Source organism: Dermacentor andersoni, chromosome 5, assembly GCF_023375885.2.
Source record: "Dermacentor andersoni chromosome 5, qqDerAnde1_hic_scaffold, whole genome shotgun sequence".
NCBI lineage: Eukaryota > Metazoa > Arthropoda > Arachnida > Ixodida > Ixodidae > Dermacentor > Dermacentor andersoni.
This window is the reverse complement of record NC_092818.1, coordinates 107,149,041-107,437,398: the sequence shown is the minus strand read 5'-3', so window position 1 is coordinate 107,437,398 and position 288,358 is coordinate 107,149,041. Positions and strand designations below refer to the sequence as shown.

The 288,358-nt window shown below is 47.5% G+C and overlaps 3 protein-coding genes and 1 pseudogene across 6 annotated transcripts in view; 3 read left to right on the top strand and 1 right to left on the bottom strand.

Moving 5' to 3' along the window:
* LOC126531016 (ATP-binding cassette sub-family G member 1-like) overlaps positions 1-74,255 on the top strand; it is a 79,977-nt gene extending 5,722 nt beyond the window's left edge. Inside the window, exons 2-13 of the mRNA XM_050178375.3 lie at positions 23,972-24,094; positions 49,302-49,419; positions 51,307-51,493; positions 55,697-55,842; positions 56,667-56,790; positions 57,426-57,540; positions 58,221-58,360; positions 59,407-59,508; positions 60,196-60,364; positions 62,340-62,440; positions 63,684-63,839; positions 71,231-74,255. Coding sequence (XP_050034332.1) covers positions 23,972-24,094; positions 49,302-49,419; positions 51,307-51,493; positions 55,697-55,842; positions 56,667-56,790; positions 57,426-57,540; positions 58,221-58,360; positions 59,407-59,508; positions 60,196-60,364; positions 62,340-62,440; positions 63,684-63,839; positions 71,231-71,575 — 1,826 coding nt within the window. The 3' untranslated portion in view covers positions 71,576-74,255. The remainder of the gene's footprint in view (positions 1-23,971; positions 24,095-49,301; positions 49,420-51,306; positions 51,494-55,696; positions 55,843-56,666; positions 56,791-57,425; positions 57,541-58,220; positions 58,361-59,406; positions 59,509-60,195; positions 60,365-62,339; positions 62,441-63,683; positions 63,840-71,230) is intronic.
* LOC126532536 (U2 spliceosomal RNA) lies at positions 34,855-35,026 on the top strand (annotated as a pseudogene).
* Positions 74,256-90,592: 16,337 nt separating the features above from the next.
* On the top strand, positions 90,593-218,864 carry LOC126531012 (beta-1,3-galactosyltransferase 1-like). 2 transcript variants are annotated; one of them, XM_050178372.3, is made up of 3 exons: positions 90,593-90,885; positions 206,350-206,748; positions 215,416-218,864. In XM_050178372.3, exons 1-3 carry the CDS (start codon positions 90,835-90,837, stop codon positions 215,965-215,967), a joined length of 1,002 nt encoding a protein of 333 aa, XP_050034329.1. In that variant the 5' UTR covers positions 90,593-90,834; the 3' UTR covers positions 215,968-218,864. The 2 variants fall into 2 exon arrangements, with proteins under 2 accessions (XP_050034329.1, XP_050034328.2); XM_050178371.3 differs by lacking the exon at positions 90,593-90,885 and adding an exon at positions 192,463-193,085.
* Positions 218,865-227,451: 8,587 nt separating this feature from the next.
* Positions 227,452-288,063, bottom strand: LOC126531014 (facilitated trehalose transporter Tret1-like). Of its 3 annotated transcripts, none has more exons than XM_055070903.2 (6): positions 287,874-288,063; positions 249,056-249,383; positions 245,132-245,310; positions 236,654-236,871; positions 235,553-235,820; positions 227,452-234,824 (listed from the first exon to the last, which is right to left on the bottom strand). In XM_055070903.2, exons 2-6 carry the CDS (start codon positions 249,315-249,317, stop codon positions 234,318-234,320), a joined length of 1,434 nt encoding a protein of 477 aa, XP_054926878.1. In that variant the 5' UTR covers positions 249,318-249,383; positions 287,874-288,063; the 3' UTR covers positions 227,452-234,317. The 3 variants fall into 3 exon arrangements, with proteins under 3 accessions (XP_054926878.1, XP_050034331.1, XP_072144354.1); XM_050178374.3 differs by lacking the exon at positions 287,874-288,063 and adding an exon at positions 265,121-266,071; XM_072288253.1 differs by lacking the exons at positions 249,056-249,383; positions 287,874-288,063 and adding an exon at positions 247,185-247,471.
* Positions 288,064-288,358: the final 295 nt, after the last annotated feature.

Genomic DNA, 288,358 nt, shown 5'->3' with positions numbered 1-288,358 from the left:
CACACCGACACTACTGACAGCGCGTAACGGCACGAAGTACACAGGAAAGATAACACGGACGATAGTCATCGTTTGTCCGCGTGCCCTTCTGGTGTACTTCATGCGGTTTCGCGCTGTCAGTAGTTTCAAATGAAGTGCACCCGATCCTCCTTGACCGGGCGCAGCCTTGGCGACGGTACAACGGTTCTCCAGGTGCCGCGGAAACTCGCTTTGATGCGAACTGTATAGTACCACTGTCCCTCTCGAGAAAAAAAAAGTAGAACTGAACGAAACTTCGTCGTTTTAATTTCTTCGGTGCAGGCAATCGGCACGGCGCCACCGTAGCAGCGAAGCGAATAAAAACGTGCGCGGAGTTTTGATGTTCGATCTTGCTGAATGTCGCCAGCGCTGTCAAGTTCGAGCAGTTTAATGGCGCGAAGTTGAGACGGATTGACTCGGAGTTGTGACGCTGGTTCAGGCACGTCTACGTTCCGTGGCGGGTTAGCTCCCTGCATGCAGTTATCGTATGCGGGGAGCGAGCCACATCGAGCCTGACGCGCGCTCCTGCCTGCCCAGCGGGCAGGGTGTTTTGAACCGCTCGAGGCATTCGTTGTCCTTCTTGCACGGCAGACGTTCTTTTTGTGTATGCGGGTCGATACACGCAACGTCTGACGTCAACACGGGCGTACGCGACGGTTACTCGAGCTATGCTAAGCCTGACTTTGTTGAACGTGTGCCGAATCAAGCTCCCCCAATATTGCTTATCTTTTTTCTTATTGCTGCCGGCAAACTGAACATTAGAATTGAAATCATTTCGCTTGCGCTGCGTCGAGCTAGAGGAGGGTGACGCATAGCACGAAGGTTATAAAAATCTGTCCTTTCTAGCTTAGAGAAAATGGCTATTTGACCTGCTGAAGAGCACAGCTGGTAAAAATAAACCGTTTTGTTTGCTACCAGCAACGACACGCTGTCTACTACCTTGTGGAGAGGACATGTGAACTACAGACGACAATATCAGGCAGGCGCTGGTGAAAAAAAAAGAAAAAAAGGCTTTGAAAACAAAGAGATTCCACTTACAACTAGTGAGAGCAAGCATGCAGTGATACTTAGTGTACATGAACGAAATTTCAATGGTTGCTTTCTTGCAGGCTTTTGCAGGGAATTTCCTTCTATCATGGCCAATCATTTTATGTGATCTACTTGAAAACAAATATTGAAATTCGTTCCCTTTAAGTCACCCTGTCAAACTTGCACGCGTGTACACAAACTGGCTCGTTTCACACTTAGCGCGAACAATGCGCAAGAAAAGGCCACTGTTCATTGTTGAGGCCCGAAGGCATTATTCATTCCTTTGTGTTTAAGTGTGTGAACTGGGTAATGTGTTTCTTGCTTCAAGGTTGCTCACTTGTCACTTCTCTTATTTGTACACTAAGACCGGTAGTTTGCCGTTTGGAAATTGTCACTTTTTTATCACTTTGCCCTCCTCCCAGGACGAAAAATGCAAATTGAAGCATATAGAAGCTTGAGGCTTGGTACACGCGTAAAAAACAATCTGCTGTGTTTTTTAAGCGTATATTGCCTGTTCGTACATTGGAGAGAAAGACAAGCGATATGTTGCGTTACCACGAATAACCGTGTTTCCGTTCACCCGCAGCATGGCGCCGCAAGTGCTTTTTATCGTCTTCTGAGAGTAGAATATATTGCACTCCGCCTCGCCAGTGTGATCCCTTTGGGTGAAAGTCGGCTTTGATTTCTTTCCATGTAATAATTCCTTGTTCGTTGATATAATGAGTCGGTATTCAGGCATGCCTCCTGACCACGCACAAGTTAATTGCACTCACCTAAAGAAATTCTTGAAGTTGCCGCCTAAATAATTTACCTAGCTACGGACAGGAAGCAAATTATTTACAGACTCGTAAGTCGTGAAAAAAAAAAAACTTGCATTAAATTGAAGCGCGAGGAAGAGAGAGTAAGATGACCCTTACATTGCTCCAATGATCTTTTGTTATCAGTGGTTTCGGCCAAGGCATCACCTGCGGCATTCTTTACAAACCTCTAGACTCCTTAAATTTCGCCATCGAATGCATGCTTCATCCAATGCATGCGGAAGAGAGAATGAGGGTGTGAGCAACGGAGTGGCGGGTCACTTTGGCGATTATCGCAATGTGTTACGCCCTATAGCAGTGTAATCTTCGAATAGCCGCATTGAAGTGAAACGTTGACTTTGCAAAGTGCATTTAGGACTCTCAACAAAACTGGTGTCGAATATGTCAGCTGGTTTGCTTATCTTTGACATGGAGGCATTCGCATCAGGAAGGCACTCCTGCACACCCTCTAGAGTCTGTGCAGGAGTACTTTTATCTAGGTCGATTGCTTACAGGAGACCCTGATTATGAGAAGGAGATTTAAAGAACAAAAAAAAATTGGGTTAGAACGCGCACGGCAGGCGTTTGCATATCTTGGCTGGTAGCTATCGCTGAAAAGAAAATGGTGCGATCATTGCATTCTATCAGTGCTAACATATAGGGCAGAAATTTAGAGGTTTACATAGAAGCTCGACAACAAGTGAAGAACCGCGCAAAGAGCGATGGAACGAAAAATGTTAGGCGTAACGTTAAGCCACAGCAAGAGAATGGTGTGGATCAGAGATCAAACGGGGGTAGCGACATTCCAGTTCACATATTATTATAGAGAAATAGTCGATAGTAGAATAAATGAACCCGGGCAGGCCGTGTTATGCGTAGGGCAGGTTGCGGGTGGGCCATTGGAGTTACAGAATTGGTGCCAAGGGAAAGAAAATGCAGTAGAGGATGGGACAATACTAGGGTTATCATGAAATTAGGAATTTGCTGCAGCACGTTGTAATCGGCTAGCGCAAGACAGGGTTAATTGGAGGTCGCTGGGAGAGGCTTTTGTACTGCAGTGGGAATAAAAATAGGTTGCTGCTGCTGTTGATGATGATGATGATGATCATCATCATCAAGTAAGCTTTCGAGTAAATATCAAAATTTAAGACCTGGTTCCCTACGTTCCACTATCTTGCATACAATCTATATACATGAACGACAGCTCCGTTTGTAGCATGACATCGTGTGGAGGAGTTCACCTCATCTTTCTCCGAAGGTGGGGTGAAAGGGGGGAGGGGGGGAGCCCCGGGAAGACGTCCGACCTTTGGCATATATGTTGGTCGGGGTCTAAAAAACCAGCGTAGTGTTAGCGTTTTAAATGACTTGGTGGGACCTCATCCGTGTCTTGCACCGGCGAAACCTTACAAGGCGAGTCACGTGTCAGCATCGAAGTACAGACTGATCAACGGTAGCTAACTTCATGTTCCATTGCGTGTTACCTGTGCATCCATATTCGTGGACGTACACCTAAGTGCTCGCGTTCTGTACCAGTGTGACGCAAGTGGAGCCTATTGCGGCTTCTTTTTTTTTCTTTTTCTCATTCTCACCCTTCTGGAAGTTTATTACCGCTTTTACTTGTTCCACGGCACTGCACTACACAACCGTAATCAAAGAACTTCATCACGTCTATAGCATCTTCGAGATCGTCGAGTTGCCAATGGATTCATCGCGTGTATAATTATGCAGCATCACGCCTCTTGAACCCGCGTTGGCGCGGGGTGAACACGCTTCTAAGAAAAAACGTCAGGCTTCGGTCACCTCAGGGCCACTTTCTTTTTATTGCCCAACCCTTTGCACCTAGTGGTATCGTCTGTCGGCCTCATGAGAATCGCACCTACGTGGGTTGCTTTCGAATGGCCCTAGGCGCTTGGTGGGAGCGTCATGCAGCGAGGGTGCTTATGCAAATCGCGTGGACACATCGTGCTTTTCTGCGAGTCGTTACTTCATCCTCGTTACGTCGTGTATCCATGCCGACACTGTTATATTACCCCAACCCTTCGTCTTCCTACCTCATGTGTCGCAACTGGAGGTCTAATACTATATGTCGCGCTGTTGGGGTGGTGCGTTTTACTGCGACAACGGTTAGTGGTGTCCTACTTCATTACACTGCAGCCTTCAGCATTAGTCTGCCTCACACACACGCGCAGACGTTGAGAGCATGCGTGATTTCATATTGACCCAGACATTTTGAAATGATGCATCACAATCGCAAGAATACGAAACATCGGCAACATCTACGTTGGCGAATTTCTTCCCGTGCATTCCAAGACAGGTCACATGATATGCGACTACAATGAGACCACCGTGGGCTCCGGAACGTTGCCTTCATGTTAGTTTTTTCGTCACCTTCACCTCCATGTTTTTCGCGGTCAGTGACCACAATTTCATTTTTTTAGTAACACACTGCGTATTTCGTCTCAAATTATTAGAAATATGGGATTCGGGACGAGACGTTATAATCTTTACTAATCAAGCTTCGTACGTAGCAGCGATGAACATTAAAGTTGGAGTGATCGCCGTCATTGCTGTGGTTAATCGACAGAATTTTACTAATCACTGTTTTAGGCCACGACCCTCAGGGGACATGTAATTGTAGAATTTAAGTCAGCCAGTAATCAAAGCCTATCCATTTGTTAAAAATTCCTGCGCTATGTACGTACAGACTATATACACAGTCTGCAGCGACACGTGTTAATGTTAGATTTCACATATTTTTGCACTATCAAATAATGTGCAGCACGTAAGTTCGCTAATTCTAAAATTCTTCACGGCACGTTTAAGTACGCGTGTTTTCTCTGAACTGGTGCTCCAGTTCCGTCCAATACGTTGTGCTTCGTGTGCTAGCTGACTTCAATTCTGTAATTACAACCGGCCATACAGCTAACAACGTTAATTGAAAGGGTAACTATTAACAACTTGACTGATTAATAGTTGTACTGGTGATTATAGTGCGCAAAGCTCAGGCCCTAAGTGATCTCATTGACATGATTAAGTGATTAGTGATGGCTAACGCCTCAAGACGACACTGAGGCTATGAGACGCCGTAGTTGAAGACTCAGTGACTTGGTTTTTTTTTTTTTTTAACGTGCACCTAAATTTATGTACACGAGTGTTTTCGCATTTCGGCCCCATCAAAATACGACCGCCGTTTCCGGGATTCGAACCGACGATCTCATTCTCAGGAGCAGAACGCCATAGCCGATGCGCTACCGCGGCGATCATCACTAGCACCGATTTTAGCCCACAAAGAAATAATCATTCCGTTCAAGAATTTTCAATTATGAATTTCAACCATGATCTGATTATGAGGCTCGCCGGTGTGAGGGACTCCGGATTAATTTTGACCACCTGGGGTTCTGTAACGTGCACCCAGTGCACGGGCCTTTTTGCATTTCACCCCCCAGGGAAAATGTGGCCGCCGCGGCCGGGATTCGATCCCGCGCCCTCGGGCTTAGTAGCGCAACGCTGTGGCCACTACGCCACCACGGCGGCTGAATCGGTTTGTCTCGAATCGCCTATTTTGCAAGACAGTTGTCGCTGTAATACGCGGTGTATCCTGATGGCACAATTTTGATGAATGTTGGACCAGGTGGACCTTCTTCTGGACGGTGCTAAGTCGCGGGACCTGTCGGACGACTTATGGTGCGAATTGGCAAAATGCAATGTGGTGATCAAATGCTGAGCCGCATTGAAATAAAAAAGCCGAGGCTGCTACAGGGGCACATCGGAGGGCTTCAACGACTGCGTTCGTCGGTTAGTATGGCGACATTTCGTACTGAAAGCGCGTTGAAGTTAGCGCATTTTGTTGTCGTCTCCCTTCTCTGGCGCTAAATATGCTTTCAATACCAACACGCCCAACAAATGGCAATGCTGACATTTTGTAACCTGTCTTGGTCGTGGCGACCTGACCGCTGTCAGAATGCGACGAAGGTGATGAAACAGGCCCTTACCGCATGCGCGTGACTAAGCGGTACGATCGCGTCGTGGGACATAATATTATTCGCCATATTCGACACAGTCGAATAAATCGAAAGAAGTAAGCACTTTTATCTGAGGTTGCTCAATAGATGGATTGTTCCGTTCCTTTATTTGTTCCAGGGGGTAGATTTCAAATATGATGTACACAACCTGGGAAAACACGGGGAAGGCGTGAGATGGAAATCCAAAACGATGAGCAACAGGAGAACAGGGTGAAAGCCGGAGCCAACGTTTCGACAAGTGGAATTGTCTTTGTCTACACATGTACATATGTCGCCTTGAAAAAGACAAGTCCACTCGTCGAAACTTTGCCTCCGGCTTTCACCTTGTTCTCGTTTTGCTCATGTACGCGACCTGTAAGATGCAAGTCCAGCGAACTGCAGTACCACAACAATCACAAAAAAGTGGTCAAGTTTCACTTGCATACAGTTACATATTCAATGGCATTGTTAAGACGACATGTACAATGATGTATCACAGATATGCAGGCGTGTACGATGTATATGCGACAAAGAGGATTACATATCTACAACCTTGTAATTTTTAATATTATCACGAGCGTAGACCGCACGGCGTGCAAGCAGCGCCAGCAGCTTACTATTTGGTCTCGTCCACCGATTAAGGTGATCTCATCTATATAAGCGCTGTGTACTCAGAGCTCCATGCAATGTCACTTCACCAGACCCAAATTAGGGTACCCTTTAGGGTTACAAGTTGGAAAGGGCACTCTCGCACCAGTGACCCGCGGAATTTGGGCTGATTCGAGCACGTAGACGCATCTAGCTTCAAGTACGCTTTCGGAACAATGGAGCATGCACCTTAGACTGTGGCTAACAGATAAGAACCCATCTCCTTTCAAGCGTGATCTTCCGGTGGTCTTCAATCCACTATGCGGTTCGCAATTGGCGTGTTCATTAAAAAAAAGACACAGAAAGATGCATGGCGGGCGATATTCCATGGAATGCAGTGACGTACTGTTGGTGTCAACGTAAGAATTACAAGGTTATATGTGCATTGTCTAACTCGAGCACTATTTGCGTAGATCACAAGAAAATTCACCCGTAGGCACCCGTACAACTGTGTTATGTATCAATACCGGCGCATACATTGACTAGAGTACTACGCACCGCACATGCAATACATCGTACTTCATATAAACAAAACAAATAAAGAAGCAAACAAAACAGTAAATCTGCGTACAGATTGGTCTTCGTGTCTCTCGTTTTAGGAAAAAATCTGAACGACTTAGGCAAATTTTATGGGTGATCTCGTTATCACCACTTAATCATAGTGTAGGAACAGAAAGCCCACAAAGAATTGCCAATTAATAAACAGATGACTGCGTTGATGTCGTGGCTACCATTGTCGAGTCTATATGCCTGATGGCACTAGTACAGTCTCTTCTTCCACCTCGCGGCTATATGAGTACTGTCCACTACAATAACTTACTTTTTTAGTTTGAAACAAGCAGCTTTCATTTTCCCAATTGGCCCAACGTTTCCATTAGCGGAGCGAAGTCATTTAGCTCCGAGCGGACTCCAGCAGGCCCGCGGCTATCTTTCAGAATTAAAAGGTAGGTGTACTGCGTTTTTGTTGGAGGAGCTTGTTCGTAATTCTTTGGTTTTCACCGACTATATACCACGTGCGCCCATTGCCTGAACCGTGGCAACGAGTTCCCGCATCGTGCCTGCTGCAAGTCGGTGCAGCTTACGTGACTCGTGGCGAGGCTCTCTAGAGTTACAATCATGGCTACAAACTCTAGTGAGCTGATCCTTACTTAAGCTACAGTAGACAAACGATGACAGTGCCTGTACATGGCCCACGCGATTAATTGCTTTAACCACTTAGGCGATCTTACGGAAATGCATCTGTAGTTGTGTAGCTCGTATGCTGAGCGTTTGGGCGCTATGCGGTGATCCAATACCATAGCTGTATAGAGGGCTGATTGGCGGTATTGCCGGGGTAAGTGTTGTGATGTAAACGAAGGTTTTTCACTGCAGAGGTGTATAACATTGGACTTTACATCCACAGTGGCGTCTAATCAGCTAGTGAGTTTTGCTGCGCAAAGTTCTTGACCGCATTCCGACAAGAATTCCGGCCTGCTGAGGTTCAGACACGGTGGGTTCAGGCGCGCCCTTAGTGACCACAAGCGGTGAAAATTATTTCGCGGCTCTCGGCTCGACATCATCCTCACAGCCGAGGTGTAAGCTCTGGGATGTCAAACCGAGCAACCTTTGAACGTTATGCCCCACAAAACACAGCGGAGGCATGAGGAGACATAAACGTTGTGTTCACGTGCCTTTTACGATCCTCGAGTCGTTCTTGAATCACTGCGCCTTTGCGTTCCTTGATGCGAGGTATCACAGCTTCCTGGTCAGTTAACGCACGGAATCTGTAATGATTTAGAAGCGTGCTTCTCAGGTTTAACTCTCCACTTAGCCTGCATGACTAACGCATAGAAACCCTGAGTAGATTATAATAAAGAAATGTGTTGCGTGCCTGTCCTCTCAGAAATTTAGGCACTTCAGTTTGTCCGTTTAAATCAGAGCATTCTGAGTGACCGGCTCAATGCCTCAATATTTTTCTTTCTCCTTCGTTTTTTTTTTATGTAAGCCTTGTTTTCAAACATTCAAAGCCAACGTATTCTGATGCGAAAGAAACGGGCTAGGGTGTTTGTGTTTCAAGGCTCTGCCAGAAGGCCTGTTGTTTCTTAGGAGAGGCACGTAACACAGAGACAGTTTGTACCATGTGCACCGCCGCGTCCTACACATCGAATCTGTATTCGAAACAGGCGGCAATCGCGAAGCGTAATCTCGCGACTGATACTGAGGAGCGCGATTGATCGTCTCGGCCGCATGACACCCAACCGAGGGGCGGCGTCCTTCGGTCCTAGTCGGTGACGCGCCTGGAGCGATTCGTCGAAAGATATATCGCTCCGTACAACCGCCGGGCATTCCGCTCAGACTTGCGCGGCGTGTGTTTTTGTGTGTATTCGGAAAGATATAACCGCTCTGGCCTGTACATCCTTTGAGCGGTTTACGGCAAGGGCTTTTTTTCTTTTTCTTTCTTTCTTTCTTTCTTTCTTTTTTTTTTATGCTCTGCGCGCGTGAGCCACTTCACCGAATCTTGATTCTTTCCTTCTTACATCTCTCTCGTCGAATATATTGTATTTTTTAGTCACTATTGGCAAGCACAAGGCGGTGGTTTTTCTGGCGTTCCTGAATAACGAGAATACTCGGCGTATATAGAAAGAAAACATTCTGGAGGGTGCATTGGAAGTTCACAGAGATAGATTGGGGGTGCGTGTCCTCACTGATCGTGTAGTTTTGATTCGTGTCAAAAAAAAGAACAGGAAAAAGTACTCTGCGAGGTATACGTAAAGACATCTGAACGTCTCAGCGACTCGGGGAGAAACCGTGCTTCAATGAGAAATCCTGGGAAACACAGCGTCACACGATATGGCACGGCTAAATCTTGGAGCACCTCTACGTGAAAAAAAACAAAAACAACTACGATGAGCTTGCGGGTTTTCTCGACACGGATCAACGTGCTCGGTGTGTCCGTGCGATCATTGGCATTTGGTGGAAAAGGAAGCAGCCAGGGGAAAAATGCAACTACATCCAAATACTGCACGCCTGGCTGCTTACAGTGGAGCCAGACGAAAGGGCGAAGATGGACTGAGTTCCAGGGAAGTAGGAGACCACACCGAGCGAGCTTCAGGTTTGGAGGCAATGAAACAGAGGACACGAGACCCAGCTAGTGTGCTACTCGACAGGTGCACTTCAAGAAACTTCGTGTGACCTCGAAGAACTAATTGTTCACTGAAGTGACGGGCTTATATGCGCACATACAAGACCTCGTAGCAGGAGACAGTTAAATTTGGCAGCCTGAGTTCTCTCGAACCACCAAGAATCTGGCGTCTCTCGGTGGTGTTATCTTCCTTAGTGAAATTGTTTTATACTTCGCTATCACTAATACTGCTTCGCCTTTCCAGAGAAACTGCAGCATCTCTCTCTATATATCTCTCTTTTTTTTTCTGCTGCGCATGAGTGCTTTTGATTCTGATTTCAGGTAAATCCGGCTTGGCGTCATTTCGGCTACTGAGTGAAATAATTATACAACGTATCCCAACTACCATGCACCAAGACTTAAACAAAAAGGCAATTACGTTACTCCATGAAAACATAATGCATATTGTATCCAGAACAGCGGAGTAGGCGCCCACACTTCTTTCGTTACTGAAATTTAATTAGGCAATTATACTTAATTATGTAACTCGAAAGCTACTGTTGTAATTAGCAAAGTGTTAATGAAGCATCTGTAGGCACCCCCAAATGACATCTAACTGCGGTGTTTTAAGCGACGTACTGATTGCATACATTTTTTTTTTTCGACTGGTAAAGAAACCCTCACGAAAAATGAAAAATACCACGTGACTGCGCTCCCACAAGCATCATAAAGCAGCGCCCTCCAATAAGCTGATTGAAAGCAACTGCTTTGCCTGTCGCAAACTCGAAGAGATAGCGCATCACCTTGATAATAGTACGGAAGGAGCACCAACAGCGGGTTTCGCATCTTTACAGCTATTCGTTCCTCTCTACGTCACACTTATTATTTGTCCCTCAAGGACGACTGATCACATTGATAACAAAAGCCCCTTGATAACGCGGCCGAAGCGCCGCTCTGACCACGCACGAAACGCGAAAAGCAATGGAATACTCATAGAATGTTTTAAAATCCCAGCTTTGTTCGTACCGCATCGACAGAGTGCGCGCGCAGCTATATATTGCGCCAGAAACTTGCTTCACATCAAAGCCAAATACAAGTGACGGCATTATTTTTCATGGGAGTGTATATGCGCTGCAAAAACAAGTTCGCGGCAAAAATAAACGCGAAATAAACAAACCGGAAAGCGACCAACGTGTAGACAAAAGACAAAACCGATGCGTTCAATAAAATAAATGTACGACTTCTAGATGTGCCGAATGGGCAATCGTCCCGGGACATCTGCACACACGCAAAAAAAAAAAAAAAAAAAAAAAATATCCACGCAGAACTTTCTCTGGGATTTATTTGAATGATGCGTAAACATTTCGTAGTACTGACGTGGTGTTTCGTGGTAGTATGCTGGAGTGTTTCGTATAATTGCGAGAACGACTGCGAAAGAACCGCGAAGCGGAGAAGCGCGGTTGCAACACCGAACTGTTAAGTGAGACCTGCACGAGACGACGTAAAAGAGGTTGAGTAGAAGCAATGTTCACTGGTGTTACAGACAGCCCGCAGCGGATGTAAACTTGGGATGAAATTACCAGGGAGATGTAGCAAATGAAGGAAATATATCGTATTTTCGCGATCCTAAGCACTCCCCCCCCCCCCACCCCCCGCCTCTATTTTCGCGAAAAAGTTAGGAAAAAAGTTTGCATGAGAATCTAAGCACCCCCCCTATTTGTTAAGAAGAGCGCGTAGCCAAGGCCGCCAAACGCGCTTGCTCACTCTGGAATCATTGCTCGGCGGACCTGCAGGCACGCGGTCGATGCTTCTGTTGGACGGGTTTCGCGGCCATATTGACCACGGAGGTAAAGACAAAGCTTCGGAACATCAATAGCGACGTGGTTGTGATTCCGGGTGGCATGACGCCAGTGCTGCAACCCCTCCACGTTTCAGTCAACAAGCCCTTCAAAGCCAATCTCCGACAGGAGTACGAAAATTGGATGCGAAACCCTGACGGGAAGAAGACGCCGACGGCAAAGCTGCAGAAAGCGTCCCTATCAACTATCGCAAAGTGCGTTTCGGGATTTCGGACGCGTGGAAGAGGGTCCAAGTGGACGTTGTGGTCAAATGATTTAAGAAGTGCTCGATCACAAACTTCGACGGAACGGAAGACGACCTGCTGTGGGATACCGAGAGCAGCGGTTTAAGCGGTGCGACGAACTCGAGTGGCAGTGGTAGAGACTGAGCATTCTACACAAGCGGTGGGTTCACTGTCTGCACCGACTTTTCTTTTGAATGTTTGCAAAATAAAATGTTATTTCTCGCACCCATCTCGTCGTGATGTCGCAGCGAAAAGAGGGAGGAGGGGGGTCATTCTAGATTTTTCGAATCTAAGCACCCCCCCTCATTTTGGGCATCACAATCGTGAAAAAAAGGGGGTGCTTAGAATCGAGTAAATACGGTATTTGCAACATTTATTAGGTAAACTAAACCGTTATGAACCGTGATCAACCGTGTTCCAGCGGCAGCTACGACTGGCGCGACGGCGCGGGCCGTAGATTGAAAGTGATTTGCGAAAGCGGCAGAGTGCGCCAATGTGCTGAGAACTCCGTGAGCGCTGTGCGCTCGCCGCTTTGTTAGCGCTGAAGCGAGAGGCAGCACGCAGGTGAATTCGCTCGCTGCTGCGGGCGCTATGCTGAAAGTGATCGTCTTACGCGATGGACGGAGGGGTGGTTCTTCCGTTGGGTAAGGATGGAAATGCTTACGCATTTAAGACTATCAGATTTCAGTGTGCCCTTATTATCTATGAATTCGTAAGCGCCGTTGAACACCAGATGCTGCACAGAGGACGTGTTCGAATAGGTCTCCTTCTGCAGCTACGCAGTGCTGAGTCCGCTTCATCACGTCTTCTGAGGCTTTCTTGAAAGGCTTTCTGAGCTTTCTCTGACGCTGGAATTCTGCGGCAGACATCCGTTGTCCTTGCCTTGAGCTCATCTAAGGTCGTCGTCTCAAACATGTAAACGCTAACTTTCACAAAAACCCAAAGAAATAAATGGACTGTAGAGAGGTCAGATGACCTAGCCGGCCAATTTACAGGCCCGCGCCTGTAAATTCATTCCATTGCGCATGAAAAGTCTCATGCAGCCAGTTTCGTGCTCGGCTGCTGCTGTGTGCTGGTGGTCCATTTTGATGATGCCACAGAAATCGAAGACGTCACAGCGGGACTTCGCTGAGAAACTCATCCATTACTCCTTCAAGGATTTCGTCCACGTAACGCTGTGCAGTTTATGTGTGATCGTAGAATATGGGAGCGATTTCAGCACCGCCATAAATTCCGAACCACACGTCGAACGATCACTGATACTGGTGCTGAGTGCGCTTTACCCTGTCTGGACTCTAGTCACTCCAATAGTGTGCATTAGGCAAATTTACCTGGCCGTTTCTGCACAATTGGCCTCATCTGTGTACATGTTGCTAAAAAAGTCCGCTGACTCATCGGCTTTTGTGAGGACCCAATTCGAGAAATCTAGACGATTGCGCTGGTCCCTATCTTCCAAGCAGTGGTGCAGGATAACGTGATACGGGTGAAAGCAAAGTCATTTGGAATCCTCCTAACTGATGACTTGGAAATTAGTACGTGGGCTGCCACGTCCCACATGCTAGCATGAGGGTTTGAGGCCATAAATGCTAGAACATCCGTGCGCAAGCTAGGACTCAAGGATTGAATCCTCCGCCGCGCTGCCGGTTGGTCTCAGGTTTTCATTCTTTCTAATGATAATCGATGCGTTTGGTCCACTGCCACATTTTCATGACTGATATATATTTGCAGCCTTCCTCTTGTTGCCATTTGCAGCTCCCAAGGAAAGGATCCTGTTTTCATTGTGCTCATTAGAAAAAGGACGAAACAAAACGCACCTCTATACCTTTGCACTGATGTTATCAATTCGCTGTTGTGGTTACAGGTATTCTGGCAAAAAAAACCGATTCGTGCACTTTATCTGCGCTAAGACAACAGCTATCATAGCTTGTTTCCGACTAAAACCGAACGCGACGCGTTACTTCATCTGGAGCGCGGCAGATAAGGAACTAGCTCGATCCCGAAGTTTTTCTTTGTTTCCTTTATTTTGTTCTGGCTAACTCAGAGAGAGCTTGTTCGAGGGCGCTGCTTTATGATGTGGATTGGAGCGCAGTCACGTGGTATTCTTTATATTTGGGTATATTATGTTTGGGTTTATGTATCAGTCGGAAAAAATTAGTACACAAGAAATTTGTACCGAAATACCGCAATTATATGTCCCTCGGCTGTGCCCACAAATACATCACTGACATTTTGATATTTAGGATAGTACGTCTGAAGTTAGATAACCAATTACGATTGCCTCATGAAATCTCAGTAATGAGGGAATTATTGGCAGCTACTCCACTATACCGGTAACAATATGCACTAGGTTTTCTTCGAGTAATGCATTTGCTCTTTTTTTATCAATCGGGATGCATGGTAGTTAATTTGGACACTCTGTATATATGTATGACCTCTGCGTGCAGGTGACGATGTTTCTTTTCCTCATAAATGTTGTAAATTATTAGAAGAGTTTACTTTTTTCATGAGTTGTTTGCATTGCTTACTGGAAAAAGAAGAAATACTGAGACACATGTCAATCACGTGCATTTCACACGCCGCTGATCAAAGACTCTGTCGAAGGGGTCACTGAAGTCTGCAGGGTTTTTAAGCGTCAAGAAAGTACGCAAAGCAATTTGAAGCAAGGTGAACATATAGCAACATATTCATTATCTAGGCATAGGCTATCCGTACCTTTAGAAATAATTTTTAATTGGCTACCTCCTTCTCTTTTAAAAACATAATAAACTTTTCTGTGTGTATATTTAAATATATTGGGCATGTGCATGGTGTTTACAGTGGAAATTTAAAACAATGTTGAAGTGCGAAAATACGGAAGACGTAGCCGCCGCTCGTGCTTCTAATGCGCTTGTCCTCCTAAAGTCAGGATTTGCAGAAGTAAAGCGAAATTATGAATTAGAAGCCGTGCACGTCCGCCCGTGCGAGCGTTGAAGTATAGCGCGCTTCAACGCATTTCGGGTTGCTACGAGCATATCTATACACCGATCGCTCTGTAACACGTGCAGTATGAGTTTCATCAATAGGCACTACTATCCTCGCTTAGCTGAGCAATAGGACCTATAGCCGCTGGCTGCACTGCGTGGAGCTTTCAACAACATCTCAAAACCAGCCAGGCAAAGCCTGGGCCATCTTTATATACTCACGCACAATCGTGAGCAAAAGTAACGGACCCCTGCGAGTGTGTAACGAAAGGCATGCCAGCACCACTTGGCGCCAGGCCGTTCAAGCTCGTGTGTCATCAATTCCGGCGCAGTTCGCCAGTGCGTTCCTCGGTATTCGTCGAAATGGCATGAGGGTAACTTGTGTCTACACAGACACGGCTCCATGCATGGTGCTCTGGCGTTCCAACTCAACGTATTTTGCCAAGAATAGCGCAACGACATGGACACCTCCAGGTTCTTTAAAATATTTGGCTCTATCGAGGTGGTGCAGCTTTCGTAGCCTTACATTCACAAGGACGGGACTATCTAACAAAGAAAAGAGCAATTCGCTGTACTGGTGCTGGTCACTATATTGGTGACCTTGCACACATTATCATCATCATCATCAAAAACATTTATTGGTTTCTGCAGGATCGTTTGTTGTAGTCCGTCAGGGTCTTCTTGGACGCTCTTCACTCGGTTTAGCATAGGTGCGGTCCTTTGTCTAGGGTTCCAACGGCCTCAGCTGCCCTGCGTGCTCGCTGCACGAGACCAATTTGGTCCTCGCAGCGGTCGTTGGCCAGCAGTGCCTCTCATTGCTCCGCACTTGGATTTATAATTTTGAGGACTGCTGTTATAAGTTGGCATTCCCATGCGGTGTAATACAAGGTGGGCTTTTGACCGCACCCCGGGCATTTAGCTGCGTATCTGGTGGGGTAAATTTTACTTAGTAAGTTTAAGTCGGGGCAAGTTCCTGTCTGGAACTGCCTCCTATCAGTGGCGCCCGCCTTGGTGAGTGATCTATAGGGGGGAGAATATCGTATCCTGGTTCCCCTGTAGTGTGCCAATGAAGCCGAGTCTTCATTTGTAACAGGCGGTAGACTTCCGAGTGTGCATTCTTCGGCTGCTCGGATTGCAAACCGACGAGCTACCCTCTCTGCCTCTTCGTTCCCCGACATTCCTGCATGTCCTTGCTCACAGGAGCCTCGAGTACACGTGCCGCTAATTCGCTCTTGCCTTCGCACTGTACAATCTTTCCGACTTCAGGTCTCGTTTTATTTTTGTTTCCCTCTTTCAGCTTTGGCTTCCAGTGAGGTCGGGAAGAAATGCGTGGAGAAACGTGGGGCAGACGAACCACACGTGTTCTCAGCGTCACACAAACGGCCACTGCCTGTAGACGTAAGAGCTGTCTGGAGGCAAAGAATGTTCGAAATTGGAAGCGGCGTGATAGGAATACGGCAATGAGACAAAACAAAGATATATACCCGCGAGGACGCCAGCTCCCCTTTTATCGGTCACTCCATATCCCGGTGCGCCCTGTTGGGGGTGCCGCACGTGGACTTTAGAAAGCGAGAAGTGCTGTTTGTATATTCGCCCTTGCAGTTCAACGTGCGCACACTTAATAGCGCGGCGACCTCGGTTTCGGGAACGGGGCGGCCGCGACACAGATGGTATTTCTTTTTGTTAATGCTCGTATTGAGATTAACGAAGTGCACGTGACTCGCCTTCATGCAGACGCGCGGCACTGTTGGGATGGCGCGTGTAAGCTATGTTGACAGGCCATGAAAGTGTTGCATACATAGACCAATAGTTTTTTCGTGTTTAGTTCCTTTTAGTTGCGCACCGGAAACATGATTTAACTTACCCTGTGAAAGTCGGTGTAAGCGGAACTTAGGTGAGCCGGTAAGACGAAACGGCGCGTCGCGATAAGGGATGCGCAGCGGAGTTTTGCACCGAGCGCGTCCCACAACCGCACCCAAGCACGACGGTGGGCCTAACTGAAGCCCGACACAGTATTATCACCGACGAAAACACCTAACTTTCGGAAGCCACACAGCTTCACTAAACACAAGCATCTAAGTTGGGCCTCATTAAGCCAACTGTTTTCCGCCCAAAGCCAGCAGCACAGGAAAGATATCACATTTCGTGTTTTCCATCCGCCGCTAAGTGACGTCACTCAGGCGATGCGGGAGCCTCCCAACTGCATCGCCAAGGGCCGCCGCCCTTTCGTGCGCGCAGATTTTTTTGCTCAAACGACGAAGCTGCCGCCGTATACAAATGACTCCTTTAATTCTTGCGGCTGTAGCCAAAGGCATAGAATCGCGCTGGTACGGCTGGAGTACCCACTTTCGAGACCCGCCGCCGGACTCGCTTCCTTCATTTTTAACAGTGGCGAAGCATCTATTCGGCGAGAACTCACCAGCGGCCGACTGGACCAGCCGAAACCACAGGTTGGTGATAAAGAAAGCTTCGCTTCAAGATCAACCTGAGTGCGCTTGTTAGGCATTGCGAATGCACACATGGATGAAGGCGCGACGACGAATATGATCGGTGGCATGTAATGACGACTCTGTAAAAGGGCAAGTCGAGCGTTCACGCTCGCGGAGCTGCTATTCCGATGAACGCTCGAGATGCCTTCACGCCGCCGGTGCTGTCGCAACTGTTGGCGCCGCCGGCACCGCCGCCGTGTTGCCATGGTATCGACACGCATGCCCGGCCGGCCCGCGCGTGGAGTGTTTAGAAGGTCGCCAGAGACGCGCAGTGCATTTTCCTGCAAAAGCGACGAAGCCAAGGGGACGCAACGTCGCGCTCTGCTGACTCGGCGTTGCCAAAGCGAGGTCAGCGTCCATGGCTCCTGCTGCTGCCACGAGCGTTGTGCGCGCACAAATTGGCGTTCCTGCTGAGCAGCTATGTGCATATCACGCTACGGCGCAGGTGCTCACGCTGGTCTGAACGGAATGGGCCGTAAATTGTAGAGTTTAATATACGTAATCCTCTCTTTGGGCCCCGAAAGAATAGTGAATCGGCGTTCGCCGAAGATAAATTACACAAAGAAATGTAAAGTTTCAGTATTCTGCCTGTGGCTACCTGGTATCACTATTTTCAGAATTCAAATAAAATGTATTGCACATTTGTCCAGGTGCAACGGCCGTAACGCCGCCAGGGAAGCTCCTCACCGCGCCAGTGTTCCGAGGCGCCAGGGAAGCCCAACGCTAAGCCTTACTATCGCATTCAATCATCGAGGAAAGAGGCAGCTTAGGAGAGGCCCTGACGTGACGTTTTTGAAGCCGGGAGTGCAGCCATGTTGGTAAAAGACGCAGCACATTAGCTTACTGCCAATAACAAAGTAAATCACGAAATTCAACATTAACCTACTACCATTACTTTGGACGCAAAGATGGAGCTTCATAACAAGTTTTTTCTGAAGGTGTCGGAATTTCGCGTTACGGGGAGGTCCTGTGGTTGACTCTTGACAATCTAAATGTCGTCTGTTCCACTTCTAGTGGAACGTAAAGACCTGTGATTCTAATATACAGCTGGGTCCCTAATCTTAGAAAAGAGCAAACGATGCATTGTAATAGCCTTAAAGGGTAGGTCTTACTCTCTACTTTGAGGGTTTTAGGTAGGCTAAGGTTATATAACTGCACCAATATTGACCAGCAACGTATGCTCAAAAGTTATGAAATCAGCGTTTTCCCTAACTTTCGGAAGCATTTCGCGAGTCGTCGTGCCAAAAGTTGTTTTTCCTATTCATTTTTACCTCGCTTCGGTAAGCGCCCAGCCCGAGGCGTGCTGTATAAGCCAGTTCGGAACGAATCGGTGAACTCGTTTTTCAAGGAAATTCTTCCAAGAAAGACGATATGCAAAAATTCAACAATCCTCGCTGAAGACGGTACGGCATGGTTCAAGTTTTACGACGATACCCTAGAATTTGTCGTATCTTTCCACCTCAGGCGGGGCAGGGGGGAGGAGGAGGAGGCAATAAAGACCAGCTCTTCGGATAATCTGCGTGGTGTGCGATTATTCGCCCTTTGCCCGCGAAAACGAAATTGCAGTGTGTCCCGCCATGCATAACGACCAACCCTCGCTTCAGTGGTTGCGAAATCGAAATCGGCTTGCTATGAATGTCGCTGGAGCTTCACGCTTGACTGAGTGTCTAGCTACAAGCGCGCTGGCAAACGTGCCCGTTCTCAAGAAGGTATAAGCCAAAAGGTACGATGCCGTGTTTCTTCGAACCGTACCAGCAGATAACGACTCAAGTGCAGAAGCAGACTAAACGTTGTGAGTCAGCATGTGTTGCCATATGCTAATTTTAACGAGCAAACACTGACTGTTGTATTCACTTTCGTTGCAAGAAATTGGGATTTCGTTTTTCGCATTATCATAACCAGTGATATTTGTAGGTCTCAACTGCTTCCTCTAACCCAAGAACAGCGCACTGAGGCCACACGCATAATCTGAGAAGGGGAAGAAATCGTATTTTCTTAGTTTTGGCGAACGGCTCCACTTTCTTGCGTTTCTCAAAAAACTCCCCCTTCTTCACGCCTTTCGTTCTTTTCCGTTTTTGTTTCTTCTTGCAATCATGCCTTTCGCGGGATCGAATCCCGGCCACGGCGGCCGCATTTCGACGGGGGCGAAATGCGAAAAACACCCGTGTACTTAGATTTAGGTGCACGTTAAAGAACCCCAGGTAGTCGAAATTTCCGGAGTCCTCCACTACGGCGTGCCTCATAATCCGAAAGTGGTTTTGGCACGTAAAACCCCATAATTTAATTATTTTTTTTGCAATCATGCCTTGTAGACACTTTACTTACTACCAGAAACATATGGTTGCCTGTGCAGAATTTCCGGTACAGCCAAGTAAACGCTGTTTACGGTTAAAGAAAGAAATCTTGGGTTTCACGTGCCGACACCACGATATGATTACCAGGTACGCCGTAGTGGGGGACAGCGAATATAAATTTCAACCACCTGCATGGGGTTCTTTAACGTGCACCCAACGCACGATGCACGAGGTTATATTTCTTTTTCATTTCAAAGAAATGCAGCCACCGCTGCTGGGATTCGATCCCGCGTTCTCGGGCTTAGCAGTGCAAAGCCAAAGCCACTACGGCGGCTTGCCTTCCGTTTCCGATCTGATGAGATCAGCCGTCGTTCGGGGCCGGCGAGAAACGCTCCCGCCAACCTTGCGTCACACGCTTATCGCTCATGGGCACCGAATACACGTGTACACGCAAGCTGCGGCGTTCGCACGGCCTCACACACGCTCTCGCGCCTCCATTTCCAGCCTCGTCAAAGTGTCCGTGGGCGAGAGCTTTAGATAAAATATTACCTGTGTCGGAAGTGACGGAGGCCCCGTGATGCATGGCGACGATGTGAAGGCTGAAAAAGCTTCGGGACACACACGCCCAACGCAACTGTTTGCGCGCGAATGCTTTGGCTCGACGTCGACAGTCGAGGAAGTTACGAAGGCCCCGTTACTACACCACAACTCTCGCCATTCCACTCACTATTTCTGTGAGAAGTCAGGTGTAACTAAAGACAGAGATGGAATGCAAGACGGATGTCGCACGAAGTTCGAGCACCACGACGTGGTCATAGGCGATGCACCCAGCAGATTTGCACACGACGCCGTTGTTTGCGTACCAATCTTGCATCGCCGGAAGATGGGGGGGGGGGGGGGGGGGGGGGGATGCGCATGAGTAGACGTTAGGGATTTTCCCAGCGTGAGCTTTGTCCCAAATCATTCGTTCGCAATACAGATAAAGCGCTTTATCGTAGCCATGCTGTGTTGCTTTGTTCTCTGCGAGCAAATGGGTCATTCGAAGTGTCTTCTCCGCTGGTGGCCTCACGATGCGCTCCGAATAGTAAGCCTATCTTTCTCAATCGCCGAGATTCGATCTCCATCGCACCCTCACATACCGCCAACGGGAAAGTTCTCCAGGTCGACACCCGCTGCGATGGAGCGCAACAGAATGCGCGATAGCCGGTGTTGTCGGCGGTGCTTCGGGCATCGAAAACACGCACAGTGCGTCATGTCCCCTTCACCCTTCCTGTCTTTTGACCTGAACTATCGTCAGGACAATGAATACGACGTTAGTCCTTAGGTCGGCGTTGGCGATGCTGGCGAAGGCAAACACGCAGCTAAACTAGGGAACTTGTACAGGTCCCATTAGGCATTGAGCATTTCTACAGGTTCTTATTTTGCAATCGGTGAGGTCATGCTTGTTGCACTGATTGTCGAGAGTCTCGGGCTAGAATTAAACAATATCCTGGTCACGTTTTCGGATTCTCACAGTTTACCTGCACGCATTCTCTTTTTTTTCTCTATTCTCTATTTTTTCTCCTTTCCTTGAATCTTTCAGGAAAAAGTACGGAATCAGCTGTGGTGAAATACAACCTTGCTACTTGTTTTTCACCGTTGTCATTGCATTCAGAACCTTTCGTTCTAGGAATATGAAAGAAAAAGCAAAGCAGTGGTGTACCTAATGCGTTTGAAGTAAACAACCTTTGACTGCAATGAAGAGGCCGGGAATCCCAAAGGCAAACGTCCTCTCGTATTCTTTTGCATTGCCCATGCTTCTCAACTGTGCTTCGATAAAACCTTGGTCCCGGGTCGGTGTAAACAGCGCCTACAAGCCTTAACATACACCTTCCCACACTTCCGATGCTTGCATGACGCTGTCTCATTTCTCGTCATGCCCGTTTACCCCGACTAAGACTGTTTTCTCAGCAAGACCACCTAGCAAGCGTACGAGACGACTCGCGAGTAATTTTTGTCCCTGTCACATTATAATGTAACTTTTTCAAATTTGTTAAAAGTAAACAAAATGGGAATACCGATTGAATTCTCGTGATAAGTAAATGCACTACAACGAAATTTGATGTGCACATATTGTTTAGTTTTTGTAAGTCAATTCCCCCTTCAAGAGCGATGCTACTTGCGTAATATCGCCCCTCTCAATGTCTTAGTGTCGTGCTGTTGTCTACAATATTTTAGGTGCATTAGCGCAGGCTCTTGGGCCAGTAGGTGAATGGTGAAGTCGAAAAGGGGGTAGCAGCGAATACACAAGGACGCGTAGACAAGAAAAAAGCCTTAGACGCGGGCCGACGCTGGAATCCGTCCGTCCGTGTCTAACGCCTTTTTCCTTGTGTACGCGTACTTGCGTATTCGCTGGTACCCCTCTCTTCAAGTTTACAATATTTGAGGTGTTCAAGAAACTAACCTACAAAATTGAATGAGAAACCGCAAAAACATTTCTTATCGTGAACTGCGCACTTGACCTCAGCCTGCCCTGAACATATACAAAAGCATAATGCTTCAGAAGAAGCTCCACTAATTCGGGGCCAATTAGGATTTTCCTATTTAAATACAGCTGACACGTGGAAATGTTCTCAATGGACTACCTCTGCACTGATTTCGATTAACTTTGTCGCATTTAAGGGACAAAGCCAATTCTACGAACTGTATGAAGAAGAATTTTGATTTCAGGTGACAAGCATTTGAAAAAAATAATTGCCGATAATCAGCAACTTGAGAAAAAGAAAGGATACTGATATGCGTGTACTTGGCGCTTGCGTGATATTATGAAAAATCCGGGAAGCTATGCTTCAACCGACGTAGTCTTGCTCCATCCCAGGCACTGTGCAGTAGTGGCTGGAAAGAATTTAGGCTCAAAGGTGGCTGCTAGAAAAACTTGGCAGGTAAAAGCAGAAATTCTTTCTTTCCTTTTTGCTTCAGACGTGCAGCTTCTTTTATTTTGGATCTGGTCCAATGAAAACACGGCTTTCTTTTTTGTTTACTTGGCGAAACGTGGACCCGACCTTGTGCTCGACCAAGAACATCGTTAGTGAGGATGAAATGACATTTACAAGGCATAAAAAAATAGAAAAGAAACTACCTCCTTTTCTCATCTCTAAATGCACCAGAAGTCATCTAGGGAAAGAGCTTTGTGTAATAAGATTTTTTTTTTCTGTGTTTGAATGCATTCTCTATTACATTTGAATTGCAAAGTTTTTCCTTTTTTGTTGGCCAGGCTTAATTGCACTTTTGCAATTGCATTTGCAAGATTTGGCTGTGAATGCACCGCGGAACGATAGCAGAACCCGCAGTGAATGAGTTCGTGGGGGCGAACTTACAAATGTTCGAAGTGTCAGTCATTCATCGGTCGCGTAATATTTTTGCGAAACCTTGTTTTTTTTTTATGCAGTTGCTAGTGCCCACATTATTGTGAGCCTACTTCAGCCACTTTGAGTCTGTATCTGTATCCTTGGGTTTGCTTACACCGCTTTTGAATAATAATTTTTAAAAAACGCGCGGCAGCCGACGATGACTGCCGACGTTAAAGCGATGGGCATTCAAGCAATGTTATAGCAGCGACACACCTTACTGCCAACGGCAGAGCGCGTCAAGCGTGAGCTTTGTACTGCAGCCAGCCGTGCTCCTTTCTCACGCTTCTCTCTGAACAGGCTGCGCTATCTGGCGGTGCGCTCGCGAAGGCGGCGCGAAGTCCGCCTCCCTTATTGCGTGGCCTCTGAGATGCGTGGCCTCTGAAATGCGTGGCGTGCCAGTGCGTCCGCGATGCGTGCTGCGCCCGGGCTCCTCTCTCCCTCTCTCTCCCTCTCTCTCCCTCTCACTTGTCTTTTGACACGCTGCGCCATCTAGCGACGCGCTCGTGAAGACAGCGTGGTGTGTCCGTTGATTATTTTTTCTTCTTTTTAGGCGTGGTCTCCGGGTTTAGTTGTGCACCAGTGATACCTGAGAATTATGGCGTATTCGGCAAATCGCACCGGCGCGCTCCGGGGCACCGTGGGGCGACGATGAGTGGATGAAACGGCGCATTGGGGCACCCCGGTGGCGTACCGGTGTGATCTGCCGAATTCGCCATTAGACTCTTACTGCACACGTGGCACAGCGCTAAAGCGTCGGTCCACTGTGCCTGAGGAACCCTTGTGAGGCGTGTTCGCTTGAAGACCAGCGCCAAATAAATTTTAATTTTTTTAAGAGAGTCGTTGAGAGGCTAGATAGATGGTTATACTCAAAGTTCGTGAATTAGGCTCAGAAATATAATCGTAACAAATAATTGTTCCTGAATTATTGCTGAAGAACGTGTTTTTCAGCGGTAGTGTTGTTCTCTAGCAACTGCTTCTTAAATAAAGAAGTGCGTCTGAAGTGTGTTGAAGCTGTGAAATCGCCTACCAATGAACGTTACGTATCAACTACCTCGTCTTCGGGTGACGAAATTTTACAAAAGTTATGCAAACCCAACTGCGGTACGGAGGTTTTGGCGTTGCAGAAGTAAGATAGCTCAAGGTATTTATTTTATTCTGTGCAGTAACTGTGGACGACCAGCGGTCGATAGCGAGCTCCATCGACAGCAGGGCAAGCGGCAGCCGGAACTTCGAGAACATCAAAATAGAATGGAAGAACCTGCGGTTCAAGGTGAAGAGTGGAAAGGGTAAGCAAAAGTGACTGATTGAACATTTCTGGCATGAATGACTGATTACGGAGTCAACCACAAGTATTGTAGTTTCTAAATGCATTATTTTTTATTATTATTATTATTATTATTATTATTATTATTATTATTATTATTATTATTATTATTATTATTATTATTATTATTATTACTATTATTATTCGGTTTGAAAGCAATACATGTAAACGGTTTAGACGTGCAGAGGTGAAAATAAGGCAAGGAACATCTTGATAACTACCACAGGAAGGGGCATGACGCCTGCCTACTCTTCAGGAAGGAGAGGACAGAAACATAAAAATTGAAGATCAGAAGGGACGTAAAGCGGAAACAAAGAACAATGTGACAGATGGCGAAGACTAAAGCAAATCAATGATAAACCATTGAGTACGGCAATAGGAACAGAAAGAGATTACAGACTTCGCACTAATTACAAAACAATACGCTCGTTTCTAGCGTATTTAAAGGCAGGTACCCTTAGGATGTGCCTGTGCGCGCGTGTGCACACGAACACGCACACATACGCACATTTCGGATAAAGCACGTGAGTGGGATCCCAAAAGGAAAAATTCGATTTTATCAATAAGTACGACAGAATCAACGGGTTTCAATAATGAAGCTTGGAAGGCCGTTAGTTCTTTTCTAGACGACTGAACTTGCGATACATAGCAATGGGCATCGGTGTTCGTGACAACACGCCGCGTGATCAGGTTTTCCTGCCTACGGGGCAAAACAAAGTTACAAATACCACCCCATAAGAGAGTCACAAACAGGTTCCTCACGCCAAATCACCCTGGCACTTTCGCCATGCCCTTCGCGTGACTCAAACTTCCTTCCCTCTGCGCTCATCGGATGGAGGCGCGGCTGCGCCCAGTCAAAGTTACAGTCACCGATCACGCGGCGCTGCGGGATCTTGAGAGGCATCTCAAGGTGCATAAACGGTCAGCTTTACTTTCTTCCTCACATTGTTTATTATACATCAAAGGTGAAACATCAAACAGTACATGCGGGGTGCGCATATGAACAGCGGTTTAACATCATAGTTAGCTGACGATAATTAAGTGGTACGAGGCAATTTGAAATGGTTGAAGTCGGGGGGCAGTTGAATATCGAAGATACAATATATTGCACGCACGATGATTACCAACTGAACTTTTACATCGACCAAGAAGAATGTTAATCAATTGCACGTTATTCGTTTAGGATAAGAATTGTTTAAGACTTTTTTTTTTTTTTGGGGGGGGGGGGGGGGCTAGTTGGATTAACATAATTGAGTGACAACGCTGCAAAGCTATACTAGACATACAGATGCAACCTGTGTAACGTGGCAGCGTTGCATAACGGTGGTAAGGTAAGAAAGCATAGGCATACGGCAATACAATACAATATACAATACAGGCGGAGCCATAAAAAGTTATCATTACATGCACCGTTAGATTGGATCGTATGGAATGTGTACATTCGGCGTCCTTCCACGATTCTAATTTTGCGTAGTTAGAGCGCCCTCAGTTGTGTATTTTGTGTAAGTAGCCTTCGACCGCGCGAGCTTATTTATTCGTCGCTAGAATGTTGCATTAATTCTCAAGAACATTCACTTCCAAGCTACCCGTTCAGAAACATCTTTACCGATATGCAAATATCGCCACCGACCTCATTTTCTGCAAATATGGGCATCATTGGACAGGCCTTCCCGTATGCTTTGTGCTGCGACCATTCCTTAATCCGGTGTTGAGGAAAACATCCACAAACACCTTGAACAGCCACTGTTTGTTGTCGCTACGAGACAGGACAAACATGTGCGTGATATGTTAAGGAAGATGCAGGTGTGCTGTTTCTTTAATGGTGCAACCTGTTTCTTAATAGACACAGGAAATTCATGCGCGCGCCTTCACTCACTGTCACTCACTGTGATGCAACTGACAAAGCGTCATGCAGAAACGCAGATGGGGGACTTGTTAGTTGACGTTCTTTAGGATCTTCACTTCTGGGAAAGCTGCATTGGTTGCATGAGCAGAAAATAAAGATTGCGCGATAAGTCCTGGGAAAAAAGAAACGAACCGGACGGCACACTGACTGGGTACAACTGAAGGCCTACCGAATATTCATGGATATACAAATATTAGTGCAGAATTCTACGAAGATTTGTCTGGTCGGGTGCCATGATGAAGCAGCAGCTTCAGTCACTGAGGAAATCAAGGTGAAGAAACAAGGAGTTGTTTCGCAGCAGGTACGGGTTCCCTGTTCACACTAAGGCAGACAAGACCTGTTGGTCGTGCCAAGATGAGGGGCCAAGATATGATGCAATCAGCGGCGATAGCAAGTAGGTTCCCATTTCTTTTTTTTTATTTTATCGGCCGTCGTTTGGATCAATAAAGATTCTATCAGAAGAAGTGTCATCATATCCTTTTCTTTGCCGATGACGGCGGCGTTATCCCAATCGATGCGGGGACCGTGTCTATCGACGTGCTCGGCAAGGGCATGCTCGCATTTTTATTGTTCTGGGAATGCATTCCTTTGATGAGTCGCCATTCCGCAACTGTGGTTCCGGTACGTAAAAACCGCCGCATAAATTGTGCGTATCTCGCTCTAAGGTTAAAAACCGCTCTCGCCGCATCGAAACGCGAAAAGTAATTCCGATTTTCTTTCCTGTATACGATTGCCAACACACCCAACGACCTACTCGGGATTCTCGCACTTGCCTTATAACGTGTGTCCATAAAGTCTATGCGATCGGAGTCACCATAGGCGGGCATCGTTAGTGTGCGTGCACTCCCGTGTCGTACCATTCGTTCTTTTTTTTTTCTTCTTTTTTTTTACGCCGGCTTCTCTCCACGTAAGCAAGGGAAAATAAGACCGGGAAAAATTCCGAACCCGAATAGGTATGGACTTGGGGCAATGACGATTCCGTTCTTTCCATAACGCGCATTTGGTAAGATCCGCCACGCCGAGTTAGCAGTTCTCGGCCATAACGTGGGTACGGTGGCACGCGAGTCGTTGGCTGACGGCAGTAAAGAATATAACATCAACTAAACCACCAGAAGACAAATGTGCTGCAACATCTGTGCCCGGCCCCTTACACATTGTAAACACATATTTAATGCAGGGAGAGATGCGTCAGCGTGGACCTCCCAGCAAGCTTACGGCTCCACTGCTGCTTTTGGTCTGCAGTTATAGACTCATCATGCTTACCGCTCAAATGTTCGTGCCTAGGACACCAGCCGTGAAAATAGCTAGGAATACATGGATGTTAATTATTCGCAGATAACAACTACCACACTGGCATGTAGTCTCCTGTGTAATGCCCGGCACGAAAGCTATGTTGTCTTGCATTACTTGGAATCATTGCGTTTCGGTACTATTCCCGGTACATGGCTGCCCTTCGTTTATAATTTACTTTAGTTGCATGAAAAATAAAACAATGAGCTACTGCACAGGCTTGACACTTGTTTCTACATTATTCAGTATGCATATCGTGCTGAATAAAGACGAGGTAGCAAGAGCCACAGGATAACGCGTTGATTGTTCGTTTTTCATATGCCATTTGTTTTAGAAACTACTTGTGGTCATGTTAAACGCAAAACGAAAATTATGGTTAATAAGAGGTTTCAGCCCATATAAAAGTTAAATATGCAAGACAAATTATGCTTAAGAGAACGAAATATATTTGTTACATGTGTTGCCGTGAGAAAGAGAGAGATGAAGAGGAAAGGCAGGGAGGTCAACCAGATATCGATCTCCGGTTTGCTACCCTACACTGAGGATGGGAGATAGGCGTTATAAAAAGGACAGAGTGGAAAACGTTAAAAAAAAACACGTTGTTGAATTGTGTTGCGAATTGTGTTGCCTTGAATTTCATGTTCACGTCATGCATATAAGAGATGACGTGTTCTGTAGCATTGTCAAGGAGCATTCAGTCGCTTCTGAAGGATTAACAAGATTCTTTGTTAGAAAGCAAAAGAATTAAGTCAGTGTTATATGTTTGCGTTGGATCTCAGCTATATAATCAAATTAAGTTTAATAATCATGTGCTTCGAATCACTTTGATAGTGGAATACACTAAACATAATTTTAGAAGATTTGATCGGAGCACTACTTGTTTTAAGGGCGAAAACCGAGTTCGAAGTAGACTTCTGCCTCTGAATTCAGCATTGCTTCTTATTTTATTTTCAATGCATGACATTCCGCAGTGCTGTGAACATTCGGGCCGCCAAGCAGTGGTCGAGACCCGAATTGCATTTTAACGGCTCATCAAATGAAGAACATAGAAAGTTTTGATATGAACCGCATCGTCCTAATGAACTTACAGAAGAATTCCCATTTTGCGCGCACAAAATTCACAGCACGCAATTTCTCTCAAAGTTTTTTTTAAGCTATCGCGAAAGCTATCATGAAAACTTGGATAGTTTTTAGAAAATTATCCTACGCTCGAATGCACAACTCTCATATTTTTGTTCTATGAGCGCGCTTTTGAAATCCGGATGTTCAGGTGAAGACAGCCTGGAGCGGTTTCTTTTTCTTTTTTCAGTGGCATTGCATATATAACCTAGCTAACGCCGATACAGTGTTCTTTTTCACTGTTTTCCGACGCTCGAAAGCAGTGTCGTATTCTCGCACTTACTAATTGAGTACACGTGTAAGCGCTGAGCCCCTTCTGCTCCTGCAGTTGGCCGGACACGCAACTACACGTGTCTGTATAAACGATTAAGTTTGGGGACAGGAGCTGCAGGAGAGGACACGAAGAGAATAAAGAAGTCTTAACCGAAGCGTGCTTGCACGCCAAGTCGTTAACGTGAAACATTCGCGACGGCCGCAATAAGCAGAGAACAAGACAAAACTGTAGAAGAAGTCATTTAAGAAAGAAAAAAGGCAATAGCCTTGTCTACGCTATTCCGATGGCTGAATACGCCTAGAATAAGCAAGTCGTGCAGGGTGTAACCACATAATGAAAGCGAAACGTTCGCTACGCTAAGGACGGCTTCCTTAACTTAACGTTCCGCTTAGCTCAGTCTTGCGTGTTTGACGCTTTTGTATTGCTTGCTTGAGAACAGAACTTACTTGAGGCATCGCCTGGATGCTCCGTCCGTGCGTATCGGTTTCTGAGTGAGATCGGAAATACTGTCGCCTAAGTTTTGATGGCTGATATTTATGAAAGGCATGTGGAGCCACGCACTCACGGTGAGGAATGACATTTTATTAATTTTTATGTATATTTGGCATGAGAAGCTGTGTGGCCCGTGTTTCGCGAGAAAGTCACCCAGTTTTTGCTTGCAGTCACTGAAATAGTGCACGGCTGTGTTGTCAGTTTGCGTTAGTACACACAGCAGATTATAAGTCCGCGCCTCGTGTCAAGACTAGAAATATTTAGCCTCTTGTGATATCTCGCGCGCCGTTAACTTTTGACGCGGACCGTACGTGCAACAGAAGAGCGTGCGAGCGTACAAATGTAAAAAAAAAACATATTGGTACAAACAAACTGCGCAGTAATCTGCGCATTAGTGCTCACATTCTCATGTGTATGTTACTCGATGGGTCACGGTAACGCGGAGCCAGAAACCTATACATCAAGATTGAAGTGTATTTCACCAAACTTGCTTAATGGATGGTTGGTGTTCATCATTCTGCTCGCTAAATTTTGACGTGGGCTGCTCACATGTCCTAAATAACGCAACTACGAAATGCAGCACGCTTATTAATCACTCCGAATTTTAATCGCTTCAATTTTTATAACGCTAAGTGATTCTTAAAGTTGGTTGCACCCATTTCAACAGGCCCGCGTAGTATTACATGGGGACCCGACGCGGTGACTCAGTCACCACGGCGTAGCGCTGCTGACCGCTAGGTCTCAGGTTCAGATCCTGGCCTCGGCGGCGGCATTCCAATGCAGGCGACGTGCAAAAACGCTCGTGTGCCGAGCTTTGAGTGCGCGTTAAATGGCCACAATCGGTCAGAATTATTCCAGGGTCCCACACTGCGTCCTAATCCACTCTGCAGTCTCGGGAAGTTAAACGCCACGATTTAATTTAGTAGTGAGTTAGCTCTGGTGGATCTTGTAGAACGTTAAACGTTTCTTGGCCAACGTCTCATTTTCACGCCACTTAGTGTTCTTGGCGTGGTCGAGTCGGGAAATATCTCGCACTTTATGTCAAGTGTGTTCAAAGTTGCCGCGAAGCGTAACTGTCACCTTTGCAGATGAGACAGAATATCTACAATTTTCTTTCATGTTGTCTAAAAAATCCGCCACTCTGTCGGGCTTTCGTAATTGCGTTCTCCTTGAACGAAAATGCGCGTCCACGAGGATTCCGAAGCAAAAAGTGACTTCGAGGAAGAGCCGCACGTCACGATCGAACCGAACGGACATTCCATCGCGCTTGCATATCAAGACGCCGCTTAGAAACGAGGAAACTATACCGAAGTACAAGACTTGGCAGCACGAAAAAAAGAAAACCGTCAGTCTTAGCGGCTAAGCCTCTCCTCACGTACCTCGGGTGGTTATTATTAGTAAAAGACAAGGAACACAAACAACAGAAAAAGGACATCGAGTCCTTACGGTGCAGGAGTCGTTTCGTTCACACGCGTCTCAGTTACAGCATGCCCGACTGACCCTTTCGAAGGCTCTTCACGAGGAGTTCAATTGCACGAATGTATCGCTCACCGTCCATCTCCGTTTCCTTTTATTTTTTTCTCGTTTAGCTTTATATTTGTGAGTATGGCCGGCTATCTGTACCGGGCTTTCCCTTAAGCATACATATTCATAGCGCGCGCGCTTTATCGGAGTCGCATTAACGTCATTCAGACGTCGAGGCTGCAGGAGCTGCGCGTCGATATTTGCTGCCCCCGTCTTCCCGGTGCAAGTGCACCCGACTTGGCACGTTTCTCGAAATTGTTGCTTGCGCTCGTCTGATGACGAGGGGGCATCCGCTTTTCTTCGTGTTTCGAGAAGCACTAGTTCGCTTCGCGTCATTTGTCGTTGCGTATGGAACGCTAGCAGGAAAAAGAATACAAAAAGAACGTCACCGGCGGTGCGTAGGAGTGCACCACTGGCTGTAGAAAGCCGCTAACCAGAAATGCAGGCTTTCCCATGGCTCATTTTACAAAAAAAAAAAATAGTAGATGACGTGCGTATAGCGCAATCCATGTGATCAGATTCACGTCACGTTTTGACCGAAACCTAAAGTGCAGGTGGGATTACTGAGTTGCCCGCAACTGGGTGCAGCGAAGATCCTCTGAACAAGTAAATCCGTCATATCCGTTATACAGCTTGCGCTATTGCTACTGTCTGTCTTTGTCTGTCTGTCTGTCTGTCTGTCTGTCTGTCTGTCTGTCTGTCTGTCTGTCTGTCTGTCTGTCTGTCTGTCTGTCTGTCTGTCTGTCTGTCTGTCTGTCCGTCCGTCCGTCCGTCCGTCCGTCTCAATCTGTCTCGACGACTTCGAAGCATCTATATTATCGTCGCGTTTTCTGTCTTTGTCTTACAATTTTTGGGCTTTATGCAAGATGTCTAACATCTCTGAAAATATCTCTAAGTCTATATCCGCCTGTCTGTCAGTCCCAGGTCCATCCTGTCGCTCCAACTTTCAGGCTTACATACCAGAAAATTGTCTGTCATTCGCGACCACATTTGGCATGCCTAAATCTTTGTTCTTATGTGAAATGCAATGTACGGTCCTGTGTCCAGTATGCATTAATGGTTTTAGTTAAAACGCGTTCGTATACGGATAAATCTTGCACAGCACTTTCGGCTGCGAACATATTTCTGAGTAAACGTTCAGTTTGTGCTGTGTAATGTTCCTGAAACACCACTGGTGAAAATCAACTCACATAAAATTGGATTAGTTATATCCCGTACTGACAAGAGTCAACACAGAATGTCGGTACAATATTTGCACTAATGTTATCACCCGCCGTGTTTGCTTAGGCTCATTCGCACTAGACCAACACGACACCAATTTCGGTCTGCCGACTGTCGGCGACAGCGTTTTTGTTCCGTCGTGTCGGCGCCTCTGTCGCACTGTATCGACGCCGACAATCTGCCGACGGTCGGCGGGGAGCTCGGCGTCGGTACAGTGTGACAGAGGCGCCGACACGAAGGAAAGAACGCTGTCACCGACAGTCGGCAGACCGAAATTGGTGTCGTGTTGGCCTAGTGTCAATGAGCCTTTAGTGGCTATGGTGTTGGCCTCCTAAGCACGAGATCGCGGGATGAAATCACGACCACGGGGGCCACATTTCGATGGCCGCTAAATTCGAAAACACCCTCGTACTTAGATTTACGTGCACGTTAAAGAACTCCGGGTGGTCCAAATTAATCCGCAGTCCCCCGCTATGGGGTGCCTCATAATCATATGGTGGTATTGGCAAGTAAAAACCCACAACTTATTTCTCTTTTTTTTTTTGTGTGTGCATTTAAAGATCTGACTGCTGTTGGACGCTTGCTCATCGTTGTTCACCAAAACGACGAGCTGCTACAACAGTGCTTGAAACAGCTGCCCACTTCGCATTTCCTTGCAATATGTCGCCAGTATAGTTCTTGGGGCCTAATGCCACTCGTTTATTCTCGTTGTACATAGCAGTGCTAATCACGTAGAAGAAACTATCCCTCTGATTATAGTTACAACATTAACCATTATTTGAAGGACACGTGCCGGCCTTAACTGCTTCCCTCCAAGGATATAATTGAGACAGTCCACTCAACGTTTCTTGCTTATCAGCATATACTGAGCAACCAACCCTTGTGGGTGCTGCTGTATTAATCAAGGAAAATTGAGAAAACTTAACTTACAACCAGTAAAATTGTGCGTTGTACTTAGAGGCGTCAAAGTTGAAGTGGTTACCAGAAACAATTACCTTATAATTATGCTGGAGGAAATCTGTGCGTCGTCATCAACGCAATACGTTAGATATGTATGTCGAAATTTATGTCTACATTTTCCGTCTAGCATGTACTTAGCCTGTCGCGTCTGTAGGTTTCTAATACGTTGCCTATTAATATACGTTAATTATTGCCTTCATACATTTCGCTGCAATCGTTCGCTCCGAGCCTGCTTCAAAAAAAAATGCTGTATAGCCCGGCTGGTGTTGCCACTTCCACCAGTTATTTCGAATGAGAGTGATAATTATTATAATAGTGTTACTGCTCACAAGACTAAAAAAAAAATCAGGTGGTCTTCCAACCCAGGCATTCCACGTTGGAGGCGAAGACTACTATTGCGCTAAAAACGATGGCATAGCCGCTTCTTAGCAGATAATTAGTCACGCTGTCGGAGATGGTCAACAATCTTGGTAACACTGTGCTCAATTTAGGCTTCTAAAAATGTATTTCCGTTGTCATTTTAGGGTAGATGTGCCCGGACCTCACCTCTATTGCATAACCGGAACTTCTGGTCACTTCTAAAAGCACATTTCCTTGCAATAACCGTGTCGACAAACGGTGTCTACCACCGTGTCGAAAACCACCGTGTCGAAAACCACCGTGTCGACAATGGAAGTAGAAAAAAAGCACAGCACCATAAATCGCATGAATACGGGCTTCGAGATCAGACTGCATGATTTGTGATTTGCCTGTTGGATTAGTGGTTTTCAAGCTGCATACGCAACATGCCGGCGTTAATTTTTTTTTTTTTTTTTTTACACTTGCGAGAGAGCAACACGTCTGATAACGCTTGGCTTGAAGCTTTAGCTACTGCAGCATACCACCCATAGGTGCTTTTTTTTTTCTTTTAAGCGACGCTTTTCTTTGCGAACAAAGCCGGGTTTCGTTACCGAGCGTGCGTCTGGCCGCTCCCTTGCCGAATAGACGAACCAATCACAGCCGAGCACACGCGCCACTCGCGTCGCTGGGTCCCTTGCAGCACCACCAGATGGCGCTCGCCTCTGCGCATCCGCGGCTGCCGAGGCGCCGGCGTGCGGTGGAAAGAAAGAAAGTTTGTGTGTCCGCAACATCCATATGGGAACGGATTACTAGCGAAGCTGTTTAGGCTGCATACATGGGCTAAATACATTATGAAATCATACGTTTTTTTTTTTTAATATGGCACCACGCTACGCCGACACAAGCGCCGCTGCGGTCACTGTGCCACAGATGCGTTTGCCGCAACCGCTGCTGCAGCCGCGTCGGCACCTCCGACGCACGTGACGCTATAACCACAGAAGCGCAGGCCACGTGCACAGGAGCCGTCGCCACGCTTTTTACCCTTTTCAGCATTCGTCAAAGCTGATTTAAAATAAATGAAGCGCATGAAGGCCAACTGGCTATACGCTAAGTCCACTTCCTATATATATATATATATATATATATATATATATATATATATATATATATATATATATATATATATATGCGAAGGTTGTAGGTTCGGTTCCCACCTGCGGCAAGTTGTTTTTTCATGCACTTTAATTTCCATTAATTTATCATTTCATTATTTCATTTGTCAAGCACAAGTAATTGCCCCTATGTAGTCCTTGGTGTGAGTGTTTGTTGGCTTCTTGTGATATGACTAATAAACATCGGGACCCTCGGTTAACCCCCTCTCTTCTCGTTTCTATATATATATATATATATATATATATATATATATATATATATATATCATAAGAAGCCAACAAACACTGTCACCAAGGACAGCGCAAGGTAAATTACTTGTGTTTAATAAATGAAATAAAGAGACGATAAATTAATGGAAATTAAAGTAGATGAAACAACTGGCCGCAGGTGGGGAACGATCCCGCAACCTTCGCATTTCGCGTATATACATATATATATATATATATAGTGTTTCTGCTGCAACGCATAATTTGTGTGGTTCTATTTGGACCCAAAATATTAAACTTGCTTTTGGAAGTTGGCGGAGTGGAAGCCTGCCTCACCTCCGCCTCGGGTAGGCCCGGTATTTCACTATCTCCGGGATCGGCGCACACATTCATGTTGCCTATACGGACGTAAGCCGGCCAGGGTACTCTTCCTGGAAAAGCATGCGGGAAATGCATACGGGGGCTAGAGGTAAAGAGCTTCGCTGTAAAAGAAGACGGACACGAAAGCTCACCTTCGCGCATCCGCGGCTGCGCGGTAATGAGAACGTAAACGCTTCTTGCGGATAGAATGAATTCGAATTGCGCTATGTACATTTGCGCATGCTGCCTCTGAAAGCATCATGTGTTCAAGGCGGCCGTCGTACTTGGTAGTAGTCAGCAACTTCGCTTAACAAAAGGCTCGGTTTAATATGTGCGGGTCCGCGCTTCTGCCTGTCGTCTGTCTGTCTGTCTGTCTGTATGTGTGTGTGTGTGTGTGTGCGTGTGTGTGTGTGCGTGTGCGTGTGCGTGTGTGTGTGCGTGCGTGTGCGTGTGTGTGTGTGTGTGTGTGTGTGTGTGTGTGTGTGTGTGTGTGTGTGTGTGTGTGTGTGTGTGTGTGTGTGTGTGTGTGTGTGTGTGTGTGTGTGTGTGTGTGTGTGTGTGTGTGTGTGTGTGTGTGTGTGTGTGTGTGTGTGTGTGTGTGTGTGTGTGTGCGTGTGTGCGTGTGTGTTTCGACTCTATGCACCTACAGAAAGTTTCGCCGTATACAAATTTCTTCTCGTTGGATCTGCTGCAATGTTTTTTCTCGTTTATTTCTAACGCTAGATATGAATATGCTTGCATCGACCCAAGTGGCGGCCTTACTTTCTCGAGGAGACGATAATTGTCCCCACGCGACGCGCGTAGTTAGGCGGTGACCACCAATTTCCGTTCGTGTCGTCGTCCAACTTATCCGCCGTTGCAAGCACACAGACCGGGATCTAAACCACGACAGCGGGCGCAAATCTGCACGCGTATTGGTTCACATTCGTCGCCGCGCGTTGGGCCCTTTCGGCGGCAGCGTCCGCCCGACGCAAATGTCTGGCCAGGCCAGATGGTCGGGAGGCGCCAACATTTCTTACGCCGGGCGTCTCGCAATCGCCGCCGCTGCTAAGTTCGTCGCTTGGACGCCTTTAGTTCGCTCCGTGTACTCCAGGCTTAGTATGCTTCTCCAGCTGGACGTCATAGCTTCAAATTATTTGCTCAGAAGCGACTTCCGCTCAAGGTATAGAAAACGCAAGCAACGCACGGAGCGTAGTTATTAATCTAGCAGCTGCAAGAACTTGGTTGAATGAGTCTTTCTTTCTTTTTTGTTTGAGTCAAAGCTTTCGGGCGGCGTCAGGGAAGAAACATTTGTTGACCAAGCTATTATTAGCAGCAACGACGGGAATCGGCCTTGCGCGCTGTTAGCTTTTTCTGATGGCATCGTGCTGCGACTTAAAAACCGAAAGAAAAAAAATGAGGTACTGTATACCAGTTCAATTGGAATACAGCCCTAACCAGACTCAAACCTTCATATTTCTTCCGTCATCGTGTATAGTACATGAAAACAAATGGAAAGTCAAATTCAAGCCAATGCGCCGACTGTTAAACGCGCGCAAGTCGGCATACGCGAGCGTCTGTAGTTTCCTATCGCGCGACACACAAAGACTCGCATGCCCGTGTCTGCAAACGCGCGTGCCTTGGGCAAGTCATGCATCCATATACAGTCGTCCTTAAGCGTTCATTCAGGCCTATATAAACAGGAATGTACGCTCTGCGGCGCACCTAGAGCCAACTTCCATCACATTATGTTCTTATGCCCTGAGCTCCAGCCACCCTCTGAGTGGCAACTCACCGACGTAGAGGGATGGGAGACCGCGGTGTCTAGCTCCAACCCAGCCGACCAAATACGGCTGGTGGACTGGGCTCTGAGGGTCGCCGAGGGCCACAAACTCCCGGACACCCTACGCGCTCCTGAGCCCCCTCACAAGTAATGTTGTAAAGGGGCTCAAACAATAAATGTTTACCACCACCACCACCATCCTTAAGCGTTCGTTCTTTGTTAACACGCCATTTCTCTCGGTCTCGACCGCTTTATCGTGAAAAGTACTGCACGTGTAAGGTGAAAATGCGAGCACTGCATCTCTGATGCCCATTTCGACCACTTGCAGCTGTTGCCGCGTCGAGGCGTTTTTCTTTAGTGAATAAATAATAACGCCCTCCACTCACTGGAATTTTTTTTTTGACTTCACACCGCAATGGGGAGCTTAAACCTGGTTTTCTGAAGGTAATGTTTCCTCCAGGTCGCGTTGATGATCCGGTGGTGTACATTAGGGTGTGCTTTAGAGGGTATAATACTGGCGCATGTACCTATACAGCAGACGAGCAGGCACAAAGACCTGTAAAGTGCAGTACATTACACGTTGATCCACTTATAATGCATAACTGCTGCATGACGAGTAGGATAATCTATATATCCGTAGGACGTGTCCATGTGCGACCGAAAACGTCACTATGACGACAGTAAGTGCCGTTAAATAAGTGAAATATATGCATTTTAATTACGGGATGGGTCAACTGTAAGCGAATGCGTTAATAAGTAATGCAAACAATAAAAGTATATCAGCAAAGCTCGAACCCGGATACCCATGTTCTGGCACTAGCATTGAGCCTGTCTCGTGACGACGACATCGATCATGTTGTAGGAACCGACGCTCATCAGCCTTTTGCGCATTGGCTGTGTCGCGCAAGCAATAAAGATTAGAGCTCGCGTGATTGCGCGATGTCGACATCGTATATGCTGACGTCATTGCTTGCGCCGTAGGAGTATAATGTCTCGGGTCACAGCGCGCCATGCACGCGCTTCCCGGTCTGAACGCTAATGTGTTTAATGTCCATTAGCCCAGCGACACATCATGCTGAGCGTGAGCCTTATATTGGACCCTGACGATGATTTCACCGTGCAGCTACGAAATGTAACGCTTTAGGAATGTCAACGTCTTTCGAAAGGCAGCGGAAGGCTACGAACGGATGGTAAAGAAAGCATATCGAACGTTGTGAAAGGCCAGTATACAAAGATGACGTTTGTGCCATTTTGATCGTATGTTATACTGCGAAGAGTATTGCTTTCTTTTTTTTCCCAAGCCACCGTGGTTGCTTGGTGTCTATGGCGTTGCGTCGCGGTATCGAGTCTCGGCCGCGGCGGCCGCATTTCGATGGTGATGAAATGCGAAAACACCCGTGCACTTAGATTCAGGCGCACATGAAAGAACCTCCGGTGGTTAAAATTAATACGGAGTCGCTCACCACGGCGTGCCTCATAATCAGATGGGGATTTTGGCACGTTTTGACCCCATACTTCTTTTTTTTGTTTGCATGTTTCACCAGTGTGAAGTACCAAACGCTAAATTCAGCAAGCAGGGCAGTCGCACTATTGTACACTGAGATAACAGTCGCAGCGATACCTATCAGAGAGGGTAAGCGCACGAAAAACCATCTTACATGGTTGTAGTGGTTGTACATAAGGTAGTGCCTATACAGCGTATAGTGCCTACATAGGGTAGTGGCTGATTTCGGCTTGACCGAAATCAGGAAGAGTGGACTGCAAGACTGGAACTCTACTCAGTTGAACGCAGTGCGTGCAGGGGAAGCGCCGCACCAGCGCTCAAAGGGAGGAGGGGACGGGGCGGCGGAAGGTTGAATAGCTGGCAAGCAGTAAACAGTATTTTGCCCCCTTTCTTCCCTTCTTATACCTTGTTTCCACAAATCAAAGCCACAGAGATTTCGTTCACGGCTCAATATGTCCGTTCTGGTCTTCGGGGCACGTTTGTATCACTGGCACCACGCGAGGCGCGTGTCTCAGACGGTTGACGAGCCAGCTGCACGGGTTCTCCGCGACACATCGTCCTCGTCTGCTCGATTTGGAACGTGTCCACTGGACAGCCCGCCTCGTCCGCGCAGACACGTGGCTTGGCTGTCCTCGTCTGTGCAGCAAAATCTCCCGGGGCGGTTCCCCCTTTCCACCCTATTAGCTGCAATTAGCGCGCTAGCTTCGCTGTGCCCAACGCTCGTTACACGTGCCAACATCACAGTCGTTTCTACCCGCCGACGCACACGTCAATAGGCTCCCGCTGTTTACAAAGGAATGGCGTGCCATTTATTCTTCTTGTCAGAGCAGGGGCGGGTGGGGAGGGGGGGGGGGGGGGGGGGGGGGCTGGAAAGGTTTGAGTGTCTACTCCGTGGTATCTGGATTTACGCACTCCGCGAAGATTATAGGTAACCGTTGTAATTGAAATATTGTCTTTACCTCTGCCTAGAGCGAAAGCGCCTGGTGATTTCACAATCCAAAGATGGATGCACGTTTGGCTTTGTGGTGTTCATCATGCATACCCGTCAGCGACTTTCTATAAAGCGACGAGAATCGTACAACAAAGAGTAAGCCTTCTCTTCGAAAGGAGACTCGGCCTCAATTTCCAGTTTTCCTCATCCCTAGTCTCGTGGACCGTATTTTCCTCGAAAAGCGTCTCATATCTTGCGCACACTGTTTTTTTTATGAAGCAGCTGTTTGTTCAATAAAGCGCATTGTATCTATGAGGAAGGGTATTCAGAGATTTGCCGATAACTTTTCAGTACAAGAGAAACAGATAAACGTTTGTTACTTCACCTTAAATTAGCAGGCAAAGTGCTTGAAAGTGGGATTTCAGTGTCATTGAAGGCGTCTTCAGTAATCAGTGTCATCGCTTCCCAGCCGAACAGCATTTGTCTATGGTGGTGCACTCTAGTTAACATCAACACTTAGGCAGCTTTTCTTTATGCAGAACTTGCTTAATCTTTCTTATTTAGCCTTTTGGCTTTGCTGTAGCGTCATGGTAGCTTTATGTACTTATTTATTTAACGAAAATAATAATATTCTTTCATCATCATCATCAGCAGCAGCCTAGCTACGCCCACTGCAGGGCAAAGGCCTCTCCCATACTTATCCAGCTACCCCGGTCATGTACTAATTGTGGCCATGTTGTCCCTGCAAACTTCTTAATCTCATCCGCCCACCTAACTTTCTGCCTCGATCCCCTACTACGCTTCCCTTCCCTTGGAATCCAGTCCGTAACCCTTAATGACCATCGGTTATCTTCCCTCCTCATTACATGTCCGGCCCATGCCCATTTCTTTTTCTTGATTTCAGCTAAGATGTCATTTATCCGCGTTTGTTCCCTCACCCAATCTGCTCTTTTCTTATCCCTTAACGTTACACCTATCATTCTTCTTTCCATAGCTCGTTGCGTCGTCCTCAATTTCAGCAGAACCCTTTTCGTAAGCCTCCAGGTTTCTGTCCCGTAGGTGAGTACTGGTAAGACACAGCTGTTATACACTTTCCTCTTGAGGGATAGTGGCAACTTGCTGTTCATGCTTTGAGAATGTCTGCCAAACGCACCCCAGCCCATTCTTATTCTTCTGGTTATTTCAGTCTCATGATCCAGGTCCGTGGTCACTACCTGCCCTAAGTAGATGTATTCCCTTACCACTTCCAGTGCCTCGCTACCTATCGTAAACTGCTGTTCTCTTCCGAGACTGTTAAACATTACTTTAGTTTTCTGTAGATTTATTTTCAGACCCACCCTTCTGCTTTGCCTCTCCAGGTCAGTGAGTATGCATTGCAATTGGTCTCCTGAGTTACTAAGCAAGGCAATATCATCAGCGAAACGCAAGTTGCTAAGGTATTCTCCATCAACTTTTATCCCCAATTCTTCCCACTCCAGGTCTCTGAATACCTCCTGTAAACATGCTGTGAATAGCATTGGCGATATCGTATCTCCCTGTCTGACGCCTTTCTTTATTGGGATTTTGTTGCTTTCTTTGTGGAGGATTACGATGGCTGTGGAACCGCTATAGATATCTTCCAGTATCTTTACATATGGCTCATCTACACCCTGATTCCGTAGTGCTTTCATGACTGCTGAGGTTTCGACTGAATCAAATGCTTTTTCGTAATCAATGAAGGCTATATATAAGGGTTGGTTATATTCCGCACATTTCTCTATCACCTGATTGATAGAGAAATGAATATGGTCTATTGTTGAGTAGCCTTTACGGAATCCTGCCTGGTCCTTTGGTTGAAAGAAGTCTAAGGTATTCCAGATTCTATTTGCGATTACCTTAGTAAATACTTTGTAGGCAACGGACAGTAAGCTGATCGGTCTATAGTTTTTCAAGTCTTTGGTGTCCCCTTTCTTATGGATTAGGATTATGTTAGCGTTCTTCCAAGATTCCGGTACGTTTGAGGTCATGAGGCATTGGGTATATAGGGTGGCCAGTCTTTTTAGGACAGTGTTCCCACCATCCTTCAACAAATCTGCTGTTACCAGATCCTCCCCATCTGCCTTCCCCCTTTGCATAGCTCCCAATGCGTTCTTTACCTCTTCCGGTGTTACTTGTGGGATTTCAAGTTCCTCTAGCCTATTCTCTCTCACCTTATCGTCGTGGGTGTTACTGCTACTGTATAAATCTCTATAAAACTCTTCAGCCACTTGAACTATCTCATCCATATTAGTAACGATATTGCCGGCTTTGTCTCTTAACGCACACATCTGATTCTTGCCTATTCCTAGTTTCTTCTTCACTGCTTTTAGGCTTCCTCCGTTCCTGAGAGCCTGTTCAATTCTATCCATATTATAGTTCCTTATTTCCGCTGTCTTACGCTTGTTGATTAACTTAGAAAGTTCTGCCAGCTCTATTCTATCTGTAGGGTTAGAGGCTTTCATACATTGGCGTTTCTTGATCAGATCTTTCGTCTCCTGCGATAGCTTACTGGTTTCCTGTTTAACGGCGTTACCACCGACTTCTATTGCGCACTCCTTAATGATGTCCATAAGATTGTCGTTCATTGCTTCAACACTATGGTCCTCTCTGGGTTAAAGCCGAATACCGGTTCTGTAGCTTGATCCGGAATTCCTCTAGTTTCCCTCTTACCGCTAACTCATTGATTGGCGTCTTATGTACCAGTTTCTTCCGTTCCCTCCTCAAGTCAAGGCTAATTCGAGTTCTTACCATCCTATGGTCACTGCAGCGCACCTTGCCGAGCACGTCTACATCTTGTATGATGCCAGGGTTCGCGCAGAATATGAAGTCGATTTCATTTCTAGTCTCACCATTAGGGCTCCTCCACGTCCACTTTCGGCTAGCCCGCTTGCGGAAAAAGGTATTCATTATCCGCATATTATTCTGTTCTGCAAACTCTACTAATAACTCTCCTCTGCTATTCCTAGAGCCTATGCCATATTCCCCCACTGACTTGTCTCCGGTCTGCTTCTTGCCTACCCTGGCATTGAAATCGCCCATAAGTATACTGTATATTGTTTTGACTTTACCCATCGCCGATTCCACGTCTTCATAGAAGCTTTCGACTTCCTGGTCATCATGACTAGATGTAGGGGCGTAGACCTGTACAACCTTCATTTTGTACCTCTTATTAAGTTTAACAACAAGACATGCCACCCTCTCGTTAATGCTATAGAATTCCTGTATGTTACCAGCTATGTTCTTATTAATCAGGAATCCGGCTCCTAGTTCTCGTCTCTCAGCTAAGCCCCGGTAGCACAGGACGTGCCCGCTTTTTAGTACTGTATATGCTTCTTTTGGCCTCCTAACTTCACTGAGCCCTATTATATCCCATTTACTGCCTTCTAATTCCTCCAATAGCACTGCTAGACTCGCCTGACTAGATAACGTTCTAGCGTTAAACGTTGCCAGGTTCATATTCCAATGGCGGCCTGTAGGCTTTATTAAAGATACAGAAATGTAACGAAAGCCGATGAGTGTTCGTCAGAGAAGCAGCATGGCGCAGCCCGAGACTGCGTCATTTCGAAGGCGACCAAGGACAATTAATGAGCTCCAAAACGACGCGCATCAATTTAATATTTATATTTATTAAGAGCTCTGCGTTGGGAGGAAGTGGTAATAGAGGTTTACATGCACTTAACGGAACCGTAGAGAAAGTTTTGTTGACATGTATTAGTAGAATACGCTTATAGAATACCACAGGACAACACTTGCGGTGACGGGAGGCGTATTAAAAAGCTAGAAAAGGCGCAGATACGTAATACGAGGGGCTACGCAGCCTTGAAGTTCCCGCCTCAGCTCACGATGATGTCATTGGCTTGGATGGTATCAGCTGGGGCACAGTTAATTTTTCATCGGTGCAGACAGATGACATTGTATATTTAAAGGGCATAAAGAGTGAGCTTAGCAAGTTTCTAGAACATTTACCGGCGCCACAACGGTTGGAATTTGAGAAGATACTTTAAACTTCGTGACGTCGCACTGACGTGCTGGCGATGGAGTTTTCGGCGCGAAATAAGAGAACTGGAAATTTGATCTGAATTTTTCTCTTTTAATACATCGCCTTACTACCGCGAAACAAGCACAGATATAGTTCTGAAAGAATATTTTATAAATATATAAACTGAACTATCGTTTCCATTTAGTCTGCCTTTAATGTGTTAGCGGGCGTGAGACTTCTCGACCAGCATGTTCCCGTGTCGAGTGTCCACCTTCAGTTGCCAGTCACAGCTTGTCAATGAACAAGCACAGGCACAAAGTGTGGAAATCGGGCAACAAAGACCACGGCGCTCGAAAAAGGCAAGTTCACGAAGAGCAGGAACACCGGCACAAAACAGCGAGAATGCGCGTGGTATGCAAGTCAAGAGAAAAATATGCGCATCGCGCGGCCAAATTCCAATCAATGCATCCGTTATATGGCACACTTCAGCCACAGTCTTGTAAATACGTTCTTCGAATAAGTATTGTACTATCCACGTCTTTCTTCTTTTTTAACATATCTAAGCGCATTGCGCAACTTTTGCTGTCCATTCTGTTGCAGAGCAACTTAAGTACGGACGTCGGAAGCGTGCCTGACTACACGCTGTGTTAATTGATGAACTGCATATTACTATGCGATGAAGCGTTATCTGGCTGTAAGCTTGCTCCCAGTCGAAGGAAAGTCGTGCCTTGTCCTTCGGAAACGTTTTTCTAATGCTGTTCCCGTAATTAGCCTTTGACGCTACGGTAGCATTGAGTGAAGTTACGCCGCCATAAAGATAACATCGCGCTCGTAATTCGAAGCCATTTATGCTTGACGTTTCTCACTGCGTCAAATCCCCCCGCCCCCCCCCCCCCCCCTCTCGATAAAAATCGCTCTGAGCATGGTTGACGTAATGTGGGCACCTGCAGGTGCCTAGTAACGTCACATAGAAAGCTGCCTCGCCCAAACGCCTTACGGCCTTCAATGCGATCATTTGCGGACGTCGAGCAACCCCGCCCGGGACGGGCCTTCTTACCAGCGTCCTCACTTTATTGTCATAACGCTTTGCGTCAGAATTTATTTAAGTACGCCTGCATTAAAAGAAGCCGTAATAATTTCAAGTGGCGACTGTTGCCGTATTTCCCCCCGTATGAAATGAGAGGGGCGGCACAATATACGTGAGCACTTCGGTTACGCATCAAGCTTGTATAGTTGAAACTGTAAAAGCGCACAAATACGAGAACGAAGAGAGTGCATGGTCAGCGCGAGGCGCCTTCTCCTGACCATTCTCTTCGGTCTCGCCTTTGTGCGCTTTTACAGTGTCGCGACGCAAGTAAACCAACTAGCCTAGTTATCCCTTCCGTTAAAGCTTGTATATAGAGATGGCAGACGCCAGCGTTTCGCAAATACACGCACATGCTTTGGAGAAGCTCGCAAACAGTTGGTACTTATTTGTGAAATAATTAATGAATTCCGGGGTTTTACGGTCCAGAACCACGATTTCATTAAGCGGCACACCGTAGTGGGAGACTCGGGATTAATTCTGACCACCAGGGGATCTTCAACCTGCCACTAATGCGCGGGACACGGGCGTTCTTGCATTTCGCTCCCATCGATATGCGGCCGTCGCGGCCCAGATTTGATCTCGCGACCTCGTGCTAAGCAGCGCAGCGCTATCCTCTAAACCACCGCAGCGGGCGTAATTGTTTGTGACAAGCACGCATATGGTGCCTTCAGGCACATATAGCACAAGTCCTGCGAGCGTTCGCATTTCAAATAATGGGAAGTTTATTGGCCACCTCCATAAAATGTGCATGGTCGATTACCGCGGTGTGTCTAGAGTCGACACTATAGGTTTACGGACGTTCTCTGAAATGTAACCTTATGCATGACCAGATGTCCCTGAACGATTGAGTCAGATTGTATGTATGCCAACGCTTCCGATCAACAATTTCAAATCTACGTTTTACCTTCAGGACTTTCTCTAACCCCTCTTTACTTGTCACATTCTTGTATTTATCAAATGTGTATTGCATTGGCTCCCATCAGACACAAGCACAATAAACGTACTCCCCCAGCTGCGGAAGCTTAGTGGCTATGGCGTTACGCTGCCGACCTCGAGGTTGCGTGTTCGAACCCGGCCGCGGCGGCCGCATTTCGATAGGGGCGCGCAAGGCAAAAAAAAAAAAAAAACAAGAACGTTCGTGCAGCGTACGTTGTGCGCACATTAAAAAGCCGAAGGTGGTCAAATTTAATCCGGATTAATCAAATGAATCCATCCACTACGAGTGCCTCGTAATCGGACCGTACTTCTGTCACATAAAACCCCTCAATTTGATCAAACTAATGCAAGCGTAGTCCAACGAAAAGTGTAGGAGTTCCATCAACAGAGCTTCCATGTTGGCCAGGCTGCTATTTCCTCATAAACGCGTTACCCTATGTGCATTGATTCTTCTTTTTCAACATGGCTGGATTTGGAGCCAAAGTTTATTCTGCCATACGAAGAATTCAGGCTTCAAGGACACGTGGAAGGAAGCCAAACGCTGCAGCAATTTCGTTGCCATCTTTTCATTGAGGTATCGATGATTTCTTCTCCTCTAAAGGGCAAGTATCTTGCGTACAGCCGACAAGGCGATAGGGGGGGGGGGGGGGGGGGGGGGGGGGGGGTGCCGACACCTGTATTTGCGCGGGAGGTTTCTTCGCAGAGCCAAACAGTACTTTGAGTACATTTGAACAGAGACAACAACACATAACGAGCATAGCAGCCCGCGGAGCGCACCTGGCTCAAACAAAGTGAACTCGGTGCACTTGCACCTACGCGAAACTCAAGTGGAAGGTCCCTGATGACTCTGAAAGCGAGACGCAATGATGGAAAAGAAGGCGGTACACCCGACAAGATATGCGGCTATCAAAGAAACGATGCGAGCGTCGGAAGAAGGTGCACGAGCGAGAGAAGTGGTGTGGAAGAAAAACAAATAATAAACGACAACAGACATTACGAACGTGGTCGTTATACGAGCGTCATCAACGGTATGTTGGTGTCCTCTCCTGTTGTGTCCTTCGTGCGTGGTCCTTCGCTGCGCAAAGGCGAAACTTTGTGTCTTCGCAGAACAAAAGAAGAAGAAAAAATGTGAAAGAACTGTGCGTTTTCAGAGAAGAATATTGCAGTATATATATTTTTCTCGCGCTACCTTGATGTTCTTACAGAATAAAGGTGGCGCGCATGTCAATGCCTCTATACCCACGTTGAACCCACTTCTGTAGTTTTCAACAAATCAAGGAAAACGCGTGTGCATTGCAGTACACCCCTTCTGTCCTTAATGCACCGACGTCGTTAGATACTTTGCAAGAGAGAGAGAGAGAGAGAGCATAAATAACATCTGATAGAACCAGTCGCATTGCACAGTAAATTGCTATTGCGGCAAATAGTATTCAGAGAAGTCCTCGTCCTTCTATGTGGCCTACAGGCAATGTGAGCAGTCTTTTGCCTCCACAGATGACTGACTAAGCTGTTTGTCTGCTTACCCTGAGCTCAGGCTTGCTTTTTAAGGACACGACTAGGCATAAAGACCGATGACTCATGGCAAATATTTCTGCTGTGTTAAACGTGCCTGGTGCCGTATCTACAAACCGAAAGCGGCAGTAATCTGCGGCGACATCATTAGCTTGTAAAAGCAAATTATGCTCAACGGCAGAAACCGTTATATTTGCAAAGCTACCCCGCTCACCACGCATCCTGCAGCACCGCCATTGCTAGCTCGCTGAAATAATTGAGCAAGCAAATCAAGAGACGTCTTCAAACCGTGTCATACAAGTAAACCTTCAGTGACGTGGTGGCGGAACGGGAGGTGGAGATATTCGGATGGTACAATAACGCCGAAATGAAACAAAGACACGAGAAAAGAAGCTAGACAGGTGCATTTCTCTTTCCACGCTAGCGACTATTGGTGGGATTCATCCACATGTAGTAGTAATATGGCTAAAGCGTATTTGTCATCCCCTTACCCTACCATCACGCATCAAAACTTCAGTGAACTAAGCCAAAAAGTGTCACTTTTCTTTCTGCCAGCTTTTCATTGCCGCACTATATCACGTCAAAGTTACGTGTAATGTTATTCATCTTAAAGATGTTATTATTATTATTACATAGAAAAAGAACTCCCACGCAGCATAGAGGCTGTCTTCTCACAGTGGCACCAAGCTCAATATGCCTTGAAGAGAGCAGATGCATGCTCATCTCGTTATACAAAGACAGTGTAGGAGCACTATACAGATCATAGCCGAGTTCTATAGCAGAAAAGAATTCCACACGAACCCTGTGTGCATCCAACAGATATGAAGCTCGATGTTTTGGGAATAAAATGTTTTCGAAGGCCTTCAAGCACCAAGCCATCCGAACCCAGCTCAGCAGCACAGAGTGACGAATGCTGAAGGTTGGCCATTGAGAACGCGAGCGCTGGAGCCTTTCGCTATGTACAGCGTCCCACAAGCTGGGCACTCAGAGCTTGACATACGTCTTTTCCGGCGTAAGTGAGCTGCGGCATTAATGTACCTGATGGGCAGTTTGGACACAACGGCCTTCTTTGTGGCGATGCAAATTGTGACCACTGAATGGTTTAAGATACGATCCCATTGTGACATGTGCATCCGGGTGTGAACCTCATATGTGATGCCGTATTAGCACTCGCACCTTGCTACATTTGCACGAGATATTCTAAAGCCAACGTTGTTTGCTGTCACAAGAGCATAAACCACTTTGTTTCTTAATATGGTGCCATCTTGAAAATTCCAACGTAAAGAAGGAGTCACAGCGGTTCTTTTTAGCGTCTTTTGGAAACATCTTTATGGAACGCTCTGTCAAAGCGGTAGGTGACAGCGCAAGCAGGAGCTAAATCATGGCTATTCCATATCCGAAATTGGCTGCAAGCACGAGATGTTGTTCACAAAGTAGCCAACATGCATTCCCAATCTATCCTCTTTGACGTCATGTGTAGAGGTGCACGGCAAGAATGTGGCGGCTGATTGTACTCCTGGGTCATAACGTTGGTACCACTGATTTACGAAGGCAGAATACCGCCTTGTTCCTGAGCGGCTGTAGTCTCGAGCTGTTGCGTTGTCATGAGCAGTGCAAGAACCTGACTATATATTTGATAGTATTGATACATGCATATTGCGTGTTTCTTGTGGACGATGCACGCGGGTGCCCCGACGAAGACGACGAACGCTCTCTGACTCTCGAGCTGTTGGCTGAACTGGCCAGCGCTGCAGTTATCCTTTGTAAATATACTTTGTAAATAGTCTCCAGTTCTTAATCCTTCATTCGCGTAACATTTTGGTGGAGGTGCGGGATAAACGCATTTGATAATATTGCCCTAGCACTGATGCTCGTGATGTGAAGGCCATCCGCTTTAAAGCTTGCTGACAGCTTGGATGTGGCACTGCTAAATTGCGTCCTCGCGACATCGCTGGCTTGCAGCGCCGCAGTCGTTCTCTGAGCGCCATTCAGCGGTGCAGTCATTACGACCGGTCAACTTTCAAAGACGATTTATTCGCCATTTTGAATGTAAATCAACAAAGCGTTGTCGTCGCACCATCAACGTCGTCTTCCTTGTCCTTTTCATGCTGTCAAACCGTCGTGGTCATTTTAATTGCCGTCGTGTCGAATCAGGCGCTTTTCACATGGAGTCGCTTATAATCGTTCTTCGATGCACGTGGGTCAATTACTGCAGAAAACGCATTTCCCAACTTCTCATGAGAGCCATCACTTCTCAAACGTCTCTAAACTTCGAGAATGCAGAAATTTCGCGGGTGCCGAGCCCTCGCGGACATTTCTTTCCCATGGACACGTTAGGTTGTCAGCAACAAGAAGCTGACATTCCTGCGGTTGCAACCAGCCCAACCTGTAGTCCAATGAGAGTTCCGGATGCACACCGATGTCTCGCTTGGTCAACGATATATTTTCAATCCGTGTTCAGTAGCAAAGCGAAATACCTCTGTTTCATATACTCTCCTGAGCTTCTCGTTAAACGTGATTTCTTGCAATACTGTTGCTAGGCGACCAACATCTGGCTACGCACACCTTTGACGCAGGCACGAAGACGCTGGTGGACAACATGAGTGGTGCTGCACGGCCTGGAACACTGACGGCCATCATGGGTCCGTCGGGCGCCGGCAAGACCACGCTGCTCAACCTACTCAGTGGATTCTAGTAAGTTAGCACTTTGGCTCACACCTGCCCTTTCCAAGGTTTATTTTTTTTCCTTTTTGTAGGCTTGCTAGCTTTTGACTCAGCGTAACGGGATTGTTCACCGGCACTTGTGTGCCTTATGCTAACCTAATGCTGCCTCTGTATTGGATCTGCAATGGAAAAATGTTGCCGTTTCGCCCGAAAGGGGGAGCATCGATTGCGGTAGCAAATTAGTTGAGAGCTATACGAAGTAAGGATAATAGCTTTATCGTCCGTATGGACTTGTAAAGATCGGTATACCAACAAAATGAACAAACATGGTACGTGCGCACAAGAAAACATGAACACATTTCACCCGATGACCGCGGAAACTCTCTGTCAGAACGCTGGAGTGAGGAAACGTGGCATCAGCAGCGAGCGAATTCACCTGCGTGCTGCGTCTCGCATCAACGCGAACGAAACCGCGAAGACAAAGCGCGCGGTGGACTCAAGTCTCTGTCGCGGTTGGCTTTCGAGATAGCGCGGCCCCGGCGTGCGCGCGCGGCAGCGCAGCAGCCGCCCAAGCAGAACCCCCCCCCCCTCCCACCTTCTCTCCCTCTGGGGCCGTGCGTTCGACGGAAGACGGCCCATTTCCTCCCCACTTCCCTCTCTTGCGCGCGGGATAGTGAGCCGCCATCGCCGGCTCACCCTCGCACGCTTTCGAAAACTCGCACATACAGCATACGGCGCGCGGCAACGATTTTATCCCCCTTGGACTTTGTACGGAATCTCACGCGGCGCCAACGGCAGGAATGCGCCTGGAGTGTCCATGTAACTGCTACCTCATATGAAACTCAGGCAAATAAACTGAACAGCCTAAATATTTTGGATGACGGACACAACATGCGGGTATGCATCTGGCGAAGTATCGCATGCTGAACGTAATTCGAACTTTTCAGTTACGAGCCTTGCTCATTATATGTGTGGCGATGTTAACGATTATCAGAAATAGGCCTAGATTTATTAATGATCTATATTTTCACTTGAGTCAAGATACTTGGAGGCAATCCCAGCGCAAATCCGCTTCGTTTAGTGAATAGGCGCGCTATGCATGTCCTGTGGCAGAGTTACGACATAGCCAGTGGCCCGCAAGTACCGCCCTATCCTAAAGCACCGCAGGTTGTACTGGTTTATCGGGAAACCAGCGATAGGAAGCGAAAAGAAAAACGAGCATGGTTTTCCGCATGTTTGTGTAATCGAAGACCTACTTCCCAATGCGTGTTCTTTGCGAGCATATCACGAAGCTCGTCTTGCACTTTGGAATATTATTACAATTTCGACACGCAAGCTAAGAAGAAAAAGAAAAATTACAAGCCAGTTTTATTTGCTTCAATAGCTGGAAACTCGGAACGAGCATAGTTTCAGATTGTTTGAATAATACAACCTAATTACTGTTTATTTTTCTTTCTTTTCTTCTTTCTTTCTTTCTTTTGTAACATTTCTAGCTTCGCGTTTAATTTGTTAAAATTTAGGCGTACAATTCTCAATGATTTTCATTCGTAAGAGCCACGTGCCAGTAGCCGGCCGCCTTCAGTAATGACATGCCCAATAATAAAACATTTTGCCTTACGAACCGTTTTAGCCCAGTAACTTCTTTTTATTGTTTCGTGAAAACGGGCACAGTTTCGACGCAAGGCGTGTGACCGGGCTAGTTGGCAATCCCTGATGAGATGCACAGCATGGGCAGCGGACGTAGGGCGGAAAGTAACGACAGAGGCAAGCGCTTGTCTCCATCGTTGCTGTCTGTCCTTTGTCCGCTGCTTTGCTGTGCGCATCACCACTTTTGAAAACCACGGTGTGCTACGCTCAACAAAACAGGTCGCACCCTATCTATACAGACATGTTTTTTTTTTTTGTTCAACCACGCAGCGACACAGGCTACGAAGGGGAAGTGCAAATCAACGGCTACGTGCGGGCACCACGCCTGTTCACCAAGCAGAGCTGCTACGTCATGCAGCAGGACCGACTGTCTCCGACGCTCACCGTCCAGGAGGCACTCACCATGAGCGTCGAGTTGCGCATGCCCTTCCTGGACAAAGTGAGCAAGATGGAGAAGGTGAGAAACGACGACTCCCCGTTTCCATGCAGGCAATACATTTGCGTTGGCAGACCTTTAAATGTCTGGCACTGGAACAATGCTTGCTCCTCATATATCGTATTCTGAAATACTCACCGAAATCGAGCTGCGTTGGCAGTACGTGACACCTCCGTCTATAGGCTTGGGCACTTTGGAAAATGTGTCTTAGCTGCTCCCCAAACGTCGCGGATTTGTCTGTTATGGCGTTCCACGTCGAAAAAGAATGTTGCTACACTAAGAAGCCTTGTCATAGCGTGAAACTTTCGTATGGAACCATGGGCTTCAGTGATGTATTTACGTTTGTTTATTAATAATCCGCTACTAAATCGAATATTTAAGCCATTCGTTTGAACGAACCAATTCCGCTTCCGTACGCTGAGTTCCGTGAAACAGATGAGCATACATTCGGTGAAGAAAGCAAGTTAAAGAAGGCACCTCTATAGACGTACGTAAGGACGGCGCCTGTGGAAATGGAGTCATCCCAACTTTGTCTTTGTTTTCTTGTACTTCTAGTCGTGGCGGACACGCTGGTAATTATCGAACTGATTACTGTGATCTCTCAAATTATGGCTTGAGCACGTGTCTGTGTTTTCCTCCTTGTATGACCACCTTTCAGCCGTGAAAACAAGCGCGAATCTGCCCTCAACCAGTGGGGCGAAAGTGTGGCGGCAATTACAGCGCACGCGTATAACGGCCCTCCTCCCAACTTCGACTGTAGGGCGTTGCCATGCGCTGAAGACACCGATGTGTCGAAAGGGCGCAGGGCGGGCCAGTAGCGGATGTCTGCGCGCTGCGGTATGCGTTTAGCGAGCACCAAATTTCCTGCCCGGACAAATGGTTTCGTGTGTTTTCGTGCTCCATGCTATCAGCGCTTTTCGCTCTGCGACCTGCTCCTTGCCGAACTTCAGACAGCACTTGTGTTATTCAAGCTAAGTACCATTTCGACCGGATATCCATTCTACAGATAGCAGCTTTAACTGAGCTCTCCTATAATCTGGCAATATGTCAAAAGCAAAGTACCAAAGCATTGGTGCATCGGTCCTTTAAATGAGTGCTGACATGACATTCTCGACATTTAACTTATTTTTTCTTTGAATGCAGGTCTGTACCTCAACTTTACAAAAAAATTATCGCAGTTTCGCCGTAAGGGCGAAGGAATGAATGCGATAGCAACATGTTCGAATATTACACGAAGTGTAAGACTCCTAGCTTTGTGAACGAAAGCTAAGTAAGAACGAGTTGTTGTGCTGGGAGGCCTCTGTTTGAATCCTGCCATCGAACTATTTTATTTATGTTAATAATTAAAGCCAACATCTTTCTTGGCGACTTTAACACCGCTCTTCCGTATGGGATGTGTTTCAAACCTCTCAACTGGGTTGGCCCGGAGGTAGTGTAGTGCACAGCCGCGCCAATAAAGTTACATCATTTTCAGATTCGAGCTCTTGTTATTGTGTCGCACTTTTATTATTGAAGTCTCAGAAGATGTCAGATAAAAGGCATGTGCTGTCGGTGTTTTGTTTCATGATATCTGTATGCGGGCTGCTGTTGTCAAAATTCTGAGGAATAATTTTGACGAGAATGTGAGACCTGGTATGAGCAAATTTAGTGATGGCAATATAATCCACATATTCCGCATGTCATATAGCATGACATGGAATATAGCATACACATACCTAAAGATATACCCAAACTCAGGTTGACGGCAAAAATTTGCTTCGAGTGTCTATGTAATTGATATTGCAGTAAAATACTGGCCAGCCTCCAAGCGCACTAAATAATTTAGTGCAGCAGCTTTTCCACGAACCAGTTTTGGTTTTGTTTCTCAGGAAGTGCATGACATGACGTCACGCGGCAGAGTGTGGACACGTGGGAGCAAGGCGCCATGACGTTTCGGCAAGCGCTGCGGTTCGCTCAGTCTGCTATGCTGCTAGCCATTGCACGGCATGATGTCGCAGCATAGCAGACGACCGAGCCAGCCGGAGCGAGTGCCATATCGTCACGATGTGCTACTCTCACGTGACTACCTCGCACGTGACCCCCCATGTGACCATTCGCATTGTAATTCAAAAGGAATATGATGATGTCACGCGGTAGCTCTGAAAAATATTTGAATTTCATTTTTTAAGCGCAACAGCCGTTTTTTTTTTGTGTGTGTGTAAAGAATAGAATATTGTGTATCACTTCTTAAATACGACGCAATCACCAGGAAGAAACAATGAAAGCAATACAAACGCATGGATTCTTGTTTGATCACCGCCTACCTCGTTATTTGTTTTACTCTATTTCGTCGTCCGAACAGTTTCATCGTCTTGCCATGATGCATCAAAAGCAGCTCTACCAAGCATCAGCTATTCAAAATGTATATATCCTGAGCCAGCTCAATTCTTTTGTTAGCGGGTTGGTTGCACAGGAGCGTCATTTCAGCTTCCTCTTGACGCTTCCCAACACGGTGATATGTTAATATGAATCGGCTGATGCTTACTCTTTGTTTTCCTTTCCTAGAAGTTTCAACCTTAACCACATAGTAGTTGATCTATGTATAGTGAAGTTAGGGAATGTTCCTGCACAGGCCACACGCAAAAGGGAAAAAAATAACGGGTTGTTTTTTTATACCCCAAAGTAACTTCTTATGATCCCACTTCATGCGAGCACTTGTGTCGACATTAGTCAATGCATTTATAGCGTGTTGTTCGGAAAATTGCCTTTACTCGAAGTACATATCGCCTGAAAACGCTGCGAGATTCAAACTTGGCACTCTTCTCGCATTTCGCAGCGCTCAACGTATGGGGTGGCCAGCTTCCTCTTTCGTGCACGCTGTCGCGTACGCGCACCTGTCCGAATTAGCCGCCGGAGCGCGATGACGGCGGGTCATCAAAGTACGCAGAAATAACAACAACAATGAGAAGGAAAAAGAACTCGCAACAAGTTGATAATCGACTGGCCAGCAGCAAATTACGTCCATCGAGGAAAAGGCGCGACACGTTCCTGGAAATTAATTTTGATTCGGTAAATTAAGCCCACAGCGAAAGCATCGAGTACGATGTTAGACCACGTGGCGTATGTCACGTGAAGTGCCTCTTACGCAACAGGCTATCCCATCACGATAACGCTTTTCTCTCAAACACCCGCGGACGTCGAAGGTCCTGCCGTGTGAGGTACAGCGATGTGCCGCTCGCTAATTCGGTAGCGTCGTCTTGAGCGCCTGCCAAGTAATCCATCGCCTTCGATACGTGCCCCGGCATCATGTCGCGCCGACATCGGAAGCCTCGCAAAGGGAATAAAGGACCGCTCAAGTTAACTCGTGATGGCTTTCAATTTCGTACAGGACAGCGGAGAATGCGTATCTTTTACGCATTTGTTCAATGTGCCAGTACATTTCGCTGGCCAGAGAACAATCCAATGCAATGCTCGAAGGCAAACTTAAAGGTCTAGCCGAAAACGTCTTTCTTTTTTATGAGAAGTTAGTGGTCCCGCTTGTTTACCGTTCTCACAGATCAAATCAACGAAAGCTAGCTAAATAAAATAGAAGGAGGAGCCCCCAGTAGAGCCTACAGAGAACGGAAGAAATATTGGTAGTGATATTATTTCTCCACGTCATGAATAATAATTGTTGCCAAGTTTTCAAAAGCTTTCGAACCATTGTTGAAAGCGGCGAAGGGTGAAATAGAAGCGAATTCTCACCTTATTCGTCTGGTTTTTGTTTCTTTATTTTTGTCCGCGCTATGCCAAAACACGCTCCCTTGTTTTATAAAATGTTGTTCCTCTAAAGCAAGTTCTGTCTCTACCACGATGCAGATCAATTAAAACTGATGGCGAACCACCAGCAGTGCCACCATCAAAAGACTGCCTCTTTAACTTCGGTCAACTAGGAGATCTACCCCCTCTAAGGTGTCTACCTTTAAGTTTATGCACCATACACTGGTCTAAAGTGGACAATTGAAGGAAACCTCAGCCCTGAGACAGCGTTCTTGCGGAAGATTTTGTCCTCGCCCTGCTGCTGAAGAAGTCCCGTTGTGGAAACAAATAAAAATCGCCTCGCCGAAACGTTGCTTTCGAACTCCCACTTTCCGCGCTCGTCCGTAGTCGACCCATTAGTTTCCGTGTGCTTCGTGTGTCTTGTCCGTGTGCTTCGTCGTGCGTTGATTCGTGACCGTTGTCGGAACCTTGCCGTTCATCTCGCAGGTGAACCACTCGATCCAGGGCTGGGGGCTGTACGAGTGCCGCAAGACGCGGACGAGCGAACTCTCGGGTGGTCAGCGCCGGCGGCTGGCCATCGCCCAAGAGCTCGTCAACAACCCGCCCGTGGTTTTCCTGGACGAACCGACGAGGTAATGAATTGCAAATCCGCGTGCTCATTTTGGGCCGATACTCTTTCTGCGGACATTCCTCCGATAAACACCGCCCTTACCCCCGTCGTCTTGTATTCGCGTGCTGCCAGAGCCATTTCGGTTCACCTTTCCGTCATGCCCCTGGTCATGATGCTTTGTTTACGGTGGTCTCAGTACACACGATCGAGGTAACAAACAAGATTACCGCCATGTGGTCAACAGTTAAACGGACCGCGAAGTCGTAGGCACTAGTGACGAAGGAGTTTCAAAACGATGTAGACTCGTCAAAATGTCCGTATGCGGTTATTTATTTTTACTAGAGACCGGATAGTGGTGGTCGTCACAGTAGGCTCTGGCAGACATTCGCTACATTTATGGTGCACTAATGTGAAAGAACACATTAGCACACACATTCTTGGCAAGGAGTAAGCGACAAATCTAACTGATAATTAAACATAATCATTAGTATATGGAATTAAAAAAATTAAAAAAAACGACATACTTGGATCAGTTACGTGCTAACAAGTATGCTTATGACGGACAGATGAGATAAACGCATATGAAACTTTCCACAAGTGTATTCACCTATTCATGCCACAGCGTTCGCCAACGTATATGACGACACTACACCTGACGTATCAAGCTAAATGGTTTGGTGACAGCCAGTGGTGCTAAGGCCACCTGATCGAACATACCATAATATACGAACTTGGCAGCCGAGTATCGGAATGTCACCGGTCCTCACGCCGCAGGCTGTGAATGCATATTACTTCTCCGGCCGATGTGCAACGTATGAGGCTAACTCGGGTCTTTCTATCACGCAGTGGTTTGGACAACGTATCTAGTCTACTGTGCGTTCAGATCCTTAAGGAGATGGCGGAACGGGGACACACCGTGATCTGCTCGATACACACGCCAAGCGCCAAGATTTTCTCCCACTTCGACTTGGTGAGCAGAGGCACCTTTTCTTCGTGCAATGCACCCTTCCTCCTTGGCGCCTCTTGAAGTAACTTTATCCCTTCTGATTTGGTGACCTGCAAAACGAAACGCACCGCCAGACGTCATTATTTTACGCGAATTCGGCAACTCGAGGCCAGCATTATCATTCAGCCTCTCTAAGATTCTTTGGTGATTTCTATACAATTCTATAATTTTTTTTATATTTCTATAGATTACAGAAGTGTTTAGGCACTTACAAGTTTTCTGATTGTTTGCTTCATCATTCAACGATCAAAATTATGCGATATCCTACGACTCATATCACACGATAATGCGAATTTAAGAAATAGATCGCAATGTGTTGTTGAAGGGACTGGTAAATGTGTATGCAATGGCTACCCGTGGTATGCAACAAGCGTGAAATGGTAATTGTCACAAATTGACAATGCTGCGATGCTGAGTAGGAACTACGCAAGCGTAAGCTCAATATTCTAACCGTAATTTGTGGGTGCAGTCAGGTAAACTCTGTCGGCAGAAAACCCAATCAGATGTTTGTTTGTTTGTTTGTTTGTTTGTTTGTTTGTTTGTTTGTTTGTTTGTTTGTTCGTTTGTTTGCGTAAGAAGGCCTTTCGGTTTCTTTACAGCTGTACATGGTATCAAAAGGACGCTGCATATACAATGGCCCTGTGGACGATCTGGTTCAGTTCCTTTCGCGGCACAGCCTGAATTGTCCTCAATACCACAATCCTGCAGACTACGGTGGGTGGTGCACTCTGTATGTTACATAACGAGAACGCCCGTATCCACGCGTCCCTGTTTATAAGCAAACCTATGGCCACGGAGCCAACACCTTTTCTCTGACCTCCATGCTCATATATTTGCATCTATTCTCATAGAGTAAGCTTTATTGGTTTCTTATTTCCCAAATTTTATTTTTTGCCTGTTTACAAATCCGCTTCGAAGTCGGCAGTTCCAATTCACTAGCACCGTAAAACAAAAATTTCTCAGCGGAGCTCAACCACGTTTTGAACCAAGACTCAACATAAGATTGCCCCAGTATATACCTACCCCTCGGTCAGGAGCTCTTTTCTGAGCGCAAGACAGAGAGAGTGCAGTCAGAAAATAAAGGTACCTTACCGTATCCTTGCAGCCCCACAATTAGCACCGCTTTTCGCTATTATAGTGGTGAATGAAGTCACTCGCTGGAAAAAAAAATATTTTCAAAGCAGGCGAACCCTCAGCACCGATCTCACATGTGCTTTGCCGGGTGGAGCGTAAATGAGATATGCGCATACATTATCTATAATGTGCGATTAGCGCTATCACGCCTATCGTAACACAACCGTAATGCGGGGCGCAGTTGTGGTGCCGCCGGGTGCTGAGAGCGCTGTGATGTTGCGCCCACACTTCATTGTCATTCTATTTTTTGACCACTGTAGTGTCCGAAGTAGCCGCTGGCGACTATGGGGACTACACGGACGAGCTCGCGAAAGAGTTTGAGGAGCCGTATCCCGAAGAAAAAGAGTCGGGAGACCACAAGCGACGGACGAAATACGGCGGCAAGATCATGTCCGAAAGAGTAAGCAGTTCGTCATATCTGCCGTTTATTCCTGCCAAATGCATTCTCTTAACTAGTCGCTCTCTGTTACCGTACATGAAATTACTCCTGTTGCAATATTACAAGAGCGCTTTCCCTTTGTAGATTTCAGTTTATTGAACCAAATTTTCTCGTTTTTCTGAACTAGGTTTGCCAAAGAATAAGTTTATATTGAGGTAGACAAGTGAACTATCACGAAACTGCATCTCCATTCAACTCTTGTTAAGTGTCATTGCGCCTCTAACAATCCCAAGATAAATAAACTTATGAGAACTTTTTTAACCGATGTGCGATCTCTATAACTTATCGCTGGTTATGTAAATGGCGCAATATATTTTAAAGGAGCGCAATAGCTCGGGCTGGTAGATTACCTTTTCTTTCTTTTTTTTGGAACGCTCGCACTGCTTGTTGGTCTTGCATTATATTTAATTATTATAGATCGTCACAGCCTGAAGGAATGACAACGTCTTCCTCAAAATTCCATTGCATCCTGGCCTTGGGGCCGACGAGGTCGGTGCGCCGTCAGATTATACCGCTGCTTCAGTGCAACGTCTCCTCTAGGAGGAAAAGTACAATAAGCACCAAAAACACGGTATGTGAGGCGCGTGAGATTCCAAGCGCCATCTCTCGGTGGTCGCCCATATGCGCTGAGTAACTGAATGGGTATCGGCAAATTCAATGTCTCTCCTTAATACGTAGGTGTCAATTAGGATTCGATTAATGAGTGAAAGCGAAAAATGTTATTCTTTTTCTAAAATGTTCCGTAACATATAATTAGGAACGTATTAGATAAACTTAAGGTATGTAAAAATAGCAACGATGTGCCTTATTAATCAGTTAATAATTCATAGCCTAAATTTGTCGGCTAGTGAGTACTGTACAAATAGTTTGTACGGTATATCAGTATATGAAGTAATAACACGTGAGGTTCCTGGACGGCCTGTTAAATTTAGTCAGTCACCCATTGAAGTGTGAATCAATCCAGGCTGCGAACGACCACCAATTGCTTGCATATTGCCATTTTTCAGCACATTGCCGAGGCGAACAAACTCTACACCTTCACAACTTCCAGCTTTCATCAATTAGGAATCCTACTGAGGCGGTGTTGGCTCTCCGTTGCCAGAAACAAGGTCGGTAAACAAACATGTTGTCTCTTACCTCAAAGAGCCAACTGTCGTTGTTTTGCCTCTGTGATCTCAGCTGCTTCTTCCCAACAAGCACGGGATGTCAGTGTTTTCAGCCTCGTAGCTTGGTGTTCACATAACTTGATAAAAATCAGAATTGAGTTATTTAATGTAGGTCCTTGTTATAATGAAATAGAGTTATCAAAATGCCGCTTCATTCGAAAATTTTCGTTGTCCCGTGCACTTTAGACGACAACATTGCAATAACACATGGAGTTCGTCTACTACGAAGTGCAAAGCAGGAAGTCTGCATGGGACTGCTTTGTGCAGTACACACGAGGCGTACCATTTGCGTTTCTTCGGACAAAGCTGCTAAGCGAAATAACGCTGCATGGGATAATACAGCTGTCAACGGACATCAGAAACGTATTACCGTTGTTACTATGGCTCTCTTAAAGCGTTGCCTCTTTCAACGAAATACCACCTATAACAACGTAAATTTTCTGTCCCAATTACTTCCTCTAAAGTGACTACTTACTGCATTTTAAAAGACACGCAATCGAAGACGTTTGCAATACCTGTGTTGTGGGACTCCTCACTATTGCGAATTTCGTAAATATCTATGTGATGACATTAGCTGAAGTCAGCCCGCAAGACGCTGTCTCCAGAGATACATTGTGACGTTCCCCGCAGGTGGCCACTCCTTTGAGGTTCGCCGCATACCTGGCGTTCGCCATAATGATGATTATGCTGTACTACGACATCGGCAAGAAGGCGTCTACCGTTATCAACAACGCAAACATGTTCTTCGGCATGTGCTGCATCGTCATGTTCCAGTCCATCCTGCCCACGGTGATCGTCTGTGAGTGTGACTTTGTCCGTTTGGGTGCTCTTCTCCACGCGATGCATTAGATCGCACAGATACAAATTAAAAAGAAAAACGTTGTATTGGGCCCACTAATCATGTAAACTCTGTACGCGAGTGCACATACGATTTCACCATTTTCTTTGTGGCTTCTCGTCTGAAGGTCAGCCATTATGGTTGTTGCTTTAAGCGCTTGCCCTGCATTTTGCGCAAAAATAACGCCTATGGCTATTGCGGCCTTCTGATAATCACGCTGACGACTATGCGGAGTGCACTTCCAACTACCTTCTATGCGGTTTCCGCTTATTCCTTTGGTATGCGAACAGTACCTAGATTTGGCCCTGGTTTAGCCGTGGTAGGAGGACTTCTTTTGAGCACTTTGTATTGACGCACGTTTCTCTTTTGTACCAAGAGCATGACGGGATACTGCGAGCTCGATCTCGCCGGACCTCTGAATTGCCTCTGTGCATCTGTGCGTTTATTTACAAAGCAGTTCGTATACGTGTTGTCCGTGATAGGTCAATAGTGCAGCGGTGAATCCCCTTCAAATGGAAGGTGCGTTCATGCATTTGCGAAACGCGTCGCCTTAACCTGCCTCCCCTTCTTTCTCCTTGCCGTTCACGTGCCCATTTTCACCATGCTCAGGCACTTCCGTGGAGTGTGGGTGTCCTTCTTGATCTAAATATGCACCTTTCATCAAAAAGATCAATGTGTCCTATTTTGTGGTGTGCCCCGCGGACCTACCTTGCTGAGGACGAAGAGGTTTCTCGAACCCATAGCAAAGTCAAATGTTCAACTCTTATAATCTAGCTACATATTTCCCAGTCCCGTGCCGCGTTTATACTGTGAGCTGGCTTTCTTGTTCCCGTTCTTGCCGATATTTACTGTTCTCCCATATGCCTTACGTGTGGTCAGTGACCACCGCGTGTTTGTTTTTGGTACACGTTTCGGTCGTTTCCTCTTTGCCCCTGTTCGATTTGCAAGGAAACCGTTTTCTGCTGCGTGGGCAGGCTCGGACTGCAGGCGCAGCGCGTTTTTGTAAATGGAGCTGCGGCATTCTTGACCTGTCACCGACGACGTAGGGTGGTTTTAAGAACAGACGACCGGCAATCTCTCGAACGTATGATAGATGAAGAGAGAAAATGTTAAATGAAAATCAGAGAGGCTAGCGAGAACAGAGCCTGACTGGCTATACTGCGCTGGGAGGAAGACCTTGGGGAGCAAACTTGTTAAGAGAAAGCGTGGAACTCAAGTGTTGACGTACTTGAACGTCCATAAACCCTTTGTACACCAACGTACTCAACAGGTACTAGTGTAGAATTGGTGTTTTACACTATGCTGTTAGCGGAAGTGTTCCGTGACACTGCGCCCATCACTCGATGGCGTTGTGTACAGTGCAGCCTGCTTTGATGTATTGTACTTCTGCGTATCGTAATATGTAATCCGAGTACCGTTCTCACCTGTGCCCCAATGTATCTCGGCCCTGAGCAGACGCTTATATGAATTTCCAGTATTTTTGACTAGCGTTACGGTGTTTATGAATAACGTATTGGGCAGCCTATTTTGAGCTTTTGAATCTTACTGCTCCTGTGCATATCGGACCAGACCAAGACTTCTTTCAGTTTTCTGAGCTCTGTTATGCTTGATTATCCGTACTTCCGGAATTTCTTCCTATTTAGTTTTTTCTTTCGCATCGTTGTTATGCAAAAAGGAATAATCATGACCGGTGTAAGATGAGCGAATCTCCTTTGCGGTCATTTCATTTTTTTTTTAATCATGTGGAAAGGAAGGCAAGAATACGCGGTGAAGCCTAAGCTGCCGTGACTTGACTGTCGAGTATGCTCACCGTACTGCTGGTCTTATTTAGATTACTTCAAATAAACGTAGCAAATATGGCCGCGTAAGGGGTCTGTCTAGCACAATTGTTCACAGAATCATTTCATTCTGGGGTGTACAATTGTTTCTCCTGCAGTTCCCATAGAGATTTCGGTACTTCAGAGAGAGCACAGAAACCGCTGGTACAGCATCAAGCTCTACTACTTCGCTCGCTACATCGTAGAGCTCCCATTTTTGGTAAGTCTCTGACGCGATCGGTCGTCCGTCATCTAGATTTGTTTTCCTTTTTTGGAGTCGTAGATGTAGCAGCAAGATTCGCTGCATCCTCTTTTATAAAGAAGAAAGGAAGTTATATATTAAGTGTGTGCGCATATTACTTGAAAAGCAAGAACTTGGGCGTGTTTACATGAGCGCTAATGTTGCCTGATAATGTTACGTGCTAATGTTACCGGGCGCCTGACGAGAGTTCTCGGTGCACGCATACAGTGTGCATAGAAATGCTGCCAGGAAGCTGTCCTAATGTGAAAAGTGTCTTGAAGAATACGAGATCTTTACCTAGCATCTTTTATTTCCGAGTGAGCGGAGATCGCGTAGCTAGGACTCCGCAAAGTGTTTTTCGTCACTTCTTTAGGCGCTTAAGCCGAAGCCTTACTTCGTGAGGTAAACTGTTTATTAATGCAACTTTGACCATATATAAGTTAGCAGGGCATGACTTCACGTAGCTTTACATCTATGGGCACAATCAAGAACGCTTCCCTATAAAAAGATTGTTGTGCCCCATAACCTCTTACGTCCACTAATCTGATATTAACCTATGGAGAGCCTATATAAAAAAGTATCATATTGTAGGATGTAGGGTTTTATGTGCCACATGAGCTTCTTAGTGGGACTGTGTGGGTTTGTAGGTTTTATTAGATGACTAAATCATATGGAGAAGAACATTAATGAGAGAGAGTCAGCTCCAACTGTTGCCCTTCGTCCACTATACACCTCAACGCTCAAATACCTCTTGTTCAGACCCTTCTCGTGGTCCTGGTAACTCTGAGCACGATACCCCTGCACTGTATTATTACTTATTCGCATGTGCATTATCATGCTTTCTTTGCTAATTATCGTATAAGAAGAAGAAACAGCAAGCTTGAAATTCTTCACGCGCGGGCACTCAAGGCGTGCGGCATACTCCTAACTACGACCGCAAGTAGGCGAACTGTTGCACTTAGAGATGTAAAAAGAAATCAAAACGAGATCTTACATTAACAAGATGTGTTGGTGGGCGTGTGCATTCATGATAATAAACTAAAGCAGTGGAGGAAATACATGTACAGGAAAGGCTGTCTGTGCCTTTGCTTGCGCTGTAATAATTTATTCCAGATCTCCCTCTTCTTAACCACAGTCAATAATAAAATGAGATCTCCCTAATTCTGTGTGACTCCTGAATGTGTAAAGTTGACAGCATTGAACGACTTTCGTTTCCTTGCAGGTTATTCCTGTGATTATGCTCATAGCGCTGATTTACTACCCCACCTCTCAACCGCTTGACATGTGGAGAATAGCGAGCCTCGCCCTGTTCAACATTCAGCTTTGCTCCTCCATTCAAGCACTCGGACTCATCGTTTCAGCAGTCACAAAGCTGCAGGTAAGATGAAGTACTGGTGCGACAGAGCCAGTAGCTAATCTAAGATAAATTTATTCGCCCAGTACAATGAAATTACATGTTTTGCTGTATTGTCATTAGAACTCCCACATATATTGTCTAAACAAATCACATTTTACCTTTTATCAAATATTGTCTGTAAACATATTATGGCTAACCTTGTGTGTCTGTAGGCAACGATAGAGAAAAATACTCTAATGAATTTGTCTAAAAAGGTTGTATACTTTCTATTGTCAAAAGTACGTCCGTAGGAAAGCAAAGAAATCTACATGTTGTCCCCATAGACAATACGTATACCTTTTAGTGGACATGGGGACACCGTCTGCTCGAAGCGCACTTAAAGTGCTGGACGCCTTAAGCCCAGTGCTTGCATCCCTCAAATAGAAAGATGGCTACCCATACCCCATCCTTCCGGAAAGAAGTCAAGGCAGCGTCGGTCATCCAGTGAAACGCCAGAGGGCTAAAATCACGAATTTCAGATTTTCGTCAGTTTGTCTACGCCAATGTGTTTCCACTCATCGTCATTTGTGAGCCCAACTTGTCGAAACCAATCAGACTGTCAGGGTACGACTTTATCATGTCATCAACAAATGGTGCATGCAGCAAAATCGTCGTTTTTGTTCGTCGTGAACTCACCTATGTTTTGCAACCAATTGCGCCCCACTACGACAATCAATATATATGCATCACAGTTAAAAAGAACCAACTCTTTTTTACTCTCATAGGCGTGTATATATCGCCTTCCAGCAATTTCGATACCAAAAGATTTGCGGATATCTTGAGTGTTTGTCCCGCCATATGGGTCATCATAGGAGATTTCAATGCACACCATCCAGCATGGGGAAGTATAAGGACAAATGCAAGAGGACGAAGATTAGCAAGCATCGCCCACAACTATGGCCTTACTCTCCTGAACGATGGTAGCCCCACCTTTCTTCGAGGCGTGACATATGGCAGCTGCCTCGACCTTGCTTTAGTCTCCAACTCTCTCGCCAGATGTGTGAAGTGGTTTCCAGACATTGAGACACATGGGATTGACCACATTCCCACCTATCTGAACATCAAAGGCTTGTCGTCTAGATCAGGCCCAAGGAATACCATTCGGACGATTCAATGGGCCAACTTCAAATCTGAGATGGAAGATGCCCGCCGCGAGGGCCTACCCTCTGGCTTAGAGCAAACAATTAAAATGACGATGCAAAACGCCACTCGCATGATGACGATCTCTTCTACGCGAAATGACTTCGATATAGAATTAGAGCGACTTCGAGCACTTCGTCGCCGGGCGGAACGTCGATATCGGCGTACAAAATCAATCCATGACCTTAGGGCAGCCAGGAGGATTCAAAAGAAGATTCAGCGTCGTATGGATAGATTAGCGTCGGAACGTTGGGCAACGTTTTGCCAGACACTCGACCCCCGCAAGCCACCGTCTCACATTTGGAAAACGGTGCAAGGTCTGCGTTGCCTTCCGGAACAGCGTTTTCCATTCAGGGCGCTAGCGCTTTTCCAAGGGCGGCAAGACATCGATGTCGCAGAAGACTTTTGTGCGCGGATCACAGACCAAGCGACTCGTCCAGATCCTCCAGCCCGAGCTGACGTCCCCCATTCCCGTGGTTGCCGCATGGACCTTCCTTTTACAATGGAGGAGCTCGAGGCGGCACTAGCTCTCTGCAGGCGCTCATCATCTCCGGGTCCAGATGGTATATCATACCGGGCCTTGGGCTATCTCGGAGAGTCCGCCCGGATAGAATTGTTGAGCCTTTACAACTCCTCATGGCAGGAGGGAAATGTTCCTGACGAATGGAAAGTAAGCCGCCTGGTGCCACTCTTAAAGCAGGGCAAATCCCCCTTAGAACTCACCTCTTACCGCCCGATAGCGCTGGCCAGCTGTGTAGGAAAGATAATGGAACGGATGATCCTTGGCCGCCTGGAATGGTACCTTGAATTTTACCAGATATATCCGATTTCCATGGCTGGTTTCCGACGTGACCGCTCTTCCATCGACAGTGTAGTTGATCTCGTTTCATATGTCCAGCACGAAAGGTCCCGCAAGCGTTTATCTGCAGCTTTATTCTTAGATGTGAAAGGGGCATACGATAACGTATTACATGAGGCCATTCTCGACGCTCTTGCGACGGTTGGCCTAGGTGGTCGAGTTTTTTTGTGGATTGCAAGTTACCTATCTGCAAGATCATTCTGTGTGTTAACTGACGATGGCCCAACTACGCGACGCTATACCAGCAGGGGCGTTCCTCAAGGCGGTGCTCTCAGCCCGACGCTATTCAACCTCGCTCTTGTTGGACTTGCTGAATACTTGCCAACTACCATCAAAATTTCAATATACGCTGACGACATCTGTTTCTGGACTTCGGCAGTCACACGTCCTCAGATACGTGCGCGACTTCAAAGAGCCGCCACTTTGACAGCGAACTACTTGTGTAAACAGGGTCTCAGCATATCACCAGAAAAATGCGCACTAGTAGCATTTACTCGCAAACCGATGACGCCTTATGTCATCTCAATCAATGGGCGGACCATTTCCTGTGTCCGAACCCACAGATTCCTTGGCGTAATTATTGACCGAGACCTCTGTTGGAGCCCGCACGTGGCCTACATGAAACGGCGCCTGACAGCAACTTCCCAGTTGTTCAAATACTTGACAGGGAAGACGTGGGGGATGTCAGTAGACGCAATGCTTAAACTCTACAGAGCTATCTTTCTCGGTTTTTCAAGATACAGTCTACCTGTACTGAACAACACCTGCAAGACAAATATTCGTGCTTTGCAGGCAGTACAAGCTCAAGCACTCAGAGTCTGCCTTGGTTTGCCCAGATGCAAGTCAACAGAGGCAACTCTTGCGATTGCTCGGGACCATCCAATGCGAACTCACATTACGGTGGAAGCCCTGAGAACGCACATCAGACATTTTGCACGTGCCCCCTATCACCACCTTGCAGCACTACCTTCAGACAGGCACCAATCATCATTCTCTAAAACTATCATCAAGTACAACGACAAACTTCCCTCTGGCTTCACCGCTGCATCTAAACCATCGATATCCCCTTGGTGTCTTATCAGCCCCACAGTACATCTCAGTGTACCAGGAATGGGGAAAACGTCTGAACTGTCGTCGCCTGTGCTGAAACAACTGTCTCTGCTTCTTCTGCACGAGAGGTACGCGGACAGTGAACACATTTATACTGATGGTTCCACAAACATCCAGTGTTCGTCCAGTGCTGTGGTTGTCCCAGCAAAAGCTATTACCATCAGCTTTAGGACTGACCACCCGACAACATCGACATCTGCTGAACTAGCTGCCCTTCGCGCTGCACTCCGTTTCGTCAGTCGGGAGCCACCTCGACAATGGTCCATCTTCAGCGACTCAAAGGCAGCCCTACAATCTGTACTATCAGCTCTGCGTCGTGGGCCATTCGAACAGCTCGTATTCGATATTAGATGCCTACTCCATACATCACAGGAGAAAGGACACCACGTGACGTTTCAGTGGCTGCCAAGTCACTGCGGCGTCACTGGAAACGAAGACGCCGATAATGCCGCTCGGGCAGCTAGCTCTTGAAGACGCACAAGAAGAGGCCATACCGCTTTCACGATCCGACGCAGCTAGCAGACTTCGAGTGCTTGCACAGGAGATCACGCTCTCTTTATGGTGCACACCAAACAGCCAGACCAACCAGAGTAACCGTCAATACCACCTGCCCTCTTTGATACATCTCTATATGCCAACTGGACTCCGCCGAAGAGAGGCGACTTTGCTTTATCGCTTATGGCTAGGGGTGGCTTTCACGAAATCTTACTCATTCCGCATTGGAATGGCCGACAACGCTCTCTGCAATGCCTGTCTTTGCGAGGAGACGCTGGAACACGTTCTGTGTGACTGTCCTGAATATAATGTTCAGCGACAGTCCCTGGCATCCGTTCTCGCGCACCTTGACACTAGACCATTGTCCCTCGACACGATTTTCACATGCCGCCGACAGAAGACATCGCAGGTGAAGGCGACGAAGGGACTACTTCGGTTTTTGAAAGAGAAGGGACTGGACAAGCGGCTGTGACAGTGATATCACGTACCATGCCAGATTGATGGACTCTAACGGACGATGTGTGTGCTGTGCTATGTGCTCTCTCTCTCTCCCCCTTCCCCATCTTTCATCGCCCCCATCCCTCTCCCATGTGTAGGGTAGCAAACCGGTTATGCTAAACTGGTTAAGCTCCCTGCCTTTCCTTCTCCACTTTTTCCTTCCTTCCTTCCTTCCTTTAACATGTGGGTGCAAGGAAACAAACGCCCACCTTCTCTGTGAGTGCCCCGCTTCAGTGCGCCCAGGAAAGAACTTTCAAGAGTGCTAGATAGTTTTGACAAACACCCTTTGTCGGAGGAAAGGGTCCTGGGACACTGACCAAGACCGTCCTCAGCAGAGACGGCCTTGAAAGCGTTGTTGAGCTTCTTAAAGAGAGACTTTATGCAGTGCTGTATTCTCCTTTCCTTTCTCCCCTTTCTTTTTAATTACTCTCTTTTATTGTTCTTTCCTTTTTTAGAACATCTCTTTTCTATTATCTTTATTCCCCTTACTCCCTTTCCCCAGCACAGGGTAGCCAGCCGGTCTGAGAACTGGCTAACCTCCCTGTCCCTCCGTCTATTCCTGCTTCCTTCCTTCCTTTAAACAGTTCCCGAATATAACTTACGCAACCGTTAGCGTTTCTTTTCTACGCTATACACTCTAAGAACAGTTTACACCCTTTGGCTTGCCCCTTCTGCCACACAAAAATAATCGTCATCCGCCTTGATGCGTTTCCTTTCTTTATCGCTGCGAGCCCGGAACTTTCCAGTAACGAACGGCACGCGCGTTATCAGCATAGAACAGTTTACACCCTTTGGAGTGCCCCTTCTGATAACGCGCGTGCCGTTCGTCACAGGAAAGTTCCGGGCTTGCAGCGATAAAGAAAGGAAACGCATCAAGGCAGATGACGACTATTTTTGTGTGGCAGAAGGGGCAAGGCAAAGGGTGTAAACTGTTCTTAGAGTGTACGACAACAACTTATTTCGAAGCCAAATGAGAACACATATCCACAACATTCGTAGACAACTACCGTATAAACAGGAATATAGGTCCACCCGGAATATATGTCTACTCCTCACCTTGAACGGAAAAAAAAGGGGGGCGGGGGAATTCTTAACCGAAAAGTGACACAACACTCATGCTATCTTCGGCTGGTCGTTTCAGAGCACTCTGGAGCGCTCTCGCGAGCGGCGTTGTCTTCGACTGGTTGAAAGAGGGTGCGCGCCCTGCGTTCGGCTGGTTCTTCTCGATTGCTCTCCTCTATCTTGGAGCGCTCTGAGGCGCTCGGAGCCCTGTCGTCGGAGCAGTCATCGAGATTGAAACGTCATCGCAGCGCCGCGTCGCTGCTGTTGGCGACGGCCCACCGTAACCTTGGCAACCTAGGCCACTGCATGCTGGCGTCTCGACGAACGTTCGTCCCGCCGGCACGTCCGCCGGTTTTTCGGGCAGCGCCGGGAGCTTTGGACAGGCGAAACATCGGACGTTGGCAGTAGTCACGTGGTTTCGCATCAGCAATTTCCACCTCCGAGAGCGAGTCGTACGTTCGGCTTGCACGGTTGTCCCCTACCTTTGAGCTCGGGAAACGACCGATCTACCCGACTCTGCTTCGGGGCATACAGGCGACCAGTCGAAGATACCATCAGTTTCATTTACGCATCCAAGCTCCAGTTCACGTGTCCGTTTTCTTACGAAAAGAGCGCATACGAGCGCACACGTCTCATTCGTCGTAGATATCTCGACTTTCATTGGATGATGACTGCTTCTCGCTCCCCGCTTTCCACAGAGCGTCGTCATCAGCCCCGGCAAGGCCATTGCTGATGAAGCCCTTTACTGAGCGTCAAAGTGGCACGGAGGAGCCATGTGGCCATTGGCTTTAGCAAACTCCAGAACTTTCATTTGGAAAGCCGCTCAAAATTGGCAACGCGTTCCGCTACTCACTTTGAAGGACGGGCACCACAGAACATCAAAGTCACACCTACCCAATATAAATGGCGACTAAAACTAAAAACGCGACAAAAGTGAGTCACAGCGGGATCAGACGTCGATAAGGCCATACATGGCTGTGGCTATGCTGCTACGCGTTCATGAACTTGCACGCCACAGGTTTCCAGGTGATGACTCATGATGTTCTAAAGACCGCTATACATACAAGGGACGACTTTATATATATCTTTTAGGAAGAAATCTCGACCTATATGCCGGTTCGTAGGTACGCCGCACAGATGGTGTTACGTCGTATTCTCTTTGCTGTAAAAATATATGTAATTTCCTGGCATCACTGTTTAAACAGTAACAGTAACAGTAACAGTAAGCAAGTACTTTAGATCAGGCCTCTTTATAGCTACTCTAGCATTAGATACGAAACAGGATAACAAAAGAGCACTCCTCCGTGGATTTCAGCATCGCTTTCCAAGCCTAAATTATCACTGGTGGTCAGCGATCACTTCAATAAGCACTGTATACTTGCTATTATAGTGACTTATGGTGCTTGTACACACTCACAAGCTTTCTCAACAAGCAAAAATAACACGTAAGTCTACATTTACGGGTGATTTACAACTGTATTAGAACACATTAAATAGAGCAAAAACGCACCCTTTAGTCAGCTCTCCGATCACTCTCCCCTCCTCCCCCTCCCTATTTCCCAAGCTCAGTGCCTAATTCACTCAAGTCTTCAGCGCCCAATGACGTACACTCATGAGCAAAAGTATGCGGACCACGGGGTCGCCGTAAAAACAAAATTTCTTCGTAATTAACACGGAAGAAGAAAATTGACGGGTGCACGAGAAAACTCGCAATGCCAAGTGTGTACTTCAGTCTTTAATTTCAAGTTGCATTCACAGACAGAGGAGCAAATGACTTTCAACGCGCAATCCCTGGTCCGTATACTTTTGCTCACGGCTGTACTTGACTGCCTCACGCCTAACGCCGAACGTGAGCTTAAGACCTCTCGCATGAGCTTCGTTTGCATGAACTCGACGCAAGCGGGTCGGCTCCGAAGTCACGCTTACGCATCGCGACCGCGTTTGCAGGCATCTTGCCATGCGGATTCGGTAAGTCAACCCATACCTTGCAAGCAGGTTGACAGAACTCACCTCGACGCTAGCTCGGCCCGATCAGTTAGGTGTTAGAGGAACCCGACGGCAGGTATTTCGCCCGACGAGTCATCTTGACCCAACTTTATCAGGTTCATGTAAACGCAGCTGTAGAGTCTAGCAGTAGGCGTCAAATGGGCATGCTCGAAAGAAAAGGCAGGGTGTAACAAAATGTGTCTCCTCACCCTTCTCGTTACAGACGGCGGTGTTCGTCGCGCTCCCGGTGGTGTCGCCGTTCTTCTTCTTCAGCGGCTTCTTCGTGCAGTCGCACCTCGTGTCACCGTACATACGCTGGCTGACGTACCTGTCGCCCATGTACTACGCTTACCACGGTATGCTGCTCTCGGTATACGGCTATGACAGGCCGCCGCTCAGCTGCGACGACTTCATCTGCCTCTACGAGGACCCCAAAGAGTTCCTCCAGTTCACCGGCACGGCGGACAAGAAGTTCCACGTGCTCGTGCTGTCTCTGTTCGCCTTTGAGATTGTCTTCCGCACGGTCGCCTTCGCCCTACTCAGGCTCAGGCTCAGGCAAAAGGAGTGAAGAACGCGTGCCCACGGACATTTTGTGCAGACTTGGTGGTCATGCTTTCAATGGGCAAACGTCTTCAGCCATATGTAAGGAATGGATAGAAGGGACATGTCGAAGACCTAGACCCGTACTGTGTGTTGTGTTCGTTCAGTTCCGTTCTCATAAGAGGACTTCTCATCTTCATCTTGTATAAGCACCATCTATGGCAGGGAGCTCAAGTTTCATAATGTGAGAACAAAGGTGCAATTTTTCTTAGGCCACCAGATTATCAAACACTGTGTGCGGTCTTTGCCCCTTTACTACCTCCTGCTAGCATAATCTTTGCCCGCATCAAGCGGTAAATGACGCAGAATGTCTTCTCGTTTTTTCTTTTTCTTTGAAAATTAACTCATAAAGTTGCCTTCGGTGTAACCCAAATATAACCCAAATGTTGGTCAGAGACAAATGTAAATAAAAAAAACGAAGGTTACGGCAGGACTTAGGTTCTGTGCTTGATCCTTCTTTTCGCCTTTATGAAATTTGCCCCTTTTATTGCAATGTGTGTACACCCAAAGAACCAAACCAAAATGCTCAGAGCAATGCTTCCCAGTGTGTACCATGCATGTCGTGTGCCTGCCAGCCTCAATTTCTTCCTTGCGATTGCACTGGGAATAAGCCGAAAAAGACGAAATCGCGATCACAAGATCTTTGTATTGGTGCAAGTGCCCTGTGCGGCGTTCACTGTGTAGCCGCCCAGATACTCGCATTTCTGTCGGCTGGCTCAGGTTTGACAACCATGACATGAGCTCCGGTTATGGGGTTGTCGGTTTTCTTTCTTCGCACACATAATTGTGCAGTGACGATTATAATGCAGTTTTAAGATAACTTCAACAATGTTTGCCAGACCATGAAGACGCATTTCTTCTCTGCGAGTGATGACGCGACTTTCGATGAGACTGCATGCATGTTTTTCCTGCGCGAAGAATGCTACATACTTGTCACACTGAAGGGCAAAAGTGAGAGACAGATAAGACTTTATTGTTCTTCAGTGATGTTTCATAAGCGGCTTCTTGGGCATTGGATTCTTCCTTCAGCGTACCAGGTGATGCGAAGTGCGCTGCCGGGTATTCTTGATCCTGAAGTGTGGTGGCCGCAGTCAGCTGGCCAGCATTCTGGAAAAATGAGCTGGTTGAGAATGACATACCCATAACACGTGACAACAGAAGGGCAAGAAAGTATAATGATATTCTTCCTTTTAACAAGCAGGTCAGTGGAGGCGGGTGTGTGATTTCATCGGCGGGTTCACTGTGTGCTAGTACAGTCGGAGCCAAAAGATCACAAACAACGAGTGGCATGAGAAATGTTAGTTTTCTTTTTCCTTTTTTAGAAGCGCGTCATGGACTTTTGAGTTTGATCGCTACAGTGCTCATGATACCACTCATAGACAGCGGAGGACTTCAACTTTTTCTCGGTGCCCTTGATTCAAAACCTTTTATGATGGATTGTCCATGTATGGTGCGTGAAATAGTTTCGACTTAATATGGTTCCAGTTTCTTTAAAGTGATTTTTATTTTAGGAGCTTTTGTTTGGGGCTAACCTTACGCAGAGCTATGTTGGCTAACCTTGAGTGAGAAAAATAAGACGTTGTGTATCGTGTGTTCTGTGTGCATCCTTTTCCATTCAATGTTTGCAGAATTTTTAAAGCTTGAGAGTATATGTAAAGGTTGCTTCGAACTTTCTATTACACAAAGTGGATAAAGGACTATTTGCGTCAAGTGTTGAACGTTCTGTATACGCTGTCAAAGCCCACTGCGGAGACTGATTTATGACTGTGGATTCTACGAAGTGTTCTCTACTCTTCACTTATATTTTATGTCACTATCCAGGTTTACTAAGTGACTGTGACGCTCCGTCATCATGTACTTTTATTGGGCTCTTGTATCGTGTCATGTCATGTAGGCTATTCTCCTTGTATTTTTTTTTCCTTTTTTTAGGCTGAGATGTGCTCACAAGTTTCATTACATCATGTTTTGCCGTACCGAATCAAAACTATGGAGAACCTCTGGAAGAGATAGAAAAATAAGGAAAGCAGAAAAGGACAGCGGGACTTCCTACTCTGCACTTCAATTACGGAAATTTCACTGCTCACTTCCAGATCTTCGCTAGGAAGCGTAACGTCGTTCCCACAAATTATTCATTGGTAATTGAAGCTTTTGGGCGATATAGAAGGCTTCTTTCCGCAAGTTGGAGCATGGTAGGCAGCTATTGAATATAACGAACCTTGTATGTGAGATTCAGTTTTTCTTTGAGCGCAGATAAAGTGTCAAAGAACTAGAGAGAAACAATGAACGTACGAGCTAGATGTAGATGAGTTCTCTTTTTTTTTCATTTTCGGCGTGAAACGAAGTGCACCACAACTACAAACACATCTATACACTGACGTTACTCCTGTATATGCACTCTAAGGTGCGTGTAGTCGGGGATTTGTGTCTGGATGACATCAATTTCGGTCATTTTACGGGCATTTCGGATTTGCTTCGTATGGTGCAATGACCACAGTGTCATTATGTGTTTGACCTCCACGAGGTCTACCTTGCCGGAAAGTTTAGCTCTTGATTTTTTTAGACCATTTATAGCCACCTGCGTTTATGAAAGCGAAGCGATAGGTTTGAAGTATACTCATTGTCACTGTATAAAATGTTTTTATTCCGTGCCTCTGGTCATTCTTATGGCTTTGTTTTTTTCGCAGCGCTCGCAGTGGAATAGCCGTCGCGCATTCCACGCCAACAGCATCGCTTTCATTTCTATCACAAAATTTTATTCAATATGTGTTATTATTGATCTTATATTCATAGAAAAATATAGCAAGAAGACGCGCAGATCCATACTCTTGTTGGAGTCTCAATGACCCGAAGCTTGTTTGATTTAGCGAGGTAGCAGCCATAGTAGATGATACCAGCGTGGCCTCGCCGCCTGTAGCTGTTCGCTGCCTGCGTCGTGAAGACAAATACGTTGTATGATGCTTGCTGTTGGTGAGCGGTGCATGCACAGAGAAGTACGACGCATATAAAAACTCTTCAAATGCCCCATATCCTTGTGTCGCAATGGCAGATCAATTCTGGGGAACTGACAAAGAATGGGCGCATACCCAGAACCGAAGTTACTGTTCGGGCACATACCCAGTGGGGCATGCCCAGTGACCCAAGTTGTATTAGGCCGGCAAGCAGCAAGTTTTCCATTCGTACACATTTCCAGTGGTCCAGGTTAAGTACTTGGCAACACAGCAGTGAGCACATTTGCAGCGGCCCAAGTTGTCCGTATACATCCACAAATATATCCGGCCAGGAAATGACGACAAACGACAAACCGTCTGGGAAGAGGCAAAGAACGCTTCTCTTTAAAAGGAAGTATTATTTCGTATGCAGGAACCGTGGGTCGCACATCTCTGAAATGTTCAAGCTGCTAGTATCCAGTGTTTAAATACTTACACAATGGTACAAAGATTGTTCGAGAAGAAAGTATTTATTTGCTCACGCTGAACCAAAATACGTTTTTCAAGTGTACAATATATTTAGCCAGAAATACTTCAGTTACCGCATTGTCCTCCTTTTTATGCTTCCTGATCATACCTGTGCTTATTCTTGCTTCTTTCTCTCTTTAGTCGCATTTTCCCGGCACAGCTAGGTACATGGGCATAGACATATTACTTGCGTTTACAATGAGTCAGCATGCAGTGCACCCAAATGCATAGGAACCGGAGATTTCAACTTCTCTTAAAGCGTTTGCACTATCTCCAGTGTTTTGCTAGGTGTCTTTCTATAAAATTAACAAAACTCACGAAAAGCTTTGCTGTGTTATAAAATAGATGGCGCCATTTAGCGTTGACTAGAGGGAGACAACTTGAAATTTCCACAACGGCCGCTCACCATATCATAAACCATGACAACACGTTGCCGAGGTTAGCTAAAGGTCTCCGATTTAAAACGTTTTACATTGCATGTACGGAAAATTAACATTCAAGCTGACAGAATTTTCACACATTTCTGGCACGAAAAGTAAACAATTGGGGGAAAAATACCGCGCAATCTATCAAGTCACAATATTACGCGTTGAACAATGAGGACTGCTCGCGCTGTTGCAAACTGAAACGTAGCCAAAACAGGTAATTTATTTGCAATGTACGTCAGGTTAATACCGTAGGCTATGTGGTTTATGTATGTCCTGGCTCTTCACACCCTTTAAGGCCTTGATTCGACTACTACAGCATAGTCTGAATGGTTGCATTTATTCTTAGAAGGTCATTTGAAAAAAAGCTAACGCTGCCACCTCTCCGAATGAAGTCCCTATCACCTCTGAAGAACATCATTACTGATGTCGACGTACCATTAACTAATGGAAACGTTCAAGTGGTAGAACCAAACTCGACGTTTTGTTTCTTTTCCGAAAATGCAAGACCGTTGAAGTAGTGAAACTACCGAATCGAATGGGAATATTCGAGAACAACGAGATTCGAATATTGAATCGAACACTGTGCTGTGCCGTTTCACGTTTCGAAACAACGTGAAATATAGAGATTGCCTGGAGTTCGCTCAGTAAAATAGAACAAAATAAGAAGACGCTTAGTTACATTATTTGATTCATGTTATGCCCTTCCCAAGTACGTGTGAGGTCAACTGAGGCGTTTGTAAAGGAGAAACAACTTCTTTCCGTTATCTGGCGCGCCATAACAATGACGGCAAGGAAACAAGGAAGCAGCGTGCCACGTTATGCATTTGGAGTGTTTTCTTCAAAGGAGAGAAGTGTGATATGTGCTGCAGCACAGAACATTGCTATAGCAATAATAAGACGGTGAGTCTGGCCAAATGCCTACATTGAGGCAACAAACTTGTATATAGGCGTCCTAAAATAAAAGTGTTCTTATTGATTCACTGCAAAATATTATACATAAGCTTTATGTCCCGAGTGTTCACTCGAAACCAGTAATCTCTATGCACAATTGACAGCCATGGCTCTCCTGCAGCAGAATCGTTCAGAACAAACTAATTTGCATCAGTCGTTCTCACTCGAGTCTACAAGTGTCGTTATCTCCGCCTATTCAAATAGAAACGAATATTCGACCATTTTGCATGGTGAATCCACGAATCGAATTAAAACGAAATAGCAAACAGTATTCGATTCGTATTCGAAATTTCGAATGTTAGCTCACCCTTAGTTTCTTTCAGTAGCCTATCGGTGTCACTTAGTGTCGCGTTTACCAGGATGAAGACACTGTGTTTGCACACACCAGTAGGCACTATCGATGTATTCGAGGTCCTATAGCGCCGTCGCGTAAGCTCCGCCCACATTGGCCGACCTCGCTTTCACGGCTAACATGACGCTTCTTTTTTTTTTCGGAGAGGGGGCGAGGGGTGCCAACATCATGATTTGAATATGATGCACACGTAGGTGGGGGACTCCAGATGAATTTTGACCACCCGGGTTTCTTTAACGTGCACCCAATGCACGTCCTTGCATTTCGCCCCCATCGAAATGCGGCCGAACGAGATCGCTGACCGCCGCAATGACAGCCGCCTGCAATCTGACCGCAGCTCGACATAGTGCGCTTATTTTTGACAACGCGATTAACGCGGGTTCCAGTGAATGGGTTTTCTCGTTGTCGTCGGTGCGAATAGCAACCGAAGCGTAGAACTTGCAACCCGCCTCTCTGAGACGGTCGGTGTTTGCTTTCCGTTTGCGAGACGAAACGCCATCGGATCGTTGCTAGCCATCACGCCAATGGTTTAGTGCTGGGCGCTGCTTTACGAAACATGCGCGCATTCAATATGATTATTTTCTTTTCAGTACTATTTCCCATGAAAAACAGGCTCTAGCCGATTTCTATGTCGCCGCTCACGGCGACAGAAGCGATCGCCCCGGCTTGGTGATGGGACCGACGAGGTACCGGCACCACGGCGGCGCCGGCTGTGTAAGCCCGCGCTCTCTGAACTGTTGGCAGCGGCTGTCCGACCACTCCAACTCTGCACCAACTCTGTACATTGTATTTCGGGCGCGGAATATCATTAACACGTTTATGCACGCGTTTCTGACATCAATACTTCAACTAACACAGCTGGGGCCGTGCTGCATGCGTATATGTGAACTTGTAATAAGATGTCGACGCTGCAGTGGCTCAGTCCTTTGAGATTAAAATAAATTTGAAATTTGACGGTGGCTTTCAGGTGCATCTGCTCGCTCGACCTACACTGAAGGATTATCCTAATCTAGCTTTCCCACAATGCGGCAAGAAATTGTAATGACACGCTATTGACGACGCAGAGATCGCACATCGGCTAATGCAAGCCACGCAAAATAACGGAGAAGCTTGACTGTTACGAAATGTTCGGCGCATAATGGACGATCTGGTATCAGACTCCAACTTCCGCTTTCTACCGCGGCGGCCCGTTGCTTGCGACGGTTTTCATCAACAGGAAATCTATGAAACCTTGAGCCTCTTTTGTATTTCGGCGTAGCGCAGCTCCTCTGCATACTGCGTTTCCTTCTTTGTAAGGCCATATAATAAAGACTTCACATGCAGATCAACACATGCACGCGCGAACCCCAGCTGCTACTGAGGTAGGCGTGGCACTCGCGACGGCTCGGCAGCGGAGTGCCTATACCGTGCGAAAAAAAAGAAATAAGAAGCTGCTGACGACAGCGCCACCGCATTTTCGTGACGTAGCGCCGAGGTGTAGGTCTACAGAACGGAGCAGGAAACGTCAATTTCGCGGGTCTACAATTGCCGCAGTGAGTACCCATGGCTGTCGTATGCGTAAGTGAAGACAATTTCGGCGAGCGCTGAAACGGCCGTCCAGAGGCTCGTAACTCGCTTCCTCGAAGCGGGAACCGCGCCCCGAAACTATGGCGTTTCGACGTCTATACGCAAGGCGCGCCCTCGGCGACTGTAAACACCGGTTTGTCCGTGACATTGAAAACTCGCAACGAGAAGTAAATGGTGTCAGCGCCACCGCTTGAATGCGCAACACACGAAGTGCGTAGTTGGAAGCCACGTGCACCCGAGGCGTTGTTCTGTTTTCCGAGCACGTGGGCGTCAACACTGGGGCGTTGTTAACGACAGTTACATTTACATTAGCCCGAAACGAACTGTGTTTAATTGTTACCTGAACAACAACAGACAAGCAAAACAAAAAAAAAGGGGGGGGGGGGGGCGTGAGCGATTGGCTAATTGGAAAAGGGATATGAATTGCAGCCGACCGCTGAAAATGTCAATACCAAAATGACTCAGCTGAAGAAGGGACTTAAGCTTGCCCGTGCTTAAGTCCCTCCTTCTGCTGAGTCATTTGGTATTTACATTTCCAAGAAGATTGCCGCGCCGCTCGAACTTTTCGTTGTTTCCGTCGTGAATTGGCAACACGCTTTATGGGGACATCTTACGCAACGTAACTTGACCTACAACCTTTCCGTAAAGTTTTCTTCTTCTTGAAAAAACTTAAAACAAGAAATATGAAGATAACGATATTGTTTGTAAACATTGTGGTAATTCCTTCCGTATTAAAATCGATGTATTTCCTGCACATCTGTACCGAAACAATCTTTGAAGTAATGGCAGTAGTTGAGCGAAATAATTTAGATCCACCAAAATTAAAGAGATCGCCTTTATTTTGAACTTATCCATCGTCCTTCCGTTCAGATAGAAGGGTAGCATTGAAAACCATTCATCTCTTCATATTCTACGCCCCGGTTAACGTTTACATATACTGATAAGCAGACTACATTAAAAAATAAAATCTGTGTTCCTGAAACTGGCATTGAAGTAGCAATAACCTTATGCATAAAGGCCACAATTTCACGGTGACAATGTTAACACTACACTGACGGGGCAAATAACGAGGAGCCCACATCTTGCGATCTTCACCCAGTACATTTATAGTCATGATGAAGTCAAATAACTGGATACACGCAGGAGCTTCATACGCACGCCAGCGCCATGGTTTAGAGTGGGCCGCCGGCCGCTAAAGCTACGAGAAAATTTCCGCTAGATTTAGTGCTGTGAGAAATAAAATAGGAGCGCATCACCAGGTCATCCAGGCAAGCCGCGTTGCCCACTACCATTGGTGTTGTGCAATCATTTCTATTTCTTTCAGTAAGCTCTGTATTCAGCCACAAATTAAATAACGTGTCTGTGAACTCTGCACACTACGTGTTTGCAGTTCAGTTGTGTACGTGTGTTTTTCATTACCGAACTCTGCGAAGAACACAATTTATTTTACATGCAACGAAGAGCAATGGCACAACTGAATTCACGTGATGTGGGACGCCTCCACAACGCACCGGGATCGGTTCTCAGTTTTTCCTACACGCGATTATAGAAATAATTTTGATACGTGTTATAAAGCGAAAAAAAAGGCGACATATTTGCTGGAGGCGTACGCACATTTCATGCGCAGAGACCATGTTGCGTTAAGCTAGAAGGCGGGCGATTGTACTCATCTGGCTCTTCCGATGGCGATCTTGCGGCCTGCGACCACTGAGGTCTACGTAATACTCATTTGAAAACCAAATTTGCTGTATGCCATACTTTGGCGGTAAATATTGACTGACCGTTTAGAGTTGTCACCGGCGTAAAAGGAAGAGGGCAGACGTGTGCGTGAAGACTCCCTACGAGACCTCCACAGCTAGCGCCCCTAGCAGCCACGCGTTAGAAAGAATCACTGTGTTTCTACGAGTGCTACATACTTGTTTCATAAATTACTACAGCAATTACCACGTCGAGACGGTCGAACCCGAAAACAGTGACACTCACTCATGACACGCACCTGAGGAAGACAAATAACGCCGCCAATGCCATTATGTGTCTCGAAAGCTAAACTGCTTGGTGAAAACGGCGTCTGCAGGTAAGCTATAAATAGGCGTTCTAGGCTCGCGTTCTTAAAAAAAGAATTTGTATGTACTAGCGTAAACAACTATTGTTTTTTGAGTACTTTACAAGCCGTGGTGGGTCTTTTATTATTTTCCATGAGTTGGACACGAAAGCCAGCATCCGCTGCTATTTACAACCATATCAGGGAGAAATTTGTGCTAGAGTGCCATAGATTGCGGGATCGTGTACGGAGCAGTACGCTTAAAGGATCCTTTCTGGCTGACCAAGGTGTCGTTTTCCAGTTGACGAAGGCAGCAGGCAGTACACAGCTTCCGCACGTGGTAAGAACTGGTTTCTGGTTTGTTTACTTGATTTTGAAACCGCGTTGCCTCGGAATTTCTGTATTTATTCTCAATAGTGCTTTTTGTTTCGAGGCGTTGAGCCCGTAAGGTAACACGAGCACTTTCCATTTTTCGGTTGCAGCTTCGATAGTTTGACTTATGCTGCCGTTATACTTCTTGGTAGCGCTACATGTTCCAATTGCGTTGAGTAGGTACCAAGGCGTCCTGGAGTCTGCACGGGATCAACTAGAAAACTGGGGCCATCCAAGAACGAATGTCAAAGGGACTTATAACGTGCCTCATTTTATCTCGTCTTCTTCCACAACCCCTTCAGGATTGCTACATAGGGAAGGGAAATAAAATACACAAGATGATTGTCACGAAACTTCACCTTAAAGGATGCTGACTTTAATAATCTAGGACGCGTATGTTTAATGGAATGCAATATCGGCATTTTAGTCAACTTGTTACTTAGCATCATTCTCCTATATCTTTTCTTATTACGGCAGCGTTGCCAACGCCATCAATGTAAACCTAAGGGAGAACAAAGAGCGGGAATAGACGAAGATTACATCCTCTCTTAACATACGCGTATTAAATATAAGAGCTTGCGTTATCGCCAGTTGATAGAATCCGATGACTACGACAAAGTAATGTGGGAGATCTCTGAAACTGCGACAGTCGCCAATCATGTGTTTCGGCAGTTGTTTCCCGAACTGAAAATGTAAAATAGGCACTAACATCCAGGCGTGCTCTCCATAGGTAAATAACCGAAGCCGAAGAAATTGACCGCTGGGAGGTTTATTGTCCTTGCGTCCCATCTGGCGTTCGCCCTTAATTATTTTTTAGTTCCTCTAGCGCGAGCTTGTAATTAGTTCATTTGTCTCATCATAAAACAGTCTTCTGCACTACATTCACCTTGGCTTAGGTTTTAGCCTACGTTTGACGAAGAATCTTAGCCTAGCAACAAGGACTTTGTGTCAACGGAGTGCGCACGTCTAGTTTCTTCTTTATTTTTTTTTCTCGTTATAGTCGGCATTAGCCCAATTTGTACAGTAACAACTGAGGGCAATAACAATGTCGTGCCCAGCCTTAATTTCTGAAAGCAATCAAGACACCACAGCGTTCTTAAGCAGTGTCCAAAAACGTTTCATGTGATAACGAGCACAAAAACACAACACCGTGTTCGATTATCTCTTCACCGTTACGTGAATCACAGATAGGGGAGTCTGATATTCCAGTAAAGAATAATAAGTAGGCTTTCGTAAGCTCCCCCTCCCCACCACCGACCAGAGGCTGCACAGCAAAGTTGCATTTGCAACTTCAATGTAGAATCAAGTCTGTGGAGACGACCGTCGGAGGCAGTCCGGATGTTCCACGAAGTTTGCGTCTTGGGGGGAGCAAGTAACCAAAGAAAATTGTAGCGTCTGTTCTTGACATGACTATGCTAACTGTCTGCGTTCTTATCTGGGTTGACCGGGCAGCATCATTAACAAGGTCGTTACCGACGCTGCCACAGTGCCACGGTAGCCTTTGAATGATGTCGCGTCATTTCATAAAGGCTTGATGGAGAACTTCTCTCGTGTGAAATACCTATTGTTCGTGGGTCCTGTGTCGTAAGGTTCATAACGGGCTCTTAAAAGCTCCCTTGGTGTCACAAAATATGGCCCACTTTTGAGGTAGCGCTTGCACTGCGTAATAACCATCAGCACGTAGGGAGGCAAGTTCTCTTGCCGTAGAGGTACTGATGTGGGACACTTTGAACTCGATTGAGACTTGTACGGCCAGGATGACAACTTCCGTGGAGCAGGCGGCTGAGGCAGTTTCACTGGTGTAAATTTGCGATCTTTGTTCATATTCGTCGTTCTAAAATAGGGATGTCAACTGTCGTATAGCCACTGTTGAATGACGGGACTTCTTCGTACCTAATTCCCGGAGGAAGGAGGCACACTTTTTGCTGTTGCAGGCAACACAAGCGTAATACTGGTCTTTCTGCCGGTACAGAGCCTGATGGAAAGCAACGATGATTAGTCGCAACAAGTTTTGAAACTGTGGCTTTAGGTCTATGCACCAGCAAAGCAGCAATATAGTGACTGGAGGCTCGACAGAGAGGTCGAATGTATGCCCTGAGTTGGTCATGTGTAACATATGTTGGAATCTTATTGTGTTTAGCAATCATGGTTGTTGTGTGAGTCGAGGACACCGTGGTAATCCAGGGCATGCGTGTGCAGCCTGGCCTTGCAAACTTCCGAGGGTGTGAATATTCCTTTTGGCTTCATTCGGCAAAACTGGCAAGCTGTACGGTAAAAAGCCTGAAAAAATGATCCTATTATAAAGCTGCATATTCCATCGCACTTCTCAGGCCATGACGCAACTGGTTAGGGGTGGCGTTTACGAAAGCCTACAGCCTACTCACTCCTTATTGTAATGTCATACACACCTACCTGTGACTCATGCAACTGTCCAGAGATGATCGAGCACGTACGTGTTTTGCGTTTGTCATCGTTATGACACCGACCATGACGTTCTTTAGAACTTCTAAAATTTATTAGCTAATAGGCCATTTTTGAAGAGAAAGAACTTTGGAATATGGCTCTACGCGTCGCCGGCTTACAAAGCGGCGCGGGCACTGGTGCGGTTAAAGAAATTGACTGGTCTCAGTGGCCAATTGTAGACGTGGTGGTATGGACAATCGCACATGTTGACACCGCGAGTAGTCCCTCTCTATTTCTTCTTCCTCCATTAACCCCCTTCTCCCTCGCGTATGGTAGCAAACCCGACGCGCGTCTGGTTGACCTCCCTGCCTTACCATCTTTCTTTTCCTCCACCCCCACCCCCCCCCTGCTCCTCAAGCGCTGTCGCTTTACCAGGTGGCACTTCCGTCGGGCGCAGCAGGGTGTGTCGCGCGAAGTCCTTAGCTCTTTCGTTACCGCGAGAAAATGGCCTTCTTTTATAGGTCTTGGATAAAATTATTTACCACTACAAATATTATTCCAGCACACATTGCAGCATACCATATTGTACATAATGAAATGCTATTTCCAAAAAGTTACTTCTCGAATAAAAAAAAATTTACTCGGTTACAGATAAAATTTCTAGAAAGCAGCATAAAAACAACAATAAAAAACATGACATCTAGAGAAACATTATTATCAAAGGAAATTCAGAATACACATTTCAAAGATAAATGACCTAGGAATAGCGACTGAAAAGAAAATAAATGCTCAGAACACCACCGTTCTCCGGATACAATAAGAAGCTAAGACCAGAAAATACTTTATCGCTTGTGACTTGCAGTGAAGCAGTTTCTGGATTTTGTGAAGCATGGGTGCACTCCGCACTTTTTCCACAAAACGTCCAGTTTTTTTTTTTTTTCAGCTTTGCAGTCCTCATAACACATTTTGTAGTTCCTCCCTTCTGGCATCCTCTGAGGATAGTCTGATGAGAAGTAGAAGTAACGTACTTCACCAGTTCGTCTGGGGTCATGCACCTCTTAGGCTCGATCACTCTCAGCGTAACTGGGTAACTACAGAATTTTCCTCCAAACATATCTGTTTGCATTCTTGCAGATTGTCTTTATCACTTCTGCAGTGAAGAAAAGTAGAAAGAACTCCCAGGCCGTTGTAATCTGTATTGCCCTGCGCTGTAGTGATGGGTCGAATGTGCTACGGGCGGCTTTCTTGGCGTGAACGGAACCTTCTTTGCTGCCGATGGCAGCACATCATGACCAATCGAAGTATGCACCTTGAAGATAATCAGTACAGCTCTCACGTCGTGCAAAAATATTGGCAGATAACCGTGCACAAGGAAGGACCCCGTTGAACGCCGTAAACGAAACTCGCCGGTGAACAGCTGCGGATGTTCCAGGATGACTCAAAACATCGTCGCCGTCAGAGCTTGAATCTGCTTTGCGGTCATCTTCGGAATCGTAACTCGAGTCCTTATCACTAAATTCAAGAGCGAGTGCAGCATAGTTTCGAGCGGGGCGCTTTTCTATCGACAAAGTCGCCCGAGACGACGCCATGGTTGCGACTTTTGATAAATGCGTATACTTACACCGAGGGCGCCCTTTGCCGGCATTTTACGAGAGAAGTGAAATCAAAATTCTCGGAAATTGGTTGAAAATGCCAGGTCCACATGTTGGACATGGGCGGACCTTCAGAAATACACATTGGTGGAATAAAACGACTCCGACTCAATATCAAAGCTCACTAGTGAACAGCTGGCGTCATTTTCGGGTAATTATCACCGCTCAGCCTTGTCGGACGGCCAAGCCGGCGATATAATTTAATTATTGGCTTGCTGGGAGCCATATCGTTAGAAAATTTTGATGCAAGTGCGGCGTAATCGTGAGCGGCATGCTTTCTTCTCGAGCGTGGCAGAGGGGGACAGCCACGCCCCTTTCTCTATACAGCATACGCACATTAGTTCGCAGAAAGGTCTGTGAGAAATCACAACATCGCGAAAGCGGGAAACATTAAACTGATTCTGAAAGTGTAGTGCCTGTACTAACTATTGGGTGACCTTAAATGGAAAATAACCGGCTCCAACATGTCGAAATTGGTGGTTTAAAGCATCGACAACCGGTGATCGATTTGTATACGGGTGGTAAAGAAAGAGTTATGCGACAGACCTCGAGGTGACATAAACACCTCGAGGCGACCACCAGGCGACAGACCTCGGTCACACATTCAGCTGCAATCACTTCCTTCCGAAAATCGCTTCCGGGGCAATCACTTTGCTAATGAAGAGCAAGCGGAAGGTTCTTAGATAAACAAATATAATGTATGAAACTCGTGCTCCGAGGAGCTTTCTTCGCCCATGTGTCATCAAGCAATGGCCGCTCACGATATGAAAGAGTAATCGCCCAGAAATGCGCAGCAATGGCATATCTTCTTAGGTGCATACTGTACTACACATGTGATGTATGAAAGCGGTTGATGGCGGCTTTGTATTTCTTGCGTTACATTAAAGAGATTAGTGGTTTCTCCAGCTCTGTGTGATTCCCAAATAACAAGGCAGGGTGCGACCCTATGAATTAACAAACTCCTAATCCCACTGTGTTCCCACGCTTTGCGAACACATTGTGTTCATATAGACTAAGGCGTGTAAACTTCTGTGCCTTCTGTGAACAAGGCTCAGAGAGCAAACCAGACCCTTCAGCAACCGAAAGAAACTTTGAGACTTTTCGAATCCGCCTGGATATGCCAATAATGCGACACGCAGTGCAGAGTGTATTAGTGTTTAAACGACATTGTTAAACTCATGCGAACAACTCGGGCGCAGCAAGCATCCCTTCGAAGGCTTCGGACCGGGGCAGCTGTGACACCATCTGTCACCTGGGCCTGGGAATCGACAGCAAACTACCAAGTAACATGAACCAATAGCGCCCGACTCCAGCGGCTACGATAGATTCTCATTGCCTGCTTCGACTGGGCCCTGGGTCATATATGCTATCAGACTGAATACGTTAACTAAGGCCAGAGTGAAGCCCGACGTAAGGGAAAACTACAACTATGCGGTGTGAGACCAATGTCTTGTCTGGTATATTATGTCATTATTTTGTCGAGTGGCTAAACTTTCGAATTAGAAAAAGAAAAAAGAAATAAATGGCAGGCTTGTGCGGTCTTGCAGAACTGAAGCTCAATTTTCAGCGACGCTGGCTATTTCGAGAATTGAAATTAACAATTGCAGTTGCCTGTCATTAAACCACGCATATCAAAACATGGGTACCATGTGTATATATATATATATATATATATATCCCGTTAGAAGGTTTCCAGCATATGAGCTTTCGACCAGTTCAATTAATTTTTAGCAAAGGCTGTACTTCAACCACACGCATTTCACTTTGCGAACACATCACCCATAACCAGCCCCTTGTTTTCATTTAATATAAACAAGAAGACTCGTTTAGTTTACTGAAGCTACGGGGGAACCCTAGTACGTGTCTGGTATAACGCATGAATATAGAGGAAAGAAGACGAGCATTCAGTAATCACAAGATACATACGTAAAGATGAAGGAAATGAGCAAAACAATACCCCCAAAATGATGCCCAGTGCACATAACACGTTTCTCCGCAATCTTAGACGCAACTTGAAAATTAGCCCTAAGAAAATGTGGAAATAAGCCAATCAAAAGCATAAATAATTCCGGTGACCCTATCCTTGACATCATGGATGACAGAAGCCTGCGGCACAGATACTTTGGCAAAAGCAGAAGGCTTAAGTGCATATTTTCATTCTGTGCTCTCACGCTCAAATATCGCGGTTGCTGGATTGCATGACGTCCAAAAGTTAACACAGATGAGGCGAAATTGAGCTGTCAGAAGATAGCATCGTATCATCACTACGGAAGGTAAACGTTATCTCGGTCCCCACTCGTGACTGTACCTCTAATTTTGCGCTAAGTGCACTGTGCATTGTCTGTAGCCCCTTTCTTAACGCTGCTGTTTAAGATATTCCTTTGCCCCCGGTCTGGAAAAATGCAAATGTTACTGCACTTCATAAAAGTGGTACAAAAACAAAAATGTGAAACTACCGGCCCATTTCACTCACAAGCGTGTTGCCTACAAGACATTGGAACATGTCATTTATACAAACATAATGGCAAACCTTCAAGAAAATTGCTTTTTTGCTCCAACCCATCATGGTTTCCGGGCTGACTTTTCTTGCGACACCTAGTTTACCGAATTTTGTCGATATATCATAGCACTTATTTACTTCGGTATGCAGGTAGACTGCATATTTTAAACTTTCGAAAAGCATTCGATACAGTATCTCGTACCCCGTTTCTACAAAAGCTGTCTTATCTTAACATACCAAATACCCCCTGAAGTGGCTGGAGGCTTGCCTTCTCGAAAAAAACAAATGCGTGATTGTTGGTGGTGTCCGCTCATCTGACGTTTTTGTATTATAAGCTGTGCCACAGGGGTCTGTCTTAAGGCGTCTACTTTTTCTGATATTTATTAATGATGGAACATTTGTATTGCCACGTTAGACTATATGTAGATTATTGTGGCATTTACCGTGAAACTTCATGTGAAGCAGACAGTGAACAGCTACAAAGGGACCTGAACAATGTTATGTCTTGACGATCTGCAGATCGTCAAGACATAACATAGCCCTCGATCTGCAGTGTCCAAATGTAATCTGTTAAGATTCATGAAAAAAATATTGCTGGCTCTCCCGTAATCGAGAGTAGATGTAAGCATGAAATGGCAACGGCGAAGCAGATTGGTTGGAGATGATACTAGCCACAATCTTAAAATGGGTGTAGTGTATGTTCACAACGGCACACCTTACCACACCACACCGCACCCTGCCATACTGTGTACTGGTCCATATGGACGCTGCCCAGCTAGAAGGAGAAAAGCGCCTGAAGGATGCGCCAGACAGCGTGGCGCCATCTCTCGAGGCGACGCAAAACCCGCGCTGCCGTACTCGGGGACCACTGACGTTTAAAAGAGCATAGGCAACCCTGTCTAAACGCCTAAAGAAGACAATAAAGTGTATGGTGCCCTGCATCTGCCTTTTGAACGTCGCCCTATTGGAAATGACAAATAAAACTTCAGCGTACTAGAAGTTACAGCTTGAGTGATATTGTGAACAAGCATTAAGAACACGGAAGAAATATGTTTTGTAAATTGTTTCGGCAGTGACTAGCGTATGTAATGCGGTTCTGTAGAAAGGGTTTGGGGCCAGAATCTGCATTTTCTTAAGTTTAGCCGATTGTCCGGATGATTTCGTTTTGTTCTCGCAACTTGCCCACATGTTCTCGTTTCAGTGCCCGGATAAAGGCTCTGGCTTTTGGCTCAAGGTCACTTGAAGGTCGCCGAAAATGGGAGCTAAAAGCATCTTATTCTTAAAAAGCATACTCCACGTGGGTACTATTCTGAAATAAAACTTGGCCTCAGCTGTTGTTTTGTTGGATTTGTCAGTGTACAGACGGCCGACAGTGCCCGCTATCAAAATTGGGGGAGGATTGGGGAGAACGTCTTTGCTTGCTACCAAGACTGTCCCGTGGCGGGACAACTTTATTGTGCCGCACATGATTGGGTGTCGAATAGGCGAATAGTTATCCATTTCTCATATTAATGGCCAACAGCGCTGCAAGCAATTTTTAATAATATGACGAGACAATAAGTTACCTTCTGTGTCACTGTTCATCCTCCGACGTTTAACGATGTGCTTTTTGAGCAACTCTTCCTGAGACCTTATTCTCAGCGTATTTACATGCTCAAGGCCACCACAAAAGCCTTATTGCCCTTTTTGAAGGTGTCTTGGCTGTACAAACGCCTGTGACCCGAAGCGAACATGTTATACTAGGATTTTCGCTCTATGTCTTCATTTTGATCTTCTTATCTTCACTTTTATTGCGATAGCAATTGCATGGGCACTCCAGGCGCGTTTCTGCCGTCAGCGTCGGCGTCGCCTTGAGTATAACGTCCAAGGGCGATGAAATCATCGCCGCGCGCCGTATGCTGTACGTGCGAGGGTCAGCCGGCGATCGCGGCTCAATCTGGCGCGCGCAAGGGAAGAAAGCGAAGAGCAAACGCGCGGTCTTTCGTCGCGCGAAAGGCCGTGGAGTTTGGAAGGGGGGGGGGGGCGGCGTTGTGCACCGGCAGCAACTGTGCATTTCGCGACTGCGAGCAAGGGGAGCTGACTATCGCGGCTCAATCTCGCGCGCCATATATGGAGGAAAGCGGGGAGGCAGCGCGGATAGGAGGGGGGCGGCTTCGACACCGCCAACAACTTCGCTCGGTCGCGCGCAGTAGTGCGCACTGTATCTTGAAAAGGATGTGCAGACGGGTCCTACCTTTGTGCGCGCTGTTGTCTCACCGCTCTTGCATAGAAGCGAGAGACCGCACGAAGGTCACTTCACTCGCTGCTGCTGCCGCGCTTGCTCACGCTAGCGTTTTGACAGCGATTGCCCGCGCTCGTCGAATGTGATGTGCTCATGTTTTCTTGTGCGCGCTGACACAATCCTTGTTAATTCAGTTAGTAAGCGAATGTTTCTAAGTTTATACGGCCGATAAAACTGCTATCCTTACTTCGTATAGCTGTCTACTAAACTGCAACTTTTACAACGAAGCTGTTAAGGGCTACTCTCCCCAGGATCGTGTCCGTGTGTTAACACATAACTATCATCAGGATTGACTCCAGCGTCGTCGTCTTCTTCCACGGCTGGCTCGTTCGCGTCGCTCTGCCCTACCGCGCGAACGCGCTCGTGCCAGGGCTCCTGCGTTCGTCGTAATTAATTAACGATTTAATTAAGAACCACGAAGACGTAACCAATTTTCCAACGAAACTGTTAAAGCCTAGTTCCCCCAGGTCGCGTCCGTGTGTAGACACAAAATCCCCATATACGTGGGCCGATACCGAAGATAGTGCAACACCGGGCCGACCCGCGGCGGTGGCGAAGCAGGCGTTAAGCACTCTCCATACGGGGGCCGATCCCGAAGTTTGTGCGATGTCGGGCCAGCCCTGCGGAATAGGTGAAGCAGGCGTCAAGCGCTCCCCATACGTGGGCCGATCACGAAGATAGTAAAATACCGGGCCGACCAGCGGCGGTGGTGCAGCTCGCCATTAAGGGGCCCAGATACGCAGCTTCGCTGGTCATTCATCTTCACAGAGTGGAAAGGCATTGAGTTATTTCGTATATATTTTAGCCAACCCGACATGGCCTTAATTAACCTTTCTGTCTGAGGTCCTTCGTCGTCTTGCTCTCTGCCAGGAGCCCAGTCGCATTTTCAAACCCCGCGCCCTTACCGAAATCACACTATGTTTTGTAATAGCGGGGCTAGATGGCGCTGCATGCGCATCTCGGCCGTCTCTTTCGCCGCTGGTGTCTCGCCGTAGCGAGCACGGACGACGTACTGCGGCGTGATGAGTGCGTGTAGAGATCTGTCGCAGGCGCTCGACTCCGATAGGCTCCGGTGTGCGCTGATAAAGTTGAAAGCGACGCGGGAACGTCCCATGCATTAACCCAGGATGACCTGATGCTGCGGCGGCGGCGACGCGCGAGCGATTCCCGACCGCAGCTACAGCAGCATGCCGGCCAGCGATCCATGAAGCCGCGACTAGACGCCGATGGCACCGACTACGTTGTCCAGACGGCCGCACGCCAGAACCAAGTCTCAGGTGAGCCGTCGCGGTGTACTCCCGAAAACACCAAGGCGCACGACATGCCTGCGCGCAGTTCTTGGACGAGCGTCTTGGATCATCCGCGAGCCCTGCCACCGAAAAACGTCTTCAAAAAGTGGTGCCTGTGGTGCTACGCGAGCTTTGTTTGTGTGATATGTGCGTGTCGATCGTGCTCCAAATTGAGCCGACAGCTCTTTCGGCGGCGCGCCTTGCTCGGAGGAGGCGGCGGCAAGTCTGCGCGACGCCTCCGGCTTGCGGGCGAGGTTCCAAGCAAGCCTCGCGCTGATTTCGGGGCTTTCGAAGAAACCCCTTGGCGACGTCTGGCGTGCTTCTGGGCGATCGCTGTTCGCAACAGGCGTCCGCTGTCGTGTCCTTCGCGGTGTGAGAGGGGAGCACTTTGAATGGACAACCGCCGTCACGCATGACAAGCGCGCGCGCGTGTGCGTATGTGTTTGAGGCGCCGGTTGCCGGAACGACGCAGCTGGTCGGCCTGGCCAGAATTGCGTCTGCGATTGCCGTCGCGGAAGGGTTACGATGTCTTGAATGCTCGAACACGGGACAGCTCGCCTATCGCGACAGTCTCGTAACATCCGTGTGGAAGTGGTGGCTCGCTGTTCCACGTGGTGCGGTCTCCCGCGGCGTAAGAAAAAGGCAACAAATAGAAAACCGGTTCACTAGAGCGGGTATCTGTCGGCTGGATCACTTCCTTGCTTCTCTGTCGGCGATGAGTGTGCGTCGTTGAACGGTTTCGCCAACTGCTCGCCCGGCAACGGATGCGGAAAACAAGCTGAAGAAACCGTGGCGTAGAAATTGTTGCGGTGGGAGCGGTTCTAGGTCGGCGCACATCCGTGTGGCGCCTTTGCAAATCGCGTTGTTTCTCGCTTGGACGTCGCTGGTTTCGCACGGCAGCCGCTTGTTATTAGCATACCTGTCAACCTGTGAGCACTAAAACACCTGAAAATACGCTGCCATCACGAAACGGTGGGTAAAATCGAGCATTTTATTAAAGTTTGCCTTGAGCACACACATTTTATTGGATACATCCGCACTTTATTAAGGATGATTTACATGTAGACTTTTTCACATGATTTTTTCAGCGACTATGTTTTGCCGATTTCACCGGCTGCATGAGTTTTTATGAATAAACTTGCTTGAGGCAAGTACCTCTTGCCTCAAGGGGTACGCCTCTAGTATATGGTAGAGTTGACTAGTGCAGCTACAAAGGGTTGACACAGATACAAATTCCTTTTTGTATGCAAATTTTTGTCATCTGGCGCCAGCCTATACCATTTTACGCCTTTAAATCTTTTTCGCGAACTGAATTTTCGCAATAGTTGAGGCAACATTCGTAAAACCGTAATACGAGCTTTATTCCGGTGTACCGTTAAGCTGTTCCAATCTGTTTTTATCCCAAATCTTCCATTAGCTCTCCATCATAGGTCAGAATGGTTCCAGTCCTGGCCGTATGCGCAGGCGCCACGTACCAATGGGCGGAGCCCGATTTTGGCCTATCGTCTAATCGCTAATGGCCGATTTGGAATAAAGACAGATTCGAATAGTCTTACGTTAAACCGCCCCAAGTTTGTAAACTTCACGAATATTCGGGAGAGTGGGTAGGTGTGTATAAGAATTTATTGGGATAGCAACTGCATGGACACTCTAAGCAAAATTTTGCCGTCGTCGTGAGGTTTCGCATATATTTAGGCATATATATATGCGACAAGCCATTACATGCGGCATATGCAGGTTATATTGCCACAACGTTCTATCACTAAAGTTGCTCATACCAGGCCTTACATTCTTGACAGCATATTCCTAAGAATTTTGACAATGGCAGCCCACAAACAAGTGTCCTGACACAAAACACCGGTAGCGCGTGTCTTTTATCTGAAATCTTCTCAAACTTAAACATTAATAGTGCAAAACCATAACAGAGCTAGCTCAAACATGAAAACAATGTAATTTTATTGGCGCGGCTGTACACTAGCTCCGGGATCGGCCCAGGAGAGAGGATACCCGATACGGCAAAGTGGCGGTAATGTCTCTAAGAAAGACGTTGGCCTGAATTGATGAATATAAATGACGCTATCTGATGACAGGATTCAAACAGAGGACTCGTAGCACAACCGCTCGTTTTTACTTATCTTACGTTTACTTCAATTCATACTGCCACTACAGCTACGTGTCTGCACTTCGTGTATATATACATATATACATAGAAACTGCATTGAAGTGAAGGGGTGTAGGAGGAGCAGGTGGGTAATACCGTCAGGCCAGGACTCCACATGGCTTCCGCTGCACGCCTGACCTGGCCGAGAAGTGCTGCTGGTTTCGCCTGTCGGTCGTCGCTGGCAAGCCGAGTCTCTCTAGTAGCCCCGGACAGGGGGCCGGAATGAAATAAATGTTTCTCTCTCTCTCTCTCTCACTGCTCCCGTTGAAAGATATTTCTCGACCGGGCGGGTTCCCTGATTTTGGGAGGCTGAGATTCGCATTCCCACGAGATGAGGGCGAAAGTGGGTCTGCCTCCGCACCACGGGCACATATTGTGGTAGGCCATGGGGAACATGGCATGTAGTCGGTGTAGATTTCGATACGTGTCTGTCTCTAATCATCGCAAATCGTTCGAGCCCCGCCATCCATATATGTATTGGGAGGGGGGGGGGGGCGCATTCCCCGTCGCTCGCGACGCCGGTGTTATAGGATGTCACGCAGTCTGTCGGAAAACTGATATTGGGATTGGGGTTGAGGCGGAGTAGCCGCTCGGTGGTTATGTTCGCGAGCTGCGCTATCCGCTCTTTCGTTACCTGCCAGCCCTCATGGCCCGGGCACCAAATCAGCTTGTGCTGGTGGGCTATCTTATCTACTTTCTGAACGCATCGTGGGACTCTCCCCACCATAAAGAGCCGGCATGCTATCTGGGAGCCTATGGTTACTACCGAGGGTGAGCCTAATATGTCCTTGGCATGGAAAGCTAGGGCGATCGCCTCTGGCGTGTCCCACAAGTGTGCGGTTGCAGTTGCGCAGGTTATGAGACCAGCTTCGCTGCGGTTACCTACTGCCGCTAGTGCGCATCTGCTTTTCTTACAGCATGCTGCGTCGGTGAAGACCACCTCGGAATTATTCGCATTCTGGTTTTGTACATTCTGGACTCGCGCTTAATTGTCGGCGGCCTTGATCGTATTGGGGGCTCATGTTTCCGGGTATGGGAGCAACTGCTATGTTCGGCCGCACTTCATTTGGTACATCCTTTAGGTCTTCGTTTGTGTACTGCGGGTGCTGGGGGGAAGCCCAGCCTCACTTCGTGTAATATTCTAACATGTTGCTATCGCATTCGTTGCTTCGCCCTTATGGCCAAATTAGGGTATTTCTTTATGGCTTGAGCACAGTGTGCGTTATGTTATGCGCTGGCTCAGAATTGAGATGTCGGCGGTTTCTATCTCGGCCGCTAGAAGGTGTGTCTTCTCCGCGTTTCCGTAGCTCTACCTGCAAGCTGGTACTTTTCTTTTGTTTGCATCGTTGCGATATTTTCCTGTGATGACGGAGGTTAGATTGCAGCGGCTGTTTCTGCGCGGGTTTGTCGTGCACCGATTGTGTATGGAAGCAGTCAGCTCCATGTGCACAGCGATGAGCAGACAATTAAGGTGAACACGCGAGAATGTGGCCGCGTTTCTTGAATCACAGCAATGACGCCGACACGGACGCGGCCGAATCTTATCTCTGTGCTTATACGACAGCTCTACCGCGGTGGCTAAATGTACTGAGCCGCTGAAGGCAAAGGACAGACAACGCATGCGTCCGTGATAGCCGATCCCCCTACCGGAGCGAATGATGCATGGCGTGGAGATAGTTGCAGAAAAAATTAAGACGTGTATCAAGCGCTTGGCGAGCTCTTGAATACTTGAACCACGGGAGTTTCATGCGAGCCCTACCGCGATGGCAAGTGTCGAAGTGTCGCACGTGTTCGCGGCCGTTTGAAGGGACACTCCTTCCTTGTCGTCGGCAGCAGCGTCGCTGTTAAAATAAAAGCTTGTCTAATATTTTCTGATGAAAAGTCGCTGCTGTTGCGTTTGATTACTTTGTTTGATTACACCGCAAGCGCGCCCTCTCAGTAGTACAGTTCGCTTCACAAGACTTTCAGACCTGTTAATAGTCACAGCTCTAGCTACTCGCAAGATTTTCAAAGCGTGCAGGTACATGTGTCACGGGCTGAACGCACAAGGCCCCACTGCTTGGCGCATCATAGTCTTCCAACTCGAGCATGAGGGCGTGACTTCGACTCCCGTGCACGGGCAAGTGCATTCCAAACATGGCGGAATTCAAAAACGCTGGTATTAGTGCGCTTTGTGATCGCGTAGAAGAATCCCAGGCGGTCAGAATTAATTCGGGAGACCCCCAATGCGGCCTCTTCAGCAGCCCCCTGCAATGTTTCTGTGAGACTTTAAGCCATCAAACTAATCTGTGTACGAAAGTGCACAGCTGTTAACTTCCACGGTGCTTCCGAGGCAAAATTGGATATTCATGTTAACGCCTTGCGGCTGTTGTCATCCCTATATACCCTGTCGTTCTTTCGACAGAACACAATACATTGGCGGACCAATTTTCCAAGCGAAGCATCAACAAAGCTAACTGCATCTTGGCATTGCTGTTATCTTCTATTTCGATCTGCGCTTTCTGCCTGGTGAAGCATGTTGGTGAAGTGACCACTCTGCAGTGGGTCGCTATTTTGTGCGCATTCGAAAAGCCCACATCCGGTTTCGCCTCGCGCGACTGGCCTAGATTGGCCTATACGGCGCTATATCGGCTCGACCAGGACAATCGCGTGAGACGAAACTGAACTTGGGCTTTTCGAACGCCTACAACATAGCGGCCCTGATTCCTTATCCGCTGTACGACACCTTTTCTGCCGGGAAACTACTTGATGCAGTCACGTACGTATACATATAGGCTTCCCTGTTTCCAGTTGTGACCGAACATCCTTCAGTAAAGAGGACGTGAAATCGGTTAGAACTATTTTGGCACCGAAGACTGCCTCAAGATGAGTAGAATGTATACTGCTAGCATGCTCGGTCGCCGTGTGTGTTGAAGCCGAACGGTAGAGGCTGTTCTCAATAACTTAAGGCCCGTTAACGTTACCGGCACGGCAACTAGCCGCACGCCGTTAGCCGTTCGCAGACCGCCGTTCTACGGTAGTTTTGCTAGCGAACGGCAAGATTTCTTTGCCGTAGACAGGATGAGTCCGAGACACATTTGTGCGGCAGTCGTACAGTGAAGTGGCTAATCAGCGACCGACTCTGGCACCGACGGCGCCGATATCGTCGCTAGGCCTTTTCCTTTTCAATGCTAAAGCTGACGGCGCTTCGGAATGAATCACCGACTCTTACAAGCCGCAATATTTTCTTACCGATGTTCTCGCTCTTCGCAATAATTATACAAAAAGAAGAAAACGCGCTAATATTAGCGGCAGCGTCGCCAGCTGCTATGCGAGCACAGCCCAGCCGGTCGTCTGCCGTCGGTAGCCGCGCACTGCAGCCGAGCTCGACAAGTATCTGAGCTCTGGTCCGTGTTTAACGTTTGACAGTGGATATCGTGTTTCATAAAATGTGCAATTTGCGCATCACTTTATCCGGCGGAAATTATTTTGCTTGGAGCAGAAGCAAAATGTGTTTGCGACGCCGGCGACGGAGGCGCGCATCTTCGCGGTCGTATATTTATCCCGTCGTTCGTGCGGCGGGCGGTGCTCCGGCCGAACTGCCGTCTACTTTGGACACCTCTCGCGCGGCAGACGTTCTAGCCACCGGAGAGCGCTTTGCCGTTACGGCATGTTTGCCGTAAGCGTGGACGTGCCTTTATTCTAGATAGCGGAAGCGTTATATAGGGCTAAACTGAAGGATCGCCGCTTACCAGGTTATCTGAGGGCTGCCGCATACGCAAGCGTGTTGTCAGCTTCAGAATCTGGTTGCATTAATATATATATATATATATATATATATATATATATATATATATATATATATTTAGTGTGTGTGTGTGTGTGTGTGCGGTTTTTTGAGAATTGAATATATAGGAAGAGGTCCTGAAACCAGAGTTTCAATTGCGACATCCTGTACATGGTAGTCACGAAAAGTAAGGCAGCACAGACAGTGAAAAAACATTAATTATAACACAAGCCAGGAAGACATCAATTATAAAACCATACCTTAAGCATTGTTATGATTGGGGGCTCAATCCCATCGCTCGTGATCCGTTGTCAAGGTTGGAGTCCGGCATGAATTCGAAGGTAGCTGGCCCATGCCGTCGTCCAACTTATCCACGCTGAGGACGTTGATTAAGGGAAGTACTGCTTCTCATCGAGAACGAGGAATATGGGTTTATTTACAGTATTTACATGCAGTTCATTAGTGTAGCATGACTGCGAGAGAAAGTACGTCAGTCTAACACGACTGCTTCAGAGAGTGTCTCAGTCTAACATGACTGCTGAAGAAAGTGTCTCGAGCATCCGCACAACAGCCGTTTATAAACACTCGGTCCTCCCCCGATTCCAAGGTGGTGGAAACCAGTCATCGTAAACACGCCGCCTCTCCGCGGGACGGTTTACAAACACACACACACACACACACACACACACACACACACACACACACACACACAGGTTTACGGTCCGAAACCGACATCACATGGATTTCGTATTTCGTAGAACTCGGAGCGGACCCTCGCAGTGCGCCCGGGTAGCCATTGTCTTGCGTCTTGGTCGGCGCGTGGGAAGAGGTCTCCGACGACGTTCCCGAGGCAACTCCCCCACTCATAGCAGATCAGGTCCGCGTTGGTGGGTTCGGTAACAATAGTTGGCCCGCCGAACTCATTCAGTCACAACGGCGACGAGGCTAGAGCGTAACGGTGGCGGTTTCAGCACAAAGCCTGCTTCGTCAAACGCATCCTAGCTGAAGCTACCGAGAGTGAAGGACGCGCGTATTGTTCCCGACACAAAGTCGACTTAGTCACGCCGTAGCTAATGGTTGGCGGCGGCGCTCCAGGAAAGTTGCGGCCACTGTCGCAACTGGCCGGCAAAACTTGCACTGCAGCTGGCCGTTCTTGACAGCATCAAGTAAATAAAGAAAATACCATATTCAGTGAGCTTAATGATCAATTTACAGAAAATTGAAACAAATTTTAAAGGTTAAGCACGCTTGTACGGGTTCTTTGAAGATCGCCCCTGCGCACAAAGAAAACCGAACGAAAGCGGCAAAGCGCGGATAAGCCTTCAGCTGCTGATGCTGCAAGAAGAAAAAAATAATATAATAAAGCTAATATTAAAATGCAAAGGATAACGATAGCACGGTCGACACTCGTCAACTGAATTTGGGATTCTGCGAACGGGTGTAGCCTTCTAAGCTTCTTCCATAACGCGAAGGCTGCACCATCGCCGTCTATAGACGGCGATGGTGCAGCCGCGGCTATAGCCTATAGGCTATAGCCCGGAACGTATCCCCTGCTTTCAGAACCCCAGCTGCTATATAGTCTTGCACTCAGGTCCGTCTTCTGATCCGCTCCAGGTGGCAGGCTTAAGTCTGGAAGTCTAAAGCAGAAGCAAAAAGAAAGCTAGCTTAAGTTTTTTGCATTCCGACAACTTTTCCAGCTACATCGGCAGGGCTGGGCAGTACCGACTTTGTTGAATCTGAGAAGTTTAGCATAGCAATGCTATGCTAATCTCCTCAGACCTAACAAAGTCCCAGTGACACATTTTAAAGTCAGTTCTTATTGTCAAATCTGTCTGTTAAGATTCTGAAGAAGTACTTGCTTAACCAGATTGTGCGAACACATGCTCGCATCAGCGCCTCGACATAATATATATGTGGCTAGAAAGTCCACGCACACGGCGGTTCCGCGCCTTAACTTATCTTCCTGGATGGCCGCGTCATCTGGTGGTATTTGAAATGTACAACATATTCATTTTTTTTTTCGTCCATTGCCATTACTAGCTCTGCAGTTTTGCGATGGTTACTCAGATTGTATATGCAACTCAGAGCCAGTTTAGCCAGAGAGATGTTTGTTTTCTTTTTTTTTTTTTCGCAGTTCGCCTTTACATAAACTTTGAATTGAATGGAATTCTGGGGTTTTGCGTGCCAAAACCACGATTTCATTATGAGGCACGCCGTAGTGAGGGACTCCGAATACACAGGCTTCGAACGTGAATGTATTCTGTGACGGCAGATATCTGGGCCTCTCTAAAACACTATTCGAGATTGCTTGGTAGAGAAAAAGAAAAACAAGAAGAAAACAGAAAAGATAAAAATATTGTTAAGAAAATGCAGTTACAACAAGTTCCTGATGTGCGCACCATAATATGAGCCAGATTCAAGATCGTCCCTTCTTACACGCCGTGATTGCGTAAGTTAGTGGCTTTGGTGTTACGCTGCTAAGCACGAGGTCGCGGGATCAAATCCCGGCTACGGCGGCATTTCAATGGAGGGGGAAATGCAAGAACACCCGTGTTCTTAGATTTAGGTGCACGTTAAGGAACCTCAGGTGGTCAAAATTAATCCATAGACCCCCACTACGGCGTGCCTCATAATCAGATCATGGTTTCGGCACCTACCACCCCCTAATTTAATTTGTAAATTGTACCTTCAAACATGGCGCATACGATCGGACCAGCCTTCAATTTGGCCGCGAAGCGCCACGGCTGTGGGAATATAACGCGCGATTGAAGTTTTTGTTGGCTGCTTATATCAGTGCGCGCATGCGCGCGGTGCCTGCTTGATCGTTGTTTCTATACTCTCGTTCTCAGAACCCTACATAGTTTCCTACGTAAATTCCTAAAGGGAACCCCGGCGCTCGCCTATGTATACGAAAGGTGCAGGTGTGTGGCCATTTAGCCAGCATATATGATTTGATCAGCAGTGCATGAATTTGCCCAAAGTTCGACCTTTTGATTTCAAACTGGCTTTGTGGCACTCAGAATGAATAATTTTCAGCAAGATAGTGAGTTACAAACGCCATATATCGCAACGATCGTGTGTGTGAGCAAAGACTCATTGCCTTGCTGGCGTGCATAAAACTGTGAGTGCGTCGAAGTTTAGAAACCTAAAGCCTCATAATGAAGTCACCACAGCGTTTGAAGCCACGTACAAGCACGGAGGTTAGACAAATCCATGTACCGATCTTCATTCGCTGTGGTAAAGCGGGTACGTGAGCTCCTTAGTATAGCGGATAAAGCGGCTGTTAACGGAACACCCGCGGCGCCTGAATTCCCTCTAATAGTTTTTCTAGGAAACTCTGTGGTAGGGAACCACACTTCCGTTTCTTTCTTCTCCTTCACTTCTGCATGCTCCCACATGGGCGGAAGGTCGTAAACAATGGCTTTTTTTTTTTTTTAGGCCAAAAGCGCGCAGAGACGCTGTATAACAAGCGAGGCCATGTTGTTCCATAATAGGTTCAAAGGAGTGCGAACGCAGACTTCCGAGCGCTCTTGTCTGCGTCACCGTCGCCTACCAGATATTGCCACATAGTTTCACATTCGCGTTACTGTGGGGCGTATCCGGACTTTCGTAATGACTCCACTCAAACATCTGCTTATGGGAGCTCGGGATCGAGGGATTGCGCGTCTCTGTTGCGTGGCGGGCATTCAGCGGTGCAAACGCCCTCAACGCCTTGCGGCGCCGCCTGCGCTTTGAGGTCGTCGACCGCTTGGCCCCTCTTTTGCACCAGTAAGCCATTCTGAAGCGTGATCGACCGAAAGGAACGTCGCCGCGACCAGCCACCCAGCGTTTTAACGTAGACACATATGGATCCGTTCAGCTTCTTGCAGTGCCATTCTATATACGCTGTTGTTTTCTTCTTTCCTTTGTCTTTTTTCTTTTCTTTTTTTGGCTTTCTGCAAAGCCATTCTATACACGCTGCTGCTTTTTTCTTTCCTTCGCCTTTTTTGCATGTACTGCGTGTGTCAAGCTGGACGTGCGCGCGCTTATATAAATAATAAATAACGCCGCATGCACTCCCGTCGTGGACGCGGTGCTCTGCACGTTCGGCTCGGCCGAGCACGTCGGATCCAATGTCCACCTTGTCATCAGCACATAAATGGTAGCAAATCGCTGCATATGAGCGGCGGTTTCGTTTAGGTTAAAGGCCAACTTCGGTGATTTCTCGATGTCAACGCGGTTGTCGCATGAAATTCGCCGGGGCGTACGTTCTTTTGCACCCTTAATTCCACCATCTCCTCGAAAAAAGCAGGTTTACGAGTTTCGCAGTCTCTGTTTTTGCGAATGGATTTTGTTGATTCCCTCGAACCACCTGCCTTGCCTGCCCCTCAGCTACTAGCCACATTGCGTTATGACGTGAAAGACGGCATACGCACAGCATGCTGGGATGGCAGACAAAAGCGTTGAGGAGCCGGCGATCGTGAGCTATAGTGTTTGGCGTGAGAAGTTGGTGTCGCAAGGAGTTACGTTCTGTGTGGACGGGCAAGGGACGAGTAGGAAGGGGTGTTGCGTGGTCGGTTGCACGAACTTCAGCTCTCGGCAGCCGCGCACAGTTGGAGCTGATGCCGATCGCGTTCAGCCGAGGTTATAGGCCTATACCGCAGTCTCCGATTTCGTCCGTCTGTGCTGCCGGCCGACCTGAGCGACTGACGTGATGCTAAGTACGGCATTAGGATGAAGAAAACTGCTTGTGCAGTTCAGTTTTGTCCATACAGATTTGAAATACACTTTCTTCATTTCGTATTCAGTGCGCACACAAAAAGCGAGAAGCCACGACACGGCATACTATATATCGTTACGCTGCAGCGCCGTTCATGAAGGCGTCGCACTCGTCGGCATGCGCTTCCCTAAAGTGAACGTTACTACGCACATGGGTATATTTTTACACATTGTTGTGCTAACTCATTATTTAGCTTCCTAGTTTCACTGTTTGCCTCTTATCCCAAATGGACAACAATTTGATACAACTGCAGCTTAAACAAGCACCTCGTTCAGCTGCCAATGGCATCAGTACTGGCGTCGGTGTCTCCACTATAGAAAACTACGCGTTCTATAAATGAACGATCGCATGCGCAAGTCTTAATCTATGTCTACTTTATGGAAAACACCAATTGTGTGCTTGAAAAGAGTACGAAGAATTGTAAGTAAGTAGCATAACAACGCGCACATACGGTCTCCTACTCACTGTTTCTGCAGGCTTCTGGAAGCGTGACTCAGATTGATGCCACAGTGCCTACAAGCACACATCCGTGTGTTTTGCTATGTTCTGACATTATTTGATGTCTCTGATGCTCGGCTTGCATTATATTTAAAGCGGACGATGAGCAGTGTTTTTCCAAGTATCAGAGAAGCCCGCGAATGCACGCAAAGTGCCTCAAGCGGCCAGTCGCGCGGCAATTTTTTCTGTATTTTCGGGCTTCTTTCATGCTTGCAAAACTTTTCTGTAGCACGTATTGAGCAGCGGAAAGCTGTATCGAAAGTTTTCGTGTCGCTCCACAATTTTCTCATTGACACTTTTCATCTAATCATATTATTTGGAAAGTTGATTTATTTAAGACTGATTATGTAATTAGGCGGAATTCAAATAATAATCTGAGTTTATCCTAGTGACGGCAAACAACATCACCTTGGTTCTGTCCAGCTACGTGGCAGTTACGGGGAACACCCTATATATACTGGAATACGTTGAAATGATATATCTTATCGACACGTATATCCTAAAAAGGGCAGAAGAGTCGCAGTTAAATCTTTCAGACAGCTTTTGTAGTTTGTATTTACAGGTCGAGAATTCGTTTTTCTTTTTTCTGTGATGCTGTAATTGTGTCCGCCTCTTGGAATAATCCAGCTCAAGGACAACAATTTTTATAAACAGGAAATTTTCGTAAGTTCTGGGAAAGTTCAAAGTGATCACGCCGTATATATGAAAAACTATGGGTCGTGGTCAGGAGCCTTCCTCGTGCTTGTGCGGGCAGATTATCTTTACATCTTCTCTTGTTTTCTCTCTTTTTTTTTCTGCCCCTTCGCTCCCGACCGGACTGCATACTGCGGTCATGCAGCCTCCCTGCCTTTTATATGTCATTTCCTTTCTCTCTTACGCAGCGCACAGTGCCTTTTAAACCTTTCCGGCCCGAAATATTCACCTCACCAGCTGGGAGTAACATTACTGTCCTTACTGTTAGAGGGAATAAAATCGGCTGCAAATCAAGTTTAGTTTTCGAGAAGTCGCATCTCTCGACAATGGGTAAAACGGAGGCTGCTGACACGGCTGACGTATACCCTGTCCGTTTGCTCCTCGACTTATAACTCCCTATATATAGTGACGCTGTTTTTCTGGGCTGCTCGATCTTTCATACTGCAGGGAGCATATTTAAAGCAATGATTTATTTGCTTCTTTCTCCCACTTTGTAGGTGCGGGCCTTCTAGCTCCGGTCTTACCGAATAAATACTATGGCCAATTTACTTACTGCCGCACTATTCGGTACAGACCACTACTCGCTAGTCTTGTGTCTATGCGACTCTAGGGAGACATTTGCAGGGCCCCACAGGTGGCGTAATTTCTGTAAACCTGAATCAAAAGCGTTGCTTAAGAGGAAGCTTTAGCTCGGGTGCTCCTATCTAAATACATGTAAAAGGAGAATTCATTTTTCTCGGCAACTACTGCACCAAATTTGACGGGGTTTGCTGCATTTAAAAGAAAAGCTTAAAGTCTAGTGACTGTTGGTGTTGAATTTTCAATTTAGGTCGTCAAATTTTTATAAAAATTTGGCAAAAATCGAAAATTTTCAGAAAACGAAACTATCAAGTTTACAACTCCGTAACTCAGCAAGAAAAATGACATCGCAATTCTGTGAATTGTACCTGATAGCACATCTAAAGCGGACAAAATTGATATGTTACACATGAACCTCAAAAAATGGAGTAATGTGTAATTACAACTTTTGCAGAACCTTCGTAAACAACGTAACAAATTCACGTAAGATGTAAACTGACATATCAAATTTGTCCGCTTTGAATGATCTAATGGATGTCGTTTACAGAATCGCGATATCTGTTCTTGATGCAGAGCTATTAGCTTGTAAACTTCGTGCTTCTATTTTTTTCAAGTGTCTGAATTTTTGAAAATCCTTTTAACAAATCTCAAGCCCTAAATAAAAATTCCGCTTCCAACAGTCACTAGAATTTAACTTTCTCTCTCAAATGCAACAAATTTCATTAAAATCGGTCCAGGGGTTATCTCAGAAAAACGTTTTTGCGTTTTTACATGTATTTGAATAGGCCGCGTTGGAGTTGGGCCCGAGCTAAAGCTTCCTCTTAACGTTCGATTCCCACATAAGCGCGATATCTGCCGAATTTGTTTCTGGCAAGTTACGTGCATATTTTCTCTCTCGCAACGCCTTCGCGTAGAAAGGTATCTAAATATCTTGCCAACTCAACAGTTGGCGAGCTGGTGCTATTAATGTATAACGCAAAACAAATAGGAAGCAAAAAGAAAGATTGTAAATACGTAATGCGAGACAAAACGACAGAAAGAAAGAAAGAGAAAGTGTAGTGGTAACGGTGCTTGAGTGCTTGCACATAATTGCCCCCTTGGGTGTTGTCGGTCGTGTTCGACAAGGATTTGTCGTTGAGGTCTATTTTTCTCACTATTCCTCTCTCTGCTGGGCATGTGTTTGTGCTGCCGGCGTCAACTACCCAGCGCTGGCGACAAAAGCGATTTAGTTTGCTTTGCAGCGTACGTGTTTTCCGCGTCCTTTTGCCCTCTCGCGCGTGTCCTACTCCTTATTCCCTCCCCGCCGGCTTGCTCCCCTCTCTCCTTGCACCGTCGATCTTACATATTTTTTTCGTTTTTTTTTTTTCACGCCCCGCAAGCCACAAGACGCACGCTACACTGTGTTCCAAAGGTGCGCGTCGCGAAGTGGAAACGGCAGGATATGTAACACACAACTTGCAGTGAAGTTTTAGTTTTTTTTAATATCCGGCGATTTATGCATGTTAGCAGGAAGTTGTACGGCAATAAGATCCGCTATCAACAAGAACAGCGTGAGACAATGGAGAAATGCAAAGAAAAAGATAAGAAAGAAAGCCAGTAAGACAGAAAAATACAAGCGCGGGAAACAAATTATGCAAAATCATCACGATCGCCGCACTCGCGTCCAGGCACCTTCCACCCTGGTAACACCGTGTAATCAATTGCTGTACGCCTTTGTATACCCTTCCAATGCACATTGCTGCTATACGCGTTTGTAACACAATGAAACAACTATTAGCCCAATCCGCCACCCTTCTGAGGCACCGCACACCTCTGGCTCTCAAATAAGAGCCGCGCTCAGAAAGCGCTCCCAGCCAACGCCTCGTAGAATTTTTTCGACATGTGCACTTTCCCCCTTTCCAACTCTGACGTCACCTCATTTTGGCGCCGACGGAGTAGTCAGGGAGCATTGATCAGCGCCTGCTTAGAGCTAGTTTGGGTCTATGCATGATGCTGCGCCGTATCCGATGAATGTGGAGACAGGCCTCGTGCGCGTGCCTTTGCAGATTATGACAAATCATGCGCGCTGTACTTGTGCTCGATGTCTCGGTGGTTTCCGGTTTGCTTGCTCGGTGCTATAAAGTGGAGGTTTGTGACCCGAAAGTATACCAGCGGCACCGAATATACCGCTGCTACGTGCTGAACTGTCGTGGCGACTACAACAACGGGAACCAAAGTCAGAGTTTTTTTTTTCCTTTCCAAATGACAATGGCCAGATGACACAGACATCCGTACGCTACAAGATCGCAAAGTTTGTCGTCGCGGTTTTCTCTCTATTCACTGTTATTTGTCTCGCAAGGTGCACACCTTGTGATCGCTTCGGTAGCTGCAGGTCCTGACGTGAACAACGTTTATACTTTGCTCATAACCTACGACACAGGTGGATGTTCGCAGCTTCGTACGTGTTTAACTTCGCATGGATTTTGGTATCCTCATCGTGGCACCCAACTTTTCACATAATCCTATCGAATTGCCTGCTATCTGTCCGTAATTGTTCCGATACTTATTTCATAGTGTTGCAAGTGTGCGAGATTCGGGCTGGAATATCTAAATAAACTGACTGGAGTGCCCTACCAAGTTCCGAACTTCCTTAATAATAATGCAGTAGTTAAGACTATCGATTGTTGAAAACACGGTTATTCACAATTTCAAAAAGAATATCGCCACATATCGTCTGTCCTTCCGCCATTGAGCATAATAGTATGAGTCGTCTTGTGTCAATGTCAAGTGTACTTTTTTTTTTGCTTTTGTACAATTACACATTAGCATGTTAAACGTCCGAGTTCACATCAGGACACGTCGACCCCGCTGCACGAAAGGTCTCCGCTTTTAATACCGTCGTCTTCCCAAGGCGACTCGACTATAGGAATGTGATGACTGTATCGCGGCCAATCACAATCGTCGAATCGGTTGCTATACCCTGCCCATGATATCGCATCGTTCCGCAGCACTCCCACGTCCAATGCACTCCTACCTCAGATGCACTCCTACCTCCACAGCACTTCTACCTCCGAGGAACTCCTACCTCCGATGGTATGGAATATGCGATAGGATAGCAACCTGTAGGAGTCGAAGGTCGGCGGCGCTCTTCGGCAGCATTTGATGTTGGCCTTTTTCATGATTAGTTCAGGCTGTCAGCTAGTGGTAGGGCGGCTTGCTGTGGACCCATCAGCAGCCGGTGTCAACGCTTCGTTGACTTCTGGGTTGGGGCTTATGGATGGGTGAGGTTGCCTCGTGGTCTCGTGGCTAATATCTGATTCATGCCTTTGGCCGTGTTAAACTTGGGAGTACTTCGAGAGGGAGAGAGGAAAAGCGAAACAGCTGCCGGACGTCTACTGTCCTCCACTCGCCTTTTAAGAGCACTCGCCGGAAACAGGTTCCTGATTGTTTCGGACAAAGGGGGGAGCACCACATGCACATAACCGCCGTCGCGTTCTACGGTTACCTGGATGCGCTGTAACAAATGCGATACGCTACTGTTGCGTGCACGTAAACGCGGCTATAGTTCTACTGTAAGCGCGAAGGGCGCGGCAGAGAGGACATGGCGCCGACTGCCAACTTTGCAAATGACACTTTGTTGGGACACCCACCTGTCCATTGTGCGCGGAAGCATTTTCACGCACGCACGTACGCACACGCATGCCTTATTTTTTTTTTTCACAGTGCTGATACAGATGAATGCTAAGACGCCAATACATTTCGATGCAGAATTGAGAACGTGCTTCTGGAGTCGGGTTCTAAGCCTAGGATTTCTGCTATTTGGACATGACCTCATTGCTGCTCGAGCTTAATTCAGCTATTTCGATGTGTGCCCTGAAGGGAAGAATAACAAACTTGATCACCTGACGCTGCGCTGCGACTTGTCATGCGAGTATCCGCCCCCTTCAACCAATCCAACTGGTGCGACAGTATCGCACTATCTGTGTTAAAGGAATTCCTAGCAAGCTCGTTTCCCAAGAATAAAGAAAAGCCGCCGGGTACAAACAACATAGGAATTCAGTAGGCATGCTGATGATTTCGTTCGGCTTTGAGCGAAATGTCTCCGCGGAGTTCCTATAAGGACTGTTTTTTTACATCGCGCCGAAGCTTCCCAAACGTGATGGTTCCCGTAAAAGCCCGCCTTGCAAAGTTGTTTGAACGCGAGCACGCTGAAGGGAGAGAGCGTGCGCGGAATAAAGACTAGCGCTCTCCGTGTGTCCTATAAGGAGCGGCGTCCTCGGAGGGAGGGCCGTAACCCGAGCGCGTGCCCGGGTTCGGCATCGTCGGAACCGCGCAGTTCGGCAGCAGCGTCCTCGTCATTCACGCTGTGGCCACGACAGCCCTTTAATAATGGATCGCAGCGCCCGACAGCTGCTTTATTATTGACAGCGAGCGCTCTCCGTGCCTACCGAGTGCTTCGCCTCTCTCCGCCCGCGCCATACACCTTTCAGTTTTTGCTTTGTTTGTTTGCCCCCTTTAGTTGCGACGGTCCTTTTGTTTCGGGACCTGTCATTGCCCCTCCCTCCTCTTCTCGTGCTTTCTGTTTCTCCTCTCCGAGGAGATGTACGCACTGCGATGGACGTGAAGGGAGGAACGTGTAGGGACGGAGTTAGTACCCCGCGCGGGGTTTGTCGGTTTGCTTCTAGTCGTAGCGTTACTTTGGTGGATTCTCCCCTTTTGTACTTCTTCCTTCTTTTTTTTTTTCTTGTTATCTCTGCCTCGCCCGCCTCACGATCGTTTTTGATTTGTTGGGAATCCTTCAGGGAGAGGGGGGGGGGGGGGGTCTCAAGGGGGCCGGTTTGCGCTGACTGCGAGAATTAAACCGTATAGAACAAGTTAGCTTTCGAAGTGCTAAAGTGGCACTGTCCCTATATACAGGTTCACCTAACTCCCATATACCTCAATTTCATATAATGGAAGCATGAGGGTTTTTATATAGTACACCGTATGTTCGTATGGGAATCTTGGATACGAAGGTTATGTGGACATCCATTTTTTTAAATTATTTTTTGATAGGGACAGTGCCGCTCTTAGTTCGAAACGTAACTGGTCCTCTACCGCTTTATCCCTTATACTTGGCAACACCGACATCGCATAATCTCGTATGATATATGGGAGCATACTAGTTTTCATATGGGATCTCCATACGTTCGTATGGAATAATTGTATATGGGGGTTACGGGACATGTGAGCTGTTTCGATACGCGTAACTTTAAAATTTTTATCTAATTAGCTCCATGGTGACTTCCGCGAGCTGCACGAAGTTTCATGAAACCGATGTTTGCACATACCTGAAAGTAGCACGAACCTACGAAGGAAGCTCAGTTTCTCAAAAAGAAAGTTGAATAAAATTTTGCTCTGTCGGGGACAACACACCGTGGCGCTGCCGCCTTTGCGAAGTGCAGAAGCCCTGCACAGCGACATGCGATGCAGAGCAACGCCTCGTGGAGAACAAGATGGCACGGGAACAGAGTGTTGTGACAGCTAGCGACATCGCACTATATTTGGACTCATTATACTTTCCTCGGATTCGTTGCCTATCGGCTTGATATCGTAGTTGCCGCACTAAAATACCGAACCTCTATCTGTTGTTCTGAACATACTTGCTCAACCGGAATCATTGGTGCAATACTATTACACCAGGTTGGACGTCTGTCTTCTGTCATGTCCTCGTTCCTTTTTTTTTTTCGCTCTGCTTTTCATTATGATTGATATAATTCAAGTGCAAGATATGCCAACACGAACGCATACACGCACGTGCGTTCGCGCTGTCTTTAAGTATTTTCCTTTCATTTTATTTGTCTACGGCCGTGTTGTTATGATATGAATTGAATTCTTGTATTTTTTTTTCCTCGTAACCAAGCGCTCTCTGTCACTTAAAAGTAAAAATTTCAGACATAGCACTTCGATTTCTCTGTCTGAAGCGGCATGGACCTGCCTAGTGTGCAGGGGGAGCTGGGGTGGTGGAAGTGGTGGAAAAGAGGTTAGCGTCCCGGCTAGAGTTGGAGCGGTGCCAAGAGATGCATTCGCGCTTGTGGCGCTGCTGCGACAACGCTTCGCAGCCCCCCCCCCCCCCACCTCTTCGCTGCATGGATGATAAAAATCGCCGTTGTGCGTCTCCTCGGACGCCGTGGTGCGGACGCTCCCGGCATACGAACAGGCCTAGCGGGTAAGCGCAGGGGCGAGAGGGAGGCTTTACGTTCCCCTAAGGGAATCAATATCGACGTGGCGGACCCGGGCATGGCCACGCCAACAGGTATGCACGCCGGGACTGCGTATACCGGTCGAAGCCGACCTAAACGTGACCGATCGAGTCTCAGCCGGGAGCGCGGGTCGTCGTATGCGTCCAACCGCCGAAACTTTTGTGTTCGCCTTAGAGAAGAATGGGTGGGGGGGGGGGGGGGGGATACGGAAAGTCCGTAGTCTTTCTTAGTTGAAGCGACCTGAAGTAGACATACAATGAAAGATAGCGTAGGTGAAATAAACTGTTCTATGTTTTGGTAATTGAGTTGTAGGAATAATAAAGAAACAAGAGAAATGAAGGTGGAAGCGAATACAACTTTGCCGCCTGGTACGAGCGCGAACCACATCTTCCACACCTATCGCATCCCATTGCCGTTCCCCCGGTACAGGGTAGCCAACCGGAGAGAATCTCTGGTTAAACTCCCTGTCTTTCCTTTGCCTCTTTCTCTCTCTAGCCATTCGCGTATGTGATGCTCTACCAACTAAGAGACCAACAGTGGACTCTCTCCCGTACACTTTCTCGACTATTTATGTATGCGTGAAAGATCTAATCCTGAGGCGTGTTGACCTGTGTCGCTCACGGCAGTGGCTGCGGATGTGTCATACAATAACTGCTAGAAGGAACTCTGGTGCTAGTGTCTACGGGAGCTGCAATGGGGGCGCTTCAGCCAGCGTGGCAAATACGGGAAGTACATGGATTTGCCTCAACTTCGTCCTTCTTACTTAAAACGGCTTCGTGGCTTTGTAAACTCGTCATCTTCAACAAAGTACTGCGTAATTAATAATTCAACATTATTAAAATTGTCCGACGGCTGGATTCGAAGACAGGACCTCTAGCACAGGAGCCCGATATTGAAACCATTGCGCCACGGATGCATGCATTCACCAGCGACTTAGATCTTCCTTATGAATTTATCGCAGGCAAGGCAGTGTCCTGAGACGCTTGGCGCGTTTCGATTTGGCCACCTCGACAAGCTGAATCGTGCAATTAGTAGCGGGTGTGTGTTCGCAGCGTCTTCTGCATTTCGAAAAGCATAGAGTGCTCTGAAATTTAGGGCAATGAAGGCATATATATAAAACGTAATAAACAAAGCCACAAGAACGTCTGAATCCGCAAGCGCGAAGATGAGACAAATTCGTGTATAGTTCCCATCATTCCCATGATGTCTGAATGATTGCAGTGCCAGAGTTCCCTCTAGTAGTAGTTGTAGGAAACTCTATGCGTGAATGTCTATTTAGGGTTGTGAAGTTGGGATATAGTGACCGTCCTGAAGACTATGAATAATGGGGTAAGGACAACGCATTTTTAATTATAAGTCGCATTGTACAATGTGTTACATGCTTATACTTAATTTCAATGTGCCCTTACGCTGCGTGGCAACCCAAGCGAATAATAATAATAATAATAATAATAATAATAATAATAATAATAATAATGAAGTCGAATAATTGATATGCCAAGCTTTCGTCGGTCACCACCTATACATGGTCGCGTCACCATACGGTACTCACTGAAAAAGCCCGCGAGGGAACGCCCCTGACTCTATCCGGTTTGCCGTCTTTATATGCGTCTTTCATTCGTGGGATTTCGCATTTTTCTTTCGGCACAGCCTTCGGCGTCGGACAGGTCGTGGCGGCCTCTCTGACGACGTTATCCTATAGCTCCTCTGCCCGTCGGGTCTTGCGTGTATGCAACGGCCGCGGTAGCCTTCGGACCGCGGAGTTCTCAAACTCTGCCCCGCCCTGTGATTTCGGAATCGTCGTGTATAGGCGCCACACTTCAATCTGGCTCGATTGAGGAAACGTCGGATTTTCCTTTTCGGCGCTTTCAGTCGTTCGCAGGGTCTTCCTTAATTTATTTTTGCCTTTCTGTAAGATTGTGATTTATTTATTTACCGTGTCGCCCTCAACAGCCCCGGGTACTTTCCGCCGCCATCTCCGCCTGCTGCCGGTGCTTTTTATAACGCGCTTGCGGCTGGCAGTTCTTCCGCTTGTCCTTCTATTCATTATTATTTTCTCTTTGGCCTTGCATTTTTCTTTTCCATTTCTGCCGTGGCGTCTCCCGCTCCGCTTTCTACTTTAACTGTTAATTTTTCTTTTCCACATTTTGTTTGATCGTGACCAGCATTCGCTAAGTTTGCGTCCTCCGTTTGTCTTGAAAGCGCGAGTTTTGTTTCAAGCGTCTCGGAAATCTAGGTGTCTGTCTCGTGCTACAGGACGTATGGGACGGCCGGGTCTCTCGGTGTACGCGTCGGTCTGCAGGAGTGCGTTTATAAATTTTCCGTTCGTGACATCTTTCCTCCTCTGTCTTCTTGCATTTAACTGAACTTTTTTATCTCTCTCTCTCTCTCTCTCTCTTTCTCCATCTCTTTCGAACTCTTACACTCGCGGAGTTTCCTGTCACATTTCAACCTTTCTGCTGAGTCCTCTGCCACAACCTCTTTGCTTCGTTCGTCTGGTCGGCTAGAGCGACCAGACGACCGCCTTGCGAGCGAGGGCTGCAGATGATTTTGGCGAGACTCTCCGACTGCTTTGGTCTTGCGTGCGTATAAAAAAAGACAATTTGGACGCGAGGGCCGCCACTGCAAGCGCCGGCGCTGCAATCGCTCTTGCGTCGAAAGTTGGATCAGGTGACGTGGCTTCGGCGCGGCGATTTTATCCTGCGAATTAGAGAGTTCCCTTTGTTTTGAATGTTCATAAACGTTTAACCCTGCCGCTCAGCAGTATCTGCTGCCACACTAGAACATAATAAAAACATAATAAAGTTGCCGGGGCCCATCTGGATGCTCTTTAATACGCTTGTCGCGGACTGCAGTGTATCCAATCAGTGCCGGGATTTAGTCCTGTTTTGGTCGGGCTGTCGGATTGCAATGCAGTGACGAGACCTAGTTTATGTAAAAGCAAACAGGTTAGAGATTTTCCCGACCGCCCGAAGGGTTTAAAGATCTCTTGTAATCTTGTTGTCAGTTAGTTAGCGTGTTGTGAAATATGCGCACCGTTCAAAACGCGGTCGGGTTAAAGTGGTGATAACGTTTGCAGTAGTGAAAGTAAAAAAAAAACGTGTTTCACTTGGTTTTTTTTTTTTTGGCAGCGCAAATAAAGACGGCCTTTACTCTATACACAATACACACAGAAGATAAAATTAGGTGAATTTTACAGTTCGAAACAAGAATATAACCACTGCCGACCTCAGTTTGTATTTTCGCCTTCTTTTTTTTTCGTTCTTTAACTAAGGTCGTCTGTGTATCTGAAAACAGCAAAAATTCAGCAAGTTTTAACGTCTGTGTTTATTGCGCACTGCGGCGCTTGCGAACGGGAGGTGACTAGGTGTCACGTTGCGCTTTCTGTGACGGTTAACAAAGGCGCGCGCTGATCCTGCATGTCTTGCATCGCACCAGTGACAAAACTTTAGATAGCGGCTACATAGATATTTGTTTGCACCATGAAGTATATGGATATAATGAAGCCGGCATTTCCTGATACGTATAGGCTGCCAAGGATAACGGACCTGACTGAACCGAACGATGCGATACAGGCCTGTGGGCACGCTCTCCGCAAGAAATGAAAAATGAAAATAAATGAATAAATAAATTATTTAAAAGCATTAATAAATACAAAACATCTACGACGAGATCCCTGCAAATATTCAAAGCAATTAAGGAGCGTATATTTACGAGCTATATCGCTGTCACGCGCGTGGTTGGCAACATTAGTCGCGTATATTCGCCTATTCGACTGCTTCACTCTTGTGAGCGCAACTTATTTCGTATGCGCGAAAACGGGTAGACGCGAAGTTGAATATATTGTCGCAACCTGTCTCTCACGCATACATCGATTTTAAGGAGACATATACATTATGTATATGCCGGACTGACTGCGAACTGTTTTTGACTGTTTTTGTGGCTATGCGGCCGTGATAGCTGCTATCTTGGGGTGTCCTAAATGGTGTTCTTTTTTTTTTTTCGGCATATCTGCCATGGTGGTTACCTGGGTTGGTATACCTTTTAGCCTTGCGTAATATTTGCTTATAGTGTTCCTTTTGAAGCAAAAGCCTCGGCAGCGTTAACTGCTGCCAGTTCGCTGCCCAGACGCGTCTGAGCAGTGGCGCGGACATGCTTGGCGCCAGCCCCCTGAATAAACTAAAGCTGACAGCATTTCTTTTATTCTGGCCTCTCCTGGTTTCCCCGCTGCCGATGCCTCGCTTCGCCGCCGGCCCTCCCAGTTTGCTCGTTTGTCTGCGGTGCCGGCGTGATCCCCATTGAGCGACGTGCACCGCGTTGGCACGCAATCGTTTTAGGTTTCGTGAACCCGAAGTTTCGAGACGGGGTGAAGGGGTACTATGGAACTAAAGCCAGGCGTGGCGCTATGGCTGCGCAAAGGTCCCACTGAGTATCCAAAGCCGTTTGGGTGATCAATGTATAAAACTTTTTTGTTATTAGCTCTTTCTGCGCTCGCAGTTCGGCCGAGGTAAATATACCTGGTAGCGAAGCTTCCATTGAAGCCCATACGTTTAAAACATGGTGGTTCATCGGTGGTTCATGGGGCTTAGCGCCATCTGTACGAGGAGGGAACACTTCCGGGGAAAAAAAGAAAAGCAATGTGACGCTATATCCGTTAAAAACAGAAGTGACGTCATCGGCGTGAAATTTGTTTTGGTACTCTGCCATTGGAGCTGTATATTTAAATGCCCCGCCATTCGACTTGATGGGCGTTTCGAGCTTTCAGCGCGGAAAGCGATGCAAGAAAAGGCCAGCTGTACGGGGTTCGAAATCGCACCCCTGAACAGAACATACTTTCTTTGGAGGCCGACGGAAGCTTTAGGTGTAGAGTGCTGGTTCTATTGTCGGATGCCAAGCCCGTGGGCCTGCGCAGTCGCACGAAAGCAACTAAAGTAAGCAATTATCTGGCAGTCGTAACTCGCTACTTTTGCCTGAACAGGTTGAGAAACGACGAAGCTACTCGCGTCACAAAATTCAGACAAACGTCGACAAGCAAAAGAGCACAACGTGTTAGGGGGGCGTATTGTCACAGGTGAACTTTACGAGCGCGCCTTTCTTAACACTTCAAGAGCTACATTGCTTTGCAAGCGATAGCGGCGTCAACGATGGGCGCTGGAAAAACGTATTTATTGATAATGATAAAATAAAATAGAGTTGTCTTTTCTTTACTGGTCACGCATATATAGCATTGATACGGAATTTTATTTTCGTTGAATGAATCTAACTTTGTCTTGCTTTAATTAAAAACGCTTTTTTCATTCCCAATGTTTGTTCGCTCCAAACGTAGTCGCGCTTCAGTCGCTTCTCCCATGACCACCCCTGCTGATGTCGGTGACAATTTGTTCTGAACCGCTTTTCGCCCGAAGCATCGCGACCTATTTGGATCGACCTTGGTTCTACCGTGTACTCGTCGTTTATATTTGCGTGGAGGGCTCATGGCGCAGTACCCTAGCAGCGACAAAAAGGCTGCGAATATGGAATATGTTATATCGGTCATCGTTGAAGGCGACGAATAGAAGGCGGTAGTCTTCTGACATCATCAATAATTCACGCCCGTGATGTCTGCGTGAGCGCGTCGTATCTGAAGCAGCGCTGGCAGTCGTTTGAACGCGCTCGTACCGATCTTAAATGTAACGCTTTCATCATATGCTTTGTTTGGGCACAAATTGTGGATCTTAAACCTTTTTCTTTTATTGCGTTAGCAATTATCTGCTCACCACAAGGCGCATTTCTGCCGTCAGCGTCGCCGTCGCCGTGGTGTTCCGTGTAAAGTCCATGGGCGGGCGATAAAACCGTCGCCGCGCGCCCTACGCTGCGAGTGAAAGCGTGCGAGGAGAGCAACGATCGCGGCTCAATCGCTCCCGCGCGAAACGGAGGGAAGTGGGGAGGAAGCGCGCCGACTTCCGTCGCGTGTGAGGCGCCCAACGTTCGAGGCACCGGGTGGAGGGAGGGTCGGCGTTCTACTCCGGCTGCAACTGCGCATGGGGCGGTGCACGCGGTAGCGCGGCCGTATCTTGAGAGAGATCTGTGTTGGCGGCAGAGTCTATAGACCTCAGACTCTGCCCAGGCGGCGCTGCGGAAAAACCCGTCACCAGCGCCCCCATCGGAGCCTTGGCGCGAACTGGGTAGTGCAAGGAGAGCTGTCCGCAAGCGAAGGTGCATAGGCCACAATGGACCCTTCTCTTTCGTTTCTGCTGAGGCACGGTTTCCTAAAAATCAAGGACCTGGAAAGCGTCTTCCGCCCATCCACGCTTCGGAAAGGAAGCTCAGCAGGGCGAAGTACGTGTACAATATAAAATAAAGTCTCAAGTTTTATTTCGGCGTGCTGCAACTCGCAAGTACAGAGAGTATCAGGTTTGTCTATAGGCATATCAGCATAAAAATCTAAGCATTTCAAATTGGTTCATATTGAATATGTTCTGAACGCAAGACTTAAGTATCTCCTATATTTTTATGTATTTTATCGTAATGTTTTGTCTCGCAATTATTTACAGAGAGTAAATCCTTTCATAGCCTTTTCCAGGGCAGCAAACAGAAAACGTTTTCTAAGGCAGCAAACAGCGTTCGATCATAACGAAAGTAAGCTTCCTACAGTGCCTATGCGCTGCATCTTTCTCGCAGGAGCTACAGCATCGCTCGTACCTTAATTTGAACTTTTCGCAGACGCTTCGAGAAACAAGCGCGCACAAATAAATGCAAATAAACGCGACATTTTTTTCTTTACACACGTGCGTTACTTCGCAATTACTCGTCCAGTGATCCTACAGCAACTTCATTGCTCACATTTGAAAAAACGCAGTCGAGCAGGTTCAGCACATTGCGAAGCGTGCTTGTTGTATCGGCGCAGGACATACAAAATACCGAAAGTAGAAATGAGCTCGCGATACAACGATGCTCTAGAACAGGATTTTGAATTCATAAACGAACCAAACTGTTTGGTTAAGCTGACCTGCCAAATCTCTCCGTTCCACTTGTTGAGTCAAGCGGAGGCGGACGTCTGTAAAAAGGTGGAGATATCCGTGGCACATAAGAAGGATGGTTCCCAACGTTGTTTTTTCGGTTACCAACGAAGTGGCGGCTTCAAATTCTTGAGTTTTCGCTTGGTTACCACGGTCCTCCGTCAGGGCTACGCAACACAATTGCAGAACAACAAAATTGTCGCACTTTCTCATAGGAGCCGCTGTGTTGTGGGGAATGCAAGTAATTCGATTGCCCAACAGGTTGAACGGCCCGTATCCAGCGCTCTCGCCTTTCCCCTTCATACGATCGCGATGGAAATCGGTAAAACTGAACGTTGTTAATCCGTCCTTCACGTTCATGGCAATTTACAACACAATAGTAGCGTCGATTGCGGCATTTCATCGTAGCGCGCGGAGCTATCGCGGTTGCCGTCGTTTGCGCCATCAGTCTGAAAAGTGAGCCAGCAAGCGCTTTATGGCAGTTCGGCGGCGCGTCCGACTAGCTAGAATTTCATAGCTCACTGTCGGGGTGTTAAATGCGCAAAACACTCACAATATGGACCAAAATCTAGTTGAATCGTTGTTTCGCAGTCGCTAGCTGCATAGGCAACTTAGCAAGGGAGTCTAGCTTCGCACTACTCAATTACTGCCTCTTCGCACCGGCAGGTGGCGCTACGCGTCTTGCAAAACTCCAGAGTCTGACATCCATAGTGCGTCGGCGTTCTGTTTGCGTTGAAGCGATAGACAGCACGAATGTCACTTCAGTCGCTGCTGCTGCCGCGTTTCCTCACGCCAGCGTTTTGACAGCGAGTTTCCGCGGTCCTCGAGTGTGGTGTGTTCATGTTTGCTGTGCGCGCTGGCACCATGCTTGATTAGTTAACAACCGAATGTTTACAAGTTCATACGGCCGATAAAAGTACTATCCTTACTTTGCATGGCTGTCTGCTAACTTGCTATTGCAATCGATGCTTCGCCTTATGGGCAAAACTGCGACTTTTCTTTGAAAACTGTCCTACTCTCGAACGCACATCTGTGATGTCTTTTGTCCTATGACCGCGCATTTCGAATCCGAACGTTCTCGCGTAGACAGCCTTCAGCAGTTTTCTTCAATGACATGGCATATATGAAAATGCTAACACTGACATAGTGTTCTTCTTTGTGCGACACTCGACAACAGTTGCGCATTCGCGCACTTACTAGTTGAGCATGCGTGTAAACACTAAGCTCCTTCTTCTCCTCCAGTAGGCAGGACACGCAACTACAAGTGTCTGCATAAACAAGTTGCGGAAGACGAGCCTCGGGAGTGGCCACGAAGAAAATAGAAACATTAATAGAAGCGTGTTTGCGTGCCATGTCGTTAACGCGAAACAGCGGCGAGGGCCGCATTGAGCAGGTAACAGGACTGTAGAAGAAGACGAAAAGAAAGGGATAACCTTGTCTGCTCTATTCAGATGGCTAATCACGCCTAGAATAAGTAAGTCGTGAAGGAGATGAACACACAATGAAACCAAAACGTAGGCTAAGGATACATTCGTTAACGTAATGCACCGCTGGGCGCAGTCTTGCGTGTTTGACGATGTTGTATTGCTTGCTTGAGAACAGAAACCACTTCAGGCATCGCCTTGATGCTCCTTCTGTGCGTATCTGTTTTTGGCTGTCGGCTAATTTCTGTTATTGTTATCTATGAAATGCAGGTGGAGCTACGTACTCAGGGGGAGGAATGACGTTTTATAAATTTTTATGTACAATTGGCATGGAAAGCTTGTATGGCTCGTGCTTCGCGAGAAAGTATCTCAGTTTTTGTTTGCAGTCCGTGAAGTAGTGCATCGTTTTAAAGTAACGCACTGCATATTTTAATGCGACAGCAATTATATGAACACTCCAGGCGCATTTGGAAGTACCTGGCTCGCAGCGTTAAAGAAAGGAAATGCGGACAAGACAGATGACGATTATTGTTGTGTGCGAAATATACACCCCAAAGGGTGCAACTGTTTTTAGAGTGTACTGTGCAGCTTTCGTAGGTCACCCAGGCGTCACATAATTCTGATCATATAATACGTACTGCACCATACAGTTTGATTTCAAGCAACACACACACACACGCACGCACGCACGCACACACGCACACACACGCGCACACGCACGCACACACGCACACACACGCGCACACGCACGCACACACACGCACACACACACACACACACACACACACACACACACACACACACACACACACACACACACACACACACGCACGCGCACACACACACGCACGCACGCACGCACGCACGCGCACACACACACACACACACACACGCACACACACACACACATAGAGAGAGAGAGAGAGAGAGAGAGAGAAAAGAACTGCATCCGACTTTCAGCCGCCAAAATTTGACGCGCCTACACTCTACACTCTTAGGCGAAGTTACACCCTTTGAGGTGTATCTCTGCCACACAACAATAATCGTCATCTGCCTTGCTTGCGTTTCCTTTCTTGAAAACGCCGCGCCCGCTACTTTCCTGTCGGGAATGCTATGTCATGCTGATAACGCGCTTCCCGTTCGTTACTGGGAAGTACCAGGTTCGCCGCGTTAAAGAAAGGAAATGCGGACAAGACAGATGACGATTATCGTTGTAAGGCAAAAGGGTGTAATTTTGCTTAAGTGTGTACACTCTTAGGCAAAGTTACACCCTTTGGAGTGCCCCTTCTTCCACACAGCAATAATCGTCATCTGCCTTGATGCGTTTCCTTTCTTTAACGCTGCTAGTCCGGTACTTTCCAGTAACGAACGGCATGCGCGTTATCAGCATGACATCGCATTTCCGACAGGAAAGTAGCGGGCGCGGCGTTTTCAAGGAAGGAAGCGCATGAAGGCAGATAACGATTATTGTTGTGTGGCAGAAGAGGCACTCCAAAGGGTGTAACTTAGCCTAAGAGTGTATAAACGGTTGCACCCTTAGGGGTGTATATTTGCCACACAACGATAATCGTCGCCTGTCTTGCCTGCATTTCCTTTCTTTAACGCTGCGAGCCGGGTACTTCCAAGTCACGAATGACATGCGCGTTATCAGCATGACAGAGCCTTCTCGGCAGGAAAGTATCTCGCGCAACGTTTTTAAGAAAGGAAACGCAAGCATGACAGATGACGAATATCGGTGTGTGGCAGATATACATACCAAAGGGTGCAACTGTTTTTAGAGTGTAAGGATTAAATGAGTATGGCCACGAAAGCTGCACGCGTCGCGTGAGAACAAAACTGTTTTTGTCTTCATTTTACTGCGTAATAAACCGCGGTGCTTCTAGCACCGCTGAAATCATGGCGCCGGCGGCCGCCCATTTTTCATTGCATGTGTGTGCAGCGGGACGAAGGCACGCCGCCGTGTCAGCGAGCTGGAGCTCGCTAAGTTCACCAGGAATGTTCTCTTCATGGGGGTCGACTTTAAGTGGAAGCTTTAGCTCGCGTCCAACTCCGACGCGGCCTATTCAAGTACATGCAAAACGGAATAACGTTTTTCTGAGATAACCCCTGGACTGATTTTAAGAAAATTTGTTGCAGTTCAGAGAGGAAGTTAAATTCTAGTGACTGTTGTAAGCGGGATTTCGATTTAGGGTCTGAATATTGTATGAAATATCTTCAAATATTCGACAGTTTGAAAAAAAAAAATAGAAGCATGAAGTTTATGCAAATTCATAGCTCTGCATCAAGAACAGATATCGCGATTCTGTAAGAAGCATCCATTAGATCATTCAAAGCGAATAAATTCGATATGTCATTTTATATCTCACGTGAATTTGTTACGTTGTTTACAGGGGTTCTGCAAAAGCTGTATTTCCATACTACTCAATTTTTCTAAATTCATGTGTAACATATAAATTTTTTTCCGCTTTAGATGTACTATTATATACTATTAACAGAATTGTGGTATCACTCTTCATTGATAAGTTACAGTGTTGCATACTGTATAGTTTTCTGAAAGTTTTCGATTTTTGCCAATTTTTAATAAAAACTTGACGACCTGACTCAAGAATTCGAAACCAACGGTCACTAGATTTTATGTTTTTCTTTTAAATGCAACAAACCTCGTCAAATTTGGTGCAGTGGTTGCCGAGAAAAACGAATTCTCCTTTTACATGTATTTAGATAGGAGCACCCGAGCTAAAGCTTCCTCTTAAAAACTTCGACTACGATTCTAGCGGCCGTGAAACTTGCGCAGAAAGACGCCACACGCATTGTCGGGCGCAGCGGAGTACAGCCTGTACAGCGGTATATGAGCAACTGTCACGGTGCCGACGCAACTAAAAGCAAGAAACCAAGAAAACAGAAGGCGCGGCTGGCAGCTCGTTTCCTTTTGCTCGTTTCCGTGGAAACAGCGCAAACTTGTACACACTACAGGACGAAAAGTATCGGATTGTGATCACTTCATTCAAAAACAGAATTGACAAAAGTAATTGCTGATTTAAAATAATTCGTCTTTTTTTCTTCATTACTTTTCTCCGAACTTTTATGAACGTTGCACAAATGCAGGAAAGAGAAGGAGATGGCCTGGATTTTTCTTTTCTTTTTCTAGGCTTGAAGCACTAACAATTGCTGTTCAAAGTTTTCCTCCAGTCATCTTCAATCTTAGGTAGGTTTCTTCTCGGTCCGCCCCCTGTCCTGAATGGGGAAATAAATCTTCAAAACTTTAAACGCTAGCAGCCACATTAAATATTACTCAGTGTGTGCGCTGGAGGGAAGGGCGGTGTTCTAACGCACGAACACCTTGTAACGCGTGCGCAGGATGTAGGAAAACTAGTTGACGACAAATTCGAATGTTCAAAGCCGCGTCGCCCCTATCAGCTTGCCTCGTCAATAAAGTAACTTGTTACGTGTGATCGTTCCTGAAATGCGTAATTGAATCAGTGAGCGTTCGCGAGTCAAAACTTAATTCAATAGTTACGGGACAACCAGAAATTGTAATTGATGAGAAGTAACTTATTGCACGTAGCCCGTTACGTGCAAGTCGGGAACGCCGTGAGCGTAACCACGTGACACGTGCGCTCCACCAACAGGGAGGTGCAGACCTGCTCGCCTGCCCTCGCCTCCTTCAAACGACATTGCTAATTTGAAAAATTGACAATTTTTCAACGAAACGTCGGGAACATAAATACGACAATTCACAACGACTACGCATCTGTGCGGTAACTTACTGCCTTGGTGTGTCTAGAAAACTATGACGGCGCGGAAATTTAGAAAGATCACGCGTAATAAATAACGCCTCGAGAACATCCGAAGCGACAAGCGCGAAGATTAGACGTATTCCTGTACCGCCCTTAATTCCCATGATAGCGTCACACTTCCGTCAAGTTTTCTTTTTTTCTTTTTCGGAAGTTGCGACGTACGAATGAGACACGAATCAAAAGAACCGCGCAACAACACCGAATTCGCGCGCCAGATTTGACCTCGTTGGAGTTTGAGTGAAAGGTGCAGCGTTGATGATCCATCGCTCACTGCTTGAGTGCCGCGAACGCTTTCCAGAGAGAGAGAGGGGGGGTGCGGGGGTGGAGGGAAAGCGAAAGTGCGGCGGCGGCCGTCAGTGCGGTTCGCTGAAGCGAGGCACGGAATTCCGGTCACGCCGCGTCACTCCAGGCGGCCCACCCGCGCGCCCGGCGATTTCATTGCCGACGGTTCGCGGACCGCTGCTTCCCGTAGTCTGTCGGGCGAAAAGGGAAAACACGCTGCGGAGCTGCGAAGGACACGACGCTCGGCGTCCATGCTCGACGTCTTGCAACCGCGGTCGTCGGCTAACCTTTCATTGTTACTGAAAAACTTTTCGTGACGAACGTGTAACTGCACTCGAGGACAACTTTCTGTGGCAATGAAGCGAGAGCTACGGAGGCAAAACGCGCGCAAGCGAGACCGCCCGTAAAAAGAGTCCCACATTTTCACGCGCGTTAGCTTAAGCTGGGGTAGAGAAGACGTAAACACTTTGTTTAATTAAACCAGCAAAACGAAGCAAATCTGCCAAGGGGTTTTTTTATTGCTTTTCTGTGTCTGGGCATATGCGAAACTGTGGCGCGCGGAAGCTATGCTGATTGAACATTTGTTCCGAGGTACCAAATGAACAGTGTACCAGATGGGGCATAGTGTGTTCAGGGAGGGTCCATGGCTGACGCCGCTCTTGTAGACAAGGCCAGATGGTGCCACTCCAGCTTGTGCTTAAGAGATTGATAAAACCGGAGTCATTGCAAATGTAGGTTATGGTACAGTATATGGACAGAGGTTTTAAATACGAAAGTTAATATCGAAATCAGATAGGTAAAAGTCTAGATAGCGATAAATTGAGTAAAACCTGATTCAATCGAGCAGGTTTCACCCCCCCCCCCCTCCATTCTCATTTTAATGATGATGCCAATAAACATCATCATCTGCATGTAAGCCGCTTGTTTCCCCCGACTTACTCTGCAGCGACCTCTTATTGCGCTGGTTGCGCTCGTGAATATTTGCAGTTTTATTTATTTTATCCGAGGTCCTCACAGGCTTAAGGGTGGAGTATTGCGTGAAGAGTGTAAGGAAAGGCTAGACATATCAAAAATGACCTCGTTACATAAAATTTAGCAGCATGAAATCAAATGTTACGCAATAGTTAGCCGTAGAATTCACAATTGTTGCTTATGCATCTTTAGGCTGCAAGGAAATCAATTACTGTGGGCTGTGTCCACAAGCACATGTATGCAAGGCACAGGCAAAAATTACGTGTCGCACATGAAAAAGTGTATAAGGGGAAACCTATACACCTTCCTATGCAGATACCACTCAAGCAATACATGAACGTAAGGGACTGTAAAGAGACTGCCTACTTTATTTCTGAAGTTCACAGGACCAATAATCTATTAGATATTGCAAAGTCAATAATAACAGCATGATCAATTAACAAATGAATGAAATAATTAGGCAACACGAGTAAAACAAAGGAAGAGTAAATTAAATGAGTAATTAGTTATCTATATGGTTAAGAAGTAATCATACGTATTAGCTAATTTGTTTATTTCAAAGATATGTAAATATAAATAAGTCAATGGCTTCATTAATTAGGCGGGCGCAAGAAGCTCTTCATATTGTAGTCAATATCGCTGCGTATAATTAAAACTGGAATAACCCAGGGAAAGCAAACCTTTATTTTAATTGAATGCGTCGTTCTACCTACATAAACTACTAAAAAGATATCACAAACAACAGACTATTAGACGCACACGTGAGCCGCACACAACCAGCCCAACTAACAGCAGGAATGAGCGACGGATCTTAACGGCGGTGGGGTTGCTGTCGGATGGTCTGGCGTATTATATATATATATATATATATATATATATATATATATATATATATATATTACCAGAGAACGAAGCTCCCTAAATATACTATATAGATTAGCTGCAAGCCATGAGTCCACTCATTTGTTCGGTTATATTATAAGCATAGCATAGAGAGAAAGAGAGAGAGAGAGAGAGATACAGGCAAATGCGGCGAGATTAACCAGATGGCAATATCTGCTTTGCGTCACTGCACTATGGGAGTGGAAAAAAGGTGCGATAAAGGATGCAGGATGAGAAGAATGGGAGAGAGACAGAAGAAAGGGGAAAGACGGGAGATTATCCAGATGGGAAGATCCGGTTTGCTGCCTTACGCTGGGAAGAGAGGGGAGGGCGAGGTAAAGTTATAGCAGAGATAAAGAAAGAAACAAGCATAGACATACAATCACAGTCGGTCACTGTCACCGCATACCGTCACCGCATAGCACAGTAGCACTAGCAGCACTATAAACATATGTTCAGGCTGCAACCGCTTGTCCAATTCTGTTGCCCACTGCAACAGCGCCCTCGTCGCCCTCCGCTGCGATGGCTTGGGATGTCGGCATTCTAAAATAAGTTCCTCTGTTAGAGCTCTTCGGTCAAAGCGCGCTATCGGGATTACGAGCGATCGTCTCTGCATATTGTAGCGAGGACAGTCACAGAGCAGGTGTTGAGGAGTTTCCTCGCTAAAACAGTCATCACACGAGGATGTGAAAGCGAGTACAACACCATCAGAGTGAGTAGTACAACAGAGACGCAAAATTAAAGTGGAACTGAAGTCTGCGTTCATTTGCACAGGCGCTTCGAAGGAAGCGCACCGAGCCACTTTTGGATCTTCTGCGCGCGAAGTGGTGGTAGCTTGTCGAGCATGCCTGTACTCAAGGGTTGATATCACTGCAATCAGTGTGTCGAGTATATGCGTAGTGCATGGGCTGGGTGGTTAAAAGCACGCGGATGACGTCAATTACTGACCGAAGCATGGATGTATAACTTGTCTGTCGGCAACTGAAACCTCACGAGCAGATTAGTGCGTGCATAGGGGCGGAAAGCTGCGATTCTTCTTGTGTGTACGCGTGCGTGCGTGCGTGCGTGCGTGCGTGCGTGCGTGCGCGCGCGTGTGTGTGTGTGTGTGTGTGTGTGTGTGTGTGTGTGTGTGTGTGTGTGTGTGTGTGTGTGTGTGTGTGTGTGTGTGTGTGTGTGTGTGTGTGTGTGTGTGTGTGTGTGTGTGTGTGTGTGTGTGTGTGTGTGTGCGTGCGTGCGTGCGTGCGTGCGTGCGTGTGTGTGAAATCATATTTTAACCGTATCCTTCGTGTTGCACTTGTTGAAGTCTCCACAGTCGTGCACAAATGAAATGCGAACCAGAAATTGGAAAGTAGACAGCCTCTCGCAAGTAATGACTCCAGAGCACGACATCCCACCACTGCTTATCCCAGTCGTCAAAAATAGTATATGCAGCATACCTCACGCTAACCGTACAGGCCGAAGTCGTGCCTATATATCACGTATTGGGGAAAGCAGAAAACGAGAGAACGCGTTCTATACTTAGCCCTAACTTGCCTTTATTTCATTTGTCGGGCATATTACGTAATTCTTTCTCTAGGTACGGAATTAAAAGCATCGGCAGGGCGCCTGTACGTCTTTAGTATCATTAGTTGCACAACCGCGGTGTTCCACTTTTTCCTGGCCAACTTGCGGCCATGTGGCTTGGTACTTTAATATCCTAGTTAATTAAGCTCTGCGTTGACCTTTTGCAAGCGCACACTGGCTTAAGCGGCCATGACATGTTTTATTACTTCGCCCCACCATTTCGCAACGGACCTGTTCCGTAAGACCCAATCACGGAAGGCGCTTTGGGGGTCTGGAGGAAAATGGGTGACGGCTTTCGTATTTTTACAGCTGCACGCGCAACACGGAAGGTATCCAAGTTTCTGAGAAGGCTAGCAGCTTTGGTCAGCAGCGAACTGTCAGCAAATGTCAAAGGCCATTTATAAGTATAAGCTACGTAGAAACGCCTTCAGTGGTGGATATTAAATTCTTCGCTTCGGTGCTGTGCATGGATGTGCAGTCGGCGAGATTAAATGGAAAGAGGTGTTAAGTGTACGTGCGTACTTTTTCGTTGGCTTCCTTATCGCCGGAAATGCGCGCAATGGTGCAGCTTTGGTTATTGCGCGCTTCTGCGTCCATTCACTGCGTTTCTATGTCGCTGTCGAGGCTTCGGGTTTACGGCGCGCGTGGCTTTTCCTAATTTAGTTTCTCTTTCTATTGTCTATTTATTTTCATCTTGATGTGCTATTGTAGTGCGCAGTATGTGCATTCCGTTACGGTCACCGTCTCATTGCTCTATAACAGGTCGGTCCTTGTTCCTATAAAGAACACGTTGTTGCGCTTCGATACAGAAATTTAAGCTGCTAGGCGTGCTGTACAACATCAGTGGTCAGTACGTGCTGTGGCCTCCGATATTGGCATATTTGAAGCGCGACGGCAAAAGGCTGATATTTAATAAATGCGCCGAACAAGGTATCCCACCAACGGTGGGGCCCTCCAGCTACTTCTACAGAGAGCTTTTCATTGGGCGAAAAGAAAAGGGCGCGCCGCGAGCCTTTCCTCCTCTCTTGCTCGTGCGAGCCATCGCGGCGCTGCTTGAATGGGTTGCGGAACAATTTCGGGATGTTCTAGCTCGTTCTCCGGGAAATTTCCATGATGTCAGTTCATACAAGGTTATCAAGGAACCACCGTGTAGCCTTTGGCTGGAAGCAGTAACTACAATGTACGGAAGTTTCTCCCGCCTGCGCAAACGTCCGACGTGCGTCATCAGCCGGCGGTGTGTGTACGTGTTGTGAACTGCTTTGGCTGCATCGGTTCCCGCTCGACAAAGAGCAGCGGCTTCTGTGAAGTGCCGGCTCGAATTGGAAGATCTTCTCGCTGTCTGATCGCTTGACGTCGGAAATAAAAGATAAGGGTGGCTCGTATATGCGGCCAATCCAGTGCAACCCTCGAAACATTCTGAGCACCAATCGTTATAGAATATTTGTGTCAACCACCGGCGTCGTTCTCATGCATTTCAAGTCTATTAGTCTGTGTGAGAGTGATTGCGTAGCTCAACACAGCGATCACTGCGGTTGCTAAAACAGCATGAGGCATGCAGGCAGTGAGTGCATGCATTTCCATCGCTTAAACGGAATAGGAAAAAATAAGAGAATAGGAAAGACGCCTTCTTCTTCTCTTTGCTTTGCTATTTCTTTTAAGCGCTGGAAATGCGTGAAATGTCGATTTTCCGACTAGCCCAGATATCCGCTTTAAGTGTTGCATATAAGCTTTGTACTTCGGCATTGCCTTTTTGCCCTGTGAAGCAGTAATATCCAAAGAAGATCGCATAAAAGGAATGCGGCGACTATTTTTGAGGGCACAATTTTCGTAAAACGAGCGAGTGCCTTGCAGACAACGAGACGAACAAGACCGGGCAAGAAAGAAAAAAAAAAACTGTCATTTTTCATTCTCTCGCGGCTTGTGATGTAGGATTGTCTGATGCGATCGTCGCTTAGCGAGAGAGAAACGAGTTTTAATGAGACGCTGGAGATGTTATCCTGGCGTTTCACCACTACTCATTGCTGCTAAACCACAGCTCAGAATTAGTGTGAGAATGTAGCAGTATAATGTCACATTCGAGAAACGAATTTTCAAAAATACAAAACTCGTCTCCGAGGCTGATTGTAGGCTCAAACACACGCGCTGGGTGCTCCGTCAGCCTCAACGGCAAGAAAACATCCGGCCACGCCGACCTAACTCAGTTTAGTGCGTCTCACAGAACCATTTCCTATGTAGAAAACGCTAAAAAGATGTAGGTACTACGCTGACCGCGCCAGCACGAAAGACAACCGCTAGAAACTGCTGTCGAGCATACAGCTGGCATACAGCACGAAACGTTCGCTCTAGCCAGCATGCCGACTGCTCACAGATGGCGCCACTGCCTACGAAATATGGCGGCATCCATGAAGAAATAAGTCTGTGCCGTTGACTTAGGCCATGCACGCATTACCGGATCCCAACAAGACGTTGTAGGGCGAGTGGTCTCAGGTTTAGGGAAGACAAGTAATGTAGCTCTTACCATTTGCCTTTTATATTTATATGTTCCCGGATGTATAGAACTGCGTGCTGCGGATTTCTGATTTCTATATATATATATATATATATATATATATATATATATATATATATATTGTTATTTTTGCTACGAGGAAACGAGTAGCCGTCACCGTTATAGGGTGACTGCATCTCTTTCTTTTATTTTCATTTCAATAATGAAAAAGTAATGTCGCAAATTCAGAGAACCATCTCAATGAGAAAGACAGTCGGATTGCGCTACGCTGTCAATGTCCGGAAATAAGCTGCACCTCGTTTGACAGTATTAATTGGCTCGAGTCTGGGCCAACAAGGTGCATTATTATGCAAACGTTTCCATTGTGTGTGTGTGTGCTTCAGCCCACTCCCGAGCGCACTGTCACGCGCCAGAATACGGCAGCCACGAAGAAGGGGATATTAGATCCACAACAATCGTGTGTCTGTATGACATTGAAGAAGCGTTCATGCTTGTTATCTAGTGTAGTGTAATAATTTGATGCGCAATATTGCTACACGGGTCGCATCGATGAGGTGAAAAAACGCAGTCGTTGAACCTTGCTTGTGCCTCCTCTCCGCCATTTTTGCTTCCCTACTCTGTAAATATAGCCTTTGTAGATAGATCTCTTGTTGCATTTCACCCGTTTGTCGCCCCGTCACCCATTGGTGAAAGTGCGAGCTATTAATCCCAGTACCTTGAAGCACTTACGCGACTGTTTGATCTGACAAGACACCGTTGTACATTGGGGCTTTATTCCATGATAAGTAAATCGATATTTTCGACGCATTCTCTTGAAGTTCTTCCATATTGCGCAAGGCTGTGATATTGTTTGTAAAGTCTCGGGTGTTCTTGATGAGTTACGTGGGCGTAAGATGAAAAGTGAGGTAATATGGGCAACTGGGACCATGGCGAGTACTAGACCCTTGTGCACTTGAACTTGGCCGTGGTGAGCAAACACGCATACAGCCAGTGCAGTATATTTATTTTTATTTTTTCGCTACAATTGTTGGCGCACCGCTTGGGAATTCATGGCGTGCAGGTTGCTTGCTTAAGTTCGGAATAAGCGCTCGGGAGACGAGAACGCGAAATAACAGAGCGGAAGGGATGAAACGCTTCTGACAACTTAGAATAATTCATGCCCCAGCGTAGGCTCACGCACAAGGCACGCGGGCAACAACAAGAAACAAAACAAAACAAACGCTTGAAGCGGGCTATATAATAAAAGGACTCCCAGAGAAACCGCCGACGACACAAACCATGCTACATCCGACACGTTCTGAGCGCGCTGAAGATTAAACGGCCAAACTTTTCCCATATACTCGAGACCAAGTCACAAGTCTTTTTGTTAGTTTTTTCTTGAAGTAAACCGTGTGCTGGTTAGAGTTAGTAAAGTTTGGGGATTTTACCTTTTTCGTTATTGCGCCTCTCTGATGAACTTTGCGCGGTTAGGTGTTCCTAGGGGATTCGCCTTGTTAACCGTGTCAAGTTTCTCTTTTTGTCTTTGTTGTCGTTGTCATCGCTATTGTTTCGTTCGTACGTTGCAGCTGGCGTTGACGCGTAAATAAATGTGCTTGAGTTGTGAGCAGTGCCTCTTCCCGTATTTTATTCCATTTACTCTTCGCCACATTTTATCGCTTATGCGCCTAGATGAACCCGCTTTAACTATCCGACCCCCTGTAATTGCTTAGTAAGTACAAGTAAGCCTGTGAACCGCCCTCAACTTTCATGCTTTCGCTGCCTGGAGCCTCATGTCGGCGCAGGAGGAAAGAAAAAAATTATCGGCAGGCGCTGTCGGGGACGCAGCCATAGTGGGATACGGTAAACGTTTCAAGCACAAGGGTACAGTAATTACTTAACCAAATACACGTCACAGTTATTCACGCCTTATAAAACTTGCATTCTTAACTTGTGATAGAGCTCTGGTGGGGGCCTGCGGTCTAACCTTGCACTTGTGTTCGCTCCTTATTCCCAGTGGGCCCGCCGTGATCAAAGGTGGTGAGCGCGAATTGGCGTCAATCTGTCCTGCTGCCCCAGTTACGCCGGGGCTACCGTAGCAGAGCAACATTCAAATTTCTGCAACAAATTGCACACACCTGAGGAGCACAGGGTTCAGTTCGGTGTATTATACCTTCTTCTTTGGCCGAAGGAGCTCTCTAAAAAGCGGCTCGAACGTCACAATTATAGTGAACTTTTATAGTTCACTATAGTCACAACCAAGACCACAGCGCTACCATCTCCTCTTTCCAGGAGAGACGCTGCAAGGCAGCTTCGTCACCTGGCACGCACACACTCAATAGCCGAGTGGAACAAGCGCAAATATAAGGCGCACAAGGATACACGAACTTCAGCTGCAGCTTCGGCCTCCCCGCTCGTCTCTCTCTCTCTCTCTCTCTCTCTCTCTCTCTCTCTCTATATATATATATATATATATATATATATATATATATATATATATATATATATCCTTATACTCCCCACTCCCCTTCCTCCTGCAGTGCTGTTGTGGTGACCTCGCCCGAGAGTCAGTTACGGCGCTGCACTTATTTCTTGACTTTTCCTCATAAAAATCACACACACACACACACACACACACACACACACACACACACACACACACACACACACACACACACACACACACACACACACACACACACACACACACACACACACACACACACACACACACACACACACACACACACACACACACACACACACACACACACACACACACACACACACACACACACACACACACACACACACACACACACACACACACACACACACACACACACACACACACACACACACACACACACACACACACACACACACACACACACACACACACACACACACACACACACACACACACACACACACACACACACACACACACACACACACACACACACACACACACACACACACACACACACACACACACACACACACACACACACACACACACACACACACACACACACACACACACACACACACACACACACACACACACACACACACACACTGTGCGTGCGTCAGCTGTGGTTGGGAGTGGCCATCGATGTGAGGCATCGCTCCTGTGTCAGCTGCGATTGGGAGTGGCCTTCACGACGACGACTTACACTACATCGATTGGAATGACCAACAGTGCGTCGTGCGATGTCTTCGGCGCAGCGAGAACATCGATCATTTATTGCGCGACGATCCTCGATTACAGTCACGAAGACGCAGATTCTAAAGCAGTGCGATGACTGGACGATCGGCCGCTGTCTGTGAAGGTGCTACTCCAATACCGTCCCCATCGCTCGTCGGCCGACAAGCGCGTGAATGCACGTTTGTGTTTCCTGATAGCGACTCGGACTGTGTGAACGCTCTGACATAGTGTTGCCTTCCGCGCGCCTGCGCGAATTCACTGCGCATTTGCTTCCTCTCTCACTCACTCTCTGTCTAATCTTCTATTCCCCCTTTTGCCGTCCCCAAGCGTTAGGTAGTCAACCAGGTGCTTTTCTGTTTAACATCCCTGCCCTCTCCCTTTGTTTCCTTCTCGTCGAACGCAACCAGCCCCTCTCGGATTGACAAACGTACTGCTGAGCTATGCCTTTCTGAACGCCAAGCTAGCGGTTAAATTTAACTTCTATTGCATCACGCGTGGAGCGTCAACCGCGCCAACTGTGCACGCGGCGCATGCATGATCGAGTTATGGATTCTTTGCGCTACACTACACAACGATACCAAAGTAGGGCGCGTATGTAGTACGGTTACCATGATATACGTGATAATAGTAGTACACGTTTTCATTACATGCGGCTTTAGCGAGCGACTCCTATGCTGACCGAACTGAAAGCCGTTTCACGTCAAAACAAAGAAGAAAAGGGGAAGGAGCATAACGGTGTTCTTTAACCGCCATACACGTGATATTCGCAGCACGTGCTCCAACAAATGCCAGCGCTACACGGCTGCCCGTGGAGCCTCAGTGGCTATTCGCGTTCTAGAACGCTCCTCTACCCGACATTCGGCGTCGACTCAATGACGATGAAGGTGATTTCAATTCGCATCATGTTATTTCGATAGCAGTTAAACGGACGCTGGAGGCGCATTTGCGCCGTCGACGTCGCCGTCGCCGTGCTGTCACGGTATCGAAGTGCACGCATGGCCCGCGCGCGTGGGTATAGGTCTCCGGAGATACGAGAGACGCATAGTGTGGTCGGCTGTAAAAAAAAAAAGAAGAAAAAAAATAGGAAAACGAAAAAATAAACGAGAAAGTCACGCAGTCTAACGCAGCCCGTAGCTTTCCATACAGTGCAAAGAGTTTGTTGTTGTTTAACTGCGACAGTGTGGCAAGTTTGGCTACTGATGAGCCCGCTATCTCAAAATCGTGGCTAAACACACACAGAGAATAAAACACTCTACAAGGAAACAGTATAAAGCTAAATATAAAAATACATAGTCAGAAGCTTTCATAACCACATAATTGAAGCGCCCTAGATGTTATCAATGTACAAAGGTCTTGAGGTGTGTGCTCTGGTCAGTGGCCGCGGTGGTACAACTATTGAGAGAATGGTGCGAACGGTGAGGAGGGAGAGAGGGGCGACGCAGAAGAAAAGAGGAAGGCGTAGTACACAGGTTCAGCTTTTCCGCAAACTTCTCACCGTTTGCGGTTCATCGGGTCACCAGAGAGGTGTACGGGACGGAAGCAACAGCACTAGTAGCAAAATTCTGGGACGCAGTGTTTAATCAGAAAGCGCTCGTACAAAGTTTATACTGAAGTGATCTACCAAGTTCTACTTAACTGCTGGTTAAAAGTGTCGGTAGCGACGTAATCATTCACGTGAAGTTCTTGTGCGATTTTCCTTCGACGAGAACGTTCAGGCCACCCAAAAAATTATGAAGCACAATCGTAGTTGAGCAAAGCGTTACGAGGTGTCGCTCTGTGGTCCACGACTCCGTGGACGTAACTGTGCAGTATATATATAGAAGTCTTAATAAAAGAATAAAATAAAGCATAGAGTTTCTCACTACATTACCTAGAGGGAAATCTGGCCCTGCTGCGTTGTGGTATGCATGGGAATGCCGGTATATTGTGGATTCGGATTGGCATCGTTCTCGTAGAGACAGGACACCTTGAAGACGCGCTTGGCAAGTACCGTTCCGTCTGTCACAATGATTCATTTTCTACTAGAACAGCACGTGAAAAGCTGTTTTAGCTGTATTATTAGGTGAAAACATGTTTTGTTTAACTATGAGAACTTGTTATTGTGTGTACGACTACATGTTACGTAAAAAGTATCAGCGGGCCGCTAAAGTTGGAGGACAGACGACAAGGTTCGCGCTCGCTTTGAAACAGTTGGTCGTCTGTTCTTGCTTTTCTTCGCTTGGTCATGCATCGTGGGTGAGTAAAGATGTAATATGCGTGAATGGAAACATTTTATGAAGATTTTACTTTGAAAACGCGTTATTTGCGTAGCCATATCCACGTTTTAGACAAAGCCTCTTACAACACCAGCCAACACGAGCCTCGCAGACACATATACCGTCATTCCCATGACGGCACGGTGCCCCCTTAAGAGGAAGCTTTAGCTCGGGTGCTTCTATCTAAATACATGTAAAAGGAGAATTCATCTTTCTCGGCAACTACTGCACCAAATTTGACGGGGTTTGCTGCATTTAAAAGAAAAGCTTAAAGTCTAGTGACTGTTGGTGTTGAATTTTCAATTTAGGTCGTCAAATGTTTATAAAAATTTGGCAAAAATCGAAAATTTTCAGAAAACGAAACTATCAAGTTTACAACTCCGTAACTCAGCAAGAAAAATGACATCGCAATTCTGTGAATTGTACCTGATAGCACATCTAAAGCGGACAAAATTGATATGTTACACATGAACCTCAAAAAATGGAGTAATGTGTAATTACAACGTTTGCAGAACCTTCGTAAACAACGTAACAAATTCACGTAAGATGTAAACTGACATATCAAATTTGTCCGCTTTGAATGATCTAATGGATGTCGTTTACAGAATCGCGATATCTGTTCTTGATGCAGAGCTATTAGCTTGTAAACTTCGTGCTTCTATTTTTTTCAAATGTCTGAATTTTTGAAAATCCTTTTAACAAATCTCAAGCCCTAAATAAAAATTCCGCTTGCAACAGTCACTAGAATTTAACTTTCTCTCTCAAATGCAACAAATTTCATTAAAATCGGTCCAGGGGTTATCTCAGAAAAACGTTTTTGCGTTTTTACATGTATTTGAATAGGCCGCGTTGGAGTTGGGCCCGAGCTAAAGCTTCCTCTTAAGAAACTCCCATAGACGGTGGCGCCAGATTACCCTCTAGGTGTTATAGTGAGAAACTCTATGAAATAAAGGAACTACAACGCGAGATTGACAAAACGCTTGACTGCCGCCTAGCCATCTTCAGTCGGTAGTCGGTTGGGCGCTGCGGCAAGAGTCGACGCGAAAGTTTCGCTTACACCTATTGCCGCAGTGCGCGGGACGTGCATGATTTTCGTTTGTTTTCCCCGTCTTTGAGCTTTTGCAGTATCTGTCAGATCATTTTTCGCTATTTTGAATGGCTCTGATAAATCGTTCGCAAGAATACAGTTTGGCATACTTGCTTCTCCCTTTTCGCCCAAGTCTAAGAATATTGGGCTTTGTAAGAAGTCGGCTGGAGAGAGTAGGAGGCGTCTTGGGGGGGAAGCAGAGCACCACGCACGGACGCGCAAGTTCGCACCGCCGGCCTTTGTTACCTCGCTGCGTGAGATGAACCCGAAGTGCGGGACGCCCGGCTTGCTCCCAAGGCGCCACCCGAGCTAATGCAGGCAGGGAACTTGCATAGGCGGCGCTTGCCATTTCGGCGCCTGCGTTGCTTGCCCGAGAACAGCGGAAAGAAGGAGGCGTGGAACGGCGGTCATAAATAATGCAATCGCCGCGTATATAGCCGAGCTTGCGAGGCGTCTCCGTAGGATCCATTGTTTTGCTGGTTTGCTTGTTGTCTGTTTCTTTATTTATTCTTCTTCTTGTTCTTCCGGCCTTTGTGTTATCAGAGGCGCGGCTCGGGAAAGGGTTGGCCACGCGGGGCGCATGCGTGTGCCGTCCGCGATTCCCACGTAATGGACGCCGTGTTACGTGCGTTCCCCGCTGCGGGCCACATTTCCCTATAGCGCCGCTGGGCCATCATTCGGTCGATGCGGGTGCGTTAAGTTTATGGCGCGCTACGGGGACGAGCGCAAGTGTAACGAGACGAAATGAATTACGAGTTTAGCGGAAGCAAAGGGGAAAAGAAAAAAAGACATCGAGGACACAGAAACGATTGTTTGACCTGTGGAATAACTAAAAGATGCAACAAAAGTAAAATAGGTAATATGTGGGAGCAAATAAATGAAACTGTGAAATAACGAAAAATGCAAAAAAGAAAAGAGTTAATATGTGGGAGCGAATAAATCAATGTAGTGCACGGAATTTGGCCTCTTTCTGCTGTCTTGGTGGCAACGTCCCTTTTTCGTTTGTTTCGTTCTTTTTCTTTCTTTTATTCGGACTGTCGAGCTGGCTTTTCTTGCAGGAGGCCAGCCATTGAGCGGGGCTGCTGGGCTCCGGTGTGCTGAGTGGTCCCACAAACACCGAAAAAGTATGTAAAGAAGAGAGAAAGTGCCCGTTTCTTCAGGATCACGCGAAGCGATTGTGCTGTTTTTAATTGTTCATCCGGTCCGACATGATTGCCTCCCATATGACTTCTTGGGTGAATGAATATTATTAAAGTAGTCCGCATCATCATCATTATCTAATTCTCTTCAAACCAGCAATGCTATTGTTCAAAAGGTGGGAAGTATGATCATAGGCAGCAGGCCTATAGTAGCTGTCCTCACCTGCAGGGGACCACCTGTCCCCGTATTCACACAAAGTACGCTAGAATCGTCCGTAAGAGCAGGCATTAGCTAATCGCGCTGACGAACACATCTTTCGCGAAGGCGGCAGGCCAGCGGAAAACTGTGCTCGGCGCGGAAACCAAGTGCTGCGGCACTGACGGGGACAAAATTTTGAGCAAAGTGCTAGAAGCTACTAATAAGGGCAGTTGAATTCAAGATTTACGGGAGAACCGTCGTCGTACATTGTGGGAGTCGGTGTTCTTATGTTATCTAAGCCATGGGCTTCAACAAAATGGTCCCTAGGTATAACGGAAAGGCTATAGAATGTCGGGAAACATGACATCTTGCGTTGGCCACCGTTTCCATTTCGAAGCGGCCAATGACGGAAACATGATCGCATAAGTAATGCTGCTCCCTTGTCGACCCCGCCCCCGGCTTGATCTCGTGGGTTGTCAGTCAGCAGGCCCTTGATAGCTTTTAGTCCTTTCCGCCGCTTGAAGGCCGCACACTCGATGCGCCATGCCAACAACGCTTGACGCGCATCTCTCAGGATTGCGAACGAGTTTACAAATGTGCGTCTGCTTCCTAAATGACGTCATACCGCCATAAAGGAGTTGTGTCGGCCCACCAGCACAACGCCTAAAGAGGGCCAACGTGGCACTGCGAAATTCGACGGCGCTGCGACGGTCTTTATGTTGCATAGGTTATATATATCGTGTTCCAGCTCATAGTACCCAAGGCACTTACTGACATCACCTATTATCCAATAAAATTTCTTTGCGCAATAGTATGACGCGGCTAATATTATTTTCGTCGCCCCTTTATGAAGCCAGTCACTATTATTTGTAATGTCTAACTCCATGATTAGTTAATGTTAATCACCAAACTTTCGATAAGAAAGTCTCACATCTTGCTAAGAAACGTCCTAATCGGTACGTTTGAAGTTATCTGTGGCATTGTTATAAATGTATACACTCCGGAAGGAGTGCCCATATATAGAGCGTTTAATGGTATTGAGTTTAACTTTTAGCGCAGAATCTCACTTCATGCTTTCCATCAGAATTTCTAACGACCGTTTTAACGGGGACGAAACGAGACTCTTTTACACTTAGTACGTCAATTCCAAAAGCGAAGTGCGTAAATTAGGGAACTTATGTACAAGTTTTAATAATTTCAATATAGTTTACTTGTAGTTATTTCATACAGCTCTTCGCCATTTTTTTTTCGGTATTATACAAGCTTCAAGTTCAATATTTGTTGATTACTTTTGGAATTATCTGTAGCCATTGCTAAATAAATGAGGTAACATGTGGTCATTAGCGGCAGCAATTTTATTATTGATGCACCTTGCTGCAGTTGGACTGATGGTCAATGTAATTTATTTAACTATGCTAATCTGGACACCCTGGTTCAAATCAACTTGCTGTTTCTTTTTTCTTCCTTTGTTGTTGGTATCCTTGTCTTCGATTTGTATGGTTTATAAATTATATTTATGTACTAACCTGAAATCCCCTTTACGTAATGCCCACTACGGCCTTTAGTATATAGAGATAAATAAAATAAATGAATAAATAACACTGGCGCGATTTTCTTTCTATAAATGCAAGGCCGCATACGTCATGAAGTTCGCTACTGCTTCTGACTTAGTGAAACAGCGCATACCGAAGTTAGGGTGGCGATTAGGCCAAACAAACAGGTAACCAAACACACCATCTAACGAACTAACTAGCAAGCAAAGAATTATAAAATAAAATACAAATAAAAGTCGGATCGTGCTGGCACATTGCTCACGGAAATTAAAGTAGGCACATTGTACATCACAGCGAACGCAAAATATAGCACAACAGCTAATGACAGTTTCCGAGATAATACAAAGCAAGGAAGAAGAATATTCAAGATAAATTTGAAGCGCAGTCACTATTTCTGTTGACGCCCAGTTCGAGAAAGAATTGCTGGCTGCAGCATTCTAGTATGCACGTATAAGTAGTTCACGCAGAACACCCATCACCCTAGTAATTCTCAGCAATTCATGTCCCTGGCACGAACAGCGATTCGTGCACTAGTACGCTACTTGAAGAGAAGTAGTTCTTGAAGGAAGTGCACCGGCTTAAGACACTGTTGATAGGGTCCGTCTGCATCCTCCCATACTCACTCAGTGATCACTCTCTCTCCCTCTTTTCCTCTTTCTTTTCCCCCCTTTCCCCCACCCCCAGTGTAGGCTCAAACCGGGTGCTCGTCTGGTTGACCTCCCTGCCTTTCCTGTCCTTGCTCTCGCTCTCTGTCCAGTCCCTCCCAGAAATTATTTTAATACGCTAACTGTGTACTTTTGCCGCTCGTGGCCGCAATTACTTTTTTTTTTCCAGAAAGAACGCTCTTCTGTGCACAGCGCGCAATTTAGACTTCGGTTGTTGTTGTTTTCTCTCTCTCTCTCTCTCTCTCTTCTGTCTAGAGCACGATTAGTGCAGTGCAAGAAGGGGTTCAAAATGTCTTCCGATTCCAAGCAACACTAAGTATTATTTTCGGCACAGTCTATTTTATTCAGAAAAGCTTTTGTGTGCGCCGTGCCTGAATACATTCTGTGTATTATTGTTTCAATGGAACGGCTGACAGCGGAATATTAAATAGTATTTTGGGATCGATGCGGAAGAAAGTGGAGTTAGTTTTGACCACGTTTTCAAGCCACGAATGTTTTGGCGTTTGGACGCACAATTGTCGCAAACCGTATCGCGTATCGTTTTGTTGAAGAAGAGTGATACATGTTTCAATTTCAGAGCGTGTCGTCCGTGCTTGACTTTACACGACGCTGTTTCTCGGGATACCGCAGTGCCCCGCCTCCCCCCCCCCCCCCCCCCCTAGAGCCACACCGAAGTTAAATTTCACGTCTCATTTCATCTTATTCGTTAAGTCGCTGTCACGTCCTCGTGAAGGGTCGTATGGGCACAATTGGCTTTCGAGAAATGACTGATAACCGTAAAGTATATTCGAACTAACTGCTGTCGTCGTCTCGGATGCGCTATACTTGTAGTGATACATTGTAGTGATACCGCTAGGGATCATTTGTTACTGCGCTCTGTTTAGTAGTGTGCACAGGAGCTTAAATCAACCGGGGATCAACAAGAACGCACCACCAATACAGTAACCGCTATAGCATTCGATCACTCCACTTTGCTGAGACCTGTACACCTAGGCAAATGCACACGAAACGAGCAGAAGTTATGGAAGGCTGTCGACAATTTAGCTCGTTAACTTCGACTCGGAAAATTGATTGCCAAAAAATGTTGATCAGGAGAAATGTTATCAGAAATCAAAAACAGCACCATATAATGAGGTTGCACATTAGCGCTGCTTCAGAAAACGCTTAAACATGTCTAAACTGGCACGACTGATATTTTTGTAACTTTCTCTCTCTCTCTCTCTCTCTGATTTCTTTCTGGGAGGCGTTGCTACAATACAGCACATCATGCAGCAAGCCGAGGAGCGCCTGGCTCTCCTCGTCTGCAACCCGGGAGGGTGCGCTGAGCCTTTCCGGCTGCTCCCGCTGTGTGCTTGCTGGGTGACGAGTAACGCCCTCGCCTATGCTTCTATGTGCGCACTTACAATTCTTTTTTTTTTGTATTTGCTTGCTCCCTCTTTCACTTGTCGTTGGCACTGTGCCCCCTCGTCGCGTGATGTCGAGAATAGAAAGAGACAGAGAAAGAAAAGAAAACACAGAAAGGCCGTGACGGCGGCGAAGTTTAAACCGGTGCTCGATCCGTCGGCCCTCTGCGGGGCAAGTGTACGCCTCGCCCCCCCCCCCCTCACCCCCCTACCACCACCACCACCCTAGAGCTGCCGACTCGGCTTTCCAATCCCCGCTCGCGCGCATCCAGGCCCGACGAGGAGAGTTTGCGCGCTCGACTCTCTTTCGCTAATGTTAACAAATCGGGACGCAGCCACGCGCACGCTTTTTTTTCTTTCTTTTTTTGCGGTTTATGTGTGTTGTGACTGCGTGTGTTTGTACGTGTCTTGCGCATGCGCCTTGGTTTCGAGTGCCGTGAAGGAGCCAATGAGGCGGAAATAAACGGGCCCCTGTGATGGCATTTTCGACGAGTCGTTAGTTGGAGAGCGATCGACCATAGGGCAGGACCCGTGGCTCTCTTGAAGACGACGCTGCTCCGCACGTAACTTTTTCGGACGTTATGAAGACCGGTGCGAGGTGTTTGAGCTACTGGACGGGTGTGCGGGTTGCAGCGTGACTGTGTTTCTAGATCGGCTGATGATCGCCTCTGTTGGACGTAAACTCGAAACCGGTTGGTTGCTTCCTCGTCGATCGTGGCAGCGAGCGCGAAGAAGGTGAGCGGGCTCGCATTGCTTGACACGCGACTCCGTGTGTGCGCATGTGAACGTCAAAGAGAGCGTTGGAGGATTTTTGCGGCCCCTTAGTCACATTAGAAACGTAAAAATTTACTTTAGTCGCACGAATGACGACTTGGAAAGTCAAAGGCTCGAAGCGCTCGACCGTGCAGACCGCTTAATTTTCTCATTGTTCCACACTTCAATGTTAAACTGATTGCTATTGACGCGACAAGCACCGGTCTAAAAGCAAGATTTATAAGTAATTTGTACGCCTCAACCTACTAGTATGACGTACGCATACCGAAACAAAAGGGGAAAAAGGAGAACTGCTAAAATGCAGAACATAGACTGCGTTGCAAGGCGCGGGAGCGCATATGAGGGTCAAATAAAAAAAAAAAGGAGCAATCTCAATGCTGCTAGGATAAATAGAACGAGCAAAAGCTTCCGAAAAAAATCGATAAAATGCGATAAATTTATCGGTTTAGGTACGCCATCTCATTGTCGATCAAGTACACCGATGTTTGACTCAAGCAAGTGGTGCCCTGCCTCCCAATGAGAGGCTTCAGTTGTCGGCCTAGATAGCTGTTCAAAAGAACCCGCAAGCCTTTCAAAGTGGGTCTATACAGCTCGCACTGTCGGGAGTGCGGCGCTGTATTGATTCGAGAACTTCTTTACCGCTTCGCTAGCACCGAAGTACCGGTCGTCTCGTCGTGCAGCCATGTGTACGACACACTCGCTGTCTAGGCGAAGAGCAACATTCGTGCCAAATATCACCACTAAATGGCCCAACGTTACCTCAGATGTAGTCACCAAAATGCAACATGCGAGTTACTCCAAATGCAAATTTACCTCTTCAGACCTCGAGTACTTCGTGTGGATGCCCTCCAGTACGTCGGCACTGTGCGTATGGGATCGTATACCGAGACGGTATACATTCTCGACAGCCAACGCCAACAGAAAGTTGAAGCTCTGCTCGCTTTGAATGAACTCATCGACGCGAGATGTCGCCTACAGTTTTGGGATTCCCGGCTGCTACCTACTGTATCGCATTAATACGGTGCGACAGTACCATGTGTACGACACGCTAGAGCTTTCTGGAGTATATGGGCGTGACTGACACGACCTTTGTTGCGACATGGGAGGAGAAGGAGAGCGTGAAGATCCTAAGTTAGCAGAAGGCGCTGCAGGCTGTCGCTTGCCTGAGAAGAGAAACGCTCCTGAGGCCAAAAATGTACCGCAGGACATGTTTGCAACGGGAGCAGGCATGTGTTTGCTGCAGCAAAAAAGAAAAAAGAAGAGAAGAAAAAAAAGACAAGAAATTCGATTCAGTAACATTATAATGGAATGCCTAGATATTCACACAGTAAGGACCGTAGACAACCTCCACCTTCCAGAAGCGCTGAGATTCAATGCTAATGGCAGCGTTAACTGGTCAGCGGTCGAGATAAGCAAGATACGCTTGGAGGTATCGGCAGAAGAAGAAAGCATAGAAGAGATGGATCCGGCATCGTCGCAGATATAGACAACTGATAACTTCATAATGTAGATGTACAGCTTTTTAATGAAGAGAAATAACACAAAGCAGATAAGGGCAATATGCTAAACGTCACTAGATGTAGTAAAACCTGATGAGCTCAACCAGGCTATTTCAACCACTATTTCTCGCTGCCCCGTTTAATTCAAAAGGGGATGCCATCAGAAATAATCACCATATCTCCGCTCCGTGGTAATAGCCGGGAGCAGCGCGGTATTTGTGTTCTCGCACTCTCAGAAACAGGCCCTGGTCTTTTTGTTCCTAAGTTGCTTTGGGACCGGCGTAGTATGAGAAGCAGAGACAGCTGCCTCTTGAGAATACATATTACCCGCACGTGCATTTTCACTAGCCAGAATCCTGCGCGAACAAGGCAGCAGAAAGAAGCCATATTACCGCAAAGACTACGATGTTCACATACAAAAAAAGAGGCCCCTCTGATAGGAGCACACCATCTCAAAAACGAGCCCGAAGCGAGAAAGCAGACACGATGCCAAGATCGCCTCCCGCCTTTTCTGACTCTTTCGTGTTTTCTAAATATTTTGCAGAGCCTTTAGTGCTGCCCAGCTAGTCAAATGTAACGCACGGTTACATTTACTTAGCGAGTGAAAAGCAAAACTCGCTTCTATAATCGGGTTAATTCGACGGTTGAAATGTTCTGTCCGCGTTCTCGCAGTGTAACGATGCCGGATGTCATCGCTTCCCGCCAAGAAGTTTAGTCATGCCAGACATCACGCTTTGCTTTGCGTTAGCCTTAAAAGAAGTCTGCTTTGATATCGAACTTTCATGATGCGGATTGTCATAGCAGTGTCGATGCTGTGTAGAAGCGCTTTGACTCTACATTTTTCTTTTTCTTTGCTGAACCTGCGATTCGCAAAGGTTCAAAAGGCACTTCGTCTTCGCTGCGTACGCCTACCCACGAATAAAATATAAAGCGAAAGCGTTATTTATAGCGTCCAGCCGTCGCTGCTGCAAACCTGGCGGCTAGCCTACCCTCGCATGTAGCAGCAAATCGAAGCACCCTTTCGTGATAAACCTGTACAGTTTCGACGTCAGCGACGTCCATGCGATTTGCAAATAGCGTCTGCGACTGTGAGTCGCCTTCAAATGAAAAGAAAGAAATAAAAAAACGTGAACGTGCGGCTGAAAGAAATAATTAGTTAGTGCTTGCAGCATTGGGTGCTCCCGAGCACTCTGCCAGTCCACGCGGCAAATGCAGATTAAACGGTGGCTGCCGGCTATATTGTCGTGTTTCCCACGGGCGATGCCGCAATAGCAGCTGCGGTTGCGGGGGAACATGTGCGTGACAGCTGAGTTTAATTGAGCCTGCACGACCTTGGCTGATTCATTTTTTCTTTTACATACACACACACACACACACACACACACACACGCACACGCACACACACACACACACACACACACACGTGTGTGTGTTTGTGTGTGTGGTGATAACCCTATATATGAACTCTTTCCAACTTAGTCACAGCGTAGTAGGGTATGAGTGTGCATGCCTACGTGTACTTGCCGCTGTAGCTTAGTGGCTATGGCGGTGCTGTGCAAAGCTCGGAATTGCTGGTTCGATCCGGCCGGGTGGCCGCATTTGGACGGGGGCGAAATGCAACAGCTTTTTGAGTACTCACATTTATAGATGCACGTTGAAAAAAATGCCCAGATGGTCAAATCAAAATTATTTGCCTGGAGTCCCCACTATGGCGTGTCTCACAATCAGATCGTGGGTTTGGCACGTAACACTTCATAGTAGATTTTTCTTTTTTTTTTTTTTTTCTGCGTGCACGTGTGCATGTGTGTGTGTGGGTGTGCGCGTGTGCGTGGGGAAAGAGGAGGATGTGGGGGATGACACAGCGTCGCGCGAGTATTTGTGGAGGATTTGTTGCGTGAGAAGCATTACCTCGTCAACTGCATTCAGCTTACATGACGTGCATTTCACGAGTCGCGCCTGTATTGAATATACAAAACGGTGTTTTATTATGCATGTATTTTGCGCGCGTCCCACTGTCGCGCTACTCGCTCACTTACACCTGAGCATGTAAGATCAAGCTAAGAATCGCGTAATCGAAAAATCAGAAATTCAGCTGCAGTGTGTAGCAATAATCACAGGCAAGTTGATGTTCCAGCTGAGAATAATAATAAGCAGTGAAGCCAGATATGTCATATAACGCGCAGAACAAATGCAGGGGATCATATAATGCTGCGGGTTCCGTTAGCGTAACAAGTTCGGTGCCTCTGGAAGAGAAACGCACTTCATGGAGAATAGTAAATCTTCGCGTGCATAGGTTGTTGTATTGACGCTTGGCGAATGCTCATGGAGATCTCTAAGAAAAGGCCTTTGTCCAGTAGTGCGCTTAGAAAGACTAATGGTGATGATAGTGGTGACGTCACAAACCCGCTTTTTCTTTCTGGAATTTCAAAGTTGGGCCAATTGGTTCACAACGAAACACAGCGTGAACACGTTGGTGTCTTTGTCGTTTGACGGTACTGAGAACGATGTGCTTCCGCTCAGCTTTGAAAAGTAAGTTTGTGACCGGTTGTGTTTCACATCTATGTGTGGACAAGTTCCCGCATGATCGAGGTACTTCCCTTGCGATCTCATCGGAAGGCAAAGTGTGAGCGCCTACGTAGTGTGTCATACGGGCAAGCCATCGCTCGAGACAGTCGAGATTTCGGATCTGTCTTACTGCGCTATTGGTGTAGGGCTCCTACACGGCTCCTTCCCTGCTCTTTGACCATTTTGTTTTTTTCTGAAATGCCATATCGTCCGCAAGATACGATCTGAAACGATCTATAGGAATTGTATGTCGCAGGGGGGTTGTCAGTTTATTCTTGTTTTTGTTTCTCGTCGTTGTTGTTGTTGTTGAATATGATGATGATGATGATGATAACATACGTATTTACATAAGCAACAACGCAGAAAGCAGGAGAGGCAGGCTAGCAGTTGTGTCCTGGAAGGTGTATTAGGCCATCCGCGTCGTGCGGAAAGACAAAAAAAGAAAGAGAAGAGGAAGGATGTAAAAAAAAAAGGTAAGAAGGAGAAAGGCAGACAAGAGTATGGTCCCGTGGGTATAAGGAGAATTCTGGCACGGCTTCTTGAGCCCCGTGTCGAGTTGAAGCTCGACATATCGGACACAAAATTAGTGAGTCCAACTTGAGTAAGCTGTATATCTACTTGAATTTTCTCACCAGCACAGGGCGATAAATATTAGATGTTGGACATTCTATTACAGCAACTGCCCAAGCATTTAACGGTAGTGTCCACAAGCCGGGCACGAGGGACTCTGCGCACGTCCTCGCTGGATTTTTTTCTCGGTGGCCGCTATATAATTTAACTTTCCTTCACCAGAGCAGAACCATGTAATAGGTTTTTTTTTTTTTGCGGGGGGGGGGGATGGGGGGGGGCGAGAATAGAATTTGGTCAATCAAATAGTATCGCGCGAATATGTATGCTGTTTGTGTCACGGGCACTCTGAATTGAGAAACACGATAACCGGGAACATGTAATGACGGGAACCGTTTTTAGTTAGACTTTGATGAGTATAGTTGCACTGTAGCCCATAAGTGCGCGCGCATTTGTGGCGTCCTCTTGGCCGCAATGAGCAGTAGCCCCAGCTCCAGTGCCGTAGCTTCGCTCTTTCTCGCTCTTGCCTACGCCCATTTACGAGTCGGCGTCGAGGGAATGACCTACCTCACTTGTTCTTTTTCTATCTTTCTTTCGACTCGGAGTGTTTGCTTTTCCATGCTCGCGTTCCGCAATACGATCTCGTTAACTTGAGTGCCTCGTGCACGCAAGATGTGGACGCGTGTCTTCGTGCGCGCTATGTGCGGTTGTGCTTACCGGGGCCGCGTACTGTTTACAGTATGGCGTAGCACGCTTTCTTGATTATGAAAAAGATCCAGAAACAGGCGCGCTAGCGGCGATGAATGAAACGCCAGAAGCTATGTTAGAAGGAGGGGGGGGGGGGGGGGGGGCAGAATCAACTATATGCTCGTATACTATCAGCATAAATAGCAGCGGGAACAGAGATTTGAAATAAATCGGGAGCATTGCTTAGGCGTGAATGCTTCAGTCGACAGTGAAGAACAATCGCTGTGCTAACGGCGTTCTGAATTCGCACTTATGGAGTTCGCTTTCATAGTCTGTCTAAATAACGACATATGGCGAGCCGAGGGGATTGATTTATTGATTAAGCGGTCGGGATTGAACGACCTAAAGTCACGCAGGGCCTATGAGGGGCGCTGTGTAGAAGAGGGCTCGCGTTAATTTTTGACCGCCTGGTATATATCCTTTAACGTTCATCCAGATCCAGGTGCACGAGCGTTTTGCATACTTCCTTCATTGTATATTATCCGTCGTGGTAGGGTATCGAACGAGCGACATCGCGCTACGTAGAAGAACGCCTTGGCTGTATTCAGCTACCGGTGAAACATTGTGTTTAGTTTTATTTTGTTGTAGCGCAAGCTGAACAAGGACAACAGAAAGGCACATTTGACACACATAGCGCTACGTATACCATACCATACCAAAATATATACCAAAAAATGTGCCTTTCCTTGTTCCGCTTGCGCTACAACAAAAGATATGCCGTACCAACAAGCCCCTGTAGCTATCCGCATTGTGTTTAGTGTTGTATTGTAGAGCGGCCTTATTCAGTCGTGGTGTGCGGAGCTGCGGGGAACAATTGAGGATGGGGGTGGGAGCGCGTGCTGACGGAGTGCAATAATGCTGGTGGAGCTACGTAGAGTTAGGTGCACGTTAAGCCTTACCGGGAGGTCAGAGGCCATCTTAGTATAGACGTCTGTCATGGACCGCAGGCTATGGTGTTGCGCTGCTAAGCACGAGGTCGCTGTATCAAATCCCAGCCGCGGCGGCCGCATTTCGACGGGGGCGAAATGCAAAAACGCCCGTGTCCCTTGCATTTGTGGTTTTGACACGTGCGACCCCAGAGTTCAATTCAATTCTCATGAACCGCAGTGCATTCCTCTTCGAGAGGCAGTGCGCGACGCGTTCTGAAAATACGACGCGCTTGGCACCACTTCGACACTAACAAGAGCCATCAACTGCAGCGGCCATACACGTTTCAGGGCGGGTGCCGTCCTTTTATATTGAGTATGTCTAGCACGTGTTCATTTTGCTGCTGAATTACCTGCCATTTAACTGGCAGCATAATCCGTGGCCCGGGGAAGTAAAAGTCAGTGTCGCAATGCAATCGCATAATCAAGATGCGTTTTCAGGTTGGTTAATATTATTTATTTATTTATTTATTTATTTATTTATTTATTTGACTTCAAGGGCCCCAGCGGGGCATTACATGGTACACGTTTCGACGATGGCAGTTTTAAAATGGGAAAGAAGGAATAAGATGGGCTGAAAGTCGGGCCTATTCTTGCGGGAACCGCATCTCACAGAAGCTTTTTGAAACCTACTGCATGGGCTTTGTCCACGAGTGCTCGAGATTGGAACCGCAAGTATGGTATGCGCACAAAAAAAAAAAAAGAAGGAAAGAAAATCGTAGAAAACATCACTCGCGCGACTTTTCTAATGTTCGTGTACACTGCTGTGGGTTCACGCGACCTTTACGCTATAAGATCCAGGAGGCCGGTCACACTCCTAGCTAAAATCCTCTCTAATGGGCATCGTCGCTGTTCCTGCATCCGTCTAGATAAAACTGGCGAGCGGTCTCATTGGGCCGTGATCTGGTTGATGCGGGCAGGCAGACCGTGCTCGGCTGCGGGCCGACAGATATACCCCTCGTTTAGGGCCGGAAACGCGGGCGCCGAGACGAACCAACTCGTTGTCGTGCGTCGGGGCCGTAATAACATGCTGAGCAGGAAAGGCTCGAGAAAGAGGGGGGGGGGGGGGGAGCAGTGTCCGGGGTTGCAGGCAGTCTTAATGTCCGCGTGTGTTTGGTGCATGCGATGCTGTGGCAGCGTGTATGTTTGTGAGCACCCCCCTCGGGGCGCGCGACGCGGAAGACGCGCGGACAGTCTGGGTCCTGCTATAGGGTCGATGCTCAAGCGTCCTCGGCGTAAGTAGCAGCGTTTTCGATGTCCTACCCCACCCCCCCCTCCCCCCATCCCCACCGCTCCATCCGCAACAACCCTCCACCTAGACCCGAATAGCTCTTTACCCTATAAATTGTTTGGTATCGGAGACGCGCGTACGACCAATGAAGCAAGACGTATACGCGTATGCTGCGCAGATAAGCACGTAGACGCGCAGCTGCCGAATTACGCGGCGCCTTATCGTCCGCCTCTCCGCTGTCTGTACTTTGGCGCGGCTCTCGTGGCGGGTAGGTGGTAAAAACTGACGCGCTGCAAGTCTCTATCGAATGTGGTGCGACAACGTCGCCCCACTGTCGACAGAGACTTGAAACGCATTACGCCGTTTTGCTTTCCCTACCGCCTCACCCCTGCTCTCTCTTTTACGTCTCACTGTTTTCTCTTAACAGCATTACCCCGCGCGCAGGCTCTCGCCTACTTCTGCTTTCATACCTACAAACTTTTACGATTTTATCCTAAAGCGGCCGACTTTGTACTGCTTGCTTGCAATTGTGATATTGGCATCGATACCTTTACGATATTTTCTTTGCGTCCAGTTTAGGGCGACAATTATTTCGAAACAATACAAATGCAGTCTGTGACCGATTCTGCATGAACTTGGTTTTTCGGACCTGCTCGATTGTGCTCGGGGTCTGCAGCAATGCCACCCACCCATAAAACCAACGTATAACGGCAACCGAAATTTCGGACTTCCGTTTCGTGAATATTTCTTGAATGAAGTTATGAACAGTTCTGGTTGTGGCGTACACAACGCTCGCGGCGACAGTAGAGAAAGCTGCCTGTTCACAGCATTCCCGCAAAACACTCTGCGCAGTTTTAATGGACAATCAACAAAACGAGAAGTATTTTTTTTTTTTTCATTTTTCACCCACTCTCCGTATTGTTCTGCCTTCGAGCGATCGACTGTAGCACGTTTTTCCCTTTCTTTTTCTTTTTTTTAACATCGGCACGCCTGCGCGTAAAAAATTTTTGTTCCTTCATTTTTTCTTCTTCCTTTTTTTCTGTACTTTGGTTGCCTCAGAAATTCTTACGTTACAAAAAGCACGTTTCTCACTTCTGATTTCGCTGAGGTTACACACTCCCCGAGTGTGATTTATTCAGCCGCGAACGAAGCTTCGAACGCCTATGGAGCAATATCTGCTGCATGTGGGAGCCAGCCGTACCTGGTACAGCTGTTGCAACATTTCCAAAGAAACCAACTGCTTCCGTTTATTGCCGCTATGCTTGATTGTTTTATTACTTGTGTAACCTTATCGCAGTCAGAGAATCTAGGCCGTCAGCTAGGAAACGCACTCACAGCACTGTCATCACTTCCTAGCGGCGCTTAGGTACTTTATTTAGATCATGAATTACGTAATGTTGAAAGCGTCCACGTCGTGTTCGGTTTATTTCCATATGCAATTAAGCTCAAAGCCTGTAATTTTCTTTTTATCATAATTCGTTTATGTACTTTTTAAAACAAGTGGCACCCCTGTAGATGTCAAAACGGAGTTCTTTAAGGCGTTGGTACGGGCTTGTTGGAAATCCATAACTGTCATATTTTGAGCGAAGAACTTTAGGACGACACGGAAGCACACAAAACGAGAGCACTTGCGTCCGTGATTTTTTTTTCTTTTTGGTTCAATGCCGTCCTGAAATTCTGCTCTAAACATTTAAAAGTGTGCAGCAGGTCACTATTAATGCAAGACACAGGACCTTGCGTAAGCTCTGCACCAATATTAAAGACAACGCTTATTCTGTATTCCAACACGTACGGCCTTCCAACTGCGCTCGTGTGTCATTTCACGACCGCGTGCGCTTCGCAATAGAGGTCATTGGACGTATACGAAGCACATTTCGTGCAGATCTTCCCACCGAACTCTCAGTATTACTTCAGCGGAGTCGGTCGATTTCACCAAGTCATACCACTACGTTTTCACCACCGCGTTATTATCTCGCTTCGAATTCGCGCCTTCCTGTACGGGATGACTAACAGGGAGTTGCATAGTTGGCGACTGCATCTGATTGCAGAATGTTCTCTAGCGGACGTAGAGCGTCGATAGGATATATCTCTTCCACTCGCGTGTAATATGTACCTGCCATCCCACACTTCCTCGCCTCTCTCAATTATACGGACTCGTCTCGCGCGAGAGCAGCGGAATAAATTAGGTAGCCCCCTTGGTAATTCTCAAGCGCATGCAAACTGCGGCCCGCGGACGTCGTCTGCGCGTGTCTGCCCCCAAGGAATGCGCCACCGCGGACTGCACTCGAAAGAAGACTGCGAGAGTTCGCACTCTGCACCTGTGGCCGTGGGTGGCGCTACAGAGCGGGCTGGTCACCCGTGCGAATTACGTAACTTTGCCAGAGTTGACTACTGGAGACAATTTGCAATAAGTGGGGTCGGCGTTAAACCAGCTCGGCAAATTAAACCAGGATGTGAACGGGAAAAGTGCTACTTGAATAAGAGGAGAGGCGCTCGAGGTCGTCTCAATATTGATTACTTTTTTTTTTCGAAGCTCGCAGGACGCCCCCACGTGATAACGATTGTGATAACGTAGCTCTGCAACAAGGCCTCCCTATGTATTAAAAACATTGTAGATGACCATGCAGGAAGAAGTGGAAAAGACCCAAAGAAAGTGGTAGACTGGAATACGGGCAACGAATAAACATAATCGAACGAGTAAAAATACGATTACCTATCTCCTTTTGTTGTTACTGGTGACGATCGTGTAGCGCGTCGCGTATGAACGTTGGTGCATGAGGTTACATTGGACACTGTATCGCGACAGCCTGTGCCGTGTCTCTGTTCCGTACAAGTCCACGTTTCAAACCCCTCTTGCCTTTTGCCTCCAGGGTGGCAAAGGCTGGCAATGTAGTATAAACACATGTCTGCGCATTCAGGTAACACAGTTACGTGGCTCAAGAACCGTTCAGTCTTGGCTCAAAAGTTACCGCTCCACAGTGCGTTCGAACTCTCACTTAGGCTTGTTTGACTGGGGCTGCCAGAAAATAACTTCGTCACGCTCCAAAGTTGAGGAGGACGAGAAAGAGAGTCTTCCTTGCTTTTCGGTGCTTTTTCGTGTCTATAGTATCCCAAGCAGGCCACACAACCGAACTCAGTGTCAGTTCTCGTCGCAAATGAGTAGTAGCAGGAGGAATAAACTTTAGTTGTGTAAATGAGCTGACGTTGGAGTCGCCCGAGGGGGGTGGCGTCCCTATAGTCCAGGGTGCAGTGGGCCTGAGCCGATAGCTTGGCTCTACTCACAATGCTGATCTGCAGGGCTTGGGCTTGTCATCTGGGCCTCCCACTACTGGACGGCTGGTCCGGTTATGTGTGGTATAAGTAGTATGACTTCTTTTTTTTCAAATCAAGATTGCGCATTCTGCACCTAAACGGATTGATTGCTTTTCACAACTTGTTTCGTTCTTGTATAGCGTGCGCATTGGTTTCGCGCTTGCATTTGAAAGTGCGCACGTGAACATTATAGACGAAAAAAAAAATCACCGATGATTGCGATACTTCCTAATGCGAATTTGGAGCGCAGCTATGTAGGTGTTTTGAATTCACGATATGTGGCAAATAATTTTATTCTTAACGACAGGGTCCTATCGGCGGCGGCGCTGAGCCTCTGCTCGCGGGCAGCTCGTTTAGCAGCTGCGCGGCCGACGAAGCACTTCCGCCGGTTGCGTCGCTCATTGTTCAGAAAGAAATGGCTCACACTATTTCGTATTATGATTATATTGTCACATGGTAGTGACAGTGAAGTACGACAGTGTCGCAACTGTGGGTTACAAAATTAACTATTTATTGGGCCAACTTGTGTCCAGAAAAACAAGTAGCATTCAAGCGCAACAATAGCGGCGAGCAGTGTCGGCCATCGTCGAAAATCTGATCTGCGGGTCAAGCGCCTCCGCTTTTATACATGACTCCTCGAAGGTTCCAGTGTAATCGCTGGTGCCCGAATGGCTTCCAGAAAGTACTACACAATTCGCGTCGCACATGCAACCAGACTACAGATAGTATGGTGCCATCTCGTAGTCTCGTGCGGCACTCTGCTTTCCGCCTCACCCTTTCACCATACTCTCCTCCTCCGCTTTCCGCCTCATAATTTCACTGTAGGCTCTTCCGCTTTCCTCTTCGCGCTCTCTTCGCTATCGCCGCCTTTCATCCCCCACTGCGCTCCGCGTTGGCTCTTTCATCTTTCGCTGTGCTCGTTTGCTTGGTTACGAGGGACGCCGAGGCACGACGGCGCTCAACGCAGGAACAGGCGCCTAAAGCAGAGACCACACGTACGCTTGCGGACGCGCGCAAGCTCGCGTCCGCGCGCCTAGCGCCTGCCGCGCATCGCGAGTAATCGCTGTTTGCATCCACAAGGACGCGCGACAGCGCGCGCTCACTGGGCTCACTCACAGACGCCTTGGCAGGCGCCGCTTCATACTTTGTTATTGACAGTGTTTCAAAACGCTTCAATATCTATAAACGTAATTGCTATATCTTCATAGCTGTTACATCAACGCAGAAAGGAAAGAAGCACTTTCTTGCATAATATAAATCTGCTTCACTGAGAGTTGAATGTTCTGCGCCGTAGCTGCGTAGCCAGGCGCACCGACGCGAGGCATCCCAAGCGCGCGATAACAGAGAGGAGCTGTTCCCCGAGATAATGTCGCGTTTCGACGCGTACGAGCCGTGCCGCACCGTCTGCGCATGCGTGGGCGCGTGAACGCGAGCTTGCGCACGTCCGCAAGCGTACGTGTGGTCTGGGCTTAAGAGGAAGCTTTAGCTCGGGTCCAACTCCGACGCGGCCTATTCAAATGTAAAACGCAAGAACGTTTTTCTGAAATAACCCCTAAACCGATTTTAATTAAATTTGTTGCATTTGAGAGAGAAAGTTAAATTCTAGTGACTGTTGGAAGCGGAATTTCGATGTAGGGCCTGAATATTGTGAACAAATTTTCAAAAATTCGAAAGGTTGGAAAAAATATAGAAGCACGAAGTTTACAAGTTAATAGCTGTGCATCAAGAACAGATATCGCAGTTCTGTAAACGGAATCCGTTAGATCATTCAAAGCGGACAAATCCGGTATGTCAATTTATATCTTATGTGAATTCGTTATGTTGTGTACAACGGTTCTGCAAAAGCTGTATTTCCATATTACAATTTTTTTTCTTGATGTGTGATATCAATTTTGTCCGCTTTAAATGTATTATGAGGTGCAGTTCACATAATTGTGACATCATATTTAATTGCTGTGTTGTAGAGTTGTAAACTTGATAGTTTTGTTTTCTGAAAATTTTCGACATTTTCAAATTTTTTATTGAAAATTGACAACCTAAACCAAAAATTCGAAACCAACAGTTACTGGATTTCAAGTTTTTGTTATAAATGTAACAAACCTCGTCAAATTTGGTGCAGTGGTTGCCGAGAAAAACGAATTCTCTTTTCACATGTATTTAGGTAGGAGCACCCGAGCTAAATCTTCCTCTTAAAAGCTGCGCTCTAAAAAAAAAAGAATGCAAGGACTATGGGCGGGAATTCCACGCACGCACTGCTGTTTTCCGTAACTCAGGGGGCAGCTTGCTGTCAGACTTTTTTCTTTGACATTGCTTTTTCTGTCCTCTCCTGAAAGAGTAAGCAGGCGTTGTGCCTATTCCAGTGGCAGTTGCTAACCTACCCCTCACTTTCCCTTTCCTGTCAAGCATGTATATGTTTTCAAATAAAGTAATATTCCCCGCCGTGCTCAAGTGTAATTGGTACGTCTGCACGTCATGTACATAGTTATACTTGTACAAGCATGCTTGCCTATACAGGGTAGAACGTGCAACAGTGTTAATGAGCGTACATTTTTCGCAAGCAGATTTGCCGGAAACACTATGCGTGTTCCGCATTGGACTCCGAGCTAATTGATGTTAATGTTCGGTGTCAGCTCACAGCATTACATCAGCATTATTCCTAATCATGCTCCACTCTCTTCTGTCCGCCCCTTTCCATTTGCACCTCTGCGGAGTTTGAGGCCACGGGCATTGTCATCCAGGCGATCATCTCTACCTTTTCTTTCATAAAAATTTCTTCCCCCGTGTTGGGTCCCAACGTGAGAGCGGCCCGCTTCGGGCTACGAAACTAGCGCGACCTAATGGACCTCAACAAAGTTTTCCCATCCACCCATCTGTCTCCGTGTTTCTCAGACAAAACACGGTGTTTATTGATTGCACGTTTCCAGTGACGGGATAACAAAGGCCCGGGCTCGAGAGTTTCCTCTGCGCGTTCCGAACAAATACCTCGCCTAGCCCGGCTTTCTTGAGCGTGATCTGAAGTAAGGGCCTCGGGCTCGGATGAGCAACCGGCCTGTAAGATCGCGGGAAGTCGGTGAGCATTGGGGATTCCGGATACGTTTTGTTATCCGGACGGGGCACCGGGGCTGTATGGCCGTAGCCGTGTCGGCCGGTGTTAGTATAGGCAGCGTGTAGGTATCGATCCGAGGATCGTGTTTTCGCTGATCTGGCCGCGCCTCCGGCTTGTCTGTTCTCGCTCCGCTAGGTGGCATCGAGCCGCCAATGGGTGCAAAAAGCCGGGGCCGACGGGGTTCCGGCGAGCTATGTGTTCTTTGAGTCTGCGTGGTCCGGTTTTTTTTTTTTTTTCGTTAGAGCCCATGTTCTCCCTTGTCCAGGCAACGAGACGCCATGTCCGGCTTTGCGTAACTGTATGAGTTCGGCGAGCGTAAGGAGAAATGAAGTGACTATAGGCTCACTCGGTCCTCCGCTCTACCGAAGTCGGGAATATGAGCGCATTTGTTATCTGAGAACGTATCTTTGAAGAAGATCTGTGACATCTAGTGACATCGATTCTGAGATGTACACCTTGCGAAGAAGTGCCTTGGCTTTTTTTTTTTTTCGACATAGAATGTTACTTGTTCATTCCAGTTATCATAAGTCTCTATGCATGCGTTCAGTGTGGCCAAGAGAGAGAGAGAGAGAAAAGGAAGGAGAGGCAAGAAAGTTAACGAAACTTTGTCTCCAGCAGCTTAAGCAGTTGAAGAAACCATTGGCGAGGAACCTAAGACGTTATCGAGCTGGAAATTGCCAGGAGTTTGACAAATGAATGCATAGAACACCGCGTCATACAAGCTTTCCAGTGAAATACTAAACGTCGTTAGTGATTGTAAGGCATTGACAAATAGCCTTGGTAAACTTTCAGCTCTTGCCAACATTTGCCGCAGGGAAACAGCGAAGCCCAATATCACGAAAGGATGCAAAGATATGTAGAAGTATTTCCAAGTGCTCATCGCTCTTTCAAAAATGTTGCTATGGGCAACAAGACAAATTGATGAAGGTTTTAGTTGGCTGACGCAGTCCTCGTATCCCAGAGCCGGTTAGGGTAATCGGAAAAATGCAGAGAGAGTCTGAGTCACGCAATTAATCGCTTGGAAGCGCATTGACAGCGGCGTGAAGAACGAAGGGTACACAGTGGTGTCGCGCATGACGTCATGTGCGCATGTTCGTCGACAAGAAAACGCTGAGACCTTTGCGTCGCGCAGGAACCTCTGGGTTGACCTCTCGATGATCCCTGTTATTTTGTGCGTTTTCTCTCGTTTATCGGCAAAACTACCGCAGAACAACTTTCATGATGGCTGGGTGCAGCTGCGTTTCCGTGGGATTACTGTTACAAAACGTGATCCTTCATTTCATTGCTGCCGTCCGTTTTCTCTCTCTCTCTCTCTCTCTCTCTCTCTCCTTCTTGATGTGTCCTCATACATACAGAACTGTATTACGCAACGGCTGTACCATAATTTGTCATCGTGTCCCTGGCGTTGTTGTGTTTACTCGGCATCTGGAACGAACGACCGTTGCAGTTCTCCATACAAAGGCAGGCGCTCAGGAATCGTTTCTCCCGGTCGTTTTACGGGCGTGCGGAAAAGTGTGTGTGCCTGCATGCGATGGCAGGAGGCGGAAGAGGGGTGTCTATTGCTGCAAGCGGACCTAGCCTTGCAAAAGTTGCCGGCAGTTGCTCCACCTGAACGCCACCTATGAACCGCGATATGGTCTGAAAGTGTTCGCAGTATAGATAAGTTAAATACACCATGTTCCAAAAACAAGTTGACTCGGCGCCCAATAAGTTGTGCGTTTCCAGAACCACAACAGCTCGTACGGTTCACCATTCACTTCCCAACTCTGTGTCACGGATGAACTTTAGGAGCAGCCGAAGCGCCTCCCTCCTAAATATTCAATGTTGTCGCGGGAACAAAACGTCGCTTACAATTCAGTGTGGTGCCGTCTTGCGCTTGAGTCCGTCCATTAATTTTTTGTCCTGCTTCAAATCCAAGGCACTTTAGTATATAATGTTCAGTGTCACTAAGAGCTTGACAATGCACGCACGACGAGGATGGGCCGATTCCTGTCTTGCTTCGCCAATGTGGTGTTTGCACTGACCCTGTGCGGATGCGATAAAGCAGAGCAGCATCAGTTCTGTTAAGTCCTCTATCACGCAGAGATGATGCCGGAGAAATGCGAGTTCAATGTATCTTGCGACCTGTCAGTCAGCAGGCAATTGTTGACCCTCGTGGCCTTTTATGAACGCGCACTTCTCCGCTTATATGGCTATCAAGTGAATTTTGTGCTCAAAATAGTTCGCTATTCATTCAAATAACTTTATTCGGTGCCCTGCGATTTGGTGGGGTGGGCCTGGACCCTGCCTAGGTTTCGAAACGCGCGGAGGCTGTCACTGCTTGAGGCTGCATCACCGTTATCCTGTATTATAGCCGTACATTCCCATAGGATATGCTCCAGGGTGGCTCTAGAGTCGCAATGTCCGCACTTGTCAGTCGTGTATAAATCTGGGTGTATTAGGTGCATAATAACTGGACTCGGATGGGATCTGGTCTGTAGTCTGCCGCCATTCGACAGACTGATTTTAGCTTAATTTTAGGTGCGGCGGCGGGAATGTACGCCTCTGCAATCTATGGTGTTGTGTAACTTCGTGAAATCTGGTCATTCGATCTTCCCATTCCCACTCATCGGTAGTCGGTAAGGCGGGTCTAACCGAGGCTCGGTCCGTAAGCTCTCGAGCCATGTGGTGCGCCGCCTCATTGCTACCGTCTGGTAGTGCGTGAGCGGGTGTCCAGATGAGATCGACACTTTTGTCGTGGCTGTTAGCTAATTTTAGGAGTCGTAGTGCCTCTGGGGAGATTCGACCGTTGGCGAAGTTTCGTATCGCCGTCTGGGAATCACTGTGATTATGCCCGCTTGTGTTTGTGCTATGGCTAGCGCGATAGCTATTTCCTCTGCGGTTTCTGCTTGTTTCGTGTTGACTGTAGCGCTCGTCGTGCATTTTCCCTCGTAATTTATCACCACTGCTGTGTAGGTGCCCTTGTGCCTCTATCTAGCTCCGTCTACAAATGTGGTGTCCTTGCTGTTACCGAATTTCTTCTGTATATTGCGTGCTCTGCTTTCCCGTCTACCCTGACGGTGGATAGGATGCATATTCTTGGGTATTGGAGGGAGGGTTATCATGTCTCTGATGTGTCTGGGCATATCTACTTTGACGCCATGTTGGTATGATACCTCATACTTAGGAGATCCATTATTTGTCTACCTATTTTAGTTTTAGACAGGCGTTCGTATTGCGCTATTCGTTGTGCCTCGATTAGCTCAACCAATGTATTGTGGAGACCTAGCTGCAGTAGTCTATCGTTGCTGGTGGTGATGGAGAGGCCGATTGCTTGTAGATTTTTCTGATTAAGCAGTATAATTTGTACGCCCATACCCAAGGTTGACAAGATCAGAGTATTGGGCCTCATCATTGAAAGTAACGGCTACAATGGAGAGGAGAACGTAAACTTTTATGTTCAAATCAACAAGATTTGAGTCCGGCGTCCTTTTAGTGGGTCTGAGCGCCCGCCGCGGACGCGGTGGATGCCCAGACCTTACGCAAATTAGACAATATGACATCTCAAATCATGCGGCTACTTAAACGAATAGCCAACAAACATGGTGTAATGAAAGAAGGCAATCTGCTTAAACTCCAAGCGTTCCTAATTAGCAGAATAGTATACGTGGCATCGTACCTACGGTGGTACTCGTCAAAAAAATAGTTCGCTATGTTATATCCGTTATATTGCCTTAATTGCTGCGCTCCCTCCTTATCTTCTATTGTACAGTTTTTCCCTTTCCCTGTCGCGTGTTTTTCAATTCATTTGATTTTGAGCAGTGCTGTCCTTCTGAAAAGAGACGCTCGGGTGAAGAAATTACCTTGACGTATTGCAAGGCAAAATTTCTCGTTGTTTGCTCACGTCCGGATATTGTGCGTATCCCACTTCAGTTTGCTTGAGTTGGAAACGGTTGGGAAGGTGCCCGTACGTACGCGTATCAAAATACGCGTCATGGAACCGCTGGCGCGTCACTGCGTGTGGTATTATGTAGCGCAGCCGGCTGTGGTTGCGACGCGCGGTGCGCATTTTCCACGACCTTCCCTATCTTGTTTGCACGTATCGCGCAATGCCTGTGTTTCTAATAGGAAAACCAGTAAGACGTGTGCACAATAAAGATGTGCGCTCGATTTAGGACACAAACAAAAGGAAGAGTTGCAAATGCAGAGCTCATCCAGTGAGAACTAGCTCGCAGAATGAAGTGAATTTATATTGAAATGTAGTCCAGCTTACGCGCCTGCATGTCTCACTGGCTTTCTGTTTGGTAGTCAAGCGTAAACAGACGTTCGTTTCACCCTTGACTATGAGCAAACCCGACCAGACGAGTTTTCGGCGAACTCTTGTTTTCATTCGCTTCCTGTTTATTCAGAGAGAGAGAGAGGAAGGGCAGGCAGGTTAACCAGATGTGAGTTTCAGGTTTGCTACCCTGCACTGGGGTGGAGGATATAGGGGTAGGAAAGAGGGCGAGGAGAGAGAGAGAGAAAGTTACAGGGACGTCTCATTTCGTGAATGCGGGTGACGCGCAAACGTGTGGGTGCTATAGCGCACACGACGTTACCGACCCTTGCTGCGCTTGAGGCCTACATTGTCCGCATCGAGATCGTATTCAAGACAGGGTTCGCGCGACTGCGACATACGCAACAGCCGCCGGAGTAGAGCGTCCCGTTGTAAGCATTCGCTTACTGTCTAAATTACATGGCATGGTGTCAGCGAGCACAAGTACACATGAGCACATATCTCACTCGATGACCGCGGACACTCGCTGTCAGAACGCTGGCGTTAGGAATCGCGGCAGCAGCAGCAAGCGAAATGACCTTCGTGCCGTCTATTGCTTCAACACAAACTAAGCGCTGAGAACACAGAGAGCACAGCGCACGCAAAGCCACGAGCCGTCGGGTCACCAACACTGCTTCAACACTGCGCCTCCAAGGCAAATCGCTTTCAAGTTAAGCACCGCGTGGCCGAGCGCGGCCGAGGCGCAGCGCCTCCCTCCCCTCCCCAAGTGCCATGCGCGCGACGGAACACCGCGCGCTTCCTCCCCTTAAGCACGCAGAGATTGAGCCGCCATCGTCGGATCACCGTCGCACGCTTTTCACTCGCACACAAGGCGTACGGCGCGCTAGGATGGTGTTATCTCTAGACGAACCCGCTACGTGTGCATCGCAAATAAAACCTGTAGCTACAGCCAGAGCAGGTCAGCCTAGTGCGACTCCGCCTACCTTCCTCCTCCGTGGCACTTCGTCTCGTTTCTCCATCCCCATTTCGCTCAACGCTACCTACACATTCCTCTAGGTGGGGTTACGTTTCCCGTCCCTCAGCGCGCTCCTTCGAACTTTCCTCGGCGCACGATTACCCGCCGTGGTTGCTCAGTGGCTATGGTGTTGGGCTGCTGAGCACGAGGTCGCGGGATCGAATCCCGGCCACGGCGGCCGCATTTCGATGGGGGCGAAATGCGAAAACACCCATGTACTTAGATTTAGGTGCACGTTAAAGAACCCCAGGTGGTCGAAATTTCCGGAGTCCTCCACTACGGCGTGCCTCATAATCAGAAAGTGGTTTTGGCACGTAAAGCCCCATAATTTATTTTATTTTTTTCGGCGCACGATTCTCTTCACCTCCATGCGCCTCCCTCGTTCGCTTGCTTCGCGGCTTCAGACAGCCACCGCTGATATCGCGAGCTGGCCAATTACGCTTGCGCGTAAAGATCGCACCGTGTGATAGTAAGGCGGTACCGATCATAGAGTTTCATACAGTAATTACTAGAGGGAACTCTGGTGCTAGTGTCGGCGGGAGCTTCAATGGGACCAGTTGACCCAGCATGGGAATTGTGGGAAGTACATGGATTTGCCTAAACTTCGTCCTTCTTGCTTCAAACGGCTTCGTGGCTTTGTAATCTCGTCATTTTCAACAATTTTGTGCGTAATAAATAATGAAGGAAACATTGTTAAAATTGTCCGACGGCAGGATTCGAACACAGGACCTCCGACATAGGCCCTGGCATTGAAACCGTTACGCCACGGGCGCATGCATTCACAAGCGATGTGAAGCGCCCTTATGAATTTTTTGCGGGCATGCCAGTGATTTGAGACGCTTGGTGCGTTTCGATCCGCACACCTTGACAAGCTCAATGGCTGCAATTAGTAGCGACTGTGCGTGTTCGAAGCGTAGATTTCTCTCAAATTTACTACAATGAAGGCATATGAAGCATAATAAACGAAGCCACAAGAACGTCTGAATCCACAAGCATGGAGATAAGACAAATCCATGTACTTCCCATCATTCCCATGGTGGTTCAACGACTGCCGCGCCAGAGTTCCCTCTAGTGTATTGTTGGAATGGTACTGATGGCAGGGAAGTGCCGTCCAGAGCCGCATGGTGACACGGTGGTGAGGGTAGCGTTCCCGTATTCTTCCCTGGGGACAGCTAGCGCTTTGAGACGCTGTCGTTGAGACGCTGCGCCTATATTTAGGTATATGTCTGCTATATGCTACGCCATGCTATATTACACGCGGTATAAGCGGGTTATATGGCCACACCATTCTATCACTTAACTTTCTCATACCAGGTTTTACATTCCTGAGAAAACAATTCCTCAGAATTTTGAGAATGGTAGCCTACAAACAGATGTCACGAAACGAAACGCTGACAGACTTAAATATCGAAAGTGCCAAACAAAAACATACCTCTTATTTTAATCTTAATATGATCTAATTTTATTTTCGCGGCATTGCAGTACACTACCTCCGGGATCGGCCCACGAAAGAGGTTTGAAACATACCCGATACTGAAAAGTGGCGGTAAAGTCGCTAAGAAAGGCGTTGGCTTTAATTAATCAACATAAATGTAATTGTCCGGTGGCAGGACTCAAACAGAGGATCCCTAGCACGATCGCTCGTTTTTAGTTTGTCAGTTTGCGTTTATTTCAATTCATACTACCACTACAGCTACGAGTTTTACACTGCGTGTAATATACTGACATGTTGCTATTGATGACTGTGACTGATTATATATATATATATATATATATATATATATATATATATATATATATATATATATATATATATATATATATATATATATATAAGTCATAGCACTCGTCGTACATCCCTCTGGGCCGTTCTCTTTACGAAAGTAGTCTTATTGGGGTTATTATTTCGCTCTCGTGAACCGCAGTCCTTGAGACAGTTACTCGGGCTAGCTTCCCACTCTAAGCGTGCCGCGCTCGCACCTGTTTAAGCTTTTCCTAGACTCTAGAGCCGCTCGAGTTCACTCCCATCGACGGGCGGCCATTTTTCCCAAGAAAGTATGCCTTCCAACCACTCGACCAAATCGATCATCGCGGACAACATCAGTCTCTTTCCACGCAAGTATGAGGATCTGGACAGGAGCTATAGCGCTTCAATGTAACCTGGGGCCTGACGGACCAACCGACTGAGCTATCTCTCCGGGCAACATCCAAGGTCAGGAGTTCAAATCCCCTGTTCTCATCCTGTCTTTTTTTCCTTCTCCTTTTTTTCTTTTTTTTTGCTTCTTCCCTTTTTAATATGTATTTTCTTTTAGTTTATCACTGTACGGGCACCCTCTTCTCGATTACGTATGACCACACAGGTGCAGGTCATAAATACCAGGTTTCTCTAGTTTAGTGCCATCTGTGCGGTTTAACCGAGCTCATATTGGTCCACCTTGAATGATCAAATAAGGCACCACTGTAGGTTAAATGAGGCGTACAACTCCTGCGGTGGTGGTAGAGTATCCGCCTCGCGTGCAAGAGGACCGTGGTTTGAATCCCGGTGCCGCGCAATTTTCCTCCGGGGAAAAAAAACCGTGTGTTGAGAAAATTGCACAAACAGGCCTGTAGTGCGGCCTGATCCCGGTGACCATGCAGAACCGGTAACGCACTCTCTTACCAGAGCAGGATTGGCCACCCTGGTGCAGTACTCGGCCACAACCTCCTATATGAATACAACAATCAAACCCCGGCCCTCAGTCCCCAGCAGCCGCGAAACAACTGACCACCGCGGCGGTCAGATCTGTGACGCAGCAGATTAACCCTGGCAACGTTTAACGTCATAACTTTATCTAGTGAGGCGAGTCTAGCAGTGTTATTGGAGGAATTAGAGGGTAGTAAATGGGATATAATAGGGCTCAGTGAGGCTAGGAGGACAAAAGAAGCATATAAAGTGCTAAAAAGCGGGCACGTACTGTGCTACCGGGGCTTAGCGGAGAGACGAGAACTAGGAGTCGGATTCCTGATTAATAAGGATATAGCTGGTAACATACAGTTCTATAGCATTAATGAGAGGGTGGCAGGTCTTGTGGTGAAACTTAATAAGAGGTACAAATTGAAGGTTGTACAGGTCTACGCCCCTACATCCAGTCATGATGACCAGGAAGTCGAAAGCTTCTATGAAGACGTGGAATCGGCGATGAGTAGAGTGAAAACAAAATACCCTATACAGATGGGCGACTTCAATGCCAAGGTAGGGAAGGAGCAGGCTGGAGACAAGTCAGTGGGGGAATATGGCATAGGCTCTAGGAATAGCAGGGGAGAGTTATTAGTAGAATTTGCAGAACAGAATAATATGCGGATAATGAATACCTTCTTCCGCAAGCGGGTTAGCCGAAAGTGGACGTGGAGGAGCCCAAATGGCGAGACTAGAAATGAAATCGACTTCATACTCTGCGCTAACCCTGGCATCATACAAGATGTGCTCGGCAAGGTGCGCTGCAGTGACTATAGGATGGTAAGAACTCGAATTAGCCTAGACTTCAGGAGGGAACGGAAGAAACTGGTACATAAGAAGCCAATCAATGAGTTAGCGGTAAGAGGGAAACTAGAGGAATTCCGGATCAAGCTACAGAACAGGTATTCGGCTTTAACTCAGGAAGATGACCTTAGTGTTGAAGCAATGAACGACAATCTTATGGGCATCATTAAGGAGTGTGCAATAGAAGTCGGTGGTAACTCCGTTAGACAGGATACCAGTAAGCTATCGCAGGAGACGAAAGATCTGATCAAGAAACGCCAATGTATGAAAGCCTCTAACCCTACAGCTAGAATAGAACTGGCAGAACTTTCGAAGTTAATCGACAAGCGTAAGACAGCTGACATAGGGAAGTATAATATGGATAGAATTGAACATGCTCTCAGGAACGGAGGAATCCTAAAAGCAGTGAAGAAGAAACTAGGAATTGGCAAGAATCAGATGTATGCGTTAAGAGGCAAAGCCGGCAATATCATTACTAATATGGATGAGATAGTTCGAGTGGCTGAGGAGCTCTATAGAGATTTATACAGTACCAGTAGCTCCCACGACGATAATGTGAGAGAGAATGGTCTAGAGGAACTTGAAATCCCACAAGTAACGCCGGAGGCAGTAAAGAACGCCTTGGGAGCTATGCAAAGGGGGAAGGCAGCTGGGGAGGATCAGGTAACAGCAGATTTGTTGAAGGATGGTGGGCAGATTGTTCTAGAGAGACTGGCCACCCTATATACACAAATGCCTCATGACCTCGAGCGTACCGGAATCTTGGAAGAACGCTAACATAGTCCTAATACATAAGAAAGGGGACGCCAGAGATTTGAAAAATTATAGACCAATCATATTACTGTGCGTTGCCGACAACGTATTTACTAAGGTAATCGCAAATAGAATCAGGAACACCTTACACTTCTGTCAACCAAAGGACCAGGCAGGATTCCGTAAAGGCTACTCAACAATAGACCATATTCACACTATTATTCAGGTGATAGAGAAATGCGCGGAATATAACCAACCATTATTTATAGCTTTCGTTGATTACGAAAAAGCGTTTGATTCAGTCTAAACCGCAGCAGTCATGGATGCATGACGGAATCAGGGTGTAGATGAGCCGTATGTAAATATACTGAAAGACATCTATAGCGGCTCCACAGCTACCGTAGTCCTCCATAAAGAAAGCAACAAAATCCCAATAACGAAAGGCGTCAGACAGGGAGATACGATCTCGCCAATGCTATTCACAGCGTGTTTACAGGAGGTATTCAGAGACCTGGAGTGGGAATAATTGGGGATAAAAGTTGATTGAGAATACCTTAGCAACTTGCTATTCGCTGATGATATTGCCTTGCTTAGTAACTCAGGAGACCAATTGCAATGCATGCTCACTGACCTGGAGAGACAGAGCAGAAGGGTGGGTCTGAAAATTAATCTGCAGAAAACTAAAGTAATGTTTAACAGTCTCGGAAGAGAACAGCAGTTTACGATAGGTAGCGAGGCACTGGAAGAGGTAAGGGAATACATTTACTTTTGGCAGGTGACCACGGATCCGGATCATGAGACTGAAATCACCAGAAGAATAAGAATGGGCGGGGGTGCGTTTGGCAGGCATTCTGAAATCATGAACAGCAGGTTGCCACTATCCCTCAAGAGAAAAGTGTATAACAGCTGTGTCTTACGAGTACTCACCTACGGGGCAGAAACCTGGAGGCTTACGAAAAGGGTTCTGCTTAAATTGAGGACGACGCAACGAGCTATGGAAAGAAGAATGATCGGTGTAACGTTAAGGGATAAGAAAAGAGCAGATTGGGTGAGTGAACAAACACGGGTAAATGACATCTTAGTTCAAGTCAAGAAAAAGAAATGGGCATGGGCAGGACATGTAATGAGGAGGGAAGATAACCGATGGTCATTAAGGGTTACGGAATGGATTCCAAGGGAAGGGAAGCGTAGCAGGGGGCGGCAGAAAGTTAGGTGGGCGGATGAGATTAAGAAGATTGCAGGGACAACATGGCCACAATTAGTACATGACCGGGGTAGTTGGAGAAGTATGGGAGAGGCCTTTGCCCTGCAGTGGGCGTAACCAGGCTGATGGTGATGATATATTCAGTCACAGTCATCAATTCAACTTTGTGTTGAATTGATGAAATTGATGAAATTATGATGATGATGATGATGATGATGAAATTACGGGGAAACTACAAATGAAGCTGTGAAGGGTGATTTGGGCTGGACAAGTTTTGAACTTAGTCAAGCTCAGCATTAAGATGCACACGAATATTAAATACATGTGCAGGCGGAATCGCATTTCGGCCTATAGTTGGTCGCGATCTCTCTCGAAAAGGAAAGAAAGCGCAGGCCGACACTGCAATGAGACTGCGCATCGTCATGGCGCCTGCCGATTTCAGGGCTATAATAGGAGAAGCATACGTGGAACCTAGCAGTCTCCGCACGGTTGCAGCTACGGACGTTGGCGCTACCCGCAGCCGGCCACTTAGCCACTCTGGACAAGTGTCCGGACTTGTGCATTTGGGCCCACTTTTGTTCTCTATGTCTTAAAGTCTTGATATCGTCTCCTCAAAAGTTTCACAATGTTTGCATTCTGAAACATGCCTAGATAAGAGAGTGTTATTCCTTTGTTGCTCATGTAAAAAGTTCATATAAAAACTTAGAGGTATTGTCAATGCTTAACACTTTTACCTCTGAATAATATGTAGCACGCTATTGGCATTCAAGCAGCTTTTCAACAGCAAGAAAAGGAATCTGGTTTTGCTCACGGAAATAGCCCACTGGCGAGCATCGCCGCAGTTTACCAGAACGGAAGCGAGAGGATTTTCAACTCTTCCTCTGCAGCTAATCACTGTTTTACAAATCAATTTCGTCGTGAATTCGATTAAAGTTTATACATATTTGCACTTAGCGTATTTGGCACGTTACTCTTGCTTGAAAACGTAAGAATAGATGTCCCGTACGTGAACCAATTTGAAATCGCACATTTTTCTAACATGCGCACTCCTTTCTGACTGTTAAAAAGTAAAAAAAAATGCACCTTAAAATGTTTCTGGGGCGTAGGCTCAATGCTGAACCTCATTTCGCAGAACCGTCCGCGCGTACCGGGTAAACTGCTCTATACCGCTCCGTAGAGCAGTGGTAAGGGCAGGTACCCTCGGACGAAACCGCGTAATCGCGTGTACTCTTGGGTATCCGTCTATAACCTCAGCTCACGCAGACGTGACGCCTCGCCCCATATGTGCCGACAGTTAGCCCACACACGTCAGCAGACACAGCGCGCTGCGTCGGTTGAATGGCCGCTTGGCCCGCAGCTGTGGCTAGTCCGCTTTTCTAGCATGACGTTCGATCGCTGGCCTCCGGCCAGCATCTCGCCTTTATACATGCACGCGTGTTCTTTTTTTTTTTTTTTTACTTCCGCTATGTGGGGCCGTCTTTATCGATCGCCCGCGGCCGATGGGACTGGCTGCGCTCCTATACCTACACTCCCCCCCCCTCTCCCCCTTTGTTTCGCGAGATTGTTTGATCGCGTGACTACTGGGCACGCTCGCCCCTTGGATTCATGCGTCGATCCGACGAGAGAAGGAACGGTGATGAACCAGGGAGAAAAAAAAATTGAGAGGGAGAAAGAGAGAGAGAGAGGATATCTCTCGTTACACAACGTGGCCTAGCTACTACCCCGCGCTGTGTATGTTCTGGTATACGCGCTCGAGCACACGCTTCCGGAACGTAACTGAAGCTCATCGTGCGCATTCGTCCTCTGCAACTTCAACGCAGCACGCCATTCGACGATTCCGCCTCGTGCTTCCCGTTGCCCTCGTTCTCGTCGACCTTTTCCCAACGCCTTAATCTTACCCCTCCAGCCCCTTCCCCCTTTCCTTGTTTTGCCTTTTTTTTTTCCTTCTTTCTTTTCGGTGGTTCGTTCCTTGGCCACACGACGTCGTTTGGACATTGTACTCCGTAGGTGGCGCTGCGTAAAAGAGACATTGTGTTGCTAACAAGCTAACAATCAGAAGGATCGACATTTGGGCGAGTTGGTACTGGTTGAACATCTTGAAGGGGCAGCGCAAAAAGACGATGACAGAAGGCAGGAACACACAGGACAGCGCTGAACTCACAACTAACTTCAGAAAAAAAGGGTCGCGCTGTGTAAGCATGCCATCGATAAATTTGCATGATAGTGAATTTGAATTTTTAAGCCGCTTCATAGCGTAGCATTGATTAAATGGCTTTGCGTGTTTTTTGCCTGCGCACTGATAATGACGCCATAGATGGAAGAGCACGCGGCTATGGGTTGTGTACTTAAGTGTATGTATGCCTTCGAATAAAGTTAGTTGTGAGTTCAGCGCTGTCCTGTGTGTTCCTGCCTTCTGTCATCGTCTTTTTGCGCTGCCCCTTCAAGATGTTCAAGCTAACAATCAAAGTGATTTGCGACCTCTGGCTAATATCTGTGTACAGGAAGGCGAGAATTTAGGTTTGAAATTTGGCGTTAGGAAATCAGGTGCTATGGTGTTCAATGAAAACAGTGAACAGACAGTGGCAGTACAGGACCAGGACATACCTCGGGTAAGAGAACATAAATATATTGGTATATGGATAAACGAAGGCCATAGATATATGGAAACACAGGAAAAAACAATAACAGTAAAGGGGAAGCGAAATGCAGCCATAATGAAGCACGGAGCGCTATGGGGATACAATAGGTACGAGGTGCTCCGGGGTGTGCGGAAAGGTGTAATGGTTCCAGGACTTACTTTTGGAAATGCGGTTGTTTGCTCGAAATCAAGGGTACAATCAGGACTCGATGGCAACCAAGAGTAAGCGGGACTTACTCCCGCTTACGGGATTGGGCGCTTACGGGGAGACTACATATGAAGCTGTGCAGGGTGATATGGCCTGGACAAGTTTTGAAGTTAGTGAAGCTCACAGTAAAATTGATTAGGAATAACGACTGAGGAATATGGAAGAAAGTAAATGGGCTGGGAGTGTGTTGATGTACTTCTACAGAAAAAACATTCGTTCACAGTGGAGGAAAAGAAGTAGGAAGCTTACCAGCAAGTGTGCGGCCTGTAGGCTGAAGGCTGAAGTCAGAGAGGCTGAAATAATCTCATGAGCGGCGGAAATGGAAAAGAAACCTACCATGAGGAACTACTTAAGAGGAAAAAACGAAATTAGGAAAGAAACAATTTATGATAACTCAAATAGAAGTTCATTACTTTTTCGAAGCGAGATCAGGATCCTTAGAACACGTACCAATAGAGAGATATATAAGAAGGAAGAAGAAGCATGTGCTTGCTGCGGTAAAGCTAGGGAAACGATGGAGCATGTTTTATTAGAATGTGAAGATATCTGCCCAGCGGTCGATTAGACACTACTGGACTCCTTGAAGCCCTTGGGTTCAGCGAGGGCAGGGCGAAGTAAACATGTCCATAATAGAGATTAGTAAGAGGCGATTGGAAGATTGAGATTGGTGGAAGTAGGGAAACGACAAAAAATGGAGACGTACAAAAGCAAAGTTCTCAATAAGGGGTAAACAAATTTGTTTATGGGAATTCATCGCGAGTTCTTTTGCACTTTTCTTTCTTTTTTTTTTTTTGAACATCGGGAGGACATCAGGCAGTATAATAGCAAGAGCTTGGTGACACAACCCACCACCCCGTTCCAAAGGGGACGCTCATAACATCCTTCCATCCATCCATTCATCACAGATGTGAACGCATTAGTGTCACCCCTTCTTTCCCACTTTATTTCTTTTTCTTTATTCTTCGTTTCTCGCTCTCGCTCTCTCTCTCTCCCTCCCTTTCTCTCTCTCTCTCTCACGTTGGTGCCCGTTTCCCGTTCGTGACAACCTTGGGGAAAGCCGCCTCTCCCCTTCGTTTCGTGTTTTCTCTCGCGTTTCCATCCTCGATTTTCTTTTTGTTTATGTTGCCGGTTATTCGTGACCTTTCGTTTCGTCCCGGTCACGCGAGTGTTTCTTTAACCGGGCGCCCCTCTCCCCTCCCTGCTCAGCAGTTCGCGTGCACCTGCATGGGTGGGTGTTCCCTCGGAAAAGACGCGTGCGCCTCGCATATCAACTCGGCGCTGTTCCATCGAGAGCAACATGCTTAGTAAGCAAACACGCAGCTGTGTCTCTTTATTTTTCTTTCTGCTCGCACGATGTACGAGACCCTTTTTTACATTCTGCTTTATTTTCAATTTCTTGTTTCTTTTTACCTGCACGCTTGGGTTATACTAATTTGCGTCTTGGCGCCCCCGTTTATTTCAACCGTTCAATGCGTTCACCAGGCTTTCCTTTGAAGGCAGAGCTTGGCGAATAGACTCAGAGGCGCTTATGAATTGAGTGCGTGCAGACCTATAGTAGACAAATGGTAGGCGTGCAAGCTCGTGTGCCCGAAATTTTTGCTCGTTAAGTAGGAGTTCCACCTGCCGATGCATGCTTAAAATCTGCATCGAACAGTAAAATAAAACTATGAGATATTCAAGGCTTAACTTACTTGTGCAGAGTTTTTCTATCTCTCCCTCTTTCTATTTGTTTCCACTGTTGTTGTTGTTGTTGTTGTTGTTGTTGTTGTCGTCGTCGTCGTCGTCGTCGTCGTTGCATTTCCAGGAATTTGGTACGTCGACCACTAGCACCATATGTCGGCGGCGTTGGTTAAGAGGCCGCCGCGTCACTGAATGACAAGTTTCCTTTGAAAAATTGTCAGCAGAGCGACGCTTCTTCATGCGCTGAAATCGCGCCAGTGACATAGCTTATGGGAACTTCTCCCAGCTTCTGGCAAGGCTTGCTTTATTCCAGAAACTTTTGATGATCCGACAGGCCGTTTTTACGTGCCCATTGAAACTCCGTGTGTGGCGATGGGGTTAAAGTTTATAGCAGAAGAGTGCCCATTTTCCCACTCATCTCATTTATGTAACGGAATCACTGGGACTTGCCCCTAGTATGAAGGAAGTTTGGTTTCATTCTGCGAAGGCACCGATGTTCGCTTTACGCATCTGTAAATGCTTTTTGCAGAGAAGTAAAGTTACGGCGTCATCTGACTTTTATGCGATTGCTTGCGCGCCCGAGAACACTTGCAAATTGTAGAGCTGTTGTCTCGTATTATTATTATTGAAGGCAGTAAAAACCAACCACGTGATGTCTGCAAGTCGTTGCGGCGAAAGCGACTCCTTTTAAGGGAGCTTAGCTTTCTGCGAAACTTCGCATTCGCTGCGAGGTTCAACGTGAAAAAGACAGCTTCGAAAACTCGACGTCGATGTGGCCAGAAATTAACCGTAACGTACACTATAAGGCCTTTCTTCTCAGTTTTTCTTTTGGCTAAGCAAAATGAATGCAAAGCATCCGTATCAAACTGGGAAGGCGCGCAAGGCTGTTTTTCGATCTTCGCAGTGCTCGAAATACGTAGTGAAGAGAATCGTAAGTTGGGTTACTTAAACATAAATAAGGCCCTGTGAACACAAATAAAAAGAAAGAACCCAATAACCTTTCTTTTTTATTTTACAAAACAACAACAACAACAAATCTCCAGAGACTGTCCGTTCCCGATGTAACGCGCAACTCTCCGCTAAGGGCATCAAAAGAGAAATAACGGGAGCTGTCTACGATAACACATCAAATATTTTACGATAACTATTGCTACTCGCAACCTGTCTCCATCAAAAATTTCGGCTTAACAAGTGTATAGGGGCGCGAATTGCGTCCGCTATAGACAGACGCGCGCAGAGAGAAGAGAACGACCTTTGAGAGCAACCGGCGAGCAGCCGAGCGGCGGTGAAACTGAGCCTTCATTGTACATGCCTTCCACGCCGAGGAGGTCGGCGCCGCGAACATAAACATCCGCTCGTTGTGCAGACGCTCACGGCGGCGGCGGCGGAATCGGATCCTCTACAGGGCTCCCCTCCGTAGCTACAAAGGTCGCTGCTGTCGCGCTGATGCCCAGGACACGTGTTTACTCACGGGCTCCCATGTTTCCCTGCCAGCGACAAGGCTGTCGACATTTAGCAGCGCTGGCGCCGAACCTGGTGTGGTACCAGCAGAAGCCGTCAGAAGTGTGTCTTGGGCGGGAACGGGAACGCGAACGTGAGCCACCCCTAGCCAGTGGAGAGCGACGAGGCGTGTCCATCTGCATTGCTGCCATCGTGTCCATCAGCCTGTCAATTTTCTCCTCGAGGCGAGATTGCCGGGCTTCGAGGTCTGATGTGACAGTGGTCGAGGACACCGCGGAGCTTGCGCCGGAGTAGCCATTCACGCGGTCCGCGAGCTCTGCCAGTTTCTCAAGAGGCATATCATCCGCAGCTGCCAAAACCACAAGTGTCTGAGGCAAGCGTTGCAGAAACAGCTCGCGCAATAGTGGACTCTCGGAGTCTTGGGTACGGTCGCCGAGTAGCTGTCGCATCCGATGTAATAGCTGCGACGGTCGGCGATCGCCGAATTCTTCCGCGTTGAGGAGTTGCTGCAAGCGGCTTCTCTCGGACACGGTTTTGCGTGTGAGCACTATGGCCTTGAAATGGTCGTAGGGTGCGGCCGGATGTGGGGCTCTCATGACGTCGTCGAACTCATCAGCTACCTCGGAGGAAAGTACTGAGACGACATGCAGGTACATCACACGTTGCGATGTGATGCGCCGCAGATCGAAGAGGGCTTCTACTTGCGTGAACCACACGGCGGGATTCTTCGGCCAAAACGGCAGCAGCCGCAGCTGGGCATTGAAAATGGCGTCCATGGCAGCGCTGGGGGCAGGGATGTCGCCTGTCACTGTTGACTAGGGCTGAAGAGCCGGGGCGTCGTTGCTGAACAGTGTTCATTTCGTCTTCCATTGCGTGAGCTTGCTACGTCCGAGTCACCAAGCTATAGGGGCGCGAATTGTGTCCGCTATGCCCACGTCGACTATATTAAATCTAAATCAGAGGTATTGGCTGTTCGATTACTAAACTTTATCCGTTTACATCGCGCGCTTCCCCCGGCAATTATTCGCCGCCTCTACCGACAGGTCCTGCTGCCTGCAGTTGCATATGCGTCCCCAGTTTGGTGGCCTCCCTTTCCCTCCACCCACCTTACCACGCGTGTGCTCTCTGCCCAGCGGTCCCTTCTTGTAGCCATGACGGGCGCTTACCACACGACGCGCACGTCGGCACTTCATGTGGTAGCTAACTGTCCCCCCCTCACTGTGGAGTTGGATCGCTTGGCGGCAGAGTTCTCCCTTTTCACGCTCCGACAGTTGACTCATTATGGGGTTGAAACTTTTCATCCACACTTACTTGATTTCCTCTGTGACCCCTGGAAGGAACTCCCTAGTGAGCGCATTCGGTTCCGCTTCGCGCGCGGCTCACCACTATACAGGCAAACAAGCTTTCTCGGAATCCGGCCTATCGTGTTTATACGGACGGTGCCTTCACCACTACTGCGGCAGGCGCCGCGTTTGTAGCCTTCGATCGGGGTGGTCATGTCGTCCGCGTAGGCAAATACCGGGTGGTTGGCGCTTCTAGTGCATTTGGGGAGGCGCTGACGTATATAGCAACCCTGCGCCACACGGTCTACTTGTACACTGCCCTTCGCTTTTGGTGTCCCTGTCAAGGTTGCGCAGTGAGGGGGAGCAGATGAGGCGAGTCAGAAACATGTTGCGTTTCCTAGCAAGAAACGGACCTGGTGTCCTGTTATTTCACGTTCCAGGGCACCGGGGAGTACTGGGCAACGAGCTTGCCGACACTGCCGCTTCATCTGCGTGCACTACTGGTGTAGTCCGCACGAGCGCTCACTCCATCCGCTCCATCCGAAAGCAATTTTTTGGTATAGCCGCGAACCAGTGGCACGAATACTGGCAACGGGAGGGGCGAGGCACTTGCCTCTACGCTTGGGTGCCCAGTGTTCATTCGGTTCCTAAGTGGTTCCCTCCAAACCGCTTACTTGTACACCTCTTCACGGGACATGGGCACTTTCCCTATTACTTGCACCGCTTCCATCTAAGTGCCTCAAATCTGTGTACCTGTGGAGCGGTGTGCGAGGGAGCGGAACACTATTTTACGGCGTGCCCACGTACTGCGCCGATAGTGGTACAAATGAGCGCTCACTCCCGGATTGAACATGTGACGCCAGCAGTATACTCTGCGTTGCTACATAATAAACGACAACGCGCTTTGTTAATACAGTTAACTCAAACCATTGTACGCTCTGTGCCGACACAATCTGCCACTATTACCTTTCCGGATGCCTCATGACTCCCCTTCCTCTCTAATGGCTTCTGTCTCTCCTCGCTATGTCGCGTCTTCATGTTACTTTCGCATGTCTGTTCGTGCCATTAGCACTGTACATGCCTACCGTGTTGGGGTCTATACCCCGTTGCCTATGGTACTAACTGCATGTGTCATCTCCATTGCGTCCCTTCATATCCACCTCTACACATCTTTTCCTATCATTCTACTGCTGTGTATTACGCTACCTTCTGACCAATACTAGCACGCATCATGTACCTTTACCTGCTCGCTGCCCATCCCGGGCATGTCTGATATAGAGACTCCAGGTTACCACCAGGTCTTGCTGCTCTCGGCCTGCCCCAGACCCAACCTTCTGTCAGGCCGAGCTACGATGTACCTGGACCCCAGCAGCAGGACGGGTGTCCCCTGGCACAACCGCCAGAAGACACACAACCACCGGAAGACCACTCGCCTATTCACAACTTCGCATCGTTATGCAATAAAGTTGCAGAATCAAAATGACAGCGCATCACTGCCGGAGCCTAAGGCTCATTATAACATAAAGGAGCATGACGCCTGGTAGACTTGCGCTGCTAATGCCGATGGCTTTCTCTCTCCTCTTTATACATCCTTAATTATATTACTGGCTTTAGCTCCAACCGATTCTTTTAATTATTGGCTTTTGTATATAAATTTCTTTTGGGTCATCTTTCATGATGATCCCTCAATTCTTTATATTTTGATTGGCGTCTAAGCCCGTTATACCTCATGGTGGTGCGGGCCACCCCCCCCCCCCTCTTTTTTTTTCCTGTTATTTTTGCTCTGGGGGAAATAATAAAGCTATAGACAGACGCGCGCAGAGAGAAGAGAACGAACTTTAAGAGCAACCGGCGAGCAGCCGAGCGGCGGTGAAACTGAGCCTAATTGTACGTGCCTTCCACGCCGAGGAGGTCGGCGCCGCGAACATAAACATCCGCTCGTTGTGCAGACGCTCACGGCGGCGGCGGCGGAATCGGATCCTCTACAAAGTGAATTGAGAAGATAAAAAAAGAGTTCTTACCAAAACACAACCTTGCAACCTAGGCGCAAAGCACTTGGGCGCTGCAGTGGAAGCAGCACATAGGGGTGACTCGCGAACTACCAATGTGAAATTAGTTGACGAGGAAACAGTGAAAGGCCGTGTAGGGGCGGTGCTCGCCGTAGGCGGACTCAGCCTTGCATAATTAAATGAAGAAGGCAGTCTGCACACAGGAGACATTGGAAGAGATGCAATGACTACTAAAGAAGCGAGCGAAATTTTGTGACGTGCGCTGACGGAACAGGCTATCTAATTTTCAATTGAATATTACTTTTTCTAATGACTTAATATTGAACTTCCGAATGTTATTGAACCCCTATTTCCACGCTATTGTACAGCTTGTTCACTCTGCTTTCAGAAGCGGAATTAAACCTGGGATTCCCCGCAAGAGAAATAGCGAGCACTGTCTTTTTAGTTTAGCGAGACGCATGCTAAGATGCAGTGCTCGTCGAAGATGACTGACAGAAGCGCGCTGATTGGTTTAGAATATTCGCGTCTGTAGAGCATCTGGTTGTGCAGGAAATGCCGTTCTCGATGCGATTTCTTCGTGGCACTACATACGTGTGAGTGATTTTAATGGAAAATGGGAAGAGAAAAGTACAGCGCCGTTAGTGCCTCTCGTGCGAGGGCACCTCCACAGCGCCGTACGGGTGGAGGAGAGGGAGAAATAGCAAGAGAGAAAGATTGTGGTGTGGAACTGCATACTGGTGGCGTTTCTATCAACTTCCGCAGTTTTTATCGTAGGATGGACAGTCTTCAAAGCTTGCTTACGATTGTCGTATTGACAGCAGTAATATTACGTTTTTCATTTGACCCCCCCCCCCCGTTTAGGGCAGAACTTGTTCCGAAAGAATCCAAATGCCGTTGTTGACCGATCTTGCCTAGTCTCATTTTCCGGACTTGTCGATTATACAGGCCTACTCATGCAGCAACTACGTCATCTTATGGGACCAATATGTAACGGTATAGTCAAAATTCCGCCGCTGTTGCATGAATGTTACGTGAACATTACTAGAATACGCTTCATAAACATTTATGGTAGCGATCATTCTCACCGCATGCTGCGACCGCAGGGCAGGGTGCGTGTTGTCAGAGCTGAGTGTTCCGCAGGACAACGCCTGCGAATCTTTAATAATAAACAGCCAACGGCTTGAGTAACTAAATTATTTTTGATATTTTTCACCAAACTCGGGTGCTTACATGCTTGTGTGTGTGTTCTTCAAATTGTGCAGCCTGGAACACACCCATACGCTGCACCGAACTGGTCAAAGTTGAAGACTAGGTGTGTTGGTGTAGCATATTAGAGCTTGGATTGCGCAACATTTTGACGAGACACACAAAAGAGCACTCTGTGGTGTGTGTTCCTCTTCTGTGTGTCTCGTCAAAATGTCGCGCAATCCAACCTCTAAAACTGCACTAGTGCAGCCTAGTACCACTGCCCACCCCGTCACCGTCGTCACGGCCGGCGGATGTTGTTGGTGCAGCGGACATGTCATTATCTCCTTCCGCACTCATCTCACATGTTCTCTTCCTCGTCCACATTTAACGGCAGCGTTTTATGCCCCTGTTGTTCCGGCCTCGCAGGCTCCGCATTGGTGGTCTGCTACCAAGACATGTTTTGCTCTTTCTCTTATTTCTGCCTTTTCTGTTCGTTGCTGATAGTTAGGAGGAGCAGTCGCGCAGACGTTCTGACTCCTTCGTCAGGTTATAGTACAAGGATTTCTTTCGTGGGCCTATCTCGCGTGAGGCTGCGTATTGTATTTCATTTTGGGCTGCCCACATCGAAGGTTTCCTCTCTTTCTTTCTTTCTTTCTTTCTTTCTTTCTTTCTTTCTTTCTTTCTTTCTTTCTTTCTTTCTTTCTTTCTTTTCCATTTTTTTTCTTGCAACCTTTGTTCACCCCTTTTGTCTTCTTTCCTCTCTGCCAACATTTCGTCCGTGTTGGCTCCTAATGACGACCATGTCCGCAGTAACGGCGAAAGGGAACGTGCAACCATCTCTAAATGCACTGAGCCAGTGCAGTATAGCTTGGACGACTTTTGGCAATGTCCCTGCAGCTTCGTAAGGACTCCACGGTGCCAGCCACTACTTTTCTCTGAATTCGCGTGTTAAATTGCTAATGCTCTCTGTAATGTTCACTGTAGGCCGGTCTCTGAGGACGTTTCATTCCGTTAAATGACTCAAAGCAGACGTCACAGACATTGAGCGCGGGACGACGCCCAAGCTGCCCCTGTCTGCGTATTGTGTCCGCTGTTCTGTCAGCTCTTTTTTTTTTTCCTTCTGCGGTTTTTGAGCTATAGAAGTTCGCTCGGTTTACGGTTCGTCGAAATGTTTCGCCAGCTTTCGCGGTGGCCAGCTCGACCGAGAAACAGAGAACGCCGCTACGGGGCCTTCCGGATATTGTGTTTGATGCGAACCGTTGGAGTACTTCTTTTGGACGTCACAACTTAATTGCTTCTGTCCCGGTGTACTTCTGTGTAGACGTCGCTTCTGCTGCAGCTCCAGCCTTGCGATAACATAAGTACGTTGAAATTGCAGTTTGGTACAAGAATAATCATCATAACAGAAAGTGAAGAGAGCTAGAAGTGTCGGAAGAGAAGCAGGCAAGTGTCTCGCACAGCTGCGCCCTGTCAGGTCGGCAGAAGTTGATTCAATTTGTGCCGCCACTGCTATAGTATATATATATCCGTGCTTTTTTGTGGGCTTACGGGGGTGCGCAGCTGTTGTGACAGCAGGCCCCTGCGATGCCCTCCGGCGCGGCTGGAGTGGATTCCGTCTTGGCATTACGTCCTGCGCACTCGGATTCGATACCCACTCCGCTTTCGCCTCAGGCTTGAGACCAAACGTTTTCGAGGCCAGCCCGCCCGAGTGAGGAACTGGGGCCGAATTCGCAAAGCTTTTCGTTCGAAGCCATTTGGCCGGCCTGCTTCGCTAATGAGATGCCCAACACCAGCATTGACTTGAATTTTCTTTTACGCACGATGCTACCTTAAGTCTCTTTTTGTGAATACGAGCCCTGATGACCGGTTTCCGTGGTTCCGCGTTTTCGTTTCTTCGTTTACGCCGTTGCGTGGTTTCACCTGGATCATCTGAGGTGGCGGGGTTAGCGAGAGGTTTTCGGATGCTGACGGCGAGCTCACTTGCTACAGATTTGCGGCCGCGGTATAGTGTACCTCTATATGGCTTCCAGAAAATATACAGGGACACGTACATGCGGCGGCTGTCGGTTGCGTTCCAGGGGGGACGAAATGCAGAAACGCCCGGCCACTTAGGTGCGCTTCGATGAATCTCAGACATTGCAAGCAAAATTTTTTTTGCAGATATTTTCCCTGCGGCGTCTCTCATAGCCCTCTGTGCTACTCTTGGATGTTGAAACACCGTCAACAAGTGGCGTTCATGACGTGACGCTTCCGGCGCTTACAGTACACAAGTGCATGACCTTCGAGATTCGCTTCTGTTACTCCAAGGGATACATATCTATAAGGGTGCGATTTTGGCACTATCTATTGGGTAATTTAATGTTCGCAAGGTAAAACCTTCCGCATCGTGGTGCTATCTTCTTTTCTTATGCCATTAAGCTAAATATGCGCCAAATGTGATCTTGTACAACGTTTCATCTATTTATTTAGTGTGTTGTTGTTGTTGTTGTTGTTGTTGTTTACAATCTTCGTTGTCGTTCATGGCGACCAGGTATTCGGAACTCCGCGCATCCGGCTCTCTGGACGATAACCTTCAGGATTCAAGTTAAAGTGGCACTGCCGAATCCCTTGCGTCGTTTTGTTGGTGTGCTGCTAGAAAGGAATAGCGCGTTTGTGCAAAGGTGTCGGATATAATGCGCCTTGCGGTACGCTAAGCGCACTATTCTAAAGGCCCCTCGTTAGTCACTCGCGCGAGGTGCTCAATCAGTGTCTCCGACGGCGCATGTATAGGCTATACTGGAACGTAAACCCTCTTCACGCATAACCTGTGGCACGACTATAGTGGACCGCGCGTTTCAGGCATCGATTTTTCTTCATGTGTGTACGCAGGGCGTGGTCGACTCGGCCCCTACTTTGTTTCTTCTTACATTATTTATTAGCCTCTCTTTCTTGTGAATTTGTGAAGCCGCGCGTAACTTTATAGAAGTTGTTGTTCATCGCGACAAAGGCGCCCAGCCATGAAGCGGTTTTACCGCCTCTTTCCTTCCCAGCGTCCCGGGCCGTTTAGCTGAAAAGTTTAAAGCTGGGCTTTTAGTGGAGCCGTGGTTGCGGTGCACGCAAACAGCCAGCAGACGTGTAAGTACCGTCGCAGAAAAAAAAAAGAAAGAAAATAAAATGGAATCAGAAAGGTTGGAGAATTTTAGTATAGCGTAAAATGCTTGCGTTAGCGTGTTCCGCACGCGAGACCTTTGCGGGACGCTGTTCGATAGAGTTTTAGTATAGCGTAAAACAACGACGGGCCGCAACGCGCAAAACTTCGAGAGTGAGGTCAACGAGAGTGAGAGCGTAGCCATCACGAGAATCCACGGTGAAGCGGGAACCATGGGTGCCGCCATGTTCGACAACGCTATTTCTTAGCGTCCGTACTTTGCGAGCGTTATATAGTGTTTCCTGCTAAATTCCTACAACGGAGAGTTTTAGAATAGGGGCCCCAAAAGAAATAGCGTCGAAGTCACTGCGCATGCACGAGACGCAAACTGCGTTTGGATCTAGCGTCGGGCACGCTATTTCACTGATTTAGCGGGAGCCCCGGAAGTTGGCCCAAAAGATTTGCGTAAACAAAGATGGCGACACCCATCGAAGCGACGGCTCTAACCTAGCGCCAAACTGGGTTCGATTGGTGCTAACGCGTGAAGTTCGCAAGCTAGGAGAAGTGACTGCGGTTATCGCTTTCTCTCAAGCGTGTGTTATGAAGACTGATTCACTAGACGCCGCTGATTCCGAATTGAATTGTGGATTTCATGGCTCGTAGGCCTAATACGGCTTAGCTTGGCTGGTGAAGGCACGTAAAGTTGGTCACTCAAAACTAAGCGCAATTGTTTGCTGCTAATAGAATAACCTCGAAATTGTAATTAAACGCTAATACACGAAAGTCAAAATTACTATTCTTACTATAAAAGGGTATATTTTATTTAATTATTTCTAATAGCTGTTCTTTGACGCCGTATAGTGGCTCTGTCAGCGAAACACAATATCCGCTAAGGCAAAGCCCTATTCTAAATCTCTTCACTCCTGCGTGCTCCAACGCTAACACCCGCAGAGCTCTTTGGGGCCACAAACTATTGATGCCCCTATTCTAAAACTCTCTAATAGCGGAGGCACGCTATCCGCGAAGATGCTGTAGCGCTCTGCTCGTTCGCCGTATGGCCCCACTATATTTTAGCGTTTGGCGTGATGCCGCTTACGCTACACTAAAACTGTCTATTATTATCGCACATGCAGCGAGAACTTCATTCACGAGCCGTTGAAGAATTCATACGCCATCTTTATTAGATATCGCGCGTAGGCGTTCGACTTGCAAATTGTATTAGACGGTACGTGCCGCGTGTGCAGTTCGGTATATATCGCCGTATGAGTTGGTTTGTGACATGGTCGATGTTATGTGTCACGGTCATGAGATATCATGGTCGATCCAACATGTGTTTCGATTATTCCTCTAGCATGGTTCGTGTTACCGCTAGCTCTACCGCTCGCTGAGCTTCTACGCATACTACCCGCCGTGACCATCTGCTATTTTCTTTTCTGGTGTTGTTTGCACTGCCGCTGCTTGCGGTGCCAGTATACATGTATTGTTAGCAGGGAGCGTTTTGACTTCTTGTGGCCGTATCGTCATAATGGAAGACGATCTGCATGCACTGAAATGTATACGCTGCAACTCTATTCAATGCCGGCGAGCTCTACAGTGACGTTGCGACATTCTTCTTTCCCTCGGCAAATGCCGTGCGCGTTTTATTTCCCTCCCCTTCGGACCGTTTGGGAATCGTACTCGTACAACTTGCTCGGGCGAATAGAGAACTCCTCGCGCGGGCCTAGCTGGCTCTCGATCTTGGCATGCCGGCGGCACCCTTCCCCCCCCCCCCCCCCCCCCCCAGGGCCCGAACCCTCACCGTTCCTGTCTCTACGCCGCTCATTTCGCGAACGACTCGCGGATTGCCGGCGCTTAGTCGATCGCCGTCCTCGTCGCGGGCGATGTTTTCGCGACCGATAGATCGTCGTCCTTTCTGATCAATGAGGGACCATGCGTTCAGGCTTCGGGTCGCCGTTCAGCGACACGCGCTCGAGCTCAAGAGCGACAACGTACAACGCGCACGCACACGCGCACGCGCTCTATCCCTCACATGCGCAAGCTTCGGCTGACGCGCATATTGCAACGTTATAAGCCTGTCCCGTTTCCATGACTTCATTGATCGCCTATGGCTAGACCCCCTACCACCTGTGTTCGCCTTTCCTTGGCAGCCCTTGCCGCTTCCTTGCGTTCCCCATTCCCCCGAACACGGCTGAGTTTCCGTTGTTGTTTTTTTGTTTTCTGCGCGGAGGTTTGCGTGCTGTCCTTTGTCGTTCCCTTAAATTGTGGCGTGACGCAGGTCGTCTAATATGGCGTCGTCGTTCGCCCGATGAAGTAAGCGTATAGCGCGGCGACCGAAAACAATGTGCGACTAGTTTGGCGAGCAAGCACAAGCTCGTGCAACGTTTTTTTGTTTGTTTGTTTGTTTGTTTTTCCTCGTTGCGCCATGCGACGAGAGGCGTATGCAGGACGTCGCGTGAATATTTCCGTAACTGATTTTTCAAATCTCGTTTGTTTATCTATACGCGTCTGCGAGCGTGCTTGTTCTCACTTACGCATTTTGTGCATTTGAAGTTCGGAAACGCTGTCCGTTTAGAGGGGACCGAGCTATGTGCTTGGTCCCCTTTCACAATGAATGAATGAATGAATGAATGAATGAATGAATGAATGAATGAATGAATGAATGAATGAAAATCGTTTTTCATATTACCAAGTACCTGCTCTTGTTTGGAAACTGCCCGCCTAAAAATGTCCAAACGTAGCGGCCTGGTGTTTTACTTTCCTATTCATGTGTGAGCTTTTCTTTTACGCCTTTATTTTTCTCTTACAGCCATAGCTGTTATGGGCTCTGACTCCCCTAGCCGTTTTGATGTCCACCGGTGTCGCGTCCATCTGGCATTCCAAAATCATCTGCGAGAAAATTACGAAGAAAGAAAGATTCTCATTCTGCCGCGAAGATGCGAACTTACGCTTAACAGATTGTCAGTCCAGTATTCTACCTCTAAGCCAACCTTTTCTTTCCTTACATGGTATTTATTGCGTCATGTGTTATACTATATTGCCAGAAACGTGCAAGCACTAGCCAACACGTCACATATTAATGGCCGAGCAAGGACCTATAAATTGTTTCTAATATAAAGTGCTTCTAAAAGTAGTTTGGTATAAACACTATTTTCCTTTTATCTCTTCCTCTGTGGCCGCTCGAGCTACTCAATGACTTCCCCTGGACTCGTTACGGCAGCTTATTAATTGATACAGAGATTCTTGGAGATTTCTTCACTTGCAAAACCCGCAAGCCTGATTGCCGTATTATAGGGCTTTTGTGTTCGACAAGACGTCGTGGCAGCGCCATGTAGGAAAAGTTCTACAAAGCCATCTGAAGAAGTTGCAGATAAAGAACCCTTTGGAGTAAGAAGCTCCGAAGAAGTTATACTGGCAATTAATGAAGAGCGGGGGACTGCGCTAACCGCATTTTCTATATATGTAGAGTATTTTTGGTATTATGTGCCACGTTATGGATTGATGTGCGCTGTAGGTGAAAGAATAGAAGATTTGCGGGAGCTGAACTTTCAGAATTCTGTTGGTCTTACCAGCGACAATTTTTTAACGCTTTCAGATTTTTATACTCGTTCGACCGCCATCAATTATGACGGCTAGTTTTACATCCAACGTACAGGCATCTGTATAGGCTTAGCCACAGCGCCTATCTAGTGCTATGTATTTTTTATCCTCTGTTGACAATCTAATTTTTGCTAAGTTGGTGGACACGCCTGAAACGCGAGTTTTTAAGTACGTCGAGGACTACTTAATTGTTATGAAGAAAGATGTGTGCATCCATTTTCCTGAGGCGGCCGAAGAAATGTTGGGCATGCTAATGAATTCATCGGGAGGGCTTAAGTTCACTTACGAATGGCTTAATAATAACCACATTCAGTTTCTTGATACCAATATCCATTGTTCCTTGGATGAGCATGTGTATATGCTGGGCATATCATCCGAGATCTAAGAAAACTTTGTTGTCCTACGACAGCGCACACTCCAAATTGATTAACAAGGGCATGGCGACCACATGCATGAAGGCAGCTCTGAGTAAGTCGTGTTTATTTACACAATTTATTAAGATCAGACAGCATGATTACGTAACGCAGGTTATCCTATTCTGCCATCACTTCAGTACGCGAAGCCACCTTGCAGAAAAAAAAAAGAATAAGTTTAGAACCAGCGCGCGAAGTAAATAATGAAGGCAAGCGACCAGTGCACGAGGGGCCGTATACTTGCACAAGTTGTCGCGCAATCTAAAGTAAGTCTCCTATAGACATAATGTTAACTTACTTGTCGGCGCTCCGTGCAAGCTTTCCTCGGTATGCAAACGTATGAAAACGCTCGAAAGGTCCCTGTGCACCACCAATCATCAAACTCGTTTCACTGACTGCAGGCGCAACGTTATCTATCAGATACTGCTAAGCTGTAGTAGAACATATACGTAACGGACTAACGGGGCAGTGTTTCAATGGCAGAACTCGTCAGCGCTGCAGTAACGTAAAGAATGGATATGGAAATCATTTAGCGCAACATTAGAGACTTTTAGCTTGTCCGCCATTCCGTCAAACGGGGGCGGATTGGGCGGATTACCGGATGGTCGGGGGCGTAAACGTGAGTGGCCGGAGCGGTGCAGCCGCCTGGTGTTGTAGAGCTGAACCAGACAAACACAGAGCTAAAATTGCAGTGACCCACTTTATTCTGCTTCGCTGCGGCGTAATTGTGTTCGCAATTACGCCGCTGTCGAAAAACTTACATCCCAGCTGAGAAGAATATAGTAATTTGCTCTGTGTTTAGCTGGTTGAGCTTTGCACCACCAGCTGGCACCACCAATCTGGCCGTTCACGTTTGCGCCCCCGCTCATCCGGCAAACCGTCCGCGCTTGCCGGAATACCAGACGCACTAAAATTATCTATTGTAACAAGTGCGCATGCACTCCCATGTTTGAAAAGAAAAAGTTCACAGGAAAAGGAATTAATAGAGGCATATAATTTTCGAAAGGAAGGAGATAAATTTGTATACGCGCCCTCTCTTGCTTTGTCAGAAAAAGAAATAGCTCTTCCTGCGTGAAACATGATTTCGCTGATTTGTCTGGTGTATATGTGGCTGGTTTACGCATATCTATGCTGGAAAAGGTACAAAAGTTACTGGTGCACGTTAAATAAACTTCCACTTGACAGTAATCACTTGTCTGTCGTATTTGTTTCTTCGTGTTCTTGTTTTATTCGCACTCTTTAACCTCAGTGCTCTGTACCACCTCCGTTTGACCCTTGAGCATTCTCCGTCTTTGGGAAACACATTGAGAATATTTTTTTCTGGTATATTGCAGTGTCTCTTGCGTTATCGGATGATTAGCTAAAGTTCTGAAACGATGCAAAAACATGTCCAGCAGATTGATCGCCTCGCAGAACAAACACGCCCACAGAGTGAATTAGGTTCGTTCTGCGAGACATAATTGGAATTGATGAGACGGAGTGCATTACAGAAAGCCACGCGTTTCAATACGGAACCTATAGAGGCGCAGCAAAGAAAATACTTTTGGGTGATCTTTGCTGCGCCATAACCCTGCATTATAAAAGTCCGGCACTTCGCAGTTCACGTTCATTAGCAGTATAAAAGCACCGCGATACCGATGCAAGGGAACTAAACCTGGGAAAATGGTGCAAGCTCCCTAAGTTCCATTTGACCGTGAAGCAAAAGTGGTCGTTAAGAAAAGACGTTGCTTTTATTCCTTGTGAAAAATCATTGCACGTAAAGGCGCTCGCTTTAATTGGAGCTCCGAATTTAAGGCCGCCTCCTAAGTATATCCGTCCTCAAGAGAGTCGACACCCATAATTCGGCAGACGCTCGAAGAAAGAAAGAAAGAACAAAGAAAGAAATAACGAAAGAACTCCATGTGAGGCAATATTGTAACTACAAAGCGCAATGCTTTATACTAAAACAAAATGTCGAAGGTAACTCAAAGTAGCAGAGAGAGACATCTGAAGGAACTCATTAAGAGCTTGCATAGGGCATAGAAGAAAATGAGATTACGATAGAAGCGATGACGCACGGGATTTTTTCATCGTCCCCTCGGCTCAGTGACAACCTCGCCTCTCGAAATAGACCGCAGCCTCCTCTCCCTAACCTACCGGAGATTGGCCAAAAAAGGTCAACGCTTAAAAAAGTTGCGGATACCGGTCAGATGTAGAACTTCTTTAAAAGGAAAAGATTGGTGAGTTTGGGTAGAGAAGGCGTTATTACAGCGAGAGCCGGCAGACTGGGTAATCTCCACCTTGGACTGATGACTAAAGTTTCCTCCTCTTTTACTACGCAGCGTGGTTTAAAGTGTCGCCGCAATGGGGAACGGCAGCGTGCCACCTTCGTAGTAACCAGAGCGAGGGAAATCGCTGCCCCGTACTTTGGGAGGTCTCAAACGGGCTCTTGGGACAAAGTAGCGACAACACAGTAGTACGAACGATCTCAAGTTATTTTATTCGACCTAGCGTTCGTGCGCCGATGCCAGCTAACCAAAATACTACGAATAAATCATTTCGATGGGCGCTGACAAATCGTGGAAGCCCGACTCACCGCGACAGGATATCGAACGAATGAGTTCGCCCCCATGCCGGTCAACAACGCTTAATCGTTCTCGCGTACAGTCACGCGAACGTTGGCGCGTTCGAAGGTACGTGTTCGCCTATCCCGGTGCCCCGCTACGAAGCCTCTCGCGAGACTGCCCCGAAGAGCGTGCCGAAAGGCGCGTGACAAGTCCGCACATTCCATCGACCCTAAGGCAAAGAGGAAGAGGCTGCTCCCTTTTGAGCCCGAGTAACCCCGCCGTTAGGTGTTGTTAGCTGTGCATCATTCGCGCCATCTCTCGTACTATGCTGCAACTACACCGACCGCCGGCGGCGCTTAGCTACGCGGAAAAGCCGGATTGCAGGAGAAGCGAGACCCACGCGAGGAAAACAACACAAAGGGGTGCAAGAGAGTGGAGCGTCCCCACAACTTCAGCGGCGCTATTGCGAAATTTTAAGCCAGGGTATTTGACGGTTTCTTACAATGTCCGAGAAGATGCAGATTTCTGTGTGCCTCCTGCGACGTAGTTCACTTCGTGTGAAACCGCAGGAATAATTTCAAAACTAAGCAAGTAACTCTATCGAAACCAAAACTGTACCCGCCAGTACAGCGAGCTGCCTCTCGTGATTTCACTCATTACGGTAGAGCTGGCGTGCGCGTGGAACGGCCAAGGAATAACTGCAGCACTACTAGCGGCACCTATAAACAGTATGTGTAACTACTGCGAATACTAAACTGTTTGGTGCCGCGTGACTCTTCTTGTCTTATACATGTAAAACAAAAAAAAAAGTCCCAGTTTCTCCCGAAGGCGAAGCATCGATTGCGATAGCAAATTAATGGACATCTATACGAAGTAAGCAGAGTAGATTTATCGGCCGTATAGACTTGTAAACATAGTAGTGTGGTTTGCTGGGCCAGTTGGTGCATGGTGAACGTTATGAGGGGTTCCAGCAAGTACGGACGCGAGCACAAGTAAAAAGAAACTGACAGGACAACGCTGGCCTTACAACTGAAGTTTATTGGGAATACATTTCACAAATCTCCGCCACGCATGCGTATACACCCAAGAACATTAACAAGGTTTATAGTCGAATATCAACAAAATATATGCACGTGCACAAAAGCCAAGTCACACCCCTTCCCGGCAAGAGCAATAACACTTGAATTAACATGACAAATTTAAAAATTTAAGTTCTTTATCATGTATATAGACCGAAGGTTCACTCAGGATAGTGTATCGATCGTGGGGAGAGAGTGCAGTAAACTAAAGAGGGAAATAAGCGAAGCGTTCCTCATCAAAAAGATGGGCGCGCATACATGTGTTAGCGAACCTTCGGTCCATATCAACAATAAAGAACTTCAATTTTTTATCATGTTAATTCAAGTGTTATTGCTTGCTTTCGAAATAAAAAAAACGTAGATAAGTTTACCGCAGGCCGCTAGTGACATTAAGAGTCCTGTAACCGTTGTTTAAAGATATAGCTTCCCAAGATGTCGGCACAATCGCTGTTGCTGCTGTGTTGACGTCAGGAGTGGCAAGCACAGGGCGGGCAGCAGGGATCATCCGTTTGAGTGACGGATTGCCGAGTGTGTACAGCCGTCTCCAAAATTAATATTCCGGGCAATCACACAATTCAGTCGCACCGTTTCGTTAACGGGCTGAAAGTCTCCAGAATGGCGTAACATACAAGTTTCGTTCAGTTTCGCGCACTTAGACACAAATGCCGAGGTTAACTGCTTGTCCGAAAGAAAATGATGGCATCCTTATGCCCCTTGAATTTGCAGCGAGTTAGGTGAATCGCGGCTCAGAACATTGTACGGTAGTGGCAGAGATCTGAAATGAAACATCGCCTAATTTTTTTTTTTTTTTTTTTTTTTTTTTATTGCGATAAAGGCTTGCCCTTAAGGCATAATTCTTGGAGCGTATATGTGTATTATATGTGTGCTGTGAGGCCTGTGTTGTGTATGAATTGAAGCAGTGTTTTGTGGAATCTGTTGTCATGTATCCAGCGGTCATAGCTGGTTGTCACACTGTAGCGGAGGCCGGCTTGCAGTAGGAGACGCGAGCGTTCCGATTGTAAACCCGTACATGTCCATATTAGGTGGTATGCATCTGATTCCACCACAGGAATGGAGCAGTATGGACACGTAGCACCCAGTGGTAAATGCGACCAGTTCCACCTTGAGACAACAGCCGGTGTAAGGGCCACCCCGGCCCGAAGCCTCCTAAGCACAACTTCCTCCGCCCTAGTAAGATGAAGGGGGAGGGAGCAGACACACGGTGGGATAAGAGCGCGTGTGTCCTGCCGGAGAACATTTTTACGGGCTCGCAGCGAGTTACGGGGTTGGGGTGGGAGGGGAATAGGTGGAGGATCAGGATTAGGAGGACAGTGTGCCTGCCGGTCAGCAGCAATGTTGTGAGGGTTTGCTGAATGGCCTTGAATCCAGTGTACCTTGACGCAAGTAGCTGTCTTACTATTCATAGTGTGTATTCTCTCGCAGATTTCCATCGCCTTATCAACCTTCTTGAGTTCCTGAATAGCCGCTAAAGAATCAGTGAAGATATCTAGTTGCTTGATGGTAGGCAGCTTAGATGTCGCATCTTGCACAGCATCGTGGATGGCTTGAAGTTCCATTACTAGAGCGCTGGCTTCCGTAGATAAATAGCGGTGGTGGCCGGTGATGAAATTATGCGTAGTACTCAGGAATGATGTCCTTCCGCCGTCTGGGAGAATGGCAGCATCCGTATAGACTTTGCAGGTGTTAACGCATGATGCATCGACTTTGTTGTGTTCGTCAATAATAAATGTTGTATCGCTGCGCCGTAACTTCGTTGGCTTATTAGTTGTGATGCTGGTGAATTCCCAGGGAGGCATTGGATAGGGCTGATTGCCAATCCGAGAGCCGCGGTGAAAATGAGCATGCAACGCAGCGACAGCCGGAATAAGTTGCATTTTTATTTCACGTGCTTTTTCACGTTGCAAAATTAGCTCTGCAATTGTGTTGAGCTGGGCATGTTCCTGTAAGGTTGGTATCGGAGTGATGCGGGGCAGTGCTGTGATTGTGCGCATAGCATCGCGATTAATCGTCTCCAACTGTGCCAGCTGTGCCAAAGTCAGCCGTTGAAATTGTGCTTGATATAAAATTCGTGGCTGCAAGACTGCACGCACCAACCGTCGAGCTACGTCAGTACGAGCTCCAGCTGCTTTTGCTGCAATGCGACGAATAAGGTGAAGTGTTTTTGTCGAACTCTGTCTGGTTTTACGGAGCCAGTGTGCACCACTGCCGGATTGGTGAATATCGAGACCCAGTATGCGGATCTCAGAAGCCTCAGGGATTGTCACTGCGCCGAGTCTAAATGTGAAGGGGTGCTGCGTGATTCTTGTGCGTCCTTTCTTGTTGGCCACCACAACATAGCTTGATTTTTGGGCGGAAATGTCCAATCCTGCTTTCCGAGCGTAGTTGTTCAGCACATCAAGGGCTTCTTGAAGCTGTTGAGTTTGTCTAGATAAATCTTTATGCACGGACCACAAAGTGACGTCATCCGCATAGATTAAGAACCTCACATCCGGAATCCGATGTAGTTGCCAGGCCAGAGGTATTAAAGCAACGTTGAAGAGAAGAGGAGCCAGAACCGAACCTTGTGGGACTCCTCTGTTCGATGTGAAGTATCCTTCTTGCCTTCCATCTACTCTAATCGCAAATGTGCGATTCTGAAGGAATGAGTAGATGAATCTTATCACCCGCGGTGGAAGTCCCAGGTCGATGAGGTTAGATATAATGATTTCATGGTCGATATTGTCATAAGCTTTCGTTATGTCTGTTGCTACTACCGTGCGCACAGCATGACTGTGTGGAGAAACCTGTAAAACATCGTCTGATAACATAGAAAGGCCGTCTTCAGTTCCCAAGTAAGAACGGAATCCAATTTGAGCAGGATGATATTTATCGTGGCGTTCAAGCCACGATAAATTTATTCGCTCTGTTGCGCTACTACTTGGAAAAGAACTGTTTCCTTACGTTAGAAAAAATAGAAGAGGGAAGGAACTGTTCCATGTGTGGGTATGTTGGCTTAAATGTTACTTCGTTGCGTACTTGCTTCGTAAGATTGACATTGGCCATATTTTTTCGGCGCACCCCTGGAGTGTTCCTACTGCTGTCGATAAGTGCTACGAAAATTACTAGCAAGAAATTGCATACTTGGGACAGCACAGTGAAAAATTAAAAAAGAAGAAACAAATGTTGAGGGAGGGAGGAGTAGTGTTGTATACCGTTTTCTGGAGTCTCCCAGGATTTTCGTAATAGTTTATGTGTTTGCGTTTGGCACGCTGGTGCCGGGCGATCCCCATGGAAGATGTAGCGAAGAAACATGAATCTTCAAGAGAATCACAGAATTCCGCATAATTCATTAAAATTCTGGGTTCCTACGTGACAAAATCTTGATCTGATTATGAGGCACGCCATAGTGAAGCACTCCGCATTAATTTTGACCACCTGGGGATTTTTAATGCGCCCCCAATGCACGAGACACGGGTAGATAATGCAGTACTCCTTACCAAAAATATGAGGCCTTACGTGGGATAAAATTTCTAAGCCTATTATTAGGCAACCATTAATAACAGGACTTTACTGACGTTTTGGCCTTGCTTCGGCCTATATATATAAAGTGCCTCTATTGACCAGTCGTGTGGCAATTTTCCGCGACTTCGCGGGCTTCTTTCACGCTCGGAAAAGCACTTTTATGTAGCACGTATTGAGCAACAGGAAGCTGTTCCGGGAGTTTTTCATGGTGCGCTACAATTTTCTCATTGACTCTTTTCATCTAATTATAATATTTGAGAAGTTGAATAATTAAGTAAGACTAATTATGTAATTAGACGGAATGCAAAACATTACCTGAGTACCTCCAAGCTACGGCAAGCAACATTAGCCTGGTTCTGTCCAGCTACCATGGCATTTGCATATTTTAAATCTTCGTGCTTGATAGCTGGGGCACCCTGTATACGTATAAACGCACACACGCACTCGCGCGTGCGCATGCTCGCCTACTTACATAATTCCTTATTATTATTTAGCTTTTCAACTGTTATAACCAGAGCAAAATTGTTAATCATAAAATTGTAGGCCATCATGAAAAATTTCCGATCCCTCATTTCGTTGCTCTATACGTGCTACACACAAGCTTTTTTTTTTTTTCTAAGCCTTAAAGCAGCCCGCAAAAGCACACAAGTGCCACGTGACTAGTGTTTTTTTTTTTTCGTCTTCTGCGGTCTTTCTTTTACTGTCAGAGGCACAAATACATTTAATGTTCTGCTAATGGCTATCATCTCGCTCGCCAAGTTCTCTTCATTAGATGCTGGTTTTCGACCAGGAGAGATGCTAGGGCGTAAAGTAGCATGCGAAGATGTTGGCATTTCCAGGCGGACACAATGCCCATTCGGTTTTTTTTTTCCTGTTCTCACTGTCGGGCCAGAGCAGCTGTCCAAATGATAGCTGAACTCACACACCTCGCACGTGACAAACTGCGCTGTTAACGGAAGCCGTCCGGAACATTCAGGGCATTCATCCCTGTCGTTAGCCATGTCTACCTAATCGAAACGGAAACGCATTTAAAATTTGGCAGCAGCAGCAGAACTTACGCAATGTAAAATCAGCGAAGAAAAAATACCAACCTGCAACAAAGAAAAAAACTGGTCAGGCGCTGTCCATCCGATGAACGTCGTTGTGACGCCTCAACACGGCCAAGGGCATTAATTCGACGTTTACCACGATGCAACCCCGCTCCCCCTCCCCCCTTCATTCACAAGCGCCTATCCAGAAGTCAACGCAGCTTTGACGCCGACGGTTGACGGGTAAAAAAAAGACCCCTCTACCTGCACCTGACAGCCTGATCTGACGATGAAAAGGGCCAACATCGAATGCTACCGTGGGAACGGCTTCGACCTCGGATTCCCACATAGCGTCTGCGGGGGCGAAGGTGCATCATCGGAGGCGGAGTTCGGCGGAACGGTGCAATTTCACGGGCGGGTTATTGCGACCGATTCGACGATTGTGATTGGCCGCGATACAGTCATCATATTCCCTAGTCTAGTCGCCTAGGGCAGACTATGGTATCAAAAACGGATACCTTTGGTGCAGTGGAGGCCGACGTGTCCTGATGTGAACTCAGACGCTTAATATGCCCCTGCATGGAGTGGGCTTGCGTATTTGGAGCCAGTGTAACTAATGTAAAATAACCCCTCTTTCCTTCATTTCTACGACCGGACGTACTCGCCAATGGGCTTGGTCGATTCTTGGCCCAAACGCCACCTCCAGCCGCAACATCATACTGCTGCCGCTACCAAACGCAACCGCGTCACATCGTTATCGAGAAAAACGCCATCAGATGAGGCGTGTACCGGAACCGCTAGTAAGAGAAGTTTTGTGAATACAGGCGCAGTAGCCTATGTGGGCTTTCCTCAGAGCCCGGGAAAAAAAGAGAACTAAATTAAACGTATTACGCAAAAGAGGCTCAGTGATGACAAACTAAAGCCGAATGCTCAAGAGGATTTTATTTGTCGGATAACGGACAACAAATGAGCTAACTCATTGCTGCCGTCTCTGTATATCACATAGACCTACATGCGTTTGGTTGTTGCCTTTTCTTTTTCTTTTCTCTCTTTTTTTTTTTTACTGCAGGTGATTTCCGGCAAATCCCTCCGAATAATAATAAAAAATTAAACTTCATTGGGTGCTTCTAAGAACGCGCTGCTTCTCGCGTACAAGTTGTGTCCTGGAAACGGATATATAAAATTTTGCATTACTGAACTTAGCTGGTTCGCTAAATAATCGCACGTCTGAGTAACTCAAGACGACTGCGAACAATGTACCGTTGTTCTCGTTTCTCTAAGGTGCAATAATCTATTTTTGAACCTTGTTTCTAGTCACGTGAAACACATGGTATAATCATTGTGCCTACGCATGGGCGGCGAATCAAACTCGGTGCCCACGTTCTGTCTATCGGGCATTGTTCCGTTTCGACTGCACTGTAGCGCCAAAAATACGGACCGCTGAAGAAACGATGGGACATAGACAGCCAGCGCCACCTGCTCTGATGTGTATCGCCCCGCCTTTTCCTTACGTTTCCCGCCAGAATAAATCATGGACGGTCAACACAAAGCGAGGTTTTCGTTTCGCTGCAGGGTCTGGCTCCCAGCCAGTCGCCCTAGCTGTCTCGCTCGTGATTACTGCCAGTGTGTATCGACAGGCAAAGTGAGTGAGAGAGAAAGCGAGAGTGAAATAAAAGGACTGTCGTTCAGCATCGGCGAAGGAGGGCCCCCTCGGGCAACGAAAGCGAAGAGAGGTCGATAATGCGTGCGGTCTCGGCGCCGCGTACGCAGCTCCGGCTTTTACAGACCGGGTTTCAGAGAGAGTCTGGTGCTCGCGCGCGGGGCAGGTGCCCGCCGCCAGATCGTGCCATCAAATCTGCGGCGCAGGAGGCGATCAATGGGCGGCCGGATGACTTCCACCCCTCCCGCCTCTTGGGCCGACCTGTTGTCGAGCCGCGAGCACGGCCACTTTCTTTCACCGCGGCCAAGCGGAGCAGTTTGGGCCCGCCCCGTCGGTCTCTCGTGGCTTGGCCGGCCAGCCACCGCCGTTGTTTGCCCCCGGGTGCACGTGCGCGCGCGGAATACGCAGCATCGTCTCCGGTCCGTTTGTCTGTCTCCTTGCGGAAACGCGTGCCGACTATGCGAGGGGGCGTGACGAAGACGCCGTCGCCGTGTCGTCGTCTTCGCCCAACGGCGCGCTGGTTCTCGTTACGCTGGCCGTTGCGGCGGCTCGCGTTGTCCCTGGTCGCCCTGGCTGGTGCCGAGCGGTTCGCCGCCGGTGTCGCGTGTCGGACGTCCCGTCGTCGCAGCCGATGCCCCCGCTTCCTTCCGTGGTGGTCGTGCCCGAGTTCGAGCGTTGCCGTCGTAAGTTGGGAATGCACGCAGCGTGCGCCTGTAAATTTTTTGTCACTTTCCTTTGTTTTGCTCATCGTGCTGTGCAGCATGTGCGCGAGTCCCAATGAGAACTCACCCGATCGTAGTGCTTCCTCTAGTAACGAAACGTTTACGTTTCCTTTCGTTCCCTGTGTAGCAGTCGTCACAAAGCTGAGCACGCTGCATTTTTGCCTCCTGTCTCGCATTACAAAACGATACCTGCTCACTGCTGCGACGAACTGAGTTACAAGGGCTATGCGAAATTGCTGTCCTCGTGTGTTCCCAGCAGTGAGCGCTTTGTAACTTGGCGTTTCATGATGTTATTGACTGATTTTTGAGTCTTGTATACATGGGCGCATGTGCAGTCGGCTTGGAGGGAAGCGCGATCAAATCGCTACATTACCACTTCCGCCGTTTTCGCGATGTCTACGCCTTCAGTAGGGTGTCTGTGACGATCGAATGTGCGTTAGTTATTGCGTCGCCCGATATTCCAAAGTTTGTTTGCGCGCTCCTGATCTGCTCAATCAACTTAATGTAACGCCGCGCATAAAAAAAAATGTTTTAGCAGACCACTTTGCCGCATGTTGTCATCGCGTTATCCAGCCGCCAGCTGGGAATGTGCGTCGCTGCGTAAGATTTGGACGACTTGCATCGCGCTGATAAGGTTTTATCGTGCTGGGAAATGTTGATCGAATGTTTTAGTTTGCGGCTAAGGACGCGTGCTGCTATCGTTACCCCATCCATACTGCGTGGCAGCTCTGACATGGCCTGCGGCGACCCTATTGCAGTAGAGCTGCAACAGTACGCGAAAAATGTTCTTGCAGAAAGTTTTAGCATACTATTATCGCTATTGCGCTGCTGTTACTGTCCAGTTAGTAGCCATCTTCGCAAATGTTAGCTATAGCATGCCGCGTACGTGCATGTTTGCAACTGTAAGGCGGTCACAATATACAAAGCGATCACCTTCGGCTGCAACAGCATTCTCGTTATGATTGCGCTCATTTTGGATTGCTCTGCGGCCACATACCGTCAGCGTAAAGTCTAACGTATGAAGCAAAAAAAAAAAAGTGTTCTTCCTCGGTATTGTTTGACATTTGTATATAGCGTGACATCACTGCTCCGCCGGTCGGTGCACGAAATTTTTCATCCCTGAAGACAGAGATAGATGTGTCGCACCTGTTCGCTTTTCAGTTTACTGTTGTCAGGAGAGAATGAGAACATGAGAAGTGTTATAGCTGTCGAGCGCTGAATCCTGCATGCAACGGCAAATGGCGTTCGTACCACAGCTTAGCTGGTCACTTCGCCCGTCGTGCTGTTCGGTTCCTGCTCTTCGACATCCCCGCGACCCGAAAGCAAGGAACGACTGCGATAAAGGCTTGTTTCCGTTCCATAAGCGTTTTTAATCAATGCTGTACAATAGCCATTTTCTGATTCACAAGGACATACGTGTACGCGTACACAATAACAACTTGCAAAAAACGCAAACCGGGCAAGACTGCGCGTCCACCAAAGAGCCCACATCCATCGATTACACCTCTGTCTATTCATTTATTCGTTCGCTCGCTCGCTCGCTCGCTCGCTCGCTCGCTCGCTCGTTCGTTCGTTCGTTCGTTCGTTCGTTCGTTCGTTCGTTCGTTCGTTCGTTCGTTCGTTCGTTCGTTCGTTCGTTCGTTCGTTCGTTCGTTCGTTCGTTCGTTCGTTCGTTCGTTCGTTCGTTCGTTCGTTCGTTCGTTCGTTCGTTCGTTCGTTCGTTCGTTCGTTCGTTCGTTCGTTCGTTCGTTCGTTCGTTCGTTCGTTCGTTCGTTCGTTCGTTCGTTCGTTCGTTCGTTCGTTCGTTCGTTCGTTCGTTCGTTCGTTCGTTCGTTCGTTCGTTCGTTCGTTCGTTCGTTCGTTCGTTCGTTCGTTCGTTCGTTCGTTCGTTCGTTCGTTCGTTCGTTCGTTCGTTCGTTCGTTCGTTCGTTCGTTCGTTCGTTCGTTCGTTCGTTCGTTCGTTCGTTCGTTCGTTCGTTCGTTCGTTCGTTCGTTCGTTCGTTCGTTCGTTCGTTCGTTCGTTCGTTCGTTCGTTCGTTCGTTCGTTCGTTCGTTCGTTCGTTCGTTCGTTCGTTCGTTCGTTCGTTCGTTCGTTCGTTCGTTCGTTCGTTCGTTCGTTCGTTCGTTCGTTCGTTCGTTCGTTCGTTCGTTCGTTCGTTCGTTCGTTCGTTCGTTCGTTCGTTCGTTCGTTCGTTCGTTCGTTCGTTCGTTCGTTCGTTCGTTCGTTCGTTCGTTCGTTCGTTCGTTCGTTCGTTCGTTCGTTCGTTCGTTCGTTCGTTCGTTCGTTCGTTCGTTCGTTCGTTCGTTCGTTCGTTCGTTCGTTCGTTCGTTCGTTCGTTCGTTCGTTCGTTCGTTCGTTCGTTCGTTCGTTCGTTCGTTCGTTCGTTCGTTCGTTCGTTCGTTCGTTCGTTCGTTCGTTCGTTCGTTCGTTCGTTCGTTCGTTCGTTCGTTCGTTCGTTCGTTCGTTCGTTCGTTCGTTCGTTCGTTCGTTCGTTCGTTCGTTCGTTCGTTCGTTCGTTCGTTCGTTCGTTCGTTCGTTCGTTCGTTCGTTCGTTCGTTCGTTCGTTCGTTCGTTCGTTCGTTCGTTCGTTCGTTCGTTCGTTCGTTCGTTCGTTCGTTCGTTCGTTCGTTCGTTCGTTCGTTCGTTCGTTCGTTCGTTCGTTCGTTCGTTCGTTCGTTCGTTCGTTCGTTCGTTCGTTCGTTCGTTCGTTCGTTCGTTCGTTCGTTCGTTCGTTCGTTCGTTCGTTCGTTCGTTCGTTCGTTCGTTCGTTCGTTCGTTCGTTCGTTCGTTCGTTCGTTCGTTCGTTCGTTCGTTCGTTCGTTCGTTCGTTCGTTCGTTCGTTCGTTCGTTCGTTCGTTCGTTCGTTCGTTCGTTCGTTCGTTCGTTCGTTCGTTCGTTCGTTCGTTCGTTCGTTCGTTCGTTCGTTCGTTCGTTCGTTCGTTCGTTCGTTCGTTCGTTCGTTCGTTCGTTCGTTCGTTCGTTCGTTCGTTCGTTCGTTCGTTCGTTCGTTCGTTCGTTCGTTCGTTCGTTCGTTCGTTCGTTCGTTCGTTCGTTCGTTCGTTCGTTCGTTCGTTCGTTCGTTCGTTCGTTCGTTCGTTCGTTCGTTCGTTCGTTCGTTCGTTCGTTCGTTCGTTCGTTCGTTCGTTCGTTCGTTCGTTCGTTCGTTCGTTCGTTCGTTCGTTCGTTCGTTCGTTCGTTCGTTCGTTCGTTCGTTCGTTCGTTCGTTCGTTCGTTCGTTCGTTCGTTCGTTCGTTCGTTCGTTCGTTCGTTCGTTCGTTCGTTCGTTCGTATGATATATGAGGCCGCGGCTTCAGGTGTACCACGTTACTACAAATTATGCATTAAGTAAGAAAATAGTAATAATAATGCAAAAAGTACAGAAACATTAGAAATGATCAAAGATCGGTGGCATGTTGTAGACAACAATTAAAGAAACACACGCGAAACTCTGATTCAAGTTGGCAGTTGACAAAAGGGGCGAGGAAACTTATTTCATTTACGCTTTTTCTTTTTGCAGAGCTACCTGCTTATGTAGATTTCCCGCCTAATTGTCTCAAGTATCCGTGTGTAGACTTGCGTTTCTTATTTTGGTAATTAGTAATTTGATGTCCATTTCGTACCACTTGTGAGTCATTGCGTTATGTCGTCTTGGCAGTAAAGGAAATGGAGGGGTGGGGAAAGGGGGGCATTGCGGCAAATATCTCGCATCGTTGACGCGCAGAGCAGTCTATAAGCTCTTGCCATCTTTTTTATCTCCCGTGCAGAATTATATTCGTTGAAATAATGTTGTGCACGTCCTGTTCTGTTCTTTACGGCGTTTTTTTTTTTTTGTGTGTGTTTCACGGTTTTCTTCCTTTCGGCATGTCCTGCTAACGAGAGTACAACACCAGAGCAATACTTGCGTGGAGAAAATAAAAACTAAGAAAAAAGGAAGCAAGAAACTGATGACACGACAGTTTTTTTTTCTTTCTTTTAGCTATAGAAACCCACTCATGAGAACTTCTTCTTCGCTGTGAGTGTTTTTTAATCCTGTAAAGAATGAATGACACGACGGCTTTGAATGTTTTATGCCACCATGCCTCGGCGCCTGCCCTACGCCTGTCCGTGCTTCCTGAATAGAACGCGCATTTTACGACCGCGCTATTGGCGCCAGCCTCCTTTTTTTCCCTCCGTCCACTACATCCCTTCGGCGTATTGAAAATGTTCTCTCCTTCACGGACTCGGCTTTTTCGGCGGCTCCTTTGCTGCGCTGCGATCCGGCCCTGTTGTGTGCCGCGCCGCGCCGGGACGAACCTGGCGCCGCCCGTGGCAGAACGTACAGCATGCTCCGCTTGAGAATTAATGAGCGCTCCTGGCGGGCCGCCGTGTCTGGTCCGCGCCGATTAATTGCGTGCAGCGGGTTCGGGACCTTCGTTGGACGCTCGCGATTCTATCTGACGCTGCTCTGAACTCGGAGTGTGGTTGACGACGTCGGAACACAATGCACATCGCCACCGTCTTGGCTATATATATATGTGGTGTAGTTGTCTTGACTACGGTCCACAGTGCTTGTACGCCATCGGGCGAACTCGGGAACGCCACGTTCGACTTCTTTATACCTATGTCATTACTTCGTTTCTTTTTATTCTCTTCTGCGCTTTGTCTCCATCTCTCTCTCTCTCTCTATGCTATTCTATTCCCTAGGCACGTAAGACGTATGCTGTTACACGGATACCGCTGAAAATCTCAATTTCTAAGCGAAACGCCTTTTATATCTCTCTCCCTCTTGACCCGCCGGCGGTGGCGCAGTTGTTCATACATGGCGTTCTGCTACCGAACACGAGGTCGCGGATTCAGTTCCCGACCGCCGCATTTCTGCGGGATCGAAACGCAACAGGGCCCGCGTACTTAGTAGACTGAGGTCCACGTTAAAGAACCTCGGGAGTTCATATAAATCCGAATTCCGCCCACATGCGGCGTCTCGCATAGCTGCAGTGTTGCTTTGACAGCATCTCTCTCTCTAAACCCTACGAATCGATCAGTCATCTATCTACCTCTTAACCTCTGGCCAGGGGAAGAGGAGTGTATGCAGCATCGTATTTTGAAATGAATTAAGGCTAACTAGGCGCGATCTATCCCAGAGCTAGGCGGAATAGATGGTGGAAACTGCATGCTCGAAAATAGCCCGGAACACGCTGAATGACTAATCGGATTTATTTATTTATTTATTTATTTATTTATTTATTTATTTATTTATTTATTTATTTATTTATTTATTTAACTATTTGTTTGTTTGTTTGTTTGTTTGTTTGTTTGTTTGTTTGTTTGTTTGTTTGTTTGTTTGTTTGTTTGTTTCACGTACCTCGCAAGGCCCTAGGTAGGACACTGAGTAAAAAAGGTTACAAATGAAGTAAAAGCACAAGGAGATGTATTGCCGAAACAGGTAACAAATTCAAGAACGAAGGTACCATGAACTGAGACATCATTATACAATCTTTCATAATTGCCAGTAACTGATAGCGTAGACAATCTTTCATAATTGCCAGTAACTGATAGCGTAGAAAACGTGTGTATAATTAAACAAAGCAACGGCATTATTGCAGGAAAAAGGCAAACAAAGGGAACAAAAACAGGCTCGAAGTTAAGAGGAAAAATGCCGATAGAGGTTGTCATGGAGGGAATGGTGATCAGATATGGAAACGATCTGCTCTGGAAGATCATTAGAGTGTGATATGGCATGAGGCAATGCAGATGAATTAAAGGCTCTAGCGCTTCCGAAGATACGCTTGAAACTGCAAGTATTGTGTATCCGCCTTAACATGCGTCTATAATTATTCCGGTTAGATTTCATGGAAATTCTCTTTGTATACATTTTCTCAAGCGAGTGCGGGAAATATTTATTAATTTGTTAAACGTTTCATGAATCGTTCACTGCCGTTTCTTAAAAAACCAGTTTGGGAAAAGAATAATAATGATAGTCAGGTTGCGGAGTTAGCATATGAGGTCATTACGTTGCCGTTCACGTGCGATGAGAGATCCAGCAGACCCTCTTTGCATTCATAATGACTAAGCGTAGCATATAGCGTTACTCCGCATTGGGCGCGTGTGTCCGTAATACCATTCATGTATAGGACAGGCCTTTCTCACGAACATGAGCGAAAATAGCGCGTGCCTCCATCTCTTTGCGAGAGACCATGTCCTTTCTAACCTTTACGTCCCCTCTTTCCTCTTTCCCGGTGTAGGTTAGCAAACCGCTTGTAATCTCAACAAACCTCCCTACTTCTTTTGGTCTCTTGTTGTTTTCTCAAATATATTACATAAATAGTGGTGCAAAGTAAATAAAAAGAAAAGAAGACAGAGAGTACAAAAGAAGCATGTGTTTCAGTAAAACATCCCAGCACAGACATTGCCTCCCGGATCGGGAAGTGCGCCGTAATCTTGGAGGCTAAGACGACGTGGATCCTTGTGGCCGTTTTCTTTTTCTTTCTTTTTTTTTCAGCGATTAAAGGGCGGGGCTGCCACTTCCAATGAAATATTGGGTAACAGGTGCACGTTGTTCTCGTGGGACTGTATGGAGCTAATTTCCTCGTTATGCCACGCTGCATGGATTTATATAGCTTTCCAACAGAGCCAGTCTTGTTCGGGAAGAGCTGCCCGAGATGGGCGCTTTCAAAATTGTCGACTTTTCCTTCTCTCTTCTTTCCCCCCTGGCTTCATCTTGCAAGTTCTCATGATCGCGAGTGAAATGACGATTATGAGGCGGGTCCCTCTCCTTCGGTAGTACTATGTGTGAGTACGTATCTCGATGGGCGCCTCGTTTACCAGCGTTACAGCTCGTTAATGATGATAGCACTTCACCGTTTGAATCCCTCAGTGCCCCGTTTTCGATGAGCGGCGCCCGATTTGTATCGCTCAGGGTCTTTAAAATCCACAGCGCGCGCGCGCGCTGTGTACTTTGGCATTGCTTTTTTTTGTGTGTGGATCGTGCAACGCTCTGGTGAACCGTGACGGTCTTCCCAAGATAAGTCCGGGGCATCACAATTCAGTTTCCTGTTCTTCGCAGCGCCAAAAATGAGCAGTAACAAGGGCAATGCGGGGGAAACGAATGCACATATGGTAATAAGAAGGGCAACGATTAAGTGAGGCGCGGCTTTTGCGCAATGAAAATTAACTGTCAGATACCGGAACCTTTTGTGCACCGACGGGCTTCTTCCGAAACGACGCAGTTAGCCCGGAGAAACTGAAACCTGAAATGGAAGGTTCGATCGCGAGCTTGGCGTGGAGAGCCTCGTTTTTTTATTTGTTCTCGGCCTTCTTGCTTCTCATCTTCTGTTTCATAGTGCTCAGTTCAGCAGTGTAACGTGTAGCTGACAGAGGGACTGTCCCAGCCAGGTGATGATCCCGGGCGCGAATGCACCAGGCTTGAACTCAATGGCGAAGCCTTCTCTGTCTTTTAAGCGTTTGCTTTCTTTAGCTTTGGATGGTTGAACGATCTCGCACAATAAGCAGTGACAAGCATGTAAGGCTCGTGAAAGAGAAGGAAGAAGCGCACAGAAGAGATCAAGTAAAGGGTAGAGGTAGAAGAGGCAGCCAGATTAATTATGTATGAATAAACTGAATGTTACATTTTGGTGGCAGTCGACAGCAATCCGACGGGCTGACCTTTTCAGGTAACCCGACGGCATTGTCTCCATCTTCCTGGTAGTTTCTTACCAGCAGACGACCGTATTCATGTCGGACGATGGTGAAGACACCCTCGCGGTTCAATCCTGCCGACTGCGCCAAAGTGCAACATTCCTTTTAATCATACATAATGCCTCTTCTCTTTTCTTGGTCCCTTCTACGTGCTTCTTCCTTCTCTTTTACGAGCATTACAAACCATACTCAGTGGCCCAAGTTGTTCACTGGCTCGGGCCACTAGGTACTTATGAGCTGGCTGCTGTCTCGCCTAGTAGTTGCTAGTAGGTACTTGCGCAGACGCCGGACGTTTGTGCGCATGTGCGGGTAAGAGTGCGTGCGAGAGAGGAAATGTGGGGACTTTTGTTCCTTGAATATATGACTCTGCCTAGGCACTACGGAGGAGTTTCTTAGCGCGTGTTGTATGCGTTTGTCCCAAGGCGTGCCGGCAGAAGTCGCGGGGCGCGGTATAGTACTGAACTTAGCCTCGCAAGTTGGCGTCTGGACCTAACTATATTTATTCAACCGTGTTTTTGTTTTTTTTTTTTACTAATTGAAACGTGTCATTATTTCGCATTATTGGCGGCGCCTCCAGGACACCAAAGCGGCAACGGGGACACCAAAGCTAGAACCCGGACTGGTCCGTGGGTTGGGGCTTGCCGAGGCTTGCGCGTGCCAGGGGTGCATAAGATCGGCTGTCCGCTGTCGCGGACAGCGAATTTTTTATGCGAACACCCCCTGGCACGCTTCGGCCTCCGCGTCCCAAACCCACGGGCCGCCCTGCTTCGAGCTTGGAACCCCCTGCTACCCTTTGGGTGCCCCGGAGATCCTGCGCCGCCTGCTTTATTATAACCTCAGGTGCTCTCCTGAGGCCTCCGCTTGGCGGTTACATGTGCCCTACTGGAGCAGTGCTTGTAAAAAAAATCAATCTATCGTCGCGACGAAAAAAGCGACACGCGACCTACACAACACCAGTCACAACCTTTCTCCTTCAGACACAGCGATCACCAAATGGGGCGTCCGTGCCCACTGCCTCACCGCCCAGGTAGCCAGCGGCGGAGCGTAAACAAACTCGACCGCACTCCGCAATGCCGGCATGTCTAGTGGACAAACGCATGCAACACGCACCAAGAAACCTCGTCCGCAGTGCCTAGGCAGAGTCACATATTCAAGCAGCAAGGGCCCCCCGATTTTCTCTCTCACATCCGCTCATACTCGCGCCTGCGCAGAAACGTCGAGCGCCGCGAAAAGCGCCCCGCCCCGCTGTACCTACTACAAATTGTAAATATGCTGCCGGGTATGCACCACTGGGTATGTGTCCAGACAGACAACTTCGTCTCAGTGTATGAGATATTGGTATGTGCCGATTCTTGGTCAATCATACAGAATGGATGTGCTAAGGCTACGCAGGGGAGTATGTAGCTTCAAATATAATAAACCGCCCCATCCGATTGGTAGATGCAGCCAAGATACTAGGGATGGTAGATGAAGCTGCAGCCAAGATACTAGGGAGAGTTGGAGCTGCTATAAGAGTTTCAATTGGGGTACAGTGATTACAGCAAGGTGTACACTGTCGTGGTATCATTTGGCGTTGTGGTTCACAGCAAGATTGCCGCTTCGTGTGTCCGCTGATGTGCCCATAAGATTTCGTGATTCACGGATGCAATAACGATGTGCAGCAGGCTGTGGCGCAGCATGCTACACAAGAAAGCTATTGCTGACTTTGGCAACCATCTTCGATGTGTTTTTTTTTATGTGTGCCAGTATTTTTCTTGGCATTATGCTCCAATCGAATACGGCTCATTCTTTCATCTGATAACTTTATTTTCGCATGTCTGCTATATTAGATATAGCGGTGGCCGAGGAAGCCGGTTTCGATAACGGCTGATATATTTTACTGCAATAACAGTTGAAACCTGAAAACTGGGTTTTTGCGTACTGTGTCCGTCCGTCCCGTCCGTACGCTGTCGTCGTCAGACTAGCTCTTCACCAAGCATTACAGAACTTTGCTCACCATGGCGTCGTCAAAAGGTATCAAGCATAGTTTTCTGCAATAATTACTAGAAGGAACTCTGGCGCTGGAATCGTTCAGCCACCGTGGGAACGATGGGAAGTATGTACATCGATTTGTCTCGTCTTCGTGCTTGTGGATTCAGACGATCTTGTATTTATTAGTCTTTATATGCCTTCGTTGCCGTAAATTTCACAGCAATCTATACTTTTCGAAGGACAAAATACGCTGCGAACACGCACAATTTCTACTAATTGCAACGATTCAGCTTGTCCAGGCGGCTAAATCGAAACGCACCTAGCGTCTGAAGGCACTGGCTTGCCCGCGATAAATTTATAAGGGCGTTACAAGTCATTTGTCGATGCATACGTCCGTGGCGTAATGGTTTCAAAAATCGGGCTTCTGTGGCAGAGTTTCTGTGTTCGAATTCTGCCCTCGGGCAATGTTAATAATGTTTGTTTAGTTAGCTATTACGCAGTACTCCTTTGAAAATGGCGAATTTACAAAGTCACAAAGCCGTTTGAAACGGAAGGATGAAATTTAGGCAAATCCATGTACTTCCCATAGTTCCCATGCGGACTGAGCCGTCCCTCTTAGAGCTCCGGTATATAGACACTAGCGCCAGAGTTCCCTCTAGTGATCATCGTATGAAACTCTTATGATATTGAAGGTGTCACGGGTATGATCGTGGCCATATCAATGATTACGGTCTATGTCTGCGATCGTGGCCTAATGGTTAGAGCATATGTGACGGCCGTGCTGGAAGACAAAAGGATTCGATCCCACCATTCATCACGCGCTTCCTTCATAGCATTATAAGCGAACTTCACACACTTTGGAGATGTCTAACAGAGAAACCTCGAAGTATGTTGAGCACGTCACAGTGTGCACGAAATCGCAAGTGTGCAAAGAGATACGAGGCATGGAAACTTCACCCCAATTAATGAGCGTGCCGAGTCGCCCCTGACGCACGCGCATGCAGTGGTCGTGACGTCGAAATCATCACATTATAGCTAGGCTACCGCATACCTTGAAAGTCGGCGGTGATGAGCTCTGGAGTGTTTTGTTGTTGTAGTTGTTGTTCTTCTTCTTCTTCTTCTTCTTCTTCTTCTTCTTCCCAACCTATGGCAACGCATCTTAGACGAGATTTCGGAACACTGAAGTCCACCCTGCTGGCACGTATCGCGCGGGAATTTCTGTAGGACAGCTCTTTCAGTTGCATTATGGAAATGCGAAGCGCGCGCGCGCTTCGCAGTTGTTACGGATGAAGGAGATGAAAAATGTTGTATGCATAATTCATGCACCTGCTTTGTGCGTCAAGTGGGATTGGCACGTCTCTTCCCCTCCTTCACTGAGGGGGAACCGCGTGAAACGGGAATTGCGGCGCGCGCCTCACATTCGTGGCGTTCTTGACTATATATACCCCTGGGGTTTATCATCAGACGTGTGCGAATTTTTTTTTTTTTGTCTTCCTTTCATGGCTGGCGCGCAATCATCGGCCCGCTGTGCTCGTGGTTTATGAGGGACGTGAATTAGTAAATAGAAAAGGGGCCGCGTTCTTGCTTTCTGTTTCCGCCTTCCTCTTCCGGGAAACCTGTCCACTCGCGGTGGGAACTTCCTATACGCATGTGTCCCATTCTTTCGCACTTGTTCACTAACGCTGCACGCGTCACGTTGTACGCGTCACGCTCTTTATATTGAAGGGCGATCATAAGCAATGCTCCGTTAGAAACGATACTTCTTTCGTTTCACCCTTGTTTTAGTTATTGTTCTTTTTCCTTCTACTCCTTCCCTCGCTCTCGCTCTTCCCGTCTTTTTATTTCTTTCTGCACTCACGTTCATCATTACTCTCGTGTTAGCGTTCAACCTCGAGCGCCTGTAACTTGGAAGCAGAGGTATTCTGCGCGGACGTGGCGCTTGTCAGGGTGGCAACTCAGCTACATGGGACGGATTTCTGACGCCTCGTCGCTCGTTGCCTCGTCGGACTCGGCGCCTCGTGGCTCGTCGTTGGTACGTTAACTTCCCGGCGCGAGGTGACATATCTAGCCCGCGCGGAGTGAAATGGGTGCCTTTACTTCGGACGACGCGACGCTGAAAACGCGTCGGAAATACGTCTCGTGTTACTATAGGGCTTCAGGCTTCACGCCGCAGCTTCCGTAATGTCGGAGTGCGGAAACGATTCCGTACTCGCCGTATCTCTGTCGTGCTTGCTGCGGTTCTCAATGTAAGGGTAAGTATCTACAAGAAGCAATGTCGGGGCGCTGCACAAGAGGAGGAATAACTGAGGATGTGTATGCAATGCTAACCAGAAAGCTTATTCTATTTTTTTTTATGCTTTTGCTTTTTAAGCCGAGAAGGCAGGTTGCTCAATGCGTGCCGTCTTCCCGCAAGCCCACTATTGGAGGTCACGTGATCGAGACTACGTGGTTGAGTGGTATGTGCACGGCATGCAAGTGTGTTAAAGGTCACGTGATCGACTTCACATGCCTAGACTAGCCAGGGCGAAGCACGAGCATGCCAGTATGCTGGCATAATGCAAGAGTGAGTCGAGGAGCTTGCGGTTCGTTGGTGGTCACGTGAGCGAGCCTGTTCTGCTCGCCCAGTTGAGCGCATATACGGAACCAGCGTGGTGCCACATTTGGAGGTCTCGGGTATCTGCTGCGGGTGGGTGCTAATATCTAGGTGGCGTGTTGGGCTCGGTCGGGCATGCACTAGCGAGCCGAGAAGGCCTGTGGCTTTATGCGCAGCCTTTTTCCGCGAGTCCAGTGTTTGAGGTCACGTGATCTGCTGTGCATTTGGGGGCGCGGCACAGTTGAAATGGGGAAGGCAACATGGAACGTTCGCTTGATGATGCTGACATATTGGCATGCCCTTCGAAACGGGGTGGCGACAAATACTCACCTAGCCTGCTTGAGCTAATCAAATAATCTATGAATACTCATCGTTCTGCCATTTCATCTTTGTTTTCCTAATATTTTCTCCCTTCCTTAAAACCGTACAGTTACCTATGCATGTAACGGAACCGTTCCTATCAATCTCTTCTCTGCTTTTCTTTTTCTTTGACCGATACTCTAAACATCTGTCGCGTTCTCGCGTATCTCGATTGCTGACCGGTAAATGCTTCCATCCGTTTGAAATTCCAGTGCTTCTGGAAGGTGGATGTTTCCTACAGGTCTTGCTGGGCGAATACATTCGTCTTCCGTTAGTATACGCTGAGTTGCGCTTTCGGGCAAGCACGTGCCCCCCGTGGTAGCGCTGCTCATCGCGAAGTACTTGCGGACCTCGAATGAACTCGGTTTATGGGTGTCTCTATTAGCAGGACACCACACTAGTTTTGTTAGTAATCGAGCATGCTTTGCAATTTATACTTTATGAAATTTATCTAAAACGACCAGACCTTTTGTAATAGTGCGACACCTTAATTGATATTGGTACCAATGCTTTACCTTTCGTATGAAACTGTGACTTTTGCCTTTATGTTTATTTTTTATTTATGTTTATTTTTTTCTCGAGCCTCCGCAGCCGTGCCAAACGCGCTCTTCCTTTCCGGGACGCAGGAGGACATGTCCTCGCTGGCGGTGCGGCTACTGCCTCGACTGGCTGCGGTGGCCGTGTGCCTGCTGTTCTGCTACGGCATCCTCTACCGGAACATGAATAGCGGCCGACACCGGCCCGACATGTCCTGGCTGCTGGCGCAGCAGAACCTGCGGCTACTCGTGCCCAACGACTCGCAGCCGCTGCTGGCCGCGCCGCGCCACCTGTGCCCCCGGTTCCTGCTGGTCGTCATCTGCTCCGCGGTGGCCAACGGCGCCGCCCGGCGCGCCCTGCGCGAGACGTGGCTCCGCGACGCCGCGTCCCCTGCCGTGCGCGCCTTCTTCCTGCTGGGCCGCACGACGAACGCCTCGCTGCAGGAGCAGGTGCGCGCCGAGAGCGAGCTATTCGGCGACATCATCGAGGTGAGAACGGGCGGGCCCCGATTGGCGTTGCTCCCGTGGTGGCCTCGACCGGAGAGTTATTATGCGTTCCGTAGGGCGCACATGGGCGTTTCTTAAGGGCTTCACCTCAATACAGCTGTCACTGCTGTGAAGCATGTGTAGTGTATCGCGGAGAAGGGAAGTGGGAATTTGCGGAACTACCAAGTGTCAACAACGTGTCGTTATTTAGTAAACATTGCCGGTGGTGGTGGTGGTAGTGGTTGTAAACTTTATTGAAAGCGAGAAGGGGAAGGGGGGAGGTGGCTGAGGGATCGGGCTCAAGTAAGGCCCTAGGCTTGCTTGTCCTTCTCCGCCCAGACCACCAGTTCAAGCTGTCGGTCGACGTCCCGGGACCTGAGCCAGGCTGTCCAGTCAGTCTCGCTGCTGACATTGCCGGTGCCTCCAGGACACCGAAGGGACAACGGGGGCACCAAAGCTGGAACCCAGACTGGTCTCTGGCTTGGGCGCTCGCCGAGGCCGGAACGTGTCGGAGGTCTATGGCTGTCCACAATAACAGACGGCCGATATTTTATGCGATCACTCCCTCCACCCTGACACGCTTCGGCCACTGCGGCCCCGTTCCACAGGTCGTCCAAGTTCTAGCTTTTGTTCCACCGCTGCTCCTTGGGTGCCCTGAAGATACTGCGCCGCCTGCTTATTAATATCTCGTATCCTCTCCTGAGGCCTCCGTGTGCCTGTATTACCTTTTTTTCCAGGCTATGTGATGTCACCGCAGTACTTATGTGTACTGTGATGGAGCTTACTAAAGCACACCCGCCATTATGGAACGCATTATAACATCCTTGCTCAGCTCGTTCGCTGTCGTCCAGCTATCGTGAAATTGATGGGTAATGCATGAATTCATTTTTACCTTTGCGCCTGACGGTTTCAGACGTACGCGTGCCGTTATTTATTTCGCTTTCAATTATATATATATATATATATATATATATATATATATATATATATATATATATATATATATATATATATATATATATATATATTAAAACCCGTGGCGTAAGTATTTAGACCGCTTCTGGCTGTTCGTGATAATAAGGAAAAGTGTTAAATTCCAGTTTTCAGGCTACATTAGAACCGACATATTAGTTTGAAGTAGGTGGCCCATTTAGTTATAAGTTTATGATCTTATTTATACAAGAACTCGTGTTGATATGAAGCTTTACCTCGGGAGCTCGTATCTAAATACATGAGAACAAATGAATCGTATCTTTGCAAATACTCCACCAATTTTCATAAGGTTTGTTGCAATTAAAAAAAAACTATAATGTGGTGACTGTAGGAAAGTATTCTTTTCTTTTTCGCCCTCAATTCTTTTTAGAAAATATTGTTGAAAATTGCAAAATGTGCATTTCTTTCTACAAACGCTATAAACCAAGGCTATGTTCATTTCTATAATTGCAGTTCTTTTTTGCCTTCTTTTCATCGAAGTAACGTTGCTCTCTTCCGTGGATTTTTTTTTTTTTTTTACTCCTGTCCCGTCTTTGTGCCTTCTGCGAGCTGTTGAGTTCGGGCTGTAAGGCAGACGCGCTTTGGCGTATGTTTCCAGCTTTAAACCGACATTCGCAACTCAGCGCGGTGTTTGTTTAGACTCTGAATTGTTGCGTTGCGTCCTCTCGCGCAGTTTAGACTCGCACTCTTAAGCAGGTTTCGCATACCGCGTCTGGAGAGAAAAAAAAAATCGGTGCAGTCGCACGCGTCGCAATTCGATCTTTAGGCGGCTCATTTCACACGACTGCGGTTTCAACAATGTGACAGGCGCGACGCCCAGGGTTGGTTGCTGCCAGGTTTCGGGGTACACGCCGCATAATTCCTTTAATGCAATTAAGAAAACGTGCGCGTTATAATGTTATTCGCTTATCTTTATTAGGAGCAAATAATAGGCGTGTTTTATAATTTGAAGACGTTTTGAAATTTAAATGTTTCGGAGCGCGCAGCGGTGGTTTTTGAAGTTCAGTGCGAAGAGACAGGGTGTACGTAAAAAGCTATTTGCAGCTGGTTTTTCAGCGCTGTGTGTTGTCTCATGTGCCTTCTTTGTGCGTGTCGTTGTGCGTGCGCTACAACTTACAAGATCACCTATCAACAAGGCTAGCTGGCCTCACCTTATATGAAGTATTCGGCTGCAGCAAAGTCGTCCTGTCAGCGCAACGACATCCTCGCGCTACCCATGCTCAGCGCCACCTTCTGAAGAAATGATGTGTGTGTACTGCTCGTGATTGTGCATGAGCTGCGCCTGCTCCTAGCCATATTCCTGCGCCAAACGCAGCAGCAGGCATCATCCCTAACGCCCACGTCTGCCCCTGAAGGAAAGCGCAAATTATCTTTGTGCGATTGTTGAACGTAGAATGTAACATGTGTCGTTAAATTCAATCAGCCTTTTCACTGACTTACATTATAGTACGTATTCTGTTGCAGACGTCCACACGCTACATGTTGATTGTGTTAAAGCCTTCGGCAAGGTACAGCAGAAACGCTTCATCTTTGAAATGAAAGCAATGGCCATTGATTCCTCTGTGATCACCTGGACAGCAGCGTTTCTTTGAAGCCATTTTGAATATATTGTAAGCAGCAGCAGAGCATCCTCTCATGTTCCAGTGCATTAAGGAGTTCTCCATGCAGTAATGTTTGTTGTTTTGCCTATATATGAATGATCACCTCAATGACATTTCATTATACTGCGCATCAGTTTATCGATTATTGTGTGATACATACAAACTAAGTTCATGTTACAATGGCACATCATGTAGCGCACATCCCTTTTGCGGTTATTGTGTGATTCATAGGTAAGTTGCCATCTGACGGTACCTTACAGCACAACCTGGACAAACTAAGTTCATGGTGCACTGTATGGCTTATGAGTATGAATACTTCGACGAGCAAGCACATATAATTCCTTTGCTACCAGGAAAAGCTCTACAGGGCTAGTGTATCAATAAGGCTTCTTTTATAAATATTTGGGTGATTATTTCACTTTGTTTGTCATGCGATACTCAACAGCCTGCCATCTCTACATTGAGTTCCCTTCGCCATCCGTTATGTTCCTCCTAACAGTGACAGTAAATGAGCTGTTTACAAAATTTTAGTTACGTCAGAGCTTGAATATGCGTCCATAATAGAAATTTTCATTCAATTACCCTGAGAAATTGTTTGGATGTTTACAAAACAAAGCAGCTCCTCTTATTGTTCAATGAAAACTCGGGTTTTACGTGCCAGAACCATGATCTGATTATAATTCCCACCATATTAAGAGACCCTGGATTAAGTTTTACAACCTGGAGTTCTTGGAAGTGCACTCAATGCACAGTACACGGATGCTCTTGCAGTTTGCTCCCATTAAAATGTGGCTGCGGCGGCCGGGATTACATCCCGCGACGTCGGGCTTAGCCCCAACCACTAAGCCTCCATGACGGGTACCACTTTATTCTTTTATTTTTACATCGGGCAAGGCAGTGCCTGCTCTAAAGGAGGCTTTCTCTACAAAGTTTTGCTGGTAAACACACTCTTACGCTTTCATAAGCAGTATTACACAGTGCCCTCTAGTAAAGTTTCTGCTGCTCACCGCCCACTCATATCTGCCAGAAGTGACAACTCTTGGACAAGGTTCTTTTTCTGCTCTATGCACTATCTAGTAGGAGCATTCGTGTCTTTTGACATTTATTCGTCTGTAGAAACAGCTGCCTGATCGAGTACTTACTATGCCTGATCATGCGAATTTGCGCAGCTCTGTTGAGCAGTAAATATTGACGCAATGAATGTTTTCTGCATTCGGGGTATCGGAAAGATGCTTGTTTTACAATTGGGCCCCTTGTTTTCGGTTGGTGTTAGTATTGCTTGTTGGATTTTGCGTGTGCATACCCCCTTATGCAATAAATAGCCTTTGGAAGTTTGAGTTCAATAAATGATGATGAACTAAATCGAAGTGCAAGAGCTATTCTTCTTACCTGTGACTCCCGTCGAAATGCGACTGCCACGGCTGGCAATTAAACCTTTCAGCTTGTGTTAGCAGCAGAATGCCATAGCCACAGTGGGTAGGTGAATAAATTGAACAATTTCGTTGTAGACAGATTTATTTTTTCTTCTTGCCTTTATGTGGGTAGAAATTGCAATAAATGAGTGTATAATTCCAAAACAAAGCTGTTTGTGACCTTTTATTAATAAACTGCATGTTTTGTATGCTTGAAACGCAGAAATGTTTTTAAATCCGAGGGGGAAATGTTCTTGCAAGTACATGGTACTTCATTACTTATAAAGGTGGTAGTGACAGATGATATCATTATGTGGGTTTACACACTAATAAATGTAGTCACAAACTTATTAGAAACAGTTATTAAAGGCATGCTTGGCATGGATTTTTTTGCGCACCTGATTAGCTTTGGACGTGCAGGAACCGTTTATACTTAAAGGATGCAATCATCCACATAAAGGTATGCAACAGACTACGTTCACTGCAGTTTTTATCTGCTTTTCTTTAACACGTCGTCTTCTGCTGTTTCACCTACATAAGAACACGCGTTTTGCCTGCTTTTCACATTGTTGCGCGAGTTTTACAGAACTTTGCGTTAGGATGCGTTGTCACTGGGCCACTATTGCAAGCCAGTAATGTTATGTAACTGTATAGTTAATTACCGTTCAAAGCAAGGGTCAATACAGGTGCAATAAGGGTACAAAGTCCGCAACACATTCGATGTTTATTGGTGTATGTGCAGGAAAAAGAAATGATTATTCTGCAGAGAAGAGATACGACTTAACGCGCATGAAATATTCGAAAATAAATTGATGACGTTGTTTATTCAGGTGACGGAGTTACATATGTGGTCACAGAAAATTCATTACAGTATCCTGCAAGTTTAGCTCCTCAAATTTAATAATCAGATGAGGTAAAATAACCTTTCAAGGTGCATCGGCAAATTTCGGCGCGACACGAAAAGAATGCAACTAAACGGTCGTGCGTTCAGCTCAACGCTCAAACTTCGGCTACCTTGCTGTCTTGCCATATGCTCTTGCCGAAGTTGCAATTATTTAAACAACATTGAAACTTCGGTTACTTTGCGCTCTGGCCATATACCCTTGCCGAATTTGCAATTATTTAAACAACGTTGAAACTTCGGTTACTTTGCTGTTTTGTCATATGCCCTTGCTGAAGGTGCAGTTAAACTGCTCTGTAGGAGCGATATTTGTATTCTACTCAGCAATTAAGAAAATTGTGACGACCTCTAAAAACCATTTCGTCACATGTGGATCGAACACGTCGTAATATTGGCAACTCACAAAGGTGTGTAGTCCGTAATATATCTATGGCATACGAAGCAAACGTGAAAATGCGCTTCATTTGCTACGCAGTGTACCAACGAACGCATAGAAATGGGAGAAGGAAATCTGTGTTAGTTCTGTTGCGATAGCACTTATATAGACACTCCAGCCGCATTTTTGCCGTAGCCGTGATGTTCCACATAAAGTCCAAGGGCGATGACATCGTCACCGCGCGTCGTAAGCTGTACGTGCGAGTGAAAGCACGCGAAGAAAGCCAACGATAGCGGCTCAATCTGGTGCGCCCGAAGAAAGAAAGCGGAGAGCAAGCGTGCCGTCTTCCTTTCCGGGAAAGGCCATGGGGGGATTGGAGGCAGGGAGGGGGGGGGGGTGGCGTTGTGCTCCGGCAGCAAGTGTGCCACAAGGGGAACTGAAGATCGCTGCTCAATCTCGCGCGACATATATGGAGGAAAGCGGGTAGGCAGCGCGGGAGGGAGGGGGGGGGGGGGGGGGCGACTTCGACTCCGCCAACAAGTGCGTACTTTGCACGGACGCGCGCGGTCGCGCGTGCCGTATCTTGAAAGAGATCTTCATACGGCTCACACCTTTGTGCGCGCTGTGTTCTCGCCGCTCTTGAGTTGAAGCAATGTATATAGACCGCATGAAGGTCACTTAGCTCGCTGTTGCTGCTCCGCTTGCTCACACCAGCGTTTTGACAGCGAGTGTCCGCGCTCATTCGGTGTTATATGTTCATGTATTCTTGTGCGCGTTGGTACAATGCTTGTTAATTCAGTTAGTAAGCGAATCTTTCCAAGTTTATGCGGCCAACGAGCCTACTAGCCTTACTTCGTATAGCTGTCTACCAATTTGCTATCGCAATCGATGCTTCGCCTTTCGGCGAAACTGCGACGTTTTTTATTCTCCCTTCGCGTGTCGGTGCTACGCACCGGATTCGGCACTCCACGTCTCCGCTGTGAGGATTGGGAGGTCAATCCCATCGCTCGTAATCAGTTGTCAAGATTGGAGTCGGGCATGAATTAGATGGTAGCTGGCCCACGCCGTCGTCCAACTTATCCACGCTGAGGACGTTGTTGAAGGGAAGGATTGCTTGTCATCGAGAACGAGGAATATGGGTTTATTTACAGTATCTACATAAGGACGTTGCAGTTCATCAGTCTAGCATGACTGCGAGAGAAAGTACACTGAGCAGCCGCACAACAGTGGTTTATAAACACTCGGTCCCCCCTCGATCCCAAGGTGAGGGAAACGGCCGACCAGGCACCGTAGACGAGCCGCCTCTTTGCGCGAGGGATTACACACACACTTCCGCACAGGTTCACGGTCCTCAACCGAGGTCAAACGGTCTTCGCAGTACTCGGGGCTGACGTCAGGAACGGTGCGTGGGAAGGGGCCTCGAACTACGTTCCCTCGGGGACTCCATTGTTCACAGCAGACAAGATCAGCGGTGGCGGGTTCCGTCACAAAGCCTGGTTCGTCGAAATCATCTCGGCAATCCCGCTAAGCAGAGTGGCGGACGCTCCGTCCGCCACTCTGTCCTCCGCCCACAGTCGACTTAGTGACGCCGTGGCTAGAGGGTTGCGGTGGCGTTCCAGGAAAAGTTGACGCCGTTGTCGCAACTGGCTGGCAAAACTTGCACCTCAGCGGGCCGTTCTTAACACCGCGCATTGCACTTCTTGTGCGAGACGCCGTTTCCCGAAAACCGCGAAATAGCTTTCGGCGCAATTTTAGCGGAAAATCGCAACGATCGGTGCGGCGTGCGACCAACCGCTTGGTCGCTTTCGAAAAAGAGGGGAAGGGGTGTCGGCACTGCGACTGCAATTTCAATCACATCATGTGAAACAGACTTTAAGGGCAACCAGCTCAACTAGCGACTATCGCAAAAACGTTCGCCGCACAAAGCCGTTATGCCTGGTCTAACGCCAGTCGTCATTATTCGCACTGAAAGTGCGAATGCGAACAGCCCATATAAGGGCTGTTTCGTTAGCGTGAACGCTTACCGACTAGATAAAGGACAATAAGATTTCGATCTGATCTAGTCGGTTGATTCCGAAACTATAGACCGGGCAGTGCGTAACAACGCCGACAGTGAAAGGGATATAAAATAGTATTGGTAGAAGATGAAATATATTAAATTAATTTTACGTCTTACCTGCTAGGGGGGGGGGGAGCAAGGAACATGTACACAACGCGCAAATTGTTCTACAATGTTGTACAGCACACCTGTTTAGAGTTGTCGATCGGCCGCCGGCTGCGCACTGCACGAGCGTCCACCGCAGTTCCAGATTTGATGGTGTTTCATTAATTGCACTGTCTGTAACGGAGGGGATGGGGCGACAGACAGATCACACTGCGGGTTCGTCGGCCGACTGGCGATATATCCACGCCTGATCAATCGCGGACCAGAGGCATGAGATGGGAAGCGTCGAGAAAGGCAGTTTAATTACAAGCAGCTCACGCGACACGGTACACTTCGAACAGAATATCCACAGACGCAGAAATCTCCAAAGGCAATAGGTTGACGAACAACACAGAACCTTCCTGCGAAGCGTGCAACAACGCCCACCACATCTTGATTTAAGAGCGATAAATAAAGCTTAAAAGAACGTGAGCAAATAAAAAAAATACTCAGCAGCAGTAAACGCGACAAACACTGCGTGAAAGAATGTACAAGAGATACGTGATGTTTACATAAACGAACGATTAAACACGATAAACTTCAGACTGAAGGCCTGAGGGCAATTGGTAGACGTGGGTTTATTAGCGGCATTTAAGTTGAAAGTCCTGTCCTAAGAAGGCACTAGAGTGCTGGTTCCTCGCTTTGGTGGTCGCCGCTAAAGACTGGGGTGGACTTGGGCCGCACGTCGATCTTGTCGAAGACACCGGCTTGGGGAACCTAGCCTGCCGACCAATACCTTGCCGGCTCTCGAGGCACGACCGCTCGCCCAGACTTCCAAACCAACTCTGCCGTTCGCCGCGCAGACCCGACGAACTGTCTCCCTTACTGCGCGTGAGGAACCGGTCAGGCGCCTGCGGAACACTAGGGAGGTTCGTCCCCTCATTTACTTTGCCCCCTCAACAGCCTCGCGGCTGTCGGCGGTAGTGGCGACATCGTCGAGACGTGCGCGCCCTTTGTGACAATAGCGCATAGACCGTGCAAGCGGCATGGTCACGCGTGGTCTTATTGCAACGTTGGTCCGTACTTTATTTCGAGCAAATGGCGACCCGCTCTGCCGATTTACTACTCTAGAGAATTACAATTCGCACTGCACCTGTTCCTTTATTCATAGAAGCTCTCTCGCGGAGCCAGTTTTAGGCTTTTGCTCAAGGAGCACTTCCTTATGAACTCTTTGCTTCGTGCAGGCTGACTTCCTGGACACCTACAACAACCTCACCGTCAAGTCGGTAGTGCTGCTCAAGTGGGTGGACAAGCACTGCCCGCGCTCGCGCTACGTCCTCAAGACGGACGACGACATGTACGTGAACGTGCAGAACCTGGTGAACCTTCTGCGCGCCAAGGGCGGCCGCCGCCTGCTCCTGGGATGCCTCATCCGCGGCGCGACCCCCGTGCGCGACTGGACCTCCAAGTGGTACGTGCCGCCGTTTGTGTACACGCATCACACGTATCCAGACTACCTGTCCGGCACCGGCTACGTCGTGTCCGGCGACGTGGTGGGTCCGCTGTACCGGGCGGCGCTCGACACGCCTTTCTTCTTCATGGAGGACATCTTCATCACCGGCATGGTGGCGCAGAAGCTGGGCCTCAAGCCCAACAACTCGAACGGCTTCAAGTTCTACAAGCGCAAAAACGATCCGTGCCAGTTTCGCCGACTCATTACGGCGCACTTGATGACGCCCAGCGAATTGCGTGCCATGTGGACCAAGGTGCACGACACGACTATCAAGTGCTCCTGATGGTGACCGCAGGGCGCTCCTAGCCGTCGACCTCGTGGAGCGCCCCTTGTGAAATCACGACTGCCGGCGCCGCCCCGAAGGCGGCCGCGCTTAGCTCGACGGCACTGGACACGTCGGTTGTGAGAGGGCCAGCAATCGCGCAGTTCGGGTTGTGAGCGTCGCGCCGCGACAACTCCGCTAGTACTGCCCGCATCAATGGACGTTCGCCGTGAGCCCTGTGCAGGCGTTGCACGTCGGCGTCGCGTATCGATCTGCGTTTGTTGTCCAAGGGTTAATGACTACCCTTAAAGGAGGTTCTCTGGAAAGCATAAGTTAAATGACGCCCTAAGGTGGTTAGTACAGAAAGGGGAATATCGTTAGCATGACCTCCTAGCTCCGCCCAATCTCGGAGGTCATATCGTTAGGCGAGAAGTTGCCGCGCCTATTGTGCCAGTATTCGTAGGAGTTCCGTTCGTTTATTGCGTTCCGGATACGTCATTTTTTCTTTGACACACCATGGCTCGTGTATGTCCCGTTCATATTTATAGGTTAGATAGAAAATGCGCGTAGCTGCGAATTCAGATTTAGGCCATATTGAACAAAATGCGATAGGCCACGTTGAAGGAATTTTTTTAAAGGAGGAACTCGGTTATGATGTGTCAATGAGATCGCCCGTGATGTGCTGCCATCCAGGTGACTGAAAACAGCAGTAGTGATTGTGGAGGATACGCTGGTCATTTTTATTATGGACACTCCAGGCGCATTTTTGCTGTCGCCGTCGCCGTGATGTTTCGTATAATTTCCAAGGGCGATAACATCATCGCCGCGCGCCGTACGCTCTATGTGCTAATGAAAGCATACGAGGGTGAGCCGACGATGGTGGCTTAGTTTCACGCACGCAAGGGAGGAAAGCTAGAAGGAAGCGCGCCGTCTTCCGTCGCGTGCAAGGCACGGGGGTGAGGCAAGGGAGGGGGAGGGTGTTCTACTCTGGCGGCTGCTGTGTATGGTGCGGCCGCGCGCGCCCTGTCTTGAAAGCGACCTGCGAGGGGGACAGAGTGCGCCGAATGCTAATATATTCGTGTGCGCTGTGTTCTAGCCGGTCGGTTCGCGTCACGCCACCGTTTTGACAGTGAATTCCGCGCTCATCGAGTGAGATGTGTTCGTGTGTGCTTGTGCACACATGACACCATTTTTGTTAATTTAATTAGAAAGCGAATGTCTACAAGTTCATACAGCCGATAGAACTGCTTTTCCTACTTCGTATAGCTGTCTATTAATTAGCTATCGCAATTGATGCTTCGCCTTTCAGGGGAAACTGCAAATTTTTGCTGTTTTGCAGAGTGCGAATATCCTGTACGCCTTGGTCTTTTTCTTCGTTGTGATGCCGCCTTTATATTGACGAATGGTGACGATATCGTCGATGTGATATAACGAATCTAGTGCTACAGGCACATGCGCAAGCGGTGACGCGCTTGCGTGGTGCTTCTTCGCCAGTGATTCCAGCGTGTTCCTCTGTCGAGCGGAGCGCTTCCAGTGCACACAACTACTGTAAAGGACGAGCCACCTTGGTGCTTTGCTCGTGGTGTACCGTGCAGCCGATGGACTGTTAAAGAGAACACTCGAATGTAGAGCGCGCGCGGCTTTTTCCCTCTCGCCGGGACCTGCAGCGGATTTTATGTGTATGGTCGCGTTGGTACCTTCCCACACGCTTGTACGGTGAATTCACATAGAGTCGTCACTTGCGATTAGAGCGCCAGCAAAGTGATAGCCGAACATTGTGGTGTTCCATTTAACAGTGCATCGCACTGTACAGTGGAGGTTATTAGAAAAACTGAAATTGTGAACCTTCCAGCCGCCTTTCAGGACAGACGAAACGAGTAGCAATCTTAGAGTTTAACAAGAAAATAAAAACACACAGTAGAGGAAGGCCGCGCCCAACGCGGGCACTTTTTTTTTCCAAAAATCAAGAAGAAAAATTTTTACTTTAACACTGGAATGAAAATTAATCGCTAAAGCATTCGCTTTATATGCATAGCGGAATTTGAGTCTTCTGCAGTACTTTTCCCGATGTTCAGTCATCATCCGCAGCTGGTTTGTGTCTAATGAGATCTAGTATAAGCATAATTAACTAATCAAAAGCCTCAGAAGCGTCAGGATGATGTACTTTCTGCGGCCAATAGAAAGCTACGGATAACGGTTCGCCTCCCAAGTTGGCGTCTGCCCGCCTTCATTGCGTAGCGCTCCAAGAGTTCTTTTTATAGCCTACTCGTCGTGCAGAGCGGAGTCCCTTATCTCGGAGTACTTTGGAAACCCGCTCGCTCATTGCATAATACAGGCCTAGGGACAGTTTCTCCCTATTTTTTGTAAGTGCCATGACTTGGAAACGCCCGTTGTGATCGAATTATTGAAGTCATTGGGCGAAGGGAGGGGGGGAGGGAATGGACGGGTGTAGAGAGCCCGTTTGTGTCACTCGAATATTTTGTTTCGTTTTTTGATTTATATATTGTATTTTTTTAGAGGGGTGGGGCGTGAAATCCCACTCAGAAGCACCTAGGCACTGTGACGAAGGGAGAAGAAAGCATTGCTTAGCAAGTTTCATGACGCTTCGGATATTGTTGTTTTATTTTTGTTTTGCTTTTGTTTTGTTTGCTTTCTTCGTTTACAGGAGCAGCGCCTCCTCATCTTTCCTTTGCCATGTTGCAACCACGCGGGCTTCACATGTTGGCCCAAGTTGTTTTTATGTCGTTCACACGAAGTAGTGGCGGTGCGTATACTCACTGTATGCATTTCAACGTGTCACGAATACTAGTAGGGATGTTCTCTATGTCACACACAGCGCACCACCATGACATGTTTGTACGTTGTTATGATAAAGAATATAGAAGACTTTATATGTACAAATGAAAACGGAACTCGCACTTTTTTCTTGGGATTTCTTTCCATGGCGCGCAACCTTCGCATCGGAACGGTCTGCATCAGACCGCATCCGGTTTATATGGCAAGACACGGTATTTTCGCTGTCTGTCGTTCCCTGATGCACAGGTAAGTGCATTTACATTCTTAGCATACATCCACCACAGTCATTCACTGGCCGGTGTGTTTTGCTACTGATCGTAACGTTCATCGATAATGTTTTGATGATGTCGCTGCATGTTCGGGCACAAATAGTTAAACATTTGTTAATCATGTTTTCTGACTGTTCAAGATCGACAGCTTCCACGCGCAGTGTATACCTTGTTCACTTCTACGCGCCAGCATACTATGCGCCATCTAAATTGACATCACAAGAGAAAAGTTGGAAACCACTCGAAAACATTGTCTTTTTGGCGTTTACAACTGCGCGAATCTGCCCTTCGATGCAGGCACTTTTTGTTTATAGCGGAATCGTTACCTATTATCTGGGTGTAATTTACGATGATTTTTTTGTATTTAGCAGCAGCTGTCAGCTTAAGATAGCTGTTCTCGACGGCATCCACTATGCGGCGTTGGTCTAGCACTGCCGCAAAGCTGTGCCACTTTTGGGATGGATCGAGGACTGTATTGAGTCAACGTCCGCTGCTACCGCTTTTCTACAGGAGCCGGCACTCAAGCCTATCAGATGGTGGCGACATTAAACCAGTGGAGCCTTGATCCTTCGGGTAAACACCGGGATTTCCTATCGCTCCGAGTCATATACCGCCGTTGTAGTTGGAGATATTACGATGAGTGATTGCGTCTTGCGCTCTTTTGTTGATTTCCCTGAAAAGTGTGTGTTCATTGTCGCATTTAGACTGTTTTTGTCAGAGTAGCTGATGCGTTATTGCTTGTCTTAATAAGAAAATTAGGACCATGCTCTGCTAGCACAAGTTACACTGCGAGTGGCCGATGTAATGGAACGCATTCCCCGGAAATTTGCCGCACTAACTGGTGCATTGCTGTGGTTTATTTGTGTTATAAGGAAGGCAGTCTGTTACTTGTGATCTTCGCTAGTAATTTGCTCAAACTCGCTAGAAGTGCACATTTTATTTGTAGGTGAGACCTAGACAAGCTGGAGTTTAGGACTGTGCCCAGGTACTCGGTATTGATTTCACATGAATCGCTCCAGCAGTGGTTGCCTCCGCGTAACAGCCGTTACAGGTCAACTCCGGCGATTTTTCGATGTCCACTGATCTTAACAAAATTTTGAATGCACGTTGAATGCAAGCGCTATTGCGCTTTTTGCGATCTACCGGCCTGTGTGAACGACTTTAACTGGAACGCCTTTTGTGTGTGTGTGCCTCCATGTGTGCGTGTTTTTTTTTTTGTTTTTTTTTTGCGTTTTCCTCTCTGTCATCTTTCTAACCCCTATCCCCCATCCCCAGTGTAGGGTAGCAAACCGGAGACTCATATCTGGTTAACCTCCCTGCCTTTCCTCTTCATTCTCTCTCTCTTGAATGCACGTTGTCTTTTACAGTGATTATCTGTACCAAACAATATGACTGCAAGCCATTTAGTTTTCCCGAAAATGAATTTAAAAGGTTGGTTTCGTGTTCCCTACTCAACACTTTTTACTGACCACCCTGTGTTTGTGAAGTCAGAGTCTACACCGCCACTGTCACTGAAATCGCCGCTGTCTACTTGGGGAGATCTGTAAAAGCTCCCTGTGTCGTCAGGTGACATCATCAGCTTCGCTTCTTTGGTGTTAGCGCCACGTGTACTGCGTGTTTACATTATGGTAGTGTAGGATCTGACGTCATCGATTCATCGTGACGTCACACGAAGCAGCTACCCGTTTCGGTTTCGGTATCTCGTTTATTGGTTATATAAAATTATCGATAAATTTCTTAGCAAATGGAACCACCCTGCCGGTGACGAGACTCTCAATGTCATTTGAAAATGACAATATCCTAGTATGGTTAAAAAAATGCCGGAATTGCCTGTCTGTCAAGAGATTGTGTTAGGGACAGCGGTTAACTAGACGAACTTGTTCGGTAGTGGTTGCAACATGTTCCGGATAACGCGTTTCATGAAGGAATGTCACCGGTTCCTCACTGGTGCTGCAAATCTATACGCCTACCACGGTAAGTATACAAGAATGAAATATGACATTGTTACATCTGTCATGTTACAGGAGACATAGTTAAAGGGCTGATTATTGTAGAATGCACTTCGTAATTGAAATATTGCTTTACTTTGAACATGTAGTGAACGGTGCATTTAGCAGAAGCGACGAAACTAAATGGGACAGAACGGCCGCCATCTTAAATATGCAAAGGACGTTAACTTCTACACTCATCCTTACCCCGCTGCCCTGTTATGCGTCAAAAGCGGGCGAGCGTTCACGTTCTGGTGGCTTACACGATGTCACGCATAATCACGTATAGGCAGCAGCAGGAATTCTTTTGTTTTAGAACTGTCTATCTGTGAACACTAGCAGACGGTTTTCTACAGTGCACGCGTCAAGCTATGAATAATGTTATCTATTCTTCTATTTGTCATTTATTCTTATTTATTTATTTATTTATTTATTTATTTATTGCAAGTGACTGCCCCGCGTTTGGCTGCGAACTACTAAGTAAGTGCTTGTTGCTAATATTTTGTTCATACCCGCCGTGGTTGCTTAGTAGCTTTGGTGTTGCGCTGCTAGAAACGAGGTAGTTGGATGAAATCCCAACCGTGGCGGCCGCATTTCCATCGGAGCGAAAAGCAAAAAACGCCCGTGTACTTAGATTTAAGTGCAAGTTAAAGAACCCCAAGTTGTCACAATTCATCCGGACTCCCCCAATACGGCGTGGCTCATAATCAGATCGTGGTTCTTGGCACGTAAAACTCCATAATTTAACATTTTCAGTTCATAATAAAGAAGTAACAACGCGGCGGTTGGGGTCTCAGTGGAACCCTGCTTGGTGCTATACGTTGCTGGGCCTCGTTTTCCTTCCTACCATTGTGGCTGCAACATGCCTACAACCATCGGGACTAACTCGTCTGTATGACGTTCTGCCAGGCAACACAAAGCGACGTGTTCGCGCGGTGTTTTCTTTCTGCCATCTTTACCTTGCACTCTTTCTGTCACGACTGTGCGAACAGCTGCCTTCGTAAAGGAGAAATGAGTCGGGAGCTTGAAAAGCGACTGCAATCCATCAAGCAGATGACAAGCCATTGTCTGCTGCGCCTGACACGTTGGCCATTACTAACCTGATCGATGGATTACGCGCTGTACCGGCGGTGGGCTGCGCAAAACACGCATCTGTAAGGCCCAATGTGGTGGAGTCTCTATAGACGAATCCTGTCGTTAAGCGGTGGCTGTTACGTTCAGTTTACAGCTGGTCGCGTACATGGTCGCTCAGGAAACGTCACCCGTTGGACGCCATCGCTCGCCGTGCATAATAATAATAATGATGATGAAGACCCCATCGCATCTCTTTTTGGCATCTCCGTTGAAACGGCGCGGCAAAATATAGTCACCTTGCCTGCACGTATTGTATACATGCTTGGCAGTCTTGCATTTCGCCTATCTCTCAATGCGGCTATGCCTTTAACGACTCCAGTTTTATCATCTCTTCCCTGCTTTTTTTCCGCCAGTACTCTAAACTTCTCATGCTTATCTTGACTGCTGGCGAGTTAATGCTTCCCTACGCTTTGAATCCTTGCTTTTCAGGAAGGTGAACGTTCTCCACGAGGTATTTCTGGTGGCACCCGCACTTTTATTGTAGCAGACACTTGGCTTATCCTATTGCGAATATTTGCTCTGCTATGGTTTTGTCTTCAGGCAGCCACTTTGGGTCTCAACTAGAAAAGCGCTGCCCTTTATGTTGGAGCGCAGATTTTCCCTTCCGATTTCTTTCTTATCGTATATGTAAATCTCAATGGCCTTTCTTGTTTCCACCCTTAACATCCAATTTACTGCCTTTCTTTCTCTGCACTTTCTTTTTCATGGCTCTGGGGTGTGTATTTACACCTTTAATTAGCCTGTTCTTGGTTGCCAACTTTCTTAGCCTTTTCCTCCATTCCGTGTCCACGCTTTTGAGGTGCAGATGTTTTCGCACTTTGGTCGCTCATTTCTTTTATGCTTCGAGCGCCATCTGCGTGTAAAATTGTACGTAAGAAACCTTTCAACCGAGCGGTAACGACACTGTCCAAAATACTTCATCTCATTCTCTGGCCATCTGCATCGTAGAAAATGAAATGAGTTTGGCGGGCTGGCTCCTTGTGCTTTCCGACAGTTACGCGTGCGTTGCGACACCCATTCACGAAGATGTAATTCGCTTTTCTTTTTCTTTTTTTTTTTCATTTTCCTGTGCTGCTATCTGCCACACGCCGCTGGAAACGTGTTGAAAGGATGCCGGGGCCTTCGCCGTTTGATTTGTGCACCTGTAGCCATGTTGAGCGCGAGTCGGTGCTGCGTTTCGTGGATCGCGAATAATTAATAATGGCTTTTCCGGGGAAGCATGTCATTCCTGGAAGCCATGTATAGTGCTCACCGACTACTGCAGGGTAAGCAGGCCTGAATGCGCAGTTGTGCTAACAGTGCGGCCGATGAAGCCACGCGGAGTTCCGTCTGCCGACGCGGCTGCCTTGGAGTTTCTTGTCGCTGATTTGTGCACTTGCGCATCGCTTTTTGTATTCTTTTACACATTCTTTAGACATGTCGCATATTCAAGAAGTCTTCGAGTGCAGCGCTCCGCGTCGGATTTGCCAAAGCGATGCACTTGTTTACATGGCATCTGCAGCCACAAATCGTTGTTAGCGTCAAATATTAGGAAAAAGCTGCATCACTGATATGAAATAATCTTAAAATGTAGCAAAACATACAGATCAGTGCATATTAGCCTCGTTGTTCCACCCTGAGGCGAGTCGATATGAGCGGCCGAGTCAAACAGCGGCAACTCTGATCCAGATACATATATTACTGACGGGTAATTTATTAGTGACTATCACTTTTCTTTTAGTGATTTGTGAGTAATCCTCGCTTTTCTGCGTGCCATAAAGCATTATTAGATACAACTGTCCTTGCATAAGTGTTCATCGGAGTGTTATAGCGTTATAGCTCAGCGAGCCAGCGGGCCAGCGTAAACGCCACTGCGCATGTGGTACCGCGCATGCGCAATGGTGTCCACGTTGGCCCGCTGGGCCCACTGGCTCGCTGAGATATAACTCTCTATTTATGGTACGTGTCGTTCTCTCGCGGAAACGCGAATGCCCTCGCTGACGCAATTGGTACAACTGAGCGAGGCGGCTGTTTACGCTGCTTCACCGAATGCACCGGCTTTTGTTTCCCGTTTGACGGGTAGGTAAAGAGTGCATGTCGGGAAATAAATGTGTGAGCATAACACGTACAGGCCTGCCCGTCTACGTAGCGAATGCGACCGGCAGCCTAAGGGGACGGTGACAAAGCGAGCCGCTTGTCACTTAACGTGGCGCGCCTTGTGAATTCAAGAGTAGTTGATATCAAATCGCTAAGGCCAGAGCTGAGCTATGAAAGCAGTTTCCTTCGTTCTAACGGCTTTCTTTTCAACACAGGTCCGCCGGTAGCGGCTGCACAAACTCGACGGCGTCAGGCCTAACCTTCGCTGAACAGGATCAACATTGGATCAAACTTCGTGTGCACTGCTTGAAAGGATCGACGCTTGTGCAGTTCAACGTCGTAGGCGTAGTTTCACTAATTTTGAGCGCCAATAAATATATATACAAGCGAAGGCGCTGCGACTATGACGTTGTCTGTTCGACGGCTGGTCGCGCGGGATTCGGTGGAACGATGATCGATCAGCACGGTGATTTTATCGGTGCCGTCGAGAAGAAAGTCCGTCGAAGTACGACAACTCGCGCTCGGTGGTTTTCGGTTTGATATGATTAAATGGTCTCCGCGGCACACTGTGATGAATAGGAGGCCAATCGCTGGCGTGATCGTCTTGTCGGTCTCGTATCAACCCAGCGTTACCGCGCCTTAAACGAGTGCGTGAAGTTATGCGCACGCCCTCACCCCCAGCAAGTGAGGGCCGATGCTGCAAGAAGGCTTCGCCAGCAACGTGTTTTTAAGTGATGCCCAAGTGTAACACGGGAGCTTTTCGTTAAATTTGCTAGCCATCAATGAAAGGCAGCAACTATGGGGCTCACGTGCGGCGGATTCAGGACCACTCGGAAGTCTGGTCGAAGCCCTCGATGCTTTCTGCTTTATAGGTGAGTTGCAGTCTTACGCTACGCATACTTTCGGCACCGCACCGACGTCGAGCTACCGGTGGAGTTCCAACGCGGTACACGGCAACAGTGTTTGCAGCAGCGCGCATCGGAGTGCTTTTTTTTTTCTTCCCCCCCCCCCACCCCCCCCCCCCCCTTTTTTTTGGAGCTTTTTCCCGAGGCTCGGGAGAGGACGCAGATGGTGCGTCTCTCTACGACTAGTACGGGTCGGCAGATTCTGAGAGAGTTAGGTGTTCCTCAGGAGAAGATTTCGCAGCTTCATGTTGGTATTCCCTTGAAGGTCCGTAATCGGTATCACGTCAAGCCTGTTCCCAGGAACATGCATCCGGAGCGAAATGTCGGTAGAAGAAAGGCCAGGGGAACTTGCCTGCTGAGACTCATTCGTGATGAGAATCAGAAGGTTGGCTTCGTCGATGCTTCTTTTAACGAGGAGAGGAAGGTGTTTACCATAGTTGTCGTGGACAATGAGGGCGGTGTCGTTAACGCTGCTACCGTTCGGACTGATAGGCCAGAGGTGGCGGAGCAAGCGGCTATTGCGCTCGCCCTGGTTGACAGGCGCAGGCCTTTTGTATCGATTCAAAGTCGGCTGTTAGGGCCTTTGAGAAGGGCTCGGTGGCTAAGGTTGCTTTTAAAAGTATGCAGACATGTGAGATCTCTCAACACTACTTATGTTGGTTCCCTGTTCACCTTGGGATGATCGAGGGAGCCCCTCCGAATCTCATTGAGTCCGCTCATGAGGCAGCGCGAGATCTTACCCTCCGCTCTGCCCCGCGCAACGGCGTGGCGGTACTCCCCGAGAACAGAGACTCCCTTCCACATGCAATGAAATCACGAAGTATTACCTTCTTAATCGCAGGTTTTACAGTTTGCCGCATCCTAAACTAAACAGGGCTCAGGCACTTACATTACGCTTACTACAGACTGGTACTTATCCTTGCCCACGGAGACTGAACATGTTTTATCCGGAGACGTATACAGAGCCTTGTTGCCAAGATTGTGGTGCTTTAGCCACGCTCGAACACATGATCTGGTCTTGCGAAAGAATTGAAGACTCGACGATCCAGGATGCGTCCAGGCGGGAGGCTGCACTTCGCAGCCCGGACCTGGATGAACAATTCTGGGCTGTCCAGCAGGCTCACGACGTGGCCGTGAGGCTTGGCCTTCCGGTCCCGACGTGGGAGCGGCCCGCTTAGTGGTTAATTATCACTACTTGCAGGACCAAATAAAGTTTTCTTTCCTTCCTTCCTTCCTTCCTTTCCGAGATAAGGCCGCGCTGCCGTGCGCGCGACTCTCCCAAAACATCCGCGACTAGTCCGCTAGGGCAGGGCGCATTCGCAGACGCGCCGTGAGAAAACGCGGATTCTTGAGTAAATGTGCGCAAAGCCCTTGCGTATGTTATAAAAACAGGTTTCAACGTGTGCATGCGCCGAACGCAATGGAGAGCTACGCACTACGACCATTAGAGTTGCAGAATGGGAGCCAAGGGAAGAGAAGCGGAGTCGAGGACGGTAAAAATTAGGTGGGGTGATGAGATTAAGAAATTTGGAGGTGGAAGTTGGAATTGGCTAACGCAAGACTGGCCTAATTGAAGGTCGCTAGGAGATGCTTTCGTCCTGCAGTGGGCATATAAGAAAATAGTCTGACGATGGACGATGAAAACTACGCCCGCCAGCTTTTGAATAAAGCGTGCGAGTTTTTTCGTGGCTCCTTTAGATATTGTCCTCGAGCTCCACCACTGGAAAAGCTGACGCCACCGTCGGCGTGACGTGCTAGGAGAGATCACGTGGACATAGCGTCCGCGTCGGCTGCTTCGGGAGCGCCGAAGCGAGCTGAAAACGAGGGTTTAAATTCCCTCGTACGCTGCGGTCCTCATTTAGTGGCGAGATTTTGCCGCTTCGAGTGTCTCCTTTACAACGCTTGAAAGCACTACAATAGGTAGTGGCTGCCTTTGGAGGCACGCAACATGGTAGGCTACTGCTCGGTGCCGCAGTGCCGGACGTACGTAACGGAGGCCGGTGTCAGCCTTATTCACACGTAGCCGCAGGACAAGAAGCTGCGTGAAGCTTTGCTCGCGAAACATAAAACCGGCAAACAGTCATCAGCTACAACTCGGGTATGCAGCAAGCACAGATGCGAGGAAGATTTCTGCTACGGCGCCGGGTATGCAGCAAGCACAGACGCGAGGAAGATTTCTGCTACGGCGCCGGGTCTGCGATGTTCGGAAAACGCGCACTGAGACGCTCGCCCGAGTCCGCTGCCCGACTAATGTCATGACGGTTTGGTCTATGAACTTGTCGATGCTATAGATACTGGAAAGTTCAGTGGAGTGGAAAGGGAACGGTAAGAAGCATATTAAAAAAAAAGCATGGCATATGGTCATCTTTGTGTTATGAATTAATGCACTAGATTACGAAAAAGGAGCAGCGGAAAATCGCACGCTGAAAACACCGATAAACATACAGTGCGACGCAACTCGAGAAATAATATTGAAAGGTCAAAGAATTTAGAAGAAAAAAAAAGATTGAATCGTCACGATGGCACATCACAGTCCCCGTAGGCGTCGAAGTCCCTACAATGAAATTATTTTTGAACAGCTCTGATAGCGCCCACGCAACAATGGTTGCTTGTATACTGTCAAATGCTCATATTCTGCGGCCTAAAGCTCATGGCACGGTGCGAAAACGCGCACGCGGCTAAAGCGAAACAATGCGCGGACAAGCATGCAGACGTGCAGTCGGTCGCTGCGAATCTGTGTGATCGCTGCATTGATGCTTCATTCTATTACGCTACATTTACTTATACACACACTATAAGAACATATTTCACATAGTTTGCTCTCAGCGTTTGCCTACCTTTCACGCAAGAAGCCGGTTCGGGACACTCCATCGCGGCGACCGCGCGCAGTGGCGTTCACTCTACGTATTCGGTAAAGAGATAGCGTCTGTAAACGATTGTGTGCTTTCAGTTTGCCCCGGATTATTATTTAGACAGTAAAAAACTTCTCTCGTTTCGGAAGTACTTACAGAAATGTCCGGGAGAGCTCGCGCGTGGTGTTTTCAGTGAGCGCTGACAGCAAAACCTATGAGGAGCTCGCCGCGTTATCACTCATACTACGCTAGCGAGGCGCTTCCGATAGATGGCGACTCCGTAACTCCTCGCCGGCAATAGCTCGACAACATGGCAGCGCCCGCAGCACCAATACTTGATCCGTATTCGTCCGTTGTACTTACTCTTCACCGAGTTCGCAAGAAAAAAAGTAGAAAAATTTGCTTTCGCTTGATATTGTCTTCCTTCGCGGACAACCTATTAGAGATTATGTGGCGCTATTTTCGCATAATTTGTCTGTTTAGAGTTTGCTAGACCTAACGGAAGGCGCCGGCCGTTGCAGCGAAATTGAGTCACTTTTTGTCTTCCAGATGGCGCCAAAGCATTTAACACTGACCATTCGTTCGCGATGCAGAACGCTCTATTGACCCTTTTCGCGGAGCAATTTTGTCCAGAAAGAAACAGATGGCGCTTTCGGCGGCGCGCCGCACGTTGCCTCAGCGACAGCGAACGAATACGAAACCATTACCGCTTCAATCTTGCTTCTGTGCGATCAGCTGTCAGAATGCAACTGAGTTTTCGCTGACGCACTGTGCTACAACCATGCGGATTGAATCATGTGGATTGAAGACGTGTGCAGTTGTTGGCTGCGGAAATAGTGACTGGCACATGAAGGAATGGAATGGATCTGTGTAGCGAAGTTCGCGGAATGTTGCTGCAACTACCGGCACTTCAAGAAGTATGGCTTTCTTCGAGGATACGGAAATTCGCTCATCTGCCAGCGTTGTACCGTTAACCTTCAAAGAAAGTGCTTCAGCCCCGGAACGTCCGAAAGAGTGAGTACCGCTCGTTAAACAATGACAAAGGGAGCAGTGACGCTTCCTGTCATAGTACGTTTCGCGCGCAGTATCTGCACACATCTACCCCAATTGGCACGGAATCTTACGCCTACTGTATCGCCAACGTGTCAATAAGGGAATGGGCGCCCACTGGAATGTATGCGCGCCACACACGCACAATAAATGACGGATTGCACCGATAGCGGACGAATGGTCGAAGCTGAATGTTTCGTGACGGCCCAGAAGAGTAAGCGAGTTTCTAGCGATAATACATCTTTACTACGAGGTATTGCAGTGTACAAAAAGGCTACGTTTCAAGCCTTGCGCGCACCAAGAACAAATCTATCGGAACTGAGCATACCCGCGAGTGATTAGGCAGAAAATAATCGAACAGTGACCGCACCGAGGACATTTACCGAGTCAAAAAAGTGACAAGACGCTGCCTCAAAGTATTTGCCAAATAAAGAACGAAATGTAAAACACACTAATCCTGATTCAGTTCATGAACGGAAAGTTTAAATAGCTTGGAATTCATATTTAGCCTCGCTTTTAAAACAAGTACCATGTACGCTGCTCGCGCTGTTTGCATATAGCTTAATCAGCTTCCAAAGCGCTTTTGCGCGTTTCTTCGTGTCATGCACCGAGTCACCGTCTACGGTATCTCCCGAAACAGAGGTTTGCTAAGCTGCACTGGCGTCATACACACCGACTGTAAACGGAGGCAGTTGAGGCAAGCAATGAACGCGTCACCACGTGATCAAACATGGCAGCGCCCACGGGATCGCCGCGAAAAGGGTCAATAAAAGCTTCGTAGAGCGTATGCGTGTAGCCTAGCCGTAGCCGCTTCTTGCGCGGCCACGTAAACAGTCCAAAGGCTGTTACTGTACATGGTCTAACAAGACAGAGGAACCAAGATGATGGAACTAAACGTTCATTTGAGGGATCGCCAGCCGTTTGTGCGCAGGCGCGAGTCAGAGCGGGTGCGAGAGAGAAAAGCTGGGGCTTTTGCTCCTTGAATATATGACTCTGCCTAGGCACTACGGAAGAGGTTTCTTAGCGCGTGTTGTATGCGTTTGTCCCTAGGCGTGCCGGCATTACGGAGGGGAGTCGAGTTTACGCTCCCACGCTGGCTGCCGGCGCGGTGAAATAGGGGAAGCAGTGGGCACTGACGCCCCATTTGGCGATCGCTGTGTCAGACAGACTGTCTCGCACCTGCGGCGCTCGTGCTAAGTCAGTCGGGCCGGATCACAGCTTTCTCGCGCCTTACAGCGATGTACGTTAAAAATAACATCACAGATGTTTCCGTGGGAGCAGTGGGGACGGTAGTAGAGGCCGGGTCGCATATATTGAAAACCTAGAACTCAGAGCGCCTTAGCAAACGCGGTTGAACGCAAGTGGCTGAAAGGCCACCGGTAATGCTTGACGGCCCTGCAACGGCTATGAGGATACATCGCGCTGCCATAACGCCTCGTACGCTAACCTAACGTAATGTTAACCTAACTTAACGTTAACCTAACCAAACGTGGCCGAGACGAACAGACAATAATCCTCACTGCGTAACCGCTGTGAGAATACGCCGCGAACGCCTTATACTCTAACGTAGCCTAACCTAAGGTAACTTAACCTAACGTGGGCGACAATGAAAGCCAATAATCCTCATGGTATGACATCAGGCAGTGGCATTCAACCGCGGTTGCTGTCCGTTTATTTCACTCAAAGGGGACCACTCAAAAATGCTCCTTTAATGTCACGGACAGCAGCTTACGAAAACCCTGCCAAGAACGAAGATACGGCACCAGGAGAGCAGGCCGGGCCTCTATTACGTCCCCTACTGCTCCCCCGGAAAAATCGGTGATGTTTTTCTTTCTTTTTTGTTTCTTTTTTTAAGGCAAAGCGCCGTAAACGGCAATAAAGGTTTAATCCGGCATGACTGACTCAGCACCAGAGCCACAGGCGCGAGAAAGTCTGTCCGAGGTTCGAGCAGAGCAGCGCGGCCTGCCATCGCGCTAGAATCTATATCCCATACCGCGACTTGTGGGATTTATCCTTTCTCTGCATCGTTGAGCCCACTTATACAGTAGACCACATGCGTAACCCAATAGTGTTGTCTGTGGACTCAGAATGACGACGTATACGCGTGTGCGTGTGCGTATTGTCTGACAAACGCGTCCTGGTTGAATATAAGCTGTTGGCGCCTTGTTAAGCTTTAGGACAAGTGACATGGTGCAGGCACAGAGTGCGGCGTGAGGATGTGATTTAGTCTAGATGCCTCGAGAAGGCATGTCCCCTTGTCAAGCGCGGCGTTCCCGAGCGGCCAAGCAACAGGCAGTATGTACATGAGCGTGCGCCTATGTCAATGGTAAGCACTCGGTAACAGTTGCGCTAAAGTGCTTATCTTGACCTCACGAAGGTTCAGTGGACGCGCTTCGGAATTCCGTTGATGGTTGGACGAAATGTGAGTGCGCATTTTTTGTTCACCGCGCGCATGCAGCTGCGAACACATAGAGAATGTAGAAAAAGTGCCACAAGTATGTTTAGCATTGGCAATCAATTACCCGTTTTAATTTCGAGAACTCCGCATTTTGCAACACGCGAAACAATCTGTGACATGCATTTGCGCGCTTTTGGCCTCTCGTTATAGGCTGCGCGCATTTAATATGTAAAATATACCTTATCGTGTCAGAGTTCTCAACATAGCTCCACACTTCCCGCGCCACTGGTAAGTAAGCTGGCTGGAAATACTTGGTGCAGTTTTAGGGGCGATCACATCGCATCTCATTTTTGCAGCTGCTGCGGAAAATTTGGGCTGTCGGTATATGTACGTACATCGCCGCAGTCAGCTTGCCCTTCGAGCAGCGGTATAAGAACAGCATAAATTAATAAACTCTCCAGAAGCAAGAAGCGTCGCTGATGCGCTACATTATAATGCAAATCGACAGGCTCATCGAGCCCCCGTGAGGGGGATCCGAAAATTGAGCTAATGAGACAAACGTTCAATCACGTTTGGGAGGCTTGTCGGGGAGGCTTGACTGCGGTAAGAAAATATTTCATGCTGATTAACACATAAAGCGGAATTGTAAGTTTCGATTAAGAGTAGCATAAAAATTGAAAAAGCCAGTAGTGAATAACTGTCATTTGCAACTTGAATAGGATGTGCGAGCTGTAGCTTGCAGCATATCACAAACTTTCAGCGTACGAAAGCCTCGAGAAGGCTGAATTTTCTCGAAAATTGCCTTATGGCTCATTAAGTATCAAAGGCTACATACACGCTGATACGTGTGCGAGCTACGCTTAGCGCAGCTCTCAGTTGCAGGCGGCGTGCTGTTGCCGAAAAGAAATGAGTCTCAGTGCACACTTCGTGTTTCAAAAGTGTCTGCGTGTAACTTGCACTTATATGGTGCGAGCATGTTAAAAAGCAGATAGCAATCACAAAATTTAGCACTTTTTCAAGAATGCGTAAGGCAAGAAGAAAGAGCAATTGCAAATGCGGATCCCACTTTCCTTTCATAAAGAAAAGAAAGTTAATCTTCTCTTACAGTGGTGGAATACAGAAGCGCATAACAGGCAATTTGCCCATGTGGAACAAAGAGGCTATATGACGTATATTGTAGCATATAACAAGGCGCCTAGTTAACCATGTAGCAGGGTTGGGTAGAGGGCAAAAAATGTACAGCGATTCTTCGCTGCTTCTTCGTTGTGTGGCTCACATTTAATTATGCCCACCAGCGGTGAGCTTTTTGAAAACTTGGCTGAAAATATTTGTTGCCTTGCGACGAATCTCACGTGAATTAGGTTCGTCTTAACTCCAATAAATACGTCCAAGAGCTCGCTCGCGCACGAAAGGCTATACGTGGCTGGTCATCTGTTTTGCTGATGTCAGCACTAAGTGCGGTGCCACTGCATCTTCGTGACTTCGTGCTTTGCATCGTCTCAGTTCGGTACCTCTAGAGAAAAGTTTTATCAACACGGCCATGGTTGGTGACTAAGTAGCGGTGGGCAACCGCTTATCGTGCTGAAACAAGCTGCTGCGGTACGTGGACGACGCTTCAGCATGCGGCCTATATAGTCCAAAATATCTAGATCGTCGTCATTAGTTGCGTTTTCTTTTTAGTCATTATAGCTTGTTGCATTGCTTCAAGCTTATGCAAACTGCTTGTCTGCTTTTGTTTCTCATCTGCTGCTTTGCTAATGGCCAACGCCAAACCTTTCCCATTTGTGAAGTGTCCTAAGCTCCCCCTTTTTTTTTTGCATTCGACTTTGTTGAGCAGTTCAGAAGGCCACAGTTTCGTATTAAGCTTAGGTAGGAAAGAATATCACAGCATTACATGGTGCACGCAACCACGATAAGTGTAAACCGACAGTTCGGCTTCTACTTAGTACAGCGTGTCCACTCGCACAATGTGCTCTCACTGAACAGCAGCCGTCACGAATCTTTCTTCTCACTAAAAAAAACAAAAATGTCTCATGCATCTTGAGTTGCTGTCAGTTCACATAAGAAACGCATTTTCATGCAACTTCTAAGACTAAGCACATTTAGATTTTGAGCACTTAAAGTATGGGGACCCAAACCGCCGGTTTTACAAAATAATAAAAAAAATGTGTACAAAAGACAAGCAAATAGGGTAATAAAGGTAGCGAGCAGGGCGGGGGCCTTATGGGACGGAAATTCTAAAACTATTCTAATTATCAACGTATTTATGCCGTATGTACCGTAGGGCGTTCACTACAGAAGCTCCCCGCAGAAAGCTAGCGCCGCAGTATAACCGTAGCGGAGTCACCGGCTGCACCATCAGCAAAAACGTGGAATGTATGAAGCATGGACAATGCAAAACTCGGCGTTGCTCGCAGTACCGAAGTTCACGCTCTACACGCGTAAAGTTACATTGCGAAATAATGTACAAACTCAACACGCACGCACTGTTTGCAATATAAAAGGAGGCAGTGTGTCCATTGGAGCGTTCATCAGCTGGAGGCTACAGGCGTGGGTGAAAACTTTTCCCAGCAGTCCGGGTGATACCGTGGTGAAAGGAAGCACAAAAGCACTCGTACCCGCATCAATTGTTGCTGTAAGTATAACAGCGTCCGTGCCCTTGAACCTTGCTGCAGAAGCCTTGAGACTTTCAAAGGCGTGGCCGCCTGTACAATGTTTGCGAGAACAAGCTTCATCGGGAGGCGTGAACAAGAAATGTCGACTAGAATGAATTGGTCTGATTGACTTTGCGGTCGTAGTGCAAAACACAACAGGACAAATAACTCGAGGTCCGGCCCCAACATTTCTCCTCGTCGTTTTGTCCTCATGCTGCACGCATTCGAAGGACGCAATTCACCGAGTCGCTAGTCGTCGGACTCTTCGAGTTGAGACCGGCGGGAGCCGAAGATCTCTTCAATCTCTTCAAGGGTCTTTCCTTTCGTTTCCGGCAGGAAGGCTGCCGTCAATACGAAGCCCACGGCCATGAAGCCCGCGTAGAACCAGTAGACTCCGTCCTCGCCGACCAACGCCAGCATATCGTTGTACTCCTTGGCGATGAGCGTACCGCAGAAGAAGTAGAAAGATATGAGGAAGCTGGTGGCGACAGCCTTGAGGCGTAGGGGTAGCATCTCGCCCATGAGAATCGATGGCAGCGGACTCAGGCCCACGGAGAAGCCCAGGAAGTAGAGGCACAGAGAGAACAGCGGCAGCCAGCCGTAAGAGTGCACGAAGCTGGGGCCGAGCGTGCGCTTGTAGTGGTAGAAGCAGCCCAGGATGACAAGGCTCACTCCCGACACCGCTAGTGAGATGAGCATGAGGGGCCGACGGCCAAGGCGGTCCGTAAGCTGCGTAGCGAGGCCTACGCACACCACCTGTGGCAGGAAAAGGGGCGGGTTACCGAAAACGTTCATTTCAACAAATGGACAAATTCCACCGGCCCTTTGTTAGGAGCTACCTCGACCCATGGTATAGTACTTGGACTACGCTCCGATTTCGAAAATGCAAATTTTTCAGACAAAGGCAGAGTTATAATATGTAATAACTAATATATCAGGCGCACTCCCGAATGCTGTACACCTGGAGGCAATAGAGCGTTACATTTTTGGAAGGTTCCTTGTGTTTCCACAACGCACTGCTTGTGTTCCACAAGGAGTGTGTTGCATAACTCGGAAGGCACTCGAAGTTTCGCAGCGGCATTTGTTCTTGACAATATAATTGGTTCCTGCACGTCCTGTTCACGAAAAGATCGAGCAGTTTTGCCTCAGACTTTGGAATGGCTGCGTGCTTTTCTTGCCCTTTCCCAATGTTCCTGCGCCATTGCCTAGTGCACGTGCGGCCCTCTCCCCCTTCTTACTGCGTCAACTTATTGCGATGAACTGAAGACTTTATTTCAGGTTAGGCCCCCACATAAACCACCTGCCAAATTTCCCGTATGCCTTGTATCCTTTCTTGCGTGATGTTAATACAAAATAGACATAACCTTCAGACAGAGAGGGACGGAAATGTTTTCTCAGGGGGTTCTTGATCTCGATAATACGCATTCTTGATTTTTTTGTAGTTCTAGAGAGTGTACAGACGAAAGCTGAGTGCTTAAACTCACCTGCACGGCACCCACGACGATGGTGCTGTCCGCCGCCGACAAGCCTGTACCGGCAGTGGCGAAGATGTCATGCGTGTAGAAGAGCATGACCACGATGCCGGAGAACTGCTGCAAGAAGAACGCGCACAGCGTGCACAGAAACGGCTTGTACACCCAGGGCCTCGCCAGTTCGACCAGGGTAAGTGGTGAATCAGCGTCGGCGGTCACAGCTTCGTGCATGGCTCCGAACTCGACGGCCACGTCCGGGCCGCGATAGAACTGGAGGGCCCTGGAGGACGGCAGACAGATGTGGCACGCAGTGCGCGGGAGTTCATTTTGGCAGGGCAGTGAGCCGCGGGTGTTCGTCGCGAGGGGCGGGAGGGAACGTCAGCCGGCTAACACTGAATTCATTGATTACAGCGCAAGAAATGTGAAAGCGCTGTAATCTATATATGAATCTTAACTAGCTCGCGCAGCTTATCACTTTGCGGCTTTGTTGGTCAATAACTTTATGTTAAAATATTCAATATGAAGACAAATAAAACCAAGCAAACTATTCGATCTTTAGTTTATATTATTCGCCCCTTCTCGTATTTGCAATGCTATTTGCAAGTTCCGCATGTGCATGGTGCTTAATATCAGGCGAAGGACAAGCGTTCGATTAATGTACTTAACTGCTTACAGATGTATTTTTTTCTTTCTTTTGGCAAAGGGTAAATACTTGCTCACATCAGGTGGCAAAAATTATACACTGCTCATCCGGACACCAATCATAATCGACGGTGCGAATCTCATCCCCTTTACTCATTGAAGGATATAATGAGCAAAGTGTATCAGCTTCGCTACAATGCAGTGATTAAGTGGATATAGGGCTGGACGTTACCTAATGCTTTCTTCAATACGCTGTCAGCGCATCTTTGTTTAACTTATCGCACGAGCAAGAAAATGCGTAGGATGCGTTCGGGATCGCTGCGAATCTTTTCGAGGACCAGTCGAGCGCCATAGCAGCCTCGACTCGTTTTACTGCATGCCAGGCGAATGGCGCATAGAGCTCCCGCGTATTCCGGAGAACCCCAAAAGCTTCCATTCTGTGCGCTGACGAATGGCGCTCGCTTCTCTCACCTGAGTGCCGAATCCTGGCGTCCCACCTGCAGCAGCCAGCGGGGTGAGCCGGCAAGTAGGGGCAGGACTATGGCCATGGCGACAGCTGGGAAGATGCTTGCTGCTGCCAACAAATCGTAGTGCAGCCACTTCCCCATGACGTAGGCCATCAGGATGCCGAAAGTGATCGCCATCGTGCACACGGTGTCCAGAAAACCCCGTATCTCTTTGGGACTCACCTGGAGGCAATAAAAATACCATAATGCTGTGTTACACAGTTGCAGCCGTCATAGACAAACCGATGACAGTGCTGGTGGTTACTTATCGCAGTTGCTTGTCACTCTGTCACTTGTGGTTGCAAACGGCATCTGCTAGGGAGAACTAAGGCTAAATTAGCGGCCGGAATAATCTGGAAACGACGTTCACGCCTAAATATATACTCCTTTCACTTTTAGTGACAAGCACATTGTGAATGAGCGTTTTACTCTTGTCAGATTCATTATTGGCTTGGATGTCCTTTCGTTTAGGCTTACTTGGCTGTGTACAGTCAAACGCCTTTATAACCAATTGCTCAGCATCTCCAAAATCCTTCGAAATACCAGTCACTTCGTTCTAAAGGTCGCACCCCGTGCCGTTCACACTAGAGCAGGGTAAGCATTTTCAACAAAATAACATACTTATTTAACATGAATTAATGAGATACGTAATGAAATTTGTCTCCAATTACTTTATCCATACTTTGCCTGACAGAAGGTTGCTTAGTGGCTATGGTGTTGGGCTGCTAAGCACGAGGTCGCGGGATCGAATCCCGGCCACGGCGGCCGCATTTCGATGGGGGCGAAATGAGAAAACACGCGTGTGCTTAGATTTAGGTGCACGTTAAAGAACCCCAGAGGGTCGAAATTTCCGGAGTACCACACTACGGCGTTCCTCATAATCAGAAAGTGGTTTTGTCACGTAAACCCCCTAATTTGTTTGCCTGACAGAATGTGCGACTGCAGCCAACCTTATTGCACCGATGTTCACAGCATGCTTCACGGCGGAACGCAGGAGATGAGCAAAGTAAGTCTGCAAAATGTCAACTGTTGCTATCGCCTTCCTTTCCGTCAAAACTCTTCGTTCGTTTCCAGGACCTTCACCACTATTGCTTTTGTTGACATTCGTGCCATTTCTGGCTGAGATGGCTTCAAAGAGGTCGTCGGTAGTCAGCTACGATTACATGATGCCGTCGTAATCAACTGCGACGTATTCGTTCGCTCTCGCACGCTGACGCCTTACATCAAGAAACGGACGAGTTCAGGAATTCCTGAAGCATTGCATCAGGACTGTTTCTGACATTCGCACACTCGTCAAGTGCGTCGCTAGCGTAGCCGTTAGCGCTAGCGCAGAGCACACGCTGGGGGTGTCTGCGCTGTTGGGATTGGAGCGGTCGTAGTTGTAGGGAGGGCGTTGGGTCGACAGGACTAGGCGAGCAGGATTTACTGGCAGTATTTACATTTGAAACAAGACATACATCGACAGTCTAGCGTGACTCCCATATGGAGCACGCAAGACGACGCATACAGTAAACAGCTTACGAGCACACAGCTCACTAGTACATTTCGAGCATGACAACGAGCACTCAGCTCCCGATGACGAGCACACCCTAGCAGCCGGCAACCGCTGCTTATAAGCACTTGGTCCCCCCTTGATTCTAAGCGAACGGAAACGTTCGTCCAGTCATCGTTCGACGTCACCGAAGATGACCCGCCCTTTTGGAGGAGCGGGCTCACATACTCGTGTCGCACACACACAAACAGGTGCAAAGGTCCGGAGCAGACGTCAGAGGGCTTCGTAGAACTCTGCTTTGTCCCGGGTGGCGCGGCCGAGTACCACATTCCTGAGCTGACCGCGCGCCACGTGGCTGCCGGTCATCCGCAGTTCTCTGAAGTGCGCCCCGTCTGGTGGGATTGGAACACGTGCAGCGGGCTGAAAGCTGGCACGTTGCCACCCCGTACGGCCATTCCTAACAGCGCAGGGAAAGGGCGGCACCGCTGCGTGGCGTTCGTTGCAACAAATGGACTTTGGGGACGCCAAAATTGGTTCGTTGTGCAGGCAAATTCGTTGTACTGGACTTCGTTGTAGAGGCATGCCCAATACATATAAAGCATAGTAATTTTACCGGGACGTAATCAATCCTTCCGTTTTACAGGTCATTTCGTCATAGACGCGTTCCACTGTATTTGCAGTGCTGGTATAGGATCATACTTGGTCGTTTCCAAGGCGTTTCCCGATGATGTTGAAAAAGATTTTTTTAATGAGCGCGTTCAGTAAGCCTAATGTACAGGCGGAGACCAAATGATAAGGGATCTGCGAGCTGTTGCCAATCTGCACTCCTGCGCCCTTTAACAAACCAAGTACCTTCTGTCGAGACATGTCATTGCGCATGCGCATCCTTTCACGCGAGTGTGTCTGCCCATACGGCGAATCGTTTTGCCAGCCTGCTGTGGGAACGCTATTTTTGTTAGTGTCGCAATAAGAGCTTGATTACTAGAGGAAATAAAGGGCAAACATTCTGTCTTCTTTTAATTTCGCGCCAATAGTCTACCACCTGTACTTGAGCGCGACTTCACTGATAGCAATGCATTGTCTCGTATTTGGGTCATTATTACGCAGTAAAAGTCCACTAAACTTGCTAAATTCAATATTTGGCTCCTTTATAATACAACAGTGTAGTCCATCTTCGCTGATAAAACATCAAAAGGGTCCGAGCAAGCTCCCGTCAAAATCCATGACGTCATGGCGAGCTGGTGCAGAAACATCGAGGTGGCGTCGCCACCCGTCTTTCATTTTTGAGTCTTTCCCGGCTTATCAAGGCTTCTCTGCCGTAAGAGTGCTATTTTCTATTATCATTTAATAGTGTCAAAAGACTTTGGTGCCTCTTAAGCCGCCGGCTACTCCTCTAGTAGAGCGGCAACTAATAAAACTGCTCAACCTAATTTTCTCTTAATATTCCTTTAAGAATAGCCCTCATTATGTCCTGCTCTATGCATGTCGCAAGGCGTATATCAATAGGTTTTTACCATGTCCGATGCGTCCTGTCAGCATTGCATACTTACGAAATTGGTGGTGGTGGTGGGCTGGTGGTGGTGTAGCAACAGGCGGGTTTAGGCCGGCGATCAAGGCCGGCGATTGCTCCGCCCGAGCGTCTCTTATAAAATCACTGTGGTATTTCACCACATGTCCATCAGACCAGCCTCTTTTAAAAATACGATAAGGAGGCGTGAAGTTCCTTTGCGGGCTACAACTGGTCCTTCGGGGAACAGAAGGCGTTGCAGGCACGTATTGTTAAGAACGGCCCGCTGAGGTGCAAGTTTTGGCAGCCAGTTGTGACAGCGGGCGTCAACTTTTCCTGGAACGCAACCGCAAAGCTCCAGCCATGGCGTCACTAAGTCGACTGTGTGTGGAGAACAATGCGCGCGTCCTCGACTCTCCGCCGCTGGAGCCAAGATGAGTTCGACGAAGCAGGCTTTGTGCCTGAACCCGCCACCGCCGATCTAGTCTGCTGTGAACAAGGGAGTCCCCGAGGGAACGTAGTTCGAGGCCCCTTCCCACGCGCTGTTCAAGACGCAAGACAATGGGCAAACGGCGGGCGGGCTGCGGGGGTCAGCTCGGGGAATAAAATGCGCCTTTTTTCACGTAAGCCCCGAGTTCTGCGGAGACCGTCTGACGTCGGTTGAGGACCGTGAACCTGTGCGGAAGTGTGTGTGTGTAATCCCTCGCGCAGAGAGGGGGCTTGTCTACGTCTACTGATCGAACGTTTCCCTCACCTTGGGATCGAGGGGGGACCGAGTGTTTATAAACCGCTGTTGTGCAGCTGCTCAGTGTACTTTCTCTCGCAGTCATGCTAAACTGATGAACTGCGACATCCTTATGTAGATACTGTAACTAAACCCATATTCCTCGTTCTCGATGAGAAGCAGTCCTTCCCTTCAACAACGTCCTCAGCGTGGATAAGTTGGACGACGGCATGGGCCAGCTACCATCTAATTCATGCCCGACTGCAATCTTGACAAATGATTACGAGTGATAGGATTGACCCCCCAATCCTAACAGTATGTGGAAGGTCCTTTTGCAGATTTTTCAGGAGAGCGTCCCTTTCGTCTCGGAATTTTGGGGACGACCACAAAAAGTGTTCAATGTCTCCTGTCTCGTCGCATGTCGTACAGTTCGGAGAATTGATGCGCCCCGTCTTAAATTACCATGCTGGTGTACAAGCAGATCCTGTCCATATTCGATGTAGAAGTGAGACTTCCTTTCGACGAAATCTCTTGGTTATGCATGGCATATGTGGTGGAAGCAAAAATGACGCAAAGTGATTTCGAATGTCAGATTTCTTAACTTGATTGCTCTTTGGGCCCTTGACTTTGGGAGGAGAATGGAGCGCTGCGTATGCAAGAGCCTCATCTTTTTTCGTTGCCAGCAATGCCAATGTGGAAGGTAATCCACTGAAACTTTACCCTGAAGCCTTTGTTGGCAAGTTTTTTTGCGGGGGCTAGTGATTTTCGTGGGAACTTTATGGACGGTAGGTCATGGTAGAGTTGTTGCAAGGCGGCCTTTGAATCCGAAAGGAGGACCACACTTTGTGGAGGCAATGTCCTTAGTTTGAGTACAGCAACAGCTATTGCCACGCCTTCCACGACTGTTGACGAAGCTATACAGTACAGACGGCCCGACCACGCATATCTCAAAGAGTGAATATAGAATGCAGCTGCGCAGCGATCTTAGTCTACTTTGACGGAGCCATCTGTGTATACTTGGAGGTACTTAGAGTAAGCCGTGTTTAAATGTTCCATAACTAGTGACTTGGCTTGTGCAACTGGAATGCAGTTCTTTAGCTGCAGTCGTGCTGCAATTAAGTTGCATGTTATATACTCGAATGTCCAGGGTGGTTCTTCTTTTTACCTCTGTCTCGAGCAGCATATTCCCAAAACTCGAAGCATGTTAAGCGCTGCATAAGAATGTGAGCACGGCCTGTTACCTACACGTTTTAAGAAGGTTTTGCCGGGCGAATACTCACTCAGACGTAGTAGTTGGTGTTCGCTGAAACACCGTGTATAACGTCTTCATTAGTGGGTCACCCTTAGTCCTCGTCAGCCTTCGTTCCACTATTCTATGGGCAGCGCATAGATTTTTGAGCTTTAAGTCCGGATAGGGGATGTGGTCGGGTAGCTTCAGCTCAATGGTGGCTAATCTCTTGCTGCGCAGCATATCCGTGAACAGGTCACCAGAAGATTCGCTTAGACCGTCCCTGTACGTATCCCAATGGTGAATAAATTTAATCAATTTAAGCAATTTAATCAAGATCGCCACAAAGCAAGATCTTTCAGCCGGTGACGCAATGTTGACGCAATGTTCTAGCAATGTTGACGAATACAGGAAAATGGTCGCTGCCCATTCTGTCTATTCGTCGTTTATGATGCAAGAATGTCCGCTGAGTGCAATGTCAAATCAATGACACTGTAAGAGGCCGGTGGTCGGAAGAATTGCTTGCTGTCTGTCATTCTCCACACCGAATCCCTCAGTATCTAAAGCATTGACAATTTCTTTCCCAAGAACATCAGTCACCTTGTCACCCCAGAGAGTATGGTGTACGTTAATGTCCCCGAATATAATCTTCGGAGCAGGCCAGCGGCTGCAGAGGTCTCTTATGATTTCTCCCATGGAGATCTTCTGACGAAAACTCACATATAAGGACGCCACGCTGAGGCTTCGGTTTCCCAACCGCACTTGCACAGAAGTGACCTCCAAAGCACTGCTGCAGACGTCTTGAACTGGTGGGACGAAATGTCGTATTTCACATCTGACATGTACCATGGCGCTTCCGTTTGGAAATGTCGGATTACTTTGGTTTCCATGTGCGACATAACCAGCAATTGATCTGGAACTTGGAAGGCCAGCCTCGGAAACGGCCATTATTGGCAGATGTATATTACGTAAGAAAAGCGACAGTTCAAGTAAATGACTCGCAAGACCCTCACAGTTCCTTTGCAAAAGAAGTGGCGCCTTTGGACGAGACGGTAAACGTTGTTTCCTGACCACGTCCATGTTGCTAGATGTTTTACGAGGAGGCAGATCGTAGAATCACCAACTCGAGAGGAGCCAGGACTACTTCTAGCATGCCCTTCATGGAGCAAGCAGGCATTTTCTCTATGGGCAGTCGCAGGGCCTTGAAGAGAGCAGGTAGCAGCTGTTGACAGTCCTCCTGTGGTGTTGTTTCACCTCAAGGCGAATGGGGTCGCCGCAGTGCAGACGCGTAATGAGGAGTATAAGACGAAGAAAAAGACGGAAAGCCGCAGAGAGTCAGACTATACCACCGGAAGCTCAAAGAAAGATACTTAATTCCCAAGCCTCAAGCCTACATCAGGAACCCAGGACACAGCGGTGACATCGCACAGCGGACCGGCTAACGCAGTCAAATCATCGAACAGCGGCCATGTATACGAGAAGTCTGCTGAACAACCGGAAAAGCGAAATATCGAGTTTCTTTCCAGTGAGAGCAGCGCGACAAAAGAGCGAAGTTGCTTGTCCATCTTCCAGTACGCTGTTTTACTTAACAAAACGACCACCCATAACTTCAGGCCAGTTTTTCGTAAAGTTAGGGCGCGGCTTTTTATTGCAATGGCAAAATATATTAACACTCTGCGAATTTTTGTGGTCGCCGTGATGTTCCGTTTAAAGTCTAAGTGCTATAAGAAAAAGTGGCGCGCGCGCCGTGTGCTGAGGATGCGAGGTAAAGCGTGGGAGGGTGAGTCGAGAAGGACTGTCTTGTTGGAGGTCACCTGGAGGTCACTTGACACCTGATGTTGGAGGTCACTTGATCAAGCGCGCAATAGTGAGGGTAGGTGAGCACTTTTACGGGAGATCAAGCGCGCGTTGCGGGGGGTGGGGAGGGGGGAGGCCGCGTGCGTCTTCACTCCTTGCCCGATCGTGGCAACGCAGTCCGCGAGCCTGAGCGCATACGCGTCCCACGAGCGACGCATCTTGGAGGTAATGTGCGACGGGTGCAAAGTCTTAGGGCAAGCAGAGATTGCTGGTTGCTTCTTGCGCGCCTAGTTTTTGAGCTTGGAGGTGCCGTAGTCTAAGTTTCGAAGACATGGTGAAGCGAGCGGCAGCGAGCTTTTCGTTACGCGAGCGTTGTGACATAGAGTGCTCGCGGTTAGCTAGTGATATATGTTCATGTTTGTCTGCGTGCCGCGTGACACCACGATTATTAATTTAATCAGTAAACGAATACGTACTGCAATTTATACCGCAGATAAAACCAAGAACCTTACTTCGTGTAAGTCTAATACTTTGCTATCGCTACGAATGCTTTGCCTTTTGAGCGAAAATATGCCCTTTTTCTTTTTTGCTTGTATGTAATGTAAGCTACTATGTCTGCATGCCTAAAGCAATAAATTGTTGCAGACGCTATTAGTGCAAGTTATTTTAAGGAAGTGATGAATTCAATTTTTCAATGTATTAAAGAAAACTTGGCCCGTTAGATTTGTTGTGGGAACTCGACCCGAATAAACATACTTTCTGATGCCTGCTGGTTTTTAGGTACCGTCGGTTTAGACGTCAGTATTTCAAAACTCCAACCAACACGTTATGAAATGATAGAGCTCTTCGTGGGCTATGTCTGTAATTTGGGGGCGTTTCTATATAAAGCAAGTACGTAAGTACATTGTTCTTGCTGTTGTAAGCGGTTCATTTATTTACTTACTTTAGTTTTCTTAATTATGGAGGCGAACACGTTGTACTATTATAGTTTAGTAGGATTCAGCATGCGTGAATTTATTCTGCTGGAAACGTGCACATCTATTTTCGGTAATCAAGAATGCAACCGTATGTTAGTCATTTATACCACGCTTTATTTTCCTTCATAAAGTATTTGTAGTCACGGCAACGCCAAGGGTATCTGCCGATCGCCATGCCCTAAAATAATCTTACACACGACTCTTTCTTCATAAAATCTGTTACTGAAGGCTATGCCAAGGATATCTGCAAGCCTCGCCAACAGTGCCACACTCCCCCCATCTTCCTCCTCACACATATTCCTTAAACATGAGTGAGCTGGGCCGCACCAGCCGAAGTCCTGCGCCAGACCCTGCGGCAGCTCCTTGTACTGCGCGTCCAGAAGTTGATGCAATTCATCGCCACTTCGCCACCCCCGGGGATCGCTACTGCCACAAATAAAGACTACTCGAAATATAGCCGTAATTCGGTAAAGCTTTGTTCATCTTATGTGCAGCTGCGACACGAACACATTTAAGCGTGCTTGAGCAAATCTGGGTAGAGCGCTGCTTTCAAATATTTTGAACCACACTTGACCTTATTCGTGCTATTACTCTCGCTTGTGTTTCCACCAAACGTAAAATGTTAACGGCAGATGTGCCATTGAACGATATAAAGTGCGGCGTGACGGTGACACTATGTTTATCGTCAGATGTAGCAATGCGAATACCGTACAGTCACCTCGGAGACAAAGACGGGCACGGTTAGCGCAACAACACCCGTTGCTAGTCCCGTGAGTGTTCGGCCCAGCAACAGCATCCAGACCGCAGTGCCCGTGGCTATCAGGATCCATCCAGCTATGTGGAAGACAGCGGAGAGCAGGAGGGTGTACCGCCGTCCTAGGTACCGGATAGACTGTCCTGGATAAAGAGAAACGCAACCTTTTCTTTCCATCCTCTAAAGCGAAGCATTTTTTTTTTGTGTGTGTGAACCGTCCCGGACTTTGCTAACCGTGGATGCTGCAGTCTGCCCCAGTTTCCATTAGGCTGTTTTTGTTTCTTTTTTGGTAGTTTTCCTAGCGTCATAAATGATTATGTGTACAAGTTTAAGCCGGTTTTGGCAATATACATCATTAGGGCTCAGTGGTTGGGCCCATGGAGTCAAGAGTCGTAGTCCGGTGGTCTGGTGGCACGAAGGCAAACTGTTTCAGGTAGCGTCGCCAGATCTAGTAAATGCCTGGTTAGATTCATAAGAGGTGTTCGATTGCGGCTGTTAATGCGGACGATGAGCAATAGGGGCAGAGATGCCTGAGTGGTCCATGGAAATGTAGACAGGAATAGGTGACCGAGGGTATAAGTGCCGCCCCCACACGGAGTCTCCGCAAGAGCACCTCCTCCTAACGGGAATAGGCCGCTGGGAGGCTTGAACTAAAACTCCTCCACACACGTTTTCGCCACGCAGGTCAAGTACCGCCAACCTATTCTCCTACTCTGCGCTCTTCCCTCGCTCGCATCCTCGACTTCCGGCGTCAAGAGGAACTTGCGCATACCCAGCTTCTGGCTTCAGGCAGAAGCGATATCACTGCTGCATAGAAGTGTGACCGTGCGACAAGCGAAAACTCCGGAACCGGAAATCCCTGAAACGAAAGACCCGGAAACGGAAACTCTGGAAACGGAACTGGTGTGAACGACTAATCAGGGGAACAGTGGCACACATCAAAGGTTGGCGCTACATAGCAAAAGCGGCGGTGGCGCGTGGATGGGTGGGTTTTAGTTGGAACCACACGGTAGGATTCAATCCCGTTTGGTGCAGCGGAGACTCTTCTTGCATTGAAGTAAATTATCCTAGGGTGCCTCTGGGGAAGGGTGCTGGAAACGTAGATGTGAGCCCAATGTGGACAGTGGACTCGGCTTGCACGTGAGCGGCCTCATAATAGTCAATCTTCCGCTGTCTTTCGCGCCACACTTCTCTCCGCCATACACCTCTCCTCAACATTTTTCCCCTGGACAAGCATAAAATTTACATTGGCCTCGATCTCGCGACATCACTGCATCGGCGCCTCACATGAACTACTGCGTGCCTATCAGCTTAGATTGTGAACGGTGTGCTGCATCAACATAAACGTCTCATGACGTTATAGTTATGACCCGTGTGGGGCAAAAGCACAACAATCGCATGAGCCCACGCTGTATATGATGATAATAAAAACACCTGCACACATGTATCACATGTACTCGTGTAGCACTTTATTAGCTCCCGAAAGCTTCGCTTGACACACATTACAGCAAGTTCTATTGTTTATTGAAGTTTATTGATATTCTTACAAAAGAGTTATCCGCATGCTTTCTTTTTTTTTATTTTTAAGAGATGCCTTTGGGCGTTTGCACATGGTTTGCTGGTATTCATACAGGGCAAGCGGAAGGCAGCACGTTTTCTCGGTGTATACTCAGCCACAAGTGTTGCAGTTCTTGAAGCACTTGTTATGGTATCTCCCTTTCTTCGATAATGCTAGGCTTGCATATTACACCGTTGTGAATCGGTTAGGTGAATGATCTTCCAGAAAGTAAACGTTATTGCGACTGTGGCGTTCTGTTTTTCCGATGCTCACAGACAGAAAGGCTCGTCCACGCCTTTCTGTTTTTGAAATCCGCCGGCCTATGTGACCGGTCATCACAAAATGGCGAAATCTGGTGCATGTTTGTGCATGTGTTCAGCAGCTTTCTTTTCCTGATTCTACACCATGTTAGTGTCCATTTTTCCTATTCGCCAATGAAGAATAGGGGAACGCTCTCACCCTGGTTAACCGGCCTCGATCCTTGCGTCCTCCTTGTCTCGCTTCTCGATCTCTTTCTGTCCATATGTGTACAGTAAACGCTTCTCTGCTCCACAAATAGTATATTGAAATGACCTCCTTCCGCCCCCCTCCTTCCGGTCTTAGCCGAAAGAAATGTATACATCATATAACGCAAAAAAAATTAAAGTGAAAATTGAAGCTCATAAAGGCGCTTTTGACCTCCGAGTACAATCATCCAATGGGTGCCCTGAAAATAATTTCTTTGGCAACCTTGCACATTTACGCGCACAGGCGTGCGCGTAAATGTGCACTTATATTTGCACATAATGTGCACGTAATTGCTCTTATATTTTCGGTCCAGAAAGTGCACTACAGTAGTGTGCGTTAACGGTAGCTACGTAATACTCAAAATACCGGAGAATTCTTTATTATCTTTTTTTTTTCCCTTCATATCCGTCTGGTTCCCCCGATGTGACGAAATGTGTTTTTGCAAAGCTGCGCAGGTAGTTCAAATTTGTCTTAAGCAAAGTGAGATCGCACAAACAAACTGGTGTACATAGCCTCAACTTACGCTATACACTAATTTAACCCCGCGAAACAAGAAAATTTCATTGCTGGTGCACATTGTCGTCTTTTCTGTTCATCCCCTTCAGTCACGGCGCAAACGTTCGTAGACACGAGTTATTTTTGCCATTACTGTGCAGTGGTAGCACGGAATAGATAACAAACATTAAGCTTTGAGTAAATTGAACATTCTGCTTTGCTTAAGTACAGCCATTTCACTTCTGAGTGAAATGTATCGCTTCAGACGACCATTTTGGTTGAGGAACTACCGTGTTTTAAGGGACGATTGAAATGGGTCGTTTCGGCAGTAATGGCGAAATATTATTATTTCACTTGTTGTAATGTGTGCACCCAACAATTAACCTGTGCGTATAACTTGAGCAGATGATTAAATTTTTTTAATCAAGAAATGTAGCACGACTGACTGTACAATGAATGAATATTTAATTACTCTGTTATTATGATGAGTCACCTTAAAATGCACAGAGTCATTCTCCCACCTTGGCTTGCTTTCTATAGTCTCCAGCACCTTGGCATAAGATTATGTAAATTTCACTAATTTATCGACAGTCGATCGCAATTCCTGATTGAAGAGGTTATATTCCAAATTCGCTTCTACATGTAGTATGCTCCTACGCTCTAGCTGATTTCTGCGGTGACGCAACTCCTGCAAATGAAGACCATTTGCGTTCTGGCAAGTTTGTATTTATTATTTTATTTTTCCGGAAGGCGTAGTTCCTTGCCCTAAAGTAAACCTAAGATCATACGCGCCGTGCCTAAACGTTTCCGAATAATAATAATAATAATAATAATAATAATAATAATAATAATAATAATAATAATAATAATAAACACCACAACACATCACATCACACGCGGCGTATGCATGTGCACTGCAGACGAGAGCCAATAGTTGCGTGGTTGAGGCGAATTCTTTAGTACAGCTTTGTGAGCCTCGTATCTAGTCTGAAGCACGAGCTTTGGGAAATACGAAACAACTGAGTGCAGTTTCGAGCAGTGTTAGGTTTCTGGAGCTTCAGCAGTACACAGGCGATAACTGCTGTAAAGCAAAGCATTCTAACAGCAAGTGCTCAAGCGTTTCGCTTGTCCGACCAAGTCGGTCACGGAGGGCTCGGCGCACGTCTTTGCCGGTGAAATTGTCCGCACCATCTTACGGACTCAGGTCGGATCCTCGAACAAATCCCGCATAACGTTTGCACTATACCAATGTCACGCGTAATTATCTCACTGTACGCGCAACGTTTCACGATAGGTGGGACGGAACGCAGTCGTATACATATACTTGCCCCCAAGCAGTCCTCCGACGAGCGCGCCGATGTTGAGCAACGATCCGAACCAGCTGCTCTGGCTCTCGGTCAAGGGCATCCGCTGCCGCATGTCCGGCAGCGCCGGGGACGAGTACCCGACGGAGAGGCCGTACGAGGTGGCGCCCAGCGCGGCGGCCAGCTCGGCGAGGAATATGTGCAGGCGTCCGTCGGAGTCCTCGTTGCACGAGGTGCTCGTCCACGGCCAACGCCGCCGCCGTCGACGCCGCCATTGCTCAGCCATCACCGAAGGCCGACGGCGATCGTCGCCCGCTGGAGCCTCTGCCTGGTTTCCCGGCGGCTTGTCGCACTGCAAGTAACGACACGTGACTGCTTTTTTTATGCCAGAAGACACCGCGGCCTGCCTAAAATAAGAGGGCCGTAAATTAACACATATCATCATCATATCAGCAGCAGCCTATTTACGTCCACTGCAGGACGAAGGCCTCTTTCAGCGATTTTGAATTACCGCTGTCTTGCGCTAGCTGATCCGAACTTGCGCCTATAATTTTTCTAATTTCATCACCCCACCTAATTTTCTGCCATCCTCGACTGCACTTCCCTCCCTGTGACACCCTTTCTGTAACGCTAAATAGACCACCGGTTATCTGACATACGCATTACATGACCTGCCCAGCTACGTTTCTTCCTCCTAATGTCCGCTATAGAATATCGGCTATACATGTTTGCTTTCTGCTCCACACCGCGCTTTTCCTCTCTCCTCACGTTACGCCTAACATTTCTCGTTCCGTCGCTCTTCGCGCGGTCTTGAACATCTTGAGCTTCTTTGGTAACCTCCAAGTTTCTGCCCGATATTTCGGCACCGGTAGAATGCACTGATCGTGCATCTTTCTTTTCAATGATAGTGGTAAACTTCCAGTCAGGATTAGGTAAAGCCTTCCGCAGGCACTACAGCACATCTTTATTTTCCCAAAATTTCTTGCTACATATACACATACTTCAAATAGGCATGCAGGACGAGCGTCACTACCAACTGTTTTCACTTTCATATATTTAATTTCCTTGTGATTAGATGCATGTTTTGAAGGTGTGGTGTGCAGTATTGTATACGGCGCCACCTCGTGAATGCCTTGCGCACTCGGCTCGCTGTCCCGTGACCACCGAGATTAAGCGCGCTGGCAGCTTTTGCTTCAGCCGTATCATCCGGCGCGCTTCTCAAAAAAAATAAATATATGCAATGCGTTGCGCGCGCCTGCCCGAACCTGGATTGAGCTGTTGGCCGAGGACCCCGAGCACGCGGAGGCGGCCGTACACAAGGCAGACCGCGCGAAATCTCAACGTGTGCGTTGCCTCTCTTTCCACGCGTTGCGGAGGATTTTCACAGAATATATCCCAGGCAATATCTCAGCTCTGCCTCCAACATTTTGCTGTCTCAGCCATCTAGTTCTTTAGTGCGTTTATTATTTCCGGTACATATTTATATTCTTCGCCATTTATAATTTACTACTTATCTCTAATAATGTATATTACAGCGAAGCTGTTATATATTTTCCCCACTATCGTGTCCGCGTGCAGAAAGAAATCCCGAAGATAGTGCTATACCGGGCCGACCTCCGGCGGAGGTGAAGCAGGCGTTAGGCACTCCCCATACGTCGGTCGATCCCGAAGATTGTGAAATTGTAGATTGCATTGGAGTAAGCGCACATAATTTATATCAGTGTTCCAAAACTTCCAATGCGCGCCACGGCGTGCATAATACATAGCCGTTGGCGTGTCACACGGCGGCGTTTTCTGATGGAGTGCTGGGAAGTGGGACGGGTAGAACGGGGTGGAGCAGAGAGTGGTAGATGATGGGCTGCTCCGTGCTTAGATACAGCGATGCGGTAAAAGCTCGGCAGGGCCATGCAGAGCGCGCGAAAGATCTGTGCGGGCTGCAGCCTGTTCAATCGGGATCCCTGATTCACACAAACCGCGCTGCTCGACAACAGACGAAGTAGATAGAAGAGTGTTTCTGAAGTTCCACTGAAAGTGCAGCGTTGCAGCCATTTCTGCATTCCTTCCTCTTTTTCCGCGCTGTGCTATGCCAGTACAATGGATACGCGGAAACTTGGTCCTCATTGACGGTTTGCATGAAGCAGTGTTGGGCTGCTGAGCACGAGGTCGCGGGATCGAATCCCGGCCACGGCGGCCGCATTTCGATGGGGGCGAAATGCGAAAACACCCGTGTGCTTAGATTTAGGTGCACGTTAAAGAACCCCAGGTGGTCGAAATTTCCGGAGTCCTCCACTACGGCGTGCCTCATAATCAGAAAGTGGTTTTGGCACGTAAAACCCCATAATTTAATTTTTTTTTTGCATGAAGCAGTTTAATAAAGAATATGCCTCCCGTCTCGCAGCGCGCAACAATTTTGAAATCCTGTCCTGGCCTAACAAAATTTGCCGAACGAAAGTTTCTGACATTTATCCGAAATCACCGCAAAGATGTGTTGTCAAAACACTTACGGATGTGTGCTTGGTTTAGCTGAGTGCATGTTGACTGAAACACTGGGTGTCTCGGGCTCATGAGTACGGCGTTCGTCTAGACGTTTCCTGCTTTCACAATAGTGCTCGCCTGCTGATCTTCCGCGACCTTCTCGGACAGTACTCTCACTACCAAGGCCCAGCTGCCATATTCCTGCTCAGCTCTACGTATTCGTGGTTTACATTGTTGCCTTGGGGCTGAGCTATTTAAGCGTTGTTCAGGGTGTGCTATGCTGAGGGAGCACTCACAACAAGCACGGGCACTTAGTGCATCATGTATAGACCCGGCTTTCTAGAGCGATGTGGTCTTTTGTTGTAAGGAAAAGAAAATATTAGAGGAACGCTACACATTCGCGTGACCTTTCTCTTGAGCTCTAGCACAGTCACCCAAAAGCTAATTGTGCCCTCAAATGTGCGTTTTCCCATTCCACAGCACAACGCTGCATATCACTAGGTAAAAATGACGGAAGCTGCACTTATCGCAGTGCTATTGAAACCTTTAGCCGATGAATGTTGAACTTTCTCTTGCCTACTACGAAAGTGGCGGCACTTTTCCATTGACCACTTGCATGGACGTGATAATCAAACTCACAAACCCCTTCTATTGTTAATGAAGGTGACGCATTTAGACCACCTGCTGTAGTCGGAATATCATCGGGAGCGTGTTAAATAACTCTATGTGGTCAAAATTAGCCCAGAGCCGCGCATAACCGCGGCTCTAATATAGTCCCTGTATTCTTTTGAGGTGCTAAAAAAATCGCCAACAATTACGATACTATACCTAATAAGAAACGTGAGCGCAGCTCTATACGCGTTTTCTTTCGTGATATATTTGACAAACCGCACCATCATCGTACCGACTGGCAGAGTCGCGACACTGCGGCGCTATATACCAGCCACACAGTTGACGCTTTCCGTCAGCTGCAGCTTATGCTACCGTAATCTTTGCCGGAATACGCTTGCGGCGAACACTATGCACAAAGGCGAGCTTTCTGGTCCTTTATAACGCAACAAAAAAAAAGCGTTAAGGGCCCCTGTGTCGCACAAAATCCGGCATCGGCGTGCCGCGTGCAACGTCGACCATAGTTTCGGCAAGAATAATTTCGAACCACGCATCACCCAGCCACGCTGGCCCTCCATGTAGCGCAAGGAAGTTACTGAACTAATTAAATTTCCCGAGGTAAAATACGTGAGAAAAATTGTACAGTACGACCTATAGGCATGATAGCGTCAGATTGTAATCTGAATGTACGAGAAAACATAATTCTGTTGCGCGTCAACTCAAAAACACCAAACCCTTTTCCAGAGCGTTTCTACCGTTCACAGAGCGGCCATGGCCTCCGAGATTTGCGCGCGCCGGCGTGCGCAAATTTCAAAGGGCGTAATGTGGTGCGCCTGGTTCCTTGCAACACCTCGAGATGGCGCTCGCCCCCGTCGCATCGTGGCCTACGCAAGAGGCCGCGTTTCTACCAGAAATCTCGCCTTCATGCATAGCGCTCGCCGCCAGCGTTTCCCAGTAACATCACGGTTACATAACCTGCAGTTTCCGGGAAGCGTGAGAAGCAGTCAGGGAACCTTGAATGCTATCGCGCTCCATATTTAACGGCGAAGATTAAGCGTCCTCCAAATTTTTTTTTTCTTTGCCCCACACAGCCGGTGCCGCGGATGTGAGCGCCATCTGATGGTGCTTCAAGGTGGCTTCGTCCGCTTTTCTGCTCATTCTTCCGCTGCACCTTCGTCCTCGCGCTATCTTCGCTCTCGCGGTATTTAATTCCCTGCTGCACTCCGAGTTCGCTCTTTCATCTTACGTTGTGCTCTTTCGTTCGGTTACGCCGTGGTATAATGCCGAGCCACGCGAACGCTCAACGCAAGAATGGGCGGCTAAGAGCTGCGTTATAAAAACTGCAAAATGCATTGGGGAGTTCAACGCCCGGAAACCGTGCAGTGAAACACGAGTGGCGCCGTTCTGGAGGTCTCCGGCCGGATGAATTTTGACCAACTGTGGTTCTTTAACATGCATTGAAATCGCGTTAAAGGAAGGAGCGCGTTAGAACACTGACCCCAACGTAGTGCAGTCGTGGCTGCCTGAATTTGAACCGGCGATCTCGGAGGCTTGGCAGCAGAAAGCCGTGAACATCGAACGACCGCAATGGGCGAAAATACCATTATTCAAGTGAGGCACGTGACTTGATTTCCTCCTAAATGTCCCTCTTTGAGTGATATCGAATGCATTCAAATGCAAAGAAATGTCACCTGTCACCCGCCGCGGTGGCCCAGAGGCTACGGCGTTGCGCCGCTGAGCGCGAGGTCGCGGGTTTGATCCCGGCCGCTGCGGTCACATTTCGATGAAGGGGAAAGGCAAAAAAAGAAAGCCACATGTACTTAGATTTAGGTTCATGTTAAAACAATCCAAAGGGGTCGAAATTAAACCGTAGTGCCCCGCTACGGCGGGCCTCATAATCGGATCATAGTTTTGGCACGTGAGACTCCAGAATTTAATTAATTTCTTAACTGTCAGCTTTGAACATTTTGCGCCAGACGCGCAAACAGCGTGAGATCATTCTTACATCACCAATGTTATTGCTCCTACTGAAAAGGCGAGCCTCGCTTATCACATAGCACACGGCGCGGATAATAATTTCCGAAATTATTGCGGCTATCACTGGTCGATCTACAGTCCTCTATCGCTCACTGTTGGGAATAAAGCCTCATTTGTAAGACGCGTCATTCAATTTGGTGACCGCGAACATTGCCGTCCCTATCGCTGCTGCAAAGCTGTACTTTTTCTTCAGCTTGTAAGAATTCACCTCCCCCAAAAAGGACCTTAAATTTCTTCAGTTCGTCTTCCGCTGTCTACCGGTCCTCTACCGTCACGCGCACGTGAGAATACAATTGACGTATATTGGTGCACATTTAACGATTCTAATCTCAAGTTAACTCTAACTGTATCGCAAGCGATGTACTGAAGAAGCACACTGCAAAAGAAACGGGGATGTGCTGACGGTAACTATTTGCATCGACGGAGAGACGGCTTCCTGCGTTAAAACCGCCCACCGCTGCGGAGAACGGAACTGAAAGACAATGCGTGAGTCCAGAGATCGAGAACAAAGACGGCGCGAGCTTGCAATGGGCGTGACAAACCGGGCTCGTCAAACGACATGAGCGGAGCGTGTGCCTTCGAACAGCTTCACAGCAGCCGAGGCGTGTGGTCGCCGCCGCGCAGTGCTTCTCGTTTGCGTTGCCGCTTTAGTGAATTGCCGTGGTAAGTGAATTTACTTTCGCAATTATACTTCCAAATGGCCAAGCGCCTCGAGGTGCGTCCAGCTCTGGGATCTGCACAATTCGTGCACAGTGAACTGGGAAAGGATGCGAGAGTGCCGGAAAATCACCCCGGTTATCGTCGCGTTCGTCCCTCGTAATTATTTGCAGAGTAATTGCCACATCATGGGCGCTTCTTGAGCCGTCTGCAACTTTTGTTTGATCCTAATGAGACACACCAACCGCAGCACAGCCTTATACGTAAGACATAAATACGTTTTGGTGAGTGCCGTCACTTCGTGTCTCGCCGAATGCTGTTTAGCGTGTTCCCAATAACGAAACACCAACTAGCCCGATTGTTTATTCTGTTGCGGAGCTATTTTTACTATAGTGTGCCTTGTAAAGAACCGTCTGATTTTGCACCTGTTTAGATAAGTTGTGCCATGGTTCTGACGGGACCCTAAAGAGCAGTACTGAATCTGTTTATACCGGTGAAATAGTGTTTCAAAACTGTCGTATTATTACTTTGGCGAGAAAAGGGCGATTAATAAAGTAGAAAATCAAGGCCAACTTCACTTTCTCGAATTTTGCGCCGACATCTCAGCGCCGGTGCACATGAGCTCGACATCACAAATTTTAAAGTATTTTCGCGCGCAGTCACAAGCTTTATGACAGTGGTCGCGGGAGCGAGTGCCACACGATACATTCAGAGCTCTCTGACGAGCAGAGAGGGAACTATCGTATAGTTTGTAGGTTTAACGCACGCACTCCTTAATACCGCACTCGAGTCGTCTGCTACAGCCACCATCGCACGAGACCTGGAAATAACGAACTATGCGGCATCATGCTCATGCGCATTGATTACGGTCTGGCTGTAGAGCGTTCGCCTGCAACGCGCGCGTGCATTGAGGGAGTGCATCCGCTAAACCTGCAAACTACAGGAGTGGCTGGCGCCTCGCCGGCGTACTATGCATGTACCGTGCAACACGCGCTCCCGTTTTCAGTCATAAAGTTTGTGACTGTACTTTAGTTGTTTTGGCGCAGGAAAGTTTATCGAAAGTTACTAGCTTGAGTATGTTGTTCCTTTAGAACGCAATACAGCCCTTTGTTAGCGACAAACAATAAGCAGACCGAAGTAGGTGTTGTCAATATCCATTAGGTTATGGTCAACTGCGGCGGGAACGTCAAGCAGGCGTTGCCGCAAGCCGCGTTCTTAGATTTTTTTTTCTTTTTGTCTTTTCCGGCTTACCTATAGCCTCATGTCACGGTGCGCGTAACAGTTTTGTTGTTGCTAAGGCGTAATTTACTAGAACAGCTAAACTGTCCAATTAACTAAAATTACTCGAACCAACCACAATGGCAGAAAGGTATAACGAACAATGGAATGCTTGTGGGCCCTGACTCAGCTGCATGACCTAAAGCAACAGCGGTAGTTCATTTTCAGCAAACAAGTCAAGGGGGTCTACGGCGTGAGTTGTTTTTGGCTATAGGCCAGAATGTTTCATTCTCGCGTACGCATTTAAAGCAAGCTAACATAATATGGACCCCTGTCTAGGGTCGATATTATGGGGCTGCGGGATAGAGGTTTCTATGCTTCCTCTATGGGGGCTGCGGGTTCCATGATGGGCCAGCTGACGACAAAGTCGTGTCGAGCGAGAACTGGTGCGAAACATGCGATAAGAACACGCTGGACGTTATCACAGTCGTTTCATCCATGAAGTTTCATACAATTGCTAGAGGGAACTGTGCCGCTAGTGTTTACGGGAGCTGCAAGCAGGGCAGTTCAGCCCGCATGGGAATGATGGGTAGTACATGGATTTACCTAAACTTGGTCCTTCTGGTTTTAAATAGCTTCGTTACTTTCCTAAGTTACCACTGTTAAAGAAGTACTGCATTATAAACAGTTAAGGAGACATTATTAAAATTGTCCGACTGCAAGATTCGAGCTCAGGACCTTTAGCACAGAATCCCGATATCGAAACCATTACGCCACGGACGCATCGACGAGCGGAACCACTGCAATTAGCAGCGATTATGCGCGCTTGCAGAGTCTTATTAACCTGTACATAAAAATTTATAAATTGTATTGAAATTTAGACCACTTTAGATCCCGATAAAGCTAACAATCGAAGCCACGAGAACGGCTGAAACCACTAGCACAAAGATCAGACAAATACATGCGCTGCCCATCATTCCTATGGTGGCTGAATGATCGCAGCGCCAGAGTTCTCTCTAGTAATTATAGGAAACTCTATACGGTTTCATCTACCCATTCCCCCGGTACCAAGAAAAAGTTGGCTATCGCGCAAAATACCGCTGCGAAGTGCGAATCCTGCTCTATACATCTGCAGGATGCGATGGCTCAGACGGAGTATTATGCCAGTATTTCCTTGGTAAATTTCATTGCGTGCCACACACGCACACGCACACGCGCACGCACGCACGCACACGCACACACACACACGCACACACACAAAAGAAGTGGGGTGGGGGTGGGGGGGTGGTAAAGGTTAGGAAAAAGTATAAAAGAAAGGCAAACGGGGGGGGGGGGGGGAGTCCTGGGAGTGGCGCGGCTTGTGCTTGGGAGCTAAAGCGTCGACTCTGTCTCACTGATCCGGGTCCAGCTTTATAGTGTTTACCGGCAGCCCAACCTTAATCTCATTCTGAAACGTTTCGCGAGACGCTTTTCTGTGGCAGCTATTGCAACACATGAGAAGAGAGAAAATCTTAAGGGGATTGGAAACGTTGCGCTGACATCGCAGGACGAACCCCCGAATGCTTTGACCACTGAGTAACCCCCAATGTGGTGATAGCGTAGTGTACTCGTGTGCTCAGTAATGATGTCTCAAGTCTGTGAAAGCAGAGCTTTGCGAGCGAAGCGGATCATGCCTGACAGAGTTTGAAAAGACATAGCGCGCTTCTGTGAGGCTTGCAAGAAGGCCCTGCAGCCTTGCAACATACACGCAGCTGAAACGCTTGAGTCATCACAGCTTTATTTTGCGCTTATTCGGGCAACATAGACTGGGATTGGATTATCTTCAGCGAAACTAATGTGCCTGATGAAGCCAAGCGGCTGCCGTCTGTAGATATCTCGGTCGAGCCTGAAAGCGATGTGGCCTTTGCAATGACCCAGTTTGTGGGTACGAAAAAATGAACTCTCACGCCGTGAACTTTTTCCTTGTTGCTTTATTTCCCTACACCCTGATTTTTTTCTTTTTTTGAACAGATTATTGAAACAACAAGTCGCCGGTGACACGTAGCGGAATTCCTCATGCATGGAGCTACATAAACGACATTCACGGCCTTATTTAACAGCATTTCACTGTGGAGTTTTGTCCTTAGTGGTAATAGGAAGAGACCGCACCTTGCGTATTGATTGCTATTATATCGGCCGAACGTGCAAAAGAGCGTTTTTCGTGTTTCACAATATTTTTCAAAGTACCCACCAGAAAAGACACAGCCCGAGAAAAAAAAGAAGAAAAAAGCAAGTTTAGCCAGGGTGCCAGCTCATCTAGCCATAAAATTGAATTCGCAGGTCTTTCCCGCAGAGCAGCAGTTGCTGAATTATTGATGCATAAGTTTGAATTGCCAATCGGGAACCTGTTCCCGCCGAAGCCATGCCATTCTGCTATCTTTCTCCTTACGCTACTGTAAACCATGATATCATTGCTCGATATTTTTTTTTTACTGTATACTGCTTCGTTTCACGTCATGACTTCGTACCTTGGCAAAAGGTTGACTTATGTGCAAGATAAAGCGTAATGCTGATGTGCAATACTGTATTTTGACACGCCAGAGCTAAGTTTCGTCAAGTGGCCGGCAAGAGTAATAACAGGCACTATTGCGCCGGCCAAACGGTGCTGTGACTGTTTCATTTATCGCAACAGGATTAGTCATGTGTCTGCCGCAGGAAAAGTCCGGAGATGACTCAGCACATTGTAACGGGTCCCAGCAAGGACCGTAGGGAAGGTCCACCTTCCCCAAGCACGGGGATTCAAATATGACGGGAGTGTTAATTGGTCACTGCGCAAGATAAGAAGGATATATTTAGGTAGGTAGGGTTAAATGGGGTCAAAGTGCAGAGGTTGTAAGCAGTAGGCCTCCGGCTAGACACATTTAGAGCAATGGTATAGAAAAACAGCAGAGAACAGACTGATATAGCCGGGGTCGTTACAGGCATAGGGAACTGTACAATATAAATGGTTTAAGGTAAAGAGAGACGCATAAGAAGGAATAGGCAAAACGCTAGAGTGCAATAAATGTAGTGAAACCTGATTAGCCCAGCAAAACTAAGTGACCATGTATCGCCGCCTCGTTTACAAGGGCATGCCAAATAAGTCATTATAGTCATCATTATGACCCCAGCCCTGCTGTTGCGAGAGGGTTGTCCGCCAAAGGTTATGCAATGATACTCATGAATGATAACACACGCGCATTTGGCTAAGACTCTCGCTTTTAAGTGCGACTGGCATTTTTTCCCTGCCTGGTTGATGTGCTACAACGTGAGGGTGCTCGTGCTTCCGTTTTCAAACGTTAATAAAATCAAAATAAGCTCTAGCGTTCTACATGAGAAAATCACGATTTGGTTATGAGGCGCACAACAGTGAGATGCTCAGCATTAATTCTGACCGCATGGGGTTCTTTACCGTGCACCCAATGCAAGTTGCACGAGCGTTTCTGCATTCTGCCTCCATCGGAATGCTACCGCCGCGTCCGGAATCACACCCCAAAACCTCGTGTTTTATCAGCGCCAACGCCATAGCCAACTCAGCTATTGTGACGGGTGTCGAGCGTGATTATGTCCAGTCACGCAAAGCATGCTCCCCCGAACGTAGGAGTCCATTATGAAAGGAAGCACTTCAGTGATGTTGAAGCAAGTGCATTTTCTTTTTTCATAAAAAGATTGTTATGAAGCCTACACCGGGTATCTAGTAACGAAAGATGGATCAGTAGGACATCTTTCCAAATGTAAGCTGCAAAGCGCACACGAGTTCCAGGTCATCAACAGTGAAAAAACCGCAGCAACTTGACCTTGTCGGTACGACTGCACGTTTACCTACAGCGCCAACAAATCAGACGGAACATGAAGGAAGACGACGCCACACGAGCGCTGATTCACGACTGAAAGTTTAATGCAAATCTGTCTCATGTACAAACTCGTGCACACGCACACCAACAACCCTGGACATGCCAAGCAAAAAAAAAAAAAAAAACATGGACGGCGATTCAACCTCCAGTTAAGTCGATCAATGACATTGGTTTCCTGAGCGAGCTGAGGTTGACAATGGGGCAGAGTCACGGCGCACGGCACTTTATCAAGTCGCATCTCGAGTGACGGATTTATAAGAAGCACCCGCCGTGGTTGCTCAGTGGCTATGGTGTTGGGCTGCTGAGCGCGAGGTCGCGGGATCGAATCCCGGCCACGGCGGCCGCAGTTCGATGGGGCCGAAATGCGAAAACCTCCGTGTGCTTAGATTTAGGTGCACGTTAAAGAACCCCAGGTGGTCGAAATTTCCGGAGTCCTCCACTACGGCGAGTCTCATAATCAAAAGTGGTTTTGGCACGTAAAACCCCATAATATAATTTTTTTATAATTTATAAGAAGCGTCAGACTGCTTAAATCTTTTTTAACTGCATTATCTTCGGGATCGGCCAACAGTCTTAGACGGCACGTATACCCACGAGAACAGACCGCTTCTTTAGACAGCGCTACCATCGGGATCGGCCAATGAAAAAGACTAGAAACACGCATGCCCGATACAGGAAAGTGGGAGTAACTAGCTAAGAAAGACATTGTTTTTAAGCACTTCACTACATAACAAAGCTCCACCAAAAGAGATTGCAAGGTCAAGCCTTAACCGTATCGACAAGGTCGATTTCTATGTAGTGTAGCACTATTGGCTACTGTTGCGAGGTGGACTTGTTGGTATGTCATCTTGACGTACTAGTTCAGCGCTTATAGGAAACCACAATGCAAAGCAGTTGAACACAAAGACACGGCACTAACTTCCAACAACAGCGTTTATTTCCGTGTATGATGATGATGATGATGTGGTGTTTTATGGCGCAAGGACCAGTTATGACCAAAGAGCGCCATGGCACATATTTCCATGTATCACCGCTTACTTATACCGTCTGGCTGGTGCCTCAGGGAACATGTGCATTTGCTAAATCACTTGTACTACAGCAAAAACAACTGCAAGAAAAAAAAACAAAGAATGCTGACACTCATAGCCTAACCTCAGCTCACGCGCGAGAATTCCAATTATATTCCGTTGCCAAAAAAAAAAAAAAAAACAGGGAGCTGCAATTCCAGCGCATCAGCTGAGATTAAACTATGAGTTTCAGCCATTCGTTTTCTTTTTTTGCCATCGTTGTTTTTGTCGTCGTACAAGTGGTTTCGATAAATAGACGTGTAAACGATCTAGTTGGAAGTTAGCGCCATGTTCGTGTGTTGATGTGCCTTCTCTAATATTGACGCCTCACGTATGCATGTGACCACACTTTTCGTGACCTAGTGTGTTTTTGCTATAAGAAGCCGGCGTTCGCTTCTTTGTTTCTGCACAGAACACGCGTTATAAAGGCCTACGAACGCAGGCCTACAGCCGCACACCGAGCAAGGAGATGCCAAATGTGTTTAACTTGAGTTTCTCGATGCATAGAAGAATGTTCTTGATCCTTTTGCTTCTTTATTAAATGTAAATATGAAAAGCTTGGTCACACATCGCACCGGATATTCCAATACCATAGTTTGGAAATACAACAAACACAAAAAGGATGACGAAAATGAAAAACGATGTCAAAAGTCTATAACAGCATGGGCAAATACCAGCGGACTAAGTATGCGGATCACTGAGGTGAAAACGAAACGTTATAACACTACAAGAAAAACACAAGCATAGACTAGGTCATGTAAGCATGGAAAAAATTAAAAATTCCCATGAAGTTGACCAGGAATTTATCAGTCCAGTGTCTACGAGACAATCTCTTAGAGCCTTCAGAGCTATAGCCTCGGTTTGTTCGGGCATGGCCAATGACCGAGCACTTTTTGGCGCAGAGAAAGGGCATCTATATGGAGTGTTCAGACGAATGCAATCTCTCATAAATACATCGACCCGCTTGACCGATGCAACACTCCCCGCAGAAGAGCGCAATCTCGTAAACCACGTCGTCCCGTTGGTTGTGGTGGCGGTGGTGGTGGTGGTGGTGGCGGCGGCGGGTTATAGCAACACGGCACGGCACAAGGGAAGCCTCAGTTTGAAGCCAGGCTGAGCCTTCCCTTGCTCGTCCATTGTTGACTGCTTCAAGTCTCCATCTTCCAGTGAACGTTTTTCTCTGGTTCAGACGAATACTAATAATACTGCTAAGGTGTTTCTCCTAAGAGAGTGTCCCTATACATTTGCAGGTCACAGACAACTTTCTCGTGATGAACGATAGGCCGCTTCGGAAATAAACAGTGTGCGCAAGCCATTTTGCTTCTTACAGTCGTTCAGCTGTGTATATTGCGGCTTGTTTTGCAACGAAAAAGATTCGGTACAATGTCTTCATAAACGTAGCCACGTGGCTTACGAATCGCGTTACGAATCGCGTTACGATTCACCGCGTGTGAATCGAATCGATCGATTCACACGCGGTGTCTGTCCTTGTTCAGGGCAGCGTTCGGTCGTTCAAAAAGCTTAAATCAGCGGTTTGAATCGCAACACAGGATAACTGCACCGAAATGTTCACTCTGTTACATGCAAGTTCTGTATCGCCATGCAGCACTGTATCTTGCATATTTGTGCCATTGTACACTACTGTTTTGCTTTTGAACTGAGTATCCCCTCAGGCCTATGTGCATTTTTATTTGGCTTCCCCGTTCTTTCGAGCTCTCTGCGCTAAAAAACATTTCTGTAAAGTAAGACGACCGTGGAAAATTATAGAATCCAACTGTTCGACATGTGCAGTGCAATGGCAGTAAGTAAAGATAGTTGAGGAAGTTGTGTTACTTCGTCCCAGCATCAATAGTTTCTTCAAGCATCTTGTTGATTAAGCCAAAAAAGAAAGAAAGAAAAAGACGAGTAGATATACAGCATCAAACGCAAAACAGAGTTTCGAACTCCTTATTTGTTTTCACGGAGGAATGTTGCTTGCCGCATGAGGAGCTAGCCTGGCAAAAGCTGCCGGCAGAACTTCTATACCGCACCGTTGAAAACCATGTTGTTTCGGATATAAGCATTGTTTGTCATACTGCAAGAACACGCAGTATTTAGGCCTGTTATACTGAAGCTAAGCGCGCTTTAGCCCTAGTCACTCTTCTCCGATGCAATGGTCCGCGGTACGAAAAAGAGGAAATCATGGGGCTAATTTTTTTAAAGGATACTGTGTGCTTAAAATACTGCATGTTAAAATACTGTAGGCATAAACTTCCAACCCTTACGTAATGTACGGAAACCACGTATGCCTCCGCGGTTGCTGAGACAGGTAGGAGTCAAGCTGTGCAAACAGCGGGACACAGAACGAGGAAAAGGCTGAACAAACACCACCGTGAGCTCATTCTTTCGATGGAGGTGAAGGCTTGTGGTGTCGGTGACTCACTCACAGGTGATATACTAGCGCTGGATAATCAACAGCAGTCTACACAAAAGCCAATGTGCAATGTGAATAGTTCTGTGTTTAGCGTTTATCCCTTTGCATGGACCAAAGGAGACCGCGCAAATATTGTTTTCTTTATTTTGTCTTAGCGAAAGGGAAATGCTAGGGGGTATATGCATTTAATAGAGTGGGCTCCAGCAACGTGTCAACAAAGAACATACTGTTCGAGTCATTTACAGCAAGCAACCCTGTCCGTATAGATTCGCCATTTTCGTTTAGTTGAGGGACACACTAACGCACGAAACAAGTTCATGTTCAAGATGATTTTCTTTTATTTAAAACAAAACTGAATGTTTGAGGCCACTACGCTGTAAGAACTAGCATTACGCAACCACTCACTTTCGGAAAGCGTACGCATTCGATGTGCGTTCTTCGCTAGTCAACAGAGAAGTAGACTGCGCCCCGCCTCACGGGGTCAAGCGGAGCATATTTAACAATAAACTCTTTTAAATCCCGAAGAAAAACATAATAGAGTCAGACGTTTGCTCAACATTGCAAACTGGTTGAATGTGCAACAATTGCATGAATGTGCAACAATAAGAAATCATTGCGCCCAGGGCTTATTGAGATCTCGATGATATCAACTTTGGCTTTCTGCTTCACATGCTTCTTCATTTTTATTTTTCATTTTGCCCTGACGTTATTTTTACATTAATGTGCTAATTTTTGTACATGAGCATTGTCACGCGTAGGTCTTCGCAAAATTTGCGGACCGTGTGGTCTCGCCTTGTCCAATGTTGAACCATACCTTCACGTGGCTTAAGTATACCTCATAACAGTACTCTGACCATATTATATTTAGTTATTGCATTGAAATTTTATTTTGGATCGCACGTGACTGCAAGTACGGCAACATAATGTTGCAAACGTGACGGGCAAAAAGAAAGCAATAACTTGCGTTTATTACGATGAACCAGCATATATGTCGCAGAAAGAAGCAGGCAAACTTTCACGGGAATCACAGTTAAACACCACAAAAAACATTTTTTTTTTTTTTTGCTGCGCAATGTCCGAACTAGATAAAATACCAAGAACACTACAGCAACAAAAAAGAAAAAAAAGACGCCGAAAATTTAATAAATTCTGCCAAACTTACCAAAGCCATAATTTGATTACGAGGCACGCCATGGTGTGCGTATATGGGTTCATTTTCGCCACCTGGGATTGTTAAACGTGCACCCAAATACACGGTAGCAAGCGTTTTTGCACACCTCCCCCATCGCAATCCGGTCGCCTCGGCCGGGATCAAACCCGCGGCCTCCTGCACTTCAGCACAATGCCACAGCCACTAAGCTACCGTGGCTGGTAAACTCCGAAAACTGTAAAACTTAATTGGAGTTTAAGTTCGCAAAGCTACGCTTTGCTGTGAGAGACGTTGCGAACGTATGGGCTACCAGTTAATTTTGACCATCTGTGCGATTACATAAAGTGAACCAGAATCGCACTAGTTCTTCATTCAGAATGCAGTCACCAACGCCGGGAAACGAACGTGCGGCCTCGTTCGCAGCATCCCAAGGCCAAAAACGTAGTAATAGAGTAACAACTAGCTCGATCTATTACATGGTTATAAGCATAAGGCCGTTGAGCCGCTGATCCACCAAATAATATTGTTATATCCTGGCTCCGTGATATAAAACAATGAAACAAGGAACTTGGTGACTGTTTTACCACTTACTTGTGTAGCGACGACGTCCATGGGTAATCGCCGCACTTTTAATACCTTCAAGGCACCATCTTTCGATACCATTGAAATGACAGTCCAGAAGTGAAAATACATGCACTATATAGCAGAGGCTGCCTCTGGCAGCAGCGAAAATAGCGAACCACCGACCAGAGACCGCGCTCGTCAGACGAGGCCTCGAAGCGTATAGAGGGCAACATGCGCGGTTTTTGATGTGCCCTTCCTCGAGCAGGAAGCGTCAGGGGCAACAGGTGCGGCGAGATATTGTCAAGCCGACGGTACGGGCTGACTTTACGGCGCTTTTCTTTTTATTTTTTTTTTACGACGTCAGATACGCACACCTGCGGTATTCGTGTGTCGCGCAGCCAGGCATACAGCTGCATAGCTTTGGAGATAAATGTGAAGATTGACGTGTCATGTTCCGTGGCCGCTTGCACGTCTGAAGCTGTAGGTACTGTGGCGTCGAAACGTGCGACAACGCCGACTCCAACGCGAACGCGTGCGACAAGTACACTTATATGCGAGTGCTCCCAACACCGTTAGGATTCTGGTTCTGGAGTTCGTGGTTTGTAGTCGGGGCGCCACTTCAAGGGGTCGCTTGCCGAACGCTGCCGCAGCGCCACCAAACGGCGTAGCTGGCCTGCGCTACCGGGGCGTCGCACCAAGCTGACTAAGCGGAACTGCGCTTTCGCCCGTCTCTGTCACCGAGAGTTGCTTGCTGATGAGGAGATGAGGTCGGGAGGTTGAAGTCGAGGAGCGGGTTTATTTACATATTTACAGCTGGCATTACAGCACACAGCTCCGTGGTTATTGGAGCACACTACATGTTGTCATGTTATTGACACCGGTCATTCGGTCGTAACAACACAGTGAGTTGCAGTGAGAACAAAATTACGAAAAATTAATACGCAGTCTTGCAAGCACCTTTCACTAAGAAATGAGAGTTAAACAAGAGTTTTTGTCTCTACTTTCTTTTAAAGTGCTCGCTGCAACAGCGCAAGACTACATTTTCTTTTGCCACTATAGCTTGCGTGGTTTCAAGAAAACTGTCACCTATTTGATACGGTGGACTACGAACACCATCCATGCTAAATCCAACATTAGGTTTTTCCCGCTCTCTGTTTGTTGGAGGTCTAGTTTGATGAGGAATTTAATATGCCACATTGTTTAAACGACGGAAATGACATCTTTCAAACTAGGCACAAGCCTCACCAAGATCCTGAAACATCGGCAATTGCGCCTCCTGCAAAAATCTTGTTACGTAAACGGAAACACAAGCGCGAGACTATTTACAAATTATATTTGCTCAAGATACGTTGCGCTAAGCAAGATGGAGTCCCGCTCGCGCCAGAGTTCTTCATGGTCTTCGATACGCCCAAAGGCGTGTGCTGTCGCCTGCGAATGTCCTCGTAGCAATATATTTTCTATGTTATTTCCAAAGAGAAAGAAAGTAGATCTTCTCGCGTTGTCTTTTGGTGGTCGCTTGGAACGCCGCAGTAGCATCACCTATGGTAAATTCTATCGGTATACTCTCCAGAAGAGTTGGTTTGTCTCATCCGTCATCAGCGCAAAGAGCTACGCTTGCTCTCATGACTCTTCTGGAATGAACGGACCTGACAAGACGCTTATAAACGCCGTGCGTCTACTATTGTACGACTGAACTGTCTCTATCCTTTAGCTTCCTCCTTCTTTCTTAATCCCTCCCCCGTCTCTCTCGTGCAGGGTTGCTAACCAGACGCTCAGCTAGCTAACCTTCCTGCCTTTCCTTATTTCTCTCCCTGGTTTGGCGCAACTATATAAGACGCCAGAGTTCGCCACGCAAGCTCAAAAAAAAAAAAAATCGCGATCGAACAGAGTGATGCGACAACGTTTATGCCAGCTTCCCATGACCACTCGTGGTGCGCGACTCCGGTGTTGATGCCAACGTGACCTCTGCCATTATAGAGTTACGGCGACTTTTTGTTGCATGGAGAATTTCACTCGCGGAATTTCAGTATCCAAGTCTGCCTACGCCAGTGTGTGGAAAGAGCCCTCTCTCTCTGTCTCTTTCACTCTCTCTCTCTACATCCAGATATAATGTTGATTGTCCTTCGCATAATCTTCTGTAGTTTTCTTTCCTCCAGCGTGGTTGGTTGTGAGAATAAAACCGATATTGAAATGTTCAGATAGGTGCTGAGAGTCAGGTTTTCCACAGCTGCTCGGGCTTCCATTGTATATGTGCGCCTTCAATCTCATGTGAGCGTTCTCCTTTCGTCTTTTTTTTTTTTTCACTGACGTGGCTATTTCTGGACATAGTGATCCACTTGAGTAGAATTTTCACCGATCCGTGAGAGTGATTGAGCCCCTTCGGAAGACGAAGCTGCGTACTTCTCCGAAAACGTGAACTTTTCAGTGAAATGCCCTGCTTCGTACTTGAAGTGGTGATCATGGAAGACCAGAGCGAAAATCGGTTTCCGCGGTATACAACTATGTAAAATAAATAGTTTTCTTACAGCGCCCCTACCGGTAATTTTATCGATAACTTTTTGACCTGTCCGGGCTAGAATATTTCATATTAAAATTGAGGTTTTTCTATAGAAAAACAGTGCTTGTTCGTAAACAATGCCGAGACGGCCTGCTAAGGATATTTATTCTATGAAATTTTTAACACATTTCGAGTCACTCCTAAAGTGTATGGCACAGAAGGGCAGTTCAGAATTGTACTTTCCCACTCTAAAAGGCAAAAAAAAGGAAAAGCTGTTCCGGCATAAGCTTCACTGGAACGGACATTATCGAAACCGGATCACTCTGAATCATCACTGAAAACATGACTGAAAACATCACTGAAAACCGGCCATAATCAGCTTACGGGTGTATACGGCCTTGAAAGATTCAATCCTTATAGGCCTGTCGCCACGCCGCTATCATCGCTGACCTGTATGTTGATTTTAACGCAGTGTAATGACGGACTTCTGTTATCCGCCTGTGTTGACGTCAGCGCTATGAAGCTTCAATTCATGGTGCCTATATATGAAAGGTGCCGAATACACAAAGCTTGCTGCAACCAAGACTTGCTGGTAGTGACAGCAGCATTTTTCTGGGCAGCGCGTAATACTCTATTTGATAGGAGTACCGCTGCGACATAGTACTCCATTGCGAAATATTGCTATGCGAAGCTATAGACCAGCGGGAATTTAAATTCATAGAAACGGCTTTTGAGAGTTGGAAAGGACGCATTTACTGGAATTTCTGTCAGTACTGATGTTTTCCCGCTGAGCTGTCCCGAAAAAAAAAAAGAAAGAAAGACATGTTACCAGGGTATTGCAATCTGGTTTACGGTTTTCACCGATAAACTGCCGTATGCGGCAACCCAGTAGCGCTGTGCCGCTGAGGTCGAGGTCTCGGATTCAATCCCGACAGCGGTGGCCGCATTTCCATGGGCGCGAAATTCGAAAACGCGCTCGTTTGTTTAGATTTAGATGCACGTTATAAAACCCCAGGTGGTCATAATTTATTCGGAGTCTTCCACTATGGTGTGCCTCATAATCAGATAGCAGTTCTTGAAGGTAGTACTGCACAATATTACATAGGTATTACCGATACGAACGCTCTTTTCTCGTAAGGCTATTGGAATCGTCACGTTTTCTTTTGAAGGTCGAAAGACCGAAAATACTGTTTCTGTCGCTCACTTAGGTTGTCTAGGGCTCGATCATGTAGCGCGATAATCAGCCAAAGTCTCTCACCTTTCACTCAGTCTTAAAATATTTTGATAAACACCCATTGACATAATTACTGCTGAATAACCAGCTGTTTGAGAGACGGATATCTCCTATTATTAAAAATACATAGGAGATTCAAGGTAGGTTGATTATCCTCGCAGTTTTTAGTAATCGCGGATATCATAAAATGTGCGGTTATCGGTAATAACATCTCAACTAAAATTTTACCAACTGGCATTCGAGTTTGGTGCACCTATACTGCACGTGTAGCAGTTTCGGCATTGAAAGGGGTCAGTGCTCATCAGTTCCTTTAAATGTACCTTGAGACTATAGCACAAGTTTCGAACAGTCCGCCCTAAAGCTTTATAATTAGGAGAATTGGCACTCCACGTACCATACTCTGAGATGGTCGCCTTTAAGCACTGCTCGGCCAATCGCTAGAAAACAGAAGTGTACCTTAATGGCTCATTTTGGCGAACTTTTGCGTTGCTTGCATGAATATTGTCAATACCTCTGTTGAAAATGTTGACACTTCTGCTTTTTACTTTCACTCATTCTGGGTAAAGAAAAAAAAATATAGACCGGGATAATTTTGGACTGTCGTTTAGACTGGGAATAACGCTTGTAGAAGTCAATTGTGTGAATTTAAATAACTACACGTTCTAGAATCGTCAATGTGGTTAACGAATAATATTATTCGTGAGTCGTATATTTTCTGCAAGTATTTGAGGTTTTAATGCAGAATGAAGCACTTAGCTTCATTGCGCTCTGTATTTAGAAACAATGTTGCATCTAATCAGTAGTTTCACTAACACTCTATAGTCTATAATGTAGCTTTAGAAGTTATGATCCAGTTTATAGCGTTCCCCTGGCGTAAACTAATAGTTATTGCTTCGTTTAACAGTCTATGATGTTTTTCATCTTGTCCATCAAAGAAGCACTGCCGTATAACAATGCGAAAAATAACTTGCGCGTCTGTGTAGACGTATTGATCGGAAAGCAAGTGAACTAGCTTTGTTAAAACTAAAGGCGCTGTTGCTAAGTGCATGTAGCATCGTGTAGACGTAGGTATCTCGTAACCAGCGTGAGATGACAGTCAAACCTGAGCATGAATACGGGTCGCTACGAGACTTATCAAAATTCGGCGGCGTAGTTTACACCTTGCTATGCCAGTGCTGAAGTAACCTTGCTCGTAAGAGTGTAACCATAGCTCAGTGCATTGAGCGAATGCAGCCAGTGCGTGGGTGATGCGTGGGCGCGATTCACAGCAGCCGCCGCTGACAGACCTCCGCTCATGCAGCGCTTTGTTTATATATATGGTATCAGTGGAGTCATGGGGGGGGGGGGGTGAACAGACGACGCGTGCTACTCTGGCGCCATCGCGTAGTCATCGTCGCCGCAAAACCCGTCTTGCGCGGTCCTACGCCTTTCTTCTCACGCTTTAGCCATACCCTCATCCTCCGCTTTTCTTCTCGCGCTCTCTTCGCTACAGATGTCTTTCATCCACCGCTGCGCTCCGCGTTCGCTCTTTCATCCTTCGCTGTGCTCGTTCCCTCGGTTAAGCCGAGGGAGGCAGACGCTCCACGCAGGAACGGGCGCCTAGGAGCTGCGCTCTAAAATACTGCATGTTGCACAGACTATTGACTTACTTTGCGACACGTGTTTGCTTAGTGCGCACCTGCGGTTCCCGACAGCAGCTTTACCTCGAAGCGTTGTGCGTCATCATTGATAGCATATACTGCGTAAGCACTGCCCAGTCTCTAAGATTCTTAAAGGGCGCCTCACCAGGTCTGGCCATTTTGAGCTGACAAGCGCAGAGCATACAATGCGCGCTAACGATCGTGTTTGCAAAGAATTACGCGCCGCGGAGAGGTCTGAAATTTCAATCCGAATGCCGTTTTCCCTTTCCCTCGCTGCGACCACGCTCCAAGCAGGATGGTGACGTACTCGCGTCTGTGCGCCTACGTACTCGTGTCCGCAGTGTGACGTAGCTCGTAGTGACACGTGACTTCGAGAATTATTGAAGGCAACATCTGTTATTTGTGTGATCTGTTGATTGAATTGACGAATTGAAGTTTAGAGAAATAATAACACACAAAAGGAATGTCTGCGTCTTTTTTGTTTTACTTCGCACCGAAGCAAGAGAGATGTAGTTCTGCTTCGTGTGCTTGTTCCCACTGTCGTGCAGTCAGGTGCGCAGGCACCGAAACTATGCCATTTCCTACCGTGTTCCAGCGCGTGATCATGCTCTGCGACCCGGTTGTGCTGCCTCAGTATTCGTGTAGCACTGAATTATACTGCTAGTCATGTGTCCTTGTGCACAGTGCGCAAAATCATGCGCTGCACTAAACGAGACAATCACAACAGCTTTCACGCAACGCCATCAGCAAGAGTGAGCAGCGCCGAAAAAGAAAAAAGCGAGGAGAAAAAAAAACGATGGCGCGGCCCATGACGTATCCGTCACATGAACCTCGAGGTCCGGTATGGGAGAACGCAGGGAAGTAATTTCGCTTGCGGAGGCTAGACGGGGCGAGTGTCGAGAGTGTCTTGCTTGGCAGCAGAGCTCACCTGCTGAAATCATGGGTTCGCGGCACTGAAACATTTCTATCTCGGCTATTAATGAGCCGATCTGAAAAATTTTTTGCGGTAGAACGCTCCCTAGAGGTCACTTAACAACTTCCAGCGTATAACCAAAATTTGCTATGGGGTCTGGTGAGGGGCCCTTTAACGATGAAGTCGACACTTTTTTTTTCTTTTAGAAGATGAGCAGAACGTCCTTCTGCACATGCACGCGTCTCTTCTTCATTCATGTTTCACACTACGTTGGAAGCATCAGTGACGGGAAAGAAGCTGAATAGCTCGACATAGTAGATGTTACAAATTGCGTCAGGCTGACATGTTCTACATCATCGAATAAGGTCAAATCGGCGGCTTCTATACGCACTAAAGCATTGCTCGGCCATGAAGATTAGGCATTTGCGTGACTGCAGCTTGAACTTCTTTTAAGAAGGTTTTTGCTAACCTACCTTCGTCATTGCGGTATACTGACCCTGGCATCAAGTAAATACCCAATGCCGATGACGTGCAAAGTAACAATCTGTACGTGTCTCCTAGCGAACGAAACTCCTTTTGTGTTCATTGTTCGGGCTAGCTTCGGACTCAGCGTCATATAACAGCGCGTAAAGCAAGGGATGCAGCACACGGGATACACAGCTTCTACGTTGTCAGCCTTGTTTTGCGCGCTGTTAAATGATAATCATAAATAACCAGCTAGCTCGAATTTCTGCTCTGGTGAAGTTCGACCCATCGCGCCGGCTTCTCGCCTTTCCTCCCAATACCCTCCTCCCTGTCTGCTTCAATTCGTGGTTTATTTCGCGTGTTACACGCAGCCAGATTATTATTCTCGTCAGTGCGACCCAACGACGGGCGTGCAAATATCTCAAATGGCGTATCAGACAAATGAAAAGATAATGTTGCGGACGCATTGTATTTCTGAAAATGATCAACCAGCGAAATGTCTGCTGGACAGAATCTGCTCTTGCAGATCGAATCCATAGTGAGAAGAGAAGAATGTAGGAGGGACCGGATGGTTAATGTTAGGTCAATAATTACCTTGGGTTACGCTGTACTGCGGAGGAGCAGGAGAAAGAAAAAAAAGAGGAGCAAGCACAGGACTGGAGGCACCCAGTACCTCGACATTGGATAGGTAGAAAGTAGTAAAAAGATGCCAGAATAAAAAATATGGGATCAGTAGTAGGAAACAGAAGGAAAAATTGACAAGCAGAAGCGGCGCCGATATACGCGCGACAGCTATAGGCGAGATAAGAAAAAAAAATAGACGGAAAGGAAGACTTTCATCACCAGCGTGCCACTGCATCCGGGCATTGTGCTGAGGAACATAACGTCATATATGTTTGACCTGATCTGGGGTTACACAAGCGTGTAATCTGTACGCATGTGTCAGATGATTTCGCGGGGCGCTAAGCAACGCGAAAATTACTGGACAGAGATAATTAGGAGTCATGCAAATAGAGGTCTTCTTCCCCTAGGGCACATCGAATAGCAACAGAGGCGAGGATACGATTTGGCACTGTGTTATCAGCCCTCTAACGGGGTCACATTTCTGAAAATATGGTTGTTGATTTTCAGTTCTTAGACGAGTGATGCAAATGCCGAGAGTGCCAAAAGCGCCAAATTCCCTTGGCGGGAGATGTGCTTGTAGTTCATTGTCGAAAGTGCGCGGATCTATATAGCCTTGACGGAATAGTTCTGCGGAAACCCGCAAGGTGGGAAGAAGTAATTAATAAAGGGAAAATCAGACATCCATCTGTTCGTAGCAATTGCTACAAAAAGCCCATACGGGTTCCCCGAAAGAAAAGCCTCGCAGTTGAAGAAAAATTCGTCCTGGTCCGGGAGTCGAAGCCGAGACCATCGCCTTTCCGGGGCAGCCGCCTAGTTAGCTCAGATGGTTAGCTCAGACTTCGGTAGGTCATGTAATGTGTAGGACCGGTAGCTAAATGGGTGTCACCAGAAGGAAAGCACGATCAAGGGTGAGAGCGGATCAGATGCAGTGATAACATTAGAAAATTTGCAGGCGCAAGATGTAAAATGTCCTGATCTCATCGCTGCAACTAGTACTCCCCTGCATCTGATCATCATGCAGCAAAGTGAAACAAACTAAGCTGGTGGACGCGTCGGGCAGACCAAGTGCTTCGTATCATTTTTAATTTTTATAAGAAAGCAATTTTCTCGTACACTTGCGGCAATTCAATAAAACATAAAGCCGACCATCGTGCGCCGACATGTGTGGACGAAAATTTGGGCATATGATAAATAACTGAATAAGTTTAATACCTCAGAAGTTGGTACACATCCAGGAAAGAGCGCATGCTAGCGATACTTAGCTAGCATTCGAGTCCTGTTTAGGGCAACAGCTATGTATATATTAGAAAGAATTATGCAGATTCAACGCACATGTCGCAACTTACGTGAAGCGAAGCTTTCGTGCAGCGGTTTATTAAATGCTATGAAAATTACGGCAGATCACAGACAGCTGATGGCAGGGCCAGGCGGATTTGATGCCCGAGGTTGTTAACTAGGCGCCGTCATATTGCACTGACTGGCCTGGAGTGTTCCTCAGTAGCAGCTGCCGCTCCACCTACGGTACCAGAGCTGTTTTCGAAGAGCCCCACATCCGGGAGTCCGAAGGGATTTGGCTACATAGCCAAGCACCTATCTCACCTCACTGTCTTCGAGTACGTAAACCCTCTTCGGCTTCGAAACGCTTCCTGCGAATGCTTCCCGTCCCAACATCGAGTCCTGCCTCAATGAAGAGCGCGAGCGGGCCGACTGCGGCAAGCCCGAGCCAAACCGCGGGCTGCCCCACGGCGACGATGCGATGCGGCTGCGGCGTCGGGGCTGGGCGCCGGCGGCATTGTTGGTGGTGCCGCAACAGGAGCGCTGTATACATGTGCCCGGAAAGTGGGCTAAGTGCACGTGGATGCTCACCGTTACGCAGCTTGCGTAGAACCACACGACGCAGTGCGGAAGAGGACGTAGGTCCACTTGTAAACATAGGTGCGCGCTTTCTTTTTGTACGTCGTCCACAGGCAGTGCAGTATCAGCCAGGTGCAGAGTGCTATGTGGAATGAGTGAAACTGCGCATCACCGGAGAATATGGCTGCGTCAGAAGTCAGCGACGACTGGGACCAGAGATGGCGCACTCGGAAGGCGTAAAGCAAGAGCGAGGTCATGACGCGCACCAGGGCGGTCATAATGGGGATGCCGTACACGCAGGTTTCGATCACCACGCCCAGGTCCTGGCCAGCCAGCGTCAGGTCGCGTAGGAAGGACACCGTCTCTCGTCGTAGCAGGCACGTGGCCTCGGCTGTTGCTGGCAGAGCGGTGGGCCCCATTCTTTACGCAGGATTTACCTACGACGTAGACAGCGGTAACGAATATCCGTTTCTGTTGATCAAAAATACTTGCACCGGTGTCTGCGTCTTGATGAGTATTCATATTGTGCGTCAGATTTGTCAAAATTTCAAGCCATGAAACGCCAGCAGCACGATATAGTGTAAGAAGGTGGCGACGCGGAAATCGTCCTATCCACTGGCGAACAACACACCAAGGACATTGACGACGCTAAAGAAAGCGCTGTACAGATGTGGAAGAGCGCGTCCAATGTGCTGCATGTCCGCCTCCATGGCGTCCATTTTGGTTCAGGGAGGCACGTTCACCAGCTCTATGTTAATGTGCTGCAGGTGGAATCTTAGCTCCAGTGCGTGGAAGATGAAAACAACGGCACAGATGGCAAGGCGGAAGGTGTCGCCGGCGCTGCCAAGACTGTTGTTGAAGTATACAAGGAACTCGATAAACGACGTCAGGGCGCACACAAAGTGGAACCCAGTGTCCGTCAGGAACGAGATGATGTTCAGGTCCATGGCACACTACACTGAAGCAACCACGGGTTAGTGGTCGAATTTTGATTAATGCCGCTCCGGCGGCCAGCCCCGACCTGCTTGCGATTCTTGTTGTTGTTGCCTAAAAACATGGCTCGTATCCACGACGGGGATTGGCTACACTGGATTACTTGGAAATATACGCCCAACACGATACCAAAGGGGGCGAAGGCAAACATTCAAAACAAAGCATTGGACAACTAAATGAACGGAAATTTTGAGAATGCCTATACATAAACTTAGGAAAAAATAAAATAAAGCGTCTCGTGTTTTCACCTCATCACTAGTGGCGCGAAGTTTGTCAGACTGCCACTCCCTGGTCACCGAATAGGTAAAGAAGCAAACATTTCAAATACAGCAGTGCTGGAAACAAACAAATATATATCTAAATACTACGCACATATACATATTGTGACGCAGAAGTTATCACGACGTTTATTACGCGTCGGAGATGCGGCGAACCGACGACGCCCAAAGCACGGGTCACACTTAAGAAAAAGCCCCACAAGCGATGATGAAGAACCTCATATGAACACCACATGATGATGATTATGTACAGATGACAAAGAATAATTTAATAAATGCCCACACTAATGTACCCTCGCGTGACAGCGGCCATCCTGGCCTCAATTCAAAGGGGCGGTGAACGCCTCGTGAAACGTGGAGAACCTCAGCAGCGCGGCAGCGGCGATCATTTGGAACAATAAGTGGTGCCACGCGATAGTTAACCGGATGGGTCTGCTCCAAGACTTTGTAGGGGCCGATGAACCGAAGCTTAAACTTATCACACAAGCCAGGAGTACGAACTGGTGTCCAGAGTAGCACTTCCTCGCCAGGGCGCAAGCACACGACGCGATTAGAGGCGTCGTAATGCTGCTTGCGGTCCTGTTACCGTGCTTCGGTGTTGAAGCGGGCGAGCTGGCGACAACGCAGAATACGGGACACATATTCTTCACAGGAGGATGGACATCGATTGACAGTTGGTGCGAAGAAAGAGACGTCAAGACAGAAAGGGGGCGAACGACCATAGACAAAGTAGAATGGCGAGTAGCCACTCGTACGTTGAACGGCGGTATTGTACGCAAAAATCACGAATGGTAAAATTGCGGGTAAGTTTCTGTGATCTGGTTCAATGTACATGGCTAGCATGTCTGACAGCGTGCAATGAAATCGCTCTGTCAGGCTGTTGGTTTGCGGGTGGTAACTCGAGGTAGTCTTGTGGGTGGTCCCGGAGGCTCTGAGTACTTCGTATACGAGTTGCGAGAGGAATGCTTTTCCACGGTCGCTCAAGACGACGCGAGAAGCACCGTGACGCAGTATTAAGGCTTGCAGTATGAATGCAGCAACTTCAGAGGCTGAGGCAGAACTCACACAAGCTGTTTCGGCGTAGCGTATCGAGTGGTCAACGGCTGTCACAGTCCATCGTTTACCAGTGAGAGTCACAGGAAGAGGACCACACAGGTCAATGCCAACGACATCAAATGGTTGCGACGGACACGGAACTGGTTGAAGTTGTCCGCTTGAAGCTGATGCAGGGAGCTTTCGACGCTGACATAGGGCGCAGGAAGCGACATACCTCGCTACACTGGCGGACAAGCCAGGTCAGTAGAAGCACCTTTGATGCGGTCATAGGTATTCTAGGAACCAAGGTGACCAGCAGTCATGTCGTCGTGAGAAGCCTGCAGGACATGAGCACGCAGAGAGCGTGGCAGGACAGGAACCCAGCGTTGACCGTCAGGGTGATATAGACATGGCGGTACAGGACGCGGTTTCAATCTTAAATTGCGTCAGCTGTCGAAGAAGGTGGGCGTTAGGCGGGCGTGAAGCTCCTTGAAGGTGGTCTATGATACGCCGACAGTAAGAGTCGGCAAGTTGATGAGATTGGAAAAATCTGTTGTCATGTGGAGGCATCTCGTCTACAGTGGCCAACGAGAAAGCATGTGAAGAGGGATTGTGCGAAAGCTTGTCACGGAAGGTAGTTGGAGGTCCATTGCGTGGTGTGGTAGGAAGCCGACAGCGAGAAAGCGCTTCTGCATCCTGGTGTTTTTTACCGCACTTGTAGGTAACCTTAAACTAGTATTCTTGCAGACGAAGAATCCGCCGACCAAGTCGTGCAGACAAGTTCTTCAGCGTTGAAAGCCAACATAACGCATGATGGTCTGTAACGATGGTAAAATGGCGGCCGTGAAGATAAGGTCGAAACTTCTGCACATACCAAACGATAGCTAGGCATTCCTGCTCCGTGATGGTGTAATTCTTTTCGGCGTTTGTCAGACCGCGACTTGCGTACGCGACGACCCTCTAACCTAAAGTGTCGTCTCGCTGTCGGAGAATGCCACCAATGCCGTGGCCACTAGCATCCGTATGCAGGGGGGTAGGAGCAGCTTCATCAAATGGCGAAGTACTTGTTCAGATATGAGAGCGCGCTTCAGATGGGGGAACGCTGATTCACATTCGGGAGGCCACACAAAGGGAACATTAGAACCAAGTAATTTGTGCAGAGGTAACGCTATTGAGGCGAAGTCTCGTTTGAATCGGCGAAAATAGGATGCGAGGCCTAGGAAACTACGCAAATCTTTGGTCTTTTCGGGACGAGGGAAGTGTCGAACTGCCGAAACCTTGTCAGGATCAGGACGAATGTCGTCTTTGCTCATAGTGGGACCTAATACCTTGATTGGCTTGCTCGCAAAATGACATTTCTGTTGTTTAGCTGAAGTCCTTCGTTGGCAAGGCACGTGAGAACTTATCCAGGCGTTTCAGGTGCTGAGAGAAGATTGACGAGAATACAACAATATCGTCCAGATAGCACAAGCAAGTCTTCCACTTCAGGCCACGAAGAACGGTGTCAATCATGCACTCGAACGTTGCGGGCGCATTGCAGAGGCCGAATGGCATGACATTAAACTCGTAAAGCCCATCTGGTGTTGAAAACGCTGTTTTCTCTTTATCGTCCTCATGCATAGGTATCTGCCAGTAGCTGGAACGCAGATCGAGACTCGAGAAGTGCTCGGCACCCTGCAGGGAATCCATGGCATCGTCTATTCGCGGCATAGGGTATACATTCTTGCGTGTGATCTTGTTAAGTGCTCGGTAGTCGACATAAAATCAAACAGAGCCGCCTTTTTTGCGAACCAAAACAACGGGGGATGACCAAGGGCTAGCAGAGGGGCGTATTATGTTTCGTTGGAGCATGTCGGTGACGTTCTCGTCAATGACTGACTCATGTTAATGTCAATGACTCGTCAATGACAATGATATATGTAGGTGTGAAAGGGCGAATTTTTGTTGGTCACAACCATACAAAGCCATTCATTAGTTGTTGCAGCGTAGCGTTTTGACATCAGTGTGCATCTGCGCGGTCCATAGTGGGTAGCTTATACCTCGAAAGGGCAGGAAGAGGCAAATAAAGCTTCACTTTAATATTTGTAATCCTTGCAGCGCCCGGTTCATGGTCGATGACCCAAAGTGGGTTTCACCAGGTTAATGAGTAAAAAACAACAATATGGAAAAACATCTGCCTTACTGCATGATGACTGGAATCAGCAACAGCGAAGACACATTTTTGTAGTAGGCCGATGTCAGCCGATTTACCTTTGAACATGCAACTTTTACTTGCCAAGCTGCCCGACTGGACACAATAATCGGTTCTCTCGTACTCGCTCTACGTTGAAGTTCCCCCTCACCTTTCTGCGTGTTTCATCTCGGTCATCTTCTTGCATTGCGTCGAAGCAACGTCGACTTTAAAAGTTTCAGACAACTCGAGCTAAGCTTTGCTTAGTTAAGTATTGCACCGCATTGGCTCCGAAATACATACGCAGAGGCCACGGCTCGCCCAGTCTGCGTCGCGTATGCTATTAATGCCATGCGCCTTTGCAAGCAATTTACGCGATGTCTCGGAGGTTGGTACGTCATATATCATATACGTCGTATATTGTTGCAGTGGCATGAGTCCGATACCCAATTTGGATCGCACTCTTCAAGCGCGCGAAGAATGACACGAACGCAGAAAAGAACGAGCACACAAGGCAACTTGTAATGTAGCTTTTTTCGCTGCGGCAACAGATGCATTGGCAAAGGTGGTGGTTGTATGAGTTCGATACTTGGGCTTGTCGTACGTGGAAAGAGGGGTGTAAACATGAGCTTTGACACGTACCCACTACGACGTGCGCGATGACATGCTAATCAGAGCGACTGTACGTCATTTGAGGTTGGGTATGTGCACGCAGAGTTCGCAGAAGAGCCACGCCGTGTAGAGAGATTTTCTCTGTTATTTTCTTGAATCGCTTGCTGTCACGTGAAGTTGACGCACCTCTGACTTCTGTGCTACTCTTTCTGCTGACGTACCACTACACTTATCCAGTACAATCTGCGGCGTCTGGACCATCCACCACTGTCTGTCCGTGCAGGCGCTATACATGGTGCTTGGTCCCCATCGCTCGTCAGTTCACAAACTGAAGACACTCCTGTGATTCTTGAAGGCACAACTGCTGCGAACGTCTTTGACTGCTTGGCGCCGCCCGCGCGTGTGCGCGAATTCACCACGTCTTTCCTTCCTCTCTCTCATCTTTCTATTCCCCTTTCCCCTTCCCCCGGCGTAACGTAACCGACCAGACACCTTTCTGGTCAACAACTTCGACTTCATGTGTGACCCCATCGACAGGTGCAGAACTTGCCGCACTCCGTGCTACACTTGATTTCATTAATCAGGAACCGCTACAACAATGGACAGTATTTAGTGACTATAAGGCAGACCTTCAGTGCATACAAAGCCCAATGCGCCATGGACTCAATGAACAACTGGCCTCAGAAATTCGACACATATATCATCACAGCCATGACAAGGGACACAACATAATCTTTCAATTGCTTCCAGGACATTGCAGCATCAGCGGGAATGACCACGCCGACGAAGCCGCCCGATTTTCACATGAAAATTGTCAACGTGCCTTGATTCCGCTTTCGCGAACAGGCGCTGCGGCAGGGCTGCGATTGATGTCCCGTGAATGTACTTTGCCCCTGTGCGACTCGATCGTTCTCACCGTGTGTCGTTTGCGTTCGTTGTCTACGGACATACGGATGCTACAAACGCCTGGGATACTAAGACGTGAACAGACCATGCTGTACCGTCTGTGGCTAGGCATTGCGTTTACGAGCTCATATGATTTGATTTCCTTACTGAAACGGCCAACAGCCCAATGTGCGACACATGCAACAGCGATGAGACGCTCGCACATATTATCTGTGTCTGCCCGCGATATAGTGCCCAGAGACAAATGATGCGCAGAGTACTGAGCCAGTTGGACAATCGTCCACTATCAGAACTCAAAGCTTTAGGTCACTACTCCCAAAGGACATCCGCGCTGAGGGCCTTACTCGCGTTATTAAGGTTCCTGCGGTCTATGGGGCTAAACGATAGACATTAACAAAGCCGCCCCCTACCGCTCTGTAGTGTACGCGGTTCGTTCGTGCCCGTCTCTCTTTCTCTCAATTTTTCCTTTCCACTCTTTCTTTGTTTATCCCCCTTAACCCTTCCCCCCGTGCAGGGTAGCCAACCGCAACTACCTCTGGTTAACCTCCCTGCCTTTCTATGCATCCTTTTCTCTCTCTGTCTGTCTCTCTCTCGCTTTCTCTCTCTGATCAAGATCCCAGCCTACTCCCCCTTGTTTTATCCTGTCCTCCTATCCTCACTTTATCCCTACAGACTTAGCAGTTAGTACCTGGCCTGCTTGATTGCTGAAGCGATGAAGACCGTGCTTAGAATAGCGCTTGACTGATGAACCCCTTCGACCACTGCTGCTCGTATTTTAAGTTAGCGAGGCTCTAAAGAAAAACGCCAAGTCAGTATATGTAACCTGTTAAGAAATCGTCCTTTTAAAACTATGCTTCAATTAGTTTGGTCGAAAGAGGTATATTGTTCGACAAAAATGAAGGCCGAACATACTTTTGTTGAATTTCGTGCAAGAACATTAGCGCCGGTACACCAGCGTGTCGTCGTTGATTTCAATGGCATGGTCCCACATTTCAGGCACCTTAGCGTAGGAACGCTTCACGAAACTTGTTGTGTTGCGTCTTCAGTTCATTGCGAAAGTATTGACACGTGTACTTATCTTTGTCGGGCAATCACGTTTCGCCGCCTAACGAATGTAATCGCACAGCGTGGGACGCGCCTGCATGTATCCGAAGTTTCTGGAAAGTTATCGATGCTTCTATCCGCTGTCTGCTGTCGCCGAACCTTATGTTATCTGATTTCATCACTTGACGCGAATGGTGTAGAACTTTGTGGAAGACACGCGGGTCCGAACGGTTAGTCTGGAACATTCGACGACTGTTCTTTAAAAGCCGACGCGCTTGACCCGCTGATCAGATTTCCGACGATCGCGACCGTGTTCGCCGCTGTCGTTGTGCTATAAGTGTAGCCTGTTTTTGTGGGCACAGGTTTGCCCAATAAAAGCTAGTTTTGTATTCCATCGTATTGCTGCTTTCTTCACCGTCACTACCACGTGACATCTGGTGGAGGTGCTTGTGCGTTCATGTACCGAACGCCCCCGCAAAGCCGCGATCCAAGCCCGAAGCCCGAGGATAGAACCAAAATCGCCCAAGACCAGTGTGCTAGCCGCAGACTGCAAGAACTGCCCCCAGAGCACGGACTTCTACCTGAGACGACAAAGAAGATCGTAGTCAAGACAACACCAATGGCTGCCCCAGCGTCCCCCGTTATCCTACAACAACCTCGGGACCCACCAACCTTCCATGGAGCAGCGACTGCAGACCCGGAATCATGGCTGGAGACCTACGAACGAATCGCGACACTCAAAAACTTTGACTCCGACGACAAGCTGCGGCATGTCTACTTCGCCTTAGAAGACGCCGCCAGAACGTGGTTTAAGAACAGGGAGTCGACCTTGACAACGTGGGACCTGTTCCGTAGCGGCTTCCTGCGCACCTTTACAAGCGTCGTGCGCAAGGAAAGGGCCGAAGCTATGCTGGACGCCCGAGTGCAGCTACCAAACGAGAACGTTGCCATCTTTACGGAAGAAATGAGCCGTTTGTTCCGCCACGCCGACCGGGATATGACCGAGGAGAAGAAAGTCCGCCTACTGATGCGTGGTGTAAAGGAGGAACTTTTCGCCGGAATGGTAAGAAGCCCACCGAAGACCGTCGAAGAGTTTCTTCGTGAGGCGACGAACATGGAGAAGACACTCGAGATCCGAAACCGGCAATTCGATCGCCGCACGAACTCTGCAAACTACGCCGGGGTTCAATCACTAGCTACCGACGATCTACGCGAGACTATCAGAGCGGTCGTACAGGAGGAGCTGCAGAAGTTCTACCCAAGGACGCAGTCCCAAGTGGATCCAATCGCCGAAATCGTCAAAGAAGAGGTTCAGCGATCGCTTGGAGTCCCTGACGTGCAACCACGATCACCGCAACCTCAGCCGGAAGCGATGACCTACGCCGCCGTCGCCCGCCGTCAAGGTCCCCCTCCGCGACAACGCCAGGGCCCTGTAATGCCGCGATTCCGTCGTCTACCGCCGCCGCCGCCAGCACGCCCACCCGTCGCCCAGCGCAGCTACGCGAGGAAGACGGACATTTGGCAAGCCCCCGACCACCGCTCGCTCTGCTACCACTGCGGCGAAGCCGGCCATGTGTACCGCCGATGCCCATACCGCGACCTGGGATTGCGAGGGTTCGCTGTCGATGCACCGCGCCCTCGGGAAGGTGAACGCCCTCGTGACATCGCCGACTACCTCGCCGCTACTCAATGGAGCCCTCGACGACCGTCCCGTTCGCCGTCACCAGGTCGCTACCTGTCGCCGCAGCGCCGACCATACACTGGCCCAGCCCGGGGCCGGTCAGCGAGCCCATATCCGGAAAACTAAAAGCAGCAACCGATGAAGGTGCGGTTGCTGTTCGTCGAACTGACGAAGATCCTCCGCCGCCGACGAAGACACGGAAGAAACTACCTCGACGACATAACGACACGCCGCCGTCCCCACGAAATCAGGAAGCCAAGACTACACCGACGAAAGACGACTTGACGACGCGACGTTCCAACTTCAGTTCAACACGACGCAGCCGTGATCCGACGCCAAGACCTAACTGTAACGCAAGACAAAGAACCACCGACCTCGACGTGCTTCTCGACGGCCACGCAGTCACCGCTTTAGGGGACACAGGAGACGATTACTCCGTCATGAGGGGACCCATCGCCGCGCAGTTGAAGAAAGTTAAAACTGCATGGAAAGGCCCTCAAATTCGGACCGCTGGAGGACACCTCATCACGCCGACTGGAATCTGCACGGCAAGAATAACCATTCGTGACCGGACTTACCCTGCCACCTTCGTTATCCTCCAACAGTGTTCGCAAGACGTCATTCTCGGTATGGACTTCCTGGACCAACACGGCGCAATCATCGACCTGAAGTCGAAGTCAGTAACGCTGTCGGAAGATAAAGCGATGCCGCCGGAGAGCCCTCGTAGTCACCACGCTTTGAGTGTGCTCGAAGATCAAGTGAGCATCCCGCCTCGCTCCAGCATTATTTCGGTCGGCACCGAAACACCCGCAGACGTAGAAGGCGTCATCGAAGGCGACCAACGTCTACTGCTAGACCGTGAAATTTGCGTCGCAAGAGGGATCGCTCGACTGCATACAGGGAAAACCGAAGTGTTGCTGACAAACTTCAGCCGGGAGTTCAAGCACATCAACAAGGGCACGACGATCGCGTACATCGAGGAAATTCTGGAAACCAGTAACGCGTTTGTCCTCTCGGATTCCGCCGCCTCTACCTCGACGACCATGGTTCCCGAACCAGACCACGACATTAATCCAGGTCTCCCCGTGATTACGCAACAGCAGCTGAGAAGTCTGCTCCGACGATACAAAGGCTGTTTTTCAACGTCATCGAGGATTCGACAAACACCAGTCGCCAAGCATCGCATAATCACCGACGAGTGCGCTCGACCACTCCGCCAGAGCCCTTACCGAGTTTCGCCGCGAGAACGTAAAGCTATAAGAGAACAAGTCGACGAAATGCTGCGCGATGACATCATCCAGCCGTCGAAAAGCCCGTGGGCATCCCCTGTTGTCCTGGTGAAGAAAAAGGACGGAACCCTACGTTTCTGCGTCGATTATCGTCGTCTGAACAAGATCACGAAGAAGGACGTATACCCCCTCCCACGGATAGACGACGCATTGGATCGGCTCTGCAACGCTAAATGCTTCTCGTCAATGGACCTGAAGTCTGGCTATTGGCAAATAGAAGTCGACGAAAGAGATCGCGAAATGACCGCCTTCATCAGCCCAGACGGCCTCTACGAGTTCAAGGTTATGCCATTTGGACTGTGCTCGGCGCCTGCAACGTTCCAACGCGTGATGGACACTGTTTTAGCAGGATTGAAGTGGCAGACCTTTCTCGTTTACTTGGATGACGTCGTTGCCTTCGTCGGAAATTTCGGCGATCACCTTAGGCGGCTTGCAACAGTACTAGAGGCCATCAAGTCATCAGGGCTTACTCTGAAGCCAGAAAAGTGCCGCTTCGCTTACGATGAGCTTCTGTTCCTAGGCCACGTCATCAGCAAGTCTGGAGTCCGCCCCGACCCGCAGAAGACAGCTGCCATTGCAAAGTTCCCGCAGCCCATCGACAAGAAGGCAGTGCGTAGATTTCTTGGCATGTGTGCCTACTACAGGCGATTTGTCAAGGACTTTTCACGCATCGCTGAGCCGCTGACACAGCTAACTAAATGTGACGTCGAGTTCAAATGGGAAACTCCGTAGGCCGACGCATTTCAAGAACTCGAACGACGCATGCAGTCGCCGCCCGTACTTGCGCACTTCGACCAGCACGCTGATACCGAAATCCACACTGACGCCAGTAGCCTAGGCCTCGGTGCCGTCCTAGTCCAGAGAAAAGATGGACATGAACACGTGATAGCTTACGCTAGCCGGTCGTTGTCAAAAGCGGAAGGCAATTATTCTACAACCGAAAAGGAATGCCTCGCCATCGTTTGGGCTACAGCGAAATTTCGCCCTTACCTCTATGGCAGGCCATTCAAAGTGGTCAGCGACCATCACGCGTTGTGTTGGCTAGCTAACTTAAAGGACCCTTCAGGACGGCTGGCGCGGTGGAGCCTCAGACTACAAGAATACGACATCACTTTACCATACAAGTCCGGACGAAAACACTCAGATGCCGATTGCCTATCACGCGCCCCCATTGACCCGCCGCCGCAAGATGACGAGGATGACGACGCCTTCCTTGGCATAATAAGCGCGGAAGACTTCGCCGAACAACAACGAGGGGACCCGGAGCTAAAAGCCCTAGTCGAGTATTTGGAAGGGCACACCGACGTTGTCCCTAGGGCATTTAAGCATGGATTATCTTCCTTCACGCTTCAAAACAACCTACTCGTGAAGAACTTCTCACCAGTCCGCGCCAACTACCTTCTTGTTGTTCCGTCGACGCTGCGTCCAGAAGTACTGCACGCCCTACATGACGATCCGACCGCTAGGCACCTCGGTTTCTCCAGGACGCTGTCGAGGATACCAGACAGGTATTACTGGCCGCACCTAACCGCCGATGTCGCCCGTTACGTCAAGACATGCCGAGACTGTCAGCGACGCAAGACACCACCGACAAGGCCAGCGGGATTACTACAGCCGATCAAACCTCCTTACCGACCTTTTCAGCAGATCGGGATGGACTTGTTAGGACCGTTTCCGACATCAACATCCGGAAATAAGTGGATCGTCGTGGCGACGGACTATCTCACCCGCTTCGCTGAAACTAAAGCTCTACCGAAAGGCAGCGCAGCCGAAGTGGCGAAATTTTTCGTCGAGAACATCCTGCTGCGACATGGTGCTCCAGAAGTCCTCATCACCGACAGAGGAACGGCTTTTACAGCAGAGCTCACGCAAGCTATTCTGCAATACAGCCAGACAAGTCACAGGAGGACAACTGCCTACCATCCGCAGACGAATGGTCTCACGGAGCGCCTGAACAAGACCCTCGCCGACATGCTAGCAATGTACGTCGACGTCGAGCACAAGACGTGGGATGCGGTCCTGCCGTACGTAACATTCGCTTACAACACGGCGGTGCAAGAAACAACACAGATCACGCCATTTAAGCTGGTTTACGGCAGGAACCCGACGACGACGCTCCACGCCATGCTGCCGCACGTCACTGACGAGGAAAATCTTGACGTCGCCACCTATCTCCAGCGCGCCGAAGAAGCCCGACAGCTCGCCCGCCTGCGAATCAAGAACCAGCAGAGGACCGACAGCCGACACTACAACCTCCGACGACGCTTCGTCGAGTACCAGCCCGGTGACCGTGTTTGGGTTTGGACCCCTATACGCCGACGAGGACTGAGCGAGAAGCTTTTGCGTCGCTATTTCGGACCGTATACAAGATCATCCGACGTATTGGCGCACTGGACTACGAGGTCGTGCCAGACGGCATTTCGCTATCACAGCGGCGCCGCTCACGACCTGAAATAGTCCACGTTGTGCGACTCAAGCCGTACTACCAGCGTTAATGAACTTTGGGGCTTCGCGTAACAGACCTTCGGACTTTTTTTTCTTTTCGTTGTTTTGTTACCTATGTTTAATAAGTGTCCTTTTGTGTTTCGCTCTCTTATATTTGTAGCATCGGGACGATGCTATTTAAGAGGGGGGTATTGACACGTGTACTTATCTTTGTCGGGCAACCACGTTTGGCCGCCTAACAAATGTAATCGCACAGCGTGGGACGCGCCTACATGTATCCGAAGTTTCTGGAAAGTTATCGATGCTTCTATCCGCTGTCTGTTGTCGCCGAACCTTATGTTATCTGATTTCATCACCTGACGCGAATGGTGTAGAACTTTGTGAAAGGCACGCGGGTCCGAACGAATAGTCTGGAACATTCGACGACTGTTCTTTAAAAGCCGACGCGCTTGACCCGCCGATCAGATTTCTGAAGATCGCCGACCGTGTTCGCCGCTATCGTTGTGCTATAAGTGTAGCCTGTTTTTGTGGGCACAGGTGCGCCCAATAAAAGCTCGTTTTGTATTCCACCGTATTGCTGTTTTCTTCACCGTCACTACCACGTGACAGTATTGACCCCTCTCTTTTTCTCTGTGTGTCTCTCTTGTGGTTTATTGCCGCTGCAGTGTTACTATTGCTGCTTTCTCTTCAGACTTAGAACTTTGTGCTAAAACGCGAAGACGCTTATACAGCTTTTACGGAAATTAGGAGAGGGAAAACGGCCTACCCTCGACTGTGGGACACTCGCTATAGTTCCCATGACGTCCGCTGTGCAGTATTATACAGTCAGAAAGCTTGCCTCTAAGTAGGGTGAAGCTCAAGTGTTTACCAAAATAACCTAGAAACATAAAAACACACTGAGGAAAATGAGATTACGAGTGTATTGATTCCAGTTAAATTCCGATGGAATGAAACTGGTACTGTAGCCCACATATAATACAGAGAAGAATGCGCGAGTGGTAAAATCAGGGAAGCGCCAGGAAAAGGCAGACTACCACACATCGCACCATTATCTATCAGCGGTGTATAAGAAGAAAAAAACAAACACGTAATTTCCTCACCTGTCTCGACGACCTCGGCAGCACTTGGAAACAGAAGCACCAGAACCAGCCGGCGGTGGTGCTCGCGTATCCATGCGTCGGTGGACAGCAGGTGAGCGGCAGAGTGCAGTGCTGCCAGAACTCTGCTATCGGCCGGAGCGCCTAAAAGGCCGATAACTCCGCGCGGAGCTCTCGCTATCGCTTGTGTTTCTGCGTGCCATTGTGTCGATAGTTCGACGCGTTTTATCGCGTCGAAAAGCGGCGCGATATTGTTTCCCTCCGCGTCCGCTATGCTGTATGCTGAGAGACGCTCTGTTGTTGTGTAGTGTGAATCATGCCAACTTTTGTTGCTTATCACAGGCCAGCAGTGAAAACAGGTGACAAAATGAATACGATACGCGGTGATAAACGCCAGGCAATAACTTCTGAGTCTCAGTCCGTCATGCTTAGAGAGAGAGAGAATATGCAAAAGAAGTTGAGAGAGTTCATTGCGGCATTGGGGTTAG

What these genes read in the sequence shown, in the direction of transcription:
- LOC126531012 (XM_050178371.3), top strand. Translation starts at nt 192,483, where the DNA reads ATGCGTGCGGTCTCGGCGCCGCGTACGCAGCTCCGGCTTTTACAGACC. An exon ending in CGAGTTCGAGCGTTGCCGTC is followed by an intron (nt 193,086 to 206,349) that starts GTAAGTTGGGAA and finishes TCCGGGACGCAG; the next exon opens with GAGGACATGTCCTCGCTGGC. An exon ending in TATTCGGCGACATCATCGAG is followed by an intron (nt 206,749 to 215,415) that starts GTGAGAACGGGC and finishes TGCTTCGTGCAG; the next exon opens with GCTGACTTCCTGGACACCTA.
- LOC126531014 (XM_050178374.3), bottom strand. Translation starts at nt 265,222, where the DNA reads ATGTATTTTCACTTCTGGACTGTCATTTCAATGGTATCGAAAGATGGT. An exon ending in TGGACGTCGTCGCTACACAA is followed by an intron (nt 249,384 to 265,120) that starts GTAAGTGGTAAA and finishes CGTTACTTGCAG; the next exon opens with TGCGACAAGCCGCCGGGAAA. An exon ending in CGTCGGAGGACTGCTTGGGG is followed by an intron (nt 245,311 to 249,055) that starts GCAAGTATATGT and finishes CTCTTTATCCAG; the next exon opens with GACAGTCTATCCGGTACCTA.